The sequence below is a fragment of the Epinephelus lanceolatus genome, chromosome 21 (genome assembly GCF_041903045.1).
Source record: "Epinephelus lanceolatus isolate andai-2023 chromosome 21, ASM4190304v1, whole genome shotgun sequence".
Taxonomy (NCBI): Eukaryota; Metazoa; Chordata; class Actinopteri; order Perciformes; family Serranidae; genus Epinephelus; species Epinephelus lanceolatus.
Genome location: NC_135754.1, coordinates 11,472,064 through 11,760,421, shown reverse-complemented (window position 1 = coordinate 11,760,421; position 288,358 = coordinate 11,472,064). Strand labels below are relative to the sequence as shown.

Here is a 288,358-nt window from a genome sequence, read left to right as displayed (position 1 = left end):
AACAGCCCATCCCTACTACTTTCAGCAGAACAACACCATCAAGCCCCTTTCCCACTGCACAAAAAACCCATTAACACCCACTAATGTGTACCTTTTGTGCTTAATGAGAAAGGTTACAGGTGGCATTCATTCCTGGGTCAAATGACTCTGCTGTAGTAATGGGTATGTATGGCTACAGCTCCGGTCAGCTTTAATTGGCTCCAAATAGCAGTGGTGGAAATGCGAAACCCAAGTCGACACACTAATTTTAACCATTTTACTGGCATGATGCAATTATGCGCAGTCTTCCAAATTAGTCAGCACCGAGGTTGAGATATATAAAGACAGAGATACCTAAAAAAGTAAGCACCATACCATTTTATCACTGGCTTTCATGCTGCTTTCTACTGTTTACTAACCTGGTTTCTGGCCCAACTATGATGTCAAACATGACGCATCACCATCAGGGTATCATTGAGGCCACGAACAATCAGTGCACACGTGCTCCGGTGGCTGGTTCGCTTTATATAGGGAGTGCTCAACACTTGTGCCAATCACCTGCCAGAGCCACTGACCAATGATCTCGTCCTCCTGGCACAGACCTATTTGCACACTCGAACACACTCACATTCACAGTAATACACAAGAATACAAGATACGACCAGGGTGGTACCATAAGAAATATGATTACACCCTTAATTTTACTTTAAAAGTTCTTAGAAATGCTTCTAAGAAAGAGCTGCTTTATATAGGGTGGAAGAGTGCCTAGAATCTGTAAATCCCTACTTCTGGGGTGGAAACTTTTCTGTAGCATTGCCTATTTTTCGTTTCTATTACTGGGCTGCAGATAGACTTTATTGGCTTGAGTCCCTGAACAATCCTTGGTGCAAATTGGAAACGCTCTCTTGTATATTATCTTCCATCTCTGTATATCTATATGTATGTACATCCCTATATTTTTGCACAGATCTGTCACTATTGAGATGCTAACCGCCCCCAGGAATAGAATATTATTCCCCCCAAAATAGGAAAGATGATTACAGCCCTTTGTGTGGCGGTTATTATCATTAAAGTAACTGCATAATGAACCACCGTCTGGATTCAGTATTCACCATGGATGGTTTTTGTTTGAATTAGTTCCCCTTACCCTTTGCCATTTCCAATGTGCTTCAGTAAAAGAAAACTGTGGCTCTGTGGCTTCACCATTTGAGATTTATTTAACCAATGTGATTACTGTTCCCTCACAGCAGCTGTGCCTGTGAGATATCTGCCAAAATCGGACGCGGGATAATTGCAGCAGATCTTGCGGATTGGGAAACTTCATTGCCTCAAGAAGGAAGAACATCATGGAGATTATAGATGATTGTTCGTGCAGATGATGCACTGTATACTATCGGTGATACGAGCCACCCCTAGGGATGCGTGGCTTTGGCTCATGTCTCCCCCTGTTATTGTCTGAGTGGAGAAAGGGGAGCGTGAACAACAAGGGGACATATATGGGGGAAATGTGACGAGGACGCCGACCATGACTAGGCTGACTGTCATGCCTTTGTGAAGGGGAACACGGATGACGCACATGATCAGGGACAATGGGAGGGCAGAGGGGGGAGCTGGAAGAGCCGTGTTTTCAATTAACGTGTTGTGGATGCTTTCACTTAAATCCTGAATCACACATCCCTGTTGTCATGTGGAAACCCCTTAATTGCAATTTAGGTGCTTTTTAAATCCTCACTAATTACATGTCATGCAGTGCTGTTAGTTAAACACCAATGTTACACTGCCATTAATGCCACATTGCATCTTTTCTGCCTTTCTGCCAGCGTCATTTTAATTCTGCAGCCTACAGCAGACCCTGAATAAGGCACTACCTACAGGACATCTCAAATTCCTCGTCACACTAAATAATAAATTAATATCACTGAATGAGAGCGCTGAACAGTTAACCTCACCCCCACCCCTCCTCTCTGAATGACTGTGCCGAGGGAGCCAATCGGAGCTCTGCATGCCGTCTACCGCTTTCCCGTAGGCCCCTCCCCCTCTCCTTTGTGATTATATAGTCTATGGTCATCACCAGACACACACACACAACGCTGCTGCTGCTGCTGCTGCCACAAGCAGCTTGGGAGACGAGGCTGCAATAATAACATTCACCCATTGATGGAAATTGAGAATACAGGGTGAGTGTATCCTCTTTGCAACTGTGTGTGTGTGTATGTGTGTGTGATACTAAAAATAAAAATTCTGTCTCATTTTTCTCTCTTTCACCTCTTCTTTTGTTGCCATTTTTTAAATGTTTAAATCTGTTGCCAAGCTGAAATATTTTTCCCTTTTAGGTCTTACATTTTAGCTCTATTCTCTTCTCATCTCCCACTTTCTATTTTCAGCTCTTCTCTCTCCATCTCTCCAACTGCAGGCACATGCTGGCAAATATTGAGAGCAACAACAACAGCAGCAACCTCACTGACATTGACAGCACGCGAAGCAGCCTCAGAGATCCCCCCTGTAGCATCACAAGCACCAGTAGCAACCATCGGACGTACGTTGAGAGGACCGCCTCCAACAGGCAGCCTTTCTCGCATCGTTACCCAAGGACAGCAGCTCAGAGATGGGCTGCTCCTCAGGCCGCCAGCCCCCAGCCCCGGTCCTTCACCCGGACCTGGACTGCGGCAACAGCAGCGAGGCTAACACCTTACCCCAGGACTCTGAGAACCAGAACCAGGGTTTGAATGGGTGTGGGGAAGGGGAAGGAAGTGTTGGAAGAGACCTGGCCAAACCTCCAGAGTCTCTCCCCACGCTGGAGAGACTTGCCCAGGCTACAGGCGGGACAGAAAAGTCTTGGTACCGCTGCGTGTTCCCGTTTGGCGTGATCTCACTTGTGATTGGCATGGCAGGCACCGGGGTGACATTCACTTTTAACACGCTGCTCCAGACCAAACTGGTGTCAGTGGCACTGCTGTGTGCCGGCGTGGTGATGCTGCTGGTGGCAGCCGTTTGCTGGAGGGCCCACAGACTGAGAAGGAGGGAAAAGAAGGAAGGGGGATTCTTCACCGCTGATCAGGGCACTTTGTGATGAAGGGCAGTCCGACCCCTGTTAGCCAGGACAGAGCACTTCAAGTTGGACTTTTTGACTGAGAAAAGCAACTAAAAAGAAGAATGTGATGTAGGGATATCCATGCTTTTCTTCTATGCACTAGGACAGAAAGGGTAGAAGAGCTGAATGACAGGAAGACACATATCTATTCAGAAAAGGCAACTTTAGCATCGTCACCATTCTGAGCAGATACACAGGGTAAAGCATGCGTCACTAACAAAACTCCCCCTCACCTGTTCTTTTTGTCTTTCTTTATTATGGATTTACTTGGGGATCCAGTGCAGCCGACAGCAGCACTATAGATCATTGCTCCAAGACTGGTTTCTTGTGTCAGGGAAATATGTGAGAAATAGGCTCCTCAGGGGTGGTCATTTAACACTTCCTGGTCCTCTATCTGCAGCTAGACAGTGCACCGTCTCTCTAAAGAGGTGTCTGTGTGGGATAGGAGGTGTCATCTATGAACAGATATGCCTGATAGGAGCAACTGCATCAGCATACCTTAGAAGTCATCAGGGCAAAAGTCTTTAACTGTCAGACTTTTGGGCACGCGCATATTGGTTTAACTGTGTCTTTTAGCGGGACAATAATTTTTCCTACAAAGGGAATCATAGTTAGGAACTTAGTACCACAAGTTTGCCACTTTAAAGGGACAGTTCACCCCAAAATCTAAATACATATTTTTCCTCTTACCTGTTGTGCTTTTGATAAGTCTAAATTGGTGTGAGCTGCTGAATGTTGGAAATAGAGATGTCTGCCTTCTCTCAAATATAATGGAACTAGATGACACTTTGCTTGTGGTGCTCAAAGTGCCAAAAAGCAATGTCACTTTCCAGAAATCATGACCTTGTTGCTCAAGATAATCCACAGACCTTGTTGTGAGTAGTTTCGTGTAGGAACTATTTTCCTTCGACCAAACTACACCCACCATCTGTATCACCACACAGAAGTTGCTGAGTGCCATCTAGTTCCCGTATAATCAAGACAAGCCAGATATCTCAAACACTTGGCAACTCACACAAAAAACAATCTAGACTAATAAATAGCACTACAGGTAAGTTTGATTTGGGGATGAACTGTCCCTTTAAACCTGGCCTTGCTGACAGAGGTAAATAAACATGATTTTCCCTCTCTGTAAAAACATGAAGGTTGAGGTGCCACTTAGTCTCCAACTGCTCCAGTGCACTTATAAGGCAAAAGCGAAGCAGGGAAATAAGGCGAAATCATGCAAGAAGAGCTCCCTCGCTCAACACATTTTCCCAGAGTGAATAATTCAAAGAAAGCCCACTTGCTTTCATGTTCGGTCTGCTGTCCAATTTTGTGTTATCAAGCACAAAGGTCAACACTCTTTCCTCCTGCCACCAAGCTTTGTGGTGGATAACTGCAATCCAGCTGTGCCGGATCAATAGAGAGCACCACTCTGTTAGGTATTAAGCTTTGGAGGTAATGGCTTGCTTTTTCAGTCTCCGCACATGAAATCGCTCTCCACAGCACTCTTGGACTTATCAAAGATGACTTGTACAATGTATGACAAGGAAATCCCATTAACGACATGCTTCAGTGAACACACACCAACAAAGACAAAGCGCACAACGGCCTGATTACTCTGATCCTTGCCTCCTGCTGAGCCAATCAGAAGCGACACCACTGGACGTTTAGGTTTGAGCGGCGAGGGGAAAATCAATTTTTTCCTTATTTTTCCCACCACTCTCCCACTCTTCAAGGACGGATTCACATTATTCTTTATATAAGCAAGTGGATTAGAGAAATGGGAATGAAGTTAACACTTCTCTGGGCACAGGAGGGGGGTTAACTTCCTGATTGATCAGATTAGCTGTAAAACAGAGTGGTAGCTATTGTGAAAACTGTCTTAATGCCTTTGTCCTGGATGTTGTCCCTTGTTGAGCTCCATACACTAGCAACAGGTGACTCTAAAGTCAGATTAGACAATTTGTTGTGAATTGTACCTTGAAGGAAGAGTAAAATCATAGTTGTGGATCTAAAAATGTAGCAGCAGTGAATATGGTAGTGTATGGTCTTTAGCAGCAGGTGACGTGGTTTCGAGGACGACCCAGCAGCTTCTCATCAGCTGTAGCGATGTTACTGTATTGATTGATTAGATATGATTTCTATCTCTTTGATAAAATGTTTACTGGGCATCACATGTGGTCCATTTTTTTATTTTTTTGCATGGAATTGCAACTCCAGTCGTCACGTGGCGCAGCAGCTGTAACGTGTACTGTACGTGTGTGTGCACACCAAAGCTACACCCAATCTGTTCCTCCTGGTATCCCCACTGCCTCCCCAATGCTCCCAAACCCCAAGACTATCACAGATAATCCCTCAGTGTTGATGTGTTCATTCATGTGCACACATATTTGTTCTGAAATACTGTGTATTCTTCTTAATGACATATCATAGATACTTTAGGTACTGTGTCTATCTAAGATTGTAGCCACATTTCTGAATGTACCTCCAACAGTGAGTGTCTTATAAACATCCCTGTACACGCTGTAAAGACTATTTATGTATTAAACTATTTATGTATCGTCTATTTTGGGTAGACAGAGCAAATTTAGACATACAGTGCAGTATGTATCTATTTGAGGCGGTTGCCTACACTTTTTTATTTCTGTTTCAATAGCTCTCTGGTTGTAATGATTTCAAGTGTGTTGCTGTGAGTGTTAAATGTAACTGTTTCATTCCAAAATGAGACACCTGCCATCTGAAGAAACCGACACGAACAAAGTTACAATTTCCATTATTACAATGAAGCACATTATGGGTTATAATTATATTATTTTTAAGGACAGAAACATGTTTTAAATTTTAGATTGTATTTTTTAATGCAGAACGTAAATAAATATCCATGGTTTTGGAATGAAACTATTCCATTGTTTACGTGGTTGTGGTTATTTCGCTTTGAGTTTATTGGCATGGCCCAGCTTTTCTCTGAGTGCCTTTTACTTGCAACATCAATTTTTCCCTGTAAGATGCAGTTAGTGTAAGCTGTGCAGGCCTGCTGGTACCGGTAATTAAATAGCCCAAGAGAGGCAGACGTATTTTTTATTTTATTTAAGTCAAGTTGATCTGTGTGAGTGTTGTGGTGTGCATGAAAATACCCAAAGTCTCACTTTGATACCTTTAGTAAATAACCAGAAATACCAAATATATTTATCCAGAAGTTTATTTTTGTGTCTCTCTTAAGTGTGTGTACATTTTCATTGTTTCCTGTGAGCTGCTGAAGCACTTGATTAAACACAAAAGTCAGTTTTGGAAACAAGCTCTACAGTTTTAATGTCTTTTCACCGTGATGGGAAAGTGTTGCTGAAATGCCATTTAGTGTCATTAGTGAAGTCATTCATATGGAGCATTTGGAGAGCGGCTGGCAGCAGTTCTGAGTGATATGACTCCCATTTCCCGCTCACTGACCTTCTTACTCATTCTGTAGTACACATGGGCAATATGTGCCACAGCTGGTGCCATCATCTTCTCATACGGCACTGCTGACGTCTACCAGACATACATTAGCTAGAGCACTGATTGGTTGATGATGAGCTGTAGTGAATGTTTAGTTGTATAAAGCAGAATATGAGTGGACTGAATGGAACAAAGATCAAACATTTAATTGATCATATTTTACATCTTGAAACAATTAGCAACATAGTTTAAATTTTGTATTGACTGAAATTGAAATAGAAGTTGTCATGTGGTACTGTAGGTGAACCCTTCCAATCAGTAGCCTATAGAAAGACAATTTAAATATCCTTTAGATTGACTTCGGCCCTTTTTAACTTTTCAATAATAGGTTAAATGCAGTTGTATATATTTTATATATCAATATCATGAGACATATGTGGCATTTGAAGTGAGTGTCAATAGTAAAAAACATGTAAATCTGAGCTCCCATTAAATAGGCAGTCCCAAACCTTAAGGCAGTATATTTCTTACAAATAAAGCTATGCAATGCTTTGAGCTAAATGCTAATAACAGCATGCCATTAGGTGTCATACCTTCCCGAAATTTCACCACCAGGTTATACAGTATATAATGATATTAGTGGGCGGTGTTCCAATCTCCCAACCAGGAGTTCACTATGTTCTGCAAGCTCATAGCTCAAATAATTCACAAAATTACAAGAAAGTTAATACTCTTATATGCATTTCCGCCATTAAACAGAGAAATATGACTGTACACCTTCTAAATTTAGGTTTCTCTGGTACACCGAACTAAAATTAGCTTAATGCCTTGTTAACCCTTCATAAAACACACTTCATTAGAACTCAGTCGAAAAAAATAAAACTTGCCAAAACGGTTTTGTTCAGTCTTGTTAGTCGTCTTCCTATTTTCAACAATCACCAACTCTGGTTTGGTAGAAATAATCCCTTAATTCACTGGGTTACATATGAAAACATGCAATTTCTCTTTGTGGTCTCTGTCTCAGCTGTTGTTCCCTACACATGATTATTTGCAATCACATGTACAACTAATTTCTCTTACATATGCTATTATTCTGTTTCAAATATAATATTATTCTCTCATACGTATATTAGAGCTTTGTTTTACATATACTGTTACTTTCATGTACATACTATCATACTTACATACATATAATATTATCCTCTGTTACACTAAGAGTATGACAGTAAATAAAAGAAAACATGATGCTAAATATAAGAGAGTATAGTAGTGTTTGTGTAAGAGTATAGTGATGTATGTACAGTACAGGCCAAAAGTTCGGACACACCTTCTCATTCAATGCGTTTTCTTTATTTTCATGACTATTTACATTGTAGATTCTCACTGAAGGCATCAAAACTATGAATGAACACATGTGGAGTTATGTACTTAACAAAAAAAGGTGAAATAACTGAAAACATGTTTTATATTCTAGTTTCTTCAAAATAGCAACCCTTTGCTCTGATTACTGCTTTGCACACTCTTGGCATTCTCTCCATGAGCTTCAAGAGGTAGTCACCTGAAATGGTTTTCCAACAGTCTTGAAGGAGTTCCCAGAGGTGTTTAGCACTTGTTGGCCCCTTTGCCTTCACTCTGCGGTCCAGCTCACCCCAAACCATCTGGATTGGGTTCAGGTCCGGTGACTGTGGAGGCCAGGTCATCTGCCGCAGCACTCCATCACTCTCCTTCTTGGTCAAATAGCCCTTACACAGCCTGGAGGTGTGTTTGGGGTCATTGTCCTGTTGAAAAATAAATGATCGTCCAACTAAACGCAAACCGGATGGGATGGCATGTCGCTGCAGGATGCTGTGGTAGCCATGCTGGTTCAGTGTGCCTTCAATTTTGAATAAATCCCCAACAGTGTCACCAGCAAAACACCCCCACACCATCACACCTCCTCCTCCATGCTTCACAGTGGGAACCAGGCATGTGGAATCCATCCGTTCACCTTTTCTGCGTCTCACAAAGACACGGCGCTTGGAACCAAAGATCTCAAATTTGGACTCATCAGACCAAAGCACAGATTTCCACTGGTCTAATGTCCATTCCTTGTGTTTCTTGGCCCAAACAAATCTCTTCTGCTTGTTGCCTCTCCTTAGCAGTGGTTTCCTAGCAGCTATTTGACCATGAAGGCCTGATTGGCGCAGTCTCCTCTTAACAGTTGTTCTAGAGATGGGTCTGCTGCTAGAACTCTGTGTGGCATTCATCTGGTCTCTGATCTGAGCTACTGTTAACTTGCGATTTCTGAGGCTGGTGACTCAGATGAACTTGGTCTTCCTTTCCTGGGTCGGTCCTCATGTGTGCCAGTTTCGTTGTAGCGCTTGATGGTTTTTGCGACTCCACTTGGGGACACATTTAAAGTTTTTGCAATTTTCCGGACTGACTGACCTTCATTTCTTAAAGTAATGATGGCCACTCATTTTTCTTTAGTTAGCTGATTGGTTCTTGCCATAATATGAATTTTAACAGTTGTCCAATAGGGCTGTCGGCTGTGTATTAACCTGACTTCTGCACAACACAACTGATGGTCCCAACCCCATTGATAAAGCAAGAAATTCCACTAATTAACCCTGATAAGGCACACCTGTGAAGTGGAAACCATTTCAGGTGACTACCTCTTGAAGCTCATGGAGAGAATGCCAAGAGTGTGCAAAGCAGTAATCAGAGCAAAGGGTGGCTATTTTGAAGAAACTAGAATATAAAACATGTTTTCAGTTATTTCACCTTTTTTTGTTAAGTACATAACTCCACATGTGTTCATTCATAGTTTTGATGCCTTCAGTGAGAATCTACAATGTAAATAGTCATGAAAATAAAGAAAACGCATTGAATGAGAAGGTGTGTCCAAACTTTTGGCCTGTACTGTATAAGAGTATGATTGTGCATGTAAGAGAGTATAGTAGTGTTTGTGTAAGAGTATAGTGGTGTATGTATAAAAGTATGATTGTGCATGTAAGAGAGTATAGTAGTGTTTGTGTAAGAGTATAGTGGTGTATGTATGAGAGTATGATTGTGCACGTAAGAGAGTATAGTAGTGTTTGTGTAAGAGTATAGTGGTGTATGTATGAGAGTATGATTGTGCATGTAAGAGGGTATAGTAGTGCTTGTGTAAGAGTATAGTGGTGTATGTATAAGAGTATGATTGTGCATGTAAGAGAGTATAGTAGTGCTTGTGTAAGAGTATAGTGGTGTATGTATAAGAGTATGATTGTGCATGTAAGAGAGTATAGTAGTGTTTGTGTAAGATTATAGTGGTGTATGTATGAGAGTATGATTGTGCATGTAACAGGGTATAGTAGTGTTTGTGTAAGAGTATAGTGATGTATGTATGAGAGTATGATTGTGCATGTAACAGGGTATAGTAGTGTTTGTGTAAGAGTATAGTGGTGTATGTATGAGAGTATGATTGTGCATGTAACAGGGTATAGTAGTGTTTGTGTAAGAGTATAGTGGTGTATGTATAAGAGTATGATTGTGCATGTAAGAGAGTATAGTAGTGTTTGTGTAAGAGTATAGTGGTGTATGTATGAGAGTATGATTGTGCATGTAAGAGGGTATAGTAGTGCTTGTGTAAGAGTATAGTGGTGTATGTATGAGAGTATGATTGTGCATGTAAGAGGGTATAGTAGTGCTTGTGTAAGAGTATAGTGGTGTATGTATGAGAGTATGATTGTGCATGTAAGAGGGTATAGTAGTGCTTGTGTAAGAGTATAGTGGTGTATGTATAAGAGTATGATTGTGCATGTAAGAGAGTATAGTAGTGTTTGTGTAAGAGTATAGTGGTGTATGTATAAGAGTATGATTGTGCATGTAACAGGGTATAGTAGTGTTTGTGTAAGATTATAGTGGTGTATGTATGAGAGTATGATTGTGCATGTAACAGGGTATAGTAGTGTTTGTGTAAGATTATAGTGATGTATGTATGAGAGTATGATTGTGCATGTAACAGGGTATAGTAGTGTTTGTGTAAGAGTATAGTGGTGTATGTATGAGAGTATGATTGTGCATGTAACAGGGTATAGTAGTGTTTGTGTAAGAGTATAGTGGTGTATGTACAAGAGTATGATTGTGCATGTAAGAGAGTATAATAGTGTTTGTGTAAGATTATAGTGGTGTATGTATGAGAGTATGATTGTGCATGTAACAGGGTATAGTAGTGTTTGTGTAAGAGTATAGTGATGTATGTATGAGAGTATGATTGTGCATGTAACAGGGTATAGTAGTGTTTGTGTAAGAGTATAGTGGTGTATGTATGAGAGTATGATTGTGCATGTAACAGGGTATAGTAGTGTTTGTGTAAGAGTATAGCGATGTATGTATGAGAGTATGATTGTGCATGTAACAGGGTATAGTAGTGTTTGTGTAAGAGTATAGTGGTGTGTGTATAAGAGTATGATTGTGCATGTAAGAGGGTATACAGTAGTAGTGTTTGTGTGAGAGTAAAGTGGTGTGTGTATAAGAGTATGATTGTGCATGTAAGAGGGTATAGTAGTGTTTGTGTAAGAGTATAGCGATGTATGTATGAGAGTATGATTGTGCATGTAAGAGAGTATAGTAGTGTTTGTGTAAGAGTATAGCGATGTATGTATGAGAGTATGATTGTGCATGTAACAGGGTATAGTAGTGTTTGTGTAAGAGTATAGTGGTGTGTGTATAAGAGTATGATTGTGCATGTAAGAGGGTATACAGTAGTAGTGTTTGTGTGAGAGTAAAGTGGTGTGTGTATAAGAGTATGATTGTGCATGTAAGAGGGTATAGTAGTGTTTGTGTAAGAGTATAGCGATGTATGTATGAGAGTATGATTGTGCATGTAACAGGGTATAGTAGTGTTTGTGTAAGAGTATAGTGGTGTGTGTATAAGAGTATGATTGTGCATGTAAGAGGGTATACAGTAGTAGTGTTTGTGTGAGAGTATAGTGGTGCATGTATGAGAGTATGATGTTACATGTGAAACCAAGTATGAATTATGTCTCAAAGGGCCTCTCATACATCTGTGTATTGTGTACATAACAGAGTACAATACGAGTTAAAATTGTAATTTCCAGTAGTGACAAGCAATATGTATGTGCTTTACTAAATTTAGCTACACAAGCACTACGAGTGGTCAGGAGCAGGAGTAGATTTTGTTAGTAGCTACGAAAAGATCGGAGCTACTAAAATATTGGTGAATGCGGACACGCACATAAATTTCCGTCTGTGAACAGTTTACACACGAATTCCTTCTGCTCACGTTTCATGAATGAGACCCAATAAGTTTAAAGTGCGCCCATATTTTTGACGGTATTTAAAATCATTGGATTTCTAAATAGCCTGGTATACTGTTATACCATGATAACACCCCAACGCCATAATGCTCAATATGTTAACTTGCTAATATTAAGCTGGTATATTGTTTATCATGTTCACCATCTTAGTTAAGCATGCTAATACTTGCTAATTAGCACTAATCATGAGGTAGGCCTATAGTTGAGACTAGTAGAAATATCACTAGTTCTGCACATATGTGGTCATTAATGTCTATAGATATCTACACATGTTTGCAGATCTGTAGGCAACAGGACACAGGTTTGATATTGGAACTGTGCTGGTTTCTGTTTGTAGTCCATTTGTAGTCCAAGCAGTATTGACCAATCACATTTGAGCAGCAGCCAGGTAGCCAGTGCGTGTGGAAAAGTGGAATGCATTGGCAGAAATTCAGTCTTGGACCCTGACAACAATTTAGCTTCATGTTATCTTTTTTTTAAGTCATTTATTTGCATTAAATGCAGAAATCTGTTTATAGACATTAGTCAAAATAAGATATCTCTTTGCTAAGCTAGATCTCCCAAAATATTGGCCATTGCCACCAGAGGCATTTCGTTGTCAGACCAATAGCTGATGGGTTTTGAGATTGTTTGATCATGATCCAAGGTATTAAACCAATTACATTTCTGATTCGATGATAGAAGGAGATAATTAGTCATGGCATCACCAAAGTCAGGGAGCCATGAATGCTGAGACATTTCACTCAAAACCACAAATGTAAACCTCATGGTGGCCCTACAGGAAAAGTCAGAGGATCTCCAAAGTCACTGGGATGTACCCTCTGTAGACCATGGATATCTGAACAAAATTCATGGTTCTCCATCCAAAAGTTCTTGAGATACTTCTGTCTAGACCAAAGTGGTGGACAGACCAACATCCCAGTCTGTCAGAAACAACACAGAATTGGTTGTTAGGAGCCACTGTGACATATGTCTACCAGCCTTGTCTTGTCAAGCTCACAGAGAACTAGAGAAAATCTTGACCAAGGCTCAGGATGCCTTCGGATCTTTGAAGATGAGGCAGCTAAAGCACTGGTTTCTGGCACAGGAAATACACAGTAGACACAAGCTTGTAAAATGCAACAATAAATGTAGCCTATATTCTTAGAAAGAGTGAGATTACCTTAACCATAAAGCTGAGGACCTTCAATACAGTTGTTCAGTACCACTGCATAAAAAAAATTCTTTCTGCCGTAACTTATGCAGGAACAAATCATCTCTCGCTTTTATTGTCATTGCCCCATCACATTAGCATGTCCCACATAACTTCTAATTAGTATGCTCCACTTATTAGTCAAGCCTATCATCCAAAACTCTCAACAGCAAAGGCCTCTATTGATTTCCACCAATGCATCCGTGCTCATCGACGTCTCAGCACCTTTGTGAGCGCAGCTGCTTCTATGAATATTCAAATGAGCACCCATCCTGAATTCGCCCACGCTTTATCTTCTTCCTCCTCCTCCTCCTCCTCCTCCTCCTCCTCTCATCCACCCCTTTATTAGTGATTGTGTCATTCTCTCTCCACTTCCCTCTCCCCCTGGACGGAGCTAAAAATAGCTCGGGCTGATGTCGAAAGCAAAGGAAACAGACAGTGAGGGGGTGGGCCGCTGGTTGAGGGTAGAATGTGTAAGAGTGAAGGTGGGGAAGAGGTTCAGTTGCACCTTGCAGTTTTCATTGATTGTCAGTAGATGAACACAGACCAAATTTAGACCAAGTGAAGGTACAACTGATTTGGTCACAGACCCACGTGAAACTGCGTAGTAATACATTTACATTTATATTGACCTCCTAGGGTTTCTATGGTTCACAACATGTAATTACAGGCAAACATAATAATTTCATATTAACAATGGATCACATTATTGCTTGTATGTAAAAGGTAACAGGCCAACAAGCTCGGCTCTGCAGTTCCTCTCAGGTCTACAGAGGTTTGAGCAATTTTTCAGCTCATTGTTTTGGTTTTCCAACCCGTTATTTCACTGTTTTTTATTCTCACTGATGTCACAGGACTGTTTTCAGCACACAGCTATTTTCATTTAGAAAGGTAACTAAAATCCACTGTACAAAACCTACCCAGCCCCTAAACAGGGACTGCCCATTGTTCTGACACCTTCCAAAACCCAGAGAGTCCAAAAAATGCCCCATTGGATGAAGCCTTTTTGTCCAACAGCCAGTTATTCCGAAACCTAACAGCCATTGCTCTGAAAATAAACACTCTTCCAAACAGATCATCTGACCATTCTGGTGTACTTTTTTGCTCTATTATGGCAACGGCATGACCCACCCTACTCGTTGCCTTTGTTGGTTGGGTTAGTTAAATATAGGCAAGAGTAGTGAGATTGGTTAGGGTTTTGGTAAGAATATCAGGGTAAGCCAATTAGAGGCAGAGTAGGGCTGGGTTAGGGTTAAGGGTTAGGGTGGGTCATGCCTTTGTAGTGCGATTAAAATATTACAGGCCATGAATCTCTTTTACTTTAGGGGCAGTGTGTATTTTCCCAACAATGGACTTTGCAGTGGGTGTTTGTTTCCAGGATAATGGGCTGTCAGACAAACGGGCTCCTGGTCCAATGGCATATTTTTCAGAGGGTTTCGGAATAATGAGCAATTTGAAAAATGGCATGGCACCCGCCAAACAACAGACACAATTAGCAGCTAGCTAGTCAATGCAGGTGAGTATTTAGCAACAACATTTTCCTCAGGAGTTGGTGGGGAACAAACCACGGCTAAAAGGAGACTGAATGTTCATCTTACATTCATCTTGTGGACATAACCACAACTCAGAATCAACACTAATGTTGCTCTGTATCTGCTAGATCTGTACATTAACAACTGTTTGCCAAACATTTAATGCAAGATTAAAGTAATAGTTCAATATTTTTGGGAAAATAAATGTTTATTTGCTTTCCTTTTTGAAAGTAAGATGAGAAGATTGATATGTAATTCATGTCTGTGTGTTAAGCACGAAGATAGAGACAAGATGTGTTTAGCCTATAGCTTAGTAGATTGGAGGCCAGTCTGGGTTCATTCAAAGTGAAAACATATACTTAACCAACAACACTCAGGCTAATTAATACATTGTCAAATCATTAGTTATTTTTACATTAGTGTTCATGTACATGCTAAACAAGCCAGATACACTTTAAAACAGAAACAGACAGCTCTGCTGGTGTTGATAGTCACATTTTAAAAATAGTAATAGCTAAAATGATACACTGGAGTGTTATGTATCAAAGTATTTATGGCAGAATGAGAGAGAAAGCTTTTCTGTTTAAGTTGTTTACTTCAATAAGTCCACTACTTAGTGGAGATGCCACAGTGACAACACCAGACCAATTACAGCACACATTTTAAAAGAAATGATATTCCTCATTGATGCTCAATCTCTATAGAGTGCTTATTTTGATCTCTAAATAAACCAGCAAAGCAGCAAAGGATTGTTGGCTGGAATCGAACCTGAGCCGCACACACTACATGGTGAGCTAGAGGTCGCCCCACTTGGGAAGTCATGTAATCGATGTGTAAAAGGTCTATGACCAAACACCGTGTAACGCCGGTAACACTGACTGCCTCATCAAGCCGACTACTTGCACATGATTTCCACCTGCGTGCAAGCACACCACCAGAGTGGAGCTTCAGTAAATTAGCTTTAATCACCTTTAAATATCACTCTCTGTGCTTCCACGCTGATTGCTTCCTTCCTGTTCTCCTCCTTCACCCTTCCTCTAGCTCTCTTGTCATTCTCTCTTCTGCGGTTGCAGCCAACATCATGGACAAATCATCTCATTAGCATGTTCTGTTAATTAGCCGGCCATGGATTCTTTGTGTCTAGTTGCTACTCATTCGTGGCAGGTCCAGTGTCAGAGGTTGCTAATTATCACAGTGAAGTCGCCTCACATGTCGGGACCTGTCAGCACTATCTCTCATCTCCTCTGCCTTGTAGCCTCATGCTTCTTCTTCTTCTTCTGCTGTCACTTTAGCTGCTCATTCACTTTTAGAACAGAGCATGGAAATAGCAGGAGGTGTCACTATAAAAAAGTGAGTGCTGCTTCTCATTTTCAGAGCAAGCTCCTGGAAACGAAATGATTACGCACAAAAGCTTCAAGGCACTACTCGGAGCACGCTGCAGTGTAAGAGCTGAGGTTTGTTTTGCAAGAAGGAATGTGTCGTCTTATTACATACCTGTGAATGCCTGCATCATGTCACGGTTCAGTCTACAGTTATTTCTATTTTTATTTATTCGTTTATTTTTTTATCAGGGACCATGTACAGAGAACATTGGACTCAACAGAGTAAAGATGCACTGCACCAGATTATAGCTTTTTAGCTAGTTTCTAGTTTCAGTTTGTCTGTGCAAAATGCAGGTAAAACCTAACCTAAGAAATACAAGACTGTGTATTTCTCCCATATACATTTGTTATTCTCAATTAATTTAAAATAAAACATTACAAAATTGTGTATAATATTTATGCCATTGGTAAATTCATCTCAAAATTTGACAACAATGTGAATTTTGTTAATCTATTTTATGAATGCTATTACACATTAGGATTCTGGGGCAAAAAATTGAGGACTATTTTGACATTGAAACCAATCATTCAATTAAAGCGGAGGGCAAAGATATGAAAATAAAACCTCAGAGAGTCCAGCAGACTGTCAGCTTATCCAATTACCAGGGACATCCTCAGAGCCAAGATCTCAAGGTCTCGCCTTTCGTTTGACCCTTTTAGGATTCAATTTAAGAAGTATTTGGACTCAGTCCAAATTATAAACAATGAGAAATGTACTGCTATAGTTAAACACTGCTTAGTTTTTACCATTTGAAGGCAGTATTTTCAGCCTCTGTTTTACAGTACAACAGTAGGCACCCAATTCCTGTTCACAAATTCTCGTATTACAGCCAAACAGTGCACTGAAATATTTCTGAAAACATTTTGATGAGAAAAAGGAAATACAGTAGCAGAGTCTTGGTTTACATTCGATCAGTGCTGCCTAGTTTTACAGTTTGATCAGAGTTTGAGAGAGGTGGGCGGCAGGTCTCTCTCTCAATCCGCTTCTATACTCTTTGTGTCCATGGTGGAGGGCATTTGAAAATGTTAAAGTGCAATGTGTAGTTTGAGCAACAGCCTTACAGCCAGTGAAAATTCGCTGGTTAACATCTCAGCTGTGAGCTGTGAGATGAGCAGGGAGATCTGGGCAGCGCAAAGATGGAGGGACGTTCACTACAGTTTATTTGCACATACTGCACTACCCCCATTGTTATGTTACAAGGCTGGTTGACAATCAGCACAATAGCCCCTTAACATCCTCTCCATTCAGACCTGCCACTCCTCACATGCATAACCAGTAGGCTAGTCATACTCAGTGACCTCACTTACATCTGCCATCAACATGCACAAGGGTATCTTATCTGGATAAGGACAACATGCTTGTTAATACCAGATGCAAATTAATGCAGAAGGCACTGGGATAAGAATTTTTAATTATATAACCGCTCATGGTCCCAATCCTGCCTACACACCTGCCCCTCATTCCTCTGGTAGATGTGTATGCTTCTGACTGTCTTCAAGTTGCCACCGGTAAAGCCTCAACAAAGGCCCAGAAGAGACACTTCTAACCCAATCTGCAGAGTCTGCTCTAACTCATTTTGCCCAGTGTGTCACACTTGTACTCTTCTCCTCTCCATGACACTTTGATATCAGAGGTAGTATCAGGGCTGATGCAAGCTGACTGCACATCACAGTGCTGTCAAAGTTGTAGGGCATTTTAATGGAGTGTAAAGAAAAAGTCATCTCTCAGGTCCTTTCACGCTGAGAGATCTCATCTCATCTGAAGCACTCACTGTGCAGCAGGTGTTACTTTGTGACTGCCGTAAATTACTTAACCCCTATACTCACTTTCCCCTCTTTCTGCCTTAGCCGTCTTGCTTCAGTTAGGGATTTACTACATTTCCCATAATGCTTTAATGATACTTCTAATCAAGATGCATACGTTGTATTTATGTCATCATAGAGAAGCCAATACACACATGACATTATACCTCTGGAAACTCTGGAGTTTACAGGAGCTCTATATGACATTCAAAGCATTAATGTAGCAGCAAACGAGAATTTGCTATGTAAAGATATAGTGGAGTGAAGGCGTCCTGAGCAGAGAATGAAGTCACACTCCCTCCCTCCCTTTACGGCAGTTTCCTTGTGGTTACCCCCCAGTTTGCATCTTCAAGAGCGGCCTCTACAAAAGCAGTTTTTCTTGAGGCCAGCATCTATTTTAAATTTTTCAAAATGGGGCCCCTGGGTATTACTCTACATGACAAACGCCAGCAGTGTGATGTTGCACTGTGCTGAGCCGAAAGGTGAAAAATGTTAAGCTCTGGGTAAAACACTGCACAACACATCACTGTCACTGTCTAACCAGCTATGTAGTCACAGTGGAGGGGGAATGAATACCACAAAAAACAGTCATCATATTTTACATGTGCTACAAGTGTTGAACAGAGGAGAAATATGCTCATTTACTGTGTATACATTATTATATGTTTCCTCTCCTCTTCCACACAGACTGGCGAGTCCATCCTCTCTCCCTGTATGCTTCAGCCTTCCCTTTATCCAGAGCAAGTACTCTTACCTAGCGCCAACATTTTTACTTACACAGATATTCCGCATAATAGCAACCAGACGCAAACCAAAGCATATCAGCTGAATTCAAATAAACACAAGAAGTTTGTGCTCTAGAGAAAGGACCCAGTGAATAACCTCCTAAGCCCTATGATAAGCCATTATGGCAAGGCTTAACTATACAGACCAGTGAGCAGTGATAACTAACATGTCTTTGGGGTCATCAGGTGGGAACCTCCTTTCACCAGTGTTTCGTCTAGTTGGTCCCACGACACCTCCAGGAGGCTAGACAGTGATCTCTGGCGTCCCAGAGACACTCCCATAATGCCAGGTCTCACTGCTCCCCGCACCAACCAAACAATCTCCTTTACCTTACTTACACATGGCTTTCTCAGCCCAAACAGCACCGCCACCTTCAACCAAACCCAGGCTCTGTTTATATGAGCTCCAGGTAGAAGTAGTGCTCATACTACCTTTCCTAACACATTCACCATACTCTATTTCACACGCTACATAGCATAACTACAATATAAGCTAAAGTTTAAGGACAGAAGATAAACTCACAGGCTCTCAGCCCAAACAGCACTGCCACCTTCAACCAAACCCAGGCTCCGTTTATGCGAGCTCCAGGTAGTGACATTGCAGATACTACCTTTCCTAGCACGTTCACCATATTCTATTTCACACGCTACATAGCATAACTACAATATAAGCTAAAGTTAAAGGAGATAAATAAACTCACAGGATCAGCAAACACACTCACCTTGCAGCATGGCTTCAAACAAAAGGGATAACCTTCCTCTTCCTGGATTTTCTCCTGAGAGGACTGAATGGTGGATCTCTCCACCTGATCTCAAGGAGTTATGTACCCTGCTTAGTAGTTCCCCCTGCTGGCCCCCAACTGACATTATTCCTCCTCTGAAAAGACGCTGCACCTCCACAGTGCTCTTAAGCCCTCCCAGCTGGGTGTTTCCAGAGGAGCACCTGCCGTTTTCAGCTGGGAAAAAAGCTTTGGTGGACATGGTGCCTTAGCTCTGTCAGCACCGTTGCACTTGTTAGCACTGTTAGCTGTTGGCTGACAGTTTAGCCACCTCCATATTGAGAGCCGTGTGTAGACAACTTCTGAATCATAGGTACGCATGAATATCGCATAGAGCTCCTTAAGTAGTGCTTATGATTTGCCCAACATAGCTTTTCACATCCCTGTCTCATGTTTGTTATGAAAAGAATAGACCAGACATGAGGATGCAATAACATTTGCAAAAGGTACCCTTAAGCTTGTCCTTTTCATGCTCACATTGCAGGTTAAAATAGCCACAACTGTGCAGCTGTAGAGGACAAATATTTGAATACCTTATTTTCCTGATGGAGCAAAGATGCACCTGGATCCAAAAGTGAAAGAAGAAAAGTCTTAACAAAGTTGTGGAGTGTTGTTATGATTTATTAATTAATTCAATTTAAATTTTATGAATAAATAAGAATGTTTAGCTGCTATTATTCACCTTTTCTCCCCATAGATGGTTTTCCTGATCTACAGTATTGCAATATCAATATTACAGTAATATTGTTTCCACAATAGCACAGCCTCTCCTCTTACTGTCTAATAACATTAGCTGACCAGTCACTGGTCAGATTGTAACTGAAGTGGTGTTGCCTTCTGGTAAAAAAAAACATACACAGGATACAGCTCTCCATGGTCCTGTCTCCTCCGTGTCCCACTCAAGGGACTAGAACAACACTTGTGGACCTTGATTGGACTTAAGGTCACATGCTGGAGGACATAAAGAAGGACAGCACCCAAAGGTCCTTGGTTTGCTGTAATTTGGGCAGCTGTGAAAGGTCAGTGGGAAACAGGGTTAAAGTTCAGACTTCTGAGCACACAGCCTGAAGTGTTGAATCTGCACTCTACGCAAGTCCCAAAGGAGGTCTGACTGTTCCTAAAGTGCCATCGCTTTCTCCAGGCAAAACCAATTTAGCTGGTAATCACACATAATCTCACACAGCTGATGTAGATTGAGAAATTAGCTTCTTCTTTAAGTCTTGGTCTTGGCTTTAAGCTGCTGTACAAAATTGCTTTAAAATCCTTTTAATTGACAGGTGTCTGTTACAGGACACATCAAACATAGCCAACAGTTTAATCACTGTGCAAAATCAGTGCACAAATAGTAACACACTACATCTGCTTCAAGTTGCAGCACCAGTTAACTGTCACTGATGAAGCCATCCCCACCATGGGTTGAATTAAAAAAAACACATTCATATGTTGATGAGGATTTCAATGCATATTATTTTTTTGACAGTGTTAAATGGTCATGGTATAATCCAAGGCCAGCACTAAGAAGACAAACAACATATTCACACACTGCCATGTTGATGGTGTGAGCACAGCTGTGATGACACAGCACACATCATCTGTGAATCGGGTAATTGACCATATACAAGCGAGGAAAATATGTGATCGTCTAAATACCCATGTAAAGACAACATCAGTAAAGCAATAAAGGTACAGAATTACATGCATACACAATTACAGATAAATCAAGCTTAAATATGAAAAATCAGAGAGACCTTATCACAAAGAAAAGTACAGGGTCTTTGAGGTGTCTTCGATTTTCTTAGCAATAGAGCACTATATAATTCATCAAGTCATTAAGAATTCAAAAGACTGCCCACAAATGCACATGTCAGAAACTCCTCTGAGATTCTTGTCAAACTCAGAAAATCCCAAGGACGCTTTAATAATTTAATAATGGCTCTGTTATATTCGAGCGTCCCAGTAAGTCATGACGACATGAGAGTTAAACCTCTGCTTTTCCTGTGTCACATGCCTAATGTCTGCTGGGAAAAGCCCTATAATGTCAGTTCGTATCACAGAAGGTTATTGTTTTATCTTTGTCTTTATTTTCTTCTTTTTTATTTGTTATTTTTTAATCCAAATCTAAGTCGCTGCAAAATAAGACATCTAATTTTACATAAATTAGTAACAACTTGGTTTGGTGTTGAAATAATTACTCCAAAATAGGGGAGGCAAATCATTTCAAGCAAATCATTTCTTAAGCACTGGGGAGGGAGTTATGTGGGGTTTTTTTTTCAACTTTCAACTTAATCACAGCAAACTTTTTCTTTCTTTCTTTCTTTCTTTCTTTCTTTCTTTCTTTCTGTCTGTCTGTCTTTGTGTCCCTTTGAATCATTGTGTGTCAAGTATCCAAATTCTGAGGTTTGTATGGGTCTGTGAATGCAGCACAGGCAGAGCTCTCCATGATTCTTTTTATCCCCTCAGCAGCAGTTTGTGACTCGCGGGATGTACAACTGTTGAGAGCTGACCAGATCTGATCGATGGATGAGAGGAGCAGCTGCTGTGAGTGAATGCAAACTTTTAGACCCAGCAGAATGAATGGTTCAGTTTCACTTTCAATGCGCTTCATGTTCTGCTGCTCCATCTCTGCTTAGAGTGCGCTCTGTGCTTTGTGTGTTGGTATAAATAACCAAACAGTTCATTTATTCCAACAGTGCTCCTAATGAATGGTCCAACTCCAAAAATAGGAAACCTTGTGTGGCAGCAAATGTTTTAATCGTAGCTACAAATAAATGAATGCATGGGAAACCATCAGTGGGTTTGAATTGCTTGTTTTCTTCAGAAAACAGACTAAATTACAGCATTTATCATATCCAGAAACTGTAATTATTGTTGGCTTTTCATATTTCTGTCAGTGTGACAATCATACGACTGATGCTTTCATCCAGAAAGGCAATCAAATCTAAGATTAAAATAGTGATTTTTCATCAAAATCACATTTTTCAGTGTCTTATTTAAAATGTCACCTAACAGAAACTTGGTGCAGTAACCAGATCCTGCATTGCATTTTGATTTAAAAAAAATGCTGTTTGTTTTGGTGATAACTAATATCCCCTCTCTGCTGTTTGCTCATTGTTTTGGCTCCAATATGTCCATTTGGTGTGAATTTACAAAAATATGGTTGCATATGGTGGAGGGAGAATTGTGCATTTTCCCCCAGTCATAGAGGGAGGAAAAATATTTGTAGCTCCAGGAGGGTCGAGATAAAAACCAAATACGATGTCACACCCCAGCCACCCCGCTCCTCTAATAAATAAAACACAGTCCCGTAATGAGAAACGTGAAGAAATATGTTTAACACCAGCACATTTATAGTTGCCATTTTACCATTTATTATCAAAAAAAAAAATCGAAACTAACATGGAGGTAACTGGTGACAGACAGCAGTGTATCTTTATTCTCTATTTTTGTCACTCTCTGTTATCTTCTGCTGTAATCTTCAGGCTTTCCTGCCAGCTCTCTGGCGTTTTATGCAGGTCCTTCCTCCTTAATCTTCTTTTGAACAAGCGAGCAGAGAGCACTGGTTCCCCAGATGAATCAGCGATGACTGACAGGAGGGCAAATGGGATCTCCTATCTAGTTCTTTATCACAATCTGTCTCTCTGTTTTTTATGCGTGTGTGTGTGTGTAGGTGTGTGCATGCGTTTGGGTGGGAAAAGCTAATAAAGGGCTGCCCATAGCATGTGAAAGTGGCTGTGTCTGACTTACTAATCAATGAACATCCCTGCAGACTATACTGACTATACTGCTATTATGCATAAAGTCGTCAGTGTGCTACACTTGAATAGATCAAAATGGTGGGCCAAAAGGAACTTACCATTGTGCTGCTGACGTCGTGTTCCCAGGAATCCTGGTTTCCGGGATTAAACACTAATAGAAAGGCATGTCATTACTGTTACTCAGCCAGGCTGATGCTGTTGGCTCTCTGTTAGACTCCTCATGATAGATTCCTTGACCCAGTGGGAGAAATATTAGGTACGCCTTACAGCACAATGCGATCCAGTGCAAGGGCATAAACCACAGCCACAGAAACAACCACACAGTTGTTCTTGGCAAAACAAGTAGCCATTAGTTGAAGAGTCATTGCACAGGATTGCATAATGTCTTTGTGTCCAGTCCCTGTATGTACTTGTATACATCTTAGTGGCCATCTGTGCTGCGTTGGTGTGTCTCAGCCAGGGAAGAAATAGCATCAATTGTGGGCAGCGATAAGGCACAGCCACCCTGTAATTGAACTGTCCAGTGTGTGACGGAGTGTGTGTGTGTGTGTGTGTGTGTGTGTGTGTGTGTATGCGCGCGTGCACGCGTGTGTGTGTGCTTTTGACAGAGACACAGAATGAGAAAGTGACAGAGAAAGAGAAAGAGAAGGTGGACTATTGCATGCAATGTTTCTGTAAGTTATTAATAACTTACTCAGAATGCTGCTTTGTCACTTTTTTGAGTCGTGATTTTTTTCTAGTAAGCTTAATTGAACTCGCCTGACTTGTGTCCTGCAGGTTGTGGGTCAACTTGTCCATCACTGATTGATTAACATTACCTCAATAATTATTAATATCACCAAATGATGCACTAAAGCGGTCACGCTTGGAACCCATAGGTTTATGCGTATTTTTCTTTGTTGCATTTAGTGTTGCTTGCAGTGTGATCAGTGCTATACCTCTTGCTGGAAAAGAGGAAAAAATACTGTGGGTTTCGGGCAGCGTGTCATTAAGTGACAAAGCAGCATTCTGAGTAAGTTATTAATGACGTATAGAAATATTGTGCAATAGTCCACCTTCCATCTTCTCTACCATTCCCCAGTCTTTGTCATGACACACAGCAAGCAACGTTATCATTAGAGCTGCTGCAATCAGGGTTTCCGTTATCCAGGTTTTTTTAAATTATTTTTTTTTTCGGGGGGGGGGGGCATTTTTGCCTTTATAGACAGGACAGTTGAGTGTGAAGGGGGGAGAGAGAGGGGTAATGGCATGCAGCAAAGGGCCACAGGCTGGAGTCGAACCCGGGCCGCCCTGTACATGGGGCACCCGCTCTATCCACTAAGCCACCGATGCCCCCCCATTATGCAGTTTTTGACCAGGAAAACATGTTGAAGTCTGGCATAGAAGTCCACTCACAATGTCCAGTAAAAATATTTCCCTCTGATAATATGTGGCCTATAAAGTAAGCAAGCAGGCATCTCTCTACTCACAGTGAATCCAATAAAAATGCAATCTGTTATTGTTGGATTCCCAAGATAGTGTGCTTCTGCTCCCAGGACAGAAAATGTCTCCTTTTCAGGCAAAAACTTTGCAGTATTATGCCTGGTTATCACTACAGCCTCGCAATATGTGAAAACTGCACTGAGCCGTGCTGCAGCAGTGTTTGCCTCTAAAGTGTTTTCTTTTGCGAATTAAAAATGCACCTAAAAGCAAAAATGGCAACTTCATGTAATGATCTGCAGCTATTGCCAGCAAACAGATCACTAGTGTTGGCTTTCATAACATCCCTTCACAAAAACAAATTAAAGACTGGAGAAGTGCAAATAGGGAAGCCTTAATTAACTAAAGTTAAAAGATAAAACACTACTGATACCAAAGTAAAACAGAAAAAAGTGTTTTTGTCATTCCACTTTTAAAGGTATGAGCTCACTGTAGAAGTTCTAGCAAAAGCATTTAAAAACTTTTCTTTTGACAGTAAAGTAATTGTGCTATCTGCTGGGAGGGAACAAGGAATAAAAAAATGAGGAGCGGGAACAGACACATCCACTTTTGTTCTATGTCATAAAAGGAAACACTTCTTCAAAAGTCAGTGGCACCCATCTCTTAAACACCATAATAACGCTTAATAATTGATACTTTTCCAGATAGCTGTCTTAAACCTGAGTGAATGCCCAAGGTTTTCATGACCCAATTCTTTGTGCCAGAAAACACGATGCACTTTTCTTGACATGGGCATACATTATATTTTGTGCTCCACTGAGGAAAAACACATTTATTGCAAAGAAATGACTGCAAAGAATTGACAGGGAGAATGAAAACCCAGCACCATCTGCTGTTATTACAGATCTGTCTTCTTTTTTGGGAGTGCAGACAGCCCTCAGATCTGTCACTGTCAATTTTTCTTTAACAGCAAATTTTCCTCTTATATATGATTTGTCTTTCTTTCTGAAGTAAGATGGTTTAGAGTTTCTCTGAGCATGGCCTCACCCACACATGTTTTTGTGCATTTGTAAAAAATGAAATGGAAGAAAAGCTATAAGGCTGTATAAAAATCAAATGTGCATTAGGCCTTAAAGTCTGTCAAATCCTTGTTCTATAATGCATTTTCATTAACCAATATAGAAATACATAACAGTATCACCATAGAAATTTTGTCGCTAAATCAATTAGGTAGTGAATTCACTTGTGGGGACAAAATAAGTCCACACAGACTGTATCTATTGCATTCAACTTTGGTGAACTTTGATCAACAAATTGGCACAATTGATTAATAGCAAGTTGTCTTCATCGTGTTGGTATTTGAGGGGAAAGAGAGTCGAAAATAGTCCAAAATGGCAATAGTATAGTTTGTATGCCGTGTTGCACCATCCAAAAGTATAAACTGCTCTACAAACTTAGGAAATGCTAACAGGCTTGCTAACTGATAGTCAGTAGACAACCAAGATGCATCTGCGTTCACGCGTTTGTCTATTTTGCATCTCCAGCGGGCAGCTGTGTTCAGATTCTGTTACTACACAGGTCCCCTACACTAGAGAGTCAAAGGGCCCCGCTCACAGCTGTAACATCGACTCTCAAGCTAACTGCTTGCTAGTCATGTTAGCGGTTTTGTCGTCAGCATACAACTGGAGATATTGCTTTGGGTAGAATTCAGCACGTCTCCCTCCATAGGGCAAACTAATGGACAGTCATGCAACACTTTGTCCAATTCAATCCTACATAAAAAGAGCCAGTTATAGAGCGTTAGCACGCTGTCACCAAAAGAACCACCTCGTCCTGCATTGATGATGTCATTCTGGTTGGGGACACATCAGGACAGATTAAGCCCTATTTGGTTCAGACCAAAGATTCGCGGCAAGACGAGGTAGCTCACGTAACAACTAGCAATGCACCAATGCAACTAGATAAGACGATGTATCATCTCTATGCAACAACTCTCTGTACTTCATTCTGATTTCCAGCTTTTCAGACTTATTTTGTGGCTGAATATAATTTGTAGCTTCTTAAAATTTGTATGAGGATAGTGACAGTGAGATACTGGTTACAGTTGCATTTGTAGCATGTAAAATACAGAAACAAAACAAGCATCAGATGGACTGTATTCATAATAAATACGCCACAATAATATAAATAACCAGTGCAAATTGATCAGTTAATGAGAATGTGTGTGTGTGTGTGGAGGGGGGGGGGGGCATAAGCACATACAGCAAGCAGCAGCAGCAGCAGTGACCCGCCGTCCGACACCGGCACACCATGGAAGGATGGAATCAGAAGGCTCGGTGGGTACGGAGCACCTGCTGCAGCAAGCAAACACGCCGTCTTTGGTCATTTTTACTTGACCAGCTGACTTACAAGCTGATTGGCTGTTGAAACAGGTGACATGCTTTAAAACCAGCTGCTAGAGATTTGAGCAGCTGGGTCACAGGTGACACCATCAGCCGGCTTGAGTCGAGCTCAGACCGGCCGGTTCACACTGCTGCAGCTTTTCTCTGCAACATTCTAAAACGGTTTTGTCTTATCACAAATCTTTGGCCTGAATTGGGCTTTAGTATTGCACTACAAAAGCAACATATTCTCATAGAATGTATTTTTCATAGGATATCATCGAACCATTCACAACAGTTCGTATGATATCCTACAAATTAGCACCCCACGAATGATGCTGCATCCTTAACGTAGAGTTATGTAATTAACGTAAAGTTACGGATGTTACGTTTCGGCAAGAAGTCACTGTGGTTAGACTTAGGAAAAGAAACATGGTGAGGATGTACATTAAAATGACTCAAAGTTTCGAACATGCGACTCCAGGGTAAAGTCCAGGTTTTTGTGACCCATCTACCTTCCTCCATTCAGGTCCGCTTGGAACTGCTTCCTTGTTTACTCTCAACAACCTGACAAAAGATATGTGATCAAATGCATCCCAGACCACCTCAGCAAGTGTGCTGGTGGTTGTTTACACTTGTATTTAGCGCTGTCTGATTACCCTAGACACATGTTAATACCCTCCTCCGAGAACCGTCACCTTATCGTGGTGGAGGAGTTTGAGTGCCCTAATGACCCTAGGAGCTGTGCTGTCGGGGGCATTTCGCCCCTGGTAGGGTTTCCCATGGCAGATTGGTTCTGGGCGAAGGTTCAAAAGACCCTTCATGATGGAAAATAGCAAGAGTTGGTGTACTCGGCCCGGAGAGTTACCGGGCCCCCACCCTGGAGCCAGGCCTGATGCTGGGGCCCGTGGGCGAGCGCCTGGTGGCCGGGCCTTCGGAGGGGGTCCGGTCAGGCCCAGCCCGAACCGGCTACCTGGGCTCATCCCCCTGCAGGCCCACCACCCGCAGAGGGATCCAGAAGGGTTCGGTGCAGTGTGGATCGGGCAGCAGACCAAGGCGGGGGCCTTGGTGGTCTGATCCTCGGCTACGGAAATTGGCTCTTGGGACATGGAATGTCACCTCTCTGGCGGGGAAGGAGCTGGAGCTTATGGAAGAGGTTGAGCGCTACCGGCTAGATATAGTCGGCCTCACCTCGACACATAGTTCCGGCTCTGGAACCCAAGTCCTTGAGAGGGGTTGGACTCTCTCCTTTGTTGGAGTTGCTCCGGGTGAGAGGCGGAGGGCCGGGGTGGGCTTTCTGATAGCCCCCAGACTCTCTGCCTGTATGTTGGGGTTCACCCCAGTGGATGAAAGGGTTGCGTCCCTGCGCCTTCAGGTCGGGGAATGGGTCCTGACTATTGTCTGCGCTTACGCGCCGAACAGCAGTTCAGAGTACCCACCCTTTTTGGAGTCCCTGGGACAGGTGCTGGACAGTGCCCCGACCAGGGACTCCATTGTCCTGCTGGGGGACTTCAACGCTCACGTGGGCAATGACAGCAGGACCTGGAGGGGCGTGATTGGGAGGAACGGCCTGCCCGATCTGAACCTGAGTGGTGTGCAGTTATTGGACTTCTGTGTGGGTCGCAGTTTGGCCATAACTAACACCATGTTCGAGCATAAGGATGTCCATCAGTGCACGTGGCAGCAGGACAGCCTAGGTCACAGGTCAATGATTGACTTTGTAGTCATATCATTTGACCTGCAACCATATGTTCTGGACACTCGGGTGAAGAGAGGAGCAGAGCTGTCAACTGATCACCAGTTGACAGCGAGTTGGATCAGGTGGCAGGGGAGGACGCCGCGAAGACCTGGCAGGCCTAAACGAGCAGTGAGACGAGCGGAAGAACCTGTCAAGATGATGTTCAACTCCCACCTCCGGGAGAGCTTCGACTGCATCCCGAGGGCAGAGGGGGACATTGAATCCGAATGGGCCTTGTTCCGCTCTGCCATTGTCGAGGCGGCTGTTGCGAGCTGTGGCTGCAAGACCGCGGGGGCCAGTCCCGGCGGTAACCCCCGAACCTGCTGGTGGACACCAGAGGTGAGGGGAGCCATCAGGCTGAAGAAGGAGGCCTACAGGGCATGGTTGGTCTGTAGGTCTCCAGAAGCAGCTGACGGGTACCGGCGGGCCAAGGGGAGATTCGCCCTGGATATCTCAAGGCTCTGGATGTTGTAGGGCTGTCCTGGCTGGCACGCCTCTGCAACATTGCGTGGACATCGGGGGCAGTGCCTCTGGAGTGGCAGACCGGGGTGGTGGTCCCCATCTTCAAGAAAGGGGACCAGAGGGTGTGTTCCAACTACAGGGGGATCACACTCTTCAGCCTACCCGGTAAGGTCTATGCCAGGGTGCTGGAGAAGAGGGTCCGGTCGATAGTTGAACCTTGGATTGAGGAGGAGCAATGTGGTTTTCGTCCCGGACGCAGAACCGTGGACCAGCTCTTTACCCTCGCCAGGTTGCTGGAGGGGGCATGGGAGTTTGCCCAACCAGTCCACATGTGTTTTGTGGATTTGGAGAAGGCTTACGACCGTGTGCCCAGGGGCATCCTGTGGGGGGTGCTCCGGGAGTATGGGGTTGGTGGCCCTCTGCTAAGGGCCATCCAGTCCCTGTACCGAAGGAGCACGAGTCTGGTTCACGTGGCTGGCAGTAAGTCGGACCTGTTCCCGGTGAGGGTTGGACTCCGCCAGGGCTGCCCTTTGTCACCGGTTCTGTTCATAACTTTAATGGACAGAATTTCTAGGCGCAGCCAAGTGGTGGAGGGTGTCAGGTTCGGTGACGGGAGGATCTCGTCCCTGCTCTTGGCGGATGAGGTGGTCCTCCTAGCTCCACCGAACAGTGACCTCCAGCTCTCGGTGGGACGGTTCGCAGCCAAGTGTGAAGCAGCTGGGATGAGAATCAGCACCTCCAAATCTGAGGCCATGGTCCTCAGCCGGAAAAGGGTGGATTGCCCACTCCAGGTCGGGGGGGAGGTCCTACTTCAGGTGGAGGAGTATCTCAGGATCTTGTTCACGAGTGGGGGTAGGATGGAGCGGGAGATTGACAGGCGGATTGGGGCGGCGTCAGCAGTGATGCAGGCGCTTAACCGGTCCGTTGTGGTGAAAAGGGAGCTTAGCCAGAAAGCGAAGCTCTCGATTTACCGGTCGATCTACGTTCCAACCCTCACCTATGGTCAAGAGCTCTGGGTAGTGACCAAAAGAACGAGATCGCGAGTACAAGCGGCCGAAATGAGTTTCCTCCACAGGGTGGCTGGGCTCAGCCTTAGAGATAGGGTGAGGAGCTCGGACATCCGGGAGGGACTCGGAGTAGAGCTGCTGCTCCTCCACATCGAGAAGAGCCAGTTGAGGTGGTTCGGGCATCTGGTAAGGATGCCTGCATGTCCAACTGGGAGGAGACCTCAGGGCCGCCCCAGGACACGCTGGAGGGATTACATCGCCCGGCTGGCCTGGGAACGCCTCGGGGTTCCCTCAGAAGAGCTGACGGAGGTGGCTGGGGAGAAGACTGTCTGGGCTTCTTTGCTGAGGCTGCTGCCCCCGTGACCCGGACCCGGATAAGCGGAGGAGGAGGACGACGACATGTTAATACCAGGTGTAAACAGGCTCATAGACCAAGATTCAGGCAGCTATTGTGACTAACTAGTGCTGGCATATCCCCGCTGCCTGGCATGTCAGCTCACCAGCTACAGTCGTTCATCAACTAGCTCTGCAACTAGTCACTACATCACCAAGTTTCTAGAACCAAATATTTTGCAAAGACATTGTGTTGAATTTTGCTTTGCCACTTTTTAGTATGACCATGCCTTAACTGCTAAAAGCATTTTCAGTACGCACAGTCAAAGTAGGCTAATATGTTTTAAATTGCATGTTACCACATTACAAGCTCATGAGATAGCAAGAGTGCCCCATGGCCCCGAAATGCAGTTTTAGTGATCAGCTGGCTTATTGGTTGAACTCATTAGCAGTTCTGCATAAGTAAGCTGTCTAAATTCTTCCAATGTTAAGGCAGTAAGACTGGATTTACCCTCTTGTTGACTTTGCTGCAGGGTAAATGGACATAAAGCAGCCAGCTTCCTTTGAATGAAATGTCAAAACTTCCATGGTGGAATCAATATCTGTTTTATTTAATGTAATTTCTCAAATGGCCTTGCATAAGGCACCAATTTAGAAATGGATTAGCTGTTAGCTCTGGCAAACACATAAAGTGCTCTGCAATAATAAAACTATCATCAAGTGTAGTGCTGCTTGACATTTCACTGGTATTTGTTTTTGTAAATTATGAGGCTGCTGCACATACTACCTCAAATGTTACCAACAGTGAAACATACATACAATAAAGTTTAATGGTTTAACCCTCCCGTTGCTCACGCTGGAGCCTTAAATGAGCTTCTACCTTCAACTTCCAGGTTAGTTAGTGATGTCATGCCACACAAGAGGTGATCCACATCCTGCTGTCTTGTTCCTAAGTCTTCTTTTCTGCATGAACATGACAGCATTATCCTGAAGAAGAGCATTTGTGGCTGAAATACATGTAAGAGTAGGCTATTATATATTATAATATGTTGTTGTTGTTGGACGAAATTCTGACATATTACTAACTAAAAAAGAAATAGTGCTGCCAGCTGAGGGAGAGTGTGTTTGCCAGGAAAGTTATCACCATGTTAAAAAACAACTTCCTAAACTTGTGGGTTATAAATTGGCAGAGGTGGGACCAAGTCATTATTATGTAAGTCACAAGTAAGTCTCAAGTCTTTGCATTAATTTCCCAAGATAAGTCCCAAGTCAAGACAGGCAAGTACCAAATCAAGTTCCAAGTCCTAAACTTTGAAGTATGGGTCCCAAACAAGTCACAATGTTCTCTTCACCTAACATTCAGTCAGAAACACTTTAGTCAAAGAAAACTTTGCAGTAAACTATTTGCAGTATTATATTTGGCGGCATGGCTCTGTTCTGGGGCCTCTCTGCCTTTCCAAGGCAAGTGCAGAAAGCCTAAGTCAGAGAGAGCACACCTCTCTGCCCTTCCACAAGCTTACACCACAAGCTTACACGGGAAGCCTAAAGGCAGAAAGAACACACCTCTCTGCCCTTCCATACGTACCATCATCAGGATTTCGACTGAGATGCCGCTGAAGAAATTTCAATGTAAGAAAAATGTTTTTTAAATTTAACTTTATATCATAGTCCCGTTCTTATCATAGCGTCATGGTGGTACATGTTAGGAAGCTTTGTTAATGTGCCTGTGGTGAGGAAATTCACATCAAGCTTTTCCCTGGAATTATTTACTAACAACAGATTTTTTCTGAAATAGGGACCACAGAACAAACTTTTCAATTCATTAAGCTGAGAACAGAAAACGATTACCTGTTTACCGGGGCTAAAAATACTGCAGCTGATGGATGCAGGTGAGTAGTTCGCTCCGTCATTTCTTTTGATTGATGTTTTTATTTCAAACATGACAAATATTACAAAACTATCACTACAACTACTTATCACTGCTTGATATGCACAGATGTTTATATAAATCATTTTTACTATTTTATGATAGGCATGTGCTACAGTTGATGGAACTGGACAAATTGGTCACCTATATGTGTGAAAACCCACTCAGGAACTGAAACAGAAAACCAAACAGACCGGGGCAGGGACCAATGCAAGAGAGGAGACTGCAGCCGCATGGGATTTTTATGCAGCCATGGATGAGACCATTGGATCAAGGGCATCAGTTACACCCGTCAACCTTTTTGCATCCGGTGGGCCACAGGGTGTAGGTCATACAGAAGAGTCTCATCAGCTTGTTAGCAGTCAGCCCAGTACTCCCAAACCCTCTACCAGTGGACCATCCACCCCCCAGCCTTCCACCGGCAGACCACCTAAACGTAAAAGAAAGCATGAGATACTTCAGTTTTTGGAGGATGACTGTGCACAAAGGGCTGCAGAGCAGCAGGAGAGAGACAAGACTTACCAACAGAATTTTGAAAGAAATGCTCAACAGATGGACAGACTACTTGATATCTTGATTTTTTTTTTGTTCACTAACAGCATTGTAAACAAATGCATTAAAATTTGAGTTTGATTTAAAAACCTAAAATTGTGGTCTAGATTTTTATATTTTTAGACCCTACACATTTGTATTTGTAGGTCATTTTCTTGTTCAATTATTTCTAAGTTTCATAAATGGTTAATTGGTTCATCCATCAACAGAGCAATATACTCAAACATTGCCAAATGTGCAAAAAGTTTATTTTAAAGTGCAGCAGTGAAAAAGTGCAAGCATGTGAAAGAGCTGACACTGTGAACAGAGGTTGTAAATATAGTAATACTCCCATCAGTGCTGGCAATAATCATGCCCCATCAACTGAGCAGGTGGTGCTACAGGGGCAGACACTTGGGCAGTAAGCCTGTCCCTTATTGCTGCTCCACTCCTCTCTCGAAAGTCCACTTCTTCAGGTGGGACAGGTGCTTCTTCTTCACCTGCATCTTCAGTCTCCTCTGACTCCATAATGCCACCATTGCTGATACAGATGTTGTGAAGAAATGCACAGGCCATTACAACATCTGTGCAAAAGGACAACTGTACCTCCATGGCTTTGGACAGCGTGGACCTCCACCTTGCTTTCATGACTCCAAAGGTACGCTCTATTACGGAGCGTGCCCTTGCATGGCAATTATTGAAACGCTGTTGTGGTCTTCCTTGTGTCATCTGTTGGGGTGTGATGACTGTGATAGTGTCTCCAGGCAAGTGTAACCTCCATCCCCCAACAGAAAGTACCCTTGAGGTGGGTACTCAGCATTTAGGTACAGTGGACTGTTCTTGAAAACCCTTGTGTCATGTATCGATCCTGGATAGCCCACAAAATGTTTAAAAATTGGCCTGTTGCATCACACACTGCCTGCATGTGTGTAGAATTAAAGTAGTCCTCTTTGTGTTGCCCTCTTGGTGTTATTTTGATGTGGCATCCATCTATTGCACCCAATGCTTTTTTGAAAGCATGGTCAAGCGGGCAAAGCCCTCACCAATGTTGTCCAGCTCGTGACTGTGGGGGTAATGGATGACCTTGCCCTGCCTTATGAGTTGCTTGATCTCATGAGCAATCTTGTGTGCATGCCGACAGACTGTAGATTTGGGCACATCAAATACCCTGGCAACAACTCTGTAGGACAGTCCGTGTGCAAGCCAATAAACAAACGTCAGAATTTCAATAGTGTGTCCCCAACCACGGTCATCTTCTCTGTGGACCATCTGAAGAAGGGCGTTCATTGATGTTCTGGTGAGGCGGAGGTCCAGTTGTATATCCCTGGTTGGATCAAAGAACGGCTGCAGAATGGGCACTGATGTATTGAGTATCGCTGTATGTGGGTGATGCACTATATACAAGGTAACAAAAGAAAGGGAATCAATTAGTGACATACTTTTAGTACTGTCATGTGTGGACAAAGTAGAAATATTAAATGAGAGGGTATTCTTCACTGTTACTGCCATGAGAGTGATGTGGTCAGGAATGATGCTCTTGCATTAGTCATCTTTGAAGAAGGAACAGAAACTGTTTCCTGTTTAGACCATTTGTGTACTGAAATAAGTGAAAAAAAAACTAAACTCGAAATAATGGCCTTGACGTCAACATTTTATCCCATAATTATATCTTAAACCCTCCAAAGGATCTGGCCAAGCAGAGTGCCAAACAATGCCAGCACAATCAGCTGCATTTTCGCGGAGAATAACATCCAATGCACAATGTAAGAAGCGTTGTCAAGTCTGTCCCAATTTCGTTTAAATATCCCCACGTACTTGGCCAGTTAATACGTGCTTGAACACTATAGGTAAATGTATGTTTCACGTGGCAAAACGTCACCAAAGTGTGTGCATAACCAAGCGCACTCAGCCAAGTGTGGAAAAATGGGACAGCCCCATTGTGTTGTTGCATCTTTGTGTAATTTTTGACCCCAACGTATTGAATTCTGAAATTTGTTTTTTGTGGACCACCGCAGTTTTTGGACATGAATAAAATGATCTTTTTTTCTAACTTGTGGTAAGTAATGTAACTTCTTCATGGTTCTTTCCTGCAACTTGACTGGATGCTGTCAGATTGATTCAAACAAAATGGTTCTGGGAAATTAAGTGTCGACTCACTGGGAATCAGTACCATCAGTGATAGTTGATTCAGGAAATGAAGGTAAATTAATTGATTTGTGGCACACTTTTGCATAATCTTTGGCTTTTATCTTTTGGCTTGGGGGAAGCTATCAAGTTTTCTGATGTCAAAAGGCTCATGTCCAAGTGAATTCATAAGTCATTGGTGTTGAAGTCCAAGTCAAGTCTTAAGTCTTTTTTTAATTTGTCAAATCTAAAGTCATAAAATGTGCGACTCAAGTCCAAGTAATTTGACTTGAGTCTACACCTCTGTAAATTGGTTATGGACTTGGAAGTGTTTGTGCACATCTGCCACTACAAAAGCACAAACTGTTGCTGGTGTCATCTACTGTTGCTCGCAGTCATGTTTTGTGAGGAACCCCAGTTACACACCCAACTCTGCTAATTCTGATTGCTTTAAATTTGTGCCAAAATCATTGCTTTGTTTTCATCCTGCAAAGGTACAATCAGGAAAGTGCAGCTGTAAGTTTTAGATGTTTTTTTTGCCCATGAATTCCAATTTTTAAGTCATTTTTTTGTTTTTCTTGTAATGAAAGCTCTCACCCAGAAGCAGCACATGATTGATTTAGCAGCATTTATATGCCAGCATGTCATAGATCAACTGTATGAAGTTAAACATTTCTCCAATTTTCCTGAGAGTCTGGTAGACGTATCGGAGGGTGGATTCCTTTGTCATTTTTTTTTTTCCAATGGTAGTTTTTCAGAAGCTATTTATAGACCTCCCTGGCTGATGAGCACCCTCCGAGCCGCAAGCCTCCCTTATAAGGGCAATGACGTTATTTAAGGTGATGACGTTATTTTACACTATCCAAAGAAATTCAGAAATAAAACCGTCAGCTTGCGTCATACATTATTTCAGTGAAGACCATCTGTTGCCATTCTGTTTCAAGAGCTTTTCAAAAGGCTGAAAAGTGGGAAGGCTGCCATGGATCCTTCAGTGGCTGAAGATAGTGTCTGTATATCCAGACTTCTCTCCCCCACTATTTCGCCTTTTATATCTCCCTCTGATTCACAAAAACATATCTCCCTGCCTGTCTGTGGTGCCTCTCTCTCTCTCTATTTTTGGTCACTTCCTCTTCCCCCCTTTTTTTCTGATATACTCCTTTCCTGTCCTCTGTTGTGTCCTTTCACCGACATCCAGGTCCAACTTTTGCTCCAGAAATGACAGCTTACCCAGGAGGAGGTCCACTGGGGTCACCGCCTAGTGGCTGGCATCTGTGTTGTGGGACACACACACACGCACACACACACACACACACACACACACACACACACATCTTGGCATATGGGCATAGTGTGGTTTTGACAGTGTATTGTCCTTGTGTATTGGCCTCCACAGTCTGCAAATAACACACCAGATGCCTTCATTACTTTGAGTTTGTATGACGTAACTGTTGAATTAAAGGGAAAATTCACTGAACTTAAAACATTTTTTTGTATTTTGCAAAGAAAAACATCAAGTCCAGTTTATATGTCCTTGATGTTTGTATTGACTTGTGTACTTATTTGGTCAATACTGTAATTACTTAAAAGAAGAGATTTAAGTTTTACAAATCTTTCTGCGTTCAGTAATCCATTGTAATTTGATTATATCAGTCAAGTTGCAGAAACAGTTTACATTCATGTCTGTCCAGACTCATATGAAGCCATGACAGTTCACAATGCTTCAAATATGGTTGTTGCTGCAAAGTAGTTACAAATTCTAAAATGTGGATTCTTTACTCACATCTTCAACGGACAGCAGAAAAGATCTATACAATCAGCACAGTTTTATGGTGGACACCCATGATTTAGTGTCACCAATGAAGTATGTGACCAAATGTCTCCCCTTCTGTTCCTGAGTTATGATACTGAATAATGGATAGAATGTTTTTGCTACGGCTGTCAAATAATTTTGAAAATTAATCAAATTAATTACACGCTCTGTGATTAATTCATCTAAATTAACTGCATAAATCAACTTGTGCTGTGAAAGTATTCAAAAAATGTAAATTCAAATGAATTTTGGCAGATGTGTCAGAAAGCAGCTGGATTTTGGACACAATTGTCCCCCTGTCCTCTGGGGTCTGCCCATTGGTCCGACAGCCCATTGGTCCGACACCCATTGTTCTGACCATATTAAACCCATTGTTCCTAAGTCCCGTTGTTCCGAAATCATCATGATGCCCTGTGGTTAAGGTCTGGTTAGGTTTAGGCACAAAAACCACTTGGTTAGGGTCAGGAAAAGATCATGGTGTGGGTTAAAATGAAAAAGAAATGACAAACACATAAGCCGTGAGCCTGCTCCACCTCAAGCCTTTCCCAGCTGACCCAGAGCCGGTCACGGAGCCGCCGGGAGCCGTTCAGCACTGTGGAGAGCTCCCCACACAACCCGGACCCCAGAGTTAATAACAGGAGGTTATGGTGTTTCATTCTCTCCTCTCTATGACACTTGTATCTCAACCAGTAGCCTACTTTTGTTGTTTGCTGATCCTCTATGGTACACAAATACAGTGTAGTCTAGTATAATCACATATCGGAACAACGGGACGTCGGACTAATGAGAGGTCGGAACAATGCTACGGCACCTTGTCCTCTACCACCGAATATGGTCTACATTCCATTGTAATCCAGTTGGTTAGTCTTTTACTTTACCGCACTTGCAGACACACAGAGTTCATGGGCATGTTCCTGGGAAGTGCTAAGGGCTGTCCAAATCCACAATTCTTCCAGTCCACAAGAGGCCTAAAGCAAACTTCCAGAGAGTCTGCTCGGGGTGCAGACTTCAGCAGACTTCACTGGCTTAATTTCCCACAATTTATTGCAAAACGGATGTGACATTGTACTTTTTTCTTTTCAATAGCCAACTAAAAAACAAAACTTATGTGTATATAAAACAGTTACCGTAGTCTTAAAAACTATACTTGAATCGTGTTGGCCAGAAATAATATTCAACAACATGATAAAACAGAAATTTATAGAAATACAGGCTATAGAGGGGAATCAAAATGCATTGTATTATTGTAGTATACCCTGTAGGCTGCACAGTGTAATGACAAATATATAGACTGGAAAGATCTTCTGATGTAAATAATAGTCCTACCCAATTTATTTACTCATAGCTCGGTCCTTATTTACAAACATCTCTGTATATGAGTGTCTTCAGTTTGTATGTTATACAGAAATGTATTTTGTTCACTCACAAAACTGAGTAAAACGGTCTTAAGGGCTGTCTTAGCGGCTTGCAGTCCTGCCCTCACAGACTTTACATGATGATGGTGAACTAGTCACAGTATGACTGAAGGACAATTGGTTGCAGCTGTAGACTTACTCAGTTTGTGTCTGGTGGCTAGGTTGAGTGTGGCTTGACGAGGCCGGCGGCTACCGCTAGCATCAGAGGCTGTGATAACTTGGACCTCCGGGCTCGCTGCTAAATGCTTTGCGTTGAGGTGATATTTCAGGCTTGAAGTACAAATGGTACAAAAATTCCTCACTGCATAAACTGCAGAGGGCAGCGCTCCTATCAACACTTCCATTTGGGCTTTTTTAAAAATGTAAATGTTCCATTTACAGGGCCAAGCAATGTCGTCTCATCTGCCTCCATCATGTGACACAGCTTCTGTGGCCTTCACTGAGTCAAAAGGCATGACAGAAAGCGAATAATCAGAGTTAATTTTTTTGACAGGTTATTTTTTTATGTGATTAATTCATACAAATTAACATGTTATTTTGACAGCCCTACTTTTTGCAACACATTATGATGTCACAGTAAAGCTGACCTTTGACCTTTTGGATATAAAACACTTCATCACATCATTTTATCCTGTTAGACATTTGTGTGAAATCTTGTCATAATTAGCGCATGAATTCTTGAGTTATGGTCTAAAACATGTTTTGTTAGGTAACAGTGACCTTGACCTTTAGCAACCAAACTCTAATCAGTTCCTTGAGTCCAAGTGGACGTTTGTGCCAAATTTGAGGAAATTTCCTCAAGGCCTTCTGACCATATCACATTCACAAGAGACAGATGAGACAGATGTGAGGTCACAGTGACCTTTACACAGAATTGTAATCAGTTCATTCCTGAGTCCAAGTGGACATTTGTGCCAAAGTTTAAGAAATTTCCTAATAGTGGTTTTAAGATATCATGTTCACAAGAATGAGACGGACAACATCACAGTGACCTTGAGCTTTAACCTTCACCAACAAAATGTTAATCAGTGTACTCTTCAGTCCAAGTGGATGTTTATGCCAAATTTTAATGAAATTCCATCAAGGCCCTCTGGCTATATTGCATCCACAAGAGACAGATGACAAAGATGTGTAGTCATGGTAACCTCTTCTCAAAATTGTAATCATTCATTCTTGAATCCAAGTGGATGTTTGTGCCAAATTTAATGAAATTTCGTTATTGCCTTCTTGAGATATTGTGTTCACAAGAATAGGACAGACCAACTGACGGGCAACCAGAAAAGATGAAATATAAGAAATTCATAAGCTGGCCAGCAGTATACAAAGTGATATATAAAATTAAACCAGCTCCACCTTTGCCTGCCACAACAGTTAAGCAATAAACACATTCATATACCAATAATTATAGTCCAGTAATATCATATACTCTAAATTTGGCCATCAAAACAAACTATTTTTCCTGATTGAATTCTAATCTCAAAAAGTTAAAATTTGCATATTAAAATCACTAAAAAATGTTCTGTCTGGGCAAAATGCCCACAGACGTCACTACCTTCTCTATCTTCTCAACTTTTTCATTGTGCTAGTGTTCTCAGGTCTGTTAACAGTACATAACTAACACTATGTGGGAAGAAAGAAAAAGGTCACTTCAACATTTGTAGAATATACTTAGATATAATGTGCTCCAGTCAGAATAGCTCACAACGTAAATTGACAGTGCATCTCCTAGCAACAGCAGCTCTTGAAACTTTTCCATAAATAAGTCCACAAAAGGTTTTATCCCCCTTTGAAACATGTGTGTGTGTGTGTGTGTGTGTGTGTGTGTGTGTGACCAGCAGCTGCAGTATTATTATAGTTCATCATATGTTCTTATATGAAAGGTGATGAAAAATCAAATTTTAGTTTGAATTCTAAGGTTCTGAAATATCTTTTCAATATCCACTAGGTGTAAGCCTGGAGGGGATCGTGTGTTGAGTGTGTGCATCTATTTGTCTAAACCAATCTACGTAATATTTGAATGCACATTTATGACTGTATTCTCAATGACCTCTTGTGATTGTGATGAATCACAATTGTTGAAAAACCTTCTTTATTTACTGTTTTATACCATTATCAACTGCTGATTCTTCACTCCTCTTAACCGGCCAGTGAGGGAACAAGTCATCAACGAAATCACGCAGCAAAAAACATTTCTGGAAATAGTCTCAGGTAAAATAAAGAACCTTTACTATCTGTTGCAGGCCACATTTTGGCCTTCACTGAGGCTAAAAACTGACATCCATAGAAAACTCCGGTCTCATTTTGAACCACAGCATCTGCAGATTAATTCCATAATTTACTTTTGCCACCTTCTTAACAGTAAGGGAGCCAGGATGGACAATTGCTGTTAGGAGAAGTTTGTCCAGAAAGCCCTTTCTTGATTAGGTTTAAGAAAAAAGATAAAAATTTGGGTTCAAATGAAAAGATTCCTGCCAGAAAAAGGGCTTTCTGGCAGAAATTTCTCCTATTTATGGGATATTTTCAACAGTCACATCTGTACCTCATGCACTGCCTAGAGTCACCACGATCTGCTCTGGCAGCTGCCTGGCAGACATCTGGCAGTCTGCCCATTTTTCACACAGACAAAATTTTTACAGACCAGTTAGTGTAAATGTCTCACTGGACCAAAATCAATTTCTCTGACAGCCATATCCGACAAACAAACACACTCCCTGCAGCTGGACAACCAATTGCCAAACATAAAATGTTTGCATTGTAACATTAAGTTTCTGTAAACCATGGACACGTAACTTCTGTACAGTGTTTTGTAATAGAACAGTTCAACCTTAAAGCTTCTCAACAGTGCTGTAGTAAAGGGGCTGTTAGGTTTAGGCATGAAAACCATTTCGAACTAAAGATGATATTTAATACAGAATATGAGTGTATAAAATAACAGTTGATTTGTGCTGATTAAGATTTAACAGAAGTCTTTGGCACTTGGAGACCAGAGGGAAATATTCTGTGATCGAGGGACATCTGAGCAGCAGCAAGATAAATCCCCCTATAGAGACCAGAAACTGGCGGTGGTGGTGGTGGCTGATGACTTTAAGGCTGATGACTGCTGAGGCGGTTGAGGCTGATGAATCCATAGAGACTAGGTGGTGATGGGGAGGTGGAGGGCACGCACAACTGAAGCAAGAAAGAACTACGGCACAGAAAGAACCATATTTAAAATGAGGAGCAGTAAGATGATAGGCTGACAGAGAAGGTGTGTTGCTGTGCTATTGGTTCATTAGTCACATTTCCATTACAGTTTTGCGCAAAATAAATGCGATATTTCTAAAGTTTCGAAAAGTACAATTTTGACTTGCAGGTGTTTTGTGTATGAGCCGTAATTCTCGTAAAATTTCGTCCAGCGAGGCGCCACTTTGTTTGCAGAAGTAAGATGCACATTCCAAATCTCTTGCGAGCTGGAACAATCATCTCAGTTGCCACTGCTGCTGTTACAGTAGTCTACAACCGAAGACGAAGAGAGCGAGTGGTATTCCAAGGGCAAAGTCCTTAAGTGTTTCCATTACACTTTTGCAATATACTTCTATATCAACACGTCTGAAAAACCACTTCATGAGAGCGTAAAAACTTTTTCTCAATATTTGAGAGTTTTTTCGAAATGTAGGTGTTTCCCTTACCAGTTTTTTATTGTGATATTTAGGTTCTAGGGTTAAAGGAAACGCACTTATTGTGAATCAGCTGATGACTCAATTGACCTACTCAGACAATGACACTTACAGATAGTGAGTGAGCATGCATGCAAGGAGTTAATGGCAGGGTGAGAAAGAAACTTACAGCCTTCCTGGCTGAACTTTAGCGAGAGCTTCATTTGGTTATGGTTAGGAAAAGATAGTTTTGGCTTAAAAACACTCACGTGGGGCGTCGGTGGCTTAGTGGATAGAGCAGGCGCCCCATGTACAAGGCTGTTGCCGCAGGGGCCCGGGTTCGACTCCAGCCTGTGGCCATTTCCTGCATGTCACTCCCCCTCTCTCTCCCCCCTCTTCACACTTGTCTGTCCTGTCAATTAAAGGTGTAAGATTTAAAAATTAAGTTAATTTATACATTTGAGTTAATTTACCAAAAATATATTTACAATGTTTACGCTGTCAATTAGTCATATATTTGTGCTTTATTATTTACATATTTACAGTTCAGATATTTACACCAGCATCATTTGAAACAGTTAAAACAGTCTCTCGAATCTGCTTCTGTGGTTTTACCTCATTTCAGTTATATTTACCCTGGTCTAGGTCATTCCTGGCCTCTGATTGGTTGGGTTAGTCACATGGGGGTTAGAGACAAGGAAATGTAATTGTTGTTGTGATTCTGATGCCGGGAGCCTCAGTAAAGTTCTGCTTAACAGTCATCTGTCTCAATCTTGCTGTTTCCTCTCATGAAGACTGTCTAAATACCACCTATCGAACCCTCACGTTACAAAGGCTAAAATGCCCCCCCCCAAAAAATCTTAAAAAAAAAAAACACACACATACACATTTAGTGGCGCTGATGCCTTGGGGAAATGTTGATATCTAGGATCAGTGGCTCAAACGATACTAGGAAACTAAAACTAACTGTAGGAAGTGTGTACTTCCAAAGAAATGAGACTTTGGAGCAATGGGCATTTGAATTTTGGAAAACCGGGCTGTGTGAGAAATAGGCTTTCAGTCCAATGGGACATTATTTGAACTAATGGGTGTTTGGAATTTCGTGCTATTGGACTACTGAGTGTATTTTTCTAGTTTTAATATAACTTTCTCTGACGGGTGATACATTCTGTCGTGTGTCAGCCCCTGCAGGCTTGCCAGCATCATTTGCAGGGGGCCGACATGTCACTGTTTCTATATCGGAGTGAATAAAAAGATAAGCAGAAACACTGAAAATATCGTTTCACAAAACCTCTTTTTCAGCCTGTGTATTTACAGAGGTCTTGGTTAATTTATGTGGATGGCACCTCTTTATTCTCCAACAGATGTTTACTACCTTGTTTCACTCACAAAGAATTGTGTGTTTACCGTCACCATCCATTTATACAGTCAGAGGGGCTGAATTATCTTATCCAGCTTCATTAACGGAAAGTTTTTCAAAATTACTCGCCAGTGCTTCCTGTCTGATTATGGCTCACATGACAAAAAGAGGCAAAACAGACATTTTATTTCTTTGAAAATGTCGCACTTTATTACCTTAATTGCACTTTTGTTTTGCTGTAGATCCTCTTACACACTCAGGCTCATGTGTGGGTGGGTTGGATGTGCGTTCCTGGGTTGTCTGGGAAAATGTCACAGGAGACAGAAACAGAAATGGAGAGGAGGAAACGGCGCTGGGGTTGACATTGATCTTCCTTTTATACCGATGCATATTGCATGACTTATTCATTTGTAACGGGGTGTGTGCGAGTGTGGGTGTCCACACGTCTGCGTGTCCTAAGGTGTGTGGTCTTGTACGTTTCTCTGTGCGCCCATTGTGCAAACGAGGGTTTCACTTGATTGTAGCACAATACGTGTTCAATTTGTTTTGAGATACTTTTTTTTTTCATCGAGGGTCTCCTGTGAGTTCATACTGTAAATGTGTTCCATCTTCTGTGGAAATTGGTTTACCCACATGGCTAGACCCTTTTCACTTACATTCTCATGTGGGGAAAAGCTGAAAATAAAAGAAAAATAAATAGATGTGTGATGTTATTATTGCATAAAATAAATAAGACACAAGTCAGCAGCTTCAATACATTGATATGGTATTCACGAAAATATCAGTGAGCTTCACTTCACACATACACAACCTCACTGGACCCTGGAAAGAGAAATTGTGAGGTTAACCAGGAGAGAATCTGCACAGGTCATTGGCTTCCAAGCAAAACAAATCACTGTTGGTTATTAACAGTTTGTGTAGGCTCCATCTCATGTGTCTACATGTGCGGAGGAAGGTGCTGAGAGAGTTGTGTAATGAGATCACTGTAAAAAAAAAAAAAAAAACTCAAGTAGAGCCAGCCTCCTCCTTTCTTGTTCATGAAGTACCCTTCTCTTTTTTGCACCTACACTCTCTGCATCATCTCATTCGGCAGGGGGAATGGCTCTCCTCGTGGTCCCACAGCACTCTCAGCTTCTTCAGTGGTCCGCCTACAGCTGCTCAGATGAAGGTGTGAATTAACATCACCAGTCATTACCACTCGTCTGCCTGGCCAGCATATGTGTCAGATGGTGCCTCCGTATGCAGAGTGTGTGCACAATCGGTGGAACTTCACTTGTGAAACATGGTGGTTGGCTTGTTTTGGCGGTGAGGGCTGTGGGATGTATTGTTTAACATGTTTGAGATATGAGATCATCTTCACAAGTTTACAGATTTTTGTTAGCAGGAGAGAGAAGAATAAACAAATTCTACCAGATCACAGCTAGGGCTGGCACAATATCACATTTTCACCACATGATAATCATGACCAAAAGAGTTCATGCTAATGATATTAATGCAATATTTGTAGAATTAAAAAAAAAAAGAGCAAATAAATAATGCAAATTCTGTAACTATAACTGTATAAGATCATGCAAAAAGAACGATTACACATACTGGATAGCGCAAAGGCAATTAAATGGCATTTAAGGACAGAGACAAAGCAAAAAAAGCTGAAACTGGTGCTGTGTCTCAAATCACATACTTCCGTTAGTACACTCCCATGTAGTATACTATGTGCACTATGTACTTATTGGCGTAGTGTGCGAATTTTGACAGGGTAGTGTTGTCTCAAACCACTGCATGGACATGACTACTGCAAATTAGCTAGTTAGCCAACTAGCATTAACATTTGTGTTATCGTTCGTGGTACCAAATCATTACAGACTGCTAAATTAACCCGCTACACATACTGCTGGCTTATACCCGACAACATTATAGCGGTGCTTAGTGCAAAAAAACACATGTATTTGTACAATGTAGTGACGTTCACGGTCGCACAGTCCTATGCCGCCATTTCCAGTTTGCAAAGTGGTCCCTCCCCTTCCGCTACGTAGCCAAGATGGCGACCATTGAGGGCGAGAAGTGTCCATAGTTCCACACTCAACTTCTTGACCGTTTTGAGTGCACCATCCCGGTAATCATAGTGCACTGCATTTTTCCATACTTCTCAGTGTGAATGCACTTATGCACTCCAAATATTAAGTGTAAGTACAGAAGTATGCAATTTGAGACACAGCACAGGTTTTATTTTAGAAATAGGAGCTGCTTCTTTTTCTTGGCCAAAAAAAGACTGGTCTGTGTTACATTCTTGACTGTTCTTAATTATGTTGATGTATATGAATGCACCCTCCCAGTGTTTGCAGGCTTTGGACTCTGTGTACCATGGTGCATTGAGATTTATTACCAGCTGTAAGCCTCTAACTCATCACTGCAGCTGTATGCTTGGGTTGGCTGGCTCTCGTAGACCTTGTCATTGCATTGTCTTGTTTATAAAGCTATTCTTGTTAGGGTTTCAGTTCAGAGAAGGACCCAAGTGCAGATCAAACAGACAGGTATGCAGTTTATAACAAAAGGCGAGCTTTAATGAAGCTGGTATATAAAAAACACCCAGAAATGGGCAGCAACTCAAAGTCGAACTGGAAGCAGAACAAAATCCAAACTAAAAACCAACCAGGAAAAGACGCAATGAACTGGGACAGATGCAGGATGAATAAAAACACAGGAACATGATCATCAAAGCAGGAATACAGACAAACTGACAAAGGACGAAGGGAAACACACAGGTATATATACACAGAAAACTAATCACCAGGACGAGATGCAGCTGGAGTAGGAAGACAAGGGCAAAATGAGTGAAACGGACTGGCTGACAACAAGGGTGGAGCAGACAAGACTAAGAGGCCGTTTACACGTACACAGTGATTTTAAAAAACGGAGACATCTTCCTTCGTTTGTGCCCTTCGTTTACACGCAAACAGAGATTTCTCCTCTGAAAACGAGTCTTTCTAAAAACTCCGGCCAGAGTGGAGATTTTGGAAAACTCTGGTTGCGCGTTTGCATGTAAACTGAGATAAACGCAGATAAACGGAGTTATAGGCAGCCGATGTCACAGTATGCGCCGTAACTTGCGCCTGTGTCAAAAGTGCGACCTATGTTGCTATGGTGACAATGGATACATGGAAGGCTTGAGCTTCTCGTTACACTGCCACCTACAGGTTTGGCATGCTCTTGTGTATATATACACAGGTAAGTGTAAACGAAGATCTTTTTGAAAACGGAGACGGTGAAATGTCCGTTTATGAAAATAGCCTGCAACATGTAAACGGCCTCTAATACAGAACAGTGTGAAGGGAAGACTCTGTGAACAGGGAAGGACTAACGAGACAGGTGTGGCAGAAAACAGGCGGGAAAACACACAAAGACAGGAAGAAAAACCAGACATGACACATGAGTAAAGAATCTACAAAATAAAACAGGAAGCAGATTAAACATGAATGAATATCAAACAAGGAACACAAATAGAATCATGTGTAGTTGCCTTTTTTTGTGTTTTTATGGTTCACCTCTATATATTAACATAATTTTTGTGTTTGCTTTGTAGTAATCTTACTTTGTGTTTTATTTTGCTTGTTTTAGAGCTTTACATTTTTTATTCTGTATTTTTGCTCCATGTTGTCTTTCTGTCTGTTTTAATCTCAAGAGGTTTTTCTGGTTAAATAATGGTTGAAAATATGTGTATTATTGACATAGTGTCACGATGAACCACAGAAAAATGTGAGTACAATGATATGCATGACATTTTGAATATTTCCATCTTGGAAGTTGTTTTAGGAGCTGGTGTGTGATGTCGCAAAAGAAGAATATTGCATCTCAAGTTGTAATCAAAGCTATCAGAGGAAATGCTTTAGTTTATATTAATGAAGGTTTTTTTTTTTTTTTTTTTTTAAAAATCTGGACCTGGATTTATGCTGCGTTCGTTTTGTACTTGGAGATCGGAAATTCCCAGTTTCCAGTCAGAAGTTTAAACTCGAACGCACCCTGAGGTCGGATTTCCAACTCGGAAACTCGGAGCAACCGCATCAACCCCGACTTACAAATTCATGATGGCTGCCGGTCACATACATAGTGAGTAAACACTCAGCTAAAGTACTGTTTATAGCAATTCTATTCTAACAGTGGCTACGGCTAGCCCAACGGTAAAAGGGTAACATCCATGTTTTCTTTCTTTCTTGTCCACCGTTGTCAACTAGAATGCAAAAACTGTTGTCAACTCGGAGGTGACGTCATTCCCACTTCCAGCTTCCGACCTCCAAATACAAAACGAACACAGCATTACCCTTCACAGGCAGAAAATCTGAATAATAAGGTCATGAGGTGAAGCTAAACTAGGTTGACCCAAAGTGTGATATCCATCTGTTAAGTCCCGATTAAAACAAAACCTTAAAGAAAGGAAATATTTTACTTACTTTTGTTTTTAATTTAATTTTTTTAACTCTAGGGCAGACCCAGAACAAGCTGGAGGGATTACATATCTCGTCTGGCTTGGGAACGCCCCAGGGATGCACAGCAGGAGATGAAAAGTGTTGCTGGGGAGAGGGACATCTGGAATACTTTGCTCAGCCTGCTGCTCCCGCGATGCGGCTTCGGATAAGAAGTTGAAAATGGATGGATGGATGGATGGATTAATTCCTATCAACAATAATTATGACTCAACTAAACCCAACTTTACTTATGATTTTGATGGTGACTTGATAATGCAATGTATTTATGGCACGTCTAATTGCAGTCATCTTGTCTTTAGCTTAGGACTCACACACTTGTGTGCAGTTTCTGGCAGTAACACATTACAATGTGATCGCTATTTTAGGAATGAGGAGTGTTAAAGGATTGCAATATGAAATTCAATGAATACATTACCAAAGTAATGCTGCTTTACTCAATTTGGGGGTGGGTTTATTGGCTGTACTATTACAAATTTGATGGAAAATGGATACCAGTTTACTGTCCTTCAGGTGACAGACTGGTCCAGTATGTGCTGGCTCTGCAAAGTGGCTGGAGGTATAAGGAGACTGTTAGTCTCTACCAAAACAGAAATCATGACCTGGTTACTCAAGATAATCCACAGACCTTGTTGTGAGCAGTTTAATGTAGGAACTATTTTCTTTCTACCAAACTACACCTGCCAACTGTATCACCGCACAGAGGGAAGCGCACATCCACCCATGGATAAAAGGCTTGTGCTCGTGACAGCATAAGATGTAAACATTAGTGACGCCTGAGCTGTAACGTTAGCTAGCTTAGTGGTGCTAGGTGAACTTGCAGTAGATGCACACTTTCTTCTGCGCGGTGATACAGTCGGCGGGTGTAGCTCGGTAGAAAGAAAATAGTTCCTAAATGAAACTGCTCACAGCAAGGTGTGTGGATTATCTTGAGTAACCGGGTCATGATTTCTGGAAAGAGACATTGCTGAGTTTGTTTTGGGTTTTTTTGCCTCTTTGAACACTTCAAGCTGAGTGCCATCTCATTCCTTTATTTTGGAGATAGGGCAGACATTGCTACGACCATTCAGCAACTCACACCAAAACAATGTAGTCTGTCCCTTTAAGTAGTGCTAGTTAGCTTTTGATGGTTAGTATTACTTCCTGAACATAGGCAGGCCTGTTCAACCACAGTAACGAGTATCTAGTTATTTTTGCTGTTTAGCAAAAATGCAATAGTCTATATTATTTATTTATTTATAAGTAATATGTAAGGTGATTTTTTTTTTTAAAGTAATTTGCCCAACACTGTCTCTGTGTCTCAATACAAGCTTGATAAATGAGTATTAGTTCAGACTGTTCGTCAGTGCTGCTTTGAATCTACTGCACTATTTATTCCAGGACTGGTGTTCTGCGTATACATGCCCTTTCTTAGTGACTAAACATTAATGCTGTTCAGTTTAGCCTTTTGCATCTACTCCTGACAAGTGTCTTTCAGCCACCATCTCTGTCTCACCTACCTGCCTCCTCCCCACCTACTCCCTCCGTACTTTGTGATATCTCAAGTAGCTCTTATAATTAGAGCAAGGCTGGATCACCTTTCTAAATGGCGAGGAGGGGAGTGGGAGGTGACCCACGGGAAGGTATTGAAACACTGAAACCTTCTTTATGTGCTTTCATTATACTCATTGCTGAATCATATCTCTTACTCAGTCCTTAGTGGTTTGCACTGTCGCTTTTCATTCAGTTGGCTGGAGCTCAAAGGTACCTGTGTACCATTTAATGCACCATTTTATTCAGTGTGACTCACTGTATAATGTTTTTAAGATGTAAGCAAGAGTGCTTCGAGTGGGAAATGACAATCATCCTCCACACACCATTGATGGAATACTACCCTTACAATAATGCTGTTTTGTTAACTTTGGTCATGGATTGATGTACATCAATAACAAATTCTAAGCAAGCATTTGAATGGCAGTACTTCCCGTGTAGTGCATAATGCTCCCCTCTTTTCTTAGACTGGGATTCTGCGTCATATATTAGCCACTAAGACACATTATTGTGAAAGGCCCAAATCCAAGTAAACGTGACCCAAAAGTCCAGTTCGTTTGAGGCCTTGGTCCTTGTTAAAAAAGTGTTTTGTTTTTTTACTGTGCTTGGTTTTACTGTTTTTACTTGTATGCTTTTATTTTATAATCAAATGGTTGCTGTGATTTTAGTAAGTTTGACTTCCTGCTGTGGCCCCACTCAGTTAGTGCCAAATACCTGCAAATGGTAGAAAAGTCTCTTACAGACTGACAAGGTGGCCACCCAACCAGACAGTACAGTTTCAGACTATTACCAATTAGGTGGCGGAGAGGAGGGCCATAAGCAACAAAAATACGGAATTAAATAAGCCAAAGTGTGTCAGACTGGGGGGAACAGCCTGAGAGGACAGCAACGAGGCAAAACATGGCGTCGCAAAGAGTACGGCAGTTTGCAGTCCATCCAGGGGTGGTTCGCTGAGAGGGACCGGCGCAGAGGAGCAACCAGCGGCCACAGCACTACACTGCATCACAACCATCAGGCAAATTGAGAGCTCTGCCTGATTAAGTGAGTATCGCCCTACTCAACTTGGGTGTAGGCGATTGTTTGTAATCCTTGAGCTGCTTCCACGGACATTTTAAAGAAAATTTTAAGTTGCCTTTTACATTTTTGTTGTCGAAATCCGGCACTTAGGCAGTGACTTGCGGTGGCAGAAACAAACGAAAAAAGGCGTCCTTTAAAGCCGGCATGATACATGATCTGTTGCCATTACAGTTTAATGGCGCCTGGTGGCATCAGGGGAAATGCAGCGGGACAAGGACGGAGTGGGGTGGGCAGAAGGGGTGGTGGATGGGTCCAAAAACATTGACCTTCATCCGCGAGTGCGATATTCATGTCCCGTAAGATTGTAAAGCCAAAACCTTTTCTTTTTTTCTGAAACCTAACCATGTGTTTTTGTTGTTGAAGGAAAAAAAACGTGAATTTGCGGTGTTGTATCGACGTGCTTTTCCTGTAAAAATGAAGGGTATCTTGAAAGAAGACAATGCACGTAACAGGCAGAACTTGACACAGTGTCCCAGAACATGAACAACCAATGCACCCAGGGTACCTTGCATGTCGTATGTGGACGTGGAAAGTCCATGACCAAAACATCAATATGTTATGAGGGTCAGAGAGAGAATGTGTTGTGTTTTATGATGATATTGCATTGTTTTTCAGTAAATAGTATTTAAGTATGTTGACTCATTGTATTTTTAGGGTCTCATCAACACCACTAGTGGGTTTTTAGTAGCTGCAACTATTCAAATTTTTATAATTTTTTTTTTTGCTCTCCACACCATTTTAAAATCAACTTGGCAAAATACCCTTGCTTACACTTGGAGAGCCTATGTTTGCGTCAGGTGTGAAAACCAATTGTACCAAAATATGAAAGTGGACTGCTATTAAATGCGAGTAGCAGTTGGCAAGTAGAGTTACAAAGGTTTTTTTTTTTTCAACACCACGGGCCTCCTCCAAAATCTGCATCTGCTTGCAGCGCACACTGATTTCATCTTCTGAACCTTACCACAATGGGTGATAAAGTAGAAAGTCAACTTTGAGGGTCTTTCTTGACATTGTTTCCAAAATATAAACCAGGATGTATCCTCATGCAACTTTTCATTCGATATCCTACGAATTATCACCCCAGGAATAACTAGGTATGTTACATAAAGTTACGCACTTAGCATAAAGTTATGTAGGTCAGCTTTAGGACAAGAAACATCATGATGATGTACATTCAATTGATAGAGTTGGTTTCCCACAGATGTTTGATCTGTCCACCACCACAACTTGCCTCCTTATGTGGACTTTCGGGCCTTTATATTTCTTCCTTTTTTATGCAGTCAGCGCATTGGTCACATAATTGCAGCCCTCTTAATAACGTGGGATATACATGAACTACTGGCTTATGATTACGTGGGTTATATATATAAATTGTGATGCATTACCTTTCATAGATGTATGCACAAACAGTGCATGAGAGAACCCTGAAACCAAAAGTAGACATAATTAGAAAGTCGACTCCATGTATAAGGGTGGAATCTTGCGATTGGAGCGCTTTTCTACACTGTGGTGAAAAACGTAAACAAAGTAATGGTGATGCAAGTGTACTCGGGTGTGGACCAACATGACTAATGTGAAAGCTGAGCAGCAGGAGAGTATAGAGGGGGCCAGGTTTGAATCCATCCTACCGAATATGAAATACCCCTTAATCACACCTCCTTGTCAGTAAGATGGATGTATATGCAGCCATGCTCAGCAGCTCTTCAGCGTGCTTCTCCGCTCTGCATCATCTCCGCCCCTCTGCTGTCTGAAGCACCATCTCTCCCCCTCTGTGTACCTGCCCTCATGTTTCATCCATGAGTGGTACGACCCACTTTCACTGAGCACGCAGAGGTAGTCATTGACCCAGGCTCTCACAAATGGACACACACACACACACACACACACACACACACACACGTTTGTATTACTGAACTTGTGAGGACTTACAGTATGTGACACAGACTCAATATGCTGATGGATGTAAGTCCAGTATTCACTTTCTTTTAGCTCTGTTTTGGTCTCCACCATCTGGCTCTTTAGCTAATAAATGCTCCATTCTGCTCACCAGCTATAATCACTTACATTGTATGTGGAGCAGTGCTGAGCAGATAGCATGCAGTGGGTTTATCAGAGCTTTTTCCCTCAAAACAGGTGGCTCTTGTGGCTGGAAATAAGGTGGAGGTGTGGGGCAGAAACAATACAGATGCTAACACACCCCTTTTGCATAACATGTAGTCATTTATTACATTGTTTATATAAATTCTTTGATTAAAGTAGCTTTAAGAGAGCCAGAGCCAGAATTCTCGAAAAAATAAAACAAATGTTTTCTGTGGTAATATTGTTATATGTCTTACAGTCGCTATCTGTCACACTTGTCCCTCCAGGCATTCATACGCAAGTTTTATGTAACATCTTGTATATTATCTGCTATTGCATTAAATCTGTTCTGAATAATATTCAAACTGTTTGTTTTGTTCTCTTTGAAAAATGTCGGTGTACAGAGAGGTCATGATCTGTCTCTGCATCAGTATTTGGAGAGAAGACTGGAAATGGGCGTGGTTTACATATTTTCTAACCTAATATTTATTGGCAATGCATTTGTTGTGTCTTTAAAGCATCAAATTGATTTAATATTGGCATGAAATATATTATGACATATTAACACATCCTTGTAATATAGCCCACTTTTCATCTCTCGCTCTCTCCCTATATCTTTAGTTTTATTTTTAACTAAAGGAACAAATCTATAAACTGTCTGAAATCTTACCACCACCCCTTTAACTGGGGGACACTGATCAATCAGAAAGATTATGTTTTTGCATTGTAATATTGTTTTTTGAATGGAGAAAAGTTTGTGGGGGTTTGAAAGAAATCCAGCTGCCACGCCAGGTTTTTTGTCTCCCTACTCTAGAATTCACGGGAGTGATAGCCGAGAACTAGCGGATACGCGGTTGGACACCTTGGAGAGCACCGCAGCGCTCAGTTTTGTTTCTGTCCTTAGCCCTTTTACACTGCCTGTGGCTGTTAGCAGTTAGCTGCTAACTCAAAGAGGAAAAACAGCAGACATAAATGTCCGCAAACTGGAAAAACAATGAGGTCCCTGAGCTCCTTACCCTCTGAGCAGAGGACAAGATCAGCCGTCATATAACAGGGACTGTAAATGATTGTTACTGACATGTTAATGCCCTTGTTGTTGTGTAGAAAGCACTGCCAACACACTAGAGGCTGATGCTGATGTGTCATGCCACTTTTGATTCCGCAAAGCTATGATGCAGTGTATAATTACACACTGGAGTGGTATGATCCCACCAGTGTTTGGTTCTGTGTAACAATTCAAAGGAGGCATAAAGAAGGGACTTTGTAGTGGCCTTAAAGTGCTATCTCTGTGTAAGAAAGGGCTCTTGTCTCAGCCCTGACAATTTTCCTATTATAATGCATGAAGTTGGTTCTTAACAAATCGGTAGGTGTGATAAGAAAAAACCCTGACCCAAGGATCCTGGAAAAGTCAACTCTTAGCCAACTCTCTGTGTGGCGGTGACTACAGAATATAGCGATTGCTTTCCAATAATGTGTAATAAAAAATGTGTAATAAAATAAAATGTAAGTCCTATGTTGCAAGAAGTTTGGGTATTTTAATGTTGTGGTGATCCACAACAATATGAATCGATTTAAAGGAACATAAAGGCTGACACACAGACATGTCAACATTTTTTCCCAAATAATAACAAGCAACTTCAGGTAGACTTAATATCTGTTTCCATCTCAATGTTTGCACTTTCCCCAATAGCATATTTGGATTCAGGCACATCCCTTCAGGCTAGGCCTAATATGAGGGGAGAAAACTGGCATCATAAAAGCTGTGGGTTACAGTGATTTAAAACAATAGAAGAACACATGTCATATATGTCATTTAACCCTTAACCTCTTCTGACCTCAACTGAACAGGTTTGGCCTGCAAAATGTCCCTGATTCATATTTCTATCCTTGAGGAAATTTTGCTTCATACAAGCACAAAGAGAAACATCCAAAAACAGTCAGAGGTGTGTGTTTTACTGCTCATCACAGCCACAGCTGCCATTTGTTATTAACTTCCTCATTTTGTCTGTGGCAAAAATTGGCTTTGGGATATAGATTTCTCCCTAGGAAGAGATAAAGTAAATAAAAAACAAAATACAGAACTTGTGTGTGTGTGTTACAGGGAGAGACAAACATACAAAAGAGTCGCTGCAGTCAGCAGTGATTGATGACTCATTTATGGAAGCAGCTGATGGACAAATGGCTTCATTTTTTTTTTTCATTCACAGATTTTTTTTCCTGCTTTACATCACTTTCCAGATGTCATAAATAATTCATCATAATGGTCGTGGTGTGTGAAAGCAAGCAGGAGACAGTTGCGATGAGGAATGAGCAAAGGTAAATAGCTGCATACATCTGTTCACCTCCTTTTACTTTCTCAGTGTTGTGTATTATCAAAGTGTGAAATCAGCCATGGGTTAGGGATCGTCATTGTGTCATGGTGTGTGTGAATGTGTGTATGTGCACAGGATATGATAACCAAGGACTGTCTCTCTGCTTTACACGGCATGTGTTTCCTTCTGTGTTAAACGCCTGCAGGTGAGCACTGACAGATATCACTGTCACAACATTTCAGAGCAAAACAACTGCCAGGCAGCGTTTACACTCTGCCTGACCTCCTAACAGAGAGCTCTAAAGAGATACATACCTACAGAGAGTTGTTTGTTCCGGAGAAAGTAACATTTATCTGTTGAAGCTATTTCACCAGCAATATCTGCACCAATTGTTGGTTTTCTGTGCAGGCCCACTCGATGTGAACAATGAGGCAACAAAACAAACAGCGTCTAGAAAAGATGAACTTTGATAGCAATATTTGTCAGAGGCTTATTATACATAGTAGACACAAAGGATGTCCTTTGATGGTGAAAAATTGAAAGCCACAGATATGCATTTGATGAAAAATTAATGAAACAGCAACCTTTGTGCTCAAAGGCTGTCCATCCACCATAATATCCCAGAAATGCAATTTGTGCTGGGTCTCAGATGAAAGCCCCCATTGTAGTTATCTGACCACAAGAATGCATGATTGCAAAGTGTATTTCTTTTTATCTGCAGACAGGATGCAACCTGTAGAGAGAGCCATATTTGCTTCAAGACATTGTCTTTTTGCAAAAGGAGGCAACAGAGTTTGAGGTAAATACCTTATGTATTCTGTGCGGAGAAACACTAAACCCTACTATAAATAATTTATTTATTCATTTTCTGAAACCGCTGATCCTGTTAGGCTGGAGCCTATCCCAGCTGACACTGGGCGAGAGGCGGAGTACACCCTGGACAGGTCGCCAGACTATCACAGGGCTGACACATAGAGACAGACAACCATTCATGCTCGATGCACTCACACCTATGAGCAATTAAGTCACAAACTAACCTGCATATCTTTGGATTGTGGGAGGAAGCCGGAGCACCCGCAGAAAACCTATGTTGACATGAGGTGAACATGCAGGCTCCACACAGAAGGACTCCCCTTCTGTTCGAACCCCCCACCCATGATTCAAACCAGGAATCCTCTTGTTGTGAGGCAACAATGCTTACCAATGCACCGCCATGCCACCCCTATGAATAATTCATATACTCATCTATATTATGTATTGTATCAAATGTTTTACATTCTGCATATTTATTTATTGAAACAAGATTCATTCAGGATTCAGGATATATGGCGTCAATGGCTGGTTCCAAACTAGTATATTAGAGGGTTTGTCTCCCCCTTCTGGCAGTGAGAATAATTACATAAGTACTGTCAACACGTTTATGACTTACACCTACATGTGAGCTCATCATCCCAGATCAGTTTTCTTTTTTGACTTCCATTCTTCCTTCACTTTTCTTAAACATTTACAGGATTTCCCGCCAAAGCTTCTACCATACTCCTACTACTCTGTCGCTATGGTTTCTTCCCCTGACTTGTTGGCAAGGGCTTGGATGTAACAGATTTTAATTATTATTCAACGTCCCGCACACAACCTTTAATTTGGGGTGCCAAAACAATATTTTTTAAAAAGGTCAATTATTTTTAACAACTGACAACAGGCTTTTCTCATGCACTGTTTGTACGTTTTCCCACAAAAAGTAATGCACTGAAATTCTTACATATCCCATGTAATCATGAGTCAGTAATGCGTGTATAACCAAGCAGCAAGCTTCAGAGCTGAAAAGTGAAGCCAACAAGAAGAGCCAAAAACTGCAGTTCCTCGAATGGCCACTTGGGGCCAGCTCCAGAAGCCACTCAATCCCCACAGACTGCCATGTTGAAATGAAACGAAAATGATTTTGTTATAATGAGGGTTGCTTTTGGGCAGTGTAGGGAGGATGGGTTAAGTGTAAATATTGTGTTTACAAACAGTAACTGACAATTCCTGGTCAGGGTTCAGTGCCGGCCAGTCAAGCTCCTCCACATCGAGATGAAGAAAACCCCTTCAGAAAAGGGCCTTCATCAAACTGTTGCAACAAAGTTAGAAGAACACTATCATCACTATCAAAATCAGACCACATATACAGGGGTGTCCACATACTCTGTACTGGGGAGAGAGGTTTCTGTGTTGCCAATCTTCTTGTAAAATACCAGGTGAGGATCCTGACTCTTGAGGCACTGGGTCTGGTTAATATTTTCTGTCCTTAAGGGATTTTGAATGTGTTGGCTTCTTGACTGGACCACAGTAACAGAGATTATTTTGTGGAGTGCCTGACAAATGTTGCTCTGCTCTGTTCAGTATTTCAAGTAGGCCAATAAATCTTCCCTGAGATGCTGCAGGACCTGCCCTTTCAAACTTAATAGTGTTTAAATCAGTCTCACTATAAAAGCTCGCTAAGTGTGTTATTGATTTAGAAATGCATCAGCGGCCCGTCTTTGTCCTCTCCTCTTGTCACCCTCTCTTTTCTCTCGCTTGCTCTTGCTCTCTCATTTCATAGTGGAATGGGAATTCAAAGAATTCAGCTAATTATACCACCAACAGGACCAGTGCCACTGAACTGGATAATTAATCCAGTTTGTCGCCGTTGTCAGAATGTCATTTTCAACAACAAAAAATAATAAGCAATAAAAATCTATAACAGTCACCCGCAAAGTTTTGTGTTGCTTGTATATCTACCCCTTCGCTGGATTCTCAGTGAACACACACACACCATGGTTGGATTTTTTTCTGCTCCTGAGACATGTTAGTTATTGGCCTGTCAGGGCCAGCAGGCCTGCTCGGCAATGCTATCACGCTGGACAAGATGGGTTTCATGCTGTGTTTCCATTTCTGCAAATCAAAAGAAACAGTGTGTTCCCCACACATGGTATAAAAGGGAATTTTCCCTTCTTCGGATTAACGCAGTGTACGGACACAGATATAGTGACCTCTCTCAAGCTGTCAATTACTCATAATCAAAAATCTCTTTCTTTTCAATTTATATGTTTAAGCAGAGCACTGAAGTCTGCTACAAACACACAAATGTCAACTGCAGGTTTGTGACAAGAAACTAAATTGGACCTCCTCCATGAGGTATGACACGCTACACATACCAACCACCACCTGACTTCCACATCCTTACTTTCCACCTTGCTAAAGGATACATTACTTCCTGGGTACGTCCTGTGTTGGCACTCAACGTAAATTTTCAGGTGCAGAATCATCGAATATGAACACAATACAACAAGACACTGGACTATTAAAATGTGGTTTAAAAATAAAAACTTTGCTAAAACCACTCTTTAAAACTCTAAAAAGCTTAATTTGAGTTTAACCCTGGATTAGGATGACTAAATACAGTATGATAAAAAAAACCTAAAAAAATACATTTGCCTCAGGATTAAAACTAAATAAAACATTTTTTAAAAAGCTTAAAATTTACAACATATTCTCATACAACAGTTTGTTGAGCACAGTCTCTCTGAAGTTGTTGAAATCCAGCGCTTGGGCAGTGGCTTGCGCTGTCAGAAACCAACGAAAAAGGCGCCCGTTAACGTCATGGGCATGATACGCAGCCAGTTGTCATTATAGTTTAATGGCACCTGGTGGCATCAGGGGGAAACGCAGTGGGACAAGGACGAAAGTTACGGTAGCTAAAGTCCAACTGGGGTGGAGGGGACGTGTGGTGGATGGGGCCAACAAACACCGAATTGCACCTGAGAGAGCGGTGTTCACGTCCCGTAAGATGCTAAAGCCGAATCCTGTTCTTTTTTTCCTAAACCTAACCACGTGTTTTTGTTGTTGACCAAATGTCAATATGTGACAAGGTCGGAGTGAGAATGTGTTGGTTTGTATATCTAACCAATTAGTGCAACACAAATAATGTTACATACTTTACATAAAGTACGTAATGTCATTCATCACCCACATTACATAGGTTAGGTTTATGCAAATAAAGTGACTTTTGTTAGGTATAGGAAAAGAAACACGATGAAGAACTGCCTAAAAATAACTCAAAGTTCAATTGGTTTTACAAGGGAAAGTCCTGTGTTTTCGGACTTTTGGTCCTTATACTACTTCCATCTTTACTCCAATCAGTGCAATGGTCACGTGACCATAGCTTTGCTGATTACGTGGGATATGCATGAATAACTGGCCTATGATTATGTGGGTTATATATATAATTGTGGTGCATTACTTTTCATAGGCATACCTACAAGCAGTGCATGAGAACTACCTGGAAATTAACATTACTGACTAGTAACATTCAATCATATTCATAAAAAGTGTCCTACATGGCCATTATAACCTGATCATTCTAATTACCTTTGTACAATCATGCACCACCTTATATGCCTTATGTGGTAGGTTTTGCTGTTGTTGATTTCGCTAAGATTCAACAATTACGCATGTCTTTGTTAATGGGCAATTAGCTCTGTCAGCAGAATCACTGTCGCTGATTAGATTCTTTGAGAGCTCTCTCAAAGAGCAGACCCATTTCCTTCCAAGTATAACAATGACAAATGCTTCTAATTGGTAATTCAGCCTAATTTGCCACACCTTTGTAATAGTGTTTCCAATTTTAATGAAGTTATTCACAATTAAAGTCCTCCTCCACCTTGTGATTAGATTCTTTTGTCTTCCTCCTCAATTGTGTTTGCAGCAACACTGAAACAGGACTGTTTTTTTTCATCTGTGTCCTCAGATATACTTTCCTGACAGCTGCGTTTATTTTGCACATAAAATGTATCCTCTTCTCCATCATTTTTATCAAATTTCTAACTGTCTCTCCAGTGTAGCTAAAGGATGACACTGCAGATTAAAGATAATGAAGGGCTTTCTGGTGACTCATCCCAGGACTCCTGTTTTTTCAGCCATCTCATCCTCTCCCTGGTTTCTACACCAATGCACAACACAACAGGCTAATTTCTCATCCCCAGTCTTCCCTGGTCATTACTTTTATCCCACCATCAGTCTTTTCTTTCACTACCCCTCAACCCCTGTCTTCCCTCCAGCTTCCCACTCATCCTCGCCTGCTCTGTCAAGCCCTCCCTTGCTCATTTTACCACCTCCTCCTCGAGTCTGGTGGTCTGTCTACCAAGGATAAATGCTTTCCAAGGCTGCAGAATGACTCAGCACGTTCCTCCTGGAGGTCACTGTTAATGCATACCAATAGTATTTGGGCCAGATGGCTGGTGAATGGGCAAGGAGGATGACACAAGGGCAACAGTAACGAAACCAGCAGACACCCTTGCAGCGTGTGAGGGTGAGGGAAGAGGGGCTTCAGAAGAGCAAAAGTTAAGGCTGATAGATGAAAAGATAACTGCTATGAAGTCATTTATAAAATGCTTTATAACCCACTGAATTATTTAAAAAAATATGTGAAACAAGATTTATTGAAAAGTCAAACTCATTTTTACTAGTTTATCCCACTGAGATCACTTATTTCCATTTAACAGCCTCCCACCATCCCACGAACACAAATCATTTCAAGGTATTTGCTGCATCTGAGCAGTGTTTAAATAATAAAAGCATTTAGGTTTCTCCAGTTGGAATATAACTTTTAACTACATTGGTACTTATCAATTACAATGTACAATTTAGGGTCTGCATGCTGTGCCTGAAAAGGAGGGTTAATATTTCGATTGTCTTCAAACTGGCAATATATTACATACCACATTTTTCGACAACCTGCTGTTTCAAACCTGGGGCAACAGACACTCTAATATATCTGTTTGCAACACATCTTCAATATTTAAAAAAAATTAAAAAAAAGTCTGGAGTTGCCACACTGATTATTCTAAGTTTATGATATATTTCTGGGACATGTTTGCACTGGTAATCATAACAATCAAGGTTGTCTGGTATAACAGCATTTAAGGAATATTTTTTGACATCTTGGCAATTACACTTGCCTGTTTCTGTTTTATTTCAGCAAATGCCCAAAAGCAAGATATGTTTACAAAGTGCCAAAAAGTCAGCAGAAGGATGAGATCGAGGTGGATGGATGGGTCTACCGAGTGACTTTTTAGAGTGTTAAGGTTCATTCTCACTGCCGCGATGCAGAAATGCGGGATGGATTTGCCGAATATTCGCGCAGCGCTTTTCCACGTTTAAACCATACACACAGGCACGGTATGGACGCAGTGCGGAATTTTGCATTGTTGTGTTCCAAGTCCGCGCAGTGTGAACGGGTGTGGGTGAACATGGAAGAGAGTAGCAGCAGCAGCGAGCTAGCAAGTTAACGTTTAACAAGTGTTAACATCAACTTTCTTTAGCACTTACCACTCTCACCGCAGCCACCAAGCTGGACAATGGACTGCCAGACGCTGTCCTTTAATTCATTGCTCATAAAATCAACCATCTTTTATCAAAAAGGACGGGGTGCTGTGAAGTGAGTTTTATCAACCTTTCTCCCATACTGTCCTGCCTGACTGGATTTCGGACTCTCCCGGGTCTGCGCGACATCGCTATAAACAAACAATCTCATTGGCCCAGCTGTGTAGTTCCCCCGGTGAATTCCACAGGGGTCAAAGTCTGGGTGGAAACTTTTTTCACCACACAAAAGTTCCGCCTCGGTGTACAAACTTCCATAAGAACCCATGAAATCAACATTTATATTTTTCCGCAAGAATAATCCGTGTGGATATTCGCCCTTAATGAGAATGGACTTTTATGCTGCATTCACACTACGAACAACACAGCAAGAGCGTCACTAGTGTCATTATCACCGAGTCCCCATTAGGTGTTGCTCAACCACTTGTTACCGTAGCTATGTTGTAACTGGCCACAAAACACCTCGACTTAACGCCATCCAAAGTTGGTACGTGGTCATAAAAATATCTGAACTTTTGATCAGTGTCTGAGCCTCATTTTAACATCACCTGTCGCCACCCCACTGCATCCCTGTGTGCACCACAATGCACAGAAAGCTAGCATAGCATCATTAAAAAAGCTAACTATCAGTATATAGCGTGAAACAAACCATATGATTGGTTGACACTTTACTGCATCATAGGAGCACTGAAAAGGTTGAGGCCAGCTCACCTTTCACCCTTCAGTAGCGACAAGTGTTGGGCGTCAGTTTGTAGCTTCATGTCACCGTCTTCCATTGAAAATGATTTGTAGATTGTTGCTGTGTTGCTCGTAGTCTGAATGCAGCATTACTGTCAGTAGACGATTTGAGGCAAGTGAGCAAATTACCAAAGGCATCCCCCTTGTTAACCTGCAATCTGGACTAAGACAGGAGGCAGTAGACACTAGTTCACTTAAGGTTCACACGGTTCCAAACATTGGTCTCTTGGGCAAACTCCTGTGTTTGTGTGACCATCCATCACCCCAAACTGCCTCCTTGTGCAGACTACTTCCTTCTTTACTACCATCATCACATTGGCAATGTGATCGCAGCTGTCCCAAATACATGTCTTATACACAAATCACTGGTTTATGATTGGGATATGAATTTTGGTGCATTACTTTTCATAGATACATGTATGAACAGTGCATGAAAACAGCGTGGACTGTTACGGGGCGGCAGCAAGGACCCAAGTGCGGACAGACAGTGAAACAGTTTGAGTCCAAAAGGTTTATTTTAGCTCTCTGGGTGAGGGGCTGAGTCCGGAGGGGAGGATGGGAAGGGTGAAGGGGTCTGGGTCCAGAGCATCTGAGGAGGGGGCAGGCTGAGTGGGGAGTAGGCTGGAGCGTCCGAGGTGAGGGCAGGTGGAGCAGAGCGGACCGGAGAGCAGAGCAGGCTGGTTGGATACTGGAAACACAGGAAAACAGGATTACAGACAAAGTTTTAAGTCAAGGATTCAACTAGAGGCTAGAGTCGAGCTGTATACTGACTTAACAGTGGCTACGATCTGGCAGCGTGGATGTGGCAGGGCTGAGTACAAGTAGGCAATTGATTGCAGAATGAGATGCGGCTGGTGGTGCTCTGCTCAGTCTCCGGCACACCTGTAACCACTCTGCTCACCACACCCACACACACACACACACACACACACACACACACACACACTCAAGCAGCAGATGTAACAGTGGACACACTCATACAGGGAGAGTCGAGGTAGGAGAAATAAGAGAGTGTTCTAAAGAGATAAAAGTAGACAATGAAAACAGGGATTTTAAACAAGAAAGGACTGTATCTTACAAATGTTAATTTTTCCCACAGGCAATTCAGACCAGCCTATAGCCTATAGCCTATATTCTGAGACTGTGGTGATTATTAAAAAACAGCAATATGAAGCACCAAACACTGGCTGTAGATAGCGCTGTTCTGTTTTGCATTTTCACATCAGCCACCACAGTTCTCTTATATGCTTGGCACAAACGAGAAATTTCAGTTCTGCAACCTCACCACTAGATGCCACTAACTCCTACATACTGGAACTTTAAGTTGTCATTGCAAAATGCGCTAATATGGGTGGCCATGGCGGGCCACTTTTTCCTACATTTTTTGGGTAGCCTAAAACATTTTCCTTGTTTGCCTCTTCTGAAGCCGAGTCCTGCTTTGGGATTGCTAGGCAAAAAGTAAGAAGTTAATGTGCTCAGTCAACAAAATAGTCTAGCACAATAAAAACCCTGTCAAACCACAACTTCCTGTTTTTACACTTTGACTTTATACCAATTAAACAAACGAGGTACAACATGTCAATTTTTTTTCTTTAAACAGAGCAAGGCTAGCTGCTTCTCCTGTTTACAGTGTTCTTACTAAGCTAAGCTGAGCTAGCTGGCTGGAACTTTTTATTTTGCATACAGACACAAGAGTTGTATTAATTTTATTATCTACCTTTTTTGCATGAACTGACTGTTGTTGTGAATCAACCACTCTAAATGTTGGTTAATAAGTGACACAAGGGGTTAACAGCAGTCCCACGTTGATTTACCATGTGGCATATGATTACAGCTATAACACCAGACACACGTATCGCACTGTATGTGATAAAGCCATATCAAGCTTTATACACACTTTATACGTCGGCCCCTCAGTAAATGTATTTACATTCTGTCATTTATTTTCAGATAACAGTTATCTGCATTAACTTTGGTATGAAAAAATAGAAGGAATGTCTGCTGTATTCAGGCTCCAGTGCTCCCTGCCTGTGTTGTGCACGCTTGACTAGCTTGCTTGTCCACATCCCAGACAGTCAGACCAGCAAGCAAAAAATGGAGTTAACTATCACGACACTCCAAACTTTAACTGTAAGTGTTTAAAATAGCTTTTGTATGCTCTGTTATGACCTCAGTGGCAGTTTGTAACAAGTAATAAAACTTTGTCAGCGACAGTAACTTTTCTTCCCCTGCATACTTTCGAATTAGTGAAAATTAGGAAGAGCTGAGCAGGGACAAACTCATCACAACTCTTTGTTTCTCTTCCTCCAAGATACTCAGTATGAAACACAAACCAAATACCTTCCTGTCACCCCTCAGTGATTAACTATATTGCATGCTCCTACGCATTTCATTTCTTTCTGATTAGATGTTTTGCACAGATTTGATTATTTCATAGTTATATACGACAATTATAGCTCCATGCTGCAGTGTAGTAATTTGAAACCTGAGCTACAATCATCATCATAGTCATGGTGAAAATTGGTGGTTTAAAAGTTTCAGTGGAAGTCTGGGCTGAGAGTTAAATCTGCAAAAAAATCTTCACAGCATCTTTTGGTAACTCAACACAATGAACAGAGATGCAGATGTGAAGAAAATCAACCTTGCTCTTTGTTTGAAATATTATGTAGGCATGTCGTGTTATTTTTAGTTATGTGAATGAACATCTTTCCAGTTTGTATGACAATTATGCTAAACATCCTTTTAATAAGGAATCTGGTCGTACTGTAAAGGGCGCTCAGCTTTGATGCCAATTTTCGTAGTGGACAGATAGGGTTGTTTCTCCATCACGTGATGCCCTGTGGCCAAAAAATATTTTTTCCCTTAGACCAGGGGTAGGCAACCTGCGGCTCCGGAGCCAAATGTGGCTATTTATTCCCTCTACTGTCACGGCCCTGGCTGTGTAGTTTCCCTGTGTTTTTTCCTTGTCCTCTGTTTCCCCTCCCCCTATCTGTCTCTCTATAGCCCCTTTTGCACTGCCAGATTTTCCGCGAATGTTGGGCTGTTTTGCCAGCAAGCTTCCGCAACAGGAGGGGCTGTTGAAGACTTGTGGGAGGAGCTGTTGATGCGAGCCACTGGCAGTGGATAAACAGGAAACAGCTGATAGCAGGAATTAGTGAGCAGCTAGTAACAAGACGGAAACGCAAACCTGACAGACACTGTAAAGATGAGCAACTGGGGAGACAAGGAGTTGCGCTCTTTGCCCTCGCAAACGAAGAGGCCATTAACCATCAGATGACGGGGATGGTGAAGAACGGGCCGACTTACGAGAGAATCGCCGAAGGACTGACTAGCCGCGGCTTCCCTCCCATGTCACTGGTTACGTCACACGCTGAGCTACATGTTTTCTTACTTGCTTGTTAATTTGCACAATTCCTATCTAAAAAGAGCTATTTATTCAGCTCACCTGCTCTCTGCTGCTCACCTGAGAACCATCCAGTAATCAGCCCTGCAGTGTAAAACACTGGCTCTCCTCAACTCTTTCCTCATCGCTGAGTCTACCACTGTGGTATAGTCACGCTTCAGGCCATTGTTGAATTGTGAATTCAACTTTGCTTGTGTACTTTTTCGTGGATACTTATCTTGTGTTTTCCTGTGTCATGGATCACTGCCTACCTGCCCACCTGTTTGTTCCTCTGCCACACTCCTAGCCAGCCAAACCCCTCCAACCTAGTTTGCTTCCCTGCTGTTGACCCATTCCATATTTAAAAGAGGAAAACAAAGAATCTAATGGTGTATGGACAGATTTGCTTTCAGTGCCAACGCTGCAAAGTTAAAGTAGTAAATAATCATGAATAGCCCACTGCAAAGTAATGTTGATAAGGTAATTTAAATACCGTCGTTATAAGGCTCAAATGCGCTTTTTGGCTCCATATGAGTCTTTTTTTTCTTTTTCTTTTGGCCAAAAATAGCTTTTTTTAATAGTAAAGGTTGCCAACCCCTGTCCTAGACATGCAATGGGAAAGAAACTGCTGGAAATTAGTGGGTACATTTTTTTGAGCGTCACAACCCCTGTGAAGCGACTACTTTCACCATCAGGATTTGATCCATTTAGTCCATAACTATAACTACTTCAAAGTCTATAAGTGCCACACAATGAAATCATTGTTCAAGTTAACAGAGTGCTCAACGGGAAGTAGCCAACTTGATTGACAAAAGTTGGCCACTCCAACTCTCTAGTGCACTTGCTCTGTGGGCCCAGTGATAGTTCAGGGAATTTCACACACAGAAAGTCAAACTTTTTTGGCTTCATGCGTTGCAACTTTCATAGGAATGAACAGGGCCCTGACTCTAATGCAGTATCCAGTTCTCTTTATGCATCCATGATTACATCTGTAGCCTGCCTTCACTATAGATTGCACTACCTTGCAGTTTAGTTCCTTCTTCTTTTGTTCTGCCAACATTAGGCTATTATGTAACATTAAAAAAAACGTTTTTTTGACATTTGTGAATCGATTCAGAATTATATGAGATAAGAATCAAGATTCTTATGACAATCATTTTTTTTATTCCTTTTATTAAATTCTAGGAATCCACAGTATGTTTCATGGACAAACGGGACGAAGCAAGAGGGTTCCTGGTTCCAACCCTCGGGTGGGGGAGCCCCTCTGTGTGGAGTTTGCATGTTCTCTCCATGTAAGCGTGGGTTTTCTCCGTGTGCTCCAGCTTCCTCCCACAGTCCAAACACATGCAGGTTAATTTGTGACTCTAAATTAGCCGTAAGTGTGAATGTGAGCGTTAATGGTTGTCTGTCTCTATGTGTCAGAGCTGTGATAGTCTGGCGACCTGTCAAGGGTGTCCCCCACCTCTTGCCCAGCGACAGCTGGGATAGGCTCCAGCCCCCCTGCGACCCCCAACAGGATAAGCGGTCACAGAATATGAATGAATAAATAAATGAATCTTGCAGCTATGTAATGTTCTGGCAAGTAGCCAACACCTGCCTTAACTCCTCTGAAAGAGTTTACAGAGTCAAAAGGAGAAACAGGGTTATTTTTCAGTGGAGAAAAAAATAGCTCACACCAAAAAAGTGTTGTTTCAATGCATTTTGACATGGACAGGCCTTGGCATACAAGATGCCAGTTATGCTGGGTGCTTTTATCTTTTCAAGGCAAAAAAGCACATCAAACATGAGAAGGCATTTAATCAGCAAACACTCCAAGGTTCTTTTACAACAGGTCAGACAAGACCTGACTACTACAGCTGCATAAACTACTGTGCTTCAGCAATAGCAATAGCAACTACATATGCTGCATCCAAAAACACATCCGCAACAACAACCACATCAAATTCAAGCACGCAAACAACCTCAGGACAGGACCAATCAGCACAGAGAACGCAGCAGAGGGAAACTTACATGAGAAGATTTGTCTCAAGGCTCATAATGCCACTACAGCAGAGTAAAGTAGACCGGTCTCTGGATAAAATGATTGCCTCCTATTTCCAGCCATTTTCAGGTGTGGGTGACAGGGATTTAGGGGCTACACAAAAGTAATTGACCTCTCATATGTGCCTCCCAGTAGAGGCACGATATCCAGACAATTCTAATCTCTGTGAGAAAATTAGAGCTGACCTTCAGAAAAAGAAAAAAAAAAAAAAAGATTGACTGCTGGACCTCTGGCACAGCGACTATGCTAGTCAGTTTATTGGTCTGTTTTGAAATCAAATAAACCACACAGCTGCACATCTGGCTAAAGAACTGGGCTTGATAGCCACTGAAAAGGCCATGAGTGACAAGAATGTTGAATGTGTTTGTGTCTGTGACAGTGAAGCCAATATGAATAAGGCTGTGAATGACATCCTTTCCTGGAACCATTCAGGATGATTTGCACATGTATTAAATCTGACAGTTAGATATGGAAATTTAAGACCTCATCCAAAAGGTCAAAACTGAATATACTGGAGGGCTGTGCAATTTCAGATATAACTGCAGCTAACAGGCTATACTTGCATTATGGTAAATAATAACAAAAATAAAGCTGTCACACATTTGTGACAGCTTAAAAGCATCCCTAATAGTGAGAGGGCTCTAGAAGGCTACTGTACGCCAGCAAAGAACACCCTCCACCCACCAGGTAGTCATTCATGAGGCAGAATTGGCCAAAGCTTTGGGGGGGATTGACCAAGTGAACATGCTAGCAAAGACCGCACTTTTGGACCCCTGGTTCAAGAAGCATGCATACGTGCAGGTAAGATATGCAGAGGATGCTGTGACATGGAAGGTGGGATCAGCATCAATGGTAGCAAGAACACACTTCACCCAGCTTCACTCAGCTGCCCGATAAACCCGCTGCTCCTTCCCACTTTAACCTGGCTGGAGAGCAGAGGTAGAGGGAGGTGTGGCTCATGACAGCAAACCTAGCAGTGAAACGATTTTGCTTTTTGCCCCTTTAAATAATTTCATAGAGAAGAGACTAATTTTGCACTATTTATTCTCTTTACAGTTATTTTATTATTTTTATTGTAACATTGCATCTGCATCATATTTATAGTCTTTTTGTAATTTGAGGCTGAGTGCCTCTGAGCAAGCCCCCCTGGAACAGTGCTGGGCCTGAAAGCCAATTTGACAGTGGTGGAAGTGTTTTAGTGTGTTTTCATGTTCCGGCAAGGGCCCACAAAGCATTTTTCCTTCACACAATCATGGCATACAGAGCAGCTATAGAATGGTGGAAACAGGTTTTTTTTTTTTTCAGTGCGTCACAAGCCCTACGAAAATACAGTGACTATCAATATGATCCGTTTGGTCTATAACATTTGGAAAGTCTAGAAAAGCTGCTGAATTTAATTATTTTATCCCCATTCAGGTTCCTAAAGTCAGATGGCTTGGCTGGAGGAAGTCTGCTGTGCATGCTCTATGGGTGCAGGCTGTTCTTATAAACTGTTTGTACATTTTCCTATGAAAAGTAATGCACCCAAATTTGTACATATCCCATGTGTTTTAAAAAGTCTGTGATCACATGACTAGTGTGCTGATGGGAGTAAATAAGGAAGCAGTCGCGAGCTGTCATGTAAGTAGGCAGGTTGGGGTGGGTGATGGGTCACAAAACCTCTAATTTTCCTCCAGAACTTTCCCTTGAAGACGCGTATTTGGAACTGTGTGAACTCTGAGTGAACTTTGAGTCATTTTAAGGCACGTCCTCACCATGTTTCTTTTCCTAAATGTAACCACAGCAACTTTACTCACCTGAACCTAACATCCGTAACTTTACATTAATCATGCAGCTGTACTTTCGAGATGTAAAGTCATGCATGGAGCACTAATTTGTAGGATATCATACAAGCTGTCATGTCTCAGTTTTCCTAAAATATCATACAAACCAGTCTATGATGGTGTCTGGTAGCTGGAGAGGTGCCACCTTGCCTCCTGGGCACTGCCAACGTGTCCTTCAGCAAGGCACCAAGCCCCCTCGCTCTGACATCTCTCCATTTAATGCATGTATAGGTCCTGTTTGTGCATGTGTGTGTGTGTGTATTTCTTTTCTTCGGCCCTTCTGCACCCCCCTTCTCTACATAGCCTATTTACTCTCTCTCTCCCTCTGTTTCTTTCTTTCCTGTCTTTGATGCTGTCCTATGCTGATGCAAATTTATCTTACAAGCCACACATTTATATCATTTGGGACTGGGTTCCACTACTGTGAAAAACACTTTTTTTGTTGTTGTTTATAAGAGAAGGCAATTTAAGCAGAGCTGAAACATCAAGCAAATAAATCTTGAGTTATGTCTCAGAGTGAAAACTTGTACAATATGCAGTCCTATTATTTGCCTTCTTTGCAGCTCTTGCAGGCTGCCAAGATACTGAATAGTAACTCCCCTGGACCGCAGCTGGTTGAGACTAACAGATGAAATATACAAGTCTTATTGCTGCTTCAGACGGTGAAAGATTTCCATTGGTTTTGAATCCCGGTGCTGCTGCAGTTCTGTGTGGAATCATAAATGAACACCATCCATCCCATTTATTACTCATCGCGGATCATTTTATGTTATGGAAATGATGACGTGAAGAATGATTGTCTACGATGATAATGGTTCAATTTCCTGTGGGGAGGCTTTTTCCCCAACACCGCAAAGCAGATTAGAAAAAAAGACAGAAAATCATTGTGACAAAACCCAGATTGAGGCTTCACATTGAAAAATGTCCTGTACTGTAAAGGCAAAATTCATTCATCTACAGCTTCTCTCTCCTAAATCTCTATACCCTTTATCCTGTTATGTCACTGTCCTTTGAAAGCCATCCAACTTTTCAAAAGTTAAGATAAACAGCTGTTTTCAGTTTTGAATGTTTAACGCAACATATGCAGTTTGATATGAAAAAATAAGAGAGGTATCATGCCTCGTTTCCACTTACATGTAAATGATGCAACCAGAAGTCCATTCATTCCTATGGGAATATCTGTGATATCCGATGTGACTGCGAAACTACCCCCAACAAAATATGGTTATACATTATGTCAGCCGTTCACATGTCTTTTTAATTAAATATTTCACAAAACATGTCACAAACCTGACAGGCCAACATATTGATTTATTTATTGCCACGCAATATTGGTCCTGTTTTTGTCCTGGTAATGTTCCAAGCGCATATTCCAAACTACTGGATGGCAAAAAATGGACAAAATTAACCTCTCTCCTAGCGCTACAGGTAGTTTCTATCAGGTTTCTATCCATCCGTAAGGAAATGCACTTCCTTGCATTGGACACTAGAGGCATCATCTGTATAATTACAGATCTACTGACACCAGTCAGATTCGCTACTGGAATTTAGACAAAGGAACCCAAAAGCAGCTTCTCATTTCTAGCCAGTGATTTGCCGGCTAAGATAACTCTAATGTGCCGAAGGTAAGGCTATCTTGGATTAGGAGTTTTTTTGGGTTGTTTTTTTTTAAATAACATGTAACCCCATAAAATAATATGGTATGAAACGTTCCTTGGACTTAGTTTTGCTTGTAATTTTTGCTCAACAGCCATAATGAGTGTGTGTACAGCCTGGTGTCTGCTCAGTCTACTGTGTATTAAGCTGGTAGCACAGGGAAAGCTTATGTAAACACAAGGTGACGAGAGGGATGATCTGAGCTTGTCTTTACAAATCCCTGCATTATACAAACTACCACAATACACACACACAAAACACACCCATAGTCAGTTACAGTGTGTGCATCTACATATACAGTCACACATACAATGGATTACGCCTCTCTACACAAATATAATAAACTGCTTTGACCTACAAGTTTGCTGCAAGTGTGTGTGTACTGTATGTGGGAGAGACAGAGAGAGATAGTATTGTAAATTAAGACAGCAACATTTCTTTCCAGGAGCAAACACGAGAAACTGCCAAAGTATCTTGTAAATGCGTGGGTGTATTATCAAACAGCCCTACCAAGCCCAGGGGCCCAAGGGTTTATGGGGGCCCTATGCCAGAGCCTCTGTGTGAAGTCACTGTCATAAACTTTGCACTTCTAGTCAAAGGGCTTAGTCATTTATGTCATTAACAGAGCCCCAAAAGTCCTAAAAAGGGGAAAACTGAGGGAATAGCCTAAACATTCACTTTGAAAATGTTACAAGAGATAAACCGTCATGACACATATAAAGTGAGTGTTTCTGTCCCCTCACTCTATCATATGACTTTAGACAGGCTGAGTACTCTTTGCAATCTGAGTCCTTCAACTCTGTTGTACCTGTCATGCTGTGGGGGTAGAGGGCCTGTTATGAATTTGGGCCCAGGAGCCCATTGTGCACAATCTGCATATGTGCGAATGTATTATAGGATGAACAGTACGAGGCTGCAACATCACATGCAAGCTATTAATACCAACCAACAACTGTGAGTTGTGTTCACTGTAAAAATGCCAACATGTCTTCTATTCTTTGGCATAAAAAATCTCAAAATAACTTCTCTGGAAACACACACTTGGCATTTAAAGAAAAATATAAAGTGTTTTCTGTTACTGCCAAATCCAAAGAAAACCAACCTTTGGTGTTCACCCAACTTTCCTACCAGACATCTCTACACTGTAAATCAACTCTTTCTTTTTTACAAATTCAGTCTAACAAGAAAGGTTTGTCGGTGTCAAATCATTTCAGAACTTATAATTGTAAGTTCAAAATATTGAAATTCAAATAATAAATTCCTAAATTATTATTCACTTAACTCATGGATGTGCTGGTGAGCATCCAGCTGCAGCATCCTTTTGATCAGGCCAACCAACTGAAGCTTATCGTGCTGGTGTCCTCTGGTCATGCCCATCAGCTGCTCGAGGTCTTCAAGACTCAGTCTGATCTGTCTTGAGTCCGCAGCGTAGAACTCTTGTTACAGTGGAACTCTTCTGATGTCTTAAATACCCAGCGCTGCTGGCTGTTGTTTTGCTGCTAGAAATAGTAGCTGCACCCATCCCACAGTCTAGCACATAGTCAGCTGGCTAACGCTGAGTCTCTGATGAAGCTCTGCAACATCATAGTCTATCTCCCCAGCCTAAAGGGGGAACCCTGTAGCTTTCTCAGCGTGTACAGCTCCCATGGTCCTCGGGTAGGAAAGGGCTCTGGCCAGCTGGTTCGTAATGGATTGCACAGGCTTTGATCCAGGACTTCAAAGTTGAGGCAGATGCATTCCCTGTTGTTGAAAAAGCCATTCCACCTCACAATATTGCAAGTGTCTGGATCCAGACACTGCAGCTGCTTCAGGATGGGAATTTTCATTCTTGCCTGTCAAATAATTCTGGGGTGATTCTTGTTGACCTTGATGGCCACCACCTCGTCCGTTTCAGTGTTGTGGCATTTGGTTACAAAACCAAAGTTGCCCTCTCCAAGGATGGCCTCCATCTAGTGGCTCTTTCCAAGGGAGCTTCCTTAAAATGTCTGAAGGTCAACTGTGTGGAAGAAGAAGATATGGTTATGACATTAGGGCATGTTTATCCAATAAGGCAGAACAACAATACGACATAACACAAGCACAACACTGTGTACATACACTTTTTCTTCACAGAATAATTGTTTCCTCTCCACTGATTCAGTGAGCTTTAGCACAACATTTCTAGTGCAAGTTCTTTGCAAGTGGTGAAATGTTAATGTTTTGTGATGTTAAATGTCTCACCTTTTATTTACATTATTTTTCTGTTGGCTATGCTAACAGACAGCCGGCTAGTTGCGTTAACAGATGAAATTGCAGTGCCCACTGCCCACTCTCCAGACTCCACTGGTTAGCTAATGTAAGCCTTGACCACTCTGCACTGCGCACTACCCAGGTCAGGTGGAAGCGAGCTAGCAGCACCGCTTTTTCGGGGTTGCTGTTCTGGAAAAACATGGTAGCCACCCGTGATTCTCCCCTCAGATAGCTCCATGAGTAAGCAGCTTCATTTTGAGCTGCGAAACCCCTTTAAGAGTGTTCAGTATGTTAGCACCACCACGTGCTACAACTGTGCTAACAGAGCTAGCAATGATAACACAGTTAACAACCTATGCTAGTTACAGTAGGAGCCACTCAAAGGTTCCCCTTCCAGCCAGCTGTCAGCTGGCTGCCTGTCAAATCCCAGCTAAATCCCAGCCAAGTTCTAGCTGGCTGCCAGCCAGCTGTGTTGGCTCTACCCCCCCGCTCCCTCTCCTATTTTAATTCTAGACATGCCCACTCATTTAATTGCAGGGTATGGCCATGAGATGGCGCCTCTCTCACAAAAAACCAGCCTGCAGTCATTCAGTTTATCAAACGTGGAAGTGTATCGTTTCTATAGCAACGACTCTTTTCAGGGGTAACTGTCTGCCTTTCCGAAACCTTGCCTCTTCGAACGTTAACTTCCATTATTCGGACTGGCGGTCCTTCACCTTTTTTCTTTTAAAGACTTTACTTGTAGACTGAATAACAAGAGATTATAATCACAACTTTACAGGATTTGACAAGTAGCCGAAGTTTTCACATACAGTACAAAGACTATGGGGTGCCGTTTGTAAAGTGGCTCACACTGAAAATAACATCAACATTTTGCCACATTTAGCTTCAAACAATGTTTAAAAAAGTGTTGTGAATTTTTTAACGTCACCTTTTACCACATTTACAGCAATATTTGTTAACTTATATACAAATTATTTAATAAATTATTTATAAATTTAATATGTTAAATAGTTAAATCTAAATACTAAATGTGGCACCTAAATGTTAAATGTTAAATCTAAATATTATATCTAAATCTAAATGTTAAATCTAAATATTAAATGTGGCACCTAAATGTTAAATCTAAATCTAAATATTAAATCTAAATCTAAATATTAAATCTAAATCTAAATGCTAAATCTAAATCTAAATCTAAATCTAAATATTAAATGTGGCACCTAAATGTTAAATCTAAATCTAAATATTAAATCTAAATCTAAATGTTAAATCTAAACATTAAATCTAAATCTAAATGTTAAATCTAAATATTAAATCTAAATCTAAATGCTAAATCTAAATCTAAATGTTAAATTTAAATGCTAAATCTAAATCTAAATATTAAATCTAAATCTAAATGTTAAATCTAAATGTTCTGGGTGAAACTAAATATTTAGCTAATATGCAAATTCACACTGCCAGTCACTGGAAGTACCAAAATAAAAGCTTGAAATGTTCAGACTGTGTTTATAGAATTAAATAATGAATTAAAACCAACTTATCGGGGGAAATGGCCGCTTGAACATACATTAGTGTGATAATGACTACCTAAAACAACAAGAAACATGTTTGGAGAAATTTTATTTGATGTGTACTTTGAGTTGTTAGTGTCCCTTCGGAGGGAATCACCTTGTTGTTTACAAAAACTTCCGGGTAGAAAACCAGCAGAGTTTAGCTATATATATATATATATGAATATCTCACATTTTTCACATCACTATATCACCGTTTAGACTAATCTGGTGTTTGTAAAGTCTATAAACACAATGATTGAACAAACATTACTATTTCTGTGTGCACGTTTTGAAATTAATAACATGGTTATCGTAGATTAGCGGGGGTAACCGTCAGCTGTTAGCCCCATTAGCGGTGTCTTTAATGACTCATTAACTCTAAACGGTCCGTGAAAAAAATATTTTGTCCAGCGGATGTCTTAGTTACAACATGATTGAGCAAACTGGAGTAGTTTCATGTCATATCCGACAACGGGAGGCTTTTAACAGATCATGTCCTGATGTTAGCTTTGCTGCTGCTGCTGCTGCTGCTGCTGCTGCGTCCACTGAGCATTGTGATTTCCCAAAACTGAATAAATACCACACATCACAACACAACACTGCTTTGCTATCTCAATCATGTTGTAACTAAGACATCCGCTAGAAAAAAAAAAATTTTTTCACAGACTGTTTAAGAGTTAATGAGTCATTACAGACACCGCTAACGGGGCTAAGAGCTAACAGTTAGCCCCGCTAATCTACGATAACCATATTATCATTTACAATGCGTGCACACAGAAATAGTAATGGTTGTTCAATCATTGTGTTTATAGACTTTACAAAAATCAGATTAGTCTAAACGGTGATACAGTGACGTGAAAAATGTGATATATATATATATATATATATATATATAGCTAAACTCCGCTGGTTTTCTACCCGGAAGTTTTTGTTAACAACAAGGCGAATCCCTCCGAAGGGACACTGACAACTCAAAGTACACATCAAATAAAATTTCTCCAAACATCTTTCTTGATATTTTAGATAGTTATTATCACGCTAATGTATGTTCAAGTGTTCATTTCCCCCGATAAGTTGGTTTTATTTCGTTATTTGATTTAGATTTAACATTTAGATTTAGCATTTAGATTTAGATTTAGATTTAATATTTAGATTTAACATTTAACATTTAGGTGCCACATTTAATATTTAGATATAACTATTTAATATATTTCTAAGTTAACAAATATTGCTGTAAATGTGGTAAAAGATGACTTAAAAAATTCACAACACTTTTTGTTTGAAGCTAAATGTGGCAAAATGTCAAAATGTTGATGTTATTTTCAGCGTGAGCCACTTTACAAACGGCACCCCATACAAAGACCCCTCTGTTTTGACAGCGGACAGTCTAGTCAAAATTTAAAAAAAATAAAGCGGCCGGTGCAGTTTTTTTTGCTATTTTGGGCAAGAGAATAAAAACAATCATTAAAGGGGATACTGAGCAGTAAGATCCGTTGTGCAATTAAAAGGGATAATGTACATTCAGCCGCACTCTACGCTAACAGGCAGGGTCCCCTCTGGTTTACACGTATTGAATGTTGTCGGCTCATGGCGGTGCGCTGTGAGCTGCCCTTCCCCCTCCAACGCCAGTGATTTAGCATTACTATGCTCTAACCTTTTGTTTGCATACTGGGTTATTTGGAATGTGGGGAGAGAGAGAAGATGTTTCTACACTGAGTCTTTTTAGGCTATATGGAGTTTTTCGATGATTTTGTGATATTTCATTTTAGCTTTATTAACTTAATTATTCTGATATTGTAAAATAAACACATTTATTTTTTGAAGTGATGTGACGAGAAGTTCTTGAATGTGTGTTGGAGCCAAGTGTCCCTGGCTTTCATGAATAAAAAGCCAACACACTAACATACAGCAGGAATTCACTGAACTAATTTTTATGTTGGCTCTGGCTGAGAGAAATTGAGTCTTTGTAGCCTATTTAATGATTCTTTTTTAATTTATTTTATTAATTCTTCTGCCCACCGTAGCGGTGGGCAGTGGTACCGATGCAGGTTATACCTATAGTATCCTACAGTAAAGCCTTAAAAATCAACAGAGAACCAATCAATATTTTTACTGTCATGTCATTATAAGTTGAACTCAGGTTTGATAATGGGTAAAATAAAAAATAAATAAAAATAAAAGGTGGTCTTGCGCACTCCTGGCTCTGCTGTCTGCTTTTTGTTGGGAGGGGCGGGGGAAGCACGCACACTTATCACTGATTAAGGATTTGATTTGAAGTTATTTTATAATAACATGCAGTTATAAGAGAACTAGAATGTTTTGTTAAGAAAATGAAACTTTGATAACTAAATCAAGCCATTTAAGGAACATAACAGCATTATTTGAAACACTGGTGAAAGGAGGTTCCCACCCAATGACCCCAAAGACACTGGTCTGTATATTAAGCCTTGCCATAATAGCTTATCATAGGGCTTAGGAGGTGATCCACTGAGTGCTGATCCTTTCTCTAGAGCACAAACTTCTTGTGTTTATTTGAATGTAACCTTGAATGAAAAAAAGAGAAGTCTGCGCTCCTGACTCAGGGCTTTCATGCATTTCCAAAAGTGGACCTTCTCTCCTGTTGACCTACTGATGAATATTTTAAGCCCTCTCTGCACAGAGATGCATTTATTTATAGTAAACACATTTTATAGTGAACAGCATACATATGTTCACTACAAATCCCAACCGTGTTGACAAAGTTTGAATGAAGGAGACGGACGCAATCAGAAAGAAAACGGAGGCTGCGCATTGATCCTTTTGCCCCTGTCTGCAGGGACGAACTGACTGCATGATGGTTATTTTCTGAAAGCACAGAGCAAAGAAGTGTCTTTTGTTCTCCCCCGGTCTGCTGTCAGCAGCAGCGGGGATTTCAGCACCACGGACAGCGGGCGTAGACTTGACAAGCGTCTCCTTTAAATGTGTTTGCTGCTAGAGAAATTATACACAATAAATGAAGACAGTGACATATTTTCGATAAAAAAAACAACGAGTTGTACGTTCATTTCAAGCTTTTGTAGTACAACGAATTTCAGAATTGTTTGAGTGCAGAAACAGAGCGGGCGGCAGTGTTTCTCACCTCTAACTGAATCATTACCACTTCAGGTGAGGAATGTGAACACAAACAACCATTCTGAAGGCGACAGGCAGCCTAATCTCATTCAGTATTATGAAAAGGATTGCAAATGGAGGTAAAAGCAGTTTGCATAAACCACCAAAGAAAATGAAATATGAGGAGATAACCTTTAAATCACTGGAATTTTTGAACAATGCAAGCCAAGTACCCTTATTGTTTCAACACGTGTGCTCACACATGGCATTACAGGCATTTTGAGTGAGCAATTGAACACTCAATCGTTGCTACACTGTGACTCATCTAAACAAGTTCCCTCTGTATGCCTTCACTCTAACATGTCGATAAAATGAAACAATAATTTACAAAAGTAGATAATACCTTGGATAGTTAAAAAGTTTAGCTTTGTCGCAAGATTATTGTTGGACTGTATTTATTATTCTGACAACTTTTTGCTTTTACTCTTTACATTACATTTTTACACAAATGAAGAAAGAAAGGAAGTTGAATTGAATCAATAGGCTACTTCTTCAAATATGAATATTATTATTATTTAAAATAATAAATAGGCTTAGCAATATTACACAAAATTATTGTAATATATAGCCTATTTTAAAATATTACTTCCCACAATGTAACCAAAAGAAAGAAAGACAGTAAGAGGTTTTTTTTTTGCCATATTTTTATTGAGACAAATTGCGTATCATTTTCCACTATGCCCTCCTTTGTTCCTGATAATCAGACTAGTGACTTTAGCTAAACCACTAATAAGTCTGTTGCAGAACTTCTCCGTCAATCTTGTCCTCCAAAACACCTGTATGGCCTGGACAAGCTCCTGTTTTGTGCCTGGCTTTGCCTCTTTGCGGATGTAGTCTTTCATGGAGTGCCAAACAAGCTGAATTGGATTTAAGTCCGGCGACTCCGCTGGAGTTTTCACCCAGTTGATGCCCTCAGATGCAATGCAAGCTGCAGCAGCTGTGTGCTTTGGATCATTGTCTTGGAAAAAGCGATGATGCAACCCAAAATAATTCCTGATGTATGGTGCAGCGAATTCTTTAATGATGGACTCCTCGAAGTAGGTCCTGTCCATTATTCCATCGAAGATGACCATCGGACCTGCTCCTCGCCGGGAAATCATTCCCCATACATGAAGCTTCAACGGGTGTTTTGGTTGCGGTTTGGCAACAAAGTGGTCCTTTCTGTGGAAACTTTGCCTTGCATAGTGCTCCAGTGCAACTGTTGTTTCATCCGTGAAAAGTACATTATGCCACGTCTCCCCAGACGCCTTCCACTGAGAAGCTTGCTGCAGCCTTGCATCTTTGTTGCACTCCTTTAGCACTGGGCAGAAACGGGTCTTGCTGAATGTCCATCCCAACCTCCTGCGAGCGCGGCGTATACTCGTCAGGCTCACTTGAACACCAAAATCTGCCTCGATTTTCTGCTGTACAGCTCGGGCGATCATTTCATTGTTGGTCTTGGTCATGTCGTTGATAGCAGTAAGGATATTGCAGTGAAAATTGAGGGGATAAACATTAGACTAGAAAGCACAATTTGGCTGCAGGTCTCACATTCAGCCTTTTAAATGTTGCTATTTTAAAAGGCCAGTGTGTAAAATGGGTTGAAAACAGTGACATCAGTGGTCAAATTCTAGATTGCAGGGCTCACTCACTCACCCCTCCTGTCGGGTAAATGACGGCGGCCTCGTAGGGTCAAAAAGCACAACTTTTTCAGGAGTAGGTCTATCTAGTGACGAGGTGAATGTTTATTTAGAAATCTAAACCATGTTACAATATTGTAATGGATACCTCACGAGCAGGAGACCAGAGGAGCGTTCGGGAAAAAGGCCCGTTTATTTGAGCACTCCAGAAACTCCGGTAACACTCCACTCCGTTCCAAACTCTGACTCTTCTAGCGTAACAGACACACTTCATAACTTTACACACATACTCGTTTACCATCCCAAGTGGGGACTCCCCTCCCCTCTCTGCTCCACCAATCTCCAGCCCGCACACTGACTGACAGCGTAGCTGGTAAACAGAGCTCAGCTGTTTATTTAGCCTAGCAATATCTCCGGACTATAGTAGCTGCAATGGACGACTTTGAACGTGATTTTGAAGAGTTTCTTGTAGCGGACACAGACCCAGAGCCATACCTGTTTGAGCCAGAGCACACAGATGAGGAACTCCATGTGTTTGATGCTGAGCAGGTGAGAAGAGAGGCTGAATGCACAGAATGGGATTCGGTGCTACTGCTGCCATTGTTGGGGAGATATATCACCAGGAGGAAAAACGCCGCAGAGAGTGCATCACAAGGAGTGAAGTTGCGTCTTCTTTTCCTTGCAAATGACGGTTCAGGTTCATTCTCTCCTGTTGCGTGGTAAGTGTGGTCCATTCGCAAACTTTATAACTAAAAAAGCTTTTCACTACTCTCTATCGACGAACTACTAACACTCTCTGCTGTTTCCTCCTCCTTCTTCCTTCCTCCCGCTGTCTTTGTTGGTTCATTTATACACGCGAAACGCGTTCTCTGGCTGGCTGGATTGTCCACTCGGTCTGCCGTACATACATGGCGGCGCAAGATGGCGACCTCTCTAAAGCAAGGCCCTTGCTATATATATATATATAAAAGCATAATTATAAGGCTACGAAAACCAAACGAATTTTATTTTATAGCGATCATACACTTATATAAACATATTAATGGGTAGAATATTCAGATTCAGATTGACAATAAACCATGCCAAATATTACACACTGGCCCTTTAATGCATTTACATTCCCTTATTGAGTTGGTTACTTACTTCTGCATTTTTCTAGGACACGGGCGTCGGGGTGGTTTCTCCTTGTAGTGTTTCCTGACAGCTCTCAGTGAAACTGGCATGCCAAACTTTCCCTTATCTCCTGTGTTGTTTTTCCACTTCCTCGCATCACACGGATCTGCTGGGAGCTCTCTCTTGCTGATGCACGTCATCTTCGTTGTTGCCAATAGCCTACTGTAGCATGGTGGTGATCAAGTGAGGTTAGACAGGTAATTTAACTATTTGATGGCGAGGAGGAGCCGGATGGCAGCATGTGATTGGCTAACCACAGCTACCTGGCCAATGAGATTTCTCTAAATCAGTAACAAAATCCCTGTGTTTTTTTGTTGTTGTTGTTGTTGTTTTTGTTTTTGTTTTTTTTAATGAGCTGAGGTGTAGAATATTTGGCTCGGGCTTTTAGTCTCGTTTTTCTTTTCTTGTTATGAATTGACACTCATGTTTTTCATTTTCCTATAGGCTACCACTGTTGACTCACTTGGTGGCAGCTTCTCTGGCAGTGTTGGGGGCTTTTATGAGGCAGAGATCCGGAGTCTCAGAAAGCAGCTAGCAGAGATTGAGACGCAACGGTGCAGCAACACAGAAATACCACTCCGCTGCGCATTGCAGCTGTGTAAAATGTCATACAAAAAAAAATTAAAATAAATTCCAATAGAATAAGCTTGCCTGATTTACTGAAAATAATTATACAATAACGAAAAAAATAATAGCCTAACGAAAATATAAGTCAGTCAAGTGTGTTTGAGATCATCATGCACAAAGATCAGTTTGACGCCTTGAACAAATTTAATTCATTTTCGGACATTAAACATGAGAAGATTATTTCAAATGGACATTCTCATTTCGTAGAGGACTCAGCTTAAGTATTAATGAGTGTTACACGCCAGTAATATAAAGTTATTTACGTGTTTTGTGGTTAATTATACCGTGGATCCTTTCGCTCCTCTCATGAAATCAGTGCGTCCTGCATACAGCGGCGCACGGGACCGATGAGCAGCCTTCGTTTCCTGTCAGACTGCGTGTTACTCGTTCATCCAAACTTGGTCGGGATTTGTAGCGGACATGTATATGCTGCTCACTATACAACGTGGTTATTATAAATAAATGCATCTCTGTGCAGAGAGGGAAATATATGCTGCCTGCGTCTGAGCAGGAGGCTACACAGTAGAGATGCGCGTCCTGGCTGACGCACGGCTATCTCGCCATGCGGATCATTTTGGATTTATTTTGAGATATCTGATATTGATGTCTCCACCCTCCAATACGGTGGAAGGCATTTCATTTGCGATGCTCACAACTTTGGAAACATTTAACAGATTCAGAAGCAACACATCTTTGCAGAAACAGTGACCCAGTGTTATTAGTTTTCCTTGGAAGTGCTTTCAGCTGAAGTCCCTATGACAAGAAATCTTGACAGTGAGGTCTGTGGATTATCCAGAGTACCAGGGACACTCTTTCTACAAAGACAAATTGCTGGTGAGCTTATTAAATAACATTTTTACCAGCCGTGACACACCGCGACGCCTGGTATTGTTTTCACCTTGTGAGTGAGTGTGTGTGTGTGTGTGTGTGTGTGTGTGTGTGTGTGTGTCATCGTGGCAAAGTGTGGTCCACGGCTGCCTTTTACGCACAGAACACACATAACCATTATGCCATGTCTTAGTGGGACTGCCCAGTGATTTCAGCCTTTAAATGCCTGCATAGTAACTAATGCCGAAAACTAAGTAGTGAACCACCTGCATGTAGGTGCAGGGTGGCAACGCGTCTAGGTCCCTGCTCCAGCTGCAGGTAGCTCGTACGGATCGATGTTATTTATTTCTTGGATCTTCTCCAAATACCTCAGTTTGAATCATGATAACACGGCAAAAAATTCACACAAAGCACGGTAAATGAGGTGGAGTTTAATTACACAGGGGTAGCCAAATTAACGGGAAACACAGGGACAAGTAGGTTTTGAAAGATAAAAACAGAGCGTCCTCTTAGCTTTTCACATGGTAATATTATTTTAAAAGACATGGGTTGCATACAGTAGTTGTAATTCGACCTAGTCATACAATGCTACTAGGCTAAATAGTGGCTCCGTGGAGCCATGGACCAGCTGATAAGCTGTCTTTCCCAAATCTGCAGATATTACAGTATTTTGGTGATAATGACTGCTCCTCCCCGTGGACAAATGAAGCATTGCAACTGTTTTCACACAGGTCTCTAGAGGCGTTACAAGTCAGGGCTGCATATCCTACGTCATCACGGGGGATTAAATTAACTCCACGGAGCAGGCCTGCCGAGGTTCAGTCATAAGGCCCGTTTCCACCGCAGGAACTTCGGGGTAAATTTACGGGGCCGGGGCCATTGGTGCGTGTCTCCACCGCAGGAACCACCCGCGCCACCCACCCACCCACCACTTTTACGGGGGCTAAACAAGTCCCTGCCTCGGAGTAGGTACTCAGAACGGCCCGAAAGACTCCTGGCTGGGGCTTGGGGATTACTTGGTGCTGATTGGATATACTCAAGGAGGGATGTGACGACAACAGAAAGCAACAAAACAGCCAGCATTTTTAAAACTCAGCAGACGAGGGTTAGCTCGTTCATATAGCTTCCGCCGCCATGTAAAAAAAACTCACTAAATGGCCCGTGAAAAAAATATTTTTTTCCAGCGGATATCTTAGTTACAACATGATTGAGCTAGCAAAGCAGTTTTGTATTGATATGTGTGGTATTTATTCAGTTATGGGAAATCACGATGTCTAGAAAGCATCAGCTAACAGCAGCAGCAAAGCTAGCAAAGCTAGCTAATGTTGTAACTAAGACATCCGCTGTAAAAAATATTTTCTTCACGGGCCATTTAGTGAGTTATTACAGGCACCGCTAAGGGCTATCAGCTAACGGCGTCCCTACGTCCCCCGGCCAAAATGGTCGCACAACAATTACGTCACATCCAGAGCCCATAACTTTACAGGAACCTTCCTCGTACTCCGCTCTCAGTGGAGACATGGCGGTTGAGAGGGCCGAGCGAGAGGATGTTCCTGTAGTAGTTCCTGTCCCCCAAATAGTACCAGGAACTTCTTCAGTGGAAACGGGCCTATGGAAACGGGAACTTTTGAGTGGCTCCCACTGTAGCTAGCTAGCACCCACCATACCCAGTTGGTGTGTAGTGCAGTAAACTGAAGAGTAGCAAAATTAAACAACATGCGTAACTGGTCAGAAATATTCTTAGTGGTAAATCAATTAACAGTTAACCCTAAGCTGAACATTTGGCAGCTAATGCTAATGTTTCTCTGTATTTTCTGGATGTTTAAATAGGTAATTCATTGCTAACAAGTTCACTTTATCAACTTTTTAAGGAAATAATGTGTCAGTATGTTGTGTTTACCTTTTTTATTTTTATTTATTTGTTTATTTTATTTTTGGGAGACTTGCACTGAGTTTTTCATAAAGAAGATATTTTGTCATGCTTGTTCCAACCACCTACAAAGTTTTTATAATGTTAGGGTCATAAGCATGAGGCCATTAAGTTGCCATTACGTGAATTTTCCGAGGTTGGAAAGAAGTGCTCTTAATCGCACAAAACATATACTCAAAATTCACATAGTATGTTAGCAGAACATTTGTATTCTGAAAGCTACATCACAAAAATATGTAAATGCAAATTATCACCACAATAAGCAGAGACAAACACTTTTGGGCCCCCCAGCAAACACTTTTCTCACTCCATACAGAAGGACAGACTCTCCATTATGTTGAGCTGATGACAGCTATGGCCAAATTGGATGAAAATCTGCTGTTAGAGTGCTTGCCAGGTGCCTCATTATGCTTGCAATGGCCCTCATTCACTGCTAAATGCATTCTCTCCCAGTGAGGGGCGATGAGACACAGAGATAAGGCGATTTTTCTCCATCATCCTGTCGTGATATTCAGAGGAACCCACAGGGGGGATGCCCTCAGAGCTGCATCCCTACCGCACCTGCCCTCTTCATGGCCACACAACATCACTCACGTCCCCTGAATTGCTCTGGACCTCCCCTGGGTGTCAGTCATGTTGTGAGAGTGAGTAAGTGTCAATTTACCGGCCCTGCAAAGGATTCATCTGCCGGTGACATTTAGGAAAATTACTTTCTATGTTGTTGGTTTTTTTTGTTTGTTTGTGGGGGTTTTCTGTTCTCTATTTCCTCATTCGTCTTCATTTCCTCTACCTATTTATCTGTTTTCATCTTCATCAGAGGTCAATAAGGCCACCAGGAAATCAATGCTCTGGTTAAATAAGATTACATTTTCCCTAAAGTCCCTGAGTGATGCCTGCTGACAGTGCCGCTGTCAGATACACACATCAAGGCCATGAGGAAAGAGAGCTGCTGATGAAAGTGTTGTCTCTCCCTGACACACACACACACGCACACCCACCCACAGAAACACAGAGAGTTTCTAAGTTGTGTGGTGGTGTGCATGATCCAGTTTCAATCTCCATGCATACTTATTTTAGCAGCACTGATTTTTATCTTAAATTGTATAGATTATATTGTATATTTAAAAGTCCTGTTGCCACCAGAAGGAGCCAAATAACAGTGTAGCTTTCAATTCATGGTGGAAAATCCAACCTATAGCAGGTTTTATACCTCTGTGTTGAACTGACATTGTAGGCCACCTACAGTGTAGGCTTTTTATAAACTGAAAGTGGAAACGTAGCCTGTGTTTACCTTTTATTTCATAGATAAGAACCAATAAATTGTTAAGACAATAATTTGTCCACTACAAAATAGCATTTTAAGTCTTGTGTGTGATTTATCCTGCCTTCATATGAGCAGAGGAAAGTCTGTTATTTTCTGGAACATGTGTTTCCTTGGACAGCGAAGGAATGGCCCGCCTTAGAGGACGTTTACACGAACACGGTAATTTTGATAAACGGAGACATCTTCCTTCGTTTGTGCCCTTCGTTTACACACAAACGGAGATTTCTCCTCTGAAAACGAGTCTTTCTAAAAACTCCGGCCAGAGTGGAGATTTTGGAAAACTCTGGTTGCGCGTTTGCATGTAAACTGAGATAAACAGAGATAAACGGAGTTATAGGCAGCCCACGTCACAGTATGCGCCGGAACTTGCGCCTGTGTCAAAAGTGCGACCTATGTTGCTATGGTGACAATGGATACATGGAAGGCTTGAGCTTCTCGTTACACTGCCACCTACAGGTTTGGCATGCTCTTGTGTATATACACGGGTAAGTGTAAACGAAGATCTTTTTGAGAACGGAGACAGTGAAATGTCCGTTTATGAAAATAGCCGACAACGTGTAAACGGCCTCTTACTCTGACTGAACCACTGATTGGCTTACCCTGACATTCTCACCCTTACCCTAACCAATCACACTCCTCTTGCCTAAACCTAACCAATCCAACTGACGAAGGGAACAAGTACTAGCCAATCACAGGGGAAGTAGGGTGGGTCATTCCTTCAATATCCCAGAATTTGCAATTTAGCAAGCAGGAAATGTAATAGGCTTATGCTAATAACGTTAGCATGTTGGATATATGGGAAAAATGTGTCAAGCAAAAGTTAGTTGTTTTGTTGGTGAACCTTGTGAGTTAAAATGAAGCTAATTCTGTAACTTTTACCTTTGTTAAATGTTGCTGTTGTTCCCAGCTTCTTAAGAGTAGCCTATAGGAAGACTCGACTAGTCGCTAAACTAATTTATACTATGTAAAATGCTCATGCTAAAAATGCTAGCATGTTGTAGTTGTGGAGAAAATGTGTGAGCAAATGACAATTGTTTTTTTCTGTGAGTCTTGTGAGTTATAATGGAGCTGGACTTTGTAGGATACTTTTGTTTAATACAGAGCCTTTGCACAACTATAAATTAAAACAGAGGTCAACAGTATTTATTATACAAACAGAGCTTTGGACAGTTTTATAACCACTCTAAATCTGATGGCAGTCCAGCCTATTTTATTGTTAAACTAACTGACACTTAGAGCAAAGATACTCACTCTGCCAAGGGAAAAAGAAATCCATTTATCCCAGGAAACCTCATCCAACATCATTGTTTAGATACAGCTTAGATTTTATGTGGTTTTGAAAAGTAGCTCATTAAGCTGAACGGTAATGGAGAGATGAATTGTGGCGATGATGTCATCTCATGACAAATTCTGTAGCTGCTCCCCGTAGACATTAAATGATGGTGACTTTATTGGAATATGGGCACATTGCTCCATATTAATCTGGCCACAGTTTCTGATTTACAGCTGGAAGCCTTATATTCAAATAACACTCATTTTGCATTTAATATCTCAGACACAAACTCTTTGAACCCGTCACTGACAGGAATGAAATATGGGCTCGCAAACCATCCAAAAATAACTGCAACCCCAAATTATTATCATTTCAAAATAACTGAGCTGCAGTGTGAAATGTTAAGAAGTGTAATTTGCATCCACAAGCACAGCTTCAGAGCGACTGTACTGCCAGTTTTTCGGTTTTGCTTTTTCCTCCTTTTTGTAATTTGTGCCTCTCAGTTTTTCTTTGTGCTTCTGGTTGCAGTCAACTAGGTCAGGTGAGGAGTACTCATCTGTATCCAGGCACCCCAGTCCAGTTACTGGGTTACAGATGGTTTTCCCCAAGAAGCTGATTTCTTGAAGTTACCTTTCAGACACATTTGACAATACTAATTAGTAATGAATACTTAGTTTAACATAGTTTCCCCACATAAAAAGTAAATAAATGAATAAATAACTCTATAGCTCACACAGTACTATTAAATGGAAAATGTCCTTACCTATACTGGGCTCCTGTTTTAACTTTATATGTACATTTTTCCCAGAAGTGTAGTGGTAATTGATGGGGTGGGTGTACTACTTGGTAGATGGGTGGGTCACAGACGAGAATGTGTATCCTATATATTTCAGTAGCTTTTGGCTGATAGATGGGTGTTCTCCAGCTCTAGCTCAGAGATAGGCAACCTGCAGCTTTGGATCAGCATGCAGCCCCTCAGCCCTTTTCCAGTGGCCCTATGTGGCTTTCACAAAAAAAATAAAAATAAATAAAATAGAAATTGTTTTTTTTTTTTTTTACACTTTCCAGTTGTAAAAATGTGTAACCTGTACGCTCCAAAAAAAAAAAAAAAAAAAAAAAATTCGTCAACTAAGGTTTGCATCATACATCTACGACCTGGCTAAATTTTGGGTAACCTAAATAGCATGGGCTAGTTAGTGGTGGAGTCTCTGTCGCTAGGCTAGCTATTGATTCCAAATCCAAAAATAAAAAGACTCAGAGGAAAATAGAGGACTTAATAGCAAGTGGACAGATTTGTTTGCTTTCACCGCCAACATCGCATTTTTTAAGTACCAAATAATCATGAATAGCTCACTGCAGAGTAGCCACCTTGTGGTAAAACATATTAATGAATGCTCATTTAGAACTATTAGTAATACTGACATCTTAATCTAGACCTAAAATGCGGTGTTATCTTCATTATAAGGCACAACTATGTATTGCAGCTCCAGACAAATAAAAAAAAAAAAAATGCCCAAAATGACTCTTGATAGTAAAGGTTGCCGACCCCTGGTCTAGCTGCATATACCCTCAACTACACCACTGATCAGGTTGTAATGGGAGTAGAGCTTGTCAGACAGGGCTGCACTGGGACAACCACAAGAACTGCTCCCGTGGGAGGTAGAGCTGTGGTGTGGTGCTATTACTGGATGATGTTGACCTCTCACCTTTGCCACCAACTGCTAATGAACTTTCCAGTATGCCAAAGGCCACCTGCAAGGCATGCCTAAAGCTAATAAGGGTCTTGGCTCTTCATGTGGCTGAATGTTTTAGGCCAAAGATGGGGGTGGCTCTCAAAGTAGCAGATGTGATCAGGTGAAACTATAGATGTTATGTTAACTTGTGCATGTGAACAAATTAAATCCTTTATGAGATTCATTACATTTTATTTCATAAAATGACACAAACTAAATCTGCATTATTGTCAGGACTTTATGTAGAATGTACTGTAGAATGCCTCCAAAGCATTTAATCAGGCATAATAGATAAAAGCACTTGTAAATGGATGCAAAATGATTTGCACACTTGGCTAACACACTTGGAGTAACTTAAATGCAAGTGAGCTTTATTATCAGATTTCTCTGCAAGCCTGGTTTAGCACACAGAAAGAAGAAGTACCAAAACAACAGAATATTGCTAACAGACAGCTGCAGTGCAAATCAATTTTATTATTTTAAAAATTCAGTGTTTGACATTCACAACACACACAGGGACAGAGGTCTTAAAACATACCTTGCTCCTGGCCTACTAGTCACATCCCAGGGTTCCTGACAGAATATGATCGAATTTATATTGCTACCTTAGAAATGTACCTGTGCTCAAAGAAAAACTGCATTTGCCATTTGCTATAAGTGATAGGCAAACCTATCTCTATCATGTTTTTCTTCTTTCGTTTTTATTTTGTGGTAAATAGCCAGTAGCAATCTATAACAAAATATGTTATAAAATATATGCTTATACTACATACACTATAAATAAACTATACAATTAAATGAATAATCTCTTATGACAATTGGTATTTTTACCATATTTATGTGATGATGATTCTGGGTAATCCAATGTCAAGTTTCTCTTTGATCATGTGACAATAAGATTTATTGTAGCCAGTTAAGGCATACAAGTAACTAGTGTGCCTTAGGGTCTGTCATAATAGCATGCACTGGTGCCCACTGTAACTACCTTGCACCTCTGGTTGCAGGTATTTCTTTGTGGTTTTTATTAATGGACAAAACTGGTTCCTCTCGAAGTGTGAGATGAGAGGATTAATGCCAAATTACTGCCTCTGTGTTAAGTACAAGGACGACCTCTTGCTCACGGAATAGAGTGTACACCCCATACAGACTGAGCCCTCTGCAGCAGCTAGGGTTCGATTTCAACCTGCAGCCCTTTGTAGCGTGTCATCTGTATTCTCTCTCCTTTTTCTTGCAGTCTACAGCAGTTCTATAAAGGCAAAAAAGTGCATATGTTGTTTGGCTAGTGTCACATTAAGACTGGTATGAAAACAAAACTGTGACATATTAGACCTATTAGCAGAAATCGCTAGTTACTCATCCGGGCAAAGTCAAAGCAACATTTACATTCATTTGGAGTTGTGTTTCTGTCCACCAGCAAATGTAAGCCCAATATTTACTGTGTTCATTTCCACTAATTCATCTTCATCTTCTAACCGCTTCATCCTCTTGAGGGTCGCAGGGGGGCTGCAGCCTATCCCAGCTGACATTGGGCGAGAGGCAGGGTACACCCTGGACAGATCGCCAGACTATCGCAGCGCTGACACATAGACACAAACAACCATTCACGCTCACATTCACACCTACGGACAATTTAGAGTTATCAGTTAACCTAGTCCCCAATATGCATGTCTTTGGACTGTGGGAGGAATCAATCAATCAATCAATCAATTTTATTTATAAAGCCCAATATCACAAATCACAATTTGCCTCACAGGGCTTTACAGCATACGACATCCCTCTGTCCTTATGACCCTCGCAGCGGATAAGGAAAAACTCCCCAAAAAAACCCCTTTAACGGGGGAAAAAAAACGGTAGAAACCTCAGGAAGAGCAACTGAGGAGGGATCCCTCTTCCAGGACAGACAGACGTGCAATAGATGTCGTACAGAACAGATCAGCATAATAAATTAACAGTAATCCGCATGACACAATGAGACAGAGAGAGAGACAGAGAGAGAGAGAGAGAGACAGAGAGAGAGACAGAGAGAGAGAGATGCAGGTAATAACAGTAGCTTACAACAACATTATTGAAAGTAATAATATTATAGTTATAGTTCTGGCTACTGTGGTACAATATGTTGAAAGTATGTATTAATATCTGGCAGTATACAGTACAGGCCAAAAGTTTGGACACACCTTCTCATTCAATGCGTTTTCTTTATTTTCATGACTATTTACATTGTAGATTCTCACTGAAGGCATCAAAACTATGAATGAACACATGTAGAGTTATGTACTTAACAAAAAAAGGTGAAATATCTGAAAACATGTTTTATATTCTAGTTTCTTCAAAATAGCCACCCTTTGCTCTGATTACTGCTTTGCACACTCTTGGCATTCTCTCCATGAGCTTCAAGAGGTAGTCACCTGAAATGGTTTCCACTTCACAGGTGTGCCTTATCAGGGTTAATTAGTGGAATTTCTTGCTTTATCAATGGGGTTGGGACCATCAGTTGTGTTGTGCAGAAGTCAGGTTAATACACAGTCGACAGCCCTATTGGACAACTGTTAAAATTCATAATATGGCAAGAACCAATCAGCTAACTAAAGAAAAACGAGTGGCCATCATTACTTTAAGAAATGAAGGTCAGTCAGTCCGGAAAACTGCAAAAACTTTAAATGTGTCCCCAAGTGGAGTCGCAAAAACCATCAAGCGCTACAACGAAACTGGCACACATGAGGACCGACCCAGGAAAGGAAGACCAAGAGTCACCTCTGCTTCTGAGGATAAGTTCATCCGAGTCACCAGCCTCAGAAATCGCAAGTTAACAGCAGCTCAGATCAGAGACCAGATGAATGCCACACAGAGTTCTAGCAGCAGACCCATCTCTAGAACAACTGTTAAGAGGAGACTGCGCCAATCAGGCCTTCATGGTCAAATAGCTGCTAGGAAACCACTGCTAAGGAGAGGCAACAAGCAGAAGAGATTTGTTTGGGCTAAGAAACACAAGGAATGGACATTAGACCAGTGGAAATCTGTGCTTTGGTCTGATGAGTCCAAATTTGAGATCTTTGGTTCCAACCGCCGTGTCTTTGTGAGACGCAGAAAAGGTGAACGGATGGATTCCACATGCCTGGGTCCCACTGTGAAGCATGGAGGAGGAGGTGTGATGGTGTGGGGGTGTTTTGCTGGTGACACTGTTGGGGATTTATTCAAAATTGAAGGCACACTGAACCAGCATGGCTACCACAGCATCCTGCAGCGACATGCCATCCCATCCGGTTTGCGTTTAGTTGGACGATCATTTATTTTTCAACAGGACAATGACCCCAAACACACCTCCAGGCTGTGTAAGGGCTATTTGACCAAGAAGGAGAGTGATGGAGTGCTGCGGCAGATGACCTGGCCTCCACAGTCACCGGACCTGAACCCAATCGAGATGGTTTGGGGTGAGCTGGACCGCAGAGTGAAGGCAAAGAGGCCAACAAGTACTAAACACCTCTGGGAACTCCTTCAAGACTGTTGGAAAACCATTTCAGGTGACTACCTCTTGAAGCTCATGGAGAGAATGCCAAGAGTGTGCAAAGCAGTAATCAGAGCAAAGGGTGGCTATTTTGAAGAAACTAGAATATAAAACATGTTTTCAGTTATTTCACCTTTTTTTGTTAAGTACATAACTCCACGTGTTCATTCATAGTTTTGATGCCTTCAGTGAGAATCTACAATGTAAATAGTCATGAAAATAAAGAAAACGCATTGAATGAGAAGGTGTGTCCAAACTTTTGGCCTGTACTGTACATGTGTGACAATAGTCATATGTGTATAATAACAGTAGAAGTATGACTAATGACTAATGATGGCAGCAGCAGCAGCAGGAGGCATCTGGCAGGACCACGGCAGCAGCACAACCACACACGTCACGCTGTCCAGGCACCGCTGCGATATGAGTTAATCTGAGAGACAGTGGAGCACAAAGACTCCGGAGAAGAAGCCGAGTTTGTGACATCCAGAATGGCCGAGTTAGCAAGATGCAGAGAGAGAGAGAGAGAGAGAGAGAGAAGGAGAGAAGGTGCCCGGTGTATTATAGGGGGGTCCTCCGGCAGACTAGGCCTAAGTCAGCCTAACTAGGGGCTGGTACAGGGCAAGCCTGAGCCAGCCCTAACTATAAGCTTTATCAAAGAGGAAAGTCTTAAGTCTAGTCTTAAATGTGGAGACAGTGTCTGCCTCCCGGACCGTAACACGAAGCCGGAGTAACTGGAGAGAACCCACGCTGACACGGGGAGAACATGCAAACTCCGCACAGAAGGGCTCCCACACCCGGGATCGAACCGGCAACCCTCTTGCTGTGAGGCGACAGTGCTAACCACCACACCACCATGCCGCCCATTTCCACTAATTCTTGACAAAAATTTGAAAATTTTGAAAGCAAAACATTAAAGTTGTGGATCGTAAAACCAAAACAATAAGCTAAAAGATGCTAAAATGCTACGCAGAGCTGAAGGAGACTGCAGGGTCTGGTGGTAATTCTCTGTGGGTTTTTCACTACAAGCGACTTCTTTCACATTTGACTTATTCGATCCATTGTAAAAATAAAAATATTGATTAGTACAGCTTTAAAGCAAAGATATGAAATTGATTTCAATCTTATTTTTGTCACCCCTGGATAGAGCACAAATGAATAAACAGATCTGACAACTTTTTTTCAAGGTGGATTGTCCCTTAAAACCTTCAGACTTATCCACAATAAAAAATTAATTCAAAATTCATAAGAATGTTTTCGTCATGCTGGAAAGAAAATAGCACCTCGCCGATTATGTGGCACGAAATCTCAGCACTCAAAACCAGGATCATCCAGTTACAGTTACAGCATACGCGTGGAAAATCTCTTACAGTAAAAGTGTAACAACCTTTAAGTTAACCATCATATATGAGGTGGCAACACCACTGACTGAATTATGTCCAGTTTTAATAAAATGCTGACAGTCTACTGTGTTGTTTGTTCTCAGCTGTTTAATATATAAGACACACAAGTGTATGTCTCTCCCGGTTTTCCCCCTTCCCAAGACAAAGGGTCAAACAGTAATAACAACTCCATGTTATCTGCTCATATCGGAGGTACGGGCCAGCTTGCATCGACAACAATGGTGATGATGAGGCTCTCTGGCAAGTCCACTGTGACCCACTCGCTGCTCCATAATAGCATCATCAGTCTGTTTTGTTGTGAAGGAGCAAACAGAGACGACATCTCTTAGACTGCTTTTATTATGCAAACTATTCTTGTCCACTGCATACGGGTGTAGGCACGTACACGACACTCAAGAGGCAGAGGAACAATAACATCTAATATTGTTTTCTGTCCTTCTGCAGTTTTTTTTTTCTTGTTCTTTTTTTGTGCCCATCTAATCATGTTACATCTCAATTTCCTTGTCTCACCCTCAGGTATTGTATGGAGGACAGAAAATGCTCTAAGTATCAATCAAAAGTTAATGCATAATTAAATACAGTTAAAATAAATAAAAACAGTAATAACAATAAAAGAATAATAAATGCTGACATAAATATAGAAATAAAAAATGCGGAAATAAACAAAAAAATAAATATTCTGAAATTAATAAACACTGAAATAAAATATAGAAATAAGTGAATGCAAACATAAATAAGTAAATGAATAAATAGCAGTTGAAATAAATCCATAAATAAATACATGCTGAAACAATGTACAGAAATAAGTAAATGCTGAAGTGAATGAATAAATAAATAAATCCATAAACACAAAAATAAATAATTAATTGCTGAAATAAGTATATAAATAAACAAAATAATAATTAAATAATTCTAAAATAAATAAATACATAAATAAATAAATATAGGATATAAAAGTTGATAGTTAAATAGGACATAATGTATTCTTTAAATGCATGATGTCAATCTATTTCAACATTTTTGTTGCTATCTAAAGAGATGGATAACTGTTCAGTTATTATTATTTTTTTATGCATTTATTTATTTCAGTATGTATTTTAGAATTTACTTATTCAAACTTTTTTGGTTATTACTCTATTTATATTTATTTATTCATATTTCATCCTCCATACTCGGGTGCCTGGCAACATCCTTTGATGTCTTCATAGAAACTAGAATTAAAGGTAAGATTTTTCTCTCCCCCACTATTTCTGCAATTCCACCTGTGGTTGCCAAAGGAAAACCGCACTCTTCATCTGAGGAGGAAGCCGCAAAATATGCTTTCACTTAGAGAAGACCAAAGACACTGAAGCACCACTTGGGACCCGAAACGTTCGCAGCAGAGAGAAATTAACTGGTGAACTTCTTTGAACACGTACATCATAACTAATGTGACACTACTCTTTCATGGAATATGAACCTCAGATCAAGCAAGTGTCAGACATGATACATTATTGTCTGCCATCTCCAGTCTGACAAAAGCAAAATGACAGAAGCGAGGCCAATGTCCTACTTAAATGTCAAAACTTGAACCTGAAATGTCATATCTAGAATGTCATTTTTTCAATATTGCAGAGTCTAAGAGAGGCTGTGGATACTGACATTATGGATCCGTTTTCTCTTAAGTTCACTGATAGGAGCTGACATTCAAAGAACAGTTCATTTTGTAGAATAACTATTAGCTCAGACAGTGGCGGCATGTCAATCAGGAGGGATGGGTAAAATCCCAATGGACTGCTACCAGTTTGGGCTGGTACTAAGACCTGTGCGCTCACATTTACAGGTTAAAATGGTAACACTGCAGTAAGGGAGTAAATGAGCAACTGCTCCGCATATTGTAGCAGTCGTATCCTGCTGAGCTGCAACTGTACTGTATGGAGGATGGACAGCAAAGCACACATGGAAATGTTTGTGCTGAGAAATTATGTTGAAAAAAAGGGGGGAAAGTGACTGCAAAGTGCACTAAAATAACAGATATATTTTGTGGAGGTTGTCAGAATGTTAAAGGAAATAGTCCAAACTTGCCGTTGCACTGCATTAAATAGGCTGCATTGATTAACTGACATTATGATTAAATGGCTGTAGCAAAATGTGCCAGTAAACTTCATTAGGATTAACCTAATGACACAGTAGACGGAGCCACAGTAGACCGAGCAGCGGAACATGGAGGTACAGTTTATTGGTGGCAGCTCGGAGATTTTTTTTTTCCAAAACTTGCAATAAAAGTTAAAAACTATGTTCTCATTTTATTGATTTGCTGGGAAGGCATTTGTTTTTCAATCAATCAATAGAGCTAGCTGTTACCCCAGCTTTAGTCTTAATGCTTGGCTAAGATAACCGTCTTTCAGTTGTGAGTATAGGTACAGCAGCAGCTGGAGCAGCTACGTGACCCACCCACCAGCTAAATGACTCTCCTACTAACACATTCTCACTCCGACCTCGTCACACATCAACGTTTGGTCATGGACCTTCCACATCCAGATACTGGGTTCTGGAACGCTGCGTCAAGTTCTTCCTGTTACATGCATTGTCTTCTTTCAAAATACAGTTCTGTATTCACAGGTAATTTACTATTTACACACAGTCTCTTTCCAAATAAATGCACTACATCAGTACACTGTGAATTGACGTTTTTTTTTCTCCCTTCAACAACTAATGCACATGGTTGGGTTCACGCAACAAAGGCTTAGCTTAGGTTTAGGAAAAAAAGAACAGGGTTTGGCTTTATAATCAGGACGCGAACACCGCTCTCCCGGGGTGAGGGTCAGTGTTTGTTGGACCCATCCACCACCCCTACTCAAACTTCTGCCACCTTAACTTTCGTTCTTGTCCCACTGCATTTCCCCCTGATGCTGCCGAGCGCCATTAAACTATAACAGCGACCAGCTGCGTTTCATGCTGACACCACAAGTCACTGCCCAAGCACCGGATTTAACAACTTTGACCGGCTTATTTTTTTTAATTAGCTTTTAGATGCTTGAAATTAGATGACAAGTGAGACCTGATTGACCATCAGTCCAAGTTCATCCCCCTTTGCTCTTTGGTCTGGACTCAGATGCCCCAAAGAAAATGCAAAGTTTGTGTTTAGCTAGCTATGAAATATTAAAGGAAACATGGTTCAGGTTAGAGTAGGGGTAAGGGTTACATAGAGACTTCTAACTTGGATCACATCTTCATGCATAATGAATAAAGAAAATGAATAAAGTGGATTGTTGTTACATTTGGCCTCATGTACGTGTTGCTAGGTTGACATGTTAATGACTTAACCTTACCACCCCATCTGAACTCTAAAGCCGTGTTCGGCATGATGACGTTCTGTAGTCACATTTAACCACTTGTTAGCAACCGCCTGCGACATGTAAAAGCTTTACAATTCACAAATGGGGTATTTACTGACCTACTCTACGTTGTAGAACAAAAAGTAAACGTCTCTGAAGCTTGTCATCTAATTTCAAGCATCTAAAAGCTAATTAAAAAAAAACAAGCCGGTCTCACTCCAAAGTCGTCAAATCCAGCACTTGGGGCGGTGGTGTCAGGGTGAAACATGAAACACATCCAACAAACACCAGCTTTACCCAGGAGAGTGGTGTTTGCATCCTGTAAGATTCTTAAGCCAAACCCTGTTCTTTTTTCCTAAACCCAACCACGTGTTTAAGTTGTTGGAGGAAAAAAAGTCAATTCACGTTGTTGTACTGAGTGCATTTATTTTGAAAGAGACTGTATGTAAACAGTAAATTTCCTGTGAAAATGGAAGTGCATTTTGAAAGAAGACGATGCCTTTAACAGGCTGAAGTTGACATGGCGTACCAGAACGTCAAAAACCAATGCACCCAGGGTACCTTTCATGTCGCATCTGAACGAGGAAGTCCATGACCAAACATTGATACATGACGAGGTCACTGGTAACCAGGAGTGCTAAAATGCTACCCCATTTCCAGGTTTAGGACTCATCCCTGGAGCACTCTATGCAGCGGCAGCTATACATCTCCCTGGTTTTACCTTAATAATGGCCAGACAGCTGTGGGAAAGCGAATTACCATATTTCATAATTTGTGCTTTAAAATTACAGTATATACTCTATGTCTAGTCTGTCTCTAATGGACTGGAGTTTCTGTTTATTTGAGGTGTAACATACGTGGACTAGTTTTGCTAGCAGAGAATTAACTTTATCTTTAAATCTTTCTACAACTTCAACCGAAGGCCAGCAAGAGCAAAAATATTCTGCTTCCTGTTGTGATTGTAACAGAAACACTTCTACCTTGAATTTCTAGTGTTTTTACAGCAGCTCTGAATCACACACACACACAAAACCTTTCCTCGTCAGGGCACACACTTGAATATAAATCCCATTTTTCTGTTATCTAGGTTCATTTCAAACAGCCAGGAGACACTGGAATGATGTAACAGAGCCCAATGGAACAGCACACTTGAACCTTAGCCCCACTTTAGAGTGAGCCGTTCTCAAACAGCACTTATTTCCATAAATAAACAGCATTACACTCGCAGTTTTAATGGGAGTGGGATGGTGCAGTCGATGAAGGCACAGAGGAGCTGAGGGAGCCAAAGTAATGTGATTAAATGTAATTAAGAAAGCAGTTGGATCAGACAGGCGGAATCAATCAAACTAACTAAATCACAATGAAGAGAATGGCGTAGTCTTAGATTTTTTTTATTTTTGTACATACAGTAGTATTTCTCTTTCAATAAATACCATTAAATACATAACTGGTATGTGCAAAATATATATCCCTACAAAATAAAGTCAGAGAATCGTACAGTAAGACTTTTACAGAATCCTTATAATTACTGATTATCGTAACATGCTTTGGATAGACAGTCGTTCAATAGCAATATTTCAGTTATAAAGTGTACAGCACCAACATGCTCTAACAGTGAGGTTCTTCCTGAAATCCAGCATGAAAAGTGACATTTTCAGAGAATAAGAGAGGGTGATTTGGATTTCTAATAAAAAAAATAACACCTTGACTAAAAAATGACATCTGCTGCATTTTGAAGAAATAATTTTAAAAGGGAACATACAGGAGATATGACAGATGGTCAACAAAACAGTTGCAATGGCTGTGAGCTGACAGCTGATGAATTTCAGTGTCATCTTTGGCTAGGTGTCTCATCTGAGAGTCGTTTTAACAATATACAGCTTCATATTTGGCAAGGAGAGGACAACAGGCAAGGAACAATGACAATGACGTCATCTACTGGCTGTTTGGTGGAGCTGCATTTATAAAGTCACTGCATGAGTACACAAAGGAAACATCTCAAGGGGTGGTGAAATGGAATCATGCCGTTAGTGGTGCCAGTAGGAACGACACCTTGGAGTGGGAGTCCAATTAGTATACATGCAACCGAGCAGAACACAACACTTTCCAGAGTTTAGAGAGGTAACATTCCCCATGCCCACTGGGGTCATTGAACAGTAAAATGTAACAAGCATGGATCACTGGACTGGATAGATATGTACACAATCAGAATACACAATAAACAAGCAGTGTTATCTACCCAGTGCAGAAGTGTTGATTTAGTGGGTAATCCTTTAGTGCATGCAATTCAAAAGATTACCCAGTCTGCTGCAAACACCTCTACCGTTATCAAGACCTTCAGAGAGTTTGAATGAATATGAGTTATGTAGCTATATTTGAGGTATACAATCGCCTTTGCCTTCCTGGATACTGGAATCACACAGTGCTTCACATACGTCTCATCTTAAATTAACAAAGGTACCGTAATTCCATACTTTGGCATAGTCATGTTTATGAGACGATAAATAGACAATGATAAGCAAGAACAACTGACTGAGGTGCTTTTATAACTGATATAAGCAGGGTGTACTGAATGAAAGGGAGATGGTAAAGTTAAAATAAAGTCCATTTGTCTTTCCAGTACTGTACTTTCACATCTTTACAGTATGCTGGTCTTGGTAAGGCAATTACTCAGCTTACAGTTACAGTGTTATGCTCCTAAAGATCCTTCTTGTAGAGAAAATATCATCACGTCATGCTTTCTCTGTGTGACCATACTGTAGGTAATTAATAGAGAAGTCTATACATGTGTTATTTTAAACACTCCATAGCTTTTTACTCTCTTGCTTGGGTTATAAGTTAAAGGAAAACTTTAACCCCTTAAATGATCATCTGTATATAATTTACTCACCATTTAACTGAAAACATAATGTCCCTAACCTTAACCAAAATACATTTGATGCCTAAACCTATGACATAAGTGTTTATTATGTTTCTCATTAAAATGTAACCCAAATCATGATCATTTTCTAACCTTAACCACAATGCTTCTGTTGCTCAAACCCAATGGTGTAATGGAGGGTATACGCAGTTACACGGGATATACCCGCCTCTTTTCCTGGCTGGTAATGGTATACACAACTATCAGACAAAAAGCCAAAAGCCATTAGAATACATAGGACGTAGTAGTACCCTCACCTCATGAATTTAACGAGGCACAGGAGTCTGGACATGAGCCCGAGGTTCTGGTTTCAAGGTCCTGGATTTTTTGGTTTTGCATTTTGCCATGCTCCCCAGCTACCTCCTTAAGAAGCCTACGCAGTTCGTAAATGTACTGTTGTGTTACAGTACCATAAAGAAATGTTTTCTCCGAACATAATCCAGGCGGCAATTACATTGCCACAACAACAAAATTAAGAAAGCAGTCTGGTAACATACAAATGTAATTTCTAGGAGACAGGGTTGTCCCAAACATGCATTTTCTCTCAAACTTTACCATTCTTCTTCAAGAAGTGCACCTCCGTTGTGTGTGTAAGTGTTTTAAATAGTAACTGTTTAGCCAAAATGCATGCGTTTGGGAAGTACTGAGTGTACCATTAGATAAATGGGACTTCGATAATACTGCACGAGTTGTGTGAGAGTTTGTAGGTAGATATTTTGATATCTACACAGTAGGACATGAGACAGATAGTCTATGATAAAATCTTGTTCCTCCTGCTCCTCTTCCTCCTCGTAGTGCTTCAAATGGTATTTGCTAGAATTGCGGCTGAAGGAAATGACCAGTCAGAGCCAAGGAGTCTCAAATCCAGCTGTCAATCATGTCACTCACTGCTTGTAAACTGTGGTCAAACTGTCAAACTCAGCAGCACTGATCAAATGTGAATCAAGATTCTGTTACTGCCTATTTCAAACATAAAATGTTTTAAGACATAGCCTATATTTTAGTGTACTGCTTAGCTGTAAATTAAGAATGTTTGTGACCAAGCCGGTGGGTGGTGCGTCGTTTCAGCTCAACTGTTTGCAACATGGCGACCGGGTCACAAACTCTAATTTTACAGCTAAACAGTACACTAAAATATGTTTCTGAAAACATTTGAGGCAAAGAATAGGCCATGCAGTAACAGAATCTTGATTCATATTTGATCAGCGCAGTGAATATGACTGACAACTGCGTTAGAGACTCCTCAGATCTGATTGTTTTCATTCACATGCAGTAGACTCCAGCAAATGCCAATAGAAGCACTATGAGGAGGAGGAGGAGGAACATGATTTTTTCCACAGGTTATCTGTCTCATGTACTACTTTGTGGATACAATGACAGTTTCAGCAAATATGACCAAAAAGTAACTAATTAATTACAACTTTAAACACAATCCATCATGAATCTTTTTTTTCAGTTTTTGGATTCTTTGTTCTCCAGGTTTTCTTCCTAAATTCAACATAACATAAGGTGAGTAATTACAGTACATATGATCATTTGGTGGGTAGAGTATTCCTTTAAGTACAACACTTGAGCCGAGCATTTAATACTCTCCAGTGGGTTTCCTCAAGAAACCAGCATTAAAATAAATAACTAGAAAAGCACTCAGAGAGTGCATTAGTACAGAATATAATATGTATTTTTGTATTCTTCACTTTATTTTTTTCCAACACAGAACATTAATTTCAACTTTAGAATTACAATATTTAGCAAGTAGAACAAGACGTGCTTTCCACCGTCTCATTAGAAATTGGAATTGCTGCTGAGGCTGTCAGATGATAGATTTTATTTATTATTTTATCCACTTTGCTTCAACCGATCACCACCAAAATTTTATCATCTGTTCCTTGTCTCATTATCCACCTTTCCTGAAAATTTCATCAAAATCCGTTCATGACTTTTTGAGTTATTTTGCAGACAAACAAACAGACAGACAAACAGAGCAACGCCGGCGAAAACATTACACAGACATCATCTTTCATAAATAGGACACTTCATATTTCACCTGATTATCCGTCACTGAAGGTGCATAAAGAGGCTGCAAAGGCACTGCCTGTTTTATTTACACTTTTAAAGAAGGATGTCAAATTTCAGTTGCGCTCTTATGGTCAGGGTCAGAATCTTGCATTAGGGTAGTGAAGGAGCAGGCTTTACCCAGCTGGTAGTACTCCCTAATTGGCTCGTGCACCTGCAGGTCTGGCTTCTCCCTCTTCACGCCATTCTTTCTATCAAACTCTGCAGTGATCTCAGCCACTGTCTTCCCCTTAGTCTCTGGTAGAGTGAACCCCAAAAACAAAGCAGACACCAAACACACAGCCATGAATGGCAGGAAGCAGAAGTTCCCCAGGCCTTTGACGATGAAGGGGAACAGCATTCCCACCGAGAACAGGCTGATCCACATACACGAGCCAGCTACCATGTATGCTGCCGGCCGAGCCCCCTGGTCGAAGATCTCAGCTGGTAAGATTCCGGTCACCCCCGCTGGACCTAAGCCAAAACTGAGAATGTAGGCAAACACGCATGCCATGCTGAGGTAAGCCATCCCAGCCACGCCGCGGCTCTGGAGGGTGAGAGCTACAGTGAAGACTACAGACCAGCATGACATAAGACTGTACCCTCCCAAAAGAAGGTACCTGCGGCCCACACGTTCAATCAGCAGATTGCTCAGTATGGAAGCAGTTAGCTCAGATGCCCCTGTGCCTATGGTGACATATTGGATTTTCTCTGGAGGAATCCCCGCTTCGAGAAAGATATAGGAAGCGTAGAAGTAGATGGAGTCGTTGCCGCAGAGCATCATGGCACTACTGGCAGCCATGACTGTTCTGAGCTGGGATCGTAGGTCAGGATCCTTAAACAGAGACCAGGGCGTCTTGGCAGAGGCTGCAGAGTTTTGATGCTGCTGCTGCTGCTCCTGAAGCATCTCCTCCATCTCCAAGGCTGGAGCCTCCCCACCACGAAGCCTTTTCAGCGCCCGCACACATGCTTCCCTGTCTCCCCTGTCGATGAGAAGGTATCTGGGGCTTTCAGGGAACCAGGGTAGGAAAAGGAGCTGGATCAAGCCTGGCAAAGCGTTACTAGCTAGTAAGTAGGGCCAAAGAGGCTCTGCACCCAACAATCCAGTTATTCCAACAACCTGACCCAGGAAGATCCCAAATGCAGTGAAAACAGCAGAGGAAAAAGCCACAGCACCCCGGAGGTGTTTGGGTGCGCTTTCCCCAAAGTACATAGGCTGAATGTTCATACTGACACCTGAGTTCATCCCCACCAGAAAACGAGCAAGGATGATCATCTCAAATGATTTCGCCACTCTGCATGTCAGCACGAGTACAGCACCAACAAACAAGAAGGAGTTGTTCAGAAGCAGGGAGTTCTTTCTCCCACAGCGGACTGCCAGAGGTCCCGCCAACAGGGCTCCCAGCCAACCGCCTAGTGAGAAGGCCGACACAATAAGAGTCCACACTAGGGTCACCTGAGGGGTCTCCAAGCCAACGCCCCAGCGCTCCATGTAGGTATCATTGATGAAGCTCTGGATGTAGCTGGTGGGAGCGTTGATGATTGAGATGTTGTAGCCATACTGGAAGGTGCCTCCGATGGCAGCAGAGAAAACAGTCAAAGCAAGGATCCTGGCACCGCCTGACGGTTTGCTGGTTTCTTCTGGCTCATCTTTGGAGTTCATCTGAAGGCTCATTGTCCCAGAGAAGTGTGTGTCCTTCCCTCTGTATCCAACAGCAAGTAATTTCTCACAAGAGCTACAGTTAGCGCCTAGCTTCATAAATAACTTTCTTAATGAATAATTAAACTTGGAGGGTGTCTTTGGTATTCTGTAACCATGCTAACTGTCCTTGCTGCTATGTAAATGGAGATAGACATCCTCTTAAAGCCGGGTTGAGATTGGTATTTCGTTGTCCTCAGTTGACCTGTTTGGCAATTTGTTTAACAGCCGCAACAACCGAGCAAATTACAACAGGAGGTCAATTTAAAAATGAACGGCAATATTACAGCACTGTTTCAGGGTTTAACTACAGATAACAAGGTTTACATACCTCGCCATCGTCCGAAAAATAACCCTTAAACGCCGAATCCAGAGAGTGAAACTTCCATCACTACCGCTATCTCTGCCGGTAAACGTCCTCTCTTTTGATTGGTTACGTCGACCTAAGAGATTGCGTCATCTCTATGCGACGACTACTCTCGCAAGTAGGCGTGTAGGAGGAGGAAAGATGTGAGTAAACGCCGCCAGCTTGCGTTGCTTACTTGAAAAATATAAATGTATGGTCAATAAATGGTAACGCAATAATGCCAGAATCGTATTTAGTGCAGAATTCCGTTTTTAAACACGCGCGTATGTCAAAGCAGCGCAGCCTGATAAGCCAATATTAGCTCACGAGCTAATGCTAATATGGGCAAGTGTGTGTTGAGCTAACGTTAATTACCGTTATATCGTGTTTATTCCGCTCCGAGTCGATATCATTTCTACTCACAGGAACCCAAAGACAGCTGCAAAAGGAACATTTGCAGCTACGTATTAGAAATTAGTTATGCCATTAATATATTTTCAGTGCGAATTGGTTCATTTTTGTTTCATCTGTCCCTTATGAGTTTATCTATGGGACAAGTAGAATTCTGAGCTGTCAATTCTGGCTCTAAATTATCTGTAAGGACGAGTAGCACTGAGTGTGATGCAAATTATTTTCATGATTTCATTTTTTCAGTTCTTATGGACACTGAAATTATTTATCTGCATCCAAATGCCTTCAATGTCATCTGCAATGTCCTCTGACATGTTTTAATTAAACCTGTGTTGTTATGATTAAGCATTAATAGTGCAACCATACTGGTGTTTACCCACTGTAAACAATCTGCCTTTTTTATTTATTGCTCAGTGTTTCAAAAGTGCATTTTTTTCAGCATTATAACAGCCTTACAAGATACTTATGTGTTTATATCTTAGTAACGTATAAGATAACTAACTGGTGAGTTTTGATGTAACTATGTGGCGGTGGTGAAGGAAGTATTTTGATCCTTAACTCAAGTAATAGTGCTAATACGACACTGTAACAATATTCCATTACCAGTCTAAGTCCTTCATTGAAAATTTTACTTAAGGTGCATAAATATAAACAGGAAAATTTACTTTAAGTATTAAAAGTAAAAGTACTCAATGCAGAAAAACCTCTAAATTGTTAAGAATAAAATCATTAAAAGGAAAAGCAGAATCTTTTTACATTTGTGAAGCTGGAATCATGAAATATTTTGCAAGAAACATGACTTCAGTAATCACAATAATGGCCAAGTAATTATGTATCAATTGAGTTATTACTTCAGCTGTATTTATATACACTGTTTGGTATCAAAACATACATATTGTATACAATATTTTACACGGTCTGCATATGATTTGCATGCAAAAATCTTAATTGGGAATGTAATCAGTCAAATCATTTTAATGGAGTAAAAACTACAGTATTTTACCCCGAATTGTTGTGGAGTAGAAGTATAAAGTGGAAGGGGAAAAAAGTACTAAGAGTACTAAACATTCATACTTGAGTAAATGCACTTTATGTTACATTCCACCACTGCTATTTTAAAACATTAGATGCAGTAGATACCCACGTGTCTATTTTTGCATGTTGCCAAATTGTCATATTTCATGTTTGCTAAGTGTTCTCTAATGCCTGAAATCCTGACTTTTGTTAACTTTCTTCTCCTCCTGACAGGGCGCCATCCCCAACAAAGAGGAAGGAGGATGACAAGAGTAAGCAGCGAGGTAAGGAGAAGTCAGGAGCCACCAAAGAGGGAGCTGACAAAGACCGGGGCCGAGAGAAGAACCGCACACGGCGCAGCGCTTCCAGTGGGAGCAGCAGGTCAGAGGCTGTTCTCGTAATATAACACCAGATGCTGCAAGGCTCCAGTTTGCATATTCCCTGTTCCATTTTCTATATCAATTAATTCTTCAGTGGATGAAAAAGAAATGTGTGTTCTGATTTTGACAAAAGGTTACAGCAGTGCTTATCTTTCTCTATACTTTGGACAGTCTAATACAAAAAGTCCAAGGTCACACCACTTGCTGCCATCCTAAAACCCGCTCTTGTTCATGTCCAGCTCCAGCTCCAGCAGCAGCTCAGGCTCCAGCTCAGGCTCCTCCAGTGGCTCCAGCTCCTCTGCCTCCAGCCACTCAGGCTCATCCAGCTCCCGCTCCTCTTCCTCCTCCTCCTCGTCCTCACCGAGCCCCAGCCGCCAGCGCCACAACAACAGACGACGATCACGCTCCAAGTATGAAATTCTTTTGAAAAATTAAGCATGTAGTGTAAGTAATGAATAACTGAGGAATGTCTGAGTCTTGCACCATGCAGTCAGGGAACACCAGTAATGTTGGTGGACAACAAATTAAAACATTAAGTTCTGGATGACAGATTAATGATAACAGTTGTAACTGAAACATTACTCTAGGTCAAAGTCAGCAAAGAAGGATGAAAGGGACCGGCGACGTCGAAGCCCCACGCCCAAACCCACGAAGGTCTACCTGGGCCGGCTGACCAGAAATGTTATCAAGGTGAATGGCTTACTACACTACTGACCCTGAGCCAGCTGATCATAGAGATGCTGCTGCTGTTTTGTGCTGCGTAATTGACTGTAAACTTTGCATGATTCATGTAGGCATTGTGCCTCAGAGCAAAAGCCAACACTTGTAAGAGGCAACAACAAGCCCCAAATACATTTCTAGTAGTCAAAAATATGGATTTATCGATACGTATTGAATCTGAATATTTGAAAGTTCCAAGCTCTAGTTTGTAACATTTTGGGGGATTTAGTGGTGCCTGACGATGAGGATTTGCAGATAGCTAGAATTTCTCCCGGTTAGAATCTCTTCGGTGTTCATTGTTAGGAGGTTTTTACCGGGAGCCGAATTATCAGCAGAGGTGTCTTTCTCTCCAAAACAAACAGACCACGTGATTGAAACTGGTAAAAACAGAGAATAAAGCAGTTTCATGTTGGGAAAAAACTTGTTTTCCTGACGCTGCTCATCGCAGAAAGGCTGCTAACTATGGTGGCCAAAGCAAAAACAAAAATGGCCCTATCTAGAGCTACTTTTCATTTGTCCATTCGGCTGTTGTAGAAACATGGCGGTAAAGCATGCCATTCTCCATGGACAAGGACCCGCTTCCTGCATAGATATAAACAGCTCATTCTAAGGTAACAAAAACACAACGATTCTTATTTTCAGGCAATTTTATGCTAAAGAAAACATCCTTGTTATGTTATGTTCCATTTCTGTCAATATATCCCTCTAAATCCTACACACTGGACCTTTAAAGGGCGCTTTATCGGCATGGGAAGAGTTTATATTGAAATGTGTGAACAGAGCTGACAGAGCTGTCTGACCTCTTCTCCCCGACAGCGAGTTAACACACGTACACACACCGCTGCAGTGTCTCCATAACCCCGCCTCTTATCACTCACTCAAAGTGCTGTTTTCCCGTCACTCGTCTCAATCACTCCGGTCACACATAGTCATCGTTGTTAATGTTTACAGCAGTCTTTCTGTTATTCTAACCAAGAAAAGAAAAGTTGTCTTTGTCCTCTTATGGCCTTTTTATATTTGCCTTCAAAATGAAAATTTGACATTCTATTTCGTCCCTACTGACTGCCAGAGGCGGTGCATAAGCACAGGATAACTCCGCCCGCGCTAGCGCATGTCGAGTACGAATATCAACAATGTCACCCGTGACCCCTGCGTGAACTCCGGGAGGCTATATCTTCCGGTGTCAGCAGGTGATCTGTTCCTTCATTCTTCTCACGATCGCGCGTCGAGGTGTACGTAAGTGTTTGCTGTTCGTTTCATGTGTTGCTGGCCCTGGGCAGCCTCGTGCCTCTGTGGTGGGAGTAACGGGCTGACGCTCGTCCTCCCAGGGGCTGTGGCCAGCGTGTTGCACGATTGCATGTATGTCGTTGTCCCTGCTCTAGTATTGTGGCTTTGCTGGTATGGCGGCGTCCCCGCCCCCCCGCTTCCAGCATTGCCTGCAGCTGCTGAAGGCTGCGTGAGCAGGTCAGTGGAAGTTGAATTCTGATAACTGTGTTCTGTTTTTTTTTGCAGTTTGGGATTCAAAGTGAAGGATTCAATTGTGATTGGTGACGGTGGTGTTTCCGCTACCCTCTCCCTGCTCAGTTGTGTTTGTCAGACTTACATACATACATAGATATATATTTATATATATATATATATATATGTATATATATATATTTAAAAAAAAAAACAAAAAAAAAAAAAAACAAAAAGACGGAAAAGGAAGAAGGCTGATAACCTTGTTGGTGACGGTTGCGTGCCCGCCCCCTCTCCCAACTTGGTGTGGTGGTTTTGTTCAGTTGTGTTGATGTTTCCACTCCCAGCAGTGTCATACTTTTCTGGGCTCCTCGCTGGCTTCTCCACCTGGTTGCGGATGGAGCACGCCTGTGGCAACTGCATGACCCCCCTTGAGCCTGAAGACGGCTATGACCACTGTGTGGCCTGTCTTGGCGTGGACCACCTGCAGGAGGCCCTCACTGACGAGGCCTGCATGAACTGCAGTATCATGCCTCAGTCAGTGAGGTTGGCCCGACTGGCCCAACTGGGTCCTCCGGCCTGTCTCCCTTCCTTCCAGTCTGAGAGGGCGGACTTCTGTGGGGCTCCTGCGCAGAAGAGGACTGCCACACGGAGCGGGAACGGTGCTCCCGCGAAAAGGAGGAAGACGGCGGCAACGGACCGGCTCTCCTCCAAGGTCAACCGCTTGGCTGCTGACATGGAGCACATGAAGGCGCTCCTCATGAATCTCCAGCCTGCTGGTGGGGTGGCACCTCCTGCTGTTGTGCCGGCCCAGGAGTCACCACTGCCACTGGACGATGCGCTTTCCATCGCAGCTTCGTCGAGTCAGTTTCGGGACTCACAGGGTAGTCTGGCCCCTCTGACGGCGGCAGGCTCCTCCCGTTCCTCTGCCCAGAGTTCTCGGCGGGGGTCTGATGACTCCTCCATGGGGGCGATCATCTGAGCAGCCCTGGCACGTCTACAGCTCGATGCCCCGAGCCGGGGGCAGGCTCCCAGTGCGTTCCATAGGCGCAACCCTCCCCCGGCAAGGGTTACAGTGCCGCATTCTCTGGACTTCTTGAAGGAGCTGCACTCCTGGGCCGGGGTCGGATGATCGGGCCTTGGCTGCCATGGAGGATGCCGAGTCGGTGAGGCTCCTCCACATGCCGGCGGTTGAGCCTCCAATCGCGGCCTTGATTGTGGCTCCGGATGAGGCGATGAAGTCCGACCCTAAGTGCCCTTCTGCACAGTGTAAGGTTACGGACGATTACATCTGCAAGGCCTACAACACAGCAGCACGTGTCGGCCGCTTGGGAAACACCCTCTCCCACTTACTCCTTGCCCTCTCAGCCTCCCTGCAGGATGCACAGGTGGACGACTCCGTCCGCAACATGTGTGATGCGTCACTGCAGGCTTTTGCCTACCAGACGAGGGAGCTGGGGCGGCTGATGTCGACGCTTGTCCACACTCGCCGTCATGTCTGGTTGGCACAGTCACCTCTGACGGAGGCGACGCATAGGGTCCTTTGCCGGGTGCCAGCAGAACCTGGGGAGCTGTTTGGCTCTGCTGCTCTGGATGCACTGGACCGCACCGCTGAGGCCAACGACACCAGGCGGCGGCTTGCGAGCCTCCATAAGAGAGCACCTGTTTCCAGGGGCAGCTCGAGGAGTTTTCCATCTGCCCCTCAGGGTCCTCCACGACAATCTCCCCGGGGTGGCCAACGGCAGCGGCGGGACGAGAGGAAGTCAGCGGGTGACTTTTGCTCCACTCTGCGCCGCTCACCTCGGAAGCCTCAGGACCCCAAGCCCGACCGCCGCACTTCTGGCTCCTCCAGGGGCCGGGTGCCTCGGCGCTAGGGCCACGGGGCCGGTCGTCGGCTGCTTTTCCCAGCAGCAGCTCAGTCACTGGGCTGCCTGCTCGCCAGACCCCTGGGTAGTTGCCACCCTGACCCGGGGTTACAAATTGCAGTTCCGACGCCGGCCCCCAGCCTTTGGCCGGGTCACCATGACGGTCATCAACGACTCGGCCAAGGCCCAAGCCTTAGCCCAGGAGCTGTCCACCCTCCTGGACAAGGGCGCCATCACACCGGTGGACCCCCTCCTTCAACCCGGGGGACTCTACTCGACCTACTTCCTTGTCGGCAAGAAGGACGGCGGACTCCATCCCATCTTGGATCTACGCGGCCTAAACAGGTACTTGAAGTTTTTACCGTTCCATATGTTGACCTCAGCGGATGTGATGCACGTGATCCGGCAAGGCGAGTGGTTCACGTCCATCGACCTGAAGGACACGTACTTTCATGTACCCATTGTGGCTCATCATCAACCCTTCCTGCGATTTGCCTTTCAGGGCTGCCACTATCAGTTCAGGGTGCTCCCCTTTGGGCTCTCCCTGTCTCCCAGGGTCTTTACCCGGTGCGTGGCAGCGGCTCTGGCGCCATTACAGGCTGGGGGCATGAAGGTGCTGCCATACCTGGACGATTGGCTGGTGTGCGCACCTTCCCGGGCCCAGGTGGTCCAGGATACGGCCCGCCTTCTGACACACGTGGCCCGGCTGGGCCTCACGGTCAACGTGGAGAAGAGCTGTTTGGTCCCCACCCAGCGGGCCGCCTACCTAGGTCTGGTCCTGGACTCTGTGGTCATGAGGGCCTACCTGTCAGAGCGTCGTGTGGACGACATCCTCCGACTCCTTCTTCTCTTCAGGAGGGGCAAGCGACTGCCGTTCGTCATGTATCTTCGGTTACTGGGCAAGCTGACGGCCGCGTCGACGGCCATTCCTTTTGGCCTGTTGTCATTGCGCCCCCTCCAAATGTGGCTGAACGGTTTTCGCCTGGACCCCAAGCTCCACAGGCGCAGACTGATCACTGTGTCACAGGCATGTATTCGCACCCTGGCGCCTTGGAGGGACCGGGAGTTCCTGCTGGGGGGTGCGCCCCTGGGTGCTATCCCATCCTTTCGGGAGACCGTCACATCAGATGCATCCTGCTCAGGATAGGGTGCGGTCTGGCGTGGCAGGCCGGCTCAGGGACAGTGGTCTGTCCAGGACCGCGCATACCACATCAATGTGCTGGAGCTGCAGGCCGTCCATCTGGCTCTCAGGCACTTTCTACCGCACCTGCAGGGGAAACGTGCTGATCCGGTCAGACAACAAGGCTGTTGTCTCCCAGATCAACCATCAGGGGGGCTCCAAGTCGGTGCGACTGTTAAGTGTGTCCCGGCGCCTGTTTACATGGGCCGCTCCCCGTCTGTCCAGCCTGCGGGCTGTGTGGCTGTCCGGCGACCAGAATCGGGTGGCGGACTTCCTTTCCCGACACAAGCCTCCTCCGGGGGAATGGAGGCTTCATCCGGAGGTCGTGGGGATGATCTGGGGCATTTTCGGCAGGGCGGAGGTGGATCTTTTTGCCTTGAGGGAGTCAACTCATTGTCTCCTCTGGTTCTCCTGGACAGAGGGGGACGGTCCTCTGGGACGGGATGCCCTGGGGCACAAGTGGCCCGACGACCTCCTGTATGCCTTTCCGCCATTGCCTCTGATCCTCCCGACGCTGCAGCGGGTCCTTCAACAGGGCCACCATCTCCTCCTGGTGGCCCCGTTCTGGCCGGGGAGGATTTGGTTTCCACTGCTGCAGAGGCTTTGCTGCGGCTCGCCATGGCGCCTCCCACAGAGGACGGATCTCCTGTCACTGCTGGGGGGTCGGATTTGGCACCCCGACCCCTGCCGTCTCCAGCTTTGGGTCTGGCCACTGCAGAGTCCGACCCGCTCCTGACTGCTTGCACTGAGTCGGTCAGGTGCACCATTTCGCATGCTCGTGCACCATCCACCCGCTTCCAGTATGAGTGCAAGTGGAGGAGGTTCTCTGCCTGGTGTGCAGGCAGGGGGGAGGATCCCGCCTCTTGTACGGTGGCCACCATTCTGGAGTTTCTCCAGTCTCTCTTGGAGGACGGTCGCACTCCTTCCACCTTGAGGGTGTATGTGGCGGGAATTTCATCACGACATGTTTTGGTTGAGAATGCCACCGTGGGGTGCCAGCGGTTGGTGTCTTCTTTTCTCAGGGGGGAGCTGAGGGTGTGGCCTCTGGTGGCCCCCAGGGTTCCGGCATGGGATCTCTCCCTGGTGCTGGATGTCCTGTCTTCCTCGCCCTTTGAGCCTTTAGCCCAGGCTGATCTTAAGTGGTTGTCAATGAAGACAGCCTTTCTCCTTGCTGTCACATCAGCAAAGCGGGTTGGGGAGCTGCATGCTCTCTCCGTCAGTGAGTCCTGCCTGCGTTGGGGGCCGGATGGTTCGTGGGTGACTCTTTGGCTGAACGTTGCGTTCCTGCCAAAGGTGCTGCCACGCAACCATCTCAATCGGCCGATTCATCTGGCTCGGTTCGACCCCCCGTCGGCCAACTGTGGAGCACAGTTGTTGTGTCCTGTACGGACCCTGGCTGCTTCCTCAATGTCACTGCGCCTGTGCGACGAACAGACCAATTGTTTGTGTGCTATGGGGGTCATAACAGAGGTTGTGCCCTCTCTAAACAGCGCCTGTCACATTGGATTGTGGATACCATCTCCTATGCTTACAGGGTCACTGGCCGTCCGTTGCCAGCCGGGGTCAGGTGCCATTCGACGCGGGGGGTCTCCACGTCCTGGGCTGCTCTGAGGGGTGTTTCACTGGAAGACATCTGTGCTGCGGCTTCTTGGGCGTCGCCTTCCATGTTCCATCGCTTTTATCGCCTCAATGTTGCTGCTCCCCACCCGTTGGGCGTGGTCCTCTGCCACAGGACTTCTGGTCAGTGAGGTAGGTCTGGGGGATTCTTCGTGACGTTGTTGGTATGTGTCATCCAGTGCTTATGCACCGCCTCTGGCGGTCAGTAGGGACGAAATAGAACGAAAGTTACAATGGTAACTACGGTTCTATGAGTCCTGGATGACCGCCAGAGTGTCTGGTCACTCTGAATCCTCGCGCGCTCGCGAGCAGATTTTAGGAACAGATCACCTGCTGACACCGGAAGATATAGCCTCCCGGAGTTCACGCAGGGGTCACGGGTGACATTGTTGATATTCGTACTCGACATGCGCTAGCGCGGGTGGAGTTATTCTGTGCTTATGCACCGCCTCTGGCGGTCATCCAGGACTCATAGAACCATAGTTACCATTGTAACTTTCGTTTTATGCACTCACTGACAATTTTTTCCTGTGGTATTGAAAATAGTACTGAATATAGATATTTTTTTAAAAGAAAATCCCCAAATTAAGGTTATATTTAGGATAAGATGATTTCATTGCTTGCAGTAATCTTATTAACTCTTAATACTAATGGGGAGTGAGGTTACCTTTAAGTTTGTAGGAGCTGAATATTTGAATTTGAGCCAACAGGAAACAGTGACACAGGATAAGATAAGGCAGATTAAGAGACAGGGGATCCATTGTGTGGTGTTTGCAGGCTCCATTACCTTGTTTGTACACGAGCATAATTAAAACAGAAAGAAATCAGTGCTTACATGCATGAGTAATTACAAAAGACTGATGAATAACTCAGCTCTGTTATTTAAGTTATGCAATAATGTTATCACCTTTATCTGATTATCAGAAAATCATTAAGTGTGCTTGTTGTAATTACTCTTATCATCCTCAGCAAAAGAATATTTAATATTTTGAAAAAAATGTAGTACAGGTAAGAACAGTTTTCAGATAGGAGCATTTTGAAGCTTTACCACTGAAATCTACCTCAAGCTGTTTTCATTTGGTTTATCTTTTCATACGAGGAGCTGAAATATGTTCTACCTACAGTAAAAAGACAGAGTAAGGATCCTGTTTATATCAATGTGTCTCGAAGCATTTTTTTTTGTGTCTTTAAAGGAACACATCCAGGAGATCTTCTCTACTTACGGCAAGATTAAGATGATTGACATGCCCATGCACCGCGTCCACCCTCACCTGTCCAAAGGCTACGCCTACGTAGAGTTTGAGACACCCGAGGAGGCAGAGAAGGCCCTGAAGCACATGGACGGAGGTGAGAGGATGTGGAGGAACATGAACATGGAAGATTAACAGTGAACAGATTGCATAACATTCTGTTAGAGCAGTTAAAGGTCCAGTGTGTAGGATTAATTGGCAGATAATGAATATAATATAATGTGTGTTTTCCTTAGTGTAATATCACCTGGAATTAAGAATTGTTGTGTTTTGTGACCTTAGAGAGAGACGTTTATATCTACATAGGGAGCAGGTTCTCGTCCACGGAGATCATTGGTTGCACACCACTGTGTTTCTACGGTAGCCCAGAACAGACAAACCACACATCGCCTCTACATTTGTGTATTTGCATCAGCCATCATAGTCACCAGCCTCCTCTTTGAAGAGCAGCTTTGGAAAAGCACAGGTTTTTTTTTTTGTTTTAACATGAATCTGCTTTATTTAGTGTTTTTATCTATTTAAATCAGGGGGTCTGTTTGTTTTGGAGAAGAAGAGACCTTAGCAGGCAACTCAGCACCTGGTAAAAACCCTCTGAACGTCATGATCTTCAGTTATCAGAGAAAAAAGATGACAGCACATTAGCTGGTGCTGGGCCAGTTATCTTTCTCTGACATGCCAAACAACGCAGGAGAAACACTGATTTGTAATGTGACACTGCTTTTTTGTTGTTGTTGTTTTTACTAGTTTTAATCACGCAGATAGTTTGTTTTGGGGTGGATGAGACCTCTGTGCATAATTTGGCCCCCGGTAAAAACCTCCTGAACAATGAACACTGAAGGAATTCTTACAGGGAGAGATTTTAGCTGGTTGCCATCTGCATTTCTCACCACTCGATGTCACTAAATCCCCCTAAATCTTACATACTGCTCCTTTACGTAACATGGATGAATACAGTTCAGATGAGACTGGAGCCTGGAAGAGTGTTTGACACTTAAACTAATGTCTCAAGTTTAGGTACTAATGTTTAATTCTGTTAAAATGCCAAATGTTCTTGGATGTTTCTCTGTCAGGTCAGATTGACGGTCAGGAGATCACAGTCACGGCTGTGCTGACTCCTACAGTGCGCCCTCCCCCTCGCAGGCTGTCGCCTCCACGCAGGATGCTTCCACCACCAATGTGGCGACGCACTCCACCTCGAATGAGGAGAAGGTAAACGGGGTGTAAACAGACAAATCTGTGAGCTCATGTTTTATTAAATCTGACAAGTCAGTCTAGTCCCCCTCTTGTTGAAACAGACTTATATCTGGCCCAGTCACAACTGTATATCTAATATGGGTGAGTTTGATATGATTGATTGACAGTCGCAGAGCCTTAACACGTGATGCTGAGCATAAATCTAGCTGAAGAAAGAGGAGCGCAGGCATTTTTGAAAACAACCAAAATGGCTGCAGCTGATGTAAAACCTTCTGTTAAAGTACTGTTTTCAATTTTCTGATGAAATTCAGATTCTGTCTGTTTTAAGGGTGGATAATATATCAGTTATACTTGATGTATCCTGGCTAATTCCTAGTGAGATGGATAAAATGACTATATTTTGAACATAGAGTATAAAGTCTTTCTTCTTTTCTTAAAGCCACTGGCACCACAAGACTCACTTTGGTGTTTTGGCTCTCTCCCTCTTACAGACACAAAGGGAGGTGTGTGTTATTAAGTCTGCAGGGCTCCAGACTGTGATCATTTTGTTGTATGATGTGCCTGTGGTGCACCACTTTTATTATTAAAATATAAACTGAGAGCTGCTAGTTTCCCGCTCACAGTGAATAAATCCTCACATTTAATGGTGCTGATGTAACTTTCTGGTGACTGCTAATAGCTAACTGTTGACAAAAAAAAATTGATACTCCTGGTCTGAGACGAGCTGGGTGCTTCAGAATAAAAGCACCAGGGGTTTTACTTTGATTTATTTCATTAAAACAATCCTTCATTTAACTTGAGTATAACACTACTTTTCTAACTTTATTATTATGGCTGCACATTATGCAAAAAAGTCATATTGCAAATATTTTGACAGATATTGCAATTGCGATATGAGTCACAATTTTAGTGGGGATGATCATTTCATTTTCACTGGAAAAAGAAAAGAATATTTTTAGTGGGGTCTGTACCAAACAAGCAGGTTCCCTTATGTCTGAAAAATGATTTGTAGGCCAGGGCATCTCTGTAGCACCACAATACATGCTATACTAGTAATTTATGACACATTTTAACTTTATCAAAATATTGCAGCTGTGGTGATTTGAATAATAATTTCATTAATTGTGCAGCGTCATTTATCAGGGGTGTAACAATATGCATATTTGTATTGAACTGTTCGGTTCAAGGCTTTCAATTCGGTACACATTACAAACCGAACGATACTTGAGCTATCGTGTTACATTTGGAAACTGGAATTTGGAAACACTTTATGATGTTTTCATGAATAAATGAACAAAAATAAAACAAATAAAAAATAAAATAAAGGAAATTCATCTGGCATTTCCACTCTTTTTGTGATATCAAAAACATACCATACCATGACATCACTGTGTCATATTGTATCCAACCCAACTGTGAAATTTGTGAACCGTTACACCCCTGACATTTATTGTAAGTCACACTACATTATTTAGTTTTATTCTAACAGTACTTTATGTAGTAGTTTAATATTGCTCAGATTGGTTGTAGGTCTGTCCAATTGCATCCGCTGCAAGAGCAACTGTCAATCACTCCCCTTGGAAATCAAAAATGAACTCATAAGTTCCAGAAAAAAGGGCACATGTGATTTGTGAATCTTGCGATGCCAGGCTAGTTCTTCCTGATCATTTTCTGTCTTTCACTGTCACTTTTTTTTCTGCCTGTTTTCTCACTCTGTCTTGCTCTCTTTCTCTATCTCCCAGGTCTCGGTCTCCACGGCGACGCTCCCCAGTGCGTCGCAGGTCACGATCACCTGGCCGTCGTCGTCACCGGTCACGCTCTAGTTCCAACTCTTCCCGCTAGTGAAACGGAAACCCCTCCTCCGCTGACCTGGACATTACGGTCAATCATACGCCACTGAATGATGAGAACATGGACGCCAATATCATGACTGTATTCCAGAGTAAATTTTATTTTAGCCTGTGTTTGAAAATGAGCCTAAAAATAGGTGGTCTGAAACGCACACAGTGTGTTATCATCAGATACTATCATCTGCTGGGATCCCGTGATTCATTCTAGTGTCTGTGTTCTTACCACTGAACCAGTAAGTTGACTAATGACTTTAAAACTGTCTTAGAATAATCCCACAGTACAATATGGCAATCAGTGTCCTCTGAAGTCCATCTGGCAGAGCCCAGGTATTCACTTTTAGTGCTGTCCAGTGTAATGCATTACTATGACTGAGTTACTGATTTTAAAAGATGCTACTGGTCATAATTTAGGTTTAAATCAGTACTCTAGTTTAAACCTGTCTCTTCTGTAACCCTCCTCTTCTTTTGCGACCGATGGTCCAGCATGACTTCTTACAGGAAATCACAATTACAAAGGCAGCTACACAAGTGAGTCATGTAAAGTTAAAATCCCCCTTTTTAGACATGTTACTTGTATTAATAACAATATTTATAATATTATATTGTATTTAACATACCCCATAACAGTTATAAAAAGATGAAAAGGTGCTGAAAGCAGATCTACTCTTTGTCCCTCATTGAAAAATTGGCTTACTTTCTCCAGAGCTGCTCTTGCAAGACTGGTGAAAGAGCAGTATACATCAAGATGGCTAGCGTTGCTGTTAAAGGCAGACGTGTGGACTCAAGTCACATAGCTTGGACTCGAGTCACAAATTGGATGAGGCCAGACTCCACTTGACAAAATCAAAAAAGACTTGCAACTCGACTTGGACTTTAATCAGAATCAGAATCAGCTTTATTGGCCAAGTACGTGTGCACATACAAGGAATTTGACTTTGGTAAACTTTGCTCTCGGTGTACCAGTATTGACATTAAGTACTCAAAATTAGACAAAGAAAGTGGAAGTAGAACTACACTAAACTAAATTCATAATTCAGTAAAGTAATATTCACAAGCCCTAAATATACGTCAAATATACATCTGTGAGGTAAATAGTGCACTTGTGTGTTGTCAAACATTGGGAATAGAGCAAAGATTGGGAGTTCATCAGAGTGACAGCCTGGGGGAATAAACTGTCTTTGTGACGGCTAGTATTGGCGAACAGTGCTCTGTAGCGCCTACCGGAGGGGAAGAGTTTAAACAGTTTATGTCCGGGGTGTGAGGGGTCTGCAGAGATGTTGCCTGCCTGTTTCCTGACCCTTGACCTGACCCTTAACACCAAGGACTCAAGTAGGGCTGCACCTGACATAGAATTATGCTGGCCAAATCAGATTTGGCTGTTCAATATTCATGTTCAGCTTTTCGCTCCTTTATTTTTTTAACCGTAAGGAGTCTGAGGGTTTGAAGAGGGTACAGCTGGATGTTCAGTGTCACAGTGACATTCACGTAATATAGTAAACAAGCTAACCACGCTAAGGATGACTGAAACAGTATTTTTTTTCCCCCGACACTATATCAAACAAAAGCCAGAGACCGTTTCATATTATGTTTCTGTAGGCTGTAAATTCAACACTTCTTCGCAAAAGGCAAAAGATAAGGTGATTTCGGAGCCTTACTGAGCGAAGCCTCTCCTCCGGGCAACTGCCTCTGTGTATGTAGCAGCCTGAAAGTGAAGAGAGCTCGCAGCCAAATCAGGGACCAAAACGACCCCTGATTTTGAAGAAGTTCAAAGCACACTGAGTGGCAAACAAAAAGCCTGCTTGACTTGAAGTAGTCTCAGTTGACTGAGGTGTCTCCGACTGATGGTTCAAATCTCCGACTTCGAGGGAGCAGACGTACCCCCAGGGCAATATAAGGGGGGGAGTTATAGACATTTTTCCAGTATAAGATGAGATAGATACAAGACAGGACAGAAACACAGAGAATTAATTCTGTTGCGGTAGTGGTTAATAGTGTTAAAAGTATCAGCACTACTTTTATTCTGATTAAGTTCAGTTGCCATTGTTTGAACAAACTTGTTTTAAATAGTAAATAAAATTTTTAAAAAGTATTTATGATTTTTGTAAATCTTATCATTACTCCTATAAAATGGCATTAAATTTGGTGAAAAGCGCGTTATGACTTGTTTGGGACTCGAAACTCTTAGGACTTGTCCGTCTTGACATTAGACTTGACCCAGGATTTGAGTGCACAGACTTGAGACTGACTTGTGACTTGTAAAACAGTGACTTGACCCGACCTCTGGTTAGAGGAAACATTGGAGAAATTCAGCCATACATGTCTGGGCCTCAGTCTGACAAAATCAGCAACTAGCAAACGTATTAGAATGTGAAGTGTAGTTAGCATCTTTAACTTTTTTTATGTTGCTCATTAGCTTGTAGGCTAACTGGCAGTGGCTGACATAGTGTTAGTGTTTGTGAATAACAGTAATAATGCTATGATGGGGGTGTTGGTGGGTAGTGGAAGGAAGCTCCAGGCTCCAGTTTACATCCAAAAACTGCACTGTTGCTATGCTAACGTTCGCTATGCTAATGCTAACTCTGCTCTCTGTACTGAAAAGTGCTGTCTTCTGGAGGTTTCAGGTTTCTTTGCCAGTGTCGAAGTCTGTTCCCTGTCGATATGTGTTTCTGAATTAGACCGTGACTGGCTTTCATATTAGTAACATACCTAATCTAGCTTACTCGGCGTACATTTTATCTCAGATTTTAGGGAAATCCACATACATTTACCCTCTTAGCAGTAGAAACACCTCAACAGTGACAAACTTTGCACAGATACAAGTCAGTATAATCAAGGTCAGCCATTTAGGAAACCTAAGTATAGGAAAAACCCATCTTTGAAAGGAGGGGGATTTTACTACCAGTAAGCAGTACATGTCTGCTTCTACAGAAATCTCAAAACGACAGTCATTTCTACATTGACTGTATAAAGAGGTCACAAGGTTATTGTGTGACTCACTGGTCCATCAGGAATGTCTTTTCTTTTTTTTACCCACCTGATTTGTATGTGTCACACTGTGACCTCCCGATCCAGAAATTTGTGGTTTTAGTGAGACCTGTGTGTGTGTGTGCTATTTTATATAGCTGGCTGAGTGTGTTTAAACTCATGGCGTGTTAATAAAGTTCATAGTTTGGACTCTGGAAAACTTTTTTGTCTGTCAGTTCAGTGACTCAGTGACATCACACCTTTACTTAGTTCAGTGTAAACTCGTCATTTTAGGGAGGAGAACTGAGCATCCAGTCTCAGAGATAACTGGTGTTGCTCTGTCTGTAGATTGAGCAACGAGGGGTGTGTGTCCTCTCATATAGGCTGCATTTATAACCATGGATTTTTCCTCTGGGAAGTCGGAGCTTGGCCATTCCTCGTCTTTGACTCTGACCTGTGTTGGCAATTAGTTCTCAGAATAACACACCAACATTTACTGCTACCAGATCTTTACTGTGGGGAGACACACTGTCAATCTTGGACCCAGGATGCCTTTCTCCATTAGCTGTGGACTGTCTTTTATGACCGTGCTGCTTTTCTTCCCTGCACAAGGTGAGTGTGGCTTTGAATACCAGTGAAGATAGGTCATTAAACCTCTACTATACATAGCTGATGAGAGCCTTCATCATTCCATTGTCTTAAATGTCTCTGTTTTGCATCGTAGGGCAGCTTCAATGTGCCACACCTGCACCTCCGATCAGACCCACCAAGTTGTATGGAGAAGGCATCCATTTCACCTGCTGTCTGAATGTCTCGACAGCCCCCGTTAGGGAAACTGTCAACGCCTGCTATGAACAGAAGGAAGACACATTTGCTGATTGTAAAATACATTCGTACATGTAAGTAAAAGTATGGGATCACACCCTGTAAAGCCAATCATGAGCAGAGGAACCAGAAATAATGTGAAGGAAAAAGTTATCTAGTATTCACCTATTTCATCACTTTGGTGTCATTTTGGGTCATGAACCCAAACGTTAAATTTATCTAATGTAAAAACACCAAGCTGAGGTTTTACAGGGAGTTTCGTGCTACAGCAAAATGGTGTATCATTCTTGGATTTCCAAAGATGTCTCACTGTTCTTTTATTGCTACTGTTTGGTATCTGTTTTCCTGACTTGGGCACATTGGTTATGTTTGAAAAAACCTTTTGGGGTCTCTTCTCTGTCTTTTTAACCGTACAGTTTTGTTTCTGAGAGTAAGCGATGCTATTGTGTGGACCCAAACGCCAGCTGGCTCCCAGATCGTCGCAAGAAATTAGAGGAAGTAAGTCTTGAGAACATACCTTTACTTTGAAACTGACAGCTGGAAAAAATATATATCAAAAAAATATCAAGCCTGTGCTGATTTTTGTGACTTCATATTCATGTTCTCTTATATTTTCTTTGTATTTACTCCTATTAATGATGTTCATTTGATGATACATTGTAGGGAGGGGTTTCAGATTCCAACTAGAAACTCTGAATTTTTGTGAATGAAATGCAGCATAAACTGAAGACATTTAAATTCCTATAATATGGAAATGTTCCAAGCTAAAATTAACTGTTTCTTTCCGCAGCGTGGAATAATTTGCCAACCCCCGCCACTGAACCTCGACTGCTGACGTGAAGATGATGGACCATGACCTATTGCCAGGATATATTAACACTGGCACTTTTTGCGGTGTTATTTTCTACTAACAGATGAAATGATTATTTTTCTCTGTTTTTTTTTAATACATTCAAAGATATGACTTACAGGAATCTTACTGTCCTCTAAACTAATAAAGAGCATTTTGCAAAGTGTTGTCTTTGTGCTATCAGTGTATTTACAGCATATAGTAGTACATAGAGTCCTTAAAATCTCTCTTCAAGTTTTAAAATTGGAACATTTTTAAGAAAAGGTGTAATAAAAGCTTTAATAGGTTGACAATTTGATAAGCTACACTGATTCACTTTCTCGATTCACTTCAAGAGTTACTCTGATGTATGTACAGTAGGATAAATATGAAGCTATACAGCCAATGGCCGGTTAGCTTAGCTTAGCTTAGCATAAAAACTGGGAAAAGGCTAGCCTGGTTGTGTCCCTTAAAAGCTAAAAAAGCAAAACAGGTGGGAGTTTACTGGGCAGACATGACGTTTATTTCCACCTGAAGATTGTCTGCACCTCAGCTCTCAGTTGCATCGATAGTTTAATTTCATCCGGCACAGACTCGGAACACTGATTTGTCATTTGGCTGAGACCTATGTCCAAAATCTTTATCAAACTGGATGGTAACAGATGGATTGGACAGAAGAATGAGGAATACAGCCATGACTGGGATCATGGGAAATCTTTGCATAGCGAGGCTGTGACTAGATCACCCTCTGCTGGACACATGAGGAATTAAATCTACATGTATAGAATATATTGTACGTACTGTTTTTTTTTTCCCTGGTGTTTATGTAGCATGTAAATCATAACGGCCATAGCCTATACCCGTTCGCCTTTTCAATTTAACAGCTAACACTTTACACTAGTGGAAGAGGGACTTTGCAGCTCTTTGCAGAGCAGTCAAACCTTCTCACACTGTCATATTACTGAATATTCAGATAATATATGATATTATATGAAAGAATAACTCACTACTCTGAGTTGGACAAGAGAGTATAGGGCATAGGCAGGTTCAAAACACCTGTGAAAAGAAAGGAAATTGAGTTTTCAAAACTTCAATCATGTGAATGTTGACTGGAATCTCAGCACTGTTTTTGCCGAACTGAGATCAAGACGACTTTCAGCCTAATCTCTCATTAGTTGGAGTATTACACATGGCTTGATCTTTGGTCCTGTTCTCACATATATCACATCATATTTTTGAAAACAGATATTTTCCCCTCCATTTTAGAAAAAAATTCTGTCCATTGTAGAAGCAAAAAAGTCAAGGTCCCGAGCCGGGCCAGTTAGCTCGCGACCTCGCTCTTCCCCTCTCAAACGGACTTTCTTTATCTTCCATTAGATATCAAAAACTCAAATACTCAGAGGTCAAAAAAATCACTGGAGACACGTAGAATCAGATGCAACTGAGTTTAATGTGCTCGCAGGCAACAAACACATCACAACCCAAATGAGCCAAGCTCCGGAGCAAGGCTGGAATTTCTTTGTTTGCGCTCGCTCTTTTATCGTAGAATTTCTGCTGAGTCATCTCTTTCCCTTAATCCTTCTCACTTGGCTCTGATCGTAACATATCCCACCTCTGCTGAGTCACTTTTTCTCCACCATATTGGTGTCATATTTCTGCTGAGTAATGTTTTTCCTAGATCTAAGACCGCCTCCTCTTACTAGGGTCATTCTCAGGACAAGCTGTAATTCCCCTAATTTTCCACTAGTGTTTTCTGAACCCATCCTCATGCTATTTTTAGAAATGATTCACAGTGAGTCCTAGGTACTTCTCCACCACAATGCTTAAGTGCTCAATGAGTGTGTGTGTGTGTCATAAGAATACATGAAATATTAAACCAGTGTGTAATTTGTCAGTTGCACAGATTATATTGCTTCAACACATATCTTTAAAGGTCAGCTAAAAGGTACAGTATATGTCTTCAGTAAATCAGTACATTACACTACATTCCCCCCTTTGGGGCTCCATAGTCCCATATAATATCTTAAATCACAGCAAGGGGGAGAAAATATATATATCCCCCCTTTGGGACTTTATAGTCCCATACCATTAAGATTTAGATTGGCTATTATCACACACGAATCATTTTCCAGTGATCAACATCAGTAGAGCTGCACATAAGTCATACTTCATTGATTATCAGCAGTATCTGTCACACCTTTTGTCATCCGTAGGTATCACACACAATTCATGATTATCACCTCGAATAATTCGTATGTATATAAAGTATAAGAGCTAGCCTAATAATGTCTTTGTTTTTCTTGTTGCATGATTAATCATAATGACATTCTTATACAGTGGTTGTGACTACAGTCGTTACTGGTATTTTCTTCAGTGAATACATGATAACTTCACATATACCGGGTACAGTAAGCAAGGTACATAGCTATCTTTGCTGTTAATGCTGCCAAGTTACTGTCCGTCGGGCACATAGGCGGATGTACCAGTCATCCGCAGGCGCCAGTAGGACGCCACCTGATCCCCTCAGCATCTCAATCTTCTGTTGCAGCACGTGGTGGTTGACCAGTTGCCGCTGTAGGTCATCCCTAGCCTGGGCTCAAATGGGGGCTGGTCCTCTGACATGGCTGGGCGCTCTTGGTAGGCCAACCCTGGATTCTGCTGCTTTGGATACAGGGATCTCCACATGCTGGCCATGCTCTGCACCAATCTGTGTGTTAGAAAGGACATTGTTTAGTTCAATTCACTTCCCTCCTTTTCCTCCTAATTGCCCCGTAGTATAGATAACCTATATATGTTAATCAGTCGATTGTTAGTATGGGTTTGGTAACAGCAAGGTTTTTCCTGAATCTATTGCCAATTATTTGGTTATTTCTTACCCTGAATCGACTCTCCCTCTCTCTCTCTATACAACCTCGTATTCCCCTTCCAGGTTCCCCTTCATTGGCTCATATAAGTTTATATTGTCAGCCATATTCTCACATATGTCCGTATTGTCAATCATGGTTTCATATAAATCGTTGTTCAATCTTTTGGGTGCATAGGATCTTACCCACGGTTTATCTAGTTTCCACAATTCGCCTTTCTCTGGGAGCTTTTCCTGCTGTTGTATCAGCATAATAAATTGTCCCGTGGCCGTTCTCATGGCCCTTCTTATCAGGATCTGTACTAGGGGAAGGATGCCGAGTCCAAATATTACTCCTATAGTCTGTAAGATTTTTCCAACAGAGAACTTTTCTAACCAATCAAGAATTGATGAGGTTTTTAGTGTTTCAATTGGAATGTTGTACTTGTTGGTCTCTGTCTACATACGTATGTAAACTTGAGTCAGGTTACCATCTTCACCTGTTTCTGAGCTGCTGCTTTCTTCTCCCTGCTCTCTTTCTGCCTCTGCTCTCTCTCCTCTCTCTGTTCTCTCTGCGCTTGGGCCCTCATCCTCAGCCCTGTGGCTACCAGGTGGCGACTGAGGAAGGGGTGTTTTCCTCTGAGGTGCTCTCTGTCGACACCCTCTCTGGGTTGTTAGCTCTGCAGCAGTGGTTAAGATGGAACCAAACGTCCTTACCTTCAACTTTCAAGGCAGTTGGTGTAGCTAATATGACCTTGTATGGACCTTCTCTGCGTGGCTGGTCCCACTTCTTTTTGAACACCTTGACGTACACCCACTCTCCAGGAAGTATGCGTTGAAGGTCTTCTGGGATTTGACCCTTCTGTCCTCGGTGGTGCCTTTCACCTGCTGGGAGATAGCCCTATGGATACGGGTTAGACTTCGTAAATAGTCAAACATTTCGCCTTGTAATTGTTCCAGGGACGGTCCCTCATGGGGACCTCTTAAGTATGGTAGCGGCATGAGCCGGCTCGTAAGCATTTCATGCGGTGTTAGATGCGTGACTCGGCTGGCTTGTGAACGCATAGACATTAGTGCAAGCGGTAAAGCATCCACCCAATTAAGCTTATTTCCACTATCTACTACTATTTTTGCTATTTTGGTTTTTAAAATACCATTTGCTCTTTCTACAGCTCCCTGTGATTGAGGGTGGTAGACTGTGCCAAATGTGTGTTTTAGTCCCAATGCTCTCTCTACTTCTTGTAGATCTCTGTTTTTGGAATGGGTTCCATTGTCGGATCTGATTCTTTCGGGAAACCCATGCGTGGGAATGTATTGATTGATCAGAAATTTGATTACTGTCTTTGCATCCTCTGATTTGGCAGGTATGGCTTCTGGCCAACCAGTGTATGCATCCACTGCCACCAGAAGACACCTGTATCCTCCCACTCTCTCTAGCATGTCTGTATAGTCATTAATGACCTCTTGACCTGGGAGTTTGGGGAGGGGAAATCTCCCCTGATGTGGTTTCACCGCGGGTCTAACATTGTATTCTGTATATATCTTACATTCTTGGATGCGATTCTCAATCACCGCTGGCAAAAACGGGTGCCACCAATGAGTGAGATATCGCGCCATTTGCGTTTTCCGACAGTGAGTCACACCATGAGCTTCTTGAAGGACTGATCTCCTCAGCCCTGGGGGCAGTGCAGGTCTCCCGTCTGGAGACCCCCACATACCCTCTGTCTTTACTGCTCCTCTTTCTCTCCATACTGTGAGCTCCTCTGGAGAGGCTTTCTGCTGTTCTGCTATTAACATATTTACATCACAGGGCGGCATGAGGTCATGCACTGTTCTCTCTGTTTGTAGCATTACATACTGCTGACTGTATCCTGCCTTTCTTTTGGCTGCCACATCTGCTGCGTCATTCCCTCTGGAGACAACTGTCCCTGTTTTGTCGTGACCCTTGCACTTAATCACTGCTACCTGTGCCGGCTTCATCAGAGCCTCCCGTAGTCTCCTCATGTCCTTCTCATGCTTAATGGGGGTCTTTGCTGCTGTTAAAAACCCAGATCTGATCCACTGTGTCATTTCCACATGGATCGCTCCTACGACATAGGCAGAGTCTGTGTAGATGTTCACTCTTTTCCCTTCAGCCCATTCTAATGCTGCAATCATTGCTTGGAGTTCAGCCAATTCAGATGATTCTTTTCCTGTTACACTTTCTGTAATCACTTCCTCAAACCCTGTCTCTGTCTGTCTTACCACTGCATATGCTGCTTTCAGTCCCTCCGTTGGATGTCTAAAACAACATCCATCTGTGAATAATGTTTTTTACACATAGGGCCCAAGTCTTTGGCTTGATGTTTGATGTACTGCCAAAGATATGTGAGGGGAGGCTTCCTCCGCCGCCTCATACCACTGCAATTGCTCTGAGGTCAGTTCAACAGCTGCAGCCACTCCCCCATTTCCCACCAGTATGCAGGTGGATGTTATCTCCCACATTTCCCTTCTATCTCATTATAAAATGCCTGTTGATACAACTCGTTGCCATTCCTGTCATAATAAAGAGTTACATGGAGGGGATCGAGAGGAGGCGTGTAGGGATTTAATGACTGAACCCAGGGACGCCAAGACTGATAGAGAGTGCCAATGCCAGGCGTCTCCATGGTTTCTGGCTCAAGAAGGCCCCAGTAGATATCAGCTCAATGTCCTTCAGCCATGGGGGAGGTATCCGCTGATAACAACATTTGCGAGGAGGAATGCACAGTTGTTAACGAGCAGTTCACAGTGTAGCCATTTGGGAAGGTCACTATCAGCCCATCTGGGTGCAGGGTATGGAAGCTCCACACTTCAGCAGCACATCTCTCCCCAATAGATTCACAGGGCATGACAAAGAAGAAACATATCTGTGTGAAAATGTCTGTTCAGCCTGGAGTATGGTGGTAGTGAGTGGTTTGGTGAGCGGCAGATTTTGTGGTTGTCCCGAGAACCCAGTTAGTTCAACTGCTGAGGATGATATTTGGTGTTTAGACACAGGGAGATTCAAGGTGGCTCCACAAATAAAACACCCTCTACCGCCCTGACCCCCTCTTGGGTCGCCACGACCCCCACCCCTGCCTCTGAATCCTCCTGTACCTCTTCTCGAGCCACTCCAATGGGGAGGGCGAGGATCAACCCACTCTGGGGTCGGAAATAGATCTGGAGTGTGTATGGGGAAGGGCGGAAGCTGCCGAACCATCTGATTGGTTGATTTTTTCTCTGCTTTTTTTTTTTTTTTTTTTTTTTTGCATCGTTGGTTTTACGTCGTGCATCTTCCAATTGGAGTTTTAACAGCTGAACCTGTGCTGACTCTGTACTGTCCTTCTCTGCCTTTTTCTGATGGCATTGTATATGACTTCATTAATCCTGTAAGCTTCACTGCTCTCTCCTCGTATTCTTCCCTTGAGTCTGTGTCTGACCATATCTGATCTCCCTCATCGTCTACTTCCTCTTCTGCATCATACTGACCTGGTTCTTGCGTCTTATTCTCACTCTCCCTTCATTTCCCTCTTCCATCTATTTCAGGTGTTCTGTGAGTTATGTATAACCTCACCTCTTAACCTGTCACTGGTGAAATGTATGTGTTTGCCTTATTACTCTCCCTATTTGTGTTATCTCTGGTCCACGATGTTGTGCCAGTGAAGTCAGCCTAATTTGATCTCCCAATGTTGCAGCAGCGAGCCCGTGTACTTGATTTATTTAACAGCTTAGTTTGATTCTCTCTATCTGCTCACCCCCTTCGCTGTCTATGTAGCTTCTTTCCAACCCGAAATGTGTTTTTTATGCCTCTAGTGTCCACTGAACCATCAGTCATGCAATATTCTTCAGCCCAAATTTCATTACTACTGCTGTCACCCTCTTCCATCCAACTCTTAACAGCTTGATCTCAACTTCTTTTTCTTTATTTTATTACTTATTTTATTTATTATAAAACTATACATATAAACTAAACCTACTTATCATTTATAATTTATTTATAATTTTATTGCTTATTCTATTCATTTATGAGACTATACTTATCACTTATTTTATTTATCTATAAAATTAAATTAAAATAACAGATATTTCTTTTTTATTCTCCCCTTAACAGCCAACCAGTTTGTATGGAGTTCACCCGAGCAACTGGTTCAATCAGTGAAACGTGGACTTTTTGTTGGCACCGTTAGGTTTCCAGTCCCCAATTTGTTGACACCATTAGGTTACCCTTGTCTGGTTTTGTTTCACTGAGACACTGTTAATAACTACCTCATGTAACAAAACTTTGAAACAAATCACATAAAACAAACACACATTACACTACACCATGTGACCTTTATTTTACAAAATATCTGTCCACAAAACGACTCCAAACTCTCGCTGACATTAGTGGTTTTCAGCAGTCTTGCACAGTAGAAAAGTGTACAGGCTAACTATACTTTTTTCAAAACAACTACTGAAGATCTCATCACTGTTACTTCCCCTTCGATACAAGGGTGAAGGAGCTCACTCAAAGATACGCTTTGGACATTTGAAAGTTTCCTTCCATTCCTCATTGAAAGTGTCCCAACATCTGCTGGTTCAACTGGGCCTGATCCATAACTGTTGTTTCTGGCAGCCTTTAAACTGCAGACGCTGAGGTGGAGCACAAACATTAGGTGCCTCAGTTCATCTGTGAAGCGGTGCAGCAATACTAGCTGTAAAGTAATCATTAGACCAAGCAGTGCTGACAGAACGTTAGCATACTGATAGTTTGCCATTGTTGTAGTTTCTAGCATATGCTCATTAAACAAAGAACAATGGTATCATTTCCTAGGTGCTCTGTTTTACACATCCACACAGATTAACAGTAACTGGCGTTTTGAAAAATCTGCACCTTGGGAAGCATTTTAGAAAATCTTTATTTTCGTGTAGATGAGAGGCCAAAACGTAGAGGAAAATATCTGTTTACAAAAAGGGATGGGAATTCAAACCAAATAAATTCTTTCCACACAGATGGTAGCAAAGAAAAATATTTCTTTGTTATAAATACTGGTACTTCAGTTTAAACACGATTTAAACATGAGGGGTTATGGTGCGTTACATTTGCAGTTCCCAGTCAGAAATTTCAAGTGAAACGCCCCCTGAGGTCAGATTTCTGACTAGGTAAATCAGCAACCCAGACCTCAAAATCCAAAATGGCTGCTTCGCGCATCAACAGTATTGAAAGCTGCAGCAATATATTGTTTGTTATTTACTTGCTAACAATGGCCAACGTGCCTAGAACTTGTAAGGCTAACAACATCTGGTTTTCCAAATTGTTGTTCTGAAACACGGCGTGACTCAGGTGTGAGGTCATTCTCAGCTCCAACCTCCGACTTCCAAGATAAATCGAACACAGCATTAATTGTGGTTCCATTTAAACAGTGATGGCTACATGTCAATATAACATATCTGTGGTTTAATCTATGAAACATTTTTTTGTGTCATACCTTTTTTGCCTCCATGCCAGTGACGGCTGTGGCGCATGTTTTCAGGTTGCCCGTGCGTCTGTTCGTCCATCAGTGCAATTCTCGTGAACAAAATTCAAAAACAGCCTGAGGGAGTTTCTTCAAATTTGGCTCAATCTTTCACTTAAGCCTAGTTCACATTACACGATTTTCACCCTGATTTTGTGTCGCGAGTGCTCATACCTGGCGACATGTGTTTCTGTCATCGGGAGTCTCGCCAACTGCGTTATGACCTGTGTGCACACCACAAGATTTCTCCACCGAGCCCTCGCCGACAGAGCCCCAGATAACACGGTGACGTCACCAAACTACGTTTTTTAACTTGGAGACGACACATCGTAAAGGCATGGATATTCTTCCCAGTGTTGAATCAGATCTGCCTCTAGGGCCTGGGTCCAAACACAACGAGCTCCCCATGATCCTGTGGATGTCGCCACTGTTGTTGTTGCTTGCCGGCTTGTCAGTGTTGCCAGATATTGGGAGAGAAACAAGCAACCAGGGCTATGGAAACAAGCCCAAAAGAAGAGACGGATATATAGAGAAAGGCGACGTTTAGAGAGCAAGCCCAAATAAGCGACTCCACTTTAGAAACAAGCCCAAAAAAACGCAACCCGACTACCAATATTTGTAAGTGACTTTACGAAAAAACAAGCCCAAAGTCGCAGCTAATAAGCGGACCTGGCAAGTGGCAACCCTGCGACTTGTCCTCCACACATTTCTTCCGTCCTCCTGGTTGTGTCCCTCCTAGCATGCCAGATATCCAGTCCCAGTCACAGACGAGGGGATGACTTGCTCGTGGGCTTGTTCACACATGAGGACTCGTCACAGACTATCTGCCGACTCACCTCCGAACCAAGGTGGCTCTCATGATCCTCTGCGACATCAAAATCATGGTAAAAATCGTGTAATGTGAACTAGGCTTTAGACTCAACGTTGAACAGACTAGATTTTCATGGTTTTAGGTCAAAGGTTGAGGTCACTGTGTCCTTGTCCTTCTCATACTTATGAATACAATATCTCAAAAACACATCTAGGGAATTTCTTCAGATTTGGCACAAACCTTAACTTGGACTCAACATTGAATTGATTTAATGTTGGTGGTCAAAGGTTAAGGTCACTGTGACCATGCACCTATCTCATTCTGGTGTACATGTTATCTAAAGAAGGCCTTGAGGGAGTTTCTTCAACTTTGGCACAAACATCCACTTGGACTCAACGATGAATTGATAAAATTTTGGTGGTCAAAGTCAGATACTGAATTGTTGACACTCATCTTGGGTGCCCATCTTGAAACTGTGCAAATTGTATAGATCATCTCTGCTGCCGGGTTGAACATGTGTGTGAATCATCCAAGTTTTGGAATTTGAAGCTTCTTTGGAGCGACACTCATATTTGAAGCATTGTCTTGTGTCATGACTACATCTGAGTCTGGCAAGACATGGCTGTAAACTGCAACTGCAACTTGGCTGGATCACAGAGGCATACAGCTGCAAGGTGGTGATTCTGGCTTAACCCTATTGGAAGGAATCAAAATCATTAGGCAACCACTAAAAAGACAACTGTGTTCCTCTTTCTCTGAGAGGGTGTGTGTTTCCTCATATTATCTCTATTTATACCAGTGGCATGAAGTCAGACCTTCACTGTTTACTTCACTGACAAGTGTTGGACCAGTGAGGCTCTTAATTACTTACTATAACCAGATTTCTGCTGTGCGGAGACACAGTGTCAGTCTTGGGCCCAGAATGCATTTCTCCATCAGCTGTGGACTGTCTTTCATGTGTGTAACTGCACTGCTTTTCCTTCCTTCACAAGGTGAGTGGGACTTGAATACTAGTGAAGATAGGCCACTAAACTGAGTGTGATACAGCAAATAATACTGTGTTAAGGCACAAATTGATTTGAAAGCAAATTGCTGTGTATACATTTCTATCACTCACTGTGTGTTCTGCATTGTAGGGACACTTAAATGTGCCAACACTTCACCCTTGGTCACTGCTGCCGGTTCGAAATTGATTGGCATCTATTTCATCTGCTGTGACAATGTCTCAACGGCCCGCATTAGGGAACCTGTCAAAGCTTGCTATGAACAGATGGACACATTTTCTATCTGCAAAAGACATGCATACATGTAAGTTAAAGTATTCGATCACACACACGCTTCACTTTCTGTCTGTGTTTGACTTGTGGTGTTTAATTCTCTCTGGGGGTAACTTTAGTGAAAAGTTAGTTCGCTCTGCTGACCCTCTCTGGTGAACCAAACAGAGCTGGGGGTTATGAAAAACCCATATACCTGATATGATACCTGACTTCTTATCAGGGCTAATGCTTATAAATCATTTTTCTATCTAGATCACTCTACTTGGAAAACAACTAACAGTTACAATCCTAAATATCATTTTACGATAAATGTGAGCAAAAAATCAGTATGCAATACCTGAATTAACAAAATGTTTCTTAACAGCCAAACATTTACTTTCATCCACCATGTTCCTGTGTGATATGATGTCAACTCACAAGTCGTGTACCAAAATGTTCCCCGACTATCCAAGTTGTTGTTCTGACTTGAGGGGTTGTTAATGCAAATGTATCCAGTGGGGAGCTCATTATTCTGATTATTCGGACGCCAAATGAATAAGTTACCAAACTGGTGTGGCTCTTTAAGAAATTGCTACACAGTGTAACTTCCTCTAAAATAAAAAAAAAAAAAAGTCATTTCTACATTTCTGTTTATGTATGACTGAGCTCCATATTTACAGTAATGCACAGACATGTGGGTGGTAGAGGCCTATTAATAATTTCATCTAACTCACAGCATGAGAGCCAATAATGGGATTTCCCAAAATGTCTTACTATCTTCTACAGCTTTTACTGTTCATGGCTTAGGGCGCATTGGCTATGTATGACAAAAACTTGTTGGTCTCTCAATTCTCATCTTATCTAATCTGATGTTAAAAAACACCAAGTTGAGGTTTTATGTTGAGTTATGTTCTGCAACAACTGTATGTCAAATTCTCTGCATGAAAGTAAATAAGTGGTTTACCCAAAATGTCTCAGGCTACTATTCTTGTAGTGCTACTAAGGGTTTTCATGGCTCAGGCTCAATGATTATGTATGAAAAAAACGTGTTGTCTTTCTACCTTATAGTTTGAAGGGTAACAGTGGCCATTGCTATTGCGTGGACCCAGATGCCAACTGGCTCCCACAACGACTCCAGAGGTTAAATACAGTAAGTCTGGAGAACACACTCTTACTTTGCAATTTACAACTGAAAGAAACATATCAAGAAAATAATGTCCATGCAGATTTTTGTGTCTTTATATTTATGTTTTCTTTCTTTTTTTTTGTGTTTAGTCTTATTACTATTAACTATGGTCATTTGATAACACTTTGTAAGGTGAGATCTAGAATATACCCAGCCTCCCAAGGAACTCTGAATAAAATTGTCCTTTTATGGGTTTAGGTTTTATTGTGTTTGACAAATCAAATTCAGCAGAGGACATTTAAATTGCAATAATATGGAATTTTTAAAGCTAAAATTAACCGTTTCTCTCCACAGAGAGGAATAAATTGCACAGTCCTGTGAAGACCCTGAACAGCAAAGATGAAGACGATGCACCGCTACCTTCTACGCAGATATCTTTACACTGGCACTTGTTCCTGTTTTATTTTTCCACTAACTAAGGTGTTTTATTTCTGCTGTTTTTTAATACATTAAAAATAATTAGCAATGCCTTTGGCAGCAATCTCTGCTGTCTTCTAATCTAATAAAGATTTGATTTCTTGGTGCCATTGTTGTTTCACAGCATGTACACACAGCCCTAAAAATCTCTAAGGAAGATTTTAAAAGAAAGAAAAATATAAAACTTAGTATAGTTTGACATTTTAAGATACACATTTGTTTACATTTTTTGCCAAGCTTTACTCATGGGATAAATGTAATGTAGACTACTGTGTAGAACAAAGCTACGCAGACAATGGCCGGCTAGCCGGCTTGCCATAAAAACAGTGGCAAACAGCTGATGCTGATCTGTTTCTTCAAAGCTAAAAATATCATACACCAATATGTGGTTTTATGCAGACATAGTTGAAGTTTTATGGAGTTGGACAGAGTTAGGCTATAACTAGCTGTTTGCACCTGTTTCCTAGTCTTTATGCTAGGCTAAGCTAACCAGCTGCCAGTTGTAGCATCATATTTTTCCCACAGACAGTTTTCATCAACCTGATCTCACAGAAATGCATGAAATGACCACAACCTCTTAACACCGCACTCCGTAATTTCAATCCATTACACTGAAATTACGTGCCGGTACCACGGAAACAATGCCAATGTAAAGTCAATTAGGATCCTTTGTCATGGTGGTCATGCGGATTCCCTGATTCAACAACGTCCTGTATACACAGAAAAACACTGAAGTGTTCTGTTTAACTCTGTTATAATTTCCCACCAATAATAATAATAATAATAATAATAACATGATAGTTCAGCTGTACTAGATATTTGATATTGTTATGTGCCGTGTTGTGTTTTGTGTTTTCTCTCGGCCAGGTACCGCCCCCCTCCTCCCTCCACTAATTAACACAGCTGTGGCCTATCACAGCTGTGATTAAAACCACCCTGGAAAGCTGGAGCTGGTTGCTAGTGGGCCTTTCCGGCAGCATGCAGCACAGACCCTAGCTGTGTGAGTGGTGGTGTGCGCACGGGTGTTCAGGGACCCAGTCCCAGTGTTTATTCTTCTGCCTTTGTTATTGGTTATTAATTATCCGTTATATTATTCTTGTTTGCTAGTCGACTATGGGCTGAAATATGTGCCACCAGAAACTAAATTTGAATCATTTATATTTTAATTTGAATTTCTAAACTTAAATAATAGCATTGAAAAACTGAATTTGAGTCACATAATTTGAAATTGTGTTGTTTAATTTGAATCATTGCATTGAAAAACTGAATCTGAATAGTATAATTTGAAATTGAATTTATTTCTATATGTCTTCAAATTCAGTTCTCACAGTTCAGTTTCAGTTTACTGTGACAGACATCCGGATAGTTTGAGGATGAAGGAAGAGCAACCGAGCGCAGATACACAGGACTCCTCTTCGGCGAATCAGCACCTACGTTTTTGAGCACATAGGAAGAAGTTAGCCTTGCGTCACCAGGCTCTTCAAGCGAAGAGCCTCGTGTCTATTCACTCTGAATTTTGTCTGGATTCTGGTTCCGGTCTAGGGAGCGGATGCGGTATTCACCAAATTCACCAAACTAAAAGTGTTCACCATAGTAAAACTTTAAATTCTGGTGCACCATCGATTTGGGCTGATGAGGGGTGTAAGAAAATCGATTAACTTAATGCCTTGGGGCTTTTCTTGTAAATTATATTCTTTATATTAAAAGTTTCACCGCATTTTTATTAGCTTGGTGCTTTTATTTTTACGGAAAGGCACATCCATCGAATTCCGGATCCTGTCTCACTCGCCCTGGTTCCGTTTCCTTACCAAAACGGCCACTAACGGCCCCAGACTAGGAAGAAGTGCTGGCCTTGATCCATAGACCATAGACAATTGGCTCGTTCAAGATGAACTGCGCCTCGCCTGAAAAGTAGATGAGAGCAGGCGGCCGCAGCGGGGGGGCGGTGACAAAAAGCTGTGGTGAAGTCGGACAGTTTCCCGACAGTTTCCAGCAGCCTTCAGTCCGTACAGGAAGTCACAGACACACTAACATCCTGTCTGGAATGATGTCAATTCATTAAAAAAGTTATCAGACCCATATATCAGTTTGTTTTCAGTCTCCAGTTGTTTTAATTATGATAGATTAATTTATTAAAATGTGTAACTGCACCGGTCCAATAAATAATGGCCACGCATCATACAGATGTCTTTTTCTGATTTATTGCCGCCTTTCCTTCATCAGACACCGTGAAAACTACAAAAAATAAAACATATAAAAATCAATGAGTCAAAATCTACATCTGTCAGTCATTTTATAGTCGCAAGTGTCTATAATTAGACAGGCCCAAACAATTAAGTGTATCATGCTAACATCTGTTAATAGACAGATCCCAGTCCGTAAACACAGCAACAGAAAATATCAAAAGTATAAAGGCATTTCAACATTATGCACAAATATGACACAATTAAAGGTACATCACCGTGTGCGCCTCTTGAACCATGCAGAATAATGTTAATTTAGGCCGTAGCACTCTGTTCCTCTGCAGCCACACTTGGCTCTTTTCTCTGCAGGCATGTTGTCTCTTTCTCTGCTGCCTATTGTTTCCTGACCCATGATGCATCAGGTGTGCCCTTCACAAAACTCTGTTCATTTGGCCTGTGACATTCAACTTCAAAATGAAACTTGCATTCAAAGGCATTGGATTTTTAATCAAACATTATTTTTAAGGTAGTGTATTTTAGTCCAGTTTTCAATTAAAGTTACCCTTTTTAAACAACTTATTTATTACATTTTAACACATTTTAATGATTGTATGAATTCAAACATTGATTAATTTTTACTGAAAATATAAAAGAAACACTCCAATGAAATCTCTGCAAAACTGTCTCTCAGACAGTTACAAAATGCTTTACAGGTGATCTGTAGTTTATGTTCATGGTTTATCCTCCATTTGATATCTGTGACTTCCTGTACGGACTGAATGCTCCAGGAAACTGTCGGGAAACTGTCCGACTTCACCGCAGCTTTTTGTCACCGCCCCCCGCTGCGGCCGCCTGCTCTCGTCTACTTTTCAGGCGAGGCAGTAGGCTCGTTCGAGATGAATTGCGCCTCGCCTGGAAAGTAGACGAGAGCAGGCGGCCGCAGCGGGGGGCGGTGACAAAGAGCCGCGGTGAAGTCGGACAGTTTCCCGACAGTTTCCAGCAGCCTTCAGTCCGTACAGGAAGTCACAGACACACTGACATCCTGTCTGGAATGATGTTAATTCATTAAAAAAGTGATCAGACCCATATATCAGTTTGTTCTCGCCATCAGTCACACAACATGTTTTCTGTTCACAGAATAAACCTTCAGGTCAGACAAATAGCCTACAATCTTAATCTCTAGAATTCAACAAAAATGAATAGTTTATCTAAAACGTCATCTTGTTGAGTCAACATCTGAACCAGTCAGCTGTTAGATCAGGTGAGAGTCAGGCGGTGCAGTCGGTGGAGAGCAACTGCAGCGCCTGACTCTAAAAACTGCGGCCACCTCGCTCTCGCGGCTTTATCGCCATCCACTTTTGTAATACGTCAGAGCAAGTTGAGATGAAGTCGGACACAAAACTAACCGGCATGCATTGTGCGCCGATCTCCGGTGATCGAATCTGCGCAGGCCTGGCTCATCTCGAACGAACCTAGTGTCGCCAGATCTCGCAAGACAAATAAGCAACCAGGCCTGTGAAAACAAGCCCAAAACAAGCGACTTTTTCTACAGAGCCCCCCTAGGTTCCTGTGAGAGAAAATTAAATAAACTGTGTGCACGGTTTTACAATCTGTGGGGGCGGATTTTAAACTGTGGTACAGATTGTCAATTTACATCCATGTGGACAGATTGGTAAACTGTGCACAGTTTTGCAAAACTGCACCCACGGTACACAGTTTATTTATTTTTCTCCCCCCTGAGCTTCAGGACAATAACTACAAGAGGGAGTTAAACCACCTTTTAACATTATTTAACATTAGAAAACAGATGGGATATCAAATATAGACTGATGTACCAAGTACATTATATACACAGTAAACCTCTGATAATTGAAATTTGCACACACAAATAAATATCATCCTGAATTCATAATTTTTTTCTTTATTATTGCTTTTTATGCACTCATCTTCTGATGTTTTCCTAACCAGAAAAAAACACATTACCCTGCTCTGCCTCTGATTGGCTGGTACTCGTTGCCATCAGAGTCAGAGCCAGTTAGAAGCAGGATGCGGGTGGGAAAAAAACTCTGCTGTCTCCTGTGTGTATGGGGAAAGGGGAGGGACAGAGGGAACAGGCAAGACAAACTATCCTATGTTTAAATAACATATCGAAAATATCTGCTTGACAGCTTATTATGGAGCTGGGAACAAGCCCAAATAAGCAACTACGCTTTAGAGACAAGCCCAAAAAAAACGTGACCCGCGACTACCAATATTTGTAAGCGACTTTACAGAAAAACAAGCCCAAAGTCGCTTATAATGAGCAGACTTGGCAACACTGAGGCGAGGCGCAGTTCATCTCTAATAACAATAATGAAATAAGCAAAAATAATATTAAAATTATATTGAAATTTTAAAATCTATTTACAGAGTGGAATGGTAGCCTAATAGATAGGGTGACATCAGCTAAATTGGGCCATCAGGTAAAATGGGCCATTTAAGGTTTGAGCATCTCGGCTCTTTTAACAGCCAATGGATGCAAATGATTTCAAAGTGTTGCCGCAACAGTACTTGACATGTAACAATTGATTTCTTTGGTCTATGGTTGCTATGGTGGGTGGGGCAAAGCCTCATATTGAGACTGCTCCAGAGAACTGCATGGTGAGTGCCCTGACATATCAAATCTTAACTGTCAATGATAAGGTTGATAATTCAATAAAAAACAAATGTACATATATAAATAATGATGTATAATACATGTCCTGATGGCCTCCATCAGATATAATGCTAATGTTTTGCTAAATAAAATTATTTTTGATGAAAAAGCATTTTTTGTTAGTGGCCCAATTTACCTTAATGTGTTCAGGTAAATTGGGCCACACATTTCAGCTAAAATGAGCCACGTTCTGAGTTGAGTTTTAGCAAATATTTTGATGGTTCCTCTTATTAAAAAGTATTAATATATAAATATGTTATTATATTACTGTATATTACAGGCCTCTTCACATTTTCATTTGTAATTATGTATGTGTGTTTTAGCTCTGGTCCAGGGCGCATCGTGAGCTAGCTCTCACTAGCTAGCGCTCAGTGTCACACACACACACACACACACACACACACACACACACATGAGAAAGGGAAAGGTGAAAGAGGCATGTGCTGTAGCCTAGAAGTGATAGTGGAAGATGGTTAAGTAAAGTAACATGAAACTATAATTACAGTATGGCAAACAAGAAGGAACAGAGAGGAACGGAGAGGAGGAGAAAGGAAGAGAGAGGAAAGGAGGAGGAGGAGAAAGGAAGAGAGAGGAAAGGAGATGAGGAGAAAGGAAAAGAGAGGAAAGGAGATGAGGAGAAAGGAAGAGAGAGGAAAGGAGATGAGGAGAAAGGAAAAGAGAGGAAAGGAGATGAGAAAGGAAAAGAGAGGACAAAGAAAGGATGTTTAATGTAATTAAATGTAATGTGCTATTGTGTTATGTGTGTTGATATTAAAGATAATTTGATTATATTATGAAAAATGACTGTTTCACTTTGCAGTTTGAGTGGCCCATTTTAGCTGATCAGGTGGCCCATTTTACCTGAACACTGCGCATCTCAAAAAGTCTTAACCATTATATTTTATTACATAATTTCAACACAAAAATATTAAAAACAGTCATTATTAATCTTAGGAACACAATCAAATGTCATACATTGTTTTTTCTTAGTTTCCCAAGTGATTAACCAAAAAGTGGCCCAATTTAGCTGATATCACCCACTTAGATACTATTTATTATTGTTTAGACACTTTATTAGCTATTGCTTAGATACCATTCAGCCTATTATTGTATTTACTTTTAGCATGTTTTACTTTTATTTACTGTAGGCTTTATGTTGTAATTTATTTAATAACGAATTTATTTTATGTTAAGCCTACATCTTAATATTTTATCATAGTTTAGTTCTTAACTCCAGTGTTTCCTAAGTGGGAGCCGTCTGCACCAGGGGGCGGCCGCTCTCCCCTGGTGGAGTGGAGGGTGGCCGCTTTGCTGGGGGTGGCGGCGGCTCCATGTGATGGTGTTTCCTCTCTGGTTCTTCCGTGCTCAGCCTTATTTTTTTCTTATTATTTATTTATTTATTTATTAGTGCCGTTTGGATTCGGTTACAGCGGACGGACGGCAATTTGAAATGGAATGAAGCCCACAGACGGCAGACAGTACAACTCGGTTGCATTACTGTTTGTTACTGATCATGTCTGTTTGTTACTGACCATCACTGAAAACAGTGTGTCCTTTTACAAACTCATTGAGTAACTATTCATTTACATTTGTTCCTCTTTCTCTTGAATGGGTGTGTGGATGGTTGTGCATCCTCATACTGACCTCATTATGACAGGAGTTTTCTTCTTGAAAGTCTGCGCTGTGGTGACTGTTGACATCTTTAAATGTTTAAGAAACATTTGAAGAGGAAGGAAAAAACAAAGTAAACAATTACTGAGAAAAGATTTTACTTCATCATTGTTGCATCACTGCTGTTCCTCTCCTGATGCAGTTTATGATTCGACATCTTTTCACGAAACTCTCAGCAAGACAGTGATTAAGCATATCATCTAAACTCGACCTTTTAATTGAAATGGCAACTATTGCTTTTGTGCCAAAATTTCTAATGTCCCCTCTTTCTCGTTCATATTATTCTTATTGTCTGTGTATCATCTGTGTAGGGGGCACGACCTGACACACCACAAACACAGACAATAAACAAACCTTGTGTGAGTGTACTTTTATCTACATGTATGCATGCTTTTCACAGTGAGAAAATGTGTGTTCATTCTGTTCAGAGCAGGCAGTGACAGGGCCCCTGATTGTGGAATTTTAGGCTTCCATACAGATAGGGGGGCCACAGGTCCTGGACTCCAGGGTGTAGCCTTCACTGTAAAATCCAATAGCTGCCCTGACATACATAAATTAGTTAACTTTACTAGGTTATCAACGAAATGAAGTTATTACTGGTATTTATGAAGTAACAGTTACTTGCATGGTAAAAAAAAAGCAAAATACTTAGTGTTTAGAGTGAAGATTACTTTATTTTGAGTTAACTTCACTGGATGAAGGAAAAATAAGTTACGTGAGTGAAAACAACAGTTGGGGTGTGTACATTAAACGTTAGGGCTGCCGCAATCCACCACACGGCCATAGTTAAATTTACATGGACTAACGTTAGAGGAGTTGTTTGCTCTGTGTTAATTCGACTGCAGTTGTGAGTCTGCTGAAAAGCTGATGTTGCGCACTGGTCTGTGGCCTCACAGAGTGCACCGATGAACGAGTCCTCTCCTTGTCCCTCTTGAGCTATGATAAGCTGTAAGTCACGTTAAGCGACCTGTGACCAACAGTGAGTGAGAAATCGGCTCATTCTTGATTTTGTGTTGTAGGTGTTTGCAGAGTTCAACAGGACAGTCACCAAAAACCTACAGATGGACTTTTTTGATGCCCTGGACCGCCACATACCACGCTTTGTCACGATCTTCAAGTCCAAGAGAGGAAGCGTGGGAGAGACCCTGACTGAGTTGGTGCAACATATTGATTCAGGGGTAAGTCTGTGAAAGGCTTCTTCTGTCTTTATTTCTCATGGTAAGGTGACTTCAAATAGTGATTGTTGTTTTGCTGCTTTTTTTGCAACAACAGTGGTTAGAGAGGAGAAGATGGGACATGGCTGGAGAGGCACCAGTAGTATTTTTTTTGGGGGGGATGCTACTTTTCTCATGGTTATAATGCTATTACCGTATTTCCTCAATTTAAAACCGGGCACCTATTAGCAGCTGGCGTCTTTTAGTAGCCAGGTCTAAAACAATTTTTAATAAATAAGAGTCAGCCCCTTTTATAAGCCGGTGGCTTTAATTTACAGTTTTACAGCATTCATTATGATTGCTGCTGATCCAGGCGAGACGGCATGAGATGAGATGAGATGCTGCAGCTGCAGCAGAACAGTTTCAGAGCGACACAATCGCACAGCGCATTTAAACGTAATCTGGCACAATGTGAGTGTTTATTAGTATATTTACAACGTAACCGCTGTGGAAAAAGTCCAAAAATAGCACTTAGTCCTCTCTTTCTTGAAGTAGTTTCGACCCAGCGACACACACACTCACTGACAGAAGTGGACAGGAGAGGACGAGGGGGAGGGGGAGGAGCGAAGGGCTAGCTGCAGCGTCACTGAACATGACGTGGTCAATACCAGCACTTTAACTTAACAGTTCACTAACACTCTTGAAATGTCAGTGCTTTAACTTAACAGTACAGTATCTGTTCTGAACTAGCTTTCTTACTTGTAACAGACATAACAGTTAAGGCCCGAACATACTCGGGCATACTATAAGCGGAGCGGACTCCGCGAGGAATGTCCGCAGTCATTTGGGCTTCCATAGTCGAGCGCACTTCTGCGTTGTAGTTTACTGTAAAAATGTCAGTGAAACACACTACATTACCCACAATTCTTGCACGTCGATGTGAAAAATACATGCCGAGCAGTCACTGGTGCACGGAGCTTTGGGCACACAAGGCTTGCGGATGTCCGCTTTTGGTCCAGGCGGACTCCGCAGAGTCCGCTCCGCGTACGTTCCACCTGAGTATGTTCGGGCCTTAACGTGGACCAGTTCGTTACAGTATTTTGAAATTTGGCTGTAAGATTTTAAAAAAAAAAAGAAAAAAAAAGCCTCCTTCAAATAGTAGCCTGCCCCTATTTGTAGCCTGGTCCCAAACTATTTTTTTTTAATAGTAGCCCGGGCTATTATTTGGGGAAATACAGTATGTGAACAGCTGTAATGAATTTGAGTGGGTGGGGTGCATTCTAATGGTGTGAAGCTAGTTTTTGGCCTGGAAGAACAGTCTTCCTGAGACTGTGATGTATGCAAGAGCTGTGTCTTAATGATGATCACAGGTGTCCAACTCGCCTCCACTGATGAACTGAGATGGATTGTCCCAAGAAATATACAGTATACAGTATAAGATACAATATAAGTACAACCTACAACCCCTATAGAACTTATGTTGCTATTCGCTGTTAAAACTATGGATTTTTTTTAAAAAATCAATTCTTCAATCAGTAACTATTTGCTGCACTGTCAAACAATGTGGTGACATTTTTTTCATACAGACTTTCACAAACATTTTTGTACTGTAACTTTTGAATGCTGCATTATCTTGAGCTTAATTTGTTCATCATCCACTTCTAGAAACCAGATGTAATGGCAATGCGCACCATTGTACTCCGAGGCCTCCCTGTTCTACTTGGTGATGACCCCAGTAACTTCTACAACACCTGCTTCGTAAGTTCTCATAGTTACATCTTAAAGGAGCACATACAGTTCTGGGGGAATTAGCTTTGTATTTATCAGTATCTCACTGAGAGTGAGAAAAATGTAATGCCGAATTACAAACATTATGGGCTGCTTGCTAACTAACAGTTCGGTGTATGCCAACAGAGTTACCAGCCTAGCACCTGTGAAGTGAGAGGAATACAGTTTTCATCTCCAAAACTGACTTGTACATATATTTTTAGTGGTTTCTGCTTTATTTTGAGTGATCCAGTGGAGAGAGACCGGAAATCCAGGGGGAGAGAGAGAGGATGACATGCAGCAAATGGCCCAGGTCGGATTCAAACCCAGGGTCGCTGTGGTAAGGACACAGCCTTAATATGTGATACACGCTCTACCAGATGAGCCAACAGGGCGCTCCTGACCTTGCATATTTGACTTACAAAAAAAAAAATCTAAGTTTTAAATGCAGATGCATTTGGTTTGTCTGGTAGTTCTCCTGGTAGAGAGTATCACATATCAAGGCTGAGTCCAAACCACAGCAGCTGGGGTTTGATTTAGAAGGAGTGCTTTGGTGCATGTCACCTCCTTTTTTTTTTTTTTTGTGAAAGATATTTTTTGGAGCATTTTAGCCTTTAATCGATAGGACAGATAAGCGTGAAAGGGGGAGAGAGAGGGACGCCCCCTTAAATGTTTTTTTTAGATTGATATACAGTACAGGCCAAAAGTTTGGACACACCTTCTCATTCAATGCGTTTTCTTTATTTTCATGACTATTTACATTGTAGATTCTCACTGAAGGCATCAAAACTATGAATGAACACATGTGGAGTTATGTACTTAACAAAAAAAGGTGAAATAACTGAAAACATGTTTTATATTCTAGTTTCTTCAAAATAGCCACCCTTTGCTCTGATTACTGCTTTGCACACTCTTGGCATTCTCTCCATGAGCTTCAAGAGGTAGTCACCTGAAATGGTTTCCACTTCACAGGTGTGCCTTATCAGGGTTAATTAGTGGAATTTCTTGCTTTATCAATGGGGTTGGGACCATCAGTTGTGTTGTGTAGAAGTCAGGTTAATACACAGCTGACAGCCCTATTGGACAACTGTTAAAATTCATATTATGGCAAGAACCAATCAGCTAACTAAAGAAAAACGAGTGGCCATCATTACTTTAAGAAATGAAGGTCAGTCAGTCCGGAAAATTGCAAAAACTTTAAATGTGTCCCCAAGTGGAGTCGCAAAAACCATCAAGCGCTACAACGAAACTGGCACACATGAGGACCGACCCAGGAAAGGAAGACCAAGAGTCACCTCTGCTTCTGAGGATAAGTTCATCCGAGTCACCAGCCTCAGAAATCGCAAGTTAACAGCAGCTCAGATCAGAGACCAGATGAATGCCACACAGAGTTCTAGCAGCAGACCCATCTCTAGAACAACTGTTAAGAGGAGACTGCGCGAATCAGGCCTTCATGGTCAAATAGCTGCTAGGAAACCACTGCTAAGGAGAGGCAACAAGCAGAAGAGATTTGTTTGGGCCAAGAAACACAAGGAATGGACATTAGACAAGTGGAAATCTGTGCTTTGGTCTGATGAGTCCAAATTTGAGATCTTTGGTTCCAACCGCCGTGTCTTTGTGAGACGCAGAAAAGGTGAATGGATGGATTCCACATGCCTGGTTCCCACTGTGAAGCATGGAGGAGGAGGTGTGATGGTGTGGGGGTGTTTTGCTGGTGACACTGTTGGGGATTTATTCAAAATTGAAGGCACACTGAACCAGCATGGCTACCACAGCATCCTGCAGCGACATGCCATCCCATCCGGTTTGCGTTTAGTTGGACGATCATTTATTTTTCAACAGGACAATGACCCCAAACACACCTCCAGGCTGTGTAAGGGCTATTTGACCAAGAAGGAGAGTGACGGAGTGCTGCGGCAGATGACCTGGCCTCCACAGTCACCGGACCTGAACCCAGTCGAGATGGTTTGGGGTGAGCTGGACCGCAGAGTGAAGGCAAAGGGGCCAACAAGTGCTAAACACCTCTGGGAACTCCTTCAAGACTGTTGGAAAACCATTTCAGGTGACTACCTCTTGAAGCTCATCGAGAGAATGCCAAGAGTGCGCAAAGCAGTAATCAGAGCAAAGGGTGGCTATTTTGAAGAAACTAAAATATAAAACATGTTTTCAGTTATTTCACCTTTTTTTGTTAAGTACATAACTCCACATGTGTTCATTCATAGTTTTGATGCCTTCAGTGAGAATCCACAATGTAAATAGTCATGAAAATAAAGAAACGCATTGAATGAGAAGGTGTGTCCAAACTTTTGGCCTGTACTGTAGATTTGGTGTAAGGCAGGGGTCAGCAACATGTTGGATGTCCTGTGCCACTTTGATTTTAAAAACAAACAAACATTTTTTTAAAGGTTGCGCAGATCCAAGTGCCATGACAGATCATGATAACTACTTTTGTTGAATATATTGTCCCAAAAATAATTGCATTTAACAATATAATTGTCATTTTAAGACCATTTTATGCCACTGATATAATAATACAATACTTTTTACGTTCCACAGAACTCGGCGCAAGCGCCTCGTTCCTGACTGCGTCACTGTCGTGACAATAATGACGGTAAAGCACACCCTCTCATGTAATAATGCTTAATTGGATGTGAGGAAGACTTCTTTCATGTTCTTTATTAGACACCTGTAAACACTGATCATAAAATGTTTTAGGCCTACTTATGTTGATAAAACTATTATCAACAACTTGTGGATTTTCACTTGTGGTCAAGTGAAAACTTACTCAGTTTCGAATTGACAATGTACAACATTTCTGTTGTAATGTTTTTGTTCGGTTTCATTACAGGGTTGTGACAGTGATGAGACCTGGGCACAAGTATCTGTGGGGGTGTTGACTGTTGTCCCTGAAGATGTGCAACTCTCTCCGAATCAGCTCCACCTTGACCCAGTGTCTAGTGCCATCATTGTTGAAGGAGGTATTGTAATGGATGATCTCCAGAATCTACCTGAGGCACTTTGCCTCTTGTTTGGGCTGTTATACTAAATGTTTTTATTTGATGCAAAAAAGATCAGTATATTGTTGCTGGATAGTTGTACCTGTTGGTATGGTCCCAAAAATGTAGTAGTGGTTGAGCTTATTTTTTGTACTGTCATTTAAATTGTGGTGTACAGAAGCCAGTATTTGCCATGACAATAGCTGCACACAGCCTCTTAAAATTGTTTTAAACCAGCACAATACGATTTTAGAGTGGCATAATGTGTTAACGGACCTGAAACTAAAGTGTGCTCTGTGACTTTTTGAAATGTAATGAATGTAAACCAGTGCCATCTTGTGTGGACCAACCCCCCACTTAAGCTGTCTTACCGTTACCTCACTGTTTAAAATAAGCACCTCAAAATCAGATGGATCATTTTTGTTCCGAAATGATTCTGATGCTGGAAATTCAACAATTCAATGTATCGTTGACGTGTTGATAAAAAAGGAAGAAAAATAAAAAAAAATGGATATAATTTAAATTTTAACTGTGTTATTACCTTGATTTATTATGTTGAACTGTATTAACTGGATTATTTTAGGAGATTGGAATCTGTTTTTCATTCATGTATAGATATTTGAAGCACTTAGGTTACTGAAGTAACACTTACTTGCTTTTTTCGAGGCAATCGGTTTGCATGGTTTTAGCAAGAAAGTCAGATCGCTGATCAAGTAAATATAATATATATATATAAAAATAATATAAATGCTAAGTTACAGGGAATGTCACATAAGTTAGTCCAACTTAGATAAGTGTGTTGTATGGACTACATACAGAGTACATTTCACATGCAATAATTTAGTAGATTAAAATAGTAATTCTGAGTAGTCTTTACTAAGTTGAGAGTCCATCTAAAGTAAGTTATCAAGTACACTCTACTTGATTGTTTTAGTTGCTTTAACTCATGTTTAAGTGTACTGTACTAAAGAAGCACTAGTTAGTACAACTTACAGTACCTATTTGTCTTTACTTGTTTTTTTAAGTGCAATCCGTTTGCATGCTTTTTTTAAGTAATGATAACTAATCAGATTTTACAGCGTAACACTGAGGACACAATACATTGCACATGATGTAGAATGATGTTAGGAAGTCTATGTGAGGAAAATATTTTTAAGTCTAGTCCCCCCCTCCAAAAAAAAAGTTCTGAATTTTCATTATGCAAAGAAATACAAATAGAAAGCACAAGTAGCTGTTAGGATATGTGTTTTGTGGCTTATAACTAACTCATGAAGACAGTTTTGACAACTGTCCTTGGTGCCGTTGATATCCTGTGTTTACAGTTTACACATCAGTTGCAAAACATTTCAACTGAAAGGCCATGTGTTCAGAATATTTTATTGGTGCTAATTCAAAGTGAAGCTCTTTGCTGCTCTTTTTTTACATTCAACCTATACTAGGTTAATCACATGGAGAACCCTGTGTCTTGGCCATGTTCTGTAAGTGCATAACCAGGTATCTGACCGGTTTTTACCAAGCAGCAACCTCAGGGGGTGAAAAATGTAGCCAACGCAAAGTCCCAAAAACTGCAGTTCAGCGAATGACCACTTGAGGCTGAATCAATCCCCATAGACCCCCATGTTAAAATGCTCAACTTTACAGTAGTAATAAACATCTTTACAGTCTGGTACATAAAAACAGTTTTGGTCTCTGTAGTTAAATCCACCCTTCATGACAACTGCACAGGGGGTGAATTTTTATGTGACTAATTTCGTAATATTTTATTGAAGCTCAAAGTTACACATAATTATGGGCAGTTGCATTGAGTGACAGGCTTTTTGCCGATAGTGTCCTCACCAGCCTCTAGCCAAAATTGATTATGGCCACTTGTCGCTCTGGAAAAAAAGGCTAGCTTTGTTCCCTCCCTTCAGAGCTAAAAATATCATACACCAACAGATTTGTGGTTTAATGCAGACATAGTTTAGGTTTCATGGAGAGTTGTCCAGAGTCAGGCTAGCTGTTTGCTTCTGTTTCCTAGTTTTTCAGCTTGGCTCAGTTAACTAGCTGCTGCCTGTAGCATCATATCAATGTCTTGTCTCCACTTAGGCTATGTATGTGTACGGAGACGAGGTAACCGGAAGTCCATTCATTCCTGCGGGAATCTCTGTGATATCAGATGTGCCTGTAAAACTCCTCCCCTCTGTAATATTTTGGTCTAGAATTTGCCTCGAGTATGTTAGAAAAAATTGAACTTTTGCGGTGGATATCTGAGAGACCGTATGACAGTGTGCTGGCCTAACTAACAGGCTGCTAACTAGCTAACAGGCTATTTCCTTTGATTCAGTTGCTTGTGTTGATTGTCAAGTGAGTTTGTTTGATTAAAAAGAACTTGTTTCTATAGTTTGAACACATTATGAATCTGAGGAATATTATTCTCCAAAATTATGGTTATACATACAGTCAGATTGTCATTATGACTCATTCAGCTATGTTCCAAGCATATTTCCAAACTACTGGATGGTGAAATATTGACAAAATTAGCCTCTTTCCCATGGCTACAGGTAGTTTCTATCAGGTTTCTATTTATTGGTAAAGAAATGCACTTCCCTGCATTTGTTCGGTTTTATGAGCTTTTTCTGAGATTTGAAGTTTAAAAATGGTCAAACAGTGTGCATGGGGTACATGCAACTCCGACACAAGGTATCCTGAGAGGCTGGGCAACGAGGTGTATTTTTTACACTTTAAACCACATCTCAACCGAGAAAAGTGTCTCTGAAGTTGTGTGGTAACGTTAGACCACAATATCAACTCAGCGTGAATAAGATTAACAATGATGTCTACATCTGTTCTAAGGTAAGACAACATTGTGTTTGAGGCAACATATTTTATAAAGTTATCTTTAACATCTCTAGTTAACGTTAGCTAAAGTTAGCCCAACGTTAGCTCCTAGCTGCGTTGTTCATCACGTCACCTTGTTTGCTGGGAGTTCATTAGCCTATTTTGTTCTAGTTTGTACTTAGGTGATCGTACATCCTTGTTAGCTGTTGTCCAAAGGGCTCTAGTTAAGCTAACGTTAACTTCTGGAGCTTAGCTTCATTAACTTATCTGTAATCGCAGAGATAACAAAGGTTGGCAAATGTTATGCTGAATGATTCAGTGTAAATACTGTAGCACCAAACTAACAGAGAGACACTCTTGGTAAAGATGGTAAAAAGGCCGTTATCCTTTTCTCAACTTCAGTGGCACTTTAACTTGTTGTCTTTGATGGCGACAGCAACGAGATGCAGTTCACAAGCGTACACTGTGACCTGTAAATTTTGGCTTGTAATTTAAGCTTTTCATCGACTTTCTCAACAATAAAATGATGAATATATCCCTCCAATGCGTAGTTTAGGCCCTTTTGGTTACTTCAGCTAAATTCAGACAAGACTGAAGTCATCGTATTTGGTCCACAGAAACAAAGAGAAAGTGTCAGCAGTCACCTCCAGTCTCTCTCTCTAAAACCTACAAATCAGGTTAGGAATCTCGGGGTAATAATGGACTCAGACTTGAACTTAACAGCCACATCAAATCAATAACATCAGCAGCTTTTTACCATCTAAAAAACATTGCAAAAATCAAAGGTATAGTGTCTAAACCTGACTTGGAGAGACTTATCCATGCATTTGTCTCTAGTAGGTTAGACTACTGTAACGGCCTGCTCACTGGCCTCTCCAAACGGGCCGTAAGACAGCTGCAGTACATCCAGAATGCTGCTGCTCGGGTCCTGACCAGAACCAGGAAGTATGAGCACATTAGTCCTGTGCTCAGGTCTCTACACTGGCTTCCTGTGGCTCAGAGAATAGACTTTAAAGCAGCTCTGCTTGTGTACAAGTCTCTCCACAGCCTAGCACCAAAGTACATCTCTGACATGTTAGTGCCATATGAACCATCTCGGACTCTGAGGACCTCAGGGACCGGCCTCGTGCTGGTGCCCAGAGTCAGGACTAAACATGGGGAATCAGGATTCCAATTTTATGCAGCTAAAATCTGGAACAGTCTTTCTGAAGATGTGAGACAGGCTTCTACTCTGACAATGTTCAAATCTAGGCTCAAAACAGCTCTATTTCACTGTGCATATGACTGAAAGGATCTTATCTGCACTCTTCTCTTTTAAAGTTCATTTTATGATTATTTATGTTTTTATTTTGTATTGTGATTTTAATGCATTTTCTTGCTCTGTAAAGCATTTTGAATTACTTTGTGTACGAATTGCCTTGCCTTGCCTTGCCTTCTCAATGACATCTGATCGTTGTGTCCCCAAAAATCATCAATTGCCTCCTGCGAAATGCCGTTTACTGTGACACCTGCCATAGCGCCGGTCACCGAATGTTGATAGTTTTTCTGAGTGAGTGGAGGGGGGGCGTGGCTAGGCCATAGGTCAATTGGTTGGGCAGAGTGAGAGAGATGGAAGGTGAATGCATGTGTCACACGCCAGATGCGTGACAGTTGGCAACCCTGCTGCATTGGACACTGGAGGCATCATCCCTATATTTACAGATCTACAGACACGTAAGTGGAAATGAGGTGTTCTCAACAACTTATTAAATGTTTTGGGAAATATTAAGAGGATCCAAAAATGGATGGTAAGTCCTCTGAGTGTGTTTTGATTTGAGTTTTTATGTTAAATTCTGTTGTCTGATGGGCTTCTATGCAATATGACCAACCTGACTCTGACAAAAACGGGTTTTTGCGAGGAAAAGAAGACGCAACTTCACTCCTTGTGATGCACTCTCTGCGGCGCTTTTCCTCCTGGTGATATATCTCCCCAGCGATGGTAGCAGTAGCACCGAATCCCATTCTGTGCAGCCAAATGGGAGCGGAGGATTTAGCCTCTCGTCTCGCCCGCTCAGCATCCAAGTTCCTCATCTGTATGCTCCAGCTCAAACAGGTATGGCTCTGGGTCTGTGTCCGCTACAAGAAACTCTTCAAAATCGCGTTCAAAGTCGTCCATTGCAGCTACTATAGTCCGGAGATATTGCTAGGCTAAATAAACAGCTGAGCTCCGTTTACAGGCTACGCTGTCAGTCAGTGTGCGGGCTGGAGATTGGTGGCGCAGAGAGGGGAGGGGGTACCCGCTTGGTATTGTAAACGAGAATGGGTGTATGGAGTGTGTGTGTGTTACACTAGAAGAGTCAGAGTTTGGGACGGAGTCTTTTACCCCCTGGAGTGTTACCGGAGTGCTCAAATAAACAGGCCTTTTTCCTGAATGCTACTCTGGTCTCCTGCTCGTGAGTGATTCATTACAATATTGTAACATGGTTTAGATTTCTAAATAAACATTCACCTCGTCGCTAGATAGACCTACTCCCGAAAAACTCGTGTCTGTGCAAGGGTTTTTGTCCCTACGAGGCCACCGTCATTTACCGGACGGGAGGGGTGAGCGAGTGAGCCCTGCAATCTAGAATTTGACCACTGATATCACTGTTGTCAACAGTTTTCAACCCATTTTACACAGTGGCCCTTTAAATGTGCCACTACTCAACCCTTGGTCACTGCTGCCGGTGGGAAATTTAGAAACATCTATTACGACTACTGGTCCACAATCTCAACGGCCCTCATTAGGGAACCTGTCAACACCTGCTATGAACAGAAGGAAGACAAATTTCGTGATTGTAAAATACATGCATATGTGTAAGTAAAAGTATTCGATTACACAGAAACTTCACTTTCTGCCTGTGTTTGACTTGTGCTGTACCAGATAATGTCTGGCACAAACTTTAAGTTACAATCTTGAAGATCTCCATGCTGTTCTCTTTGGGGGCTCCTCTGGTGATAAGCAGTGATTGCAGCTCTGTTTTTGCATCTCACTTCCCAGACAGTCTGCTGGTTAGCTCTGCTGACCCTCTCTGGCAGACCAAACAGAACTGGGTGATATGATGTCAACTCGGCAAGTCCTGAACCAAAATTTTCACTGACTGTCCAAGTTGTTGTTCTAACTTGAGGGGGTGTTAACGTGAATTTTTCCAGTGGGGAACTCATTATTCAGATTATTCTGACAGCAGATGAATGCTGGGTAACTGTGAGCACCTTGTGATTTTTCCCGGTAATGTCACCAGAGACAGCAAATGCAACGGCTTTCGTCAGTGGGCCATTGACTCAATCACCACGTTGTTACCTCATTCAGGGATAGTGACTTCATTTATTAGATAAAAATCTTCAAGAGTATTACATTAATAAAACAACATCTGTATCATCCAGTAACATATTACATCACTTAGCTGTAATTTGGGGTCATAACAAATAGTCATTTCTACATTTCTGTTTATGTATGAACTCCATATTTACAGTAATGCACAGTCATGAGGTCTGTTTATAATTTCATCTAACTCACAGCATGAAGATGAATAAGTTCTCACTCAAACTTCCACTTAGACTCAATGATGAATAGAGTAGATTTTGATGGCTTAAGGTCAAAGGTTGAGGTCACTGTGTCCTTGTCCTTCTCATACTTATGAATACAATATCTCAAAAACACATCTAGGGAATTTCTTCAGATTTGGCACAAACCTTAACTTGGACTCAACATTGAATTGATTAAATGTTGGTGGTCAAAGCTGAAGGTCACTGTGACCGTGCACCCATCTCATTCTGGTGTACATGTTATCTAAAGAAGGCCTTGAGGAAATTTCTTCAACTTTGGCACAAACATCCACTTGGACTCAACGTTGAATTGATAAAATTTTGGTGGTCAAAGTCAGATACTGAATTGTTGACACTCATCTTGGGTGCCCATCTTGAAACTGTGCAAATTGTATAGATCATCTCTGCTGCCGGGTTGAACATGTGTGTGAATCATCCAAGTTTTAGAATTTGTAGCTTCTTTGGGGCGACACTCATATTTGAAGCATTGTCATGTGTCATGACTACATCTGAGTCTGGCAAGACATGGCTGTAAACTGCAACTGCAACTTGGCTGGATCACAGAGGCATACAGCTGCAAGGTGGTGATTCTGGCTTAACCCTATTGGAAGGAAACAAAATCATTTGGCAACCACTAAAAAGACAACTGTGTTCCTCTTTCTCTGAGAGGGTGTGTGTTTCCTCATATTATCTCTATTTATACCAGTGGCATGAAGTCAGACCTTCACTGTTTACTTCACTGACAAGTGTTGGACCAGTGAGGCTCTTAATTACTTACTATAACCAGATTTCTGTTGTGGGGAGACACAGTGTCAGTCTTGGACCCAGAATGCATTTCTCCATCAGCTGTGGACTGTCTTTCATGTGTGTAAGCGCACTGCTTTTCCTTCCTGCACAAGGTGAGTGTGACTTGAATACTAGTGAAGATAGGCCACTAAACTGAGTGTGATACAGCAAATAATACTGTGTTAAGGCACAAATTGATTTGAAAGCAAATTGCTGGGGTATACATATCTATCACTTTCTGTGTGTTTTGCATTGTAGGGAAATTTGAATGTCCCAACACTTCACCCTTGGTCACTGCTGCCGGTTCGAAATTGATTGACATCCATTTAAACTGCTGCGAGAATGTCTCGACGGCCCCCATTAGGGAACCTGTCAAAGACTGCTGTGAACAGAAGGACATATGCAAAAGACATGCATACATGTAAGTTAAAGTATTCGATCACACTCAAACTTCATTTTCTGTCTATGTTTGACTTGTGGTGTTTAATTCTCTTTGGGGTAACTGTAGCGATAAGCTACAAATTAAATGTGAGCAAAAACTCAATATGCAAAACCTGAACCACATAATGTTTCTTAACAGCCAAACATTTACTTTCATCCACCATGTTCCTGTGTGATATGATGTCAACTCACAAGTCGTGTACCAAAATGTTCCCCGACTATCCAAGTTGTTGTTCTGACTTGAGGGGTTGTTAATGCAAATATGTCCAGTGGGGAGCTCATTATTCTGATTATTCTGACGCCAAATGATGGAGGTTTTATGTTGAGTTATGTTCTGCAACAACTGTATGTCAAATTCTCTGCATGAAAGTAAATAAGTGGTTTACCCAAAATGTCTCAGGCTACTATTCTTGTAGTGCTACTAAGGGTTTTCATGGCTCAGGCTTATTGATTATGTATGAAAAAAATGTGTTGTCTTTCTACCTTATAGTTTGAAGGGTAACAGTGGCCGTTGCTATTGCGTGGACCCAGATGCCAACTGGCTCCCACAACGACTCGAGAGGTTAAATACAGTAAGTCTGGAAAACACACTTACTTTGCAATTTACAACTGAAAGAAACATATCAAGAAAATAATGTCCATGCAGATTTTTGTGTCTTTATATTTATGTTTTCTTTGTTTTTTGTGTTTAGTCTTATTACTATTAACTATGGTCATTTGATAACACTTTGTAAGGTGAGATCTAGAATATACCCAGCCTCCCAAGGAACTCTGAATAAAATTGTCCTTTTATGGGTTTAGGTTTTATTGTGTTTGACAAATCAAATTCAGCAAAGGACATTTCAATTGCAATAATATGGAATTTTAAAGCTAAAATTAACCGTTTCTCTCCGCAGAGAGGAATAAATTGCACAGTCCTGTGAAGGCCCTGAACAGCAAAGATGAAGACAATGCACTGCTACCTTCTACGCAGATATCTTTACGCTGGCACTTGTTCCTGTTTTATTTTTCTACTAACTAAGGTGTTTTATTTCCGCTGGTTTTTAATGCATTAAAAGTAGCCTAATTAGCAATGCCTTTGGCAGCAAATAAAGGTCATTTTTATGACGTTGTCTCAGTGCCATTGTTGTTTAACAGCATATATTGGTACACACAGCCCTAAAAATCTCTCTGGAAGATTTGGGATTTTGGGATACACTCATTCACTTTTTTGCCGAGTGTTACTTATAGCATAAATGTACTCTACAGGATAAATATGGAGCTATGCAGCCAACGGCCAGCTAGCTCAGCTTGGCATAGAAACAGTGGAAAACAGCAAACATTGTTCTCATCCTTCAAATCATACACCAACAGATTTGAGGTTTTATGCAGACATAGTTGACGTTTTATGGAGAGTTGTACAGAGTTAGGCTATAACTAATTGTTTGCACCTGTTTCCTGTCTTTATGCTAGGCTAAGCTAACCAGCTGCTAGATGTAGCATCATATTTTTCCCACAGACATGAAAGCTTTTATCCAACTTGGTGGCAAGACGTGAATAAGCCTAAAATGTCAAACAACTTCTTTAATGTTCAGGAAAATATTAAGAGGATCCAAAAATGGATGTTAAGTCCTCTGAGTGTGTTTTGGTTTGAATTTTTTTTATGTTAAATTCCGTTGTCAGAAGGTCTTCTGTGCAACATGACCGACTTGACCTGGGCAAAAATGGGCTTTTTTTTTTTTTTTTTTTTTTTTTTTTTATTACTGTAATTTCCTCTCAGGGAACACTAAATAAAAAAACAATGTTTTTTTCTTTTCTTTTTAAGTCACACAACACAACTGAATTCCACGACAGAAATTCAAGCCACATAAATTCAGACAGATCGATTTAAAGTGAAATATTTTAGTGCTATAGGTAAGGGTTAATGCCCGACGAGGTGTCCATTACCAGGAATTAATGGACGACGCGGAGGCGTGATCCATTTGGTCACTTACCAAAGAAATGAATGTGTTTTACAGTTAAAATCATGAGTTTTTCACAAGCCACAGCTGAGCGGACTATTTAATCTCTGTTGTTCACAGGCGTTGCCATGGAAACCCGCTGTGGCCGCAGCGTAGAGAGCATTGTGACTCTGATCAGTGATGGGAAGTGAGATAATGACTAAACGTTACGTGATATTATTCAGAAGATGATTATTTCAAAAAGCCAGTGCACTTCGTACAGCTTGTGTGTTACAGACTCTGGTGGTCAGAGGGTGATGTCCAAAAGAAAAAACTTGAGAAATTACTTTCATGATTCATTGGCGTTCATTTATAGGCCCAAGAAAATTTGTTTCAAATAATTAACATCCAAATAGTAGTCAGAATTTTTAATTGCAACAAATAATTCATAAGCATATAGGCCTAGCAGTCGAGATTAAATCATATAAACACATTAACAAATTAACGATTGTTTTCAATTTAAAATTAAATGCTATATTACTATTCATTTTAAAGTGATAGCCTATGGGTATGTCCATCATAGTGGCATTTGAACTGCCCATTTCATTGTCTTCTTGGTGTTGGGCGCATCCTTCTCATCTTCTAAATTATTTAGGCCTAATTCTTCCAGTGTCACCTCCTTGTGCCGTTTCTCCCTTTTCTTTGCATTCCAGTCATCAATATGATCAAATTCACCAAATAAATGAAATGAAATGATAAAATCACTCATAATGCCCGTTGTAATCCGTTGCCCCTGAGCTGAGTCTCCGTTGCTATGGTTACAAACTAGCAGTTGAGCCAGCGCAATAATTTAGAGTCTGTCATCAGGCAATTTGACCGGAACGTCTTTTTAGCTGTCCTATAACACCTTTTAACGGACACCCTGCAGCCAATCAGAATTGAGTATTCACCCAGACCATGGTATAAACAGTGGTAGCCTATTTCAGTTTCAACATGAGATATCAGTGGTGGTTAAAAGTGGCTGAATTTAAACAGTGTTGTGCTACTACTTGTTAACATGTCTGTTTGTTACTGACCATCACTGAAAACAGTGTGTCTTCTTACTGATTTTTTAACCATATAAGGAAATATATTGACAAAATCATTGAGTAACCATTCATAAACACAACTGTGTTCCTCTTTCTCTGGAATGGGTGTGTGGAGGGGGTCTGCCTCCTCATATTGACCTCAAGGATTCTTTTTCTTGCAGTGTTTTACTTTTTACTTCATTGACAAGTGTTTGACCAGTGAGTGTCCAGAAAAAGGCTTTTATCCTCTTTTACTCTTATTTATTCACTATAACCAGATTTCTACACATCATTTGGGACCTATGACGCTGTTCTCCTATCGCTGTGGACTGTTCCTCATGTGTTGTTCGCACAAAGTCAATCTGTGACTACCAACAACTTCTACATTCTTTGAATGGTAGCTTAAATGGTTTGGAGAAACTATCACATTGCATCAGATAGATATTGGATACGTTCCAACCCTCACCAGTGGTCAAGAGCTCTGAGTAGTGACCCAAAGAATGGAATCGCAGATACATGAGGCTAAAATTCCTCTGTAGGGTGGCTGGGCTCAGCCATGAGGCCCAGACTCACCAAACCAACTTCAAAGCACTAGTGGCAATAAAAGCCGACTGTTGTGACACCTCACGTCACCTGTGTCTTAGCCAAAAAGTTGCACATGAACACACTGCAAAGACTACAGCCAACAGCCAACCAGCACCAATTGTTACTTTTTTGTAATAGTCATTTAAAAAGTTTTAAAGCCCGCTTGTAGACTGCAACAAAAATAGAGTAGAGACGAGGGTTTGATGCAAAATAATCTAAATTTATTGATGGAACATAAGCATAAAGATCAGTGTCGTTAATCAGTAGTGTAGCATGAATGGACAAGTGAGGGTGTGTGGATACAAAAATGGGAAGAAGAGCCAAGCAGCCATGCTGCGTTGCCCACACGGACACTTGTGCAGGATGGAAGAGAGACCAGACAACTGAATGAGGAGCAGAGGCGATTCTAGAGTCTGTTGGGGCCCTAAGGAAAAATTCCCAGGGAGCCCTTCCGACCAGTGTTCATCACCATTATGTTATAAATAATCTGACACCAACGAAAAATGTATGAAATCAAAACTTTTTTATACCAAATGTTCACATACCATACCTTACATATTAGAATTATATAACATGAAAACCTTGTAATTTTGAAAATATAAAGTATGTGATAATATAAATGTAAAGAAAAAAGAAAAGAAGCCAGCACTCACAAATGTCCTTTTAGTAAATTTAATAAACCAACTTGGGTGGCGTTAACAGAAACACAGACGTTTCGACAGAAAGTCTTCTTCAGTGTGTAACTCAGATTACGGAAGTGGCGTTTAAGTACACTAGAAGCAATCAGTGCAGGTTTGTGGAAAGACAATTTACACTTCCGCCATACAATATAGTGCCAACTCACAGGCAAAGAAAAACACAACAACAATACAACAATCTTAAACACATGTCACAGCTAAATAGCAGTAGATACACCGAAAATCAATATACATATGCATAATAAATTCTGCTCGTACAAAAAGGCACTGTGATCAACAGTAAAACGTGTGCTTGAGGGGGCAACTAAAGTACCCAACTGTCAAATAACTATTAATTAAAATCAACAAATTGTCCCTCAATTAACAATCAGATCACAAGTGCAAGGTAAGAGGGATGAAGTACAAAAAGTCACTGAGTAGCTGTCCCTCAATTAACAATCAGATCACAAGTGCAAGGTAAGAGGGATGAAGTACAAAAAGTCACTGAGTAGCTGTCCCTCAATTAACAATCAAAACGCAAATGCACAGTAAGAAAAATAAAGTGCAAAAAAAGTCACTGAGTAGCTGTCCCTCAATCAGCAATCAGATCACAGATGCACAGTAAGAAAAATAAAGTGCAAAGAAGTCACTGAGTCGCTGTCCCTCAATTAACAATCAATTGATCAATTGATCAATTGATCAACAATCAATTGTTAATTGAGGGACAGCTACTCAGTGACTTTTTGTACTTCATCCCTCTTACCTTGCACTTGTGATCTGATTGTTAATTGAGGGACAATTTGTTGATTTTAATTAATGGTTATTTGACAGTTGGGTACTTTAGTTGCCCCCTCAAGCACACATGTTTTACTGTTGATCACAGTGCCTTTTTGTACGAGCAGAATTTATTATGATATGTATATCGATTTTCGGTGTATCTACTGCTATTTAGCTGTGACATGTGTTTAAGATTGTTGTATTGTTGTTGTGTTTTTCTTTGCCTGTGAGTTGGCACTATATTGTATGGCGGAGGTGTAAATTGTCTTTCCACACACCTGCACTGATTGCTTCTAGCGTACTTAAACGCCACTTCCGTAATCTGAGTTACACACTGAAGAAGACTTTTTGTCGAAATGTCTGTGTTTCTGGTAACGCCACCCAAGTTGGTTTATTAAATTTACTAAAAGGACATTTGTGAGTGCTGGCTTCTTTTCTTTTTTCTGCTGCTTTTGGCCGTGCAACTGTTGAGTGGATTTATTTTGAGAGTGCTTGCTTCTTTCCTACGTGAATATAAATGTAAAGAACAATAAAAAACAAAATAAATAACTAAATAACAACAAGGTTGTTACATTGGAAATAACCCACATTATAAGGCAAGAGTTTATCAGCACTTTTTAAGCTCTGGTTCAAATTCTGCCTTGGCTAGTGCAAATAGCTTGGCTAAATTCTGGAACTGATGTGACAAAAAACAACAGGGTATATATTATCATAAAGAATCTTTACAGGGCATGTCACATATTATCAATTGAAGTAAAATTTCAATAAAAATCAGCATCATCACTCGGTGTGGGCGCTCGATGAGCCTGTGTTGGTGTCTCTTCCTGCTCATGACAACCACCAACCACCAATACATTTTGTACCTTCAACAAACACCCATGTCCACACAGCATACAGGCACAGCAAGCATGGTACAACAAGTAAACTTTACAATAAATACAAACATCAACAACATACTAACAACATAACAACGGTTGCTGACCACTGCTACATAGCCTCTCACTTCTTCATTTAACATTCATTTAACAAGTGTAAACATTGAGTAAACAGAAAATATCAAAACATATGGATGCTTGTGTAAACATATTTAACTCACCTGTAAACACACAAACAGATAAAACACGAGTAAAGTAGTATAACAAGTATACAGTTAAACTGACTTTGACCGGATTTCCTCTGAACTACAGTGGTTGCCATGACAACAGGGCAAACAGCAACCATTACACTACTGGGGTAGCAACTACTCTAGTCCAGTCTGAAATCAGGTGTGTCTACACAAGCAATTAGAATAATCAGAAAAATTAAGGGGGTGGCCCAGTCAATAACATTAATGATACCAATGAAATGTCCAGGATGCCACATTCGCGTAAGCTAGCGTTAGCGTAAGCTAGCGTTAATGTCAGCTAGCGTTAACGTCAGCTAGCGTTAACGTAAGCTAGCGTTAGCGTCAGCTAGCGTTCTGACGCTAATGTTAGCTGCTATTCAAGTCTGTCTCCCGGTTAGTTAGACAAAGTAACAGTTCAATAACAGCAGTCATTTATTGTTAATGTCATGCTTATATCATTATCTGCTCACCTTACCACTGTCTTTCTTTCTTTTTTCTTAAGCTTCTTTTTTTTACTTCCTCTTCTCACTACCAGATGGATAACTCCTCTTCATTTTCCCTCAGCTTCATTTCCAACTTGCACAACAATTAGCATCACACCAGTTAACGCGAGGTGGGATCATGGGATTGACGTGGGGCCCCTTTCAGGAGGTTTCCTACTGAGATGTCATTGCATATCGCCCGTTGTTGTTTAAGGGGGAGGGGGATGTGGTCACTGCAGCTAGTACATTTTTGAGACATTTTGGTAAAAACAGCCCTCGGGCCCCGAGTCTCTGGGGCCCCCTCTCGGCTCGGGGCCCCAAGCAGTTGCGTGCCTTGCCTGTTCACAAGCTGCGTGTCTGTTGAGGAGATGCTTTTATAGATGCACTACATCAGGCCCAGGTTTAGCGCATCAACCAAAGATGGCCCCGCCCAACCAGACCTGAGAGAGAAAGCAGAAGCAAACCAGCAAGCTGGCACACCTCGTGGCATGGAGGGGTCTTCACAAAAGGAAAACCACAGGACTGTCTTGACGCCTGTCAGCCAGTTAGCACATTAACAACACAACACAGTGTTGAAAGAACAAAGCAATTTTACCATGTGCCAGTGAACAGTAACCACAAAATCACAAAACAGTTCTGTTTAAGAGCTCATTGGATAAAATAAATTAATCTTACCTTATGGAACATGTTTTTTTTTTTTTATCTCACTCGCTCTTGACTTTAGCCTTTTGTATACTTTCCTCACTTGCCTGTCTCTTCTTGTGTACTGCCAATGAAAGTGATTTCATTCACAGATGGGCTCCACCATCTCCCCTTTGATCTGACATCAGATGTGACGGGACAGTGGATATAGAGCTACATTTACATGCTGATTGCAGGTAGTTGCATTGAATAGTGGTTTTTGTGGGTATTTATTGCATTGTTAATGTGCCTGATATTCTGGAAACCTGCCTGTGAGGTTTTGGTGACGTGTGCACACTGTCTGCAGGTCAGCCAAACTTCAGCTTACACCGGCTGCACTCCGCCTGCCCTGACAGTAGACCTGGTTTCAGCTGGTGAGCTTTTAGCGCACCTTCGGCGAAGCCTTTTGGCATGTAACTGTCACTGCACTAAGCTGGATCTGTCGACACCTCCCCCTGCTGCGCTGCCACACCCATCTCAGCGCACCTTGGTCTGCCAAACTACCAAACTGAGCGCACCTCGGGTTGCGCTGCTCGAAACTAGCTCTGCGCGGGGTTCGCCACCCTGCGCCACCCTGCGCTGTGCCGGGAAACTAGAGCCCAAGGTGCGGAGCTCAGACATGCAGAGGGAGCTACGAGTTGAAGTGCTGCTCTCTCAAATCAAAAGGGGTCAGTAGAGGTGGCTCAAGCATTTGATCAGGATGCCTCCTGAGCACTTCCTGTTAGAGGTTTTCTGGGCATGCCCAACTGATAGGAGACCCAGAACGTGCTGGAGGGATTATGTGTCTCATCTAGCTTGGGGATGCATTGGGGTCCCCCAGGAGGACCTTTAAATCTCGCTAGGGAGAGGGACGCCTGGAGCACTTTACTTGACCTACTGCTCCTGTGACCTGGCCCCAGATAAGAAAAAGGAAATGGATGGATGGATGGACCAACCACCTCAACTGGACCCTTTTGAAAGGTTCTTTGAAGTTGGATTGGTGACACTCATTTCAGCCTCTTGTATCAGCAATTTCATTCTTTTGGTCACTACTCAGAGCTCTTGACAACCGGTGAGGGTTGGAACATATTATCAAACATCTCTCGGATACAATTTGAAAGATTCTCCTATTCAAGTTAAGCCCTGTACATACTCCGCAAGAACAGAGAAAATTGTTCTTTTTCTCGAGGTGGCAAGAACAAGAACAATGTTCGTTCTGGCCAGGACATTTCATACTTCACAAGAAACTCAAGTGCAGAACTCCTGGGAAGTCCTCATAGGCCCCTCCCACTGCCGCATACGTCACATGCTTTTCCGCATTAACCAAGCCCACTTCAAATTTCTGATCAATCACACAATAATTCTCGGACACCACACGAGAAGAAAGTTCTGCCCAGATGATGTGTCGAGAACAAGCTGCAAGAACTCCCAAACCAGGTCTGCGAGAAAATAATGACGTCATTCTTTTCTCTCGGACCTGCGAGAGAGAACAAATTTCTCTGTTCTTGCGGACTATGTAAAGGCCTTTACACTTTAAAGAACATAGAAGTCATAGGTAGTCAGAGTTGACTTTGTGCAAGCAGCACATGAGGGACAGTTCATAGTAAAAGGAGAATGGCATCATGGGTCCCAAAATGATGCGTCTCTGTACAGTAGAAATCTGGTCATAGTGAATAATTAAAGTCCTTACTCTGGACACTCACTGGTCAAACACTTGTCAATAAAGTAAACAGTAAAGCCCTGACATGCAAGAAAGAGTCCTTGAGGTCAATATGAGGAGGCAGACCCCCTTCACACACCCACTCCAGAGAAAGAGGAACACAGTTGTGTTTATGAATGGTTACTCAATGATTTGTCAATATGTTTCCTTATATGGTTAAAAAAATCAGTAAGAAGACACACTGTTTTCAGTGATGGTCAGTAACAAACAGACATGGCCAGAAACAAACAGTAACGCAACACTGTTTAAATTTCACCACTTTTAACCACCACTGATATCTCATGTTGAAACTGAAATACCACTGTTTATAGCACTAAACTATTTTACTTTGAACCAGTCTGTCTGAATTTATGTGGCTTGAATTTCTGTCGTGGAATTCAGTTGTGTTGTTTTATTAAAATCTGATAAAAAAAATTCCAATATTAAAAAAAAACAAAAAAAAACTATTTGTCCAAGTCAAGTCGGTCATGTTGCATAGAAGACCTTCTGACATCAGAATTTAACATAATAAATTCAAACCAAAACACACTCAGAGGACTTAAAATCCATTTTTGGATCCTCTTAATATTTTCCTGAACATTAAAGAAGTTGCTCTATGTTTTGGGCTTATTCACTTTTTGCCTCCAAGTTAGATAAAAGCTTTCATGTCTGTGGGAAAAATATGATGCTACATCTAACAGCTGGTTAGCTTAGCCTAGCATGAAGACTGGGAAACAGGGGTAAACAGCTAGTTATAGCCTAACTCTGTCCAACTCCATAAAACTTCAACTATGTCTGCATAAAACTACATATCTATTGGTGTATGATATTTTTAGCTTTGAAGGGAACGATCAGTGCTAACTGTTTTCCGCTTTTTCTATGCCAAGCTGTGCTAGCTGGCCGTTGGCTGCGTAGCTCCATATTTATCCTGTAGAGTACAAAGTAACTCTCAGCAAAAAAGTGAATGAGTGTATCCCAAAATGTCAAACTATCAAACTACTATAAGTTTTAAATTTGTTCTTCAATTTAAAATCTTCCAGAGAGATTTTTAGGGCTGTGTGTACCAATATATGCTGTTAAACAACAATGGCACCAAGACAACAATTTTTCAAAATCAGCTTTATTAGATTAGAAGACAGTAGAGATTGCTGCCAAAGGCACTGCTAATATTTTTTAATGTATGTAAGAACAGTGGAAATAAAACACCTTAGTTAGTGGAAAAATAATACAGGGACAAGTGCCAGTGTAAAGATATCTGCGTAGAAGGTAGCGGTGCATCGTCTTCATCTTTGCTGTTCAGGGTCTTCACAAGACTTTGCAATTTATTCCTCTCTGTGGAGAGAAACGGTTAATTTTATCTTTAAAAATTCCATATTATTGCAATTTAAATGTCCTCTGCTGAATTTGATTTGTCAAACACAATAAAACCTAAACCCATAAAAGGACAATTTTATTCAGAGTTCCTTGGGAGGCTGGGTATATTCTAGATCCCACCTTACAAAGTGTTATCAAATGACCATAGTTAATAGTAATAAGACTAAACACAAAAAAAAAGAAAGAAAACATAAATATAAAGACACAAAAATCTGCATGGACATTATTTTCTCGATATGTTTCTTTCAGTTGTAAATTTCAAAATAAGAGTGTGTTCTCCAGACTTACTGTCTTTAACCTCTCGAGTCGTTGTGGGAGCCAGCTGGCATATGGGTCCACGCAATAGAGACGGTCACTGTTACCCTTCAAACTATAAGGTAGGAAGACAACATGAGAAACCAAACAAGGTGTTTAGTTGCATAATTAAAACACAGATATAAGAGTGGTATCGATCACCATATATAACATTAGTCAAAAAGAAATCACAAGCTGCTCACAGCATTCATCTGGTGTCAGAATATACTGAATAATGAGTTGACATCATTTCACACAAGAACAAGGCAGATGAAAGTAAATGTTTGGCTGATGTTAAGAAACTTTTTTTAGTTCAAGCTCACATGTAACTTGTTATATGCTATATAAGATTGTAACTGTTACACACACAGTGAACTATATTAGTTTTAAAAAGTTCTTCTTAAAAAAATCTTCTTTGTAGCCTCCACGTTGTTTCCTAATTTGGTTAATGGGAACATCTGAGGAGCACATGAATGCAACATTTGTGACGTGTCTTCCATAACCCAGCTCTGTTTGGTCCGCCAGAGAGGGTCAACAGGGCTAACCAGCAGACTGTCTGGGAAGTGAGATGCAAAAACACAGCTGCAATCACTGCTTATCACCACAGGAGCCCCCAAAGAGAACAGCATGGAGATCTTCAAGATTGTGACTTAAAGTTTGTGCCAGACATTATCTGGTACAACACAAGTCAAACACAGGCAGAAAGTGAAGCTTGTGTGTAATCAAATACTTTTACTTACATGTATGCATGTATTTTACAATCAGGAAATTTGTCTTCCTTCTGTTCATAGCAAGCTTTGACAGGTTCCCTAATGCGGGCCGTTGAGACTAATATGCAGCAGCCAGTTGCTGGAGGTTGACCTACAACGCAAAACACACACAGGGATAAAAATTGGGTGATTGTGGCTATCATCAGCTGTGTATGCCCTAGCAAATTGTTTTCAAATCAGTTTGTGCCTTAACACAGTATTATTTGCTGTATCACACTCAGTTTAGTGGCCTATCTTCACTAGTATTCAAGTCACACTCACCTTGTGCAGGAAGGAAAAGCAGTGCGCTTACACACATAAAAGACAGTCCACAGCTGATGGAGAAATGCATTCTGGGACCAAGACTGACAGTGTGTCTCCCCACAGCAGAAATCTGGTTAATTGAAATCCTTATTCTGGACACTAACTGGTCAAAAACTTGCCAGTGATGTAAACAGTAAAGCCCTGACCTTATAAATGAGGTCAATATGAGGAGGTACAACCCCCACCCACACACAAACACACCCATTCCAGAGAAAGAGGAACATGTTTATGAATATTTCTCAGTGATTTTGTCAGTAATTTTCCTCCATATATGGTTTGAAAAAATCTGTAAGAAGACACACTACGATGGACAGTCACAAACGTACATGGTCAGCAACACTGTTTAAATTTCGTCACTTTCAACCACCACTGATATGTTGAAACTGAAATACCACTGTTTATAGCACTAAAATATTTTACTTTGAACCAGTCTGTCTGAATTTATGTGGCTTGAATTTCTATCTTGGAATTCAGGTTATACTATTAAAAAAAACTTGTGCTGTCTCCTACTTTGGGGTTAATATCCTTTTTCTCATCCTCAAATGTGCTCAGATAACAGTCATTTTATGGGAGAAAGGATAATGGAAACCAAAACATGTCTGAAGATTCATCTGCTTCTAATACTATGGGCCATATGTAAAGTTTTTTATATTAAGGGTTAATAAAATCTCTAAGCCTTACTAAAAAAAATTAATGGATGAGTTAGATAAAAAAAAAAAGTACCCCCTGTTGTCGTGAAGGGTGAATTTAGCTATAGAGACCAAAACTTTTTGTTATACCAGACTGTAAACATGTTTATTTCTGCTGTAAAGTTGGATATCTTAACGTGGGGGTTTATGGAGATTGACTCGCTTTTGAGGCCAGCCTCAAGTGGCCATTCGATGAACTGCAGTTTTTGGCACTTGGGTCAGCTTCATTTTTCAGCCCCAGAGGTTTCTGCTTGGTAAAAACTGGTCAGATATCCAGTTACACATTTACAGAACAGGGCCAAGAAATCACCGTTCTCCAGGTGATTAACATAGTATAGGTTTTAATGAGGATACAAAGCAGCAAAAATGTTTGCTTTGAATTAGCATCAATAAAATATTCTGATTGGTGAAAATTAACGCATGGCCTTTCAGTTTAAATGTTTTGCAATTGACAGGTAAACTGTAAATATAGGCTATAAATACAAGCAAGACCAATTGTCAAAACTATCTGTATTAGTTAGTTAAAAGACACAAAACACAAAGTAGACCCCCTACACAGATGATACACAGATGATACACAGACAATAAGAATAATATGAAACTCGAAAGAGGGAACATTAGAAAATTTGGCACAACAGCAATAGTTGCCATTCCAATTAAAAGGTCGAGTTTAGATGATATGCTTAATTAGTGTCTTGCTGAGAGTTTCATGAGAAGATGTCGAATTATAAACTGCATCAGGAGACGAACAGCAGTGATGCAACAATGATGAAGTAAAATCTGTTCTCAGTAATTGTTTACTTTGTTTTTTTCCTTCCTCTCTGAATGTTTTTTAACAACTGATGTTATTTGATTTCTCTCATGCACTTCTCTCCAAGTGCATTAACACAAAGGCCTTTGAGGCAAAACAAGAACAGATGTTGCTGTAGAATATTTGGTCTAGGGGTGTCCCCGACTAAGAATTTTCATAGTCGAATCTGATTTGACAGATTTTTCCTTTAGCCGACTAATCGTGGAATCATATTGTTTTCCCCCTCATTGATTAATGAGCTCATTTGCGTCAGTTTCCGCTCCAGAGAAAAGAGTTAAAACACCCAAATAAACAAATTTAATTCTTCAATTGGCATAATAAGATAATAATAATAAAAGTAAAAGGGTTATCATTTTATCTTTACCTTTATTCCTTTCACTTCATCAAGGTATGATGCTCTAGATGAGCGCAGACATGCTGCAGCCTCATCCATGTCTTTAACAGGAGTCGTTTCTGACTCGTCAGAACTTGCCATTTCATTCACAAATAAACATCCAAAACATCATCAAAAGGTTTAGAAACAGTTTTCCTTCTTTCTGACTTCAAGTTACTTCATTAATCAACTCAGGTTCATACAAGTTCATCCACATGGACCGTGCGTTACTGCTCTCAATTGTTTGGCCACGTAGGACAAAAGTATCCAAATAAAAAATCAGAGTCTATCAAGAAAACAATCAGCGGTGAAATTCCTTTCAAAACGTAAAGTTTGATTTGAGAGCACATACCTCCTCCAGAGTGTTTGTTTATGCGCTCTGCCACCGTAAAATCATCACCACATGATTCCCGAGCGCAGCACCGCTGCTGCTCACTGCTCCCTCAGGGGATGGGTCAAATGCGGAGAACAAATTTCACACACTCAGGTGTGTGACAATCAGTGGGACTTTAACTTGAACTTTAAATCACCGTAGGCCTTGATGCTGCTCTGATGGTCCTGCAGCGCACTCACTCACCTCAGCTTATTTGGATCGAGCAGCTGGGTGATTTATTCATGCTTAGTAATGATTATGCCTACTGATTAAACGCACGCATCATTTTCAGTTTTTTATTAACAGAAATCAGGCTGATGTTTGTATCAAAAAAAAGCAGTGAGCACCCCCACATAGTCAGAATGGTACGGTCTTGTTTCATAAACATATTTTGCAACGATTCGACAGCGAGACTGGCCGTCGAATCAGACTACTCCGAATCAAATCACTGAATCATCAACTATTCGGGGTCACCCCTAATTTGATTGTCCTGGGGCGACCGCGAGCCTACCACCTAGAGTGTGCGCCCCATGTAGGTTGAGTCCTTGGCAGCGTCGTTGAGTCCTTGATTCCAGCCTGTGGCCCTTTGCTGTATATCACCCCCCTGCTCTTTCCCCTCTTTCTCGTCACTCTCCAGCTGTTCTATAATAAAGGCAAAGGCCTGAAAAATCTCATCTTTAAAAAAGGGGGGGGGGGGGCACAGTAAACATAGATAAAGTGAAAAGAGCACGCTTTCTTGCATTTGGAGAGAAGTGCATGAGAGAAATCAAATATCAGCCGTTAAGAAACATTCAGAGAGGAAGGAAGAAACAAAGTAAACAATTACTGAGAAAAGATTTTACTTCATCATTGTTGCATCACTGCTGTTCTTCTTCTGACGCAGTTTATGATTCAACATCTTCTCACGAAACTCTCAGCAAGACAGTAATTGAGCATATCATCTAAACTCGACCTTTTAATTGGAATGGCAACTATTGCTTTTGTGCCAAAGTTTCTAATGTCCCCTCTTTCTCATTCATATTATTCTTATTGTCTGTGTATCATCTGTGTATCATCTGTTAACAGATAAGATTGTCATTAAACACAAGTTTTAGATTTTTTTTTACAGTGGCTGCTGCGCTCCGTCTTGTTTAAAATCAACAATCCATTATTAAGGGGGGTCGAAGGGGATGTAAGTAATCCACGCCCACTCGCCAAGATAAATAGTAGTGTTTGACTGAATGTGATATTTCAGTGTCAGACATGGCTGTGATCAACCCGCAAATCAGTGAGCTCATCAAGAGTCTGCGGAAGAAAGGCTGGGCGACTCGAGCTATCGCGAAACATCTGGAGATGATTGGAGTTACATCTTCCTTGATGGCACTATCCGGCGTCATTGCCGACATGCGGTTGTGGAGAAGAGGAACCGAAAACCGCGTAAACTGACAAGGTATAGTTTCTTTTTGTTCTTTAAATTTATAAACTCTGCGCACGGTTTTGCAATACAAATAAGTTTGTTTGACATGTTAACAAAAATAACAATAGGCTATAAGTACCAAACTATGTATTGAAACAATGCGTCTCTTCCAGTCAGGTGATGGAAATAATAGACTCCATCCTGAAAATAGACGAGGAGTTAAAAATGAAAGCGCTTCTCCTAAGAAGGCACAACATAAACATCAGTTTATACACAGTAAGAAAGGCAGTTCGTGATCTCAGCTGGAACTTTGGGAAGCCCAGGTAACACTAACACGTCTCTTATACATTTTACAACAATTTTTAACATTTACCTATTAATATCACTGTGATAATCCGGCACTCAATATAGCCTTCTTACAGTAACATTTTGATGCACGTATTCTGGTTACAGATTTCTTCCGTCACAGATGAAGCCATGAAATTGCACCTCTTCACCTGCACAAAACGCACCCAGGCACCAAAACGGTGTCCTGACAGACTCGAGTTTGTGCAACCTGCACAAACACAATAATTCGGCATAATCACAAATGGTGAAATGCACTGTTAACAACTAAATAAATACTCACTCACAAGTTTACTACCGCTCAGACTCACTACCACCTACTGCGCATTGGACAGAAGCAGGGTCAAGGACGCAGAGTCCCTCTCGTGACGTAGTATCAGGCGATGTTGAAAAAAAAAAGCGTTTTTAGAAGAGGAGCTAAAAAGAGCCACTTTTTCTTCTGAATTTGTGCCCTTATTTCGTGTAAACCATAATAAATTCTGAATTAACTTCTCATATGGTAATTTTCAGACAAGATTATGTATATATTTTTAAAACAATGTAACCTGCAAGTTGCACTTTAAGTATTTCCATTTCCTGCTACGTCACATCTTCAGTTTTACTTTTGATCCTACGTTTAGCCTGTTTGCTATTTACTAGATTGCCAGATTAATAATACAAAATGTAATGAACAAATTATGGTGAAATACATATGTCCATAAGTTTTTATTGATCCTCAGTACGGAATTGGAAAGCTACACATATAGTAAGTAGCCTAATATATATAAAGTGTATAGGTCTACAAATTAATTAATACAGTCATATTGGTAAATTAGAATACCCTCACCTTTACCAGCTGAAATATTAAAGTGATGTACACGTTAATGCATCAATAATCAAAATCCTATAATATATTATATGCTGAAATGGGTCTAATGCAAAATGAGTACTTTTACTTTTGCCACTTTAAGTAGCCTATTTGTTGATTCTAATACTTTTATACTTTTAATACTGAATGCAGGTATTTGACTTGTAGCAGAGTATTTGTATACTGTAGTATTGTATCTGAGCACTTCGTCCACTACTGCTTAATGGTTATACATGGCAGGCTCATACTGGGGCTTAGCTAATACAGGCTGCTGTGTTCTAAATTAACAATCATTGATAAAACACACACACAGTCCAACAAACTATATCTGTGAGTTACATCTACCAGAGGACTCACAGTGCTGCTCCTTTTAAAACCCCTTCTTTATTACAGGAAGTAAAGTTTGAGCTCAAATTGGCCCTTTGTCAGGTGCAATTGAATCAAACTGACTCAGGTTTGTGTCAAAGAAATTGTCTTGTGTAGTGACAATGTGGATGACTTAAGATAAAACCAATAATAGTACATCATGAAGGGAGTCATCAGTAACCATTTCAAAATAAACAAAATACAGAGGACATTTTCAAACATATGACAAGGAATAATGTCTTACATCTCTACTGTTCGGCTGGACTTTGATGTTGATATGCTTTATTATTTCAGGAGAGTGTAAAGCCTTCAAGGATATATTTATGAAATGTCTGAGAGAAAACAGCTTTGACAACTCCAAGTGCCGACTGCAGTCCAAAGAGTACCTGGAATGCCGCATGGACAAGTAAGAAACCTCATTGAAAATACAGCTTACACCTCTTAAAATCCTTAGATCTGCCGACTGAGTAAACTGTAACACTGTAGTTATACCTTTTAAACGAGAATTGTAATTTTTCCTGAGAGGTGTCTTGTGTTTTCCAGTCAGCTGATGGCCAGAGAGCCTCTGGAGAAACTGGGATTCAAGGACCTGATGGATCCTCCTCCGAGTCAAGCAGACAGAGACACTAAACCCTGACCTGTTACTGCACCACAGCTGCTGTTATCAAACAATTTGTTGTGCAGATTAAAGGCAAAGACTGCTGTGAGTGTGAAGCTGAGGAGATTCGCTTCCAAGACTCTGAGACAGTGGGCCTGTGAGAGGATACTGTAGTTTGCTTTGGGGCCTTAGTTTGTTACAGAGAACAAACTAATTGTATCAATATTTTGTGTACATAAGATATGATATGTAATATATGGAGATGATATTTTGGCTTGTGAATAAATCTTTTTTTTTTTTAATAAACTGCATAAATTGACTCTAACAATCGATACAGTCAAAATGGTGACATCTGCTGGCAAGTCGTTGATAGTGCATTTGTATGGCTGGATGTAATCATGAACAGTAGAAACAGGTGGTCACTTTTTTTTTTTTTCATTAAAGACGCAGTGAAACAAAAAATCATTTTTTTCTTGTTGTAATTATGTGTCCCTGTGTTTATTGCTAATGCCATATACTAAATATGTGCAAGGAAAAAAAATCCTTTTCATTTTTTTTACAGTTAAAACCCCTCTCGTCTCTTTTGCTGTAGAATGTAAATGTGATGACTCATGTTAAACTCAAAAGCAGTTACTTAAAGTATCCGCTCAAATGTGATCTATGCTGGCTGGCATTACTCAGTAGAGGATGTTTCTATAGGCGATATACAGGTGGCAGCTTAGAGTGCCATCCAAATGAGGATGCACCAAAATCCTAGCTCTAATGTTACAGCATTGATGGGCTCGATGGAGTGGAGTGTATGTGGAAAACATCTGTGTAAGAGAAAGTGAAAGGCAAAACACATTTAGGATGCAGTAAAATAAAATTGAAAATAAAAGAAGAAAGTTGAAATTTTGCACATGCCATATTCTTTCAGTTTGATATATATTGTTATTGTTTGTTAGCCAAGTTTGTCATATGTGTTTTGATTTTTAATTAGCTCGATCTTGATTGTAATATATCCATTAAACTACTCCATACCCATTGAGTACACAGTTGCCCACGTACAGTTTCACATGGTGTGTGTTTGGGATACAGGTCATAGGAAATTGCGGATTAAATAGTCAACTGAACCCATTAAGCAGGGCAATGTATTCAGACAGAATTTTTGGGAATTTGATAGTATGATTGCAGCCACAGCGATCTGTCGCATTTTAGCCATTTTTCTGTTATAGCGCCACCCAGTTGCCAATTAGAGTTAAATTTCTCCAGTCACCTTGAGGCGTTCTGTTCTACATACAGTCAGGTCCATAATTATTTGGACAATGATACAGTTGTCGTCATTTTGGCTCTGTACACCACCACAATGGGTTTTAAATGAAACAATGAATACCTGCTTAAAGTGCAGACTCTCAGCTTTCATTTAAGGCTTTTTTCAAAAATGTAGTATGAACCGTGTAGGAATTACAACCATTTCTTCACACAGTCCCCCGACTTTAAGGGCTCATAAGTATTTGGACAAACTAACATAATCATCAATTAAACAGTCAGTTTTAATACTTAGTTGCAAATTCTTTACAGTCAATGACTGCCTGAAGTGTTGGACACATAGACATCATCAGATGCTGGGCTTCTTCCCTGGTGATGCTCTGCCAGCCCTTTACTGCAGCCGTCTGCACTTCCTGCTTGTGTTTTGGGTGTTTTGCCCTCAGTTTTGGCTTCAGCAAGAGAAACGCATGCTCAGTTGGATTCAGGTCAGATGATATGACTTGGCCGTTGCAGAACATTCCACTTCTTTGCCTTAAAAATGTCTTTGGTTGCTTTTGCAATATGCTTCAGGTCAATGTCCATCTGCACTGTGAAGCATCGTCCAATGAGTTCTGAAGCATTTAATTGAATCTGAGCAGATAATGGTGCCCCAAACACTTCAGCTTTCATCCTGCTGCTCTTGTAAGCAAGACAAGACTTCACTAGAATAAATACAGAGGGTTTATCACAAGATGCAAACCATTGGTTAGCCTTAAAAATGGAAGGCCAGATTAGAGTTTGTCAAAAACCATCTAAAAAGCCTGTACAGTTGTGGAACAGCATACTATGGACAGATAAAACAAAGATCAACTACCAGAATGATGGGAAGACAAGAGAAGGAAGAAGGGAAGGAACTGCTCATGATCCAAAGCACACCACCTCATCAGTGAAGCATGGTGGAGGTACTGTTATGTCATGGCCATGTATGGCTGCCAGTGGAACTGGTTCTCTTGTATTTATTGATGATGTGACTGCTGACAAGAGCAGCAGGATGAATTCTGAAGTGTTTGGGGCTACATTATCTGCTCAGATTCAACCAAATGCTTCAAAACTCATTGGACGATGCTTCACAGTGCAGATGGACATTGACCTGAAGCATATTGCAAAAGCAACCAAAGACATTTTTAAGGCAAAGAAGTGGAATGTTCTGCAACGGCCAAGTCATATCATCTGACCTGAATCCAACTGAGCATGCGTTTCTCTTGCTGAAGCCAAAACTGAGGGCAAAACACCCAAAACACAAGCAGGAAGTGCAGACGGCTGCAGTAAAGGGCTGGCAGAGCATCACCAGGGAAGAAGCCCAGCATCTGATGATGTCTATGTGTCCAACACTTCAGGCAGTCATTGACTGTAAAGGATTTGCAACTAAGTATTAAAACTGACTGTTTAATTGATGATTATGTTAGTTTGTCCAAATACTTATGAGCCCTTAAAGTCGGGGGACTGTGTGAAGAAATGGTTGTAATTCCTACACGGTTCATACTACATTTTTGAAAAAAGCCTTAAATGAAAGCTGAGAGTCTGCACTTTAAGCAGTTATTCATTGTTTCATTTAAAACCCATTGTGGTGGTGTACAGAGCCAAAATGACGACAACTGTATCATTGTCCAAATAATTATGGACCTGACTGTATCTACCAAGTTTAGTAAAAATCGATATGGCGGTTAGGCCTAGATAAGAAATTAGCTCTCTAGCGCCCCCATTTTGTTTGATGGGGTCAATAATGGAGGGGTCCCCTCAGATTATGTGTGGTCATATGCCTACAAAGTTGCGTGGTGATCGGTGAAACCCTTGAGATGTTAAATACCTTTATGTGATGAGCCACGCCCTCTGCAATATACATTGCCTTATTGAAGCTCAGTTTTAGTAAGTTTTCCAACTTTTGCCAAGAGGGAACTTTAGATATTGGTCCCTAGATTATGTTCACCGAGTTTCATGCAGATCGCTCAAACTTCCTAGGAAGAGATTGATTTGAAGTGTTTTTCAAAAAATTCAAAATGGTGGAAATCTATTGCTTCATTCGCATCCTCCCATGACCCTCTACCACTGTGCCAAATTTTACATGGATTGACCAAGTCAGTGAGGAGAAAAACGTGGAACAGACACACAGACACACCCACAGACACACAGAGTTTTCATCATTATATGGTAAGATATGAAAGGCATTTTCTTTTGCTTCAATTTCCAAATAATGTTTAAAGTCTAACTTACTCATTCATCACTATCTTCCTCCTCCAAATCTAACAATGTAGATAAAGACAGTGAGCAGTCCTACAGCTCCGTATCCCGATTTCCCTCTCACCTTTTTCACAAACCAGTCATTAAGGATTTCATTTAAATCTCTCATGTGAGATATCACATTTTAGAAGCTAAAGTTGCTATGAATGCCATTTTACTTAATGAAAACAGAATACCTTTAACCAGACTCTACAGTTTAAGTTCAAAATTCCAGCAGCGAGACTCTGATTTGAGTGTGATGTAAGTGCCTGCTGCTTTAAAATGCTTTGGGCGTAACATCACGACTATTAACCAGCTGATTCTCAGATGTCTGAGTTCCAGAACGATAAAACTGACACTTTAACAAGCCTGTCTGAAGCTCAGTGAACACAACAGAGTGCTGCAGGGATGACATTTTGTTGTATTTTGTAGAAAATAAGCTGTGTGGCAAACAAAAGTTTATGATACTTATGCATTTTGTTCAGCAAGATAATCTGCACAAATGAACACTAATAATGATTTCTGGAGTGTAAATGCAATCACCAAAAGTGCAAAGCTAACATTAGGCTATCAACAAACTTCACCTTCAGAGATAACAAATGCATATCTATGTACCAATGGCACCAAGTTGCTATATGACTTGGTCAAAATTACTTTGGTTTAAAGAGTCCTATAAAGACATAGTTAATATCTTGATATGTATTAAAAACAATAGATAATTAAAGCTCTAATTCAGGAACATTCAAAAAAATGGTTTAAATATAAAGATTTCTGTTAGACGGTCATAATGTATCATCTTCATTTTGGCTGTTGGATGCCTTTCAGTAGCAACATATCCCTTTCTGTGGAGAAAAACAAGTTATAGGTTAATGTGTAGAAAATTAAAGGACCCTTCAAAGTATGCTGCATTTGATTTGCCACAAATGTACAACATTACTTGTTACTGTGGGAATATGGAACAAAATAAATCATAAAAAAAGAAAATGGTAATATAAAAACAAACATAAAAGTCTGTCTTCCAAACTTACTTTCTGTAACCTTTGGAATCTTCTTTTGAGCCATTTGGCTTCTGGATCCACACAGTACTGTGTTTTGTTTGCAGTGGTAAAACTGTAGAGTTGCAAAGACAAATAGGAATATAATACTTCATTAAAATATAACACCATAATAATACCTCAGAATTACCCCGTAGTGACAAATTGTAAAATAATGATTGCTTATATCCTGTTTTAAATGAGCAGTATGAGGGATTTAGTGGCATCTAGTGGTAAAGGTTGCACATTGCACCTAACTCAATGCCCCTCGGCTCAATCCCTCCTTTCCATGCATGTAGTAGAACCTACATCAGCCTTCAGGTAATGTAAGAACACATGAGGCCCTCTATAGAGCCAGTCCTTTCAGAGCTACTCTAAAAACATGGTAGTGCAACATAGTGAGCTCCATGGAAGTTGACCAGCTCAATGAAGGGCTCATTCCAAGCTAATAAAAACAAAATGATTCTTAGTTTCACATGTTTATATGTGTAATTATTATTAGATGACTGTATTACATGTTTGCCAATAGATCAGGGCATTTAAAGCCATTTAAATACCAATTGCTGCAATTTTTCTTCACATTATGCCCCGTTTGTCTGCCTAAAATTTGCGTTCCACCACACCCCAAATACAGACAGAGGATGAGGCTTGTGTTAGTGTTATACTTTTTCTTACAGGAATGCATGTATTCCACAATGAGCAAATGTGGTTTCCCTCTGTTCAAAGCAGGAAACAAAGGGCTCTTGAATGTGGGCCTTTGAGGCTTTCATACAGCAAGGGGGGATAATGAGTCCTGGGACCCTGGGCCAAGGCCTGTAACACTGAGGACGCCCTGAAATACAGCACACAAAAACACACAGAATAACATTAGTAATGCCGGGTTCACGCTTCACAGTATTTTTGTCTGTTAACAATGGTCACTGTGTCAGATTAGGCAAATATAATTATAGTCATAAAAATTTAGGAAGAACTATATAAATCAACAAATCACACCCAACCTCATCCAAATTCCACAAACAGGACAGAATGGTTCCAAACGCTTTAAATTTCAAAGGGGGTCCTGCAATCACCGACATCAGTTGACAGCTCTCCCTCCCCCCTAGGTGAGGAAAGGATGGTGCCAGCCACAATACCAACACAAAGAACAGAACAGATGCATGGCTGATCAACATGGTCAAGTTTAGAGCCATCCCTCTGCAGAGAGATCAGCTCAGGAACCTGACACACAAGTGTAAACGGACCACAAAACCAAGCCTGAAACAGCAACCACACCAGTCACAACAACACCAGATCACCAACCTAACTGGTGCTGCTCAGCACAGCAATCAACTGATGCTTTCATCCTTTGGGCCTGTTGTACTTTGACCTTTCAGCTTTTTCTGCCAAATCTCTGCCAAATAGACAGCACTGGTACAGGTATGAACACAACAGGTAACTTATTTTTGCCTCTTTTTGCAAGTATTGTCGAAGTTGGCACGGCTCGTGGCACCGGTAACTGCGATGGCTGGAAAATGATAAGCCATGTTACCCGCATGGTTGCCAGGCCACACACCTTCACCAGCTCAGTCATTTCCACGGATCACGTCAACCCCTTCAACTGGGAACATAAATTGAACACCAACTGCCGCTTCACCGGACAGCAAACCTGAAAGCAGATTTAATTTGTGGAGTGGAGCCAAGATGGGAACCAGACCCATTCTTTGGTCAACAGTGTCATCAGTGCCACTAAAACAGGAAAAGTGCATGTATCAGGCAAAATTGTCATTGCAACTTTTTTTCTGACCCTGGACTGACGGAAACCCCTCAGATATGGATGCTGAATCGTCAGACCTCTTGCCTAGTGTTGGACTGCAGCTCCACCCCAGGAACTGCACAAACTGATGAACTGTTTTAACACCAGATGTGCAAATTCAAAGATGTGCTGTCTGACTTGGAAAGCAGAACTTGAGCCTCTTGTGCCTTACCTGTCAGAACACACTGGAGAAGAGGGGTGTGCGCATCATCAGACCACTCTCTAGACTACACGACCCTCTCAAACAGAGAGTAACACATCTGGATCCTTCTCTGCAAACTTGGGAATGGTACATGGACTGCACTTGTATAGTGCTGTTCTAGTCTTCCGACCACTCAAAGCACTTTTATACTACAAGTCACATTCACCCATTCACACACACATTCGCACACTGGTGGCCGAGGCTGACATGCATGGTGCCTCCTGCTACTCAGTAACCATTCACACACTGATGGAACAGCCATGGAGCATTAAGGGTTCAGTATCTTGCCCAAGGACACTTCAACAAGTGGACAGAAGGAGCCAGGGATTGAACCACCAATTTTCCAATTAGTGGATGATCCTCTGCCTCTGGGCCACAGCCGCCCCAAACACTAGACACAAGTTAGCCAAACACAACTAAACACAAGTTAGTTGCCACATCAAACTCACATTTACTCTGAACCAAACCCCTTACAGGTTTACCTTTTTTAAATCAAATTTAGTCTGCATTGCTGCAGTTACAGTTCAGCCAGTTCTGTCCTTTGTCTCGTTACTTCCATTTCCAATTCCCTTTGTTGTTTGATTTCTCCACATTGAAACTGTAACATCAGAGGTTCTCATTGTTGTTCAGACATTAGAGCCAGCAGTTTTCCTGATGTTAATCTTAAAAATTGCTCCCTCATTTCTTCATTTACCAGAATTTAACCTTCTAGCAATTTGATTTTCCACAGCATTTTTTAAGATTCTTTAAACCTTTAATCTGGTAATTTAATTCCATAGTGATCAACAATGTTTAATAGCATTTTCTTGGTATACTTTTCAAATAACTCCTCAGAAGGAGATTGAACAAACTCCTCCATCATAGGAGCCATATTTCAGCTGCACTGTATACCACAGAAAACCCCAGTTGCACAATGGCCCAGTGCAACCCAGAATAGCCGCAACAATGGAGTCACAAAATGCCACTGACTAGACCAGATCAAACCTGTCTAAACTCAACCCTACTCTATAGGCAGCCAATGATGAGGGTGACACAGTAAGTGTGTTCCAATACCCATACTACCATACTATATAGTATGCCAGAAAAAGATTTAGTATGTCCCAGTACATAGTATGTCAAATGCAGTACATCCTATCAGATTTTGCTACAAGCCAGCATGCTTTCTGTCTATTCTGACCCACAATCCTCTGCAAACAGACAACAGCTTGACAGTTGATTGACAGCTGCCATAAGTCACAATGACAGATGACAACACATTGAAGTGAAATGTCCAGCCTCTGTAATTTTACTATCGTGAATATAATATTTTAGAATCAATAATGTACGCAGTTATTACTTATTGCAAAATAACAACAGCAGAGCTCTCCGGGTCGACATCTGTCTCTTGGCAAGCTCGGTGAACAGCGTTTTGTTTTATCTCTATGAGGAAGTAGTATGTCTGAACTGAGTGCATATGGCATGCAACAGTACATACTATTAAAGGACAGCTGCAGAACCTACTAAGAGTAATAAGAAAAAGTCTGCGATTTGGAACACATCCCTATTTACTGGTCCCTGCAATGCCTTTACCTCAGGAAAGTCTTGGACATGATTCTTAGCCTAAAGCTCTACCTACTTTCACCCCCACATAGAAGTTGACACCTAAGTAGAACCCGTGAGTTATTTCGAACCCCACTTTACTGGACTAAAAGACTCCAGTAGTCAAAGGCACACTCACCTTGTTCGGGGAGGATCAGCAGCATAGTTAAGTACATGAGACACACCTCAGAGCTAATGGAGAAAGGCATCCTGGGCTCCAGGTATGACTGTGTATAGCAGAGACGTGGTCGTAGTGAGTAATGAAGAGCCCGATTCTGAAAACTCACTCAACAAACTTTTGTTAAATAATATGTTTGTAGAGGAGGAGTGTTTGTTATTGAGGGAATGTTTTCTCAGGGAGAGGATATAAGATGACCTGCAGGGCGCTGCTGCACCAAACCATGCCAGATGTAGCCTGATATCTGTTAGAAACTGGCATGAAATCACTGGTCTGACCTTCAGTCCTAATACACTGAACTAATCAGCGACTGACATAACCAGGCATGTTTTTGAGCAGCTGCTGGCGGCCAGGCAGAGAGGACTTGTTTCCTCCAGACAGATGTTTCCCGAAGTGCACTGAATATTGAAACACAAGTTGATAGTGTTGGGAAATAATTAAAGCCTACTGCTTTTTTGTGTGTTACAAGTAAGTTATATCTAGTGAACACACACACACGAGAACAGTTTACTCTTAGAAATCAGGTCATGCGTGTAAGGACCTGATTAACTTTATTGACTGATAATCATTACAAAACACATGACAAAGAACTTTTAAATAGGGCAGGTATAGAGTATGAAAAAAATGAAAATACAAAAGCAACCCAACAGAGCCTTTACATCCACATACATATCAGACAACTGAGTAGCAATATATTGGCAGGGTACAATTTGGTGGTGTGGCATCAGGCCGATCACATTCTGTGCTTTCACACTGATACTTTCCCAGCCTTAAGTTTTTGAACACACTCACCTCTAAAACGCATAGACTGTAAAAATAATGGTTACAGCTACCATGGTAATACCCATATACCTACAGTATTACTCACCATGGACTTCCTTTTGAAGCCTCGAGTTCAGCAACTTGGCTGTCACTGTCGCTATCTTGGTTTTTTTGAGCCAGAAGTGACCATATGTGGGTGAGAGGCAGGCGCTGTGGATAAGTGAGGGGTGCATCTGACTGAGAAGCCAAGGACACCATCAGTAGATAGCCTGTCACTCAAAACGGCCCATCCATAATTATACGTAATGTGAGCTTTGATAAGATATTAATGGGTGAGTTAGCCGGTCAGATACCTGGTTACGGATTAACAGAACATGGCCAAGAAATCGGCGTTCTCCAGGTGATTGATCTAATGTAGGTTTTATTGTTGAAAAAAAAGCAGCAAAAATGTTGGCTTTGAATTAGCACCAATACAATATGCTGATTGGTGAACATTACCACCTACAATTACTTACTGAACATGTTATTCATACCCTAACAGCTATCTGTGCTTTCTATTTGTATTTCATAATGAATAGACCTAGGAACATCTTATATATTTTTGCTCTTAAAAAAACAGCCAAAAGTACACTCACACAAGGTTCGCTTGTTGTCTGTGTTTGTGGTGTGTCAGGTCGTGCGAAGAAAATCCATAGAGGCCCATAGGGTTAAAATAGCAAGCTAACTTTACCTAGGTAACGTTTGCTAATGTTTCATATGCTTAATTTATTCATTAATTCATTTCAACGTTACTTCATGCAAGTACAGCCAGCCGCTGCCTCTTGTTAGAAGAATTACAAGAAGCAAGCAAGCAGCCCACACTGAAATGATTTTAGTTTATTCAGTTACCTGGCTCGATCACTGACTGCTGTCCACGCCTGCTTCAGACAGTCTGAGTGGCAGCCTGACAGGTGCTCGAGTCGCCCCACTAAACACGGCGTCGATCAAACAACAGTACCAGAATTTTCTTTTTTTAAATTATTGTTATTATGGAGAAGAGAGAGTCACTCAATCACCTTCCATCGGTCATCCTACGTACTTTCACCGCACAAATGAAATGGTTTATTTTTATTTTTATTTTATTCATTCATTCACCAAGACAACATTTTTCAAAATCAGCTTTATTAGATTAGAAGACAGTAGAGATTCCTGCCAAAGGCATTGCTAATATTTTTTAATGTATGTAAAAACAGCGGAAATAAAACACCTTAGTTAGTGGAAAAATAAAACAGGAACAAGTGCCAGTGTAAAGATATCTGCGTAGAAGGTAGCGGTGCATCGTCTTCATCTTTGCTCTTCAGGGTCTTCACAGGACTGTGCAATTTATTCCTCTCTGTGGAGAGAAACGGTTAATTTTAGCTTTAAAAATGGACAATTTTATTCAGAGTTCCTTGGGAGGCTGGGTATATTCTAGATCCCGCCTTACAAAGTGTTATCAAATGACCATAGTTAATAGTAATACGACTAAGTACAAAAAAACAAAGAAAACATAAAAATAAAGACACAAAAATCTGCATGGACATTATTTTCTCGATATGTTTCTTTCAGTTGTAAATTTCAAAATAAGAGTGTGTTCTCCAGACTTACTGTCTTTAACCTCTCAAGTCGTTCTGGGAGCCAGCTGGCATTTGGGTCCACGCAATAGAGAAAGTCAGTGTTATTCTTCAAACTATAAGGTAGGAGGACAACATGAGAAACCAAACAAGGTGTTTAGTTGCATAATTAAAACACAGATATAAGAGTGGTATCGATCACCATATCTAACATTAGTCAAAAAGAAATCACAAGCTGCTCACAGCATTCATCTGGTGTCAGAATATACTGAATAATGAGTTGACATCATTTCACACAAGAACAAGGCGGATGAAAGTAAATGTTCGGCTGATGTTAAGAAACTTTTTTTAATTCAAGCTCACATGTAACTTGTTATATGCTATATAAGATTGTAACTGTTACACACACAGTGAACTATATTAGTTTTAAAAAAGTCTTCTTAAAAAAATCTTCTTTGTAGCCTCCACGTTGTTTCCTAATTTGGTTAATGGGAACATCTGAGGAGCACATGAATGCAACATTTGTGACGTGTCTTCCATAACCCAGCTCTGTTTGGTCCGCCAGAGAGGGTCAGCAGGGCTAACCAGCAGACTGTCTGGGAAGTGAGATGCAAAAACACAGCTGCAATCACTGCTTATCACCACAGGAGCCCCCAAAGAGAACAGCATGGAGATCTTCAAGATTGTAACTTAAAGTTTGTGCCAGACATTATCTGGTACAACACAAGTCAAACACAGGCAGAAAGTGAAGCTTGTGTGTAATCGAATACTTTTACTTACATGTATGCATGTATTTTACAATCAGGAAATTTGTCTTCCTTCTGTTCATAGCAAGCTTTGACAGGTTCCCTAATGCGGGCCGTTGAGACATTGTGGCAGCAGTCGAAATGGATGTCAATCAATGTCGAACCGGCAGCAGCAACCGAGGGTGAAGGGTCGGCACATTCAAGTGTCCCTACAATGCAAAACACACAGTGAGTGATAGAAATGTATACACAGCAATTTGCTTTCAAATCAGTTTGTGCTTTAACACAGTATTATTTGCTGTATCACACTCAGTTTAGTGGCCTATCTTCACTAGTATTCAAGTCACACTCACCTGCAGGAAGGAAAAGCAGTGCAGTTACACACATGAAAGACAGTCCACAGCTGATGGAGAAATGCATTCTGGGTCCAAGACTGACACTGTGTCTCTGCACAGCAGAAATCTGGTTATAGTAAGTAATTAAGAGCCTCACTGGTCCAACACTTGTCAGTGAAGTAAACAGTGAAAGTCTGACTTTGTACCACTGGTATAAATAGGGATAATATGAGGAAACACACACCCTCTCAGAGAAAGAGGAACACAGTTGTCTTTTTAGTGGTTGCCAAATGATTTTGTTTCCTTCCAATAGGGTTAAGCCAGAATCACCACCTTGCAGCTGTATGCCTCTGTGATCCAGCCAAGTTGCAGTTGCAGTTTACAGCCATGTCTTGCCAGACTCAGATGTAGCCATGACACAAGACAATGCTTTAAATATGAGTGTCGCTCCAATGAAGCTTCAAATTCCAAAACTTGGATGATTCACACACATGTTCAACCCGGCAGCAGAGATGATCTATACAATTTGCACAGTTTCAAGATGGGCACCCAAGATGAGTGTCAACAATTCAGTATCTGACTTTGACCACCAAAATTTTATCAATTCATCGTTGAGTCCAAGTGGATGTTTGTGCCAAAGTTGAAGAAACTCCCTCAAGGCCTTCTTTAGATAACTTGTACACCAGAGTGAGATTGGTGCAAGGTCACAGTGACCTTCAGCTTTGACAGGTTCCCTAATGGGGGCCATTGAGACTAATATGCAGCAGCCAGTTGCTGGAGGTTGACCTGCAATGCAAAACACACGCAGTGATAAAAATTGGGTGATCATGGCTACCATCAGCTATGTATACCCTAGCAATTTGTTTTCAAATCAGTTTGTGCCTTAACACAGTATTATTTGCTGTATCACACTCAGTTTAGTGGCCTATCTTCACTAGTATTCAAGTCACACTCACCTTGTGGTTATAGTGAGTAATTAAAATCCTTATTCTGGACACTAACTGGTCAAGAGAAAGAGGAACACGTTTATGAATGTCTCTCAGTGATTTTGTCAATAATTTTCCTCCATATATGGTTTGAAAAAATCTGTAAGAAGACACACTACGATGGACAGTCACAAACGTACATGGTCAGCAACACTGTTTAAATTTCGTCACTTTCAACCACCACTGATATGTTGAAACTGAAATACCACTGTTTATAGCACTAAAATATTTTACTTTGAACCAGTCTGTCTGAATTTATGTGGCTTGAATTTCTATCTTGGAATTCAGGTTATACTATTAAAAAAAACTTGTGCTGTCTCCTACTTTGGGGTTAATATCCTTTTTCTCATCCTCAAATGTGCTCAGATAACAGTCATTTTATGGGAGAAAGGATAATGGAAACCAAAACATGTCTGAAGATTCATCTGCTTCTAATACTATGGGCCATATGTAAAGTTTTTTATATTAATGGTTAATAAAATCTCTAAGCCTTACTAAAAAAAGATTAAAGGCCCAGTGTGTAAAATGGGTCGAAAACAGTGACATCAGTGGTCAAATTCTAGATTGCAGGGCTCACTCACTCACCCCTCCCGTCGGGTAAATGACGGTGGCCTCGTAGGGACAAAAAGCCTTGCACACGACTTTTTCAGGAGTAGGTCTATCTAGCAATGAGGTGAATGTTTATTTAGAAATCTAAACCATGTTACGATATTGTAATGAATCCCTCACGAGCAGGAGACCAGAGGAGCGTTCGGGAAAAAGACCCGTTTATTTGAGCACTCCAGAAACTCTGGTAACACTCCGTCCCAACAAATTTTATTTTATAGCAATTATACACTTTTATAAACATATTAATGTGTAGAATATTCAGATTCAGATTCAGATTGACAATAAACCATGCCAAATATTACACACTGGCCCTTTAATGGATGAGTTAGATAAAAAAAAAATGTACCCCCTGTTGTCGTGAAGGGTGAATTTAGCTATAGAGACCAAAACCTTTTGTTATACCAGACTGTAAAGATGTTTATTTCTGCTGTAAAGTTGGATATCTTAACGTGGGGGTTTATGGAGATTGACTCGCTTTTGAGGCCAGGTAAACTGTAAATATAGGCTATAAATACAAGCAAGACCAATTGTCAAAACTATCTGTATTAGTTAGTTAAAAGACGCAAAACACAAAGTAGACCCCCTACACAGATGATACACAGATGATACACAGACAATAAGAATAATATGAACGAGAAAGAGGGGACATTAGAAACTTTGGCACAACGGCAAAAGTTGCCATTCCAATTAAAAGGTCGAGTTTAGATGATATGCTTAATTATTGTCTTGCTGAGAGTTTTGTGAGAAGATGTCGAATTATAAACTGCATCAGGAGACGAACAGCAGTGATGCAACAATGATGAAGTAAAATCTTTTCTCAGTAATTGTTTACTTTGTTTTTTTCCTTCCTCTCTGAATGTTTCTTAACAACTGATGTTATTTGATTTCTCTCATGCACTTCTCTCCAAGTGCATTAACACAAAGGCCTTTGAAGCAAACCAAGAACAGATGTTGCTGTAGAATATTTGGTCTAGGGGTGTCCCCGACTAAGAATTTTCATAGTCGAATCTGATTTGACAGATTTTTCCTTTAGCCGACTAATCGTGGAATCATATTGTTTTCCCCCTCATTGATTAATGAGCTCATTTGCGTCAGTTTCCGCTCCAGAGAAAAGAGCTAAAACACCCAAATAAACAAATTTAATTCTTCAGTTGGCATAATAAGATAATAATAATAAAAATAAAAATAAAAGGGTTATCATTTTATCTTTACCTTTATTCCTTTCACTTCATCAAGGTATGATGCTCTAGATGAGCGCAGACATGCTGCAGCCTCATCCATGTCTTTAACAGGAGTCGTTTCTGACTCGTCAGAACTTGCCATTTCATTCACAAATAAACATCCAAAACATCATCAAAAGGTTTAGAAACAGTTTTCCTTCTTTCTGACTTCAAGTTACTTCATTAATCAACTCAGGTTCATACAAGTTCATCTATACGGACCATGCGTCACCGCTCTCAATTGTTTGGCCACGTCGGAAAAAAAGTATCCAAATAAAAAATCAGAGTCTATCAAGAAAACAATCAGCGGTGAAATTCATTTCAAGACACTTCAGGTAAACGAATAATCCTTCAATAAAGTTTGATTTGAGAGCACATACCTCCTCCAGAGTGTTTGTTTATGCGCTCCGCCACCGTAAATCATCACCACGATTCCCAAGCACGGCACCGCTGCTGCTCACCGCTCCCTCAGGGGATGGGTCAAATGCGGAGAACAAATTTCACACACTCAGGTGTGTGACAATCAGTGGGACTTTAACTTGAACTTTAAAGGGCCAGTGTGTAAAATGGGTTGAAAACAGTGACATCAGTGGTCAAATTCTAGATTGCAGGGCTCACTCGCTCACCCCTCCCATCGGGTAAATGACGGCGGCCTCATAGGGACAAAAAGCCTTGCACACGAGTTTTTCAGGAGTAGGTCTATCTAGCGACGAGGTGAATATCTATTTAGAAATCTAAACCATGTTACGATATTGTAATGAATCACTCACGAGCAGGAGACCAGAGGAGCGTTCGGGAAAAAGGCCCGTTTATTTGAGCACTCCAAAAACTCTGGTAACACTCCAGGGGGTAAAAGACTCCGTCCCAAACTCTGACTCTTCTAGTGTAACAGACACACTTCATAACTTTACACACATAGGCTACTCGTTTACCATCCCAAGTGGGGACTCCCCTCCCTCTCTGCTCCACCAATCTCCAGCCCGCACACTGACTGACAGCGTAGCCGGTAAACAGAGCTCAGCTGTTTATTTAGCCTAGCAATATCTCCAGATTATAGTAGCTGCAATGGACGACTTTGAACGTGATTTTGAAGAGTTTCTTGTAGCGGACACAGACCCAGAGCCATACCTGTTTGAGCCGGAGCATACAGATGAGGAACTCCATGTGTTTGATGCTGAGCAGGTGAGAAGAGAGGCTGAATGCACAGAATGGGATTCGGTGCTACCATCGTTGGGGAGATATATCACCAGGAGGAAAAGCGCCGCAGAGAGTGCATCACAAGGAGTGAAGTAGCGTCTTCTTTTCCTCGCAGATGATGGTTCGGGTTCATTCTCTCCTGTTGCGTGGTAAGTGTGGTCCATTCGCAAACTTTATAACTAAAAATACTTTTCACTACTCTCCATCGACGAACTACTAACACTCTCTGCTGTTTCCTCCTCCTTCTTCCTTCCTCCCGCTGTCTTCGTTGGTTCATTTATACATCCGAAACGCGTTCTCTGGCTGGCTGGATTGTCCGCTCGGGCTGCCTTACATACATGGCGGCGCAAGATGGCGACCTCTCTAAAGCAAGGCCCTTGATATATATATATAAAAGCATAATTATAAGGCTACGAAAACCAAACGAATTTTATTTTATAGCGATTATACACTAATATAAACATATTAATGGGTAGAATATTCAGATTCAGATTCAGATTGACAATAAACCATGCCAAATATTACACACTGGCCCTTTAAATCACCGTAGGCCTTGATGCTGCTCTGATGGTCCTGCAGCGCACTCACGCACCTCAGCTTATTTGGATCGAGCAGCTGGGTGATTTATTCATGCTTAGTAATGATTATGCCTACTGATTAAACACACACGTCATTTTCAGTTTTTTATGAACAGAAATCAGGCTGATGTTTGTATCAAAATAGGCTACATATCATGAATTACTAGGAAACAAATACATTTTCAAATCAAGATGTTCAGCAGCAGTGAGCATCCCCATATAGTCAGAATGGTACAGTCTTGTTTCATAAACATATTTTGCGACGATTCGACGGCGAGACTGGCCGTCGAATCAGACTACTCCGAATCAAATCACTGAATCATCAACTATTCGGGGTCACCCCTAATTTGGTTGTCCTGGGGCGACCGCGAGCCTACCACCTAGAGTGTGCGCCCCATGTAGGTTGAGTCCTTGATTCCAGCCTGTGGCCCTTTGCTGTATATCACCCCCCCTGCTCTTTCCCCTCTTTCTCGTCACTCTCCAGCTGTTCTATAATAAAGGCAAAGGCCTGAAAAATAAGGGGGGGGGGGATTTTCCCACATTAAACATAGATAAAGTGAAAAGAGTACACTTTCTTGCATTTGGAGAGAAGTGCATGAGAGAAACAAACATCAGTTGTTAAGAAACATTCAGAGAGGAAGGAAAAAACAAAGTAAACAATTACTGAGAAAAGATTTTACTTCATCATTGTTGCATCACTGCTGTTCCTCTTCTGATGCAGTTTATAATTCGACATCTTTTCACGAAGCTCTCAGCAAGACAATAATTAAGCATATCATCTATACTCGACCTTTTAATTGGAATGGCAACTATTGCTTTTGTGCCAAAGTTTCTAATGTTCCCTCTTTCTCGTTCATATTATTCTTATTGTATCATCTGTGTATCATCTGTGTATCATCTGTGTAGGGGGCACGACCTGACACACCACAAACACAGACAACAAGCGAACCTTGTGTGAGTGTACTTTTGGCTATTTTTTTAAGAGCAAAAATATATAAGATGTTCCTAGGTCTATTCATTATGAAATACAAATAGAACGCACAGATAGCTGTTAGGGTATGAATAACATGTTCAGTAAGTAATTGTAAGTGGTAATGTTCACCAATCAGCATATTGTATTGGTGCTAATTCAAAGCCAACATTTTTGCTGCTTTTTTTTCCACATTAAAACCGATACTAGACCAATCACCTGGAGAACGGTGATTTCTTGGCTATGTTCTGTTAATCCGTAACCAGGTATCTGACCGGCTTTTTATCAAGTAGGAACTTATGGGACTGAAAAATGAAGCCAACGCAGAAGTGCCAAAAACTGCAGTTCATCGAATGACCACTTGAGGTTGAGTCAATCCCCATAGACCCCCAGGGGGTAATTTTTATATATTTATATAACTCACCCATTAATATCTTATCAAAGCTCACATTACGTATAATTATGGATGGGCCGTTTTGAGTGACAGGCTATCTACTGATGGTGTCCTTGGCTTCTCAGTCAGATGCACCCCTCACTTATCCACAGCACCTGCCTCTCACCCACATATGGTCACTTCTGGCTCAAAAAAACCAAGATAGCGACAGTGACAGCCAAGTTGCTGAACTCGAGGATTCAAAAGGAAGTCCATGGTGAGTAATACTGTAGGTATATGGGTATTACCATGGTAGCTGTAACCATTATTTTTACAGTCTATGCGTTTTAGAGGTGAGTGTGTTCAAAAACTTAAGGCTGAGAAAGTATCAGTGTGAAAGCACAGAATGTGATCGGCCTGATGCCACACCACCAAATTGTACCCTGCCAATATATTGCTACTCAGTTGTCTGTTATGTATGTGGATGTAAAGGCTCTGTTGGGTTGCCTTTGTATTTTCATTTTTTTTTCATACTCTATACCTGCCCTATTTAAAAGTTCTTTGTCATGTGTTTTGTAATGATTATCAGTCAATAAAGTTAATCAGGTCCTTACACGCATGACCTGATTTCTTAGAGTAAACTGTTCTTGTGTGTGTTCACTAGATATAACTTACGTGTAACACACAAAAAAAGCAGTAGGCTTTCAATATTCAGTGCACTTCGGGAAACATCTGTCTGGAGGAAAGAAGTCCTCTCTGCTTGGCCGCCAGCAGCTGCTCAAAAACATGCCTGTTTATGTCAGTCGCTGATTAGTTCAGTGTATTAGGACTGAAGGTGAGACCAGTGATTTCATGCCAGTTTCTAACAGATATCAGGCTACATCTGGCATGGTTTGTCTTAGTTTAATTGTTTGGAATTTGGGATCCAGTATTGGTTCAGCTCAAATCTGTTGCAGCCACAGCTGCCAGCCACATGTTTTGGCCATCTCACTCTGCAGCTGTGCAGCAGCGCCCTGCAGGTCATCTTATATCCTCTCCCTGAGAAAACATTCCCTCAATAACAAACACTCCTCCTCTTCAAGCATATTATTTAACAAAAGTTTGTTGAGTGAGTTTTCAGAATCGGGCTCTTCATTACTCACTACGACCACGTCTCTGCTATACACAGTCATACCTGGAGCCCAGGATGCCTTTCTCCATTAGCTCTGAGGTGTGTCTCATGTACTTAACTATGCTGCTGATCCTCCCCGAACAAGGTGAGTGTGCCTTTGACTACTGGAGTCTTTTAGTCCAGTAAAGTGGGGTTCAAAATAACTCACGGGTTCTACTTAGGTGTCAACTTCTATGTGGGGGTGAAAGTAGGTAGAGCTTTAGGCTAAGAATCATGTCCAAGACTTTCCTGAGGTAAAGGCATCGCAGGGACTTTCTGGAACCACTGGTTACCAGTAAGTAGGGATGTGTTCCAAATCGCAGACTTTTTCTTATTACTCTTAGTAGGTTCTGCAGCTGTCCTTTAATAGTATGTACTGTTGCATGCCATATGCACTCAGTTCGGACATACTACTTCCTCATAGAGATAAAACAAAACGCTGTTCACCGAGCTTGCCAAGAGACAGATGTCGACCCGGAGAGCTCTGCTGTTGTTATTTTGCAATAAGTAATAACTGCGTACATTATTGATTCTAACATATTATATTCACGATAGTAAAATTACAGAGGCTGGACATTTCACTTCAGTGTGTTGTCATCTGTCATTGTGACTTATGGCAGCTGTCAATCAACTGTCAAGCTGTTGTCTGTTTGCAGAGGATTGTGGGTCAGAATAGATAGAAAGCATGCTGGCTTGCATACTGCAAAATCCGATAGGATGTACTGCATTTGACATACTATGTACTGGGACATACTAAATCTTTTTTCTGGCATACTATATAGTATGGTAGTATGGGTATTGGAACACACTTACTGTGTCACCCTCATCATTGGCTGCCTATAGAGTAGGGTTGAGTTTAGACAGGTTTGATCTGGTCTAGTCAGTGGCATTTTGTGACTCCATTGTTGCGGCTATTCTGGGTTGCACTGGGCCATTGTGCAACTGGGGTTTTCTGTGGTATACAGTGCAGCTGAAATATGGCTCCTATGATGGAGGAGTTTGTTCAATCTCCTTCTGAGGAGTTATTTGAAAAGTAGACCAAGAAAATGCTATTAAACATTGTTGATCACTATGGAATTAAATTACCAGATTAAAGGTTTAAAGAATCTTAAAAAATGCTGTGGAAAATCAAATTGCTAGAAGGTTAAATTCTGGTAAATGAAGAAATGAGGGAGCAATTTTTAAGATTAACATCAGGAAAACTGCTGGCTCTAATGTCTGAACAACAATGAGAACCTCTGATGTTACAGTTTCAATGTGGAGAAATCAAACAACAAAGGGAATTGGAAATGGAAGTAACGAGACAAAGAACAGAACTGGCTGAACTGTAACTGCAGCAATGCAGACTAAATTTGATTTAAAAAAGGTAAACCTGTAAGGGGTTTGGTTCAGAGTAAATGTGAGTTTGATGTGGCAACTAACTTGTGTTTAGTTGTGTTTGGCTAACTTGTGTCTAGTGTTTGGGGCGGCTGTGGCCCAGAGGCAGAGGATCATCCACTAATTGGAAAATTGGTGGTTCAATCCCTGGCTCCTTCTGTCCACTTGTTGAAGTGTCCTTGGGCAAGATACTGAACCCTTAATGCTCCATGGCTGTTCCATCAGTGTGTGAATGGTTACTGAGTAGCAGGAGGCACCATGCATGTCAGCCTCGGCCACCAGTGTGCGAATGTGTGTGTGAATGGGTGAATGTGACTTGTAGTATAAAAGTGCTTTGAGTGGTCGGAAGACTAGAACAGCACTATACAAGTGCAGTCCATGTACCATTCCCAAGTTTGCAGAGAAGGATCCAGATGTGTTACTCTCTGTTTGAGAGGGTCGTGTAGTCTAGAGAGTGGTCTGATGATGCGCACACCCCTCTTCTCCAGTGTGTTCTGACAGGTAAGGCACAAGAGGCTCAAGTTCTGCTTTCCAAGTCAGACAGCACATTTTTGAATTTGCACATCTGGTGTTAAAACAGTTCATCAGTTTGTGCAGTTCCTGGGGTGGAGCTGCAGTCCAACACTAGGCAAGAAGTCTGACGATTCAGCATCCATATCTGAGGGGTTTCTGTCAGTCCAGCGTCAGAAAAAAAAGTTGCAATGACAATTTTGCCTGATACATGCACTTTTCCTGTTTTAGTGGCACTGATGACACTGTTGACCAAAGAATGGGTCTGGTTCCCATCTTGGCTCCACTCCACAAATTAAATCTGCTTTCAGGTTTGCTGTCTGGTGAAGCAGCAGTTGGTGTTCAATTTATGTTCCCAGTTGAAGGGGTTGACGTGATCCGTGGAAATGTCTGAGCTGGTGAAGGTGTGTGGCCTGGCAACCATGCGGGTAACATGGCTTATCATTTTCCAGCCATCGCAGTTACCGGTGCCATGAGCCGTGCCAACTTTGACAATACTTGCAAAAAGAGGCAAAAATAAGTTACCTGTTGTGTTCATACCTGTACCAGTGCTGTCTATTTGGCAGAGATTTGGCAGAGAAAGCTGAAAGGTCAAAGTACAACAGGCCCAAAGGATGAAAGCATCAGTTGATTGCTGTGCTGAGCAGCACCAGTTAGGTTGGTGATCTGGTGTTGTTGTGACTGGTGTGGTTGCTGTTTCAGGCTTGGTTTTGTGGTCCGTTTACACTTGTGTGTCAGGTTCCTGAGCTGATCTCTCTGCAGAGGGATGTGTGTGTTGGTATTGTGGCTGGCACCATCCTTTCCTCACCTAGGGGGGAGGGAGAGCTGTCAACTGATGTCGGTGATTGCAGGACCCCCTTTGAAATTTAAAGCGTTTGGAGCCATTCTGTCCTGTTTGTGGCATTTGGATGAGGTTGGGTGTGCTGGAGTTGGTTGAGCCCAGTTATCCTGAGTTGATTTGTTGATTTATATAGTTCTTCCTAAATTTTTATGACTATAATTATATTTGCCTAATCTGACACAGTGACCATTGTTAACAGACAAAAATACTGTGAAGCGTGAACCCGGCATTACTAATGTTATTCTGTGTGTTTTTGTGTGCTGTATTTCAGGGCATCCTCAGTGTTACAGGCCTTGGCCCAGGGTCCCAGGATTCATTATCCCCCCTTGCTGTATGAAAGCCTCAAAGGCCCACATTCAAGAACCCTTTGTTTCCTGCTTCGAACAGAGGGAAACCACATTTGCTCATTGTGGAATACATGCATTCCTGTAAGAAAAAGTATAACACTAACACAAGCCTCATCCTCTGTCTGTATTTGGGGTGTGGTGGAACGCAAATTTTAGGCAGACAAACGGGGCATAATGTGAAGAAAAATTGCAGCAATTGGTATTTAAATGGCTTTAAATGCCCTGATCTATTGGCAAACATGTAATACAGTCATCTAATAATAATTACACATATAAACATGTGAAACTAAGAATCATTTTGTTTTTATTAGCTTGGAATGAGCCCTTCATTGAGCTGGTCAACTTCCATGGAGCTCACTATGTTGCACTACCATGTTTTTAGAGTAGCTCTGAAAGGACTGGCTCTATAGAGGGCCTCATGTGTTCTTACATTACCTGAAGGCTGATGTAGGTTCTACTACATGCATGGAAAGGAGGGATTGAGCCGAGGGGCATTGAGTTAGGTGCAATGTGCAACCTTTACCACTAGATGCCACTAAATCCCTCATACTGCTCATTTAAAAGAGGATATAATCAATCGTTATTTTACAATTTGTCACTACGTGGTAATTCTGAGGTATTATTATGGTGTTATATTTTAATGAAGTATTATACTCCTATTTGTCTTTGCAACTCTACAGTTTTACCACTGTGAACAAAACACTGTACTGTGTGGATCCAGAAGCCAAATGGCTCAAAAGAAGATTCCAAAGGTTACAGAAAGTAAGTTTGGAAGACAGACTTTTATGTTTGTTTTTATATTACCATTTTCTATTTCATGATTTATTTTGTTCCATATTCCCACAGTAACAAGTAATGTTGTACATTTGTGGCAAATCAAATGCAGCATACTTTGAAGGGTCCTTTAATTTTCTACACATTAACCTATAACTTGTTTTTCTCCACAGAAAGGGATATGTTGCTACTGAAAGGCATCCAACAGCCAAAATGAAGATGATACATTATGACCTTCTAACAGAAATCTTTATATTTAAACCATTTTTTTGAATTCCATTCCTGAATTAGAGCTTTAATTATCTATTGTTTTTAATACATATCAAGACATTATCTATGTCTTTATAGGACTCTTTAAACCAAAGTAATTTTGACCAAGTCATATAGCAGCTTGGTGCCATTGGTACATAGATATGCATTTGTTATCTCTGAAGGTGAAGTTTGTTGATAGCCTAATGTTAGCTTTGCACTTTTGGTGATTGCATTTACACTCCAGAAATCATTATTAGTGTTCATTTGTGCAGATTATCTTGCTGAACAAAATGCATAAGTATCATAAACTTTTGTTTGCCACACAGCTTATTTTCTACAAAATACAACAAAATGTCATCCCTGCAGCACTCTGTTGTGTTCACTGAGCTTCAGACAGGCTTGTTAAAGTGTCAATTTTATCGTTCTGGAACTCAGACATCTGAGAATCAGCTGGTTAATAGTCGTGATGTTACGCCCAAAGCATTTTAAAGCAGCAGGCACTTACATCACACTCAAATCAGAGTCTCGCTGCTGGAATTTTGTACTTAAACTGTAGAGTCTGGTTAAAGGTATTCTGTTTTCATTAAGTAAAATGGCATTCATAGCAACTTTAGCTTCTAAAATGTGATATCTCACATGAGAGATTTAAATGAAATCCTTAATGACTGGTTTGTGAAAAAGGTGAGAGGGAAATCGAGAGATACGGAGCTGTAGGACTGCTCACTGTCTTTATCTACATTGTTAGATTTGGAGGAGGAAGATAGTGATGAATAAGTAAGTTACACTAAACATTATTTGGAAATTGAAGCAAAAGGAAAAGCCTTTTATATTATCGTATTTATTACAATCAAGAACGAGCTAATTAAAAATCAAAACACATATGACAAACTTGGCTAACAAACAATAACAATATATATCAAACTGAAAGAATATGGCATGTGCAAAATTTCAACTTTCTTTTTTTATTTTCAATTTTATTTTACTGCATCCTAAATGTGTTTTGCCTTTCACTTTCTCTTACACAGATGTTTTCCACATACACTCCACTCCATCAAGCCCATTAATGCTGTAGCATTAGAGCTAGGATTTTGGTGCACCCTCATTTGGATGGCACTCTAAGCTGCCACCTGTATATCGCCTATAGAAACATCATCTACTGAGTAATGCCAGCCAGCATAGATCACATTTGAGTGGATACTTTATGTTTTGAGGTTAACATGAGTCATTACATTTACATTTTACAGCAAAAGAGACGAGAGGGGTTTTAACTGTAAAAAAAATGAAAAGGATTTTTTTCTGACACATATTTAGTTTGTAACATTAGCAATAAACACAGGGACACATAATTACGACATAAAAATTTGATTTGTTTTTCATTTCACTGCTTCTTCAGTGAAAAAAATAAAAAATAAAAGCAGTGACCACCTGTTTCTACTGTTCATGATTACGTCCAGCCATACAAATGCAATATCAATGACTTGCCAGCAGATGTCACCATTTTGATTGTATCAATTGCTTGAGTCAATTTCCACACACAGTTTAGTTTAAAAACAAAAGATTTATTCACAAGCCAAAATATCATCTCCATATATTACATATCATATCTTATGTACACAAAATATTAATACAATTAGTTTGTTCTCTGTAACAAACTAAGGCCCCAAAGCAAAACACAGTATCCTCTCACAGGCCCACTGTCTCAGAGTCTTGGAAGCGAATCTCCTCAGCTTCACACTCACAGCAGTCTTTGCCTTTAATCTGCACAACAAATTGTTTGATAAAAAAGTTCCCAGCAACACCATCACTGCATTTCTGAAACAGCAGCTGTGGTGCAGTAACAGGTCAGGGTTTAGTGTCTCTGTCTGCTTGACTCGGAGGAGGATCCATCAGGTCCTTGAATCCCAGTTTCTCCAGAGGCTCTCTGGCCATCAGCTGACTGGAAAACACAAGACAGCTCTCAGGAAAAATTACAATTCTCGTTTAAAAGGTATAACTACAGTGTTACAGTTTACTCAGTCGGCAGATCTAAGGATTTTAAGAGGTGTAAGCTGTATTTTCAATGAGGTTTCTTACTTGTCCATGCGGCATTCCAGGTACTCTTTGGACTGCAGTCGGCACTTGGAGTTGTCAAAGCTGTTTTCTCTCAGACATTTCATAAATATATCCTTGAAGGCTTTACACTCTCCTGAAATAATAAAGCATATCAACATCAAAGTCCAGCCGAACCGTAGAGATGTAAGACATTATTCCTTGTCATATGTTTGAAAATGTCCTCTGTATGTTGTTTATTTTGTAATGCTTCAGATGACTCCCTTTGTGACGTACTATTATTGGTTTTATCTTAAGTCAGCCTGGTTGTCACCACACAAGACAATTTCTTCGACACAAACCTGAGTCAGTTTGATTCAATTGCACCTGACAAAGGGCCAATTTGAGCTCAAACTTTACTTCCTGTAATAAAGAAGGGGTTTTAAAAGGAGCAGCACTGTGAGTCCTCTGGTAGATGTAACTCACAGATATAGTTTGTTGGACTGTGTGTGTGTTTTATCAATGATTGTTAATTTAGAACACAGCAGCCTGTATTAGCTAAGCCCCAGTATGAGCCTGCCATGTATAACCATTAAGCAGTAGTGGACGAAGTGCTCAGATACAATACTACAGTATACAAATACTCTGCTACAAGTCAAATACCTGCATTCAGTATTAAAAGTATAAAAGTATTAGAATCAACAAATAGGCTACTTAAAGTGGCAAAAGTAAAAGTACTCATTTTGCATTAGACCCATTTCAGCATATAATATATTATAGGATTTTGATTATTGATGCATTAACGTGTACATCACTTTAATATTTCAGCTGGTAAAGGTGAGGGTATTCTAATTTACCAATATGACTGTATTAATTAATTTGTAGACCTATACACTTTATATATATTAGGCTACTTACTATATGTGTAGCTTTCCAATTCCGTACTGAGGATCAATAAAAACTTATGGACATATGTATTTCACCATAATTTGTTCATTACATTTTGTATTATTAATCTGGCAATCTAGTAAATAGCTAAAGTTAGCAAACAGGTAAGAGTAAAAGTAAAAATGAAGATGTGACGTAGCAGAAAATGGAAATACTTACGAAAAGTACAAGTACTTCAAAATATTACTAAAGTACATTACTTAAAAGTAATTACTTGGTTTCCACAACTGAGCTGAATTACTGTAAAATATTATAAAAATGACCAATATAGCGCGAGCTACGGCAAGCTGTGAGGGGCAGTTTTATCAGTGTCCTTAGTGGTCCTGTTTTCAGCCGTCAAAGGGCAGCTGCATGTCTCCAGAGAGGAAACCGATGGACGGGTCTTTGTTTATCACACAGCTGCAGACTATAATGTCTGTCTCTGCTTGAATTCACAGTTTACTCATGAAACATTCATTCTGCAAACACACAAGAGCTCTCAGGGCAGACTGAATTTAAACAGTGTTATTCAACAGGGACAAACACGACATTCTGCATCTCATCTTACCAAAATGGTCCAGAGGGAACGAGCCTTTGTCAGGAGCCCGAGGTTTAAAACTCTTCGACCCGAAATTCATGGCGGTAGACATGTTTTATTTTGTTTAAAGTGTCTGTCTTTTAAGAAGCCGCAAGATTTCCGTAAATACGAAGGCAGCGCAGCACCCTGTTGTCGCGTAAATATGACGTATTCGTTTTTTCTGGGACAGTCGCAACACACAGACATTAGCAATCGAGCGAATCGCATTGATGATCGATCAGGTTTTCGATTTAGGCGTTTTAACTTTACCAAGAAACAGCAAATCACCACCAAAATTTTGTATAAGCTCATAATTATTACCTAAATCTGAACTAGATCTGGTTTCATTTTGTTCTTTAAAAACGCCTGACTGTAATTAGACCCTAAAGGGAAATTTGTGATCTGAGATATTGGGCTATATAAATAAAAATGGATTTAACTAGCTATAAACGCACAATGACAGAAAACCAGATAGACTAATAAATTAAAAGTCAACATTAAAAGGACACAAAATGGCCAAATGGTGAAATATCATAATGACACATATAGGAATACAAAAATAAAATATTAAATACTACTCCAGTCCCACAAAATAAAAGTAGTCTTACATTCCACTGTTACAAATGAATCTTTATTTGGGTTATTTTTTCACCATATAATCATACTTCTGTGTAATGTATAATGATAAAGAACCAAACATATAATAATCCCTATAGCTGTATAAAAAGAGGACAATCCTGCACAACATATGACACAATATAGTCTTTTATAACACTAAATATAATACACAAAATGATGTTCTGCAAATTATAAATCACAAATATCCCTTTTTTACACTGCCTACTTCTGTAATGACTGCAACCTTATTTTTAAACTCAATTTTAAATCATTTTAATAATCTTTTCATCTTTGCACCTCTTGTCTGGGCTTTTGCTATTTTTAATGGTGATTTTTAAAGTTGTAAATTAATTTTACCTTTTATATCCGTATCCTTTATTATGTTTTATATGTTATTGCTCTGTAAAGCACTTTGAATTGCCCTGGTGTATGAAATGTGCTATACAAATAGAGCTGCCTTACCTTTTTATGAAATGCAAACCATAAGGCTGAAAACCACAAAATAAAATAATAATACGGTATGTTAAAATACTAAACAGAAACACAAGTAGGTTTCAGTATTAACTGGGTAAAATTATTAAAAATATTCTGTTTAATTGTTTCAATTTTTATATAATTGTTTGTCTATTGCATTAGTCTGCAACTGTGTTGTTGTTTGCACTGGGGAGTATAAAGACATATTAAGTGTAAGTACTTTATTGTCAAAGATAATGGCTGACTTTTCAGAGATTGTTGGGATGCCAAGTTAAATGTGGTCTGGTATTCCACCGCTGGGTGTCTCACTTTGATCAGATATGACCAGGGGTGGAGGGGAGAGGGGACAGACAGGCAGGCAGGGGAGGAGGGAGTGAGGAGGAGGAGGAGGAGGAGGAGGTGATGGTAACATATAGGCTTGATTATTATGCAGTCAGTGAGACTCAGTAATAAAGCTATCAGTGAGACAGACACACAGAGACAGAGAGGTTTCCTCCAGCCCCGGCTCGGATCGCTCAGTCTCCTCCGGTCCTTCCTCCCTCCAGTCTCTCTCCTCCTCCTCCTCTCACTTCAGATTGGAGGTGACAGGTGATCGAGCAGTCAGTCTGTCTGTCGGATTCCAGCAGCGGATGTTCTTGGGCAGGCTTCTTCCCACCGCGGTGAGGCTGGACGGATAAAACTCACCATGGCGCTGGAACCGGAGGGGAACAACCGGCTCCTGCAAGACGTGCTGGCGAGACCGGGGAACGAAACGTGCGCGGACTGCGGCAATCCAGGTAAGCAACCCCCCCCCATAATCCACATCTGATGGAGCCGGTGCATGCAGCTGCAGACACACTAATCCATGTAAGATGCTGAGATTAAGGCGGTGAAAGGAGACAACTGGTGCTTTGAAACCCAACAAGTCTGAGTGAATGTGGTCCAGATATGATGACAAAGGCCTGACAGCACACATCTACCTGAAAACACCCTATATGCAGGTATAATGAGGCCTATAGAGACTGGACTCTGGACTTGGTCTAAGCCATAAACACATAAAACACTCCTGTGTGTGGCTGTCATGGTGTGTGAGGGTGCACAAAGACATGTCAACTATCCCCTCCACAGTTATTAGTGTGTCCACAGTGTGTGTTTTGCTGGTGTTGTGGTCTGGTGTCATCATGTTCTACACTGTCAGCAACACCATAGCTCTGTAATTACCACTGTGTGCATTTGTGTGTGTGTGTGTGTGTGTTTGTTTTTCATGTAAATGGCACTAATTTTACCAGGTTTATTTATTCTCCATTAAGCAGCTTCATCCCTTTCTTCACCTCTCCATCCTCTCTCTCTCTATCCTCTCCCCATGCATTCCCCCTTTAATCCTCTCCCTCCCTCCCTTCTCTTCACCCCCCTCCTCCTTTCTTCTCACTGAAATGGCAATAAACCAGTGAGTGGCCACAGAGGCTTCAGTACGGGCCGTACGCCCAGTGTTTGGAGCCGAGCCCGCCCAGGATGCCTGTTCCTTGGCCCTGGTTACGGCTCCTCTGAGGACTGGCTGTTTCGGAGCAGCTTTTGGAGCCGGAGGCGCTCTCGCAAAATTAGATAGCTTTGTTCTGAGCGGTGGACACTTGAAGAGGGATTTCATTTTGACCAGAGGGTGTTATCTTGTTGAGAAATAAGTAGAGAAATGGCTCCTCTCCTCACGGTTGGTGCTCTGTGTGTGTGTGTGTGTGTGTGTGTGTGTTGACAAGCAGCTTTAAAGTATCTGAAATTTTTATGTGGCCTTTTGCTTCTCAGTACCACCAACTTATATAACTGCAGGTCAGCCTATAGCAAGTTTATTCACACTTGGTCTAAAATATCTTCACAATTATTGGACAGATTGCCATGGTATTTTTTAAGGACATTCATGGTTCCCAGAGGATGACTCCTACTGATTTTGGTGATCTTCCCATTTGTCCTCTAGCACCTCCACCAGGTTAAGGTTTTTACTTATCCTGTAAAATATGTTAGCATGTCCCTGACAGATTGGTGCAACATTTTGTACAGACATTCATGAACCCCAGAGGACGTATCCTGTTGACTTTGGTGATCCCCTCACTTTTCCTCTAGCACCACAAGTGAATTAAAGTTTTTACTTATCCTGTAAAACATCTCGACATCTGCAGAATATATTGGAACAACATGTATAGACATTCATGGCCCCAGAGGAATTCCACAAACTTTGGCAATCTTCTCATTTGTCCTCTAGCACCACCAACAGGTTACAGTTTATAAGTTATCCTGTAAAATATCTCAACATGTACCTGACGAATTGGCACAAAATTTTGTATAGTGAATTAAAGTTTTTACTTATCCTGTAAAACATCTCGACATCTGCAGAATGGATTGGAACAACATGTATAGACATTCATGGCCCCCAGAGGATACATCGCACCGTCTTTGGCAATCTTCTCATTTGTCCTCTAGCACCACCAACAGGTTACAGTTCTTAAGTCATCCTGTAAAATATCTAATCCTGTACACGACAGATTGGCAGACATTCATGGTCCCCAAGAATGAATCCTACAGACTTTGTTGATCCCCTCACTTTTCCTCTAGCACCACCAACAGGTTAAAGGTTTTACTTATCCTGTAAAATATCTAAACAATTAGGCCTATGTAATAGATTGGAAGAAACTGTTTTACAAGAATTCATGGTCCCCAGAGGATGTATCCTACTGACTTGGTGATCCCCTCAATTAGCCTCTAGCCTCACAAGGGAATTAAAGTTTTTGTTTATCCTGTAGAATATCTCTGTAGAATGGAGTGGAACAAAATTTTGTCCAGACATTCATGGTTCCAAGAGGATGTTGCCTAATGACTGAAAAATAAAATGTATCAGCAACAGTTTCATGTACTTCTATGAAATTTGGTTCAGACAAATTTCATAGAAGTACACGAAATTTGGTTCAGACAATCATGGTTCCCAGAGGATGAATCCTACTGACTTTGGTGATCCCCTCAATTTTTCTTTAGCACCAGGACTGAATAAAAGTTTTTACTTATCCTGTATAATATTTCAACATCTACACAATGTATTGGGCCAAAATTTGGTTCATTTCCCACATTCATGGATACTGATAAAATGAAGTGCAATAACCTGATAATGTTCACTGATATTTCCCTCTAGTTCAATAATCAGGTCAATGATTGCCAAGTACCTGCAGAACTAGTGACATTTCACCTGCCTCAGCTGCATCATAGTGCTAATTAGTAAATGCTAGCATGCTAACACTAAACTAAAATGGTGAACACAATAAACAGCACTGTCACTGTATGCATGTTGCCGTGCTGGTGTTAGCATTTAGCTCAAAGCACAACTGTGCCTTTACACAGCCTCACAGAGATGGCTGCAGATATTCGTGCCTACAGAGTCTTGTTTGGTGAAAATTAGCACAATTACCAATACACATATGGCCTTATTTGACCTAAACTGTTCTGCAATGATCCACAGTGCCTGGAGGAAACATCGGCTCTGATTGTTCCCCTGCTGAGATTGTTCATCAGTTTTGCCACTTTCACCTTTGCAGAAATCAAATTTAGCCTCGGTGAAGCAAAAGCAGGACAGATGTTCCGTGTTGTGCAGCAGCTGCCAAATAGTCAGAGATGCTGGTAATTGCAGGGTGACTGATTGATCACAGCTTGGAAAATCTCAGCTGGTGCTGTGACTCATATATGCTGTCTTATCTCTCAACAAGTGCTTAGATTCCCTTGAGCAAGGCACATAAACACAACAACTACTGAAGCTGTTATGTGGTCAACAGTAGAACTTCGGTGAATCCAACAGCTGCTTTCTTGCATATTTGCATTTGAAAACTGGGCTCACTTCAGGAAATTTTAGGAGAGCTGGCTACACAGATGAAAAGTGTTAGGATAGCCATCCATCAACCAGACTTATCTTTCTCCATCCCTCTGCTACCCGATCAGGCATTCCCAGGCTCATAATTCATATCTCATAATGGTCAAGATATGAATTATTGATGCTGGCTCGTCGGCTCTGTCCCAGATGGGGACAGGATCTTATCTCAGTGGCTTTTTTCAGGAAAACATCAGAGTTTCATTACAGCTCAAAACACCACAAATCATCTCAACACAGCAAAGGACACAGACAAACATGTATTGCACAGAAGTAGATGTGAGCTAAGGTTACCAAGGACATAGGGTGGATACTTAAGTAGGCTGTAACTGTGTGGACCTAGACATACACTTTATCAGGACGAGCCATCTAGACTGATATATGACTCATAAATGACGAATGTTAGAATTGTCATAGCGAGAAGATACCGTCATGTCTTCTCAGTTACTCAAGGAGCACTGATTTATTTGGTATTTCTAAATGTCACAGTTTGTACAATTTAATTGGGGCTGATGGCACCTACAGTACATTCATTTGTAATCTGATCACATTACCCAAAATTAAATGTACTGTAATCAGTTACTCCCCCACTTTGTCAGTCAAATAATTTCTAATCACAAAGGTTCATTTGTTAAAGTGGTTATGTGGAAGTGAATGCTAAATGTGACATTAAGGCCAGAAAATGGATTATCATCAACCTGTTATTTTGATGTGGGGGATTTTAGCAATGTTATGAGTAAAAAGAGGGTATTTCCATAAAGTAAAAACCACTTAGTTATGGTCAGGATCAGATAAATGTTTTGGCTTAAAATACACAGATTTGGTGGCACAATCTCTGCTAGGAAGGCAATGATGTCTCGGGAATAAAACAACCTCCTTTCATGGCACTATCATGGCAGGAAATTCAGCGATGTCTTCATCACACTTTACCAGCTGGAAATGCAGCAATGTGTCAGTAAAAACAGCTGTTTTTTGTGGCACTATTCCTGGTGGAAATACAGGGATGTCTCAGTTTTAAAAAAAAACTCTTTTCATGGCATTTTCCCCAGTGGAAACACAGTGGAGTCTTGGTAAAAATACAGCGATGTCTTGGTATAAACCAACTGCTCTTCATGGCACTATCCTTAGTGAAAATACGCCGATGTCTTGATGAAAACCAAGCACTTTTTGTGGCACTATCCCTGGTGGAAACACAACAATGTCTTGGTAAAAAACAGTGATGTCTTGGTATAAACCAACTGCTTTTTGTGGTACTTTACCAGCTGGAAACTCATCAAGGTCTCAGTAAAAAAAACAACCTCTTTTCGTGGCATTATTCCTGGTGGAAATCCAGGGATGTCTAAGTTTTTAAAAAACACTTATTGTGGCATTATCTCCAGGGGAAACACAGTGATGTCCTAGTAAAAAAACAGTGATTTCTTGGAAAAAACAGCAATGTCTTGGTAAAGACCAAACACCTTGTGTGGCACATGCCTCGTGGAAACACACCCATGTCTTGGTAAAGATACAGTGATGTCTTAGTAAAAACCAAGTGCTTTTCATAATACTATCCGTGGTGGTAACACAGTGATGCCTTGCTAAAAAACAACCACTTTTGTTTGTTTGTTGGTTTGGAACGGTGGTCTGCAGCTTGACAGGTGTCTGCCTTAAAATGTCACGCTGTCCTCCATCCCCTCTATCTCCTCCATCTCCCCAAGACAAAGTCAGCTTATATACTGCATCACATTAGAAATGCTGATATATGTGTGAAATGTAAAAATATTTCTGTGGTTTGCAGAAACGTACAATGCCAACACTTTCTGGCAACTGGGCTGGTAGCAGATGAGATAACTAAATTCTGGAGCTGTTTTTGTTTTTTTGTTTCTGTACCTTTGCTTTTGTCATAGGTAATTTTATTTGCAAAAAGTAAAAATGACTTTGTGGATGGAGGGCTGAAACAGAGAAAAAGCCACATGACTAAATTAAACTGGCTTCAGGTGTAAGTGTGTGAAGATACACTTCAGTTACCCCTAACCAGATGTGTTAAACTAACTATGATTTGCTATAGCTAGCAAGGTGACATCACCTCAGCAAAAATAGAGTCAGCTTTATCGTGATAAATGTTTCCCTCAAAACAAGCACAGAAACTAACCAATTTGGTATAACTAGAAAAGCAGTGGAAAGCTGATGATCTCCAATATGGCTGCTGCATTACATCACATGAAGCCCCTCTATTGTATGCGAATCTGCAGGCTTCCAGAGTAAAGACAGACTATCACATCATCAGCAGTGACCTGGCTGTCCTCCCTTACCCTTGTCTTATCTTCCCATCACAGATACAACATCCATTAAGCAGTCAGACAGCCTGCAGTAATTGGTCTGAAAACACACACAAAGTGGCAAAACCGCTTGTCCGTTTTTTATGCTTAGTCATTCTTACTCTGCCCTTCCTTACCTTTGCCTTTTTCCCCCTATCTTTTCTCTGCTGGTGTGCTCAGATGAGACCTGCTGCGAGGCTGAGCTGGGAGCTTATACGGCAGGGTTTCTCTGTAGCTCAGCAGCGTTGTAGTTCTGCCCTTCGCTAAGGACACACAAATGAGTAATTCCCTCCGGAGAGAAGCCTCAGCAGTCCTCTGAGGTGTGAGGAAGGTGTTTGTTGAACAGCAGAAACAGCAGGAACTATGATGAGATAGGAGGGGGTTCAGGCTCCTATGGCAGCCCGCTCGTGGCTTCCCAGACTGTTTTTCAATGTTTTTTAAAGAAAAGTTGAAGAAAACAAAAAACTTTTCTGCATTTCTCATTGCAAGAGTCTAGATAAAAACTAGTGTGAACAAGTGAGATATGGCCCTAGCCAATTAAATTGCTGGTAATGTGATTGCTGCACAAATTATAGATTTTATTCTGAGGATTCCACCTTCACATAGATGTATTGTCTTGTTTTATTTGCAGGTTGATAAGGTAATTAAATGTTGACTTAGATTTGTAGGCACACCTTCAACCTCTGTGACCTCCTCATGCGGTACCTCGTGCTCAAAGCTAGCATTGTATACCATTGCTATCCACTTTATTCCTATCCCCATGATAGGAATAAAGTGCAATTTCCAGTATTTCTTCCATCCCTCTGTAGTAGAAGGCAGAGGTGTGATCCCATGATCCAATTTAAGGTGTGACAGGTCATGTTCCCACATGATTTACTTCCCAGGAAGCTCAAAGAAAGGGAAAGAGACCTGTACCATACTCCCCAGATACCGGTCCAGTGAAAGGAATTCGCACCTATAATTAACGCACGATATCACAGGACTATGAATAACATGAACAAGAGAGGAAGAACAGCAGAATGAGAGGGAATTTACTGCCTCAATTGTATACTGCTTCATATAAATTGGAATTGAATTTCAATTTTTCAGCAGTAATGTTTCTTTAAGAATTGCCCCTTCATTCAAGGGACCGCAGCATCCTGAAGCAAGCATTTTACATGGAACCAAATGCACCCATCGTCAACGGAGGATTTACAAAACATCATGTCAAAGTTTTGTCTCTAACCCCAGAGACGTCAAAACTGACGCTCCAGTGGCGAAGCCCTGGTCAACTTATAAAGTCAAACATATCTAAATTTTCTACCAGGAAGTTGCCTTCAAATTGGAGACAAACTGGAGAATCCTAGTGGCTCCGACACTTTTGATGATACAAAGTGGAAGATTTTCCTGCCTGACAAACAGGCAATGTGCCATCTTTTTCGGCAACATCTTGCTTTATTCACAACCAGGAGCTACCCAGTAAAATTACAGTGATTTACTGTCATCCACCAGGCAGCTACACAGGAGTAATTCAGGGTTCTGATAAGTATAGTGGAGCAAGTCCTTGATACAATATGAGGGTCAATCTAAAATCAGCCTCCACATGGATTTGAAGCCAGAGAGGATAGGTGAATAATGGAGCTATATAGCTAAGCCTACCAACTTGTTAAAACACGCACTGGATTATTTTAAAATGGGTAATAGAGCCAGAAAAAAAATGCCATTACCGTACAAGACATTGGAAGTTAAAAAAGCATTTGTTTAGTAGGGGTGTAACGATACATCGATCCACATCGATACATTGATTCATTGATTAATGATCCGATTACATCGACGTAAAATGAAAACATCGATCCATATCGTCATCTTAAAGATACAACTTTATTTTGAAATTCACATAGCACGTCTGTGTGACCATTTCTGGGCAAGCGTGCCTCGGCTCAAACAACAAACAGAGCTCAGAAATAAAATGGTCAAATCATATGATATTGCGTCATACCGATCGCAGGCTGCTGAATCGTATCGAATCGAAATCGTATCGTGACAGACTTTGTGAAATTGGCAAACATCGTATTGTCATCCAAACAAATCAATATAATATTGTATCATGATGAAGCTAGTGATTTACACCCCGATTGTTTAGGGAGCTGTATCAATAAGTCATGGACAGTCTGATCTTACCTACAGTGCTGAAAATAGGAAAATGCAGTGAAATTATTATGCTTTTGAAAATTAGATCTGTTCTAAATGTTGCTCCCATGGTAGAGGGCATAAAATGGGGAACCTTTTAAAGTTCACGTAAATGTTACAATGGAGTGACCTTTGTTTCTTAAGGTGAACATTTCTGCTGTATCTAAATTTAGGAGAAAATTAGTCATTGAGCTTTCAACAGCTAAGAGGCATCAAAGTTAGATAGCTTTGACTGATCAGTTGGACTGAAAGTGGCTTAAAACGGAGTATCGTCTGCATAAGTGAGGAAAGTGATGGAATCAGGTCACCAAAGTTCAGCATACTTTAAAAACAAGGCAATATCGAGTCCAGTAGCCTCAAGGGATGAATACCATACAGTAACATACAATACTGTATGGTTGAACTGTTATCTTTAACCAAGATGAAGTGTGATGTATTTGCTTGAGCTGTTTTCAAGAAAAAACAAGGGTATTATGTCATCAAATGCTGCACTTTGATTAAGGAAGCTGAGGACAACCCACACTTCATCAACAGTTCCAAGATTCCAGCCAGTGACCTTCAAACTGTCTGTTTCAGCAAGCTGTTTCAGAGATTCGTCAAGCGACTGACATTTTAGAGCAGATGGTTACGCAGATAGATTCGATGGAAAAGGCTCTTCTTTTCGAGGGAGCTCACAAAGTATCTGAGAAGAAACAAGTATCCTGCTGGAAAAGCTAATCTACCTTTGATAAATACAAACAATCTTACATGCACATTACATTTTAGTGAAGTCACCAGTACAAAAAACTCTGCACATGAGGTTGAGGTAGTGGAGAGAGCTGCAGTCGTGAGCAGAGGTGGAATAAAAGTATAGACACGTGGTCAGTTATGGTGGTTGTGCTGTATACCTCTGTGAATATGACTGGATGTTTTTAGTCAGTTGGCAGTCAAGCAGCTAATGAATGGGCCACTGAGGGTAAAGTATGAATAAAGCAGCTGATTCCAATCAGCTAATGTAAGTGTGACTAAAGTGCTCTGCTGGAACTAATGCAGTGCTCCATTTCACCATCCAACAATTTTATACACTTTTCCCACTGAAATTCGTGCATGTATGTAAGGTTTATAAACGCAGGAAATCCCACTAAAATAGGTAATAGATTCCCTTCCCATTGCCAGTAGACTAAAACTATATACACAACTCTGCAGTAGACAAGTATGCCTTTCTGGTTTTTTTTGTTTTTCTTTTTAATCAGTTGGTCACCTTCACCATTGATGTGCTCGAGAAAACAGGGTTAGTACACAGTTCAAAGCAGCATGGGGGCCAGTGGAAATGTTTTGGTGGTTACTTCTATTTTATATAGGTTACTTATTCAGGCTCCCTTTCAGACTCATGCCGACTAATATTTGAGTGTCATTGCATCACACTATTTAAAAAAGGGGTAAAAAATGAGCGTGTCCACTCAAGTGTCATATTTCCGTGTCATATTGGAGCTGATTTTTGTCCAGTGAAGTGACTTTAGACATTGCATGATAGTTAGGGATTTGAATTGATAAGATTTTATTGATACCAGTGCTATTAACACTTCTGCCTATCAGTCTGATTCTTTATCAGTTCCCTTATCGATTCATGATCTTTTTTCTGTGAAGAAAATAAACAAGGTTTACAAAGGTTTTCAGCATCAACACAACTGTTTTATTTATTCCTCTGTGCTGGCGATAGCCATAGCCTGAGACATTAAATTTGTCCGTCCATCCATCTGTCCCATTCTTGTGAACACAATATCTCCACGTTTGGCACAAACGTTGACTTGGACTCACGGATGAACTGATTCGATTTTGATGGTCAAAGGTCAAGGTCACTGTGACTTTGTGTCCGCCTCATTCTTGTGAACTCAGTATCTCAAGAATGCCTTAAGAGAATTTCCTCAAATTTGGCACAAATATCCACTCACACTCAACACTGAACTGATTATATTTTGGTGGTCAAAGGTCAAGGTCACTGTGGCCTTAAAAAACATGTTTTTGGCCATAACTCAATATTCCACACTGTAATTATGACAAAACTTCACACAAATGTCTAATAGGATAAAACTATGAAGTGATGACATTTCATATCCAAAAGGTCAAACTTCAGCTTCACTGTGACATCATAATGTTCTGCAAAACTATTTTTTGGCCATCATTCTTTGCCATAACTCAGGAACAGAAGGGAAGACATTTGGTCAGATACAATATTGGTGACACTAATCTTGGATGTCCACCTGTGCTGTTCTTTGCTGAGGCAGTAATTCTAGTTATTTCTGAGTCTGAACACAATGTCGAAACACAGTAGAAAAAAGCATGCATGTGACTAAGCATGACACTGATGTTATTATAACATAGGATATTTACCTTCAGTAATGGTCATGCTGCTTGGTTGGGGAGCAGTGGCACTGGTGCGTAGAGTGACAAATACACATTAAGCCCATGTCACATAGAGAAATGTTTCAGCATCATGTCATTGTTTTGCAATGTGCAACTGTCAGGAAAACCTGCCAGCATGGATGAAAGGAACTGATAAGCCTGGAGACATAAGGTTCTGATGGAGCAGACAATTTGGAACCAGTTCTCAGTTCCCATCTCAAATGATTGTTTTCATATTTGATTTGATATTTAAATATGCTTAATTATCAAAAAGGTTGTGTTTCTTTGCTCTATAAACCCTTTGTAAAAAGTAAAAAAAAATAAAAAAATAGACTCAACAAACAAAACATACTGTTTGGAGTATCCAAGGCATCCTGATGTCCGATTACAGTGGCGTAGCAGACACTGACATATTTTCTTGAAGAGGCTGTGTCAGAAAAAGGAAATGCAGACACTTGAAGCATAACAGATAAATTTCAGCTGTGTGAATCAGTAGGAAAGCTAATGACACATGTCATTAGCACACAGGGAATCATTTAGGAAACTTACCCAGTAATGATCATCAATCTCTCACCATGGCAGCATGTAATGTAACACAAATTGCAGCTATGCACAGACACAATTCAACAGATTCGAGTGGGATATTTGATGTGTATACTATATTTAATGTTCACTCTTGCAGCTACAAAAATTCAGCCTCTAAAAATGTAGAAAACCTCGATGATTTTCTTATAAAAGCCTTGGGCATTTTACAAACCCAGGGTCAAGCTGAGGTTAGACAAAAGTTAAGTAAAATATAAGATTGTAATCACTGCTGTAGAAGGAAAAGCCTGTGCTGGTGCCTGAGGGGCTTAGCCAAGACACCAGAGGGTCACAACCTCTGCTGGCCCCACTGTCAAGTCATTAACCCCCACCATGAAGCAGCCTCTGACAGACTGATGTGTGTACGTTCAGACATACAAATGAACTGCTGCAGATGCAGAAAAGTGCCTGCGAATGCTCACAGGCACAGGGGCTGCCATTGTATAAATGCCCCCTCATTCATTTATCCCGCATCTGCCCTGCAGTGTAACGCCACAGGCACTTCTTTCTTCAACCTTGTGCGGCCGAATCAAAAGCTCTGTTGTGTCTCCACCAAACGCTGCAGCTCCTGCGAAACTTGACGTTTTTCTCTCAACAGTTCCCCAGAGACGGAGCAGCAGCTCTTTAACAAACACGCCTGAAACAGCATATGCACCGCGAAACAAAACGGCAGAGTCACACTACATCAGGAGTTTCCCACCTCCTGTTCGCTACGGCTGTGCATCTGTTGTTCGCAGTAATCCTGTTGAGAAACATCTCTGAACATGTAGAGGAAGAAGCCGTGTGTGTGTGTGTGTGTGTGTGTGTGTGTGTGTCTGTGCTTGTGTGTGTGCAGTTAGTCAGTCATGCGGCCACAGTAATCTCCATGAGTGCTGTCTGGTTCTCCATAAGGCCTGACTCAGACAGCGATGACCTCACCACCGAATGGCTGGTTGTGTGTTTTCGTGTCAGCAGGGTTGTGTGTAGGTGTGTATTATGCGTGTGTGTGTGTGCTGTTGGCAGAAAAAAGGAGATGTAACTAACGAATAAAAAAAGCAAGTGGTTTGATTTGTTCACATCAAAATGCCATCTTGAGTACTTTGTGCTTAATCACAATCCAAAATGATTTAAAGATTAGGTGACATTTATAAAAATACTGCCTACTTGTCCTGGGTTAGAGATAAATCGAAGGAAGATTATCGTAGATGCCAGTAACAGCCCTGCGGGGATATGTGCTCACATCGTCTCTGATAAAGAACCTGCACTCTTCCTCCCTTCCCTTCCTCCATGCCTCCTACCTCTCCTCCTTCATCACCTCCTCATCTCCTCTCCCCAGTCAGGCTCTGTGGCATCCCCATCTATGCTTTCTCCAGCCTCCAGAGGACAGAGAAATGCAAGTGTAGTATTTTTTTTGCCCTCTTCTCCTCCTTTCTCCCTCTCTATTGGCTCTCATATGATTCCCTTGAGTAATGCACGCTCTCACAGTGTGTGCGTGTGTGTATTCACATGGCTGCGGTGCACCACGCTGAGGGCTCCCTTGTGTGAGAAATGGCAGCTGCTGAGAGAGTGCGATGGAGAAAGAACGTGGTGACTTTTGAGTGTTGCCCGCTGAGGACATGGCACTCTTGGTTGCTTGTGCATACACCTTGCATGTTAACACGAGAGCAAATACACTGAGCAACATACACACACATATTCCAACATCCTGAATAGAGCCTGATTATTAGGCTACATTGGCCAAAGCTGATTTGAGCTTATCTAATAGATATATTGGCACTGGCTTACACTGTAGTTTAATTCTTAAACTGTAAAAGGTCATCTCTGTTGCATTCGATTCTTATCAAAAATGTTTTTATTAGCTGTTAATTAACTTGACTGGTATAACATCAGCGTTCATCAGGCTCTCATGAATGCCATGCTCATGAACAAAAAAACTAAAAAAGACATTTCTTTACATTAGTGCTGAAGCAATTGATCATCAGTCCACAGAAAATTAATCAGCAACAGTTTTAATAATCCCTTAATTATCTGTTATTTATTTAGCATCAAGGCTAAGATGCTAGCAGCTCTGTGCGGCCATACTAATGCAGTGGTGCTTTTGGCTAAATGCTAATTTCAGCATGCCAACATGCTCATAGCATCTATGCAAACATGTTTAGGAGGTGTAGGAGGATGTTTACCATGTTTACCATGTTCACCATCTTAGGATAGCATGTTAGCGTGCTTGCTAATTAGTACGTAGCCACAAATACAGCTGTGGCTGATGCAAAAGTCATCGAGGAATTTGGTCCGAATTTGACTTGATAATGATACTAGATGAAAAATCAGGGGATCATCAGAGTGACTACATTTTTAATTCTAAGAGGAACATAGGCTACCGTCTGTGATGCATCTTTACCATCTGTCCTGCATCTCTCTCTGTCTCTGTCGGGTCCATGTCATTGGTCCGACAGCCCATTGGTCCGACATCCCATTAGTCCGACGATCTGCGGTGCTGAACGGCTCCCGGCGGGCGTATTTCTACCATGATGGTGTGCCGCGACCGGCTCTGGGTCAGCTGGGAAAGGCTTGAGGCGAAGCAGGCTCACAGCTTATGTGTTTGTCATTTTCTTTTTCATTTTAACCCACACCATGATCTTTTCCTGACCCTAACCAAGTGGTTTTTGTGCCTAAACCTAACCAGACCTTAACCACAGGGCATCATGATGATTTCGGAACGGACTTCAGAACAATGGGTTTAATATGGTCGGAACAATGGGATGTCGGACCAATGGGCTGTCGGACCAATGGGCAGTTCCCGTATCTGTCTCTCCTTCTGTCTCATTGTGTCATGCGGATTACTGTTAATTTATTATGTTGATCTGTTCTGTACAACATCTATTGCACGTCTGTCCATCCTGGAAGAGGGATCCCTTCTCAGTTGCTCTTCCTGAGGTTTCTACTGTTTTTTTCCCCTGTTAAAGGTTTTTTTTGGGGAATTTTTCCTTATCCACCGTGAGGGTCCTAAGGACAGAGGGATGTCGTATGCTGTAAAGCCCTGTGAGGCAAATTGTGATTTGTGGTATTGGCTTTTATACATAAAATTGATTGATTGACTGAATTGAACATGAAAGTGCATTCCAAATTTTGAGGCAATTAAGGTTGGGCAGGTGTAAAAACTTCCAAACCGGTTTGATATTTCGTCAAACACCAGGCAAGACTGCTATGAGGAATTTTACCATTAGATGTTGCACTTGTCTCAGCAGACGAGTGGATATAAGGCTCTATTAGAACCTCTGCTGCCGCTTTAACGGCAGAACAACAATGCCCCCCAATTTTATGTTTGTACATTTTATAGAGAATGGCAAGGCAGAATAGCATTGTAAAAGTCCCACCTTGAACAGGCTGTATAAAAGGGGCTTGAGAGATCCCTCTAGTCTCACCTACTCACCTCAACAAACGCATGAACTTTCTAGTTTGCATAATTCCATCTGGTTTGGTTTGTACAAAAAAATCGGCCCAAATCTTGTACAAATACATGGTGTAGATGTTGACATATTTCACTGGATAGGTGAAAACTTTGTCCTGCTGGTGGCGTTCAATGAAAAGTCAGGAGGTCACTAAAGTCCGTAGGCTTCTACCGACTTTCATTGCAATCTATTCAATTTATTTAGTTATTGAGATATTTCAGGCTGGGTCAAAGTGGTGGACAGGCTGACTGATTGATACTCTATTTTATATTAGAGTAAATTGAAGATAAATGGGTTTTGATGGTTGATAGGACAAAAGAAATTGTTTTTAAAGATGTCACCTTGGACTCTGGAAATGTAACTGACAGTTTAAGTGGTACTAAAAATGAATATTAGCTGCAGCAGAAAAGAAATGATCATCAGATCCCAATTTGTATACGACCTAGTAGGCAGCAGTTTTTTGTTTCTTTTACACAGCAGCTGACCACCTTCCTGTAGATTGTCTTTGTATTAGAAAACAAAAAATAATGGACAGATTAATTGACAGTGAAAATAATCTTTTTAATTAGTTGCAGCCTTTATACTTTCCAACATCATTAATTATCATGAACTAGAAGAACACATTTATGTAGTTATTCATCAGGTTGCATGTGATCAATTATTCTGGTAATTATTTGATGAACCGATTCATTTTTATAGTCTTAAAATGTTAGAGAATGGTGAAAAAGGCTCGTCCCAATTTCCCAGAGTGCAAGGTGACATTCAACCGAGTGTCCAAAAGCCACTGATGTTACATTTATGAACTTGGGCTCTTAAAATGCTTTTTTTTTAAATTTACCCACTGAGCTTTAATTTGCACAGCTCAGATTATATCTACCTTCAGTGCAATCTGCATTTTCATCTCATTTTCTGACACTCAGCTCTCACCACACTCCGTCTTTCTCTCTCTGTCACCGTCTCTGACACTCTGCATCTCTGACATTGACAACTTCATTTGCATGGACAGAATCAAAGTCTACGTGTGATACAGTGACTCAAATGTACCTTTGCTGAACACCCACGGATGCTGCTGCTGTATCACGCTGCAGAGAGGCGAAAAAAAACCCTATTTTCTTCTTCCCTTTTTGCACATTCAGTCTGACTACTGATGAGGCTGTTAGTTTTTCTGGAGCTGTAGTTGAAGTGTGTGTTTAGTCACGTGCTAATGTTGGCAATGAGCAGCATATGGTCTGTGCATAAGTGTGTGTGTACGTGCATGCCAGGACGTGTGTGTGATTTACTTTTCTGCTTTTCTCGTCTCCTTTAAAGTACAAAATATTACATACAAATGTGAGTGTGTCTTTTTGCATGGTGCAGCATGTGTGTGTATTTTGGAGTCTGGTGATGTACCTAACCTGATAACTACCTCGGCTGAGTTCTGATCAGATCTCAGGCGGTCTGTTTCCTGTCAGTAAGCTAAATAGGATTTCCCCAAAATCATATTTTGCCGCCCTGCTCTCCTTTATGAGCAGAGACACACTAAACCACAGTCCCTTGTAATATTTGCCTCATTTACTTTGCTCCTATTACCCCTTAACAGCGCCAGCATCAGCACTTTCAGTATTTATAGCCTGAACCTTGAGCCGGTGTTCTCTTTGTTGCAGCGCTTTTATGACAAGATTTTCTCCCCCCTCCTCCTTTATCTCTCTTCAATCCCATCACCATTCTCTCTATCATTTTTCTTTGCCCGATTTCATTTCCTCCCTCCTCTCCCGCTCCCCAAACTCAATTCCCCTCCTTTCACCTCCATGCTTGTTCTTTCCACGCTCCCACGGCTCTCCCTCCCTTTCTCTCTCTCTCTTTCTCTCTCTTTCCTGCAGAGCCGGACTGGGCGTCGCTGACTTTGGGTGTGTTTGTTTGCCAGGCCTGCTCGCTCCTTCACCGGAGCATCCCCCACATCAGCCGGGTCAAGTCTATCCAGGACACGTGGGATGCCAGTGACGTGGAGGTAGGGCAGTAATAGAAAACGTACATCATAACTCGCATTGTAAAACCCCCACCTCCATCGAAAACAATGGTGTTCATTATGTTCTTTTATCTCAGACATGTTAGGATGTTACATACCTTGACATGTTTCGGCAGAAACTTCCGCCTTCCTCAGAAGTGTCACTTGGTGGTGGTTGTGACACGTCTTTATCAGCTGATCTGCAGGATGGTCACGCTTCCCTAATATCGGCTGATTGACAGATCAGCTGATAAAGACGCGTCACAACAACCACCAAGTGATACTTCTGAGCAAGGCAGAAGTTTCCACCGAAACATGTCAAGGTATGTAACATCCTGACATGTCTGAGATAAAAGAACAACCAAAGTCATTTAGTGCATTGCATTATGATTCTCAAGTTGAACATTTTCTTTTATGCAGAGAGGCAGACTACACATGGCTCATACAATAAACCTGAACAACTAGTGATTCTTATCGCTAAGGGAAAATTTTTAAGCACAAGGAAATTGGTGAATGCATTATCTTTTCTTAAGTCACTCGTTTGTCCTTTGAAAGGGATACTTTACTGATTTTCAACCAGCTTTGTATCATAACAATGTGGGTAGTATGTGCAAATGAACTGTGCTATATCGTAAGTGCTTACGATTACCATGACCTGGATGACTGAGAATCTTCACCGACGAACTGTGGTATACTTTTCTTGCCAGCACCTTTCATCTCCCGACTCAAGTCCGCCAGATGTCATACTTCGCTATAGGGCTGTTGCTTGAACCACAAATTTTATTCACGCATTATAGTATAGAAGGTGATTGAGAGAGAGACCTGTCCGTTTCTTTCTCAAACTCAGACTAAACTGTATTGCCTATTTCCCACATAAAATGTTTTCAGAAACATATTTTGGTGCACTGTTTAGCTGTATTTCAAGAGTTTGTGAATAGGAAGTGGGTGTTATACTACTTACTTTATTGTGTAAACAGAGGCAAAAAAAAACCCTCATATCAAACGGTAAAACTAGGCAGTGCTGATCAAATCTAAACCAAGATTCTGTAACTGTGTTGCCAATTTCTCAACTTAAATGTTGTCAGAAACATATTTTAGTGTACTGTTTAACTGTAGTTTGAGAATGTTTTTTACCAGCCGTCGCCATGTTGTTTTCAGATGGGAACTTGCATTATGTCATCCACCAGCATGAGCATATATTGCCCTGCCTTCATCTGCTAATAAAATAATCGGAAAAATGAGTTCCCAACCGGGAAGATTCACATGACTGCCCCATCAAGTTGAAACAACAACTCAGAACATCCGCAAAAGTCTTGGTACACAAGTTGCAGAGTTGACATCATATATGAAGAAACAACGTGGATGACAGTAAATGTTTGGCTAATGGAAATAAATGTTTTATTAATTCACATATTGCATGTCAATTATGGCTTACATATAATTTGTAATATGGTATTTGGTTGTAACCGTTAGTTGCTCCATGTAGAGTGACGTGGATGAGTAAGAAAAGTTATTTATTAGCATTAGTCAGGTAAGGCAATATTTTTAGAAGTTTTAGGGGATGCAACAAGTCTGGAACAAAATCTAACCAAGAAGCACATGAATGCAGTATAGAGTGCCGAAGTCACGCCCCTTCCGGCAGAGCTCATGGGACCTTAGATCGGAAAAAATATGAATGGCAGTGAATGGGGAGAGCAATATTATCTTTTGTTCCCATTTGAGTTGCGACATGAAATCTAAATATGTTGTTAATGAATTTAAAACATAAATTTTAAGGTCAAGAAAGTCATACTTTGTGGTAAAACTGTTGAGATATAAGCTTTTTAATTAGAAAGACTCAAGAGTACACAGGAGTGGTAAGTGATAAGTGGAACAAATATCAAAGCAGATATATAGATCTTGCTATGTTGGCAGCCAGGAAATGTATAACTTTAAATTGGAAAGAATCCAAACCCCCAGTATTAGTCCACTGGTGGAATGAACTCTCAAGCTACCTTACACTTAATAATAATATATATATATATATATATAACAATATATATTACAAGAGTAAAGGCAGATCCACAGACTTTTTAAAAATATGGCAATCTCATATAGAATTTGATTTTAAGAATTTCTTAGGTCAATGTAAGGCATAGTGACAATGATAAGACCTGAATGCAATAGTTTGCGTTGTTTTGTTGTTTTGTCTGTTGTAAGTGGGGTTTACCCACCTTTTATGTCTGTTTGTTTGGTTAGGTTTTTGGTTTTGTTGTTTTGTTTCTGTTTGTTATGAGGGTATATGTTTGAATATCATTTTGGTTATCTAACTGTTTATAAGGGTACCAGCCCCTACTTAGGATAGGAAAATCGGGACATGAAGTGTTTCCCTTTTCTACTTGTTTATAAATTCCCTACATCATGAAGTATGGTAGGAAGACTAATTATTTCAGTTTCATTGATATGGGAGGCCTACTTAGTGTTTTCAATTAATGTAATGAGTAGAATTTTACTCATTTTTACTCATTTTACTTTAAATTTGTATTACTTGCCATGATGATGGCACCTATGAAATATGTCTTGGTGTGTATGGACTCTGAGAGACTTGACATTTTATAGTACCCTCTACATTGGCAAGTTTTTTTTTTTTTTGTTTTTTTTTTGTTAATTTGTTTGGGTTTTTTTTCCTTTTTGTGAGGGAAACTGAGATGTGGGGTTAGTGTGCTATGTATGTATATCCCTCATGCTGTGATCAAAAATATAATAAAAAAAAAAAAAAAAAAAAGAGTACACAGGAGGAGGTCGCGTATGTGACGTCATAGCTTTCGCTCGCTTCCTGCAGCTTGGCCTCCCCGCTGAAATTCCACTGTTTTATGATTAATCGATTTATGATTGAAGATGTCTGTGTGTTTTGTGTCAGGTTGCAGTCACTCCAAGCTGCACTAAACGAGCGAAGGCTATGACGTCACATACGCGACCGCCTCCTGTGTAGTTTTTCTAATTACGTTTTTTTCAAAAGCTTATATCTCAGCAGTTTTACCACAAAGTATGACTTTCTTGACCTTAAAATTTATGTTTTAAATTCATTAATGACATATTTGGATTTCATGTCAAACGGGACCAAAAGATAATATTTCCCTCCTCATTCACTGCCATTCATATTTTTTCCGATCTAAGGTCCCATGAGCTTCACCGGAAGGGGCGTGACTTCGGCACTCTATTGGTCAGGTGCAGTGCAGTGCATTCTGGTAGTTGTAGCTTTTCTACCTCTTGAGTAAAACTGAAGGCCACAGCCCTTCTTCTCTGATCATGCAGCAAAAAATTCAAAAGCAGTTGTGTCTTTCTACTGCATAGACAGCCCATTTTTATGAAAAAAGCTTTTTACAGCAGTGAAATACTTATATATATAGAATAGTTTGCTTGCTTTCTTGCCAAAAATTAGATGAGAAGATTGTTACTGCTCTCAAATCTGGCAAACATGAAGCTACAGCCAGCAGCTAGTTAGCTTCGCTCAGTATGAAAATTGAACACAGCTAGCCCAGCTATGTTTGGAGGCAACTAAATCCGCCTACCAGCGCCTCTAAAGCTCACTTATTAACACATAATATCTTGTTTGTTTAATCCACACATAAAGAAAGTGTAAAAAGCTGCAAGGGTTTTGTGCCAGACTGTTTCATGGGTGAGACCAGTTGCCAGGCAACCAGTCGAGACTCCAGGAAGTTACTGGTATCGATCTCCTCATGTAACCCTCAGCAAGACAGCAAATAAGCACAGCGTTTCACAAAATGTTGCAACTATTCCTTTAAGAACAAATCTGTTTGCACAAGTGGTTCTTGCATGAGTCCCAATATAATGACACACACTGTGTCCAAATTCTTAATTCTGCAAATCCCAGTACACTCAACATGCATAATTAGCATGTGGATAATATGACTATGAATGCAATACAGACAAATAGTATGAAGTATGGAGCCCATTGTAACTACAGAGTCTAAAACTGTACCATTACTTTTTTTTGTTTCCATGGAAACAACCTATTCAGGGGACATTTTCTTAACAATATGACAGAAAATAAAGCAGGATGAGGAAAGATGTCACTGAAATAAAGGCAAAGTGATGGATTTTTTAGAGCCGAAGCAGCTCTGCGTGCTGACACATGCTGTAGGTGCAGATCTCATTAAGTCAAACCGCTGGCTGCTGATTTTTCCACTGTGCTTGTCGGTCAGGGATGGGTTTTAGGTAGGTTACAACAGAAAGAAAGTAAAGTCTTATCTGGCTTAGTATAGCCTGATCAGTCCAGTAAAAATGCTTTGATTGACTGCAATACCAGCACTTCGACACATTTCAAGTCCTTGTGCAAGACAATGAATTCTTATCTCCTCAAGAGCATTGATTGTCAGCTGACCCTCACCTCTGACCTCCCTTTGGAGGCAGAGTATTTCCTCACAGGGATCAATAAAGTACCATTCCATTAGTAAGACTGTTTACACTTTCCTCCCGTGTGTAAAAAGAAGCAGAGCTGTTGTGTGCCTTGCAAATACGCCCCCCTTCAGAAATCTGTCAGCAAGAAATATGAGCGCTGTGCAAAATTGTAAACACAGAAAAACATATTTGGAGGTCGTTTGAGAGACTAATAAAAAAATAGCTTTTGTTCTGCTACGGAAGAGTGAAGTTGTCCCTTGAATGCATCATGTCAGCCCTTTAACACCACCACTGGGTGACAAAAGGGACTTTGGGGGAGGTGATGCTGGCATGAGTCATGAGGAAAAACAGGAGATTGGAGAGGTGGGAGGACAATAATTGGGATGTAAAGGGTATTTGACTTAAAAGGACAGTGAGTTTGTACGAGGCAACATGTAAGAATGGTGGGTGTTTGGAGATAAAACCTAAACACAAGCAAGAGTATTACGTGAATGGACGACTGGTTTGATTACAGTGTTGGAAAAAAGGATAGTCAGGGCTATGTGTTAAATCTCTCCTTCTGTAATTGTAGTGCTGGGAGAGTTTAGGGGTGATTTTGAGATGCCAGTCTTTTATTGTTGAGACTTCTGGAGCTGTTTTGGTCCCACTCCAATAAAACATCCACAATCAGAAGGGACATTTTTGTCTAACAGCCAAAATAGTAGGGCTGGGTATTGGTACTTGAAACCTTTAAGGTATTGACCGAAATAACCCAGTACAAAGCAGTATCAAAACATCTGCAGTAAAATGAAACCTGCAATCTTTTTGGTACCCAGATCTAGAGGGAAATGCTGTTTGTATGGTTTTGCTTGCAGACAATCAAGGAAGCATTCTCTGATTTAACGGGAGGTGGCTCCATTCATTTCTTTTTTTTTTTTCTGTAGCATTAGGTGTCCCTGATTTGAGATTTCAAATTTTGGTCAAATATGTATGTTTCAGCCTTAAGATGCTATTTTCCAGAGCCCTCCTGAAAACTTTTTTCCACATGTCCTGACACAGTTTTCTGCACGATGTTGCTACATAAGTCCACATACTGCTGTGGACGCCACATCAATTTAGTTCCCAAACGATCGAGTCGCTGGTAGACTGGCAACTCCCGTGTGCTGTGAGGTAAAATTGCCGTTTATGTCAGTTGAGTCTGGTGGCTTTGAAGAGAGCGCTGTAACCTACATCACCTCTTTGATAACGGCTGAGTGGGAGTTTTTATTTGACAAGCACGTAAAAGAACGCAGATGGCCCTTTAATGTGACATGTGATTGACCCACTACGGCAACAGCATGATAGCATGGTAGCATTTTATGCGAAGAGAGCTTCCATTCAGATGATAGCTATCTGATAAAGTAGAAAAATAAAGTTTTTAAATGACATTAAATATTGTATGGGTATCACTTTAGGGGTATGGTAACGTCCTATTCACAAAGGATATTGCGCTAATGATATACCAGCGCAAACACGCCCACAAAGTTTGGCTGCTGAGTGCAGTTTGCCCCTGATTGCAATTAGCCACATGGCAAAGTTATTTTTTTCACTTAACTGCGTGTGGCTATTAGCGCTGGTATTAGTTAGGCTAATTAGACTTTGTTTGGCAAAGTATTGAATTCTGTAGACTATACCCTCATGTAGTGATGTCTGCTGGTGAGTCAGTCTAACAGTGTTGGATGGGTTGAAGCTGTGGATTTGACCAAGTTTGACCACTTTATCACTATTCCCTCTCATTTGTAGCTGTTTTTTCATAATCTTTTGAATTTAATATGAATTATGGAACCGTTTTTGTTCACGTTTGTTTCCCCCATTTCGTAAAATAAATGATTGAAAGTTGCTTTTGAAGTGCGTGACAGAAGTGCGTTTTGAGAACGACCGCAGACTGTCCCCTGTTCAACACATCAATATCTTCGGATGCCATTAAAGTAATAATGATTATAATAATAATAATGTCAAAATATTATTTACAGACTGATTAAACAGACGATCACTGCTGCCATGATCACTGGAAAGTCTGGGCGAGAGGCTTCCACAGAGGAGCGCCCAGTTTGCACCAGCTTTCTAAAGACGTTATTTACTTCACTCAAACTGCGTGTGGCTATTAGCGCTGGTGTTAGTGAATTAGACGTTGTTTATCAATGAGGCTCATTTGCATAGAAAGGGGCAATTATAGCGCCAAATATATGCACATTACGTCATTTAAATACGTGCAAATAACACCGGAGCACCGAGATGCAATCTGCTTGGCAGCGCAGTTAGTGGAGCATTTCACCCTCTGCGTGTGCTTTGTGAATGAGACGGTATCTGTTTGCTCCATTTTTACCAGTTTAGCGGCCGCAAAAGCCACGCAATCCTTTTGTGAATTCGGCCCTCGGTCCATAATTTTTGTCCAAAATTGTTGTACGTCTAAAAGTAAATACAACCTCACATTATGTCCTGTTTGCATACTTATTCCGAAACTGTCATCCGTCAAAAAAAATATTTTATCTTCTGCATTTTTGGCATCAGTCAGAAGCCTTTCGAGACGTCTGACCAAGAATCAATAAAGAAAATGCAGCGGCTGGACACAACCACAACAAGACAGAGGAACGAGGCGCACAGAATCATTTCATAACTCAGATATCTCATGCACAACAGGTCAGTTAGTAATATTCATGTGGACGATGAAGAAGAGGAGGAGGATGTGGACTTGCGGTGTCATTTATGTTTGAATATTTTAACCAGCAGCAAATGAGAGGTTGAGGTCTTATCTATAAATAAATGTGTCCTCGTGTTCACAAATGTTTTTGTTTTTTTTAAATTAGGTGATTTGTGATTAAAGTCATGTTGTGCATTTGTGCCAACCGGTCCCATCATAGGGTTTAAGTAGTTGGATCAAATGTTACCGTAAAAAAACGAAGCAATCAATGGAAACAATTTGAACCTTTAATTCAAACAAGAACCATAAAACCCGAGCTTTCATTAGAATATCTATCCATTTTTAAAACCAAGCAACCTTTTTAAGCCAGTTTTTAATCACTTGGAATGTATAATTTTGCCATTGACCATTCAAAATAGTAATGAAAAATTAACAATATAAACATTCTTTTTCAACTTTTAAAATAGTTTTAGTCTCCCAAAATACAGTTACAGTTCAATTTAAATCTGTGTGGCAACCAACCCTGCGCACATTTTACCAGACTTTGAGATGAAATTAAGTTACCATCACTCATCACAGACTTTCAAATCCTGTCAAACTGTAGCTAACCCCCACATCTACTAACTACAGTTGACACATTTCTAGCATCTCTGTCTAGCACAGTTTAATTATACATTTAGTTGACAGACCACTTTTTTACTTTCGATACAGTAAAGCTGAAATGTCACCCTCACCATGAGTGTTAGTGACTTTCAGATGTTTTAACATGGGAGCAGGTGAAGAAAGCAAACATTTTGATGTTTCAGTTTGTTTCTGTGATCTTCAAAGGACCAGAAAATATGTGTGCCAACCATCCCCGGGCTCCCCTAGTTTGTAGAGAGGCATTGTCAGTTGACAGTTGCAAAACTGAGATTAATAAAGCAATTAGTCCATACCCATTGAGTGCACAGTTGCCCACGTACAGTTTCACATGGTGTGTGTTTGGGATACAGGTCATAGGAAATTGCAGATTAAATAGTCAACTGAACCCATTAAGAAGAGCAATGTATTCAGACAGAGTTGTTGTGAATTTGATAGTACGATTGCTTTATTGAAAGTACAGTAGAACCATTGCCAATAGTGGGATAGTTAGTGGGCTAAAATTGTCCATTAGTAGTTGAGGTAGCACGTTGAAAGGCAGATAGTTGAAGTGTTTATATGTTGTATTGACTTAAAAGTGGGTCGCACTGGTAGTTCACATGGGAAAGGTGCGGCTAGCCCTTGTTGCAGCGGTGGGGGTTGGAATCCGGCCTGCGTTCTTTGCTGCATGTCTTCCTTGCTCTCTCTCTCCCATCCTTCCTGTCATGCTTCACTGTCCTGTCAAATATAGGCAAAAAAAGAGGCGTCCTGTTCTACATATCTACCAAGTTTAGTAAAAATTGATATGGCGGTTAGGCCTAGATAAGAAATTAGCTCTCTAGCGCCCCCATTTTGTTTGATGAGCCACACCCTCCGCAATATTCATTGCCTTATAGAAGCTCAGTTTTAGTAAGTTTCCCAAATTTTGCCAAGAGGGAACTTTAGATATTGGTCCCTAGATTATGTTCACCGAGTTTCATGCAGATCGGTCAAACTTCCTAGAAAGAGATTGATTTGAAGTGTTTCTCAAAAAATTAAAAATGGCGGAAAATCTATATAACCGTAAGTTGTAGGTTCTTGAGGCAAATTTGTTCCTCATGAGGAGAGGCATCTCTGTGCAAAGTTTCATGTCTCTACGACATACGGGGCATGAGATATGCCCATTCAAAGTTTGCAATTTCAATCGTTTGCTATAGCGCCCCCCTTTGGCCAATTGATGTAATATTGCTTCATTCGCATCCTCCCATGACCCTCTACCACTGTGCCAAATTTCACATGGATTGACCAAGTCAGTGAGGAGAAAAACGTGGAACAGAGACACAGACACACCCACAGACAGAGTTTTTGTCATCATATAGTAAGATAGAAGAAAAACATAAAAGGGTACAGTTGCTACATTTGTCCACAACAAGTAACTCCACGTTAAGGCTACTGGCACTTGTATGTGCAGGAGCAGATGGATGTAGAACAGCTGAGATTTATCATTGTTAACTGCGTGAGGGTGGGAGTGCATGTTTTAATTAATAAGGCTTCGGCTCTTTGTTTTACATGATGCCGTTGAGAATAAAAATCACACTTGCCTGGTATCATTTGTTGTTGCCTTGTAAATGACGTTATCATGAATGTGTTATTTTATTGCGCAGTAAGTGAATGTCAGGCTTTGCAGATGTTTGTGACTCACAGTCTGAAATAGTGAGCACTTCACACAAAGGGAAGGCATACCTAATAATGGATAGTGGAAAGGAGGTGATTATTAAATGGCACTAAAACGTTCCAGATCTTCTGCTTTGATGACATTAATGTCATGTTCTAAATGTCACATCTGAGGTGTAGAATGCATCACATTTTGGCAGCAGATGTGTCACGTTGATTCCCGTGACTTTCTTCAGAGGTTCGTATTTCGGTTGAATTTTCTGCTGCTATTTGACCTCTGTAATAAAACGCCAGAGTGCTGCATCCCTTCCCAGAGCCCCTCAGAGGAGAAGAGAGGCACATTGAGGGATCCAGCCAGCTGGATTGGGCTCAGGGATTATCCTTGGATGAAACGAACAATGGAGGGAACGGGGGAAGAAGGCAGACACGTCCCAGTGCGGTGTAGCCAATTCTACAATTAATCCCACAGCTGAAGAAGTTCTGTCATACTTAAGATTTTCTGTGCTTTAGCCCAGTTTTTGTTGTCTCATTTAAAATTTAATGCTATTTTCCTTTTTCCTATTGTAGTTTTGTTGTCACCATTGTCCAGGTCTTACTTTTTTGAAATGTCACGGCTGCTGCAATGTCGATCTGCTGTAAAAGGTGACTTTTTTAAAAAAAAATAAAAATAAAAAAAAGTAAGAAAAAATGTGTCTATTTTATAATGTCCTTAAGGTATTAAGAAGTTGGTGCTATGTTTGTTTTATCTTGAATCTTTTTATCTTGGTTTTATTTTGAAATCCAGGTGACAACAAGGAGAAACATTCAGACTATTATTATTGCTATTATCATAGTAACACAGTGCAGATCCAATCAAAATGTTAATTGCTGGCAAGGGCGTAGGTTTCATTTCAGTGTTTGGGGGGGGGGGGGGGGGGCACACATATGAAACAGAAGGTTTGAAGCAGGGGCATAAATATAGACACTGCAGGCAGTGTGGTTGCATTGGGGCCCTTGAGGTCGGGGGCATAGAGAGAGTGGGCCCTCCAACAATGTGTTAGGAGGAGAATAGGTCCTTATGAGTGATTGCCAACTTGATGGCCAACTTATGTCCTTGAAAAAGGCAAACCCATCTTTGTCATTTTCCTTTTTTTTTTTGGTAAAATAGTCAATAGCATCTACCACAAAATTATGCTTATTCTACATAAACTATAACAAACTGTTGTTAATTTTAATTCATATTTTTTGTTTTCTGTGGTATTTTTTGTCATATACAGATATGCAATATGTTTGTTGATGTTATCTAATGTCAATTCTCTGATCATGTGATGAGACGATATGTGCACAATGGTGTGCACTAGGGTCTGTCATAATAGCGGGCATTGGAGCCTGTCATAACTACCTTACACCACTGGTTTGGAAGTCCTTCACTAGAAGATTTTGAACATCAAACACTTGATTTCCTGTATTCTAGTGATTTATTTTCATCGAGAGCTGAGCTGACACCTGCGGGATCCTGAGCCGAAGTGTAGTCATGGTCGTCGGGGATTGTAGCCTCCTCTCCCAGTGTGTCATCCTCTGTGTCATACCCTCGCTCTTTCCTCTCCCAAACTCCCAGTCTTGAAGGTGGAACACAGAAATTGTTCCATTCAAACAACGCTGGAGCCGTTCCGTCTTTAACAGTCACTGCACTGTCTCATAGCTGGTTCACGAACATCCTCTTTCTTGAAATGCCGACTACAAACTTGGGTATGCGAGCTAGCTGTAAATTTCTCCCTCCAGATAGTGACAATCCATTGTCACCTGGTTTCCGCATCGGAGGAAAAACTAAGTAATTACTGGAAGCTTGACAAAGAGGCACTTAGTGAAGTTCAGCGGAATAAAAACGCAGAAGTGATGTGGCTGTCTTAGCTTTAACAGGAAGTACATCAGCACCACTGTGTGCATATAGCTCATTTGTGGCCTTTCTGCATCAATTTATGGTGGAAATATCTTTAATTTTGTCAAAATAAAAGTCCTCTGCTACTTTTATGTTTTTATTGGAGGGTTAAAATCGTTAAACGTTAAATATGGTGTTAGATAAACTGTATTTTGCTTGCCAATTCACCCTGGACATGTTAAATGAATCACCGTGGAAGCCACTGTATATTTGTTGAAGTGGATATCTGACTGTGAGCAGTATTAAGATGACCAAATTGTGTTTTCCTGTCTCTGTTTCAGTTGATGGCTGCCACAGGAAACAATGCAGCCAGGGCCAAATATGAGCAGAAGGTTCCTGCTTTCTACTACAGACCAACACACACTGACTGCAAGTAAGTGTTTTTTCACTTGTCCCTTCCAAAACAGGAATACTTGAGGAGCAGCCAGTGTGAGCTTTGTACAAGCAGTTTATTGTCTGAAAAGAGAAAATATGCTAAATGAATTAGCCTACATGCTAGTTAGCTAAAAGACATCAAGGCTAACATTAACCGAGCAGATACATTTTGTCAGTTTAGTGATAAATACACCATGTTACAATATTCACTTTCCAACTACCTCTTGTTTTGCATGGTCATTAAGTATTCTGTGAGTCAGTTTTCCACTGAGCTTCCACAATGGCACCCGTGTCACTTAAAGGTCAGTGTTTGTGTGTCATTATGTAATATAACCTTTACTGGACAAAATATCAAAGGTGACTCCTAAGTTCACTCATATTTTGACTACTGTTTCCTCTATAAATAGTAAAAAGATAGAGAGTGGTGTGTTCTTTTGTGTTGCTATTGCTAACAGGAGCCAACTGGCTACAGCTAGGCTGCTGGATTGCCTTTTTCCTGGAAGCCATTTTGACATAAGCACAGGTGTAAACACTAGACTGGCTGTACCATCGTTAATGTTATTAGTAACACCTGCAGGGGCGGACTGGCACTGAGATTTAGCACTTTTGAGATGGAAAGGCTTTTTATGAGAGCACCCGAAGGGCATGTGCAGAATATTTTTTAGCAATAATTTTAACAGTTTTTCAGGTATAAAGAGAATCTGATGATGCTGAAGACCTTGAAGACACTTCAGGATGTCTTCCTGAAACCTGCCTCCTCAGTTTGTATCTCTAATTTAGCCTACTTCACAGTCACATAATATTATATTCAATAGTGCACCTGTAATTGGATCTATGCAGGTTCCTGCTCCCTCCTCCTCCATCCGTTCCTTTTCAGAGCCATGTTCACCTGTAGAGGAAGTATTTAACAAGTCGATTTTATCGCTAGGCTGACCATCAAATATTATATGCCTTATGGGCTATAATACAAAAAAGAATCGATGAGTAATGTAGAGGAAAATTATCAAATTTACATGTTTATTTTGCATTCAAAGTTGGTGACAGTGTTTTGAACACTTAGGAGAAGTTTAACCTTCTCTAACTTTTGTGCACTGAGACTGACTAGTACACCTTAGAAACTTTTTGTGCCAGGCTGTAAACATGTTTATTTATGCTGTATTGTCAGCACTTTAACATGGGGGTCTAATGGGAATTGACTAAGTGGCAATGCAAGCCAGTGCAAGGGTGCCAAAAACTGCAGTTCAGCGAATGACCACTTGAGGTAGCCTCAAAAACAGAGTTAAACCACCCCACACCCATGTTAAAATGCAAAAAATATATTTACTGCCCGGTGCAAAAACAGTTTTGATCTTGCTAGCTATTGTCAACATTCATGACAACTGTACAGGGGGTGAATTTTAAAAAAAAAAAAAAAAAAACATACTCGTTTACATTTTAATAATGCCAAAAGTTATGCATATTTAAAAGCGGGGATGATTTAGTGTCAGGCTGTCAGATCCATCCCTCACTCCCTCATAGCCCCAAGCTCTCATCCAAATATGGGCACTTTTGTCTCCAAAAAACCAAGATGGCGATTTCCAAAATGTTGAACTGGCTTCAGAACGGCAGCCCACAAACCACTGGGTGACGTTACAGTTGCTACGTCCATTATTTATACAGTCTATGGGATTGGCTATCCTCTAGGGTCAGCCTCAAGTGGCCGTCAGAGGAACTGCAGTTTTTGGTACTTAGACGTTGGCTTCATTTTTCATCCCTGAAGGGTTGCTGCTTGCACAGACTACTGGATACTTTCAGTTTCGGTTGTTTCAATTGCTACCTGATATTACAGAGTACCCCTGCCGAGTCACTACAGCTATAGGCTCCCCAATGGCCAGTCCAAAACTGAATGCCTGTGCCTTTCTTTCTATGACAAGTCAAAATATTTTTAGCCTTTATAGAGCGTGGAATTAGTAAGAGAGCTAACGTTAGATATGGTGTCATCAGTTAGCCTTGCCGATAGCAATCACTGCAACAACAAAACACCCTGTGGCTTAAAAATAGCTTTTCCATAGACCCTCCCTGTAAAAACAAGGCCTTTTTAACTTCAGATTCATAATACAAATGGTAATATTAGCAAAGCTTTCCCAGACTTTAGAAAAGTTATCTTTGTTTGCGTGACATCTGGGCTAAATGTAAAGTGTATGTAATGTTAATATCTTTGGTAGGGATGTAACAATTCACTAAATTCCTGGTTTAGTTTGACGGTACAGTACGTTTTCAATACAGCAAAAAAGTAGAAATTCCATAGAAATTTCCTTGATATTTAAATGTTTTTATTTTATGTTATTAAGATTTATTTGTTTATTAAAGCTAACTTTGAACAATGATGGAGCTATACCTGAGTGGGTCTTCTGTTTCAGGTTGGGGATAGGATGGGCAGACAGCATGTTGCCAGTTACGATGTGTGTGCTGCCTTGTTGAGCGCAGTGGCCCTGAGAACATTATATTTCATGCAATCTAAGCTGTATATTTTATTTTCCAAATGTAACAGGATAGTGAAACATATCATTCGATCTGTAATGCATACCAAACTGAAAGCCTCATACCGAATGGTTCAATACAAATACGTGTACTGTTACACCCCTAGTCTTTGGGCAACATCCATGCTCTGGTGCTAATTATCTGTGGGGAGATTATTAAGAGCAACCCTTTCATGCTACACATAGCCATTTGTTTTATTGTTAATCTAAAAATATTAAGTAGTGCAGCTTTAATGCTTAATTTCTGTATGTAATATTGGCCATTGTTGAGCTCCACACTTCTCTTCTCACACTGCCTGAAACTGAATGTGATAAGAAAAGGCTGAATGCAGAGGCAGGTACACTGCATGCCGATAAGTGCTAAAGTGATGCAAATACCGTGTGGTGGGACATTGTTACTGTAAATGAAGATATAGTATACAGTTTCACACCTCTCACTGTGTATATCACATAAATATCTCTTCCTCTTTTGCTGTAAAAGCCCCTGTGGTCGACTGTTTCATGTTTTATGTTTTAGATCTTTGAATCAAAGTGAATTAATTAGGTTTAAGCTTTTTTTTTTTAACAACATCACAGTTCTGTAAGCATACATTTTAATTTATCTGGAGGCTGCTGTATAGCACAGATCTTTCTACACCAACAAATATATATTTTTGAGTCTGCCTCCAGGAATAGTTTTTCTTCTATTGTACCTTTTCCTACTGCAAACACTTTGGTTGTGTAAGCTGAGGTGGTGACACAGATTTTCTTGGGCATTTTCAGCTTGTCCATCCATCTCTCTCTGTGTCTGCCTCCCTCCAACTGAGTTTGATTCAAATAGAAGCAGAAGACAGGCAGAGTGAGATAAAGCTCAGATGAAAGAGAAGTGTCTTCCTCTGTGTCTGTGCCATTGTGTCTTGTGTTCGCTCACTCTACTCCCCCGAGAACCACAGGGTTTTAGTTCCTATCCAGTGTCACTAGAAGGTGTCATTCAAAGAGATATCTGCTAAGAGTACGACACGTTACCTCTTGATGTTGATAGAATGGCTGTTTGGAGCCTGAAGCGGAGATTGAAAGGTTGAGAGATGCAGAGAAGGAAACAGGATGAGAGAGATTGTTGGCATGGTGATGTGCTGACTGTTGCCATTTGTTTCTCCACACATTGAAGAGGAAGAAGGTCTAAAATTGAGAATGTAACAACAGACAAACTGGTGTGAGAACTAACTGTGTGTGTTTCTATGTCTCCAGGATGCTGAGAGAGCAGTGGATCAGAGCCAAGTACGAGAGGAATGAGTTTGAGTTCATCGAAAAACAGGAACCTTACTCTGCAGGTACTGACATGTTGGTATTACTATACTTCTGAAGACCCTCATGCAAGCAGATTTTTTGAATATTTGGCCGGTTAGAAGGTGCATACTTAAATATATAATGATGACCTACGCACTAAAAGGACATGGTCTCAGCTATGTAAAAACAACAGAGAAGGGGGCACTCATGTCACATGACTCGACTTGTGTCAGAGTTGATCCGCAAATTTAAGGACTTTAGACTTGATTGACTAACATCGATAAAGACTTGATTTATTATTTATGACTTGAGACTTGACTTAGACTTGACTTTTTTTTATTAAATATTTGCATTTTATAGAGAGAGAAGTTACATTTTTTCCTCTGACTCATGATTGGATGATTCCTTGTGCAATGAGTGCAAACCTGGCAACCTACTAGGACGCGCGTGCAGCTATGATGGAGGGGGCTAGTCCAGATCATCAGAATTTGATTTGACTTGTGACTTGCTTGAACTCAGCAAGGACTGTATTGCTTGTCTTACAGCGGGGACTTGACTTGCTTGATTCTCACTAAGGTATCATGGGACTTGTTTGAGTCTTGAAGGTTAAGACTTGATTTTGAAACATGCTTGTGACTTGCACAGGTTTTTCTTACTCTCGCCTCTAAAAAACGCTATTAAAGGATTAGTCTTATGCACATTTTTTTTGCCAAGAGTTAGATGTGATACCATAATCGTGTCTGTATGGTAAATATGAGCCAGGAGACAGTTAGCTTAACTTACCATAAATACTGGCAACAGGGAGAAACAGCCAGCCTGACTCTGTCCAAAAGTAAGAAAATCTGCCTACCAACATATCTAAAGCTCACCAACTAACATTATATCTTCTTTGTTTAATTCTTACAAACACCAAAGTGCTTTTTTTCCCTGCCTGGCCAAAAAATAGTCCAGAGCAATGGCTAGCTGTCTTCTTCTGCTTCCAGTCTTTATGCTCAGTTAAGATTATCTTACCATCTCCAGAATGTAGCTGCATATTTACTGGATAGATATGAGTGGTATCAATGTGATCATCTAACGCTGCCTATTTCCCAAAATGTCAAATACAGCTTTGAAAAAAAAAAAGTTAAAATGTCATGTAATGTTAATTCTCTGCATTCAAAGAAAGCCTGAAAAGCATCTCTGCGACACTCAAGTTCAGGCTAAGACCAGCAAAGTATCTTCACTCCTCACTTATGCTTCCCTCATTTAGCCTATAGAGAGGCGAAGTCCCTCTCCTTCCGGTGTTTCACATGGAACCTTAAAGCGGTAAAAAGATGTGCAGTAGTCAGCAACGAATGACAAATAATTTTTTATCACATTTTAAGTATGCCTTGGATTATACTTATGATGTTTGTTAATTGTAAAGGATAATTTTGTAAGTCAAGAACATTGCAGTTTACCACAGGTTTGTTGGAACAGTTTAGTTTTGTGTGAAACTGCAAGGTGAATTACATCTCTTATAATATATGTCACCTACATCCCTCTGTTCCAAAAAACTGCGACTTCCTCCATTGTGTGGGCAACTGGGCAGGTCAGCAAGAGATGCAAAAACATAGCAGTGTTTTCATTTCATGATTTTTTGTAACTAACCTGTAAATATGATGCAATATTTGATATTCATCATGATTTCCTGAATACAAAGAAAAGGAAAATAACAGCAAGCCTTGATAGTGTTACATGTGTTGTTGCTACGCGCCATTTTTGCCAAAAACTGATTGCTTTGTAGCCTTATATGCAATAGTCCAGTTAAAAGTATAGAAAAAACTCTTAGTTTTTCCATCTGAAAGAAAAAAGCAAAAATGGCCGCTCTGTTGTTGTGTCAGTCTTGCGTTGTTTACCCTTCAATAAGCAGAACCTTGAAAACTCCTCGGACAAACATTCCCCAGCGGAGGATCCCTTTAGCTGGAATTCAATTATCCTGAAACATCTATCGCCGACTTTCAAATGCTCATTTTCATCCATCTTCTCCTAAGTGGTTGTGTGTATGTTTGCAGTTTAAAGCGTTGTAAGCTATATTCAAGCAATGACACTGTAATTGTCACTGTAGGAGAATGAAGGTGCCATTTAAACAGTGTGTGTGTGTGTGTGTGTCTTTTGTTGGTTTGTGTGTGTGTGTGTGTGTGTGTGTGTGGAGGTTGAGGGTGCAGTATTTGTGTGTGGGGTGGCTGTGTGTCAACTGGTATACATTTCACGTCTTGTTGAAGATGGAGCTCTCTGATTGGCTTGCAGTGACCTCATTCGTTTATTGTTACAGTGGAGAACTGTGCACACACACACACACACACACACACACACAGAGTGTAATAATATGAGTCATTTTGTCATCTCTCTTTGTGCATTCATGCTCTCTTCATCACTCATTGTGAGGTGCATGACATCTGTGTGTGTGTATGTGTGTGTGTGTGTGTGTGTGTGTGGCTGAGACGTACTATTGGCAGTAACCTGGCCTCCGCAGCAGCCAATGTTAATATTGATCTGATATGCAAAGGATAGGAGGAAGGAAAAAGAGTGTCAGGGAAGGAGGCGAGGGTGGGGACAAGGAGGGCTATTGATCCATGAGGTAATGCTAGTGTAGGTGAATGTTTCATGTCAGAAAGTCACAGCCACAAAGACACACACACACCACACACACAAAGATGGAGAGGAGTGAGTGCAGAGGACAAGAGGACAGAAGAGAGGTAATCAATCACAGCCGGTGTTGAGTAAGGAGAGTGAAAAAGACCAGTAAAGAAATTGGTGTGGATGACCAGATTTTGGGTGAACTGGCCCTTTAAAAGCTTGTAACTTAATTGATCCTGCCCTTATCCATTTCTTCCTCTTTTATACGTATGAAAAGTCTTTCTTCTAAACTTATTTCACTTCCTTTATTCTGCACTTTTCTCAGAAGTCATTCAGGGCAAATTAACTCCTCTTTCATCCCTCACTTGTCATTTTCAGTGTGAGTTTATTCCACAATTGCCACTCATTATAAAACATTCTGGATAACATCAACAGCCAAATGACTAAAATGCAAATGAGTCACCTGATTATGCTCAGACGTCTTCCTCCCATTACGCCACAAAAATAGATCCAGATTAGAAAGAAAACACATCACAGTGTGACTGAAATAGAAGAGAAAGACAGAAAAGGAGGCAGTGTAGGCTGAGCTTTTTTTCTACTAAAATAGACAGAAGAAGAAGAGGAAGAAGACATTAAGAGCTATAAATAGAACAGCATATCATTAACATGAAAAGGGATGTTCTTTGGTCTTTAGAGACAATAAAATCTCCCGTTTGCTGTCTCATGCTGCATTTCCTGCTAAATTCTCCCCTCTCTTGTCTGTTTGCCTCTTGGATGTTGTGTTTTCTCTCTCTCCGTCTCCTTTTTCTTCCTCTTCTTCTAAATGCGATTTCAAGCGATCTTTGATTTCGGCCTCAACTGAAGTATCATCTCACACCAAGCAGTTACAACATCTCACCATTACTGTTATAAATGCCTCCTCTGTTTTAATCCCTCATCTGCTCCGATGGGTTTTTGATAACAGCCTCCCCACCTCAAACACTTTTCCTCTCTCTCTCTCTCTCTCTCTCTGTCTCTCTGCCCAGGGTACAGAGAGGGGTTTCTATGGAAACGAGGAAGAGACAACGGTCAGTTTCTCAGCCGAAAGTTCATCCTGTCGGAGAGGGAGGGGGCGCTGAAATACTTCAACAAGCAGGATGTAAGCAAGATGATGCAGCGGATTTTAAACAGTGTTTACAGTTAATTCACTTTGGTAAAAGAACAGCAATACTCAGGAGTACAACACTTTCAATACGCCCTATTTGTTCCTCTTGTTCTCCTCCACCAAGGCCAGGGATCCCAAAGCGGTGATGAAAATTGAAACCCTCAATGCCACCTTCCAACCGGCCAAGATTGGCAACCCGTGTGGCCTGCAGATCACCTACCTGAAAGACAACAGCACAAGGAACATTTTTGTCTACCACAGTGACGCTAAGGTACACCGTCAAACACTTGCTTGTGAATTCTGTTACTGTACACACTGCCCTTTAGAAAACCTTTCCTCAGTGCTTTCAGCAATGCAGTGTCATGCTTCTTATATGCTCCATGTCAAGTCTTAGAATGCAGTAATACAGGGCACAAATACAGGGTTAGTAGTGTAATATGCATGCTGCCTGCTTTGCTAAACACACTTGGACTGGGAAATGTCCCTTAATAATTCATTTCCTTTTGGCTTTTTGGAGTATCACTAGCTACAGTGCAGTCACAGAGTATTTGGATAGTGAGACAGTTTGTGTTGTCGAGACAATGACTACGAGGGTCAAGCGCTGACTTTTTGCATTAATTTAAATTGTCAAATATTGACGCTTGATCAGTGGCCCTTAGCGTCGATACCAAGGCGCTGAGTCACCCTTCAGTTAAAAGTCTAGTCCCTTTTAATAGCCCGGTGTGATACGCATTTTTATAAATAAACACCTGTCTCAATTAGGGGCCTGGTCCGGTTGCCAAGCATCTACCTATCCCAGCTGACATTGGGCAGGAGGCAGGGTACACCCTGGACAGGTCGCCAGACTATCACAGGGCTGACACATAGAGACAGACAACCATTCACACTCACATTCACACCTATGGGCAATTTAGAGTCACCAATTAACCTGCATGTCTTTGGACTGTGGGAGGAAGCCGGAGTACCTGGAGAAAACCCACACTGATACAGGGATAACATGCAAACTCCACACAGAAGGTCTTCCTCCTGGGACTGAACAAGGAACCCTCTTGCTGTGAGGCGACTACACCACCATGCCGCCTGGTTGCCAAGCAGTTTATTGATTGATTTTTTTTATAGAAGTTCTTTGGATGTATCAAAGCGGGTTGTTGGCTACCTCAAATTATGTGTCCATTCCTCGATTACCCTGTAAGTTATTCGTATTCCTTTAGTCCGTATGGGTCCTTGGATCAAAAGATTTAAAAGGGTTTTTCATAAAAATGAATCCAAGTTGTGAGTATTGGTTTAACAGGATAGTGTTGGTGTTGTGTCGGTATGCTTGATGCCGTAATCCTCAAGTGCCGTAACTCTCTCTCACTCAGTTGCACTGTGTGTCAGAGCTACATCAAATGAACGATTTATAACTGATATATTATCTGACGCCTCATTTTTAAACAAGTAATGTTCATACTAGTTAAAGTAAACAATCTGATCGTGTTTCCCATCTTTGCTGAGTAACAGTTTTGTGTGAAAGGAATTAAAGGCCTGTCCCATACATATGCCTCTCCCAAATATAGGCCTGTTGATTTCACCGATTTAAGCAAATAATACCCCGGGCTACTAATTGAAGTTTTATGGTTAACCTAAAAAGGGAGCATCTATCTACATTTTAAGATTAATTTGAAAAGAGACTATGCATTTAGCGAGCGGAAACTGTACATTTTCTGTGAAAATGGAAGTTCATTTTGAAAAAACGCAATGCATGTCACAAACGTAAATTAACACGCCATCCCTGAGCACCCAAAACTGACGCTGGAGTGTGAAGTTTGACGTGTAGGGGCACTGACCAAGCATCAGTATTTAAGGAGTTGGGAGTAAGTATGTGTTGAAAGAGCAGGCTATTATACTTAATGGTCAAAAATTGGAGGGCTGTGGGAGAAAATGTGTTTAACAGTATGGGTGTGAGTGACCTCAAACAGCCTCAAACCTTAACGTCAGCACCTTAACTGTATTGGTGAAACCCCAAATCCACCCCAGTGTCCACCTGTAGGGTCTGAGCTGAGTATACCTTCCCTGGGAGGGCGAGGAGGGAAATTACTAACGTCACTCCCCACTCCCTGCAGTGCTCCGCTGGGCACTTGCCTTGTGGGGAGTGATGAGGTCAGAGCCTTGACACAAATGTCAGCGCTGTACAGTACATACTCAAATATTAAACCGCTCCACATGAGCTGGCGGGCTGCAGCACAGATAAATGCATCTCTTTTTTTGTTTGTTTTATGCATGTAACTGTAGTAAAGTAGTGGTTGGTTCAGTTTGTATCTTTACAGCAAAGCTTTAGGAAATTATTTGTAAACGCTATGTTTACAATTCATTTTATGGGTCCCATAATTGCCATATAATTTCCGAGGAAGTTTCCTGGAAAATGTAATGTAATTTAGAGCTGATAAAGGACATTCTGAGCTAATACACTAAGTGGCCATTGTTATTTCTTAAGGAAGAACAAGGAATTGATAAATAGTCACATAGTTGTAAAGATTTCATAAACAGTTGAACTTATATACTCTCAACATTGTGATTTTGAACCTCTATATGTATGTGATATGTGTGTGTTTGTGTGTGTGTGCCCACTGTCTCTCCAGAGAAAGAGAAAGAGAGTTGATGATAAAGGAAAAGATTAGAGAGCAGACAGACAGATATTAATAGCTATTCAGTGTTCAGAGGCTGAGACAGAAACATCTCTCTCCCTCTGCTGGCCAAGTTGTGTTACTGAAGGCTGTGACAGAAGGAGTTCATTGGGTTCATTCAGTGTCACCGTCACTCTTGTTCTGTGCTGGAGTTATCGACAGCACTGCAGCATCCGCACAGCACTGATGCCTTTGACTACACCTTACTGATACCTGTTCTGGCACCAGGGGACAAAAAAACCCACATTATTTGCTCAGAGCCCAAGTGAATAGATACAGTGTGACATGTTGCCACTGAGGGTGGTTTTTTTTTTGTTTTTTTTTGCAGGAGATGGTTGACTGGTTCAACGCTATCAGAGCAGCCAGGTTCCACTACCTACAGGTGGCCTTCCCTGGAGCAAGTGACGAGGAGGTGAGGATTTATTCACACAAAACTATTAGTGCTTGTTGATGCACTCCCAAACCAAGAACGGAACAGGACGGGACATGAGGAATTATTCAGTTGCTGTAAGATAGATGACTTGCAGGTGTTGACCTCTGAATAGGGTTGCAACAGTATGAGGTACGATAACCATCTCATAAAATATCACTGTGTTCCACAATTATCATTATCAGTTATGAAAGGTGTGTTTATAGGGATCCCAATGTTCCAGTCAGAATAAGAATGCCTCATGTAACCACTTCAGTCAGAAGAGACTGGCCTGATCCGGCATGATCTGAAAGAATTTTCAATTGTCTTGAGAGGGCTGGTGTAAATCTTTGATGATTCGATCGATAGGAAAATAGCAGCACCTAATAACCGTGTAAACACTTCTGATCTTTTCTTTCTAGTTGGAATAAATATGTGTTGTCCGCCTGTTTGCCCCACATGGGTAGGGATAGACCGATATGGATTTTTTAGGGCCGATGCCGATACCGATTTTTTTCCATCACCCTTAGCTGATGACCGATTATGGACTGCCGATTTTCTTGAGCCGATATTTGGGGCCGATACTGCTTTTGCTCCCTCAATTTACATAAAAAAAAATGACACAGTGATAACAAATATTACAGGTCTCAAGTTTAAAATAAGAAACATTTATTGAACAGTAAAAAAATACTAAAACAAGATGGAAAGTTGAGGTAGAACAGGTAGAATATTATTATTATTATTATTATTATTATTATTATTATACATTCAAATAAAAAAAAGAGTTCAGTTCTCTTAAATCTTCCAGTAATGTCTTTATAAAATAAACAAATATTTAAGCTGAAGTATAAATAAAACAACAACTACTGTACACAGTAGAATTCGCTGCATGTGTGCTGCAGGGTCTTACGGCAACACAGAGCTGCCCGTGGATGCCTGTCTGTAAATCATGCCAGGGAAAAATAAATCCGCGAACCCACGCGCATATCGGCTGATGCCAATACAAGTAAAAAACTCAAATATCGGCCTGATATATCAGCCGGCCGATGTATCGGTCTATCCTTACACATGGGGGTAACATTAGGTGACATAAAGCGTCAGAAACGACATGCCGCAGCAGCCTTTTCTGTGAGCCTCCATCTGCTTTGACAGAGAATCATTCATAAATTCAAAAAAATACTTAGCACTCTGCTAGTGCTATATTATTAAGAGAGTGCTTTGGTTAATAAATGTATTTTTTGATTTTGAACAGTAGCCCTATGTAACGTTGTTGCTACAGGCTGTAATGTAAAGTCACCGGACATACCAATTGCCTATTGCCAATGTTACCAGTAACATCAGACGTTTAGGAAACATCTGTAAATTGTAGCGTCGGCTGATAATCTGCATGTGAGGTGTTTTGGGGTCATCTGTAATTTTAGCTACAGAAAATAATCTGGGTTACACTTACGTTACTGACTACTAAATTATATTGACAGACAGAACCACTTCCTCTATATGTTATGTATTGAATGAATGAAATTTTCTCAATAAGGTTGGCGGGAAAAAAAACTCTTTTTCTGTTATATACTCAGCAAATTTGACGCTTCACAGCAGCAGAACCACTTTGCACAAGTCAAAAAAGTTACAGTCTGATTAAATGCTGTGGGGCATGTAAATGCACATCTACCTGGATCACTTTATTTGGTGTCCATGTCAACAGCTAAATTAGAATCTCTAATGATTTGAAGGGGATTGAAGAAAAATTGTCCTGGAAACAGAAAGCTTTTTTTTTACAGAACGCTTTCTTATTATTGAAATTTGAAATAATTTTTTTTAATGGAAGTATGTGTAAAAGAAAAAGGACGAAGGGAGATGCACATGCGTGACTGAGACTCTCTATCTGGTTGCACTTTTTAGAAATACCGTAGATAAGCAAATACACACAGTATGATAACTGTCAGTTTTGATACCCCAGTATGCATGAATGCGTTTACTTCACATGGCTTTCTTTTGTCTTTTCTTCTCCAGCTGGTGCCCAAACTGACCCGAAACTTCATGAAGGAAGGCTTTATGGAGAAAACAGGTCCAAAGGTTTGTGCTGTGATTATATTCCCTGGTTCCTACCATGCATTTAAAGCCAAATCAGGAATAATATTATTATTACTCCTCGATTTCACAGTGACATTTGCCCAAAGCTGACCTACATGTCTGCAGATCATGTATATAGTGTAATGGTTTCCAAATGTTTTGCCTTGTGAACAATTAAAATGAAGCAATGTCTACTTGCAACCCCCCGACACAGACATTGTAACATTTGATTCTTGCCTAACCTAAAAAAAAACGTAAGGCTTCAGTTTGTTGACACTTGCAGACCAAAATGTAACTGTGTCTCTCGTCTGCGACAGCACACGGAGGGCTTCAAGAAGAGGTGGTTCACCATGGACGACAGGAGGCTCATGTATTTCAAAGACCCTCTGGTAAGAAGAGACCTGAGCCCTCATCACCTGTCCTTTTGTTCTGATTAATCTCTGAGTTTGTTTACAGGACTTCCGCTCTCTCTGTCCGTCTCCCAGGATGCGTACGCCCGCGGCGAGGTGTTCATCGGCAGTAAGGAGAACAGCTACACCGTCCTGTCCGGCTTGCCCTCTTCCACACAGGGCTACCACTGGAACCACGGCATCACCATCGTCACGCCGGACAGGAAGTTCCTGTTTGCCTGTGAGACCGAGGCCGAGCAACGGGATTGGATAGCTGCCTTCCAGAGGGTGATCAATCGACCAATGAGGCCGCAAGAATACGCAGGTGCGAAACATTAGAAACATTGGAATAATGGGTCTCTGCTTGGTTTTTAACTTGAAACACACACGGCACAGTTGTGACATTAAGCCCGCAAATGTCTCGGGCTTGTGGGAAATGGTGTTCATTCTGTCATTTTAGAACAATGTCACAGTTTCTATCTCTTGTTACTGTATCTTCATGTGTCGCCCTCTCCTTTCTATCTGTTGCTGTCACACAAGCAGTAGGAGCCATTGTTATGTTTTATATAACTGCACATTATGCTTCCCATGGTGTTGTGTTATGGTGGAACTAGCTGTATGTTGAATGAACTAGGAAACATGGGACATATGTAGTCCCAGTGGCCTAATGGATAAGGCACTGGCCTCCTAAGCCAGGGATTGTGGGTTCGAGTCCCATCTGGGGTGGAATGATGCAGCAATATCATGCTGAGCCCATAGCCTGCTGGGCGATGGCTACAAACCATCCTCTGTAGCAGCTTTTTAATGTCTGGGTGCTCTCCTCCACTGCCTCTGACTGACACATTCAGCCATATTTAATCACTCTGAATGGGTCAATAGTGTAATCCATTAAGAGTTAATGATCCTCATCCTGTGTGTGAGTGAGTATTGCTATGAAATGAGATGAAACACTGATATACCTGCAGGAAAATTTGGATATATTGCTGGCAAAAAGTAATATTATCAAGGTAAAGCATGTTCCTGGAGTTTACTGTCTTTTTCCACTGCCTAAGACAAATCAGCATCCACTACCCTGTCAGCATCCTGTAGTTACAGAACAGAATAACAGTGCAGCATAGCTTACCATGGTGATCTACCCCAGAGTGAGTATTTTACAGTCACCTGGGTGGTCTCTGCCACTGCCTTCTAACTGGGTATAGATCAAGGTATAGCCGCATTTGTAATCACTCTGAATGGGTCAACAGTGTAATTCAACCAGAGTTAGTGATTCCCATCCTGGTTCCTGTATGATGACAGGATACAGTTTCCTCTGGCTCAGTGAAGCCAGGTAACCCAAAAGGAGCCTAATATTGGTGATCCAGGATAAGAAAGCTATCGCAACGCTGATTATCAACGGGCTCTTTTGAGTCTGTTTTCATGTAAAAAAGGCTGAGTTGTTTATTACAAGCAACATAACCCGAACCATGAATGAAGTTGTCAATATGAGATGAGATGAAATAGTGATAAACCAGCAAGAATATCCAGTTATAGCTCCAACCAAAAGTGCTTTTGTCAAGGTGAAATGTACCCAGTGCTATCACAATACTAGAATAAAATAAGAAGCCAGAATTGTTTGAAGAAAATTAAATTATTTCCAAATATCATACCTTGAAGACTAAAAATAGGTGTGTAATTACCAAATGTGTCTTTAGTATATAGAGCCATTACTTCCTGTCTACCCTTTGTTCCACTAGCTTCTGTGACTCATTCAGCATGTCTTTTTTTGGTCTCTCTGAAAAAAATGAATTGTGTTCCTGGAGCTTACTGTCCGTACTCTCAGACACATGAGCATCCATTACCCTGTCAGCATCCTGTAGGAATGATGACCTACCAGCAATGTGATTGGTCAGTGGTTGGGCTGTTTACAGGTTCTGATCTAATTCTCTGAAGTTACCCTGCCCTGGAGCATGTCAGCGCTGCGGCATAGGTTACCATGGTGATCTACCCCAGTTACAAATGAGGCAGCTTTGTGATAAAGGAAAACTCCATGTGTCTCCCCTCCTCTTTCTGTTCCACTTGTTTTCTACCATTGTTATGTTAGTGAAAGCCACACATTGTGCTGCCTGTATCATTGCTTTATATTGGAACTGGCTATACATGCACAGAACTGGTGAAGCACTGCAATGTGAAGCCCCAGTGGCCCAATGGATAAGGCACTGGCCTCCTAAGCCAGGGATTGTGGGTTCGAGTCCCATCTGGGGTGACTGACTGTTTAGTCTCTCTTTGGGTGACCTGACTGATGATGCTGCTTATCAACTGGCTCTGTGAAATCTGTACTGTCATGTTAAAGTTACAAGCAACTTAGTGCAGGAGTAAAGTATTTGATATGAAAGATGATGAGACAATGATAAACCATCAAATTCAGCCACAACAAAAAAAAGTAAAAAGTGATCTTATTGAAGTGAAATCTATACAGTGTCATGTATAGATTTGATCTTATTGAGGTGAAATCTATACAGTGTCATGTCACTACAATAGTATAAGAAAACCGTAGATCTGTTTTGCATATACACTGCAAACAGTACTCATATATAGGCAAGGCAGTTACCAGATGGTAATAGCCACATCACTGCCCCATCCATCTCTTGCTGTATTTCCCTTCACTGACAGTGTCTGCGCCTTGCACACCGTCCATGGAACGGGGTTGTGCAACATTTTCAGAGCAAAAACCAACAGGCTGGAGTGTTTAAAGCAGGACAGGGGTGTAGCCCTGCTGCAGCACACAGGAACAATGTTCCTTGAATTGAAATATTGAAACCAATGTCATGCAAGAGAGCCAGTAAAAACAAATGCAATGGTCAGATTTATTTAGCTATTTATGGTGTTTTTATTGATTCACAAAATCAACTTGTGCTCTGAGTAACATGCAAGAAAACATTGCTGGTAGCTGCTAGCAGTAGCTTTTAGCAGCACAGTAAAGTAAAATATTTTTTCTCAGTTCAGAGGCAGCAAAACATCCTTTAGGTGTATGCTTATAGTCGACTAATGCATATAAACTTGCCACAGTAGACACAGTGGTTACAGTCCACTGTAGTAGATCAAGAGTGATGATCCTCTCTTGACCAGCCAATCAACCTTTTTGTATCGGATAAGTGATACCTCACCAGAAGGGTGACGAAAAAATGAGAGGGAATGGAACGGTGCCTTTGGTACCATTCCACAATTTTTGACAGTGGTGAAAACTGAAAACTATAACATGACCTCTGTTTGTGTCTTTGCAGTGGAGGCCCATTTTAAACACAAGCCTTGAAGACTGCAGGAAGCCACGACTCAGCTGGACCGGCCCAGTCTCATTCAGATCAAGAGACAATCCCAATGTGTGACCACAGACCATGGCGGGAGGTGTTGGGGTGGGGTTTTGGGGGACATGAGGGGGTTGTGGGATGGTGAGGAGAAAGAGACAGAGGGACACAAGCCTATCTCTGTGTGGAAAACTTGAACTCTAATGTGACTGAAGGCCCATCATGGGGTGAAACGTTGGTGATCAGAGGCCAAAGGGTAGATGATGTCATCACTATTGCGCCTACCAACCTTGTGCTATACATTATCATCCTTCCCTTCCTCAGCCGTGTGGACCCTTTCCCTGCAATGACCTTCCCCTCTCTCAGATTTCGTCTCGTGAATGGTTCATTCTACCTGTAATCTAATGTAATTATGTAATCTAGAGTCATTTCACTGGTTGCTTAACAAAGACAATGCATTGTTAATTTATTGAATGTACAGTTTTGATGACAGTGGCTTACCGTGTGTGTGTGTGGAATCGTGACGTTTTTGTTGAGGACGCTGTGAGGTTGAACCTCTGGCACTGAGACCCTGTTAAACCTGAACCTACAAAGTGCTGTTACCAACAAATATGCATAAAAACACACACACACATACAAACTCTCAGTGATCACCGTAGCTGTTAACGTAGCTGGAGGTGGCTGATCTGCATCCAGACAGGGTTCTTTTACAACCTCAATCTGACAGCTGTTCTCTTATTTATTTGTACTATTGAACATACTGAGTCATCGTAGACAGTTATTGCTGCTTTAAAGGATTGTAATGTGACAGGATTGTAATTTATATAACACTTATACAGCTGTTTTATTTACGTTTTTGCATCTTGTTTTAAAGACACATTGTTGTGTTGACCCTGAAATCACAGTGATAGTTTGTTTCATTATGAAAATCTTAACATGAATACAGATGAAGCTGAAATCAAGTGGCGGTTTTTAATTTGTCCTCATTCTTTAAGACATTTCAGTGTGTTTGGGATGACGTACTGTTCAAATATCCAACTCAAGGTAGGTTCATTAAAGGATAATTCCAGTTGATTGGGTCTAATTTTCATACTTTTTGCGCTCATTCCTTTTGGAAAAGTTCATTTTAACCAAGACTTTGTTGCAGCGAAGTCATTCCTAGATCTCAGCAATTAATTTAGTTTATCAACCAAGCTGAAATAAACCAGAATTATCTTTGAAATCCTCTAAGAACTTCCGATTTTTGTGAGCATGAGCACAGAACAGGCAATGCTACAATGAAAGTGCAGTTACACCCATTTATCCAGCAGATGGAGCTCTTCTGTTACTTTTAAATGTAGTTTTTCAGCTGTTGTGAGAACGGATATCTTGGTTAAGATTAAGAATAAATTCATGGTTTGGTTAACATGAAAAGGAACTGCTCCCATTGCAGTTTTTCACCAGACAATGGTGATGCAAACAGGTGACAAAAGACTTTCTTGGCCAAGTTTAGATGAAAAGTTGACACCAATTATGTCTGTGCTACACTGATTGTGCTCTTATAACATTGTCAGACCCACAATGAAAAATAAAAAAGTATAAAAATCCATGCTGCAGAACCAGAGACATCATTGGTGTTTTCTACATCGTCTTTTGTGTCAAAATCTGGCACCTACATTAGGTGAGAGTTATGTCTATGTTCCAAGTGGCTAGTGTAGCCTTGAGTTGCTAGCCTCAAGCAGAGATGAGAGGGAGCGGGTCTGGGAAGCTCACTTCCTACTGACTTTACACCCCTAACTTTTAGTCTTCAGCTACAACTGATGCTGCTCATTCAATTCCTCACAGCTCCCTGCAGAACCACAACATTATACAACATATTTTTCTGCAGTAGAACTCCCCAAGACCTGTAAACAGACTTTGATGTGTAAAATAGGTGCACTTTAAGTCTAGAGTTTGAGCCAGGAGGCGATTAGCTTAGCATAAAGACTGAAAATATGGGGGGAAAGCTAGCCTGGCTCTTTACAGAAGTTTGTAGCCTAACTCCTTAAAACCATAACCTGCATTTTTCATGTAACATTTCTGTTTGTTTGCAGACTAAAGACAAATTATGTATTAACTAGTGAGATTTGGAGGTGTTGGTAGGTGTATCTAAGAGACAAGCTAATGGCCTTCTAGCTCTAGCTCCATATGTACCACAGACATGGGAGTGAATTTGATCTTCTAATGCAGTGGTTCTCAACCAAGGGCACCTTAAGGGAGTTCCAGGGATCCCAAGAAAAATGGGACAAAGTTTATTTTTGCCATTTAATTAACTATAGAAGTGAAACCAGTGTGTGTTCCCTTGCCTCCTCTCTCCTCCAGTGCCCCAGATAATGTTCCTCCTCCACCATCATGGATGATCTTTCAACCCCTTAAATACACCTCAAGGAGAGGAGGTAAGGGAGGAGCTTAGAGTAAGGACACACTGATGTATCCTGCATGTTTCTTCCTCACATCTCTCTCACATCCTTGTTAGAGGGGGCTAGACAAGAGTGAGTGAAGTGAGGAGACACACAAGCATATGGCAGGGGTCGGCAACCTTTACAAGCAAAGAGACATTTTTGACCAGAAATAATTTTGAAAAATCTGTCTGTAGCCACAAAACATTTTTGAGTCTTATTATGAAGGTAACACAGCCTATTAAGTCTAAATTAGCCCATTAACATTACTGATAGGTCTAAATCAGCTTTCATCAATATGTTTTACCTCAAGTTGGCCACTCTGCAGTGTGGGATACATATAATTACTTGGAATTTTGACTTTGCAGAGTTGGTGGTGAAAGCAAATGTCCATGCAGTATCAAATTCTCTATTCTCCTCCGAGACTTTTTATTTTTTTGGATTTGGAATCCATAGCTAGCTTATCAGTTAAACTAACAGCATAACTAATTTATTTAGGCCTACAACAATGATAAATGAAAATTCAAATCTTAAACAAAAACAGCAACTGTTATCTGTTTTCTTTTTTTTTTTGTCAAAGCCACAGGGAGCCACTAAAGAAGGACTTAAGAGCCGCATGTGGCTCCAGAGCCACAGGTTGCCTTCCCTCAGTCTGGTCTCCGTCATAACTAACAACCAAAATCTTGTCAGATGGAGGTCCCTAAGGCAAAATTTTATCAAGTCAGTGACCTAATGTGTACTAATTTAGGGTTCTTGACACGAAAAAGGTTACGAACCAGTGTTCTCAAACTCTCAGCAAAGCGCAAAAAGTATTATTTCCCAACATGCTGAACTATTCCTTTGATGGAGGAGAAAAACTTGAATAATTTAGTCAAGACATAACAAATGTGGATGTTTCCACACAAGGCAGAAGGGTCACTGAACTGCAACACTCACTGCAGAAGGTGCAGTAGCCTATGCCAGTATTTTCCTCTTTGTTAATGCCTAATGCTGTTCACCAGTAGTGGATGAAGTAGTAGCAGGAATAGAAGTACAGATGGAAATACCAAGTAAAGTACAAGTACTGCAAAATTGTAGGCTACTGATGTACAGTAACTGAGTAAATGCACTTAGCCATATTTCACCCCTGCTGTTCACTTACTCAATATCACAGTAGATGGCGCTCATCAGTCACCTGTAGGAGGACATCATCATGTGTAAGGCTGCACACTCAGAGTCAGATGAAGTGTGAACTGGTGTAAATGTCACCTGATGATCTCGCCACTCTTACACAAACTTCCACATACACGCACACTGGCTCCAGGGCATTACGGAATTATGGGTAAATCAATGTTGCTTCTGTCTGGCCGTCATGTTGTCGTTGGCAACCAGGTTGTCATGGTAAACTGCTCAGACAGTGAGCCACTGAGCTGCTGCAGGCAGGTCGAACCCACACAGGAAGTGTTTGAAAGCGGGGTGGGATGTCAGCTCAGCAGCCACCGTGTTTGTCCTGAAGATAATATGGTCGGTGAGGTGCTGGCACCAAAAGCAAACATTTATTAATAGTAAAGCTGCTGCTTCAGTACACAGCAGTTTGACCAGAATATTATAGGAATATTTTCATTTTTGGTTGTGTCTATGTTGGGGATTACATGTTCTTATGAGCTTTTTAAGTCTAGGACTAGCTCTTTGAAACTCTTTAGATAAGTAAATAAAAAACATATTAGAGTCAGACTAGATGACAATAAGTCAGAGCCTTTTTCTGTGTCATAAGTCAAAAGCATTTCATTCACAGTGCATGGAAAACCCAATCCAGCTGTCCTGTCCATCAGGCCCTGCAGCCGACACTGTAGCCAGAGCTGGGACTGTGAAATTAGCTAATCTCCTCACAGGAAACCCAGCAGGAGCAGCTGTTGGACTGGAAACAAACTGGAAATGCAGTAGGAGAGAGGAACAGGTCAGCAGTGAGAGCAACAATATCAGATGTGTTTCTGTTAAGTGTTGTGACTCTGACCCTGTAATGACTGTAATGTTGTGATCTCCAGTTTCCTGATTATGCTACAGAGGCACCTTGTTGGACCTGATGTCACCTAAATGTGTGAGAAACAGTGTGAAAGAGGTCACTCGTACTGATGAACCAACAGAGTTATAACCTCAATCTGCAGCTCCCCTCGGGCCGCACCGAGCTTTATGGTTTCAGCTCATTGTTTAGATCTCAGGCCTGTCCTGCTCTCACAGCCTAGTTTCAGCTGCAGCAGGCATCTGTTTTTAGAAAAAGTACTCTTAAACTCCGCTGACCACATAGCTCCATATATACTGGATATCTAACAAACAAAATGTGTGCTCGCGAGTTCACCTTTTCAACCTAAATAGTGACGATATGTCGATGTTGTGCTCACAAATTGTTTCTGCTGCACAAAAGTGGCCTGTAAAATTAGGAATTGCAGGTCTAAGACTTATGATGAAGTTTAATTAGCTGGTAGGTGGGATATGTTTACTTTGGACAGAGCTAGACTAGCTATGTCCCAGTGCTTCTATGCTGTGTCTCAAATTGCGTACTTCTGTACACTTAATATTTTGAATGCATATGTGCGTTAACTGCAGTGCACTATGAGTACCCGGATGGTGCACTCAAAATGGTCAAGAACTTGAGTGTGGAACTATGGACACTTCTCGCCCTCAATGGTCCCCATCTTGGCTACGTAGCGGAAGGGGAGGGACCACTTTTCAAACTGGAAATAGTGGCCAAGGACTGTGCGACTGTGAATGTTGCTGCATTGTATAAATTCACGTGTTTTTTGCACTAAGCACCACTGTACTGTTGTCGGGTATAAGCCAGCAGTATGTTTATTGAGTTAATTTAGCAGTCTGTAATGATTTTGTACCGCGAACGATAATGCAAATGCTAATGCTTGTTTGCTAACTAGCTAATTTGCAGTCATCAGTTCCGGTGAGTGCACAATGGCCGTGTTTGGTTTGAGACTACCCTGTCAAAATTTGTGCACTACGCCAATAAGTATGTAGTGCACATAGTATACTACATAGAAGTGAAGTGTACTAACAGAAGTATGTGATTTGAGACACAGCACTACTCTTTATGCTAAGCTAAGCCAACAGCCTGCTAACTTTAGCTTTAGTGGACAAACATGAGAGTGGTGTCAACCTTCTCATCTAACTCTTAGCAAAAACTAAACTATAGCTTTAACAGACATATTTATGTAATCAGGCTGTAAGGAAACATTTTTGTCTCACCAAGTTAAGTAGGTGTGCATCTTTTTGCAAGTTTTTGGGTAGGACCATGTGTCTTTGATACAGGGTGAAACAGTGTGCAACAGGCTTTGAGTTTTGTTTTCTCTCTGTGGTGGGTGTGTCAGAGGTGTTACCCAGTCAGCAGCGACGTGTATATAAATAAATGTCTAGCAGATATTTACTTTTTGTACATACATTTTTTGTTTTTATTGCTTTGGCAATGTGAATGTATGTTTCCCATGCCAAAAGAGCCCTTTGAATTGGACTGAGTTAAACCTTGTGGTATTAAAAGTGCACTTATGTAACACAACCTTGTTTGCTACATTTAATTATGGCTGAACACAGCTTAGGTCTTGTATTTTCATTCTTATTTCTTGTTAAATGGGTCTACACTGATACCCTGCACTGATAAGAAGAAGACAGATGCACAGTCTCTTGGTCCCTGTGATTCAAAGCATAATGCTTCATTACTTCACATAATTCTGCCCTATAAAAGTGAAAAAAATGAATTCCTTTAAATTCAATCAAAATGCAACACAGCTGACTTTGGATGTGAAGGTGAGGGAAAAGAAACTATTTCACTCTTTAAGTGGAAAAACTGCTTTAAACCTGACACTCCCTTTTCTAAATAGGTGCAACTCACATACCAAAATGTCATTAGTGTGGAGTTTTAATGGAACGTTTCAGTGTCCAGTGCAGGTTTAAATGTCATGCCTCAGGCCCTTTCACTCAGGAGAAATTAAAAACACTGAATCTTTGTTAATATTACAAATTTCTTTCCATGGAAATGAACAAATGTAACAATGTATTGACACATAATATAAAGCTTTAGCCAACAGATAGCAGCACTGTCCTTCAGAAATCTGGTGAAAAGCTTAAGAATGAACTTGTAAGTCAACAAATCTCCAAAGTTTATCTTATAAGTCATTAAGGCAGGCTGCTGTTCTGTCCCAATCTGAGTGCAAACTTCTGGAGCATCTCCTCCTCTTCAAGGCCTGGTGAGTGTTGTATAGATTGGTTGCTCCCAGCCAGAGGGCGGACTGTGTGGAGGTGGTGCCAAGGCCAGGCTGTTGATAAGAGGTGTGGCATAAGGCCTGCGAGAGGAGTGAAAGTATGGGTACTGATACAGACTGGCAGGATAGCCGGAGAAGGCGCTGTAGAAACTGGAGCTTTGGAGGTCAGTGTATTCAGATTGGTTGGTGGAGGATGAGGAGGAAGTGGAGGAAGGGCAGATACCCGAACCGAGGGAGGTGTACTCAGGTTGTGGTGGTGGTGGAGTTGAGGAGGAGTGACCTGGGCTCATCTGCTCAGTTTTAATCTGAGGTTTTGGGCTGGTATCCTCGTGGAGCCCATTGCGACTGGAGCAAGACAGTGGCACTCCACTGAAAGTCCCACTTTTGGGTGTCCACGTGGGGACGCTATGGGAGTGAGAGTGGATGCTGGGCAGGATGAAGGATCCAGAGGTGTTGTTGTGTCCGTGGCTGGTATCTGGCGGGGTTAGAAGAGTGGAGCCGTGGCTGTTGGGAGGGAGGTACTGGTCGAACTCGTGGACGTCGAATCCGTCGATGGTGCTGATGACGTCAGTGCTGAGCTCTGAGATGTCCACGTTACTGAAGTCAATGTTCTGACGGCTGGTGGGAGGAACAGAGCCAGTGCTGCTGTCTACAGGCCGCTGGCCCTCATGTTTGTTCCCCATGTGGAGGTCGGTTTTCGGAGTAGTTGGAGGCGTTGGAGGCCCATGAGACTGACCTGAAAACCAAGGAAACACCAATCACTAGTCTCATGCTGAAGCAATAAGGTAAAAAAGGTACGTAAAAGGTGTATTTAAATTCAACATCTGGAAGGTATCTCACCTGTTCGGTCTAGATGGTAATGATGGTGCACTTCCCCTGTGCCAGCCAGCCTGGCCACCCCTGGTTCTGTTTTATACAAGCCCTGCTGATGCTGCTGTTGGACCAGTCCAGGTCTGCAGTCCCCCTGTCCAGGTTTGGTACTCTTGCGTCTCCGAGGCTGGTACTTGTAGTCTGGATAGTCTTTCTTGTGCTGCATCCTCAGCCTCTCGGCCTCCTCGACAAAGGGACGCTTCTCTGTTTCAGAGAGGAGTCTGAGGAAGAGACAAATGAGTCATTAGATTATTGAAGGTCCTTTTAAATACCAGCAGCAAGTACATTGGCTATACAAAATGTTCATTCCAAAATAGATACACACGTTGCCATATGTTCTGTGGTCAGTATCGTAAAAATAAAAGTGTTAAAATTCTGTAAAATACCCAGCTCAGTCGCCAGAAGAAAAGGTTGGCATTATACGTTTCTACAAACCATGGATACGTTACATTTGTAGAAGTTGTACAGTTTCATACATGTCAGATCAATGTTTCTAAAAATGAATAGTATATGACTTGAGTTAGTCATCGGAATGTGGAGGGGATGGCACCTATTTTCCTTATTAAACAGAGGAATACAGCTGTACACCTTCGAAATCTAAGTTTCTTTCTTTCGCCAAACTAAGACCAACGATAGCATAATTACCTTGTTAACTCATCGTAAAACACACTTCGTTCAAACTCATCAGAAAGAAAATAAAACTCACCAAAACCACCTTAGTCTTGTTAGCTGTTTAGTTAGGTGCCCCACTGTTCCAACAATAACCAACTATAAAGGGTGAAAGTAAACCCTTCATTCAGCAAGTAAGATGTGAAAATATGCTTTTATTCCCCGCAGCCTCTCTCTGTCATTGCTAGCTGATTGTTTACAGTCCTGTAACGTTATCCCCACCACAACTGTCGCCATGTTTGCTAGCTCAGCTGCCTGTTCCACCCATGGTTCCATCAGTTGAGACTGACCTCTGGTGGTACATGATGTGCACTACACACAATACATTCTCAATACAGCCTCTCCACATGAGTCTAATGGAAAGATGAGCATCTGTATTTTTTAAAAACCCTGGTATACCGTAATACGGTGATACCGCCCAAGCCTTGTTTGAGACCAACAAAAGTGTCTGTTTTTTAGAGAGTCGTAGCAGCGTTTTTAGCCACCATGTGTGGGTGTTTATTAGCAACCTGTAGCTGTGCTGTTTTTTTAACCAGACATTGTTGTGATTTCTGGCTAGTGCCATGAAAAGCGGTTGTTTTCCTGACCACAATCAAGTGTTTTTTGTGCCTGAACCTAACCATATGTTAACCACAGTGCTGTTGAAACATAAAGAAATAGAAAGTTTCAAAGTATCCACCAAATAATAACATACAATTGTAACACATTTATTCTGGCCATTAGGATGAAATACCAAACAGCAAATGAGAAATAGAATCGTTCCTTTAACGTCACTGAGTGACATTTTGAGCACTATGTACTCCATTACAATTCAAACAGAAATAAAGTACTTACTCCACCATCTGACAGCTATAGCTAGGAGTTACATTACAGATAAAAACTTAATAACAAAACATATAATAAGGTAATAACGTATGATGCACAGTTATTAAACCACCCAATAGTGTATAAAATAAAATTAGTCCCACCTTAACAACAGTAAAATGCTAATGAACTACAACATTATATTATAGTATAACACACAGGGGCTATTTCCTGTATCATGAGTCCTGTTACTTTTGATACTTAAAGTACATTGAGCTCATAATACTGTTGTAAGTTTATTTAAGTGACAGTTTTAGTGTAGGAGTATTTTTTATATTGTAGTACTTTTACTTTGTAAAATGTACCTCCACCACTGGCTGCATTTTGAACTGAATCAGACTGCATTAGAATAACTATTACTTAAACAGAGTTTAATTGCACATGGAGGTGAAAAAAACACAATCTCCTCTGTAAGCTTTTTGCAAGTTCTGTCCCATCAAGTTATTGTCCTGACTTTAAAGCTTTATAACTTCTGCAAGTTTTACTGCTTGTCAGCTGTCATTTTATCAGAGGGCTTGTCACAATTTAAAGAATGCTCATGTTGTGATGAAATTCACTGAAACCGGGATTTGGGTTTGGGGACACTAACTGTGGTGCTCTGCAGGTTTAGTTGCATGCAGTAGCCTATTAACTCTAACTCTTTAATTTAAATTGAGAGTTTGTATCCTCAGGACCCACCGCCACAGTTTGCCCAGCGTCTTGCTGAGCTCAGCGTTGTGCAGATGAGGATACTGGTCCGCCAACTTTCTCCGCGCTGCCTGCGCCCAAACCATGAACGCGTTCATCGGCCGTTTCACGTGGGGTTTGCTCTTCAGTCCTCTCTCTCCTTGAGTGGGCATCGGCACCAGCGACCAGTCGTAACCTTTCAGCACTTGCGACACCGCGTCGCGGATGCAGGCAGGGAAGCGCTCAGCCTCCGCGCTGCCCTCCCGTTTGTGCGTAATCCCGGGCGGGCGCGCTGCCTCCTGTGCGTCGGACCCCGCTGGAGAGGTCGGTGACTCTGAATCCGATCCATGCTGGGACATGGAGCTGTCGCTGCCTGCTGGACTGCGCGGATGCTCTGTCACGGACTTGTTCTCTTCTGTCATTCTTGGTAAAAAGTTGCAAGATGGTCCAGTTCCCTAAGTACTCTCCAGGTGCGTAATTGCGCACTGTTCTTTCGGAAGACTGTTTCACCCAGAAATCAAGTAAAATCCCAAATTTCTTGTCTTGAACTATTCCTTTCCGCGTCCTCCTCCAAAGTCAGGCAAAGTTTGACGAGCCCTTTTTTTCTTTTTAGTACTTTAACTCTGTGTAGTACTCGCACTTCTCCACCCCTCGTGTCCTATTGGCCTTTGCAAAGTTTTACTAGCAGAGTTCCTCCTAGTTGGGCATGACGAAGCAGATAATTGCTGACTGTCAGTATAACATTAACAATGAAATAAATATTTTTAAGATAATTTGGATAATAGTCAACGCAATACAAATGAGACACTTTATGGCTGGATTAGTAGTCCAGATTTAGAGGCAGAAATTAAGTAATTTACTTGGATATTTGCCTACTTTTACTAAACTAATTTTTAGAAACAAATGATATACCTTATACACTTACTTGAGTTTTAATATGCAAGAGCTCAAAATGTATCATACATTGTTTGACACGAAACTACAAGTGTATGAATAAGTACTTCAAATTAGCTCCACCTTGAGCAAGTAACGTATTATTATTATTATTATTGTTGTTGTTGTTATTGTTATTATTATTATTAGTAGTAGTAGTAGTAGTAGTAGTATGGGTAGTAGTGGTAATATTTATAATAATAATAATAATAATTTTCCTTTTTATTACAGACCTATGATCCCAAGTTAGAGATAACGTTTCATTTTTTTCAGTTATTCTTTTATTATTTTTCTTATTTATTTAGTATTTTTTATTTCAGGTGATAATGATAATGATAATAATAATAAGTTTAATTGTTATTTATTTTTCTATGTTTTATAATAATACGTTCATTTGTTTTTTTTTACAGACCTTTGATCCCAATTAGAGATAACATTTCAAAATTGTTTCAGTTATTCTTTTATTATTTTTCGTATTTATCTAGCATTTTATTTCAAGTTATAATAATAATAATAATAATAATAATAATAATAATAATAATAATAATTATTATTATTATTATTATAATGCATTTCCGCATGTGTTCAGTCACGTGACCGTAAGGTCCGCGAACATGGCGGCCACCGTTGACAATTCAGAGAGCTCTGTGAGGAAAAGACGTGTGGTTAGCAGTAAAACAGACACACAGCGTGCTTACAGCGGTGAAGAACATGGAGCAGAAACCAGTGAAGACACTGGGAAGGAGAAGAGACTGGAGTCGTTACAGACTGGGACTTACTGGCTCACTCGTATCGTGCTGCTGCGCTCCGTCGCCTTTATTTACTGTAAGCATGCAGACACACTGTGAGGGGTTCATCCTCACTCAGTCCTTTACACTGAGGACGTTATTTAGTTATTGACAGCTTGTTAGTTAGCTAGTCGACGTTTGGAAGAATAGCTTTGTTGTTCATATTGTCTTATTAGTGTGCTGGTGCCATGCACTGAAATTTTACTTATCTATATAGCTACATAACTTTTGGCAACTAAATATACCAAGGAAATCAGAAGTAATAATACTCATTAGGTAGCAGAATGACCAAATTCAGATTGTTATACTATTGGACGATTGTCACTGATGCATTACTGGTAAGCTGCATGTTAATATTTTAGCCTGTTGAGGTGGAGATAATGTTTTCTGCTTTACTTGTACTATACTTACATATATTATAAGCTGCTCATATGTTTATATGTGTCTATAGGTGTCAGTAAAATTTAGGGTCATAAAAAGCGCAGTATTTTCCTCTGGATTGTAGTGGAGTAGTATAAAGTAGCATTAAATGGAAATACTCAAGTAAAGTACCTCAGAATTGTACTTGAGTACAGTGCTTGTGTGTTATTTTACTGATAAAGGATGATTAGTGTTAGCATTTTTGTTAGCATGTTAGCATTCCCCCACCTCTTTTTGGGGTATTCCTGTGCTCCCTGCCCAGCTGGAAGATGCAAATCCGAGCACAGTGTCCTGGGTTTGTCCTGCGGTCTCCTCCCCGTCAGTAATGCTAGAGGCACCTAAAAGATAGGTAGATGGTAGATAGATAGGTGAAGGTAAACCACCTCAACTGTCACTGCAAATGAACTTCCTGTTCAGGAATCTAATTTCAGCCTCCTGTTTCCATGACCTAGATGGAATAGTTTACATTTTTGCATGGGGAAAACCACAGTCTCAGACTTGCTTGCTTTCACTTAGCAGCAAATTGTGACACTGCACGATTAGAAGTCACAGTCCAGTGGCGCCAGAACAACATCATCATCCACACAGATCTCCCTAAATTCTCCCTTAATATTGTTGATTAATATCTACCTTACATGCTGATGCAAAAATATTTCAGAGGGGAGAAATATACAGTTTCCACCTTCATGACACTTTTGATTTAAAATAAAATCAGCATTGAGCAAAGAAGCTTTAAATCCTATTTGTGATTGTGCCTTCATCCCCTTTTGTCTCCCTTTCTTTCCTGTAGTTGTGGCGTTCAGCGTTGCTTACAACCAGAACAAGCAGCTGATAGGCGAGCGCGGCCTTATGCCCTGCAAGAACTACCTCAACAGTGTGAAGCGCTATGTAGGGGGAAAGATAGGCCTGGCCGCCTTCGCATACACACCCTCCATCCTGTGGCTGTTAGACTGGAGCGACATGGACGCCAACCTGGACGGCATCGCCCTGGTGGGAATGGCACTGTCTGCGTTTGTCCTAGTGATGGGAATGGCTAATATGGTGATCATGGTTACACTGTGGGTGCTTTACCACTCCCTGGTCAACGTGGGACAGCTGTGGTGAGTCTGGGATATACAGCTGGGATAACATGTAAATGACAAACTGTTTTACAAGAGTCTTGTATGAATTTGCAAACTAAATTTTTAGATTCAGTTTTTTGAGTGTAAAATTCCATATTATCCTTGAAATTGTGTGTTTATATTCCCTTATATCATATATCATACCCACACAGCATTATCACCTAACTTTGCCACCCAGCGTTTGTTTGTTTTTTTTTAGCTCTTTGGAGCCTTTAGGTCCATTTTGGATTGGTACTGGTTACCCAGCCTGCAACTCTGCTCTCTTTAATATTGTTTCCATCTACAGAAGGCAGCTATTTCCATCAAAAAAAGCTCTCATAAACCCGCTTCTCACTAACAATAGACAAAGTTAACAACAAGCTGGTGGCAGCTAAAGAGCCAGATATTTTTCTGAGGAGTTGGTGGAGACCAAAAACAGAGCTAAAGAAAAGGAGTGGATATTGGACACACGTTCCATTAGGTAGACATAAACACAACTCCAAATAATGCTTATTTTGTCTCTATGTCTGCTGAATAAGTAAACAGGCAGTTTGCGCTTATTCCTATGTCCCCAAGAGGCCAAAAAATTTAAATATCGCAGCTTTAAATCTCAGTTTCTGTCAGATTTATTTAATTCTAAGTATTTCATTATATCCCTTGGTTAAATGCATCAAGGAGTATATCAACGTTTTGATTTATACCCAATCTTAGGTTCCTTCGACACTCAGTCTGACAACAATTTAGCCTCTGAGGGCAATGGCAGTGGATAACGAATATGTGGGCCAAGACGTCCTCTTTCCTGCAGCGGTCCATGTTTACAATCTGATTAGCAACTTGAGACACAAGAATGGTGTTGAACTTGAGAGACGACGTATACAACCAGACTGTTTGACAGGTATTCAGCTAATAAAGCTAAAATCGTCATCAGACGGTAGCCAGTGGGTTCGGAAAATTCCATTTTGGCCGGAGTGATCCACCTTTTTTAGCTCTCCACGCAGACTGTTTACCTACATGCAACCAAAGCTCGCTCAGACCTGATTGGTCAATACTACTTGAACTACAAACAGAAACCAGAACATTTGTGTAACCAAAATCTCATCCCATTGCTTGCAGATTCTGCGTACATATGCACATATCTGTTTATAGAGATGAATGTATACCAGACACTCTTTAATGCACTGACCATACATTTTAAAAGTGACTGCTTACAACCTTGTTATCTTCTGCTAGAAAATGTGAACACAACTCCTATTGGAAGTATTAAAAAAAGTTGCTTTAATGCCCCAAATGAATAAGAATATTCTTGACAGAAACTTTAAAACTACTTTATAGGGTTGTACTTAATAGTCGGTGTTGTATTTTTAGCTCGTTCTGCTGCCCCCAAGTGGCACAAAAACAATTACTGCAGCTTTAAATTTATTTAAAAAAATGTAGGTAATTGTAGCTATTACTGTCTACTCCTTCAGTTTTAATGTAAAATAATGCACCACATTTATAATACTTTCTAATACTGAGGTTAATTTATTTTTTTGTCTCTTTCCAGGTACTCCTTCGGTAAGTGAACTCCACCATCAGCACCAGTTTCATCCTTGTTCCTCCACATGAAATAGAGGGTTTGACGCAAAGCATTTATGTGAGACACTCAGGTTTGGATACCATCTTTGTTTATTTACAGTGAAACCAATGTGGTAAAGCCCCTCAAACCACACGTGATCTCTTTGGACACATCTGATGCATGCATGTAGATATTCAGATGGATGTGTTTAGAGTAGAAATGGACATGTTTTCACCAAAGAGATATCCATAATTTCATTTAATTAAGGAGGGTTAAGATAGACGCCCAGTATGATTCTAGTGGGAATTGATCTCTGTGCAGCTGTAGAGTTTAATACAGTTCAATCACTGCACATATGAGTCTTACTCCAAGCTTTCTCTCTCTCTTCTCTTTCTCTTGTTTCCCAAGTTGTTTACAGCCAGTTATTGGGTTTAAACACAGTTATTGACAGAATGAAGCTTTACTGACGTGCCATAAGTTGCCTCCTTACTCAGTGAACCCAGTAAACTGTCACAAACGTAATAATGAAGAGGGAGGACGGAAAGGAAAGAAAAAAAGAAAATATAAATAGGAGGTTGTATGTAGGGCTCCGGCCCAGATAAGTGGCGAGGTCAGTGGCAGCTCTGTGATTGGTTAATGACACTTTGTCAGTCAGAGACGCCAGGCCAGTGTCTGTGGTTTGGAGTTGTGGCTTCTGTTTCTCTTTTTTTAAAAACTTTTTTTCTTTTTCTCTCACTCTCACTGTCTTTCTCCCTCACTCTTTATTTTCTTTTGGGCCTATTATCACCCTGTAGCTGACAGTGCAGCTTCCAGTCTGCAGAATAAGCTCCTCCGATTGTTCCCAAGTCTAGACTTAAAACCAGAGGCTTGTTAGGGGCATTAGTCTCTGGGATAGCATGCGTATTAATGATAATCAAATCACATTCTCTTTTAATACACAATCTTTACACAAGGTTCCTACTCTCTTATTCTGGAGCTTTTGACCATATAACATGGTCTTCATTGGCAGACCATGAGCTTTCCTCACTTGTCATCAACCTGCAGATTTCAAAACTCTCCTTACTTCTAATCACTTTGAGTGCGGTTTTTATCCAAGCTAGCAGCATGGCTCTAGGGACAGTCTGAAGTGAAGTGGTGGATCTCTTTGCTTCAGACTGAAATATTTCAACAACTCTTGGAATGATTGCAGTGCAATTTTATGCAGACGTTAATGGTCCCCAGAGGATGAAGCCTACTTACTAAAGTTTCCATTTAGTGCCACCAGTAGGTCAAAGTTTTCACTTATCCCTGTGAAATATCTTAACATCTACTATAAGTGGTGCAAAGGATACAGGATGTTTTCTAATGACCTGGGTGATTCCCTCACTTTTCCTGTAGAGCAGTGGTTCTCCAACTTTTTACACACAAGGCCGCCAACTCTCACAGCCCCTCCTCAGGTGCTGTGGAGACTGGGGCTGCATAGGTAGCCACTAGCACCTGTGCTTGGTTGATTTCAAAGATGTAAAATAGGGCTGCTAGAAATATTCATCTCCTGAGCCGCACTGCTCTCGTTCCTGTTTGGAGCCACTATGGAAGGGTTTTTGAACCATTCATTTGACCTCCGCCTACTATCTTGCCATCACATTTTAGCTCAGAACTTATTGTGGACATGTACACGCTATGTTCTTGAACGTTACAGTGTAGCAGGCTGATATCGCAACAGAAATATTACAGGAAAAGCAAAACTTATTTTGAATGTTCATGGATCAAATAGTTTAGCAGTGTTAGTTCAAACAAATGTAGTTTTTTGATGGCCACAGTGGTAAACATACCACTGTTTGAGAATGAGTGCTCTAGAACCACAAAAGGTGTTGATGTTTGTTGTTTTAAAGGGATAGTTCAGATTTTTTGAAGTTGGGTTGTGTGGAGTACTTATCCATAGGCAGTATGTTTCAAACAGTAGATTTCAGCCAGCACGTCCCTGGTTTGGAGAAGCAAGGTGGAGTTCCACATGGAAGTTAATCATTCTACTGCTGTAGAGGGGGCCAGCAACAAAATGTATTTTAGCCACCTAAAAAAAGTCCCACCTAAAAAAAATCATTATCAGTTTTAGTGTATGTATATGTATGTATGTATGTATATATATATATATATATATAGACAGTGGTCTCAACTTGAAAATGAAGCCCTTATATTGTTCTCTTCAAAGCCAGACTCCATTGAGAAAAACAGCGATTTAACATTGCTGATTACAAGAGCTGCTGTTCTACCACTGCCTCAATCTTTTAGTTTATTTGTGTTATTGTGTGACTTTGGCGTTTAAAAGGGTTACTTCGGATTCACCAAAGTCACATCGTGACATAAACTAACTAACTGATCAAAGCAGCAGTAGACCAGCACCTTTCATGGTCAGCAAGCTAAAATTACCCTTTTTTCAATGGATTCCGGTGACTTTGACGAGAGCATAGATGGAGAGCTGAAGCAGTTATTGTTTTTCCCGTGGAAACAGGCGATCTGAAGGAAAGGTAAAGCAATGAAAATGATATCAATATAGTGTACACTTAAACTGATATAGATTTTTTAGGTGGGACTATTTAGATTAGATTTTGTTGCTGACCCCCCTGCACAGCAGTACATTGCTTATCTTTCGTGTCAGAGCCTGCTTCTCCAAACTGGGGGCATACAGACTGACATCTACTGTGTGCAATACAATGACTATGGCTAAACACTTCACACAACCCAACCTCAAAAAATTCAAACTATCCCTTTAAGTGAAATGTCTCAACGATTGCTGTGCACATTCATGCCCCCATCAGGATGACTTGTAAAAACTTTACAAATATTAACATGCTTACATGCTAAATTAAGATGGTGAACACGGAAAACATACAAACTAAACATCAGCATGTCCATCATAACTACATGTATCTTAGCATTGTGCCTGTGTCTTTTGATAATGATCATGTGTCAGCAGTAATCATCATTGCAAGCATGTTATCATACTGACATGAGCATTTAGCTCAAAGTAAATATGGTAAAAAATAAGCTTGTAGCATGTTAGAAGGGATTAACTGCTTTCAGCAGCACCAAGCAAAGTTTCTGACAGGTCTTTCCATCTCTGCGTATTATAGACTTATCCTGTTTACTTATATTACATCATATTCTAGTGTGAGCTATGAAGAACTAATAGCTGCCAAACAATGTCTGTGGTTTAGCTTGATTAGCTGTGTGCAGCCTGTAGCATTAACCATTGCATGCTCTATGTTACAGAAGCTCTTTTTATAAATGACACCCTGATCATTTATCCAGGTTGGGAGAGTCAGCTGTTGGAGACAGGATTTCTGGCCATTTTCCTGTGTCCGGTATGGACTCTGTCCCAGGTCCCCCGCCGCTGTCCCCCCTCCCTCATCAGCATCTGGACCTTCAGATGGCTCATTGTTCGCATCATGCTCGGAGCTGTGAGTAAAACATTTTTACAAATACATACAGGGGTTTGTTGCATCTCTCGGACCACCGAAACAAGAGAGCACAACTGCTTTGACTGAAAAACAACAAAAAATAGCGGTGAAATCATTTTTGGGTGGATTTTTGCATGTAACGTCTCGTAGCGGCTGTTTGACTTGTCATACACGATAAAATGTCTTACTCCTGAAACCCATTCACTGCCACCCGCACCTTGACTAACACATTTCCTGTTGGGAGACCCTGATGATATTCCTGTCTAGGAGGAAGCATGTCTTGTAAATTCAAACGGAAAGGCATGCACTCTAAACACACATACCACATACTGTACACACACACACACACACACACACACACACACACCTACCTGAATACATCCAGCATGCCAGTATAGAGGGAAAAAAAACATTTTTGCAACAGTATAATTTTCTGGGATATTCCAGTGTTAGTTCTTCTGATTTTAGATCGTTACTTAAACACAGCCAGTATTTGGAAATCCAACCCAAATATATGGTCGGCTAAACAACATGTCTGGTTGTTTGACAGTTTCCATGGTGAATTTTAGACCACCAACTCGGTGTTGTCTGCCAATCACTGCACTTACCAGAAATCCACTGGGGTTTTTCCTATTAGGACCGTGAAGAGAGCTGGGTCGCCCCGTTTGACTGTTAAGACTCACACGCAGCTGTAAAGACCTTTCATTCAGCAATATGCAAAGTCACTACAAACTCATCAGCACCTTCTGTTACAGATTTGGTGATTGCAGAGATGTAATTTAATTACAGTATGTTCAACTCCATTTACGTCCTGAACATACGTGTAAGTTAGTGGTTAACAAAAATGATGAATTTTATGATTTATGAAAGGGTTTATGATTTTTGGCTCACGACATAATATTTTTGTTACCAGAAATATTCAGCACATTTTGGAACAGAACTCTTGATACTACAAGTGTACATATCACTGCATGTATCTGGTGTTTAAATGCAATAAGAAGCTCAGAAATTCAATTAGACATAAAAGGCAGAGAGCAGAAAATGACACCATGCTCCCTTTATGTGGCTAGAAAGTCCAGCCACATGTGCATGCTAGTACATTTGAGTCCCAGTGTGTGTATTCTACTGGCTAGCTGCGCTATATGGTGGTTACCGCTGATAATGCTGTTCCGATGTTGTTCTAGCATTGTTGCGCAAGCCTCACACCTATCCTCTGGTCTTCCCTTGGGTTAACACCATTAGCTCTGTCAGCACTGGCGCTGTTGTTAGCGCTGTTTGCGCAACTAGCACCATTAGCTGCTAGCTGCTGTCCCAGCCACCTTCATGCTGAGAGCCATGTGCACAGAATGCCGGCTGAGACTTTGAATTATAGATATGTTCTGAATGTTGTGTATAGCTCCTTTAACAGTTGCTAGAAGCTGTTATTATGGTTATTAGGTTATTAATGTACATGCTGTGCAACAACAGATCGACTGACAGAACATGAACGTGTGACTAATTGAATAATTGACAATTGTATTAGTCCATTTTCAGACACAAATATCATGATGGTGATTCCAGCTTCCTTAATGTCAAAATGTGCTGCTTATTCTTCTTATTGGCCAAAACAAGACATTTAACGACAACAGGGTTAGGTAATTGTGATGGCCATTTTGTATTTTTCTTGTGTTTTGGAAACTATTAATCGGTTAATTGAAAGAATAATCGCTAAGAAAAATAATATTTTGTCGCAGCCCTAGTGCATATGTTGGCTTTTCCATTCTGCTTGTGTTTTTTTTTTATTTTTGAATGTTTGCGTGGGTTAATCTCCTGCAGTGACATTAGCAGAAGGTGTTTGCGACACCCTGTCAGACTGTATGCAAAGTATTTCAAGAAGTCACCATAAAATATTGTGAAATATGCTGAACAGATCACACTCAGCCCAATTGGATCAGTTGATTAGATCAAGGTGATAATCCCGATCTGGGATTTTCACAATGAGATTTTCATTTTTTTTGTAATAACGCTGCATTCGAGTGCTGGCAAGAATGTCAGACATCCAGAACTTCGAAAGCTGGGCACTTTGTCAGGAAATCAAATCCAGACGTCGAACAATAAACAAAGAAAACAAAATGTCGCAGAGGCTGCGATTTTCTCCCAGCTACTCAACTGCATGTCTTTTCCTCACTTTTCAACTTTCATTCAGATGTGTAATGAATATTCCTGGAAATACATTTGCACATACTTCACAGAGACAAATCCATTACAGATTACATAATAATATGGTGAGAGAGCTCAAGAAACTGTGAAGAGCAAAGACTCCGTCACAGGGACTGTGTTTGTGTAGCAGCTCGGCAGTGTTAAGTACAGTCCAGCCTCTGCCACAGTCCCTCAGTGTTTGATCCACCCTGGTCACAGCCATTTATCGGTCTGTCAGCCTGTGGCTCACCACTGCTCTGTGACTGCTATACAGTTTCTACTCGTGAGGACGTCATGGCTTAGCACATACTTCAAAGGACCTCTCAGCTGTAGAGAATGAGTGGGAGATGGGATGTATGAGCCCACCCATCATGTTTCTTGTGTGTATTTTCACAGCATGATTACAAAAAGTCCCAATTGTCACACTCTGGGTACATGCGTTAATCCGTGATGGTGGCATCTGTCACATCAATGAGGGAAAATATTTTCTCTGCATTAAAATGGTTATCTTATATCTATACTTGAGATGGGCTGATGTGCTTTTATACGACCATTACTGATGTTGCATTTTCCCCCTTTTACTCTTCTACCAACTGTTGCATCAATTCAAGACAAACACTTTCTTAAAAATGAACATGAATGAGAGTGTGTGGGCCTAAATATGAATCAAATATGCTCTTGTTTCCGTGGTTACCTTTGATAAAAACAACAGAATCTGCTAAGATGGATAAAGCACCGCTTCACAGGGGAGGTAATTACAGCAAGCGAAGCTTCAACACGCACTAACGGCACAGCAGGTTGGCCAAACACAATCAGGTCCAACATATGGCCGCCAAAATAAGAGAAATGTCAAATGACCATATGTTATGCTAAACAAGAGTGCTCACATACACTGTAGAATATTTGCTAATTAATTGATTAATTACTCATATTAGTTTCTGCATTAGCATAGCTGGATGTGTTTAATATATCATGCAAATTGTGCTGGGACATTAAGCAGCTAGTGTGATTTGTGCTGCAGCTGCTTGTTTACATCAGCAGCCTGCGCGGGTAATCAGCCGGTAAGCTACAAAAAGGTGTCGCTAATGTGATCTGATAGACCATGAAATACAGTAAATATTCTGAAGCGCAATTAGCCATGTTTACCTAAGGGAGAAAAAGAAAAAGCTGTACTTTTTAGTGCTGATTGATACACAGCCTTATAGCCCGTTTTATCTTTAGTTTCCTTAAAAATAAATCAGCTTTAGGCTTAATGACCTCGGTGTAGTCATAGCCCTGTAAAATCTGGCTATGCTATTTAATTACAGTGCAAGGGTGACACATTTAGAGTGTTTGTTTACAGTTGCCTTGGTCTCTTGCATTGGTCCACATCTCTGTAGTTCTTCATCTTTGTGAAGGCTTTTAGCCTCTCAAATTGGCCCTGCAGCCTCCGATGACTCAGACTAGTCAAAGGGATTTACAGCGAGTTAATGGTTCTCCAGTAGGGCCCAGACAAAATATCAGTGTGGAGGTATTTTGTCTACCTTTGCTAGTCAAGTCCCCAGGAACAGCGCCAGGCTTTGAAGCTTTTTGTAGTGGCAAAACAGTGGTATTTCAACTTTCAGGTCTGTCACATGATGCCATGGGGCCCAAAAGACTTTTTTTCCATAGACTTGAAGTGTGAAAGAGACATTTGTAAATAAGTGGATGCTTTTTTTTTAAGTGACATTACTACTGGAAAATGACTTATTACCCTGTCAGGGTTTGATCAATCAGTTAACATTTTGAAAGTCTTGAGGAGCCATATGATTAAACATTGTATCCAGTTCCCATTATACATCCATGGTAGCCCTCTTGTCTTTGTACCAGGGATTAATTTTTAATATGGCACCAAAATATTTAAAACATGCAAAATCAACCACCTTTCCTTGCTAGCAGTTTACTGATAGCATAGCATTTCCTAAGAGAAAAAACATTTTAGGGAATATGCTTGTGGTCTTCTATAATATAAGTAATAAGAATAATATATAATAAGAAGATAGATATCAATTAGTCTTTGTTCATCTGGTACAGAGATATGTTGAGAACATGATTAGCATTGTTGTTACCTTAGCGCAAAGATTGGAAGCAGGGGGAACTTCGAGCCTTGTTGTTGTCATTAACACCTTTGTAGGCAAGCAGGCTAGACACTTGGTGTTGTTCATTGTAGAGTTTCTACAGTGCGAACCACTGTGAGTATTTTAGCATTCATTTTTCCTTAATGAGAGTCCGCTAGCTGAACCATGTTGTTGTAAAGGATCCACGGTGAACGAGGAATTCAAAAACAGAGAAAATTCTTGGTGAATGGAAGTCATGAGGGGCCACATTTAACAACGGCAAAACTAGATCAAAACCTGTTTCCAAACTCTCACGGTGCAGTATGATCCAAGTCTCATTTATCCAGTTACATGCTCAGTACTTCCCAAACAGACAGCCCTCTGTGGCAGGAAACTGAACTAAGGGTAAAACTTTCTTCATCTTACCTGACTGAACATAGGAGTTGCTGGCCTACCCCTGCCTCAAATAGTTAGTTAGTTTGTGTTCATGTGTGACTCTGGTGTTTTAAAGGGTTAGTTCAGATTTTAAAAAGTCACACAGTAGCAGCAACAATACTGCCACAGCGGTAGACCAGCAGCTCCCATGTTCAGGGAGGTAAAATGGCTGTTTGTCAATGTACAGTAGTCTGGCCTTTGATAATAGCCTCACTTTCAGTTCTGTTTTGAATACAAAGATTTAGTGAAAATGCATGTGCTTCAGAAATAATTAGCACATGACTGGATAAATGCGACTTGGATTATACTGCATGAGTTGTGTGAGAGTTTGTAAATGGATGTTTTGATATAGTTTTGCTGTCATTGAACATGGACCCCCTTTACATCAATTCATCAAGAATTTCCTCAGTTTTTGGATTCTTCGTTCACTGTGAAGGCATGTGAGGAAGTTTTCTTTGCATATTCTACTCAACAGGGGGTGAGTACTTGATATATGAATGGTCATTTGGAGGATGAAGTATTACTTTGATAAATAAATAGATTATAAAACCAGTGAATATGGGGTTCTAGATATTTAATGTTTTGTCTCAGAGTGAGTTGCTTGAGTACATTTCTTGTGAAGAAACTCATAAATGATTCATTTCTCTGCTTTTCTGCTGATGTTTATGAGCTTCCTGTTTAAAGTTCTGGCACAGGAATTGTGAATTGGATTACATGTTTCACTGCTGGCAGGAACATCTCTATTAAACACTCCATCATTTGGAAATGCTTTGCTAGGTGTGGAGTTTTGGGTGTTAACTGGGATTAGTGTTAACATGAGAATGTGTTTTGTAAGTGGAGATCAGATTGGTTTGCCTGTTGCTAAGGATGTTGGGACATAGTGTTGCTGGCATGCTTACTGGTCCAGGGTGTTGGTGTACAACTGGCACACTGGAATGTTATGACTGTTATGATAAATATCTGTGGTGACAGTGACTTTGAGACTTAGTCGATTGAGGTCTCCTGATCATTTTTCTTTGCCGCTGCACAGTGGCTCTGACCTATTTAGAAATATAAAGTTTTTCTTTCTTTAACCTAGGAGACAGAGCTGTCTGGCAAATAATTGGCTTATAAAGATCAGAGTGTTGTTTTGTTGGGCTCTAATTTGATTCTACTGTCTAATGTTCAAGGAAGGTTTTTTTCTGTAATACTAAAACAGAATTGAGGGGGATAAAATCTTGAAGAGGATAAGACTACTGTTTGGTTTGAGAAATATGTTTTTATCATAAGACTTCTTCATAGATGGGTAGACAATGGCTTTTTGGGGCAAATTAGGAAAGCTGGTGTGAATTTATAGACATTTTTCTATAACATTCATGTTAAACCTCTGAAATGGATGATAGTTTTCCTTTCTTCCTCACATTTTTCTTTCTCTCTTTCTAATCTGAAATGATTACATTTAATCTGAAGTAGCTATTTAAACCTGCATTTACTCATTTTGTGGCCACTTGAGGGCAGCAGAAACAGGCTGTAAACACAAAACTGACATATTATAACCTTCTATTTGCACATCTAACCAACATGGGGGATACATACTGATGAATTTCTAAACTTCAAGGGTGATATTGATGAATGACGAAAATAATGCCCAAATATCGAGGCTAGTTTTTCAAGTTGAGGCTTTTTCTTCAACTTGAAGCACTTTTAACCTTAAGCCTCACATAAATTACTGTAATGTCATATGACAACACCTGTCTTAGTTATCTAATATTAGAAAGAAAGAAAGTTACATGTGCCATATCATGGTCCAAGATAAATGCTCCCATTTACCCTCTTTCCACAGCTCTAGTCTTCTGAAGCCTACTGAATGTAATATCTTTCACAGTGCTTGTATATATAATGTTGTACATATGCTCAATGTGACTTGTGACTTTATTCCAAATTAACTTTCCTGTATAACGCGTAAAAAACCATAACCTTAAATGTACAAGCTTTAGTGTGGTTTGCAGATGTCTACATGTGTGGAATGAGACAGATAACACTGCAAAAAAGAACTGTAAATACATTGCGCATCATTAGTTATTCCACAGTCCATGTAAATTGTACTATTATTTCCACTTGCCAAGTCTCTGTTTATTGTATGTTACCTATTTAACCATTGTTTAGACTAATGGAATAATACTGGGACCATTCAGTAGTTAGGGTAGTGTAGGTGTTAGGGTCTTTGGTTAGTCCAAGGACTTTTATAGGTTGTAAATATTACTATATAAAACATATTCATTTTGTCATAGGTCAAAGATCAAGGTCACTGCGACTTTGAACATGATATCTCAAGAACACCTTGAGAGAATTTCTTTAAATTTGGCACAAACATTCACTTGGACTGAACGATGAACCGATCAGATTTCCTAGGTCAAAGGTCAAGGTTACTGTGATCTTGCATCTGTCTCCTTCTCATGAACACAATATCTCCAAAATTCAAAATTCGAAAAAAATTTCAAACATTTACATGGACTAAAGAATAAACTGATCAGAATTTGGTGGTTGACGGTCAAAGGTCAAGGTCAGTGTAACTTCACAAAACATGTTTTTGGCCTTAACTCAAGAGTTCTTTTACTAATTATGACAAAACTTCACACAAATATCTAATAGGATAAAATGATGAAGTGATGGCATTTCATATCCAAAGGGTCAAAGGTCAACTTCACTGTGACATCATAATGTTCTGCAAAAACAGTTTTCTGGCCACTGCTCAACATCATAACCCTAATCTTGGGTGCCCATGTTGAAACTGTGCTGATTGTATGGAATGATTGTATAGTACTGCGCAGTGGACGTTAATTCTAGTTTTGTGAATGAACTGAAACTGACTGACCGCCTTAAGCAACATCAGCATTAATTAGCAGTCGTTTTTCAATTCATCTGATGAATTTAAGTCCAATTGTCACTATCTTTTTAGATCTGTTTGTCTCTCCACTTTCTCCTGAGGGAATTATCAGGCTATTTTGTACCTAATGCTCCACTTCTCTCATCAACGAGTTGCTAACAGCTGCCCGCTGTTAAGTGCTGGGTAGGTAGTATACAGTGAGCCTATTACAGTTTTTTTTCTTGGAAGAGCTGCTTACAGATGAGAGTGGTGAGACTGAACCAAAACAGGAAAGTTGCAGGTCATAATACTTAAACAGTGAGATGAATGGCACTAATGTTACCTGCATACAAATCCTACACGAGACACAGTACATCTTGTGCTGGTGATGATGATAGGTGCGTCCCTCAGACATGTTTGAGGAGCACAGGTTGGTCTTACAGGAAGCACGTTATGACTGGTTTGCTGGCAGATACATTTAAAGGCAAGAGGAACTAGTTGTGCTGTTATTGTGTTTTAGTTTAACACCTAATATTATAAGATTCGGTAAACCACACATTTAAAAAAGAATAACACTAAACTGCTAATTTACTTTTGACGACAGGTGGCTTCTTGCTTGTCTCCCAAGAAAATTTCGTAATATATATTTGAGGGTTGTTTTCAGTATAAAGGTTAAACAGGAAGAATGCCATGTGCCTGTATGTATATGTGTCCGTCAAAGTGCTTAAATTCAAGACCACTACAGTATAAACGAGGCCCGGCTGTGGTGCTGCCACCGTAGTTCCTGTTGCTGTCTTTTTTAAACTCTGTTTTTATTGTTGGATTCCAGGGTAAACCTTTGCTTTGCCAGTCTCTGCTATTGAAATGCTGTGGTATACCTCACGTCATATGCATTTTTGTCAGTCTCAGTGTACCTGGAAGACAGAACTTGTGGTCTTTGCCTCAGTTGTTTTGGAAGGGGCAAAACTCCTTTTTTAGCAAGTCGAATCACTTCTCTCTGTGACTAATTGGTATAACATGCTGACAGAATTTGTCACGGTCTCTTTTAGTGATGACGTTGATGGCGAATTTACCTTCTTTTAGCAAACCATTGCTATGTTTTTGAAGTTCATATACATTTCGAAAGCATCAAAATAGTGTAGAAAAGCATTTGTTAGTCTCTCAGTGGTCTTCCTCCATCAGTGTCCTCGCCCCAGAGCCCTGGACACTGTGGGCAGACTGCTCTGTTTATGTCAGAGGTCTGTATATCTGATTGTAATTGATGACATTTCAGGATCTCATGACTGAATTGGATTATCAGCGATGTCTTTGGCTGCATCATCTCAACAGCCAGCAGCTGCAGTCAACAGCCAAGCTCATAATCAGAGTGAAATGTCCTGGTTTTTCTAAATCTGGTTAGCAAGGTTAGCGGCTGATTTATTCCACATTCCATGCTGAGCACATGGCGGGTTGATGTGTCAATATTGACAGTCTCGTGTCCTGGATAGCACCGTATTTACTTAGTTTATTTGCTGAAAAACAGGCTTGGAGCGGAGGATATATTTCTCTCAGTGTCTCTGGTGAAGTTTGAATTGTATTTTCTATTTCTTAGGGAAAACCCTCTTTCATACACTTTTGTCTTTTTAAATTTATCTGTGATACCCAACAAAGTCTGTGAGCTTGTGATTAGTGTTTGCTTTTTTTTTAAGGATGGGGCAGCCGTGAGCACTTCCTCATTTCTCAAGGTCAAAAACAGGCCTACAGCTAAAGGTGCTTTCTTTATTTTCATGTGTTTGTGTTCAGTTCAGTTCCTAAAGCCCTATTGGCATTGAACTACCAGGGGACCTCATGTGATTTAGTAATGAGCCCCCCCAAATCTTAGTCAGCCTGTATTTCACTCAAATTGACTGACCTTATCCCCTGAATATGATGTAAAGCAACAGCAATGCCTGCAACAAAAACGTTAGCTATTTCAGAGGTGCTAATTGAGTTAGCAGTAGATGCACACTTCCTTCTGCGCATTGATGCGGTTGGTGGGTGAAGTTTTGTAGAAAGAAAATAGTTCCTACATGAAACTGCTCACAACAAGGTCTGTGGATTATCTTGAGTGCCTAGGTCATGATTTCTGGAAAGAGACATTCATGCACCACAAGCCGAGTGCCATCTAGTTCCATTATATTGGAGAGTAGGCAGACACCTCTACGGCTAATATCTCTAACACTCTGCAACTCAGTTTAAGGGGTGAACTGTCCCTTTAAACCAGTCTCCTGGCAAACAGTCAATGCACAGTTATTCTGAACGTCTAATTTAAATTAGCACTTTACAAATTTCTGCAGGCGCTGCAGACATTAATTAAGACAGTGGCATTTTAAAGTCATTACATTGATATTTAGGGTCTATATGTATCTACAGATATACAGTATAAAATTCATCAGAAAACCAACTGCAAACTATATACTCTTTTATTTGTTTATTATATGCTGGTAAATATTGCTTGAGTCAAACCAGTCAGTAACACCACACTGCAGCTCATTTCTTTTTCTTCATTTCATTCCTTTTACTTTATGTCCTCTTAATTCATTTAAATTGTTAAATTTTGATGTGATTATCAATATGGGTTACAGATTCTTATCTATCATGCCTCCTCTCCTGTCCCTATCTTGGCTCACAGTGCAACAGCATAACTTGTAATTGCACTATTTATTAGGAGACGTTAATGCATTTATAGCTGCTGTTACATTCATGTATGTTCCCCGGACGCAGGAATCCCAATCTGATTTGAGTACTTTTGGACAGGTAAATATGGAATTTGAATCAGTGGAGTCTGTAATCTGATCTTCTAATGTACTGTTGATGGTTCCTAATTTGACATGATTTACAGCAGCACTATCTGTTGAGTCCATTGCATCATATAGTGTAACATGTTTGTGTTTTTTTCTGTCTTTTTCAGGGTCTTATTAAAATCAGAGGCGACAAATGCTGGAGAGACCTCACCTGCATGGACTACCACTACGAGGTGTGTGACAGAATGTTAGTGTAGTTGATATACTGTTTGTGTGTCATGTTTCCCTGCAGAGTGTGTCATGCTATTGAGTTAGCCTGTTGCAGGACATGGAGCGGATGATCATTCTCTGCAGCTATAAATTGATTAAACTGACAAACCTTGTCATCAGCCGCTGAGCTTTGCTTTCTGTCTTCCATGATATTTGGGGGATTTCTTTCTTTTTCAAGCTTTCATGAAGTCAGCTCAGGTTTCAGAGAGATGAGAAGCCAGATGCAACAAGGAAAAGTTATCAAACAGTCCAGTATTTACCTCTACATTCCCTGCTTTCCACTGAAAAGAAAGCCAAATTACATGCAGGCTGTGGCTTTTGATTGTTTTCACTGATTATTTTATAGAATTATTGTTTTTCTATAAAAGTAAACTGATCTATGCACATTCTAGTTTTTTAGAGACATGTTCTTTGTTTTCTCTAGTGAACTATCCATAACCCAAAGATGTTCGATGTACTCCTAGAAAAGGGCATTTAGTAGAGTGCAGATCTCCACCAGAGCTGATTGCAGCCACTCTTGACAGTGCATGCGACCCAACTGCACTAAGGTTATTAAATTAAAGCCATAACATAGTCCCTGACCCCATGAAAGCTATAGAGAGTGACACGCACAATGTAACTGGAGCAGGATGTTGTGGGGTTTCAACAGACAGCGCTGGGAATAAAGAGATGGTGTCTGCTCAGGTGTTCTTTGGGTGCGCTCTTTGTAACCTTCTTCTTGGGTGCACTCGGCCTGACAGAACTTTTTGGGTATGCTCAAATGGATGGCAGCTGATATACAATATAGTACTTTCAAATAGAAAGCATTTGTTTATGATCTATTATTTAAAGCCTCTGGAAACCCAAATCCACAATAGCCTTCTAACTATGTAATTTAGGGTCTTATGTACATAATATTAAACATGTAAAACAATTAGAAATCAGTTTCCATCCAAATTCGAAATATCTGTCTTTTAAGTTTTTGTACATTCTTGAAATTGGGTTTGATTTGGCCGTGGTTATCTCTGAGATTTATTACGCAATAAATTCCAAACCAATCATAAATCATCAGTCAGTTGTCTCATCCCGCCCCCCAGTGGCAGCGCAACAAAACCTTTCTGCTCCAGCTAGATCTCTTTGAGTCTGAGCCAACTCGCTTGCCCCCCAGGCCCGGTGCCGGTGTCGGCTCGCGGGGAGGTCATGTGCACCCTTCCTCACCCCTAACCCCAACCCCAAGCAGTTAGCTTTGCTATGCATAAACATATCCCCAGTTGCGGAGGTGATGCTGCGGGAAACAACACAGTTTTAGCCGGAGGGGAACATTATTCGAGGCGGGCAAATACTTCTACACAATGCCAGAGAGACGGCCGGCCGGCACCGGTCTCTCCCGCTTTGACGGTCGGTGTGTGTGTCAGAGTAAAGACATATTTAATCTATTAAGACTGGATGTGTTTGAATGAAAAAGGCTATTATCAGAAGAACGGAGCAGATTTATGTTTTCAATGAAAACGTATCTCAATGAAGAAAGGCAAAGCGCTAGCCTCCCGTTGTCATTCATATCAGCTAACAGCCGGGCTCCACCGGGCACGTCTGCAGCGCGAGTCCCGTAGCAGCTCGCCCCTGTTAATCAATTACAGCGGCTCCACCGGCAACGGGAGCGGCACGACAACTCTCTATTTTACGCCGCTCTTCTATTGTTTATCCATGACACTGTGTCCGTGGCGGACATTTGAAAGCGAGTAGATGACAAACAGTACAGTAAACTTGTAGATAACTCAAATATATGTAATAACTTAGGTGGAAAATGCTTTAACATTTCATGCAGCCTACATGCAGCCTCTCGGCTCAGCAAACGGTAAACAACCCCGCTGGCTTCTCTACGTGTCGCTTCCGTACGCAGTCAGTGGAGCCCAAATGAATACGCCGCAATGCTACGCTGTATGTTTGCAGCCGGTGGAGCCCGGCCGTAACATTGCATGTAAAAATTATGCTAACTATTCTACGAAGTAACAATATGAATCACGAAACATTTTGAAACTTACCATTCAGTGACCACCTGAAAGGAATCATTTTCAGCTTCTGCTTCGTCCTCTGAATCATTAGAGGGCTCAAACATGTACGGCTGGATTAAATTTGTGGCAGCCATTGCTGAGCCAGGGAGATGTCAATCAAAACAAGGGAGCTGTCAATCAGAGTGTTATCTGCCACGCCCCCTCTGTCCTGGCAAGTGGTCTAAACAGCAAAATGATGACTCAGACTTTTGTGGATGATTAATGAGACACTCGACTTTGATATAATATATGCATTTTTACTATTTCAAGCTGTGTTTCCACAGGCTTTAAGATCTTCTTTTCAGAATTTTACAAAATACATTCCGAGCGAAGGCTGACTTCCAATGTCTCAGTGAAAAGAGGTCATACCCATGTTCTTTGATAGTGCTCCAGCTATTGATCCTTTCAGCAAGTGCAGACCAGACTGTACATTTGTTGTACCCCAATGATATGATGCAATATGACACAGTGTCCCAGTCTTCATTAGTATCCTTGAACTACAACTGGTGGAATTGTCGCCTCCGGCTTTCTTACAGTCAAGATGGCGTTGCAGCGGGGAGTAATCAATCTTGTATTGTGCCTGAGCATATTAGGCATGAGATTAATCTGCAGTTGCTCTGGTTCAAAATGAGACTCAACTTTTCTATGAATGCCAGTTTCAGCCCAAAATGTGCCCTGCAATGGTCAGGCTTCTTTTTTTTTTTTAGCCTATCCAATTGCGGGAACTGCCTTTTGCCCTGTTCTTTTGCTAGTTGATTTTGTTGATCACTTGCAGTTCCCAACCAGCCAGCTGAGAAGAGTAAAAAGTCAGCAGTCAATGACGGAATAAAAAGGTCAATCAAACAGTTTTTTTTAAACGATTGTGAATCACTGAAACCATAAGAGGCCGTTGAGCACATATATGTGCACAAAAAATATTAGGCTGCTTGGTCTAGTAATATGTGAGATTAGCGTACACTTGATGGAGATAGTAATGACAAGAAAATCAGAAATCCTCACATTGGAGAAGCTGGAGTTTTCCTACTTTGTTCACTAGCTAGGCTGTAAATTAGCAATTCGCTAAAATTAGCTAAATTTTGCCTGAAAACAGCTGCCTGTTGCTGCTGGAAATGACACTGATGAAAGCACTGAGACTCAACCAAAACAGTGACGTTTTTGACTGTAAAACTAAAACAAGGAGCTAAAAGATGCTAAAATAGAACTGCTGAGTCATGTCATCATATACAAGTATTAATTAGAGCAGCTTCAAGATTTACTTAGTTCATGAGAGCTTTTATGGTTCCTTCCTGTGCTGACCACTTGATACTTGGTTGTTCTTTCATGGGAAAAATCTGCAATATATGCAATACATGCATTTGATGTTTGTAGCTGCAGCAATAGTGAAAGAGAACAGGGTGGTTATCATGAGTGACAAAGAAAGTAGGAGAAACTCAGATTTTCTCATCGTAAAATCCCAAGGCTGTTTGTTGACTTCTGGGAAGTGCGGTGTAGAAAACACCGCACAGCAATGAGCCCTGAGCACCAAAGATATCATGAAAGCTCTTAAATTACCAGTTAAGATGGCACTTGTTGCCTTGCCGTCTTATTTTGAATCATTCTTGTGGGAAGATGGCCAGTATAACTTTCTAAATTTCCCAAAGGCCCGTTTTCTTTGACAGTCTGAACGTCTTAACAGCAGTCCAGATATACAAAAAGATTGTGCCATGGCTGTGTCTCCTGAATGATGACAAGACAGCAATGTACTCACATGAGGCTAACCACACCAGGGCAACACATTACAGTAACCGCTGTCGTGGGTTTCAATAAATCAGCCTCTTATGCGGATCGTGGGGTTGTGTTTGTTTTTCCCCTGTGGGACGCTCAACCGCTCTGACCCACACTGCTCTGTGTTACCAAGCCGCAGAGGGAGGAGGGCTGTCTTCTGTAATTAACACAGACAGGAATACACTGGCTCCTAAGGGACTGGATGACTGGAGATGACACTCAAATGCATATCAAGAATACAATATAGATACTCACACAGTCTGAAATACAATGGGAATAGAGGATAGACTGTTACACAATGGCTCCTGTGGGACAGGATAACTGTTGCAGAAACTATGTAGCCATGGATGACTAAAGGAAGGGAATCAGGAATGATGTACCTCATATATGAACTGTCACACTTTCTGCCTTTTCATTTAGTTTTGGAAAAATGTTTTGGTTTACTGGTATACTACAATGTAAATCTACTATAATTTATCCCCCAATGTTTAGTTCCCAGGGTTAGACCAGTTTTAGCATTGCTAATGCCATGGAAATCACTAAGCCAGTGGTTGTCCACCCGGGGAGTTGGAAAATGATATATGACATAGGATATTTTATCCACTACCCTAATTTATTTGCTCTGTTGTTTGGAAAATATTAAACAGTCTCTGTTGTCTCTGATAATTAATCAAATGAAACAGGCTGAACAGGGGAAATCATTCCTTTGGTTGAACTACTCTGTATATGTAGATACATGTAGAGTTGTCCACAACAATCGTTACAATAACTTTTGCTAACAGCACTAGCATTGATGACAAATCGTAATTTCCTCATCACTGCCAAGTATAGTCTATTTAATGTATGCGATTAAAAGTGATGCAAAAGTAATGCATGCATTTCAGAGCGATGATGCTAGCATGTTAATATATAGTAGGTACAATGTTTGCCATGTCAATTTAGCATGTTAGCATTAGGGCTGTAAATCACAAGTTTCATCATGATACATTACATAAATTCTTTGGAGAATGATACAATATCTGCTGATACCACAAATTCTAGTGAAATCAAAAAATGTCCTCACTGTCTTCTTCTTGGCTGCTTGTCATTGTCTGCCTGGCACTAGGCAGTAGCACCGTTTGATTGTTAAGGAAGGAGGTGTTCTTGGTCAAAAGTGGTGACACAGATGTGCCATGGGAATTTCAAAACAAAGGTGGATCTTAAAAATGATGGAATGTATCAACGTTTTTAACTTTGCAATCAATAATATCAATAATATTGGATCATTGATCACTGAATCGATACATCTGTCCAGATGTATGTATTGTTATCCCCTTAAATAGCAAGCCAACATTTACTAATTGGCTATAAACAGAAAGTACAGCTGAAGTTGATGGGAATAACATTAGTTTTGCAGAAATTTTGTCATAAACCAAATTATTGGACCAACAGAAATTTGATGATGGTGCTAGATAAAAGGTCAGGGGATCTCAAAATTTACAATTCCCCCCTTACTCATTTCATGGCAATCCAGCCATTAGTTGTTGAGCTATGTCAATAAAAAAGTCAACCTTATGGTGGTTCTTGAAGAAAAGTCAGGGGAACACCACACTCAATATATCACATCAATATATATATATATATATACATAAGTTGGTGCCAATCCATCAAGTAGAAGTTGAGGTATTTCAGAGGGCCACCAAAGTCATTGCAAGTTATCCTCAGTTAAGCTTGAACATCTGTAAAAAATTTAACGCAACCCACCCTGGAGCTGTTGAGACATTCAATTAAAAAACAAAAATGTCAACCTCATGGTGGCCCGAGAAAACAAGCAATAGCATCAAAAGAGTCAGTTGGATTCATCCTCTGAGGACTCTGAATGTCTGAGGACATTAAAACTCCTCTCTGAAACCAGGCTAAGTGACTATAATTCTTTGGGGCAGAGTGACCCTCTATAATTATGCAGTGGTGAAGGAAACTCTGGGGTACATGGAGCCTTTCAGTGACAATTTACACACAAAAAAAAGTAACAGAAATTCACTGATTCCAAATTTCCAGTGGCTAAAAGGAACCAGTGACCTAATTATATTGTCGATATTATTCATATTTTAAATGGAGAGCAGGAGAAGCAGTAGTTAAACAAAAATGCAGGAAAATGTTGATGGGGGCAGCGTGTGTACTTGATGAACTTTAACGAGGAGAATCATGTGTAACATCAAAAAATGTAAGCCAGATATTTTTACATGTAAATCAGCATGGTATGGCTTCCAATGTACCCCACTGTGATATATATATATCTGTGTCTCGTGACGGCCTTCTTTATACTTGTGTGTGTGCACTTCATGGTTTAAATTGATTCTTTTTATGCTGTTCATTATTTTGTCCTTGTGCATTCCTGTTCTATTTTTAATCCTGCTATATGTCAGTGGGTGTGTCTATAGGGTTTCGTGTGGACAACATAGGAAACATTGCTAAAATACAGTCAGTAGATATAGCAGCATTAACATGTCCACCTGACAGTTGTCAAATAATCAATGATGCAATGCTTTTGCAAACAGATATTATTCTCCTTTACTCATGTTAATATTTACTCTAAATTTTAGCTGATGCCATTATCCTTGAATTGCCATGTGTAGCCACAGTGGCTAACAAAAGCTATTTGATCTTGCTTCTAAAGAACTCTGAATCCAACTCTGTAATGGAAAGCCCTGAGAGGCAAGGGAGAAAAGAAAAGATTTTAGCAGATCCATTTTATAAGTCTGATCTAAATTGTTTTATCTCCTGTTTGTATGAGGTGAAAAAAGGTTTTGTCAGGATAATCTTTCTAAGTTCCTCATTTTTTTCATCCATGAATTAGGTCATCTTAGAAAAATTATCCTAGCAAATCTTTTTTTTTTCTAACCTGTCAAAACTTTTTTAAAATGCCAGCAATAGCCGTGGCCTACATGCATTATGTATTGGGGTTGTCCGTCCTTCGTCCGATCATCCCTCCCATTCTGAGGAATGCCTTGAGGGCACAAACGTCCACTTAGACTCAGCAATGATCTGAATGAACTGATAAGATTTTGGTGGTCAAAAGTCAAAGGTCAGTCTGACCTAATCTCTTTCATTCTTGTGTAAGTTACATCTCAAGAAGTGAATGTCTTCGAATTTGGCACAAACGTCCTCAGTAATGAACGGATTTGATTTTGGTGGTCAGAGGTCACTGTGACTCTGTCCGTCTCGAAACCAATATCTCAATAAGGCCTTGAGGGAAATTCCTCAAATTTGGCACAAACATCCACTTAGATTCAAGGATGAATGGGTTATAATTTGGTGGTCAAAGGGCAAGGTCAGTGTGACCTGACAAAACATGGTTTTTCCTCAACTCAAGAATTCATGTATTTAAATGACCAAATTTCACACAAATGTGATAAAATGATGACATTTTATATCCGAAAGGTCAAAGGTCAACTTTACTGTGACATCATAATGTTTCACAAAAACACTTTTTTGGCCCTTGTTCAGTGCCATAACCCAGAAACAGAAGGAGAGACATTTGGTTGAATTTTTCTTTCTCACTTGCTTCTTAGGGGTTCTGTACATATGTACTGGGGCTGTTTAAAATGTAATTACATGTACTGGATCAGAAAACATGTTGTTACCTGACAAATGATATATCAACTTGGACCTTATTTCATCTTGGGTCAGTTTCCCTGCTTTTACCTCAACTGTCACTGGCCTTAGAGGTAATGCAGATTCACACAGACACACACACACACACACACACACACACACATATACGCAGTACACCGGAAGCCACTGGCGCCAGGTGAAGCCTTATTAACCCCCTCTGACACACTGCTCTCTTTCAAACCTGCAGAGAAACTGCAGATCCCCTCCTGTCCTGACTCCCAGGGGATGGTGTAGGTGTGTTTCAGTATAGTTGCTGTTTTGTTTGCTCCGGTTAGTTTCTTGTAATGCAGCTAGCTTGCAGGCCAGGTGGGGTTGTTTGGTTGTCTGAGGTTGCAGGCTCCTTGCCCTCGGATTTCCAGGGGTGTTTTGGTAAGCTACAGGTTAAATAACCTTTCTTTTTTTTGCTTCCATTCCATAAAAACAATAAGAGTATAGACTAGTGTGCCAGTGTCTTGTTTTCTTTTCCCCCCACCTATTTCTGTGCTGTGTTTATTTTTCACCACCTCACCTGACACTATTTGCATGTTCACCTATTACACGGTTTGCATGTGACCACATCTCACACACACAATTAATCATATATATGCAAACACTGCACAGCTCTGTAATGTATGAGTGTTTTTCTTTCTTTTTTTTATGTGTAGGTGGTGTTGCCTTCATTTAAATGAAGTTCCACCTTTATTTAGACATGGAAATGTTTCCCCCAAGGCGTGGCACCATAAATTACTCTCCATCCCCGGCTCAGACAAGGTTTTGGTGTCAAAGTAAAGCAGAGAAAACATGCATTTTAAGCAGTAGAAGAAGTCTATGTTTAGCATAGTAGCAAATATTAAAGGAATACTTCACCCCTTAAATGACCATTTGTATATCAATTACTCAGCTTGTGTTAAGTTGAATTAGTGAAGAAAACTCTGTTATTCTCGCATGCCCTCAGAATGAATGAAGAATCCAAAAACTGAGTAAAGTCTTGACAGCGAAACTATATGAAAACATCCTTTTACAAACTCCCACACAACTCGTGCAGTACAATTCAGTTCTTCGTCATCCAACTGAATGCTGAGTACTACCCAAACAGACAGCCTTTTCTGACAGGGAACTAATTTCACCTTGCTGAACATGGCAGTTGCTGATCTACCACTGCCTCAATCATTTAGTTTAATTACTTTGGTGTTTTAAAGGGTTAGTTCAGATTCAGCAAAGTCACACAATGATGCAAACAAACTAACTGATCGAAGCAGCAGTAGACCAGCAGCTGCCATGTTCAGCAAGGTAAAATTACTATTCTTGTCAATGGAGTTTGGCTTTGAAGAAAGCCCAGATAATTTTCATACATGATAAATTAGACTTGGAGACTTGGATTATACTGCATGAGGTGTGTGAGAGTTTGTAAACAGATGTTTTAATATAGTTTTGCTGTTGTGAAACATGACCCCGAATGACTTCAATTCATTAAGAATTTTCTCTGGTTTTGGATTCTTCGTTCAGCAGATGCATATGAGAAAAACAAAGTTCTCTTCATTATTCAAAGTAAGAGTAAGAGTCATTGATATACGAATGGTAATGTGGTGGGTGAAATCTTTATGGATAAATTCATGCAACAAAAATTCACTGATAAAAGTTAATGATTATCTTGACAAACCCCTTGGTTCTGACACTTGCTGACCTCTCTGGCATTATCAAAAACTTAAAGATGGATTTCATGGGTTTTGGGTGTGGGTTTCAGATTTTCACCTCCTTTTTATTCTCTGCTTTGCATCTCCTCCCAGACCCAGCCAGTTCCTAACCCCATGTCGTACTACATGCATCGCTCCCCATGGTGGTTCCATCGCTTTGAGACGTTGTCAAACCACCTCATCGAGCTCATCTTCCCGTTCTTTACCTTCTTGGGTAGGCGGATGTGCATGGTCAACGGCACAATCCAGATCCTGTTCCAGGTAATTCACACTGTTCACCAACTCACAAGAGCTGATCATAACAAACACTGGGGCTGTTAATGGTGGCATCTTGTGAGGAGAACCTGTATTTCCACAGATCCGGGCTTTGAATTTAGAGTTTTACTCCTCTGTCTATCAGGGTGCCATCGTGTAATAGCATGTCTTAGATCTAAAATTGGTTCTGGACCAGTCATAGCATTACATGTTCCATTTTTTATTACATTAAACATGTTGACTAGCTGATTTAAGGGGATGTTTTATTACATTTATCTGTGTTTAATTGCATTATGTGCTGTTCGCTTAAATTAAATTTGTGCATCATGTGCAGTGGGTGCCAGAGCTCATGTTCCTGTATGCCAATTTTGCACGGTTCAAAATAAGTCAGTACTCAACCGTTCACATGTTGGTTGAACTCCTTGAAATGCCTACATTATGTAAAGTGATGCAATATAATCAGTTCAGCAGATGTTACCTGATACATGGCTGTCTTTGACTCTGCCTCGTCTCTTGTGCTATAGGTGGTTCTGATAGTAAGTGGGAACCTCAGCTTCCTTAACTGGCTGACCATTGTTCCCAGTCTGGCCTGTTTTGATGACGCATCGCTGGGCTTCTTGTTTCGGTCTCGAGGTGGAGCCAAGAAGGCAGTGCTGGAGATACAGAATGAGGATGCAGCTGGACGCATCCCCAAACCCACCAAAGGTATTCAGGGGACACATTCACAAAACATCCTAAGGTTTAAAGTAGAGAGACAACTCCTTAAAGTAAAAGACATGTTAGTCCAAACTTTCTGACTCCTGTGTTTAAGAGTCTAAGAGTAATTCACAAAGCAATTTCAAGGTTCAAGGTTAATTTATTGTTATTTTGCAACTCAGAGTTTCACAATGAAACGCAGTTGTAGTGCCTTTAGTGCTACAATATAAAAAAAAAATGGTGGAGTGTGGAGGATGATGTTCAGCTGAGGAGTCTTACAGCCTGAGGAAAGAAGCTGCTTTGTACTCTGGTGGTATGACAGCAGATTCTTCAGTATCGAAGGACGGCCGCTGTAGGAACAGGCTGTTTCTTGGTGGGTATTGTGTGTTAATATCCTTTGGACTCTGCGCAGATGCCTTACCTCACTGATATTGCTGATGGCACAAATGTTACCAGTTTGTAATGTTTCCAGTCAGGATGCTTTCTATTGCACCTCTGTAAAAATTTACAAGAACTTGGCTGGGGAATTTTGCTTTCTCAAGTTTCCATAAAAAATACAGCCACTACAGCTTTTTCACTAGGATGGAGATGTTTGATTATCATGTCAGGTTCTCTGTGATGCTGATTCCCAGTAACCTAAAACTGTTCACTTGCCCCCCCCCCCCTTAGGTCCATTGATGTAGACAGAGAGGTGTCTTCACTTCCTTTTTCAAGCACTAAAAGTAGCTCAGAAGTCTGATTGCCCTTTCCTGCGAACATGGAACTGCTTCCATTATGGTTCCCGCACTTAATTTTGAACTTCTCAGAGCATTTCGACCTAGAATAGATTAGTCCAGAACCCAAAAAGTTGGTTCTCAGCTGGAACCAGAAAATAGCAGGTTTTTCCTGACCTGAAGTGCAAACAGTTCCAACATCAGAGGGTGTGTCATATTTGAGAGGTTGGAAAGAGAGGATGGAAAAGGCAACAACAGAGAGAGAGTTTCAAAGGCACCCTTTAGCGTCTCTATGAGACACAGTGGGCCTTCAGCTAACTTCAGTGTAAACCCACCGGCAACAAAACTTGACACTATGTGCAACTTACATAGTATAAAGAGTTAGAAAGTCTGCTTAGGGCAGGAGAGAAGGGAGGGTGTCAGTGTTGTTTTAATTAACGTTGTGCTGCTTATGTACCTACGCCTCATGTGAAACCAAAAGTCACTTTTGTTTTCACGTAATGTTATGTAATTTATATACAGTTGTTGCACACTGACATCACTCATGTCTCCTGTTTACGTAACCAATTGGTTTTGTTGCCTAAACATAACCATGAGTGTTTCACAACATAAATCCCAAGTTACAATGTGTTTCAGCAGTGCTTCTCATAGATACACTGGGGGGTGCCCTGTGCGTCGCTATCAGACTCCAAGGGGCATGACAAAGTGTCTGTATTTGATGACCTGGGAATGAGAATTGGTCGCCACTTTCTATCCATCCTTTTCAGATTCACAGACGCAGAAAGGTTGCTTATCATCCAATCACTGTAGTCATAGCATTCATGAAACATGACATCATCCATGGCAACAGATTCAACCCCGGCACTTCCTTTAGAAACGTTAGAGGACACTTTTAGCACTTTTCAGGAGGTAAGATAAGATGCTTTGTTAATGAGGCCTCAGATTCAGAAAAACCTATGAGTCATAATGAGCCATTTTCTGTTGGAATTCAAAATAATACATATTTTCACATCATATTTTTGACCTTTTGTTTTGAAAATTGTTGGTATCTCATTTTTGGAATGAATGGGTCTAGAGACTCTTGTATAGACATTGGTATATCTAACAGTTGAGGCTAATGGGCACAGGAGGAGGGGAATTATGGAAGAAACAGGGAATTGTGGGTAGAAAAGGGATTAGCACTTGGACAGCTGAGGAGCAGGGAAAAGTCTGACATATGGTTTATTGGAATTTAATGTGATGTGGCTCACATTTTTACAATACAGACTGCTTCAAATGTGGTCAGAGCGCCAGTGGCCCCTCTCTAATTGGTCTCGTTGGACCCATTAGTGTCTTTACTTTATTGTACGACGTTGAATATAAAATAGGCTTCTACCTGCAGTGTGGGCATGTTTTAATCATTTGAGCAGACTCACACAGTCTCTCAGTGTGAAAAGTTTTAGTTGGATTATGTTGATGTCTTTAACATGCATGGGATAAGCAGGCAGACAGGTAGGAAGGAAGTGATGTGGACTCAGCAAACATTTGTCAATACTGGCCGTCCCATGACCTAACGGGTCAAACCCCTTCCACTGTGGAAGTGCTGAAGTCATCACACACATATACACACATAGACTTAATTGCACTAATTCTGGACCAGGAAACATGTTGTCTTCCATTAATGATGAATCCCCCTCCAGGCCAGACACTAATGAATATGTCACCTTGATGTAAGCTGTAATTACAGTTTTCCTCCGGGCCACTTAGTCTCATTTTGAAATATGGACATGATGCATTATTTCTGTAAACATCAACAAAATTTAACAAGTAAACAAATGCTGTCGCAGCATCTTTAGGTCAAACAGGATTGCTCTGCAATTCCATACAATTTGGCTCAAAGCAGTGTAGAGTGTGTAACAGATAATGAAGTCTGATGTGTGACTGATAATGAGCTGTTCCACTCTTTCTATTACTGTATGTAACACAGGTATGTTGATACGTCGGGTGGTGAACATTTCTTTGGGCATTCTGATTGGCTACCTGAGCATTCCCGTGGTGATGAACCTGTTCAGTTCCAGGCAGGTGATGAACACGTCCTTCGACCCACTGCGTATCGTCAACACCTACGGGGCCTTTGGCAGGTACGGTACAGTCAGGGGTCAGTGTGGGGTCATGAGGTTCGTCAAGGTATCTGTGGGTCCTTAAAGCATCTAAAACCTGCCTAAATTTAAAGCATTAAGATGTTTTAAAATGCACTTCAAGGATAGGTTCATATTTATTTACATGCCCATACATAGAGTCATTGTGATCATTTATTTTGTCTATTAGATCACAAGATCCTCCTCAGACACCCATGTTGGCTTAAAGGCCTTTATGCACCAGGGGCATTTTTATTGCAATTAATTCATATGTCACTATATTTTTCTAAATGTTTTTGTAATAAGTACTTTCATGCAGATCGCAAATATTACACAGCAAAAAAGTGACTTTTTTCTGCAAGATGGTTGATTTTTCTGAGCTTTTGCGTGACAAATGAAGGCAAGAACCAATCCTGTTGTGCTTGTCCTTATAATGATTATACAACAGCAACACAGAAGCTCCCTAGTCTGAGCCAAGATGGGTTAGGCCTAACCTTAACACTAACCCTAACCCTAATTTAAAAAAAAAAAATCAGGCCTGAGCATTTATGAACCAGTGCAGTTTCTGTCTCAAGCCCGAACTACGGCAGCAGTTTTGGCCTTAGCCCAAATTTCTACTGTAAAACAACAAATTTCATTAATAACAATATATATTTTTAATGTTAAAACATTTATTACAAGCTAAGGGCTGACATGCGTCCTTGCACCACTTCTCCTTCTTTCCCTCATTTCAAAAATCTGTTGTCTTGTGCACAACAGGTTCAGCAGAACAGGCTGCGCCTCTTGGTGCATCTAGTGCACACAGCAGTCCATGGCCACACAGTGTGCAGATGATGATCACAGCTCTTCACTGCATGTTATGAATATCGTTCCCATTGCTGGGGAAGCACGACAAACACTGCCAACCTGGTCACTTTGCTGCCTTTTCTCACCTGCTCTGTCTCTCATATTTCTTTGTCGTTTCATCACTTTCCCTTTCTTAGTTGCGGTCCCTCCTTTTCTCTCAGTCCAATAGAGCTCCTGCGATTTACACACAAGAACTGCCAGGTGTATGAAAAACAAAAAACACAGGTAAATTGGCGAGAACGTGACTCGAGCTCAAGCCCAGGGAAATAATGAGAAATTTCAACCGAGCCCGGCTCAAACCTGGCAAGTTGGGTTCAGACAGAGAGGGAGCTCAAATTCACTTAAAAGAAACTCACTAAAATATCCTACAGTAGTGTAGACTATACAGCGGTTTACCTCAGACAGACTACCAGACGCTGCTCTGGATCATTTAGCTCACAGCAGTTGGTGCAAATTTGCTTTGCTGCTGGCAGATCTGTTCACATCAAACCCTTTTAATTAAGCAAGTGTTGTAATTGTCATAGATTTCGCATCGCTACCGGTATGATGCAGACATATAGTTTGTATTTTCATGTAATTTGTTCATCCCGCCCCTGGTGTGTAAAGGCCTTAACAATTGATACTGAGAGAAATTGAAGTTCTTTTTTGACCTTGGAAACTTTTGAAATTTGTGATCTCATAATGATGAATTTTAAACAAACTGAATATCACAATAGAAGAGAAAAAGAAATGTTTTGAACATTAAATTTTCTCTTTTTCACAAATTTTTGTCCAGCCATTCTGCACTGCAGTAAAGGCAAAACAAATTTTGTTTGTGGCGTCTTTCCAGAATAAAAGTTCCAACTGCTCAGGGTATTATCCACACACCTCACTGACACTACTAACCAAATATTTTCTGTTTGTTTTTGTGATTTGGGTGAACAGAACCTTTCAAGTTTGTCTTTTTCCAGAAATTGGAGATAATAGCAGAGGGTAATCTATAGTCCTGCATCTGTATACATTAACTCTGCAGCCTTCAGCCCTCTGTCAATTAGCCCATGAGGCATTTTACAAGTCATCATATCCACTATAATTTAATTGCCCCCCTCTGTCCAGCATTACAAAGGAGCGTACCGAGGTGATTTTCCAAGGCACTCTCAGCCAGGATCCCAAGGACCCTGAGGCAATTTGGGAGGAGTACCAGTTCCTGTGTAAGCCAGGGGACATTTACAGACGACCATGCCTCATATCACCGTACCACTACCGGCTGGACTGGCTCATGTGGTTTGCTGCCTTCCAGGTGAGATATTGAGGAGCTGCAGGAGATGATGTAGGGAGTGCAGAGGACACATATTAACTTGTCTCCATCATAAATGTATTTTAGTGTGTGGATATAGGATGTAGTTGATATTGGTACCAAAACTCATTTTGGGTCATTATTCAGTATCTTTAGAGGTAAGATTTTCACTCCAAAGACCAAGAGGGTCTTGTTGCCTTTGATGATGAATGAAGTTAACTAGGCAAAAACACACAAGAAACAATAGTAAATGGTGTAACAATTCACAGTTCCCCCCTTTTTAGCTGGTACATCAGCAGAAATCACTTCATTTATAGGCCGTGTGTGCCAAAAATTAATTGTGAGCCTCAGCTGCTAAGTACTGTATTTAGAGTAAATGTTCAGTTACTGTATATGGCCACTAGAGGGCAGTGATTTTCATGTATTTACCTCAATTAAATTAGATGACTTTTGGTATTATCTGAATGCCTCTTTACATCTGTATTTCTCCCTTTCTTATCATCTATCACTCTATATATCTTTCCCTTTGTCTCGTTTGGTGTTTGTTTTCTTATTGTCTGCATACTTGTCCCTTTTTTACCTCTCCTTTGCCGTAGTCTTAACTATTTTGCCTCAGAGCCTCATACACTCTCAGTCTCTCTCTGCCTTTCAGTGTACACATTCACATCTCTTTCACAACCTGTATTATTTTACTCTTCTTTCTTTTTTTTCTGTTCCTTTCTTAACCCTGTCTCCATGTCATCATACAGACCTATGAGCAGAGTGAGTGGGTGATCCACATAGCAGGACGCCTGCTGTCCAATGACAGCACCGTCCTCTCCCTGCTCGACCACAACCCCTTCCAAGGCCGAGAAACTCCCAGGTAAATACAGAGCACACAGTCACAGCAATGATCCCTCTGCAGGGTAAAAATACTGTACGATGAACTAGCATGAAGCTCTTTATGTCGACATGAACCTCACCAATGCACATTTTTGTCCTACTAATGATCAACCACTGATTACAGAAATATATCTGTTATTAAATATGTGTTGGCAGAGGTCAATCAAATGACAGTCCCACTATTCTCTGTGCTATAGCCCCCTCTGGTGAAGCAATAAGCACACACTGTCTTTCCTTTGCTAATATACAAAAATCATTATAATGTAGATGTTGTGTGGTATGTCACAGTGACTTTGTTAGGATGATACATACGTGAGAAAAGATGAAAAAATGTCAAAAAAAGAGTCTTTGTTTCATGCAGTTTCACTCCTCTCTGTGTCCTCCTCTTTCTCAGGTGGGTTCGAGGGGAACATTTCAGATACAAGTTCAGCCAGCCGGGCAGCAGCAGCGCAGCTCAGGGGAAGTGGTGGCTGAGAAGACGCATCGGAGCCTACTTCCCTCCCCTGGACCTGGAAGGACTCAGGGGCTACTTCCAATCCAGGAACTGGCCCCACCCGCACATACCAACAAACAGGAGCTAAAGCCATGACCTCTGACTACTAGAGGAGAACGGAGGACTTCAGGGGTTGAGGTTGAAAAAAGGGAATGTTAAAGTCAGTTTCAGTGAAGCTGCTGGAGTTGGACCAAAAGTGCCGTCAGGTTTCTACAGATTGCAAAGTTTGATAAAGAACTGCTTGATAAAACCTGAAATCAAACATCCAAACAATGTGATGCTTTTTAAGGTTTCATTTAGGGACACGTCTGTGTGTCACAAGTGACTACTGACCCTTGTACATCAGACATTTGAACATTAAAACAGTTTTGAATTCATATTTTGTTTTTCCCTCCATTTTTCCCCCAGTGACTAATAATTTTTACAGACAGGATATTTATTATTGACTGAACATTTCTGGGCTTTTGCTTCGTCACTAAGAATTTTACTAGCTCAGCTGTGGTTTAGAACGCATTCAGCTAAATTGTAATTTGCGGTGGTTTGAGAAACAGCTAGGTGCTAACTGGGATCTGCTCTCCGTGTCAAACAGAGCAGCTGTTATATGAAAAACTGGAGTGATTTATTTTTGTCTAAATGAGCGATACAGTTAGAAAGAAGGGAGCTTACCAAACCTCTGTATCCTGCTCCTCATCTCTGCTTGTGGCCAGCAGTGCAAGGTTACATTGC

General features: G+C 41.1%; 9 protein-coding genes, 5 long non-coding RNA genes, 2 other non-coding genes and 1 pseudogene across 18 annotated transcripts; 11 read left to right on the top strand and 6 right to left on the bottom strand.

Moving 5' to 3' along the window:
• The first annotated feature begins 2,054 nt into the window (after nucleotides 1-2,054).
• LOC144459368 (transmembrane protein 100-like) lies at nucleotides 2,055-6,350 on the top strand. 2 transcript variants are annotated; one of them, XM_078163140.1, is made up of 2 exons: nucleotides 2,055-2,156; nucleotides 2,393-6,350. In XM_078163140.1, exon 2 carries the CDS (start codon nucleotides 2,585-2,587, stop codon nucleotides 3,047-3,049), a length of 465 nt encoding a protein of 154 aa, XP_078019266.1. In that variant the 5' UTR covers nucleotides 2,055-2,156; nucleotides 2,393-2,584; the 3' UTR covers nucleotides 3,050-6,350. The 2 variants fall into 2 exon arrangements, with proteins under 2 accessions (XP_078019266.1, XP_078019265.1); XM_078163139.1 differs by having other exon boundaries at nucleotides 2,056-2,156; nucleotides 2,364-6,350.
• Nucleotides 6,351-60,096: 53,746 nt separating this feature from the next.
• Nucleotides 60,097-66,639, bottom strand: LOC144459437 (uncharacterized). Its single transcript, XR_013488417.1, has 2 exons — nucleotides 62,542-66,639; nucleotides 60,097-62,458 (listed from the first exon to the last, which is right to left on the bottom strand). It is a non-coding gene; the product is annotated as an uncharacterized LOC144459437 (long non-coding RNA).
• Nucleotides 66,640-78,269: 11,630 nt separating this feature from the next.
• On the bottom strand, nucleotides 78,270-79,049 carry LOC117247494 (transposable element Tcb1 transposase). Its single transcript, XM_033612081.2, has one exon. It carries the CDS (start codon nucleotides 79,047-79,049, stop codon nucleotides 78,270-78,272), a length of 780 nt encoding a protein of 259 aa, XP_033467972.1.
• Nucleotides 79,050-97,607: 18,558 nt separating this feature from the next.
• On the bottom strand, nucleotides 97,608-103,390 carry LOC117246908 (solute carrier family 2, facilitated glucose transporter member 11 pseudogene; annotated as a pseudogene).
• Nucleotides 103,391-103,429: 39 nt separating this feature from the next.
• LOC117247355 (RNA-binding protein with serine-rich domain 1-like) lies at nucleotides 103,430-119,470 on the top strand. Its single transcript, XM_033611871.2, has 7 exons — nucleotides 103,430-103,511; nucleotides 105,007-105,153; nucleotides 105,392-105,562; nucleotides 105,740-105,842; nucleotides 113,186-113,339; nucleotides 114,313-114,451; nucleotides 116,179-119,470. Coding segments are annotated over exons 1-7 (816 nt in total). The 5' UTR covers nucleotides 103,430-103,509; the 3' UTR covers nucleotides 116,279-119,470.
• A 152-nt stretch (nucleotides 119,471-119,622) lies between these two features.
• On the top strand, nucleotides 119,623-121,072 carry LOC117247356 (uncharacterized). The gene is made up of 4 exons (XM_078163220.1): nucleotides 119,623-119,862; nucleotides 119,975-120,149; nucleotides 120,492-120,573; nucleotides 120,866-121,072. The coding sequence occupies exons 1-4, from the start codon at nucleotides 119,799-119,801 to the stop codon at nucleotides 120,908-120,910; spliced, it is 366 nt and encodes a 121-aa protein (XP_078019346.1). The 5' UTR covers nucleotides 119,623-119,798; the 3' UTR covers nucleotides 120,911-121,072.
• Nucleotides 121,073-131,224: 10,152 nt separating this feature from the next.
• Nucleotides 131,225-153,917, top strand: LOC117246695 (uncharacterized). The gene is made up of 3 exons (XR_013488421.1): nucleotides 131,225-131,360; nucleotides 153,476-153,557; nucleotides 153,882-153,917. It is a non-coding gene; the product is annotated as an uncharacterized LOC117246695 (long non-coding RNA).
• On the top strand, nucleotides 142,299-145,761 carry LOC144459358 (uncharacterized). The gene is made up of 3 exons (XR_013488328.1): nucleotides 142,299-142,372; nucleotides 144,938-144,992; nucleotides 145,230-145,761. It is a non-coding gene; the product is annotated as an uncharacterized LOC144459358 (long non-coding RNA).
• Nucleotides 153,918-168,195: 14,278 nt separating the features above from the next.
• Nucleotides 168,196-171,575, top strand: LOC144459396 (uncharacterized). 2 transcript variants are annotated; one of them, XR_013488373.1, is made up of 4 exons: nucleotides 168,196-168,372; nucleotides 168,513-168,662; nucleotides 170,192-170,303; nucleotides 170,441-171,575. It is a non-coding gene; the product is annotated as an uncharacterized LOC144459396 (long non-coding RNA). The 2 variants fall into 2 exon arrangements; XR_013488374.1 differs by lacking the exon at nucleotides 168,513-168,662 and having other exon boundaries at nucleotides 170,441-171,572.
• A 3,245-nt stretch (nucleotides 171,576-174,820) lies between these two features.
• On the bottom strand, nucleotides 174,821-178,950 carry LOC144459469 (uncharacterized). The gene is made up of 4 exons (XM_078163679.1): nucleotides 178,745-178,950; nucleotides 175,709-175,865; nucleotides 175,028-175,109; nucleotides 174,821-174,841 (listed from the first exon to the last, which is right to left on the bottom strand). The coding sequence occupies exons 1-4, from the start codon at nucleotides 178,812-178,814 to the stop codon at nucleotides 174,821-174,823; spliced, it is 330 nt and encodes a 109-aa protein (XP_078019805.1). The 5' UTR covers nucleotides 178,815-178,950.
• A 10,249-nt stretch (nucleotides 178,951-189,199) lies between these two features.
• On the top strand, nucleotides 189,200-194,334 carry LOC144459432 (uncharacterized). Its single transcript, XR_013488410.1, has 4 exons — nucleotides 189,200-189,407; nucleotides 192,301-192,457; nucleotides 193,057-193,138; nucleotides 193,324-194,334. It is a non-coding gene; the product is annotated as an uncharacterized LOC144459432 (long non-coding RNA).
• A 606-nt stretch (nucleotides 194,335-194,940) lies between these two features.
• On the bottom strand, nucleotides 194,941-197,107 carry cox19 (cytochrome c oxidase assembly factor COX19). The gene is made up of 3 exons (XM_033610972.2): nucleotides 196,926-197,107; nucleotides 195,476-195,587; nucleotides 194,941-195,338 (listed from the first exon to the last, which is right to left on the bottom strand). The coding sequence occupies exons 1-3, from the start codon at nucleotides 197,005-197,007 to the stop codon at nucleotides 195,245-195,247; spliced, it is 288 nt and encodes a 95-aa protein (XP_033466863.1). The 5' UTR covers nucleotides 197,008-197,107; the 3' UTR covers nucleotides 194,941-195,244.
• Nucleotides 197,108-198,429: 1,322 nt separating this feature from the next.
• Nucleotides 198,430-244,296, top strand: LOC117246722 (arf-GAP with dual PH domain-containing protein 1). The gene is made up of 11 exons (XM_033610658.2): nucleotides 198,430-198,802; nucleotides 214,621-214,748; nucleotides 226,276-226,367; nucleotides 230,116-230,198; nucleotides 233,778-233,890; nucleotides 234,021-234,167; nucleotides 236,888-236,971; nucleotides 238,979-239,041; nucleotides 239,356-239,427; nucleotides 239,524-239,752; nucleotides 242,688-244,296. The coding sequence occupies exons 1-11, from the start codon at nucleotides 198,712-198,714 to the stop codon at nucleotides 242,714-242,716; spliced, it is 1,131 nt and encodes a 376-aa protein (XP_033466549.2). The 5' UTR covers nucleotides 198,430-198,711; the 3' UTR covers nucleotides 242,717-244,296.
• trnar-ccu (transfer RNA arginine (anticodon CCU)) lies at nucleotides 240,081-240,153 on the top strand. The gene has a single exon. It is a non-coding gene; the product is annotated as a tRNA-Arg (tRNA).
• trnar-ccu (transfer RNA arginine (anticodon CCU)) lies at nucleotides 241,597-241,669 on the top strand. The gene has a single exon. It is a non-coding gene; the product is annotated as a tRNA-Arg (tRNA).
• Nucleotides 244,297-249,005: 4,709 nt separating the features above from the next.
• On the bottom strand, nucleotides 249,006-253,092 carry sox8a (SRY-box transcription factor 8a). Its single transcript, XM_033610955.2, has 3 exons — nucleotides 252,448-253,092; nucleotides 250,207-250,457; nucleotides 249,006-250,102 (listed from the first exon to the last, which is right to left on the bottom strand). The coding sequence occupies exons 1-3, from the start codon at nucleotides 252,855-252,857 to the stop codon at nucleotides 249,342-249,344; spliced, it is 1,422 nt and encodes a 473-aa protein (XP_033466846.2). The 5' UTR covers nucleotides 252,858-253,092; the 3' UTR covers nucleotides 249,006-249,341.
• Nucleotides 253,093-253,971: 879 nt separating this feature from the next.
• lmf1 (lipase maturation factor 1) lies at nucleotides 253,972-288,011 on the top strand. Its single transcript, XM_033612288.2, has 11 exons — nucleotides 253,972-254,193; nucleotides 255,367-255,676; nucleotides 257,220-257,230; nucleotides 260,520-260,668; nucleotides 271,131-271,196; nucleotides 280,448-280,615; nucleotides 281,134-281,314; nucleotides 283,985-284,138; nucleotides 286,077-286,260; nucleotides 287,007-287,119; nucleotides 287,534-288,011. The coding sequence occupies exons 1-11, from the start codon at nucleotides 253,983-253,985 to the stop codon at nucleotides 287,718-287,720; spliced, it is 1,734 nt and encodes a 577-aa protein (XP_033468179.2). The 5' UTR covers nucleotides 253,972-253,982; the 3' UTR covers nucleotides 287,721-288,011.
• Nucleotides 288,012-288,358: the final 347 nt, after the last annotated feature.

Excerpts from the sequence above, each read along its gene's own strand:
- LOC144459368 (XM_078163140.1), top strand. The coding sequence starts at position 2,585 with ATGGGCTGCTCCTCAGGCCGCCAGCCCCCAGCCCCGGTCCTTCACCCG.
- LOC117247494 (XM_033612081.2), bottom strand. The coding sequence starts at position 79,049 with ATGACCAAGACCAACAATGAAATGATCGCCCGAGCTGTACAGCAGAAA.
- LOC117247355 (XM_033611871.2), top strand. Across the intron at positions 105,154-105,391 it reads GCTTCCAGTGGGAGCAGCAG|CTCCAGCTCCAGCAGCAGCT; the intron begins GTCAGAGGCTGT and ends GTTCATGTCCAG. Across the intron at positions 105,563-105,739 it reads AGACGACGATCACGCTCCAA|GTCAAAGTCAGCAAAGAAGG; the intron begins GTATGAAATTCT and ends ACATTACTCTAG.
- LOC117247356 (XM_078163220.1), top strand. The coding sequence starts at position 119,799 with ATGCCTTTCTCCATTAGCTGTGGACTGTCTTTTATGACCGTGCTGCTT. Across the intron at positions 120,150-120,491 it reads TGTAAAATACATTCGTACAT|TTTTGTTTCTGAGAGTAAGC; the intron begins GTAAGTAAAAGT and ends TTAACCGTACAG. Across the intron at positions 120,574-120,865 it reads GTCGCAAGAAATTAGAGGAA|CGTGGAATAATTTGCCAACC; the intron begins GTAAGTCTTGAG and ends TTCTTTCCGCAG.
- LOC144459469 (XM_078163679.1), bottom strand. The coding sequence starts at position 178,814 with ATGCCTTTCTCCATTAGCTCTGAGGTGTGTCTCATGTACTTAACTATG. Across the intron at positions 175,866-178,744 it reads GCTGATCCTCCCCGAACAAG|GGCGTCCTCAGTGTTACAGG; the intron begins GTGAGTGTGCCT and ends GCTGTATTTCAG. Across the intron at positions 175,110-175,708 it reads TGTGGAATACATGCATTCCT|TTTTACCACTGCAAACAAAA; the intron begins GTAAGAAAAAGT and ends GCAACTCTACAG.
- cox19 (XM_033610972.2), bottom strand. The coding sequence starts at position 197,007 with ATGTCTACCGCCATGAATTTCGGGTCGAAGAGTTTTAAACCTCGGGCT. Across the intron at positions 195,588-196,925 it reads GTTCCCTCTGGACCATTTTG|GAGAGTGTAAAGCCTTCAAG; the intron begins GTAAGATGAGAT and ends TTATTATTTCAG. Across the intron at positions 195,339-195,475 it reads CTGGAATGCCGCATGGACAA|TCAGCTGATGGCCAGAGAGC; the intron begins GTAAGAAACCTC and ends TGTGTTTTCCAG.
- LOC117246722 (XM_033610658.2), top strand. The coding sequence starts at position 198,712 with ATGGCGCTGGAACCGGAGGGGAACAACCGGCTCCTGCAAGACGTGCTG. Across the intron at positions 236,972-238,978 it reads CTGGAGCAAGTGACGAGGAG|CTGGTGCCCAAACTGACCCG; the intron begins GTGAGGATTTAT and ends TTTCTTCTCCAG. Across the intron at positions 239,042-239,355 it reads TGGAGAAAACAGGTCCAAAG|CACACGGAGGGCTTCAAGAA; the intron begins GTTTGTGCTGTG and ends CGTCTGCGACAG.
- sox8a (XM_033610955.2), bottom strand. The coding sequence starts at position 252,857 with ATGACAGAAGAGAACAAGTCCGTGACAGAGCATCCGCGCAGTCCAGCA. Across the intron at positions 250,458-252,447 it reads ACGCTGGGCAAACTGTGGCG|ACTCCTCTCTGAAACAGAGA; the intron begins GTGGGTCCTGAG and ends TCTCTTCCTCAG. Across the intron at positions 250,103-250,206 it reads TTACCATCTAGACCGAACAG|GTCAGTCTCATGGGCCTCCA; the intron begins GTGAGATACCTT and ends CTTGGTTTTCAG.
- lmf1 (XM_033612288.2), top strand. The coding sequence starts at position 253,983 with ATGGCGGCCACCGTTGACAATTCAGAGAGCTCTGTGAGGAAAAGACGT. Across the intron at positions 260,669-271,130 it reads TTCGCATCATGCTCGGAGCT|GGTCTTATTAAAATCAGAGG; the intron begins GTGAGTAAAACA and ends TGTCTTTTTCAG. Across the intron at positions 286,261-287,006 it reads TGTGGTTTGCTGCCTTCCAG|ACCTATGAGCAGAGTGAGTG; the intron begins GTGAGATATTGA and ends GTCATCATACAG.